General features: G+C 38.8%; 17 protein-coding genes and 1 long non-coding RNA gene across 21 annotated transcripts; 8 read left to right on the plus strand and 10 right to left on the minus strand.

The window, feature by feature from the left end:
• Positions 1-23,773: 23,773 nt before the first annotated feature.
• On the minus strand, positions 23,774-37,374 carry LOC128364580 (TNF receptor-associated factor 2-like). Of its 2 annotated transcripts, XM_053325143.1 has the most exons (11): positions 37,187-37,374; positions 34,519-34,597; positions 33,968-34,066; positions 32,941-33,102; positions 29,254-29,328; positions 29,035-29,109; positions 26,887-26,973; positions 26,497-26,679; positions 25,331-25,508; positions 25,092-25,240; positions 23,774-23,992 (listed from the first exon to the last, which is right to left on the minus strand). In XM_053325143.1, exons 1-11 carry the CDS (start codon positions 37,372-37,374, stop codon positions 23,774-23,776), a joined length of 1,494 nt encoding a protein of 497 aa, XP_053181118.1. The 2 variants fall into 2 exon arrangements, with proteins under 2 accessions (XP_053181118.1, XP_053181117.1); XM_053325142.1 differs by having other exon boundaries at positions 26,497-26,973.
• Positions 37,375-39,074: 1,700 nt separating this feature from the next.
• Positions 39,075-56,245, plus strand: rabl6b (RAB, member RAS oncogene family-like 6b). Its single transcript, XM_053325794.1, has 16 exons — positions 39,075-39,184; positions 41,419-41,811; positions 41,912-42,046; positions 42,847-42,894; positions 43,868-43,920; positions 44,102-44,190; positions 44,966-45,106; positions 46,681-46,786; positions 46,898-47,001; positions 47,104-47,486; positions 48,661-48,808; positions 50,150-50,353; positions 52,277-52,535; positions 52,665-52,851; positions 54,508-54,566; positions 54,658-56,245. Exons 2-16 carry the CDS (start codon positions 41,682-41,684, stop codon positions 54,841-54,843), a joined length of 2,232 nt encoding a protein of 743 aa, XP_053181769.1. The 5' UTR covers positions 39,075-39,184; positions 41,419-41,681; the 3' UTR covers positions 54,844-56,245.
• A 1,946-nt stretch (positions 56,246-58,191) lies between these two features.
• On the minus strand, positions 58,192-59,072 carry LOC128365252 (uncharacterized). The gene is made up of 3 exons (XR_008321798.1): positions 59,013-59,072; positions 58,478-58,500; positions 58,192-58,375 (listed from the first exon to the last, which is right to left on the minus strand). It is a non-coding gene; the product is annotated as an uncharacterized LOC128365252 (long non-coding RNA).
• Positions 59,073-59,076: 4 nt separating this feature from the next.
• On the minus strand, positions 59,077-60,964 carry si:ch211-102c2.4 (uncharacterized protein LOC568178 homolog; the record flags this gene model as incomplete). The annotated part of the gene is made up of 3 exons (XM_053325604.1): positions 60,928-60,964; positions 60,219-60,506; positions 59,077-59,102 (listed from the first exon to the last, which is right to left on the minus strand). Coding segments are annotated over exons 1-3 (351 nt in total), but the record flags the coding sequence as incomplete, so codon positions are not given.
• Positions 60,965-61,804: 840 nt separating this feature from the next.
• imp4 (IMP U3 small nucleolar ribonucleoprotein 4) lies at positions 61,805-67,961 on the plus strand. Its single transcript, XM_053325090.1, has 9 exons — positions 61,805-61,871; positions 62,823-62,931; positions 63,030-63,113; positions 63,206-63,315; positions 64,208-64,340; positions 65,490-65,644; positions 65,747-65,841; positions 65,932-66,005; positions 67,171-67,961. Exons 1-9 carry the CDS (start codon positions 61,869-61,871, stop codon positions 67,284-67,286), a joined length of 879 nt encoding a protein of 292 aa, XP_053181065.1. The 5' UTR covers positions 61,805-61,868; the 3' UTR covers positions 67,287-67,961.
• Positions 67,962-68,383: 422 nt separating this feature from the next.
• Positions 68,384-84,868, plus strand: araf (A-Raf proto-oncogene, serine/threonine kinase). 2 transcript variants are annotated; one of them, XM_053324814.1, is made up of 16 exons: positions 68,384-68,408; positions 70,227-70,448; positions 71,550-71,653; positions 73,539-73,641; positions 73,810-73,964; positions 75,453-75,551; positions 76,331-76,475; positions 76,624-76,654; positions 76,757-76,887; positions 77,017-77,219; positions 77,874-78,050; positions 78,586-78,632; positions 79,018-79,136; positions 79,393-79,524; positions 80,008-80,142; positions 81,646-84,868. In XM_053324814.1, the coding sequence occupies exons 2-16, from the start codon at positions 70,338-70,340 to the stop codon at positions 81,784-81,786; spliced, it is 1,833 nt and encodes a 610-aa protein (XP_053180789.1). In that variant the 5' UTR covers positions 68,384-68,408; positions 70,227-70,337; the 3' UTR covers positions 81,787-84,868. The 2 variants fall into 2 exon arrangements, with proteins under 2 accessions (XP_053180789.1, XP_053180788.1); XM_053324813.1 differs by having other exon boundaries at positions 76,624-76,887.
• Positions 84,869-87,422: 2,554 nt separating this feature from the next.
• Positions 87,423-93,251, minus strand: LOC128364281 (leukocyte surface antigen CD53-like). Its single transcript, XM_053324815.1, has 8 exons — positions 93,114-93,251; positions 92,201-92,285; positions 91,338-91,526; positions 90,173-90,247; positions 89,971-90,078; positions 89,753-89,845; positions 89,565-89,648; positions 87,423-88,095 (listed from the first exon to the last, which is right to left on the minus strand). Exons 2-8 carry the CDS (start codon positions 92,261-92,263, stop codon positions 88,024-88,026), a joined length of 684 nt encoding a protein of 227 aa, XP_053180790.1. The 5' UTR covers positions 92,264-92,285; positions 93,114-93,251; the 3' UTR covers positions 87,423-88,023.
• Positions 93,252-102,653: 9,402 nt separating this feature from the next.
• On the minus strand, positions 102,654-125,831 carry pnpla7b (patatin-like phospholipase domain containing 7b). The gene is made up of 35 exons (XM_053324851.1): positions 125,627-125,831; positions 124,480-124,536; positions 124,176-124,238; positions 123,364-123,451; positions 122,361-122,440; positions 121,959-122,053; positions 121,584-121,724; positions 120,707-120,866; positions 120,026-120,106; positions 119,813-119,941; positions 119,610-119,690; positions 117,853-117,973; positions 117,632-117,706; positions 116,944-117,026; positions 116,674-116,823; positions 116,393-116,470; positions 115,999-116,204; positions 115,700-115,831; positions 114,786-114,909; positions 114,470-114,659; positions 113,689-113,838; positions 112,646-112,709; positions 112,221-112,389; positions 111,260-111,442; positions 110,943-111,061; positions 109,476-109,632; positions 109,256-109,372; positions 108,990-109,059; positions 108,756-108,872; positions 107,875-108,023; positions 107,617-107,769; positions 107,422-107,535; positions 106,297-106,381; positions 105,855-105,991; positions 102,654-105,682 (listed from the first exon to the last, which is right to left on the minus strand). Exons 2-35 carry the CDS (start codon positions 124,519-124,521, stop codon positions 105,623-105,625), a joined length of 3,963 nt encoding a protein of 1,320 aa, XP_053180826.1. The 5' UTR covers positions 124,522-124,536; positions 125,627-125,831; the 3' UTR covers positions 102,654-105,622.
• Positions 125,832-126,791: 960 nt separating this feature from the next.
• mrpl41 (mitochondrial ribosomal protein L41) lies at positions 126,792-127,873 on the plus strand. Its single transcript, XM_053324853.1, has 2 exons — positions 126,792-126,836; positions 127,287-127,873. Exon 2 carries the CDS (start codon positions 127,322-127,324, stop codon positions 127,727-127,729), a length of 408 nt encoding a protein of 135 aa, XP_053180828.1. The 5' UTR covers positions 126,792-126,836; positions 127,287-127,321; the 3' UTR covers positions 127,730-127,873.
• A 998-nt stretch (positions 127,874-128,871) lies between these two features.
• dph7 (diphthamide biosynthesis 7) lies at positions 128,872-134,162 on the minus strand. Its single transcript, XM_053324852.1, has 10 exons — positions 134,128-134,162; positions 133,668-133,841; positions 133,022-133,155; positions 132,823-132,910; positions 131,856-131,950; positions 131,588-131,745; positions 131,342-131,414; positions 131,185-131,250; positions 130,916-131,088; positions 128,872-130,007 (listed from the first exon to the last, which is right to left on the minus strand). Exons 2-10 carry the CDS (start codon positions 133,797-133,799, stop codon positions 129,598-129,600), a joined length of 1,329 nt encoding a protein of 442 aa, XP_053180827.1. The 5' UTR covers positions 133,800-133,841; positions 134,128-134,162; the 3' UTR covers positions 128,872-129,597.
• Positions 134,163-137,331: 3,169 nt separating this feature from the next.
• LOC128364987 (homeodomain-interacting protein kinase 1-like) lies at positions 137,332-139,873 on the minus strand. Its single transcript, XM_053325605.1, has 9 exons — positions 139,867-139,873; positions 139,261-139,436; positions 138,947-139,138; positions 138,641-138,822; positions 138,372-138,495; positions 138,141-138,260; positions 137,870-137,956; positions 137,509-137,758; positions 137,332-137,423 (listed from the first exon to the last, which is right to left on the minus strand). The coding sequence occupies exons 1-9, from the start codon at positions 139,871-139,873 to the stop codon at positions 137,332-137,334; spliced, it is 1,230 nt and encodes a 409-aa protein (XP_053181580.1).
• Positions 139,874-142,231: 2,358 nt separating this feature from the next.
• LOC128364988 (dynein regulatory complex subunit 4-like) lies at positions 142,232-146,871 on the minus strand. The gene is made up of 12 exons (XM_053325606.1): positions 146,784-146,871; positions 146,650-146,660; positions 146,399-146,482; positions 145,336-145,533; positions 144,590-144,790; positions 144,463-144,517; positions 144,170-144,372; positions 143,089-143,247; positions 142,880-142,960; positions 142,546-142,755; positions 142,389-142,454; positions 142,232-142,297 (listed from the first exon to the last, which is right to left on the minus strand). The coding sequence occupies exons 1-12, from the start codon at positions 146,869-146,871 to the stop codon at positions 142,232-142,234; spliced, it is 1,422 nt and encodes a 473-aa protein (XP_053181581.1).
• Positions 146,872-148,885: 2,014 nt separating this feature from the next.
• Positions 148,886-172,816, plus strand: LOC128365058 (endophilin-B2-like). Its single transcript, XM_053325676.1, has 11 exons — positions 148,886-149,073; positions 150,387-150,528; positions 155,763-155,891; positions 159,966-160,099; positions 161,925-162,017; positions 164,336-164,398; positions 166,227-166,250; positions 166,900-166,989; positions 168,219-168,319; positions 169,233-169,434; positions 170,606-172,816. Exons 1-11 carry the CDS (start codon positions 149,011-149,013, stop codon positions 170,711-170,713), a joined length of 1,149 nt encoding a protein of 382 aa, XP_053181651.1. The 5' UTR covers positions 148,886-149,010; the 3' UTR covers positions 170,714-172,816.
• Positions 172,817-188,781: 15,965 nt separating this feature from the next.
• Positions 188,782-198,147, minus strand: LOC128365195 (tumor necrosis factor ligand superfamily member 15-like). Of its 2 annotated transcripts, XM_053325857.1 has the most exons (5): positions 197,724-198,147; positions 196,042-196,072; positions 195,863-195,922; positions 191,553-192,007; positions 188,782-191,439 (listed from the first exon to the last, which is right to left on the minus strand). In XM_053325857.1, the coding sequence occupies exons 1-4, from the start codon at positions 197,979-197,981 to the stop codon at positions 191,571-191,573; spliced, it is 786 nt and encodes a 261-aa protein (XP_053181832.1). In that variant the 5' UTR covers positions 197,982-198,147; the 3' UTR covers positions 188,782-191,439; positions 191,553-191,570. The 2 variants fall into 2 exon arrangements, with proteins under 2 accessions (XP_053181832.1, XP_053181831.1); XM_053325856.1 differs by having other exon boundaries at positions 188,782-192,007.
• Positions 198,148-200,056: 1,909 nt separating this feature from the next.
• Positions 200,057-240,243, minus strand: si:ch211-158d24.2 (multiple epidermal growth factor-like domains protein 9). The gene is made up of 6 exons (XM_053324603.1): positions 239,548-240,243; positions 234,377-234,581; positions 217,589-217,728; positions 213,081-213,230; positions 203,955-204,224; positions 200,057-202,248 (listed from the first exon to the last, which is right to left on the minus strand). Exons 1-6 carry the CDS (start codon positions 240,128-240,130, stop codon positions 201,743-201,745), a joined length of 1,854 nt encoding a protein of 617 aa, XP_053180578.1. The 5' UTR covers positions 240,131-240,243; the 3' UTR covers positions 200,057-201,742.
• A 3,217-nt stretch (positions 240,244-243,460) lies between these two features.
• Positions 243,461-249,649, plus strand: LOC128364106 (serine/threonine-protein phosphatase 6 catalytic subunit). Its single transcript, XM_053324604.1, has 7 exons — positions 243,461-243,580; positions 244,989-245,084; positions 245,729-245,794; positions 245,887-246,028; positions 246,118-246,197; positions 247,239-247,448; positions 249,394-249,649. The coding sequence occupies exons 1-7, from the start codon at positions 243,506-243,508 to the stop codon at positions 249,640-249,642; spliced, it is 918 nt and encodes a 305-aa protein (XP_053180579.1). The 5' UTR covers positions 243,461-243,505; the 3' UTR covers positions 249,643-249,649.
• Positions 249,650-253,194: 3,545 nt separating this feature from the next.
• golga1 (golgin A1) lies at positions 253,195-274,173 on the plus strand. Its single transcript, XM_053324602.1, has 24 exons — positions 253,195-253,346; positions 254,155-254,452; positions 258,548-258,638; positions 260,415-260,489; positions 263,238-263,335; positions 263,795-263,827; positions 263,937-264,065; positions 264,167-264,336; positions 264,484-264,595; positions 264,685-264,768; positions 265,307-265,432; positions 265,671-265,766; positions 266,257-266,352; positions 266,900-266,995; positions 267,940-268,080; positions 268,209-268,283; positions 268,786-268,875; positions 269,313-269,415; positions 269,538-269,698; positions 270,298-270,456; positions 270,685-270,744; positions 270,938-271,162; positions 271,398-271,484; positions 272,158-274,173. Exons 2-24 carry the CDS (start codon positions 254,324-254,326, stop codon positions 272,236-272,238), a joined length of 2,517 nt encoding a protein of 838 aa, XP_053180577.1. The 5' UTR covers positions 253,195-253,346; positions 254,155-254,323; the 3' UTR covers positions 272,239-274,173.
• Positions 274,174-275,903: 1,730 nt separating this feature from the next.
• Positions 275,904-278,848, plus strand: rpl35 (ribosomal protein L35). Its single transcript, XM_053325073.1, has 4 exons — positions 275,904-275,972; positions 276,639-276,775; positions 277,584-277,665; positions 278,652-278,848. The coding sequence occupies exons 1-4, from the start codon at positions 275,970-275,972 to the stop codon at positions 278,799-278,801; spliced, it is 372 nt and encodes a 123-aa protein (XP_053181048.1). The 5' UTR covers positions 275,904-275,969; the 3' UTR covers positions 278,802-278,848.
• Positions 278,849-288,358: the final 9,510 nt, after the last annotated feature.

Raw genomic sequence — 288,358 nt, forward strand, 5'->3', positions numbered from 1 at the left:
GCTTTTTTAAGAACAACAAAAAAGTGCAATTCTGTGAAAAAAGCAGTTACAGACTGAATGTGAGTAAAATAAGTAATGGGTAAAGGACTGGGGAAGTATGTGACCCATTTTCCTGCTTCAATCAAGACATATCTTATTTTTTGAAATAGGTTACATACATCTGCAGGATATTACACACACAGCTGTGATGCTGGAGGGCCACAGTTAGGAGGCTGAGTCTAAATTAGATGACTTAAAGGAGTGTAAGCTTTGGAGTCTTCTATTGCTGATTGCAACCAAATGAATAACCAATCCTCATTAAGGCGTGCGGGAGAACTTACGGTTGTGTTGAAACTCGCAGATAAAGCGAAAGACCCTCTTCAGCGCCAGTGTTTGGTTTGTCCTTTCTAGGCTACTGTAGGAAATGGAGGTGCAATGGTCGGCCCCATAGAAGAGGACCCGCTCCCTTTGTAGATATAAAGGATCATTCTAAGGTAACAAAACTCAACAATTCTTATTTTCAGGTGATTAAACACTGGTTGAAACATAATGATGAATATTAAATTGCATTTCTGCCAAGCTTTTTCCGCTAGATGCCACAAAATCTTGAATACTGGGCCTTTAAGCAGCTGAACATGATTTATGTCCCACTACATCACATGCAACAGGCATTCATTTCACAAAACAGCAACATCTGTATAGCTGTCCATTTGGAGGTAAGCTGGGAGAATGGCTCATAAATTGAAGGTTCTGTGTGTGATAATGAGAACCATACAGGGCTTTTTTCTCCTTTAAATGAAGGATTTTTTTGTTTTTCTCTACAAATGTCACTCAGTGGGGAAAACTTTTCACCTCATGCTACTGCAGCTCTATCAGTAAGAGTGTGAGGCCTCAAAAGAAAACAGTAGCTGTTGACAAGAAAAACACGACCCCCGGTGCGTCGGAGGATTCTGCTTCCAGTAATGAAAATAAAGCCTCCTTTAAGTCCAGACCATCTAGAGACAGACAGACTGAAGCCAACCGCAAGGCCATCTGAAAGGGATGAATGTTCTGACGGTTATAAAACTCCTCCAAAGAATAGAGGCTTTATAAGAACATCACTGCTAATGTACCACCAGCATGCCGAAAATGTACAGGGTGGTTTAAATATCATATTTGTCGAACTGTAGAGTGGTTCAGAATGAAAAGTCTTTGTCTTTTAAACCATACAGAGACACATATTATTGATTACCAATTCTCCCATGAGAATCATGTCTAAGGTAACAGTCTGTACAGTCTGTACATTCACAGAAAATATCTCAGTCACAACAATGGCTCCCAGTTCCTATTGTCCTACAGAGTTTGGTTGGGGTTTTTTTTAGATTAAAGCTGCACTAATTATTTTTTCTATATTCACTATGAAACAAAAGGGGCTGTTCCTAGTGACAAGTCCAGCAAGAGATACCACCGAAATCTGAATTTCCTTTCACTGCTACAAAGCATTTTAGCTCCTTTCAGCTCATTGTTTTGTTTTACTGCCAACAGTGCCATTGTTGTAGTTCAGCTTTGCTTTTTTATATCAAAATAGCTCTAATAAACCTAATGTAGACTACCCAAACATCTCAAAGACAAAGCTAGCGAATAGCAGGTGAATGTGTAGCCTTTAGCAGCTAAAAAGCCACATGTTGTTTCTCAGGAGTTGGTGGAGAGCAAAACAATGTAGCTTGGTGTCTGCTGAGTGTAGCGTTTGCTAACACATTCGTCATACCAACTTTATAAGGTGATAATATCTTAATGTTCCCCTGGCCTAAAACATTTATTGCTGCTTTAATTCAAGTGTCCACATTTAGAAAGTCTTTATTTACTTTCTTGAAGTCATCACTTTTCACCATTTGTGCCATTTCTTTAATCTGGTTCCATTCCATATATCTGTTTATCATATTTTCTTTCACTTTTCCTTACATTTCATGTATTTTACTATTCCTTTGTTTTATTTAATTTAAATCCATTTATAAAATATCCCATTTTAATAAGCCTGTTTATATAAATGTGGAACATTTGACTATGAGGCTTGATGTCAGTGTGACTAACTATTTAATTTTGAGTCTACAGTGGTTCACGATCCAGACCTTGAATCACTTCCTGCGGTGGAAGTGCTGAATAGCTCTTTGGCACAAATGCTGTTGCTTTTCACAAAGAAGTATCTTGACAAATGCCCTATTCATTTTTTTTTACTGTAGCAAAGCATACCTGAAACTTGTCTTTGTCCAAGTGGGATATAGCCGGCCTCCGTTTGTCAAATTCAATTAAGCCTTCAGTGTAAGGACATGGCTGTAATCACATTTGAGTATGGAGTGGATTGTTTAGTTAAAGGAAATTTGTAGATCCTTATCCTGGAGATCTATTACAGTTAATCATATAAAGGTGCAGGAAATGATGACCCCACTTCTTATTCAGTGTACTGTATATCATCATACAAAAGTACATATTCTGGACTAAGATTTTGCAAGAAGCAAATCATATTATAGCAAGATTCCCACACCTAAAATCAAGGTTTTTACTTACATTATCTAACAGTGACTGTCATTATCCATGGTAAAATTAAAATGGGTGAGTTGAATACATTTGCTTTGACTGTAATAGTACATCCCATCACACAGAGGTTATTAATATGTGCAACAGAAAATATTTTAAAGATTAAAAAACCTTTGCTAGTTTGACCAACTCCCATTGAAAAGAGCCCTAACCACACATGGAAAACATCCTCAATAAAACAAACCTTCTTTTCTTTTCAATCATCCATCTCAGTTTCCTGCTGCAAAGAAAACAGTATGCTACTTAAAAGTCAATGTCCTAACCACTTATTATGCCTCAAATTTCTTTCTTCCTTTAGTTTTATTTTTTGGTTTTTTATCAAAAACTCTTGCAGATGTAATATTTCAATAATACTGCTGCATTTCTAACAAAATTCTATAAACTATCAGCATCAACACTCTGGAGAATGTTCCTTGTTATACATGAAAAATTGCTTCTGCCCAGTGTCTTTAGACAGCTGCTTTATCATCCCAGTTCCCGAGAGATGGGATGCCTATATCTAACTGAAACCAACTGCCATCTCTGAAACTCATCTTCTCTCCATTATAATGTCTGCATGCAGCAACCCAGCCTAGAGAAACAATGACTCTCGGAAATGCCCAATACCACCTGTGGTTTCTTACTCATGCAGTAATGTAGCCTGTGGTGCCGTGTGATAGCATTGTTCTCTGGGGATTCCCCGGAACCTGTCAGAGATAATTCACTACTTCTCCATAACTCTGCTGTCCATAGAGTTGAACCCTAACATGACCCTGGCCTAACACTCCACCATCTGGTTCCTCAGGCCTGGCACATACCTTCATCTTGAGGTGATCACATAGTGACATTGAGTCAAGTTCCCCTTCATCAACCTCACACATCAGATTTGTTCATTTCAAATAACTTTAAAAGGAGATGTTAAGTGACACTGCACAATACAGAGTTACAGTATTTTTTCATGAATTGACATTCGCCACTGTTGAGGTTTGTTTTGTCAAGTTTGCATTCATGCTTCTACTTTTAGCTTATTATTTCAGCTGTCTACCCATCTCTTTAAGGTAATTACTGTATGTCAACGTATTCATTATTTTTAGCTAATTATTTCAACTGTTCATCAATTACTTTCAGCTGGAGTGTAGGACTGTGACATATAAATGAACATCTGCCTTTGCCAAACTAGTTAAGACAACGCTAATTGATCACGGCCAGGTAAATCTCTCTGTATTTTTACAGCATACAATGGGACCACCCAGTCGTCTCAGCTGCTAGCAACCTTTGGTAATTTACTGCTAGCTCAACTGAGATATAAGAGCCAGCGGTTCTCTTCTTTATGTGGGAAGTTTGAAGACAGCCGTCCTTGAGGTGAGCTTATCTGTAGGCATATGTTAAAGCATGTTGACAGTGTTTTTGTAATTACTCTCACTGCCAGAAGAGGGAGACAAAAAATCAGTTTATTCACTACATTTAGCTAATTATTTCAAAATGTGTCATTACTGGCTTTAGCTGCTTTAGCCATTTTAGCCATTTAACAATTACGTTGATCTGTTTCAATTGTTTATCCATTACTGTTTGATACCTATTTTAACTGTTTATCCAATACTTTTAGCTACCTATTTTGGCTGTTTATCAGTTACCATTAGATAATTATTTTAACTGTTTAAACATCACTTTTAGCTAACTGTTTTAGCTGTGTATCAATTACTGTTAGATACTTATATTAACTGTTTATACATTACTTTCAGCCAATTATTTTAACAATTTATACAATTATTTTGTCCCATTATTTAAATCATATATCTAATAAGTTGAACCATTTCTCTGCTCACTTTCTAACTTGTTTTCTAGCACTCTTACTCACTCTAGCAGGTTGGTGGAAAGTGTGTACCGTCTGTGCAGTCGACATAGCTGGTAACTTAATAATTATTGTTACAGTAAATGTACTAAAGATGCACATCACTCCAATTTGTAATGGGCGAGTTGAGCTTCTCCAAAATCTTTCCATTTACCACCTGGCAACTACTGAAGTACCCTGTGGGATACAAGTAACCCTGGTTGGGAATCAGTGGCTTACATCACCATTAATGCATGAATCTTTTAGTCTGGGTGGCCCAAATGGGAACTCTGGTAGTGGTAAAGCCATGCTGGACTGTACCACGCTGAACCGCACAAGACCACATGGAGGCCTAGCCAAAAGGGATCTGACAGTTCGCACAATGTTTCAATGTCATGGAGATATGAGGAAAACCTAAATAAATACAGCCCGCTTGTATCTGACAGCCTGCATCCAGATGTTTGAGAAACGTCTGTCCATGCAGTGTTTATGGAACAAGTCATTCACAAGGGAACCTAGGAAGCTTTCTCGACTTTGCTGATGGTGTTGCCATGGCATCGGGAACAGACGGTTTGGCTAAGCAGATTTTCGAGGTGTGGAAGGAGTCCGACCTCCCGTCATCTCTAGTTTGTTCCATTCCCAGCGGCCACTGACTGTGTGCATCTGTTTCAAAGTGTGCGTCTGCGTGTATTTGCGAGGACTAATGAAGGACATTATGAATGTGCGTATTCACCACATCAGCAGGGGAAGCAGACCTGTGAGATGAAGTCTGGAAGTGAGCTCAGGCCACCAGAATGTGGGTTACACTGTTTAATACACCACATGAAAGGGGCTCCTCTGGGTTTTGTGGGAATCCATGATTTTTTTTTCCCCCCTGCACTGCAAGAGTTTTCCAGCCGGTGGGCCCCATGTTAATCATGGGTTAAAGAGTGTTGCTGAGTGATACAGGAACATGACATATCAGCTACTGTTCATTTTACTGTATGCTGATGCACCTCTGTAGACTTTACAATGACCTCATTAAAAAGCTGGTGTTCTTCTATAATTAAGAGGTGAGCAAGAGGTTAGGTTGACTGTCTCATTAGTGTGAAGATTACGCGCCTACTTGATCTGTCAGCTTTGATGAACTTTGGCATATTTGACCTGGGGGTAAGTTGTAAATGACCTGATGTGCCTCTAAAGAAGGTGAATGCTTACAGCTTTTCCATCTCAGCTGGAAAAAACTGTGTTTTTGGTTAACATCAAGATCAAGGTTGACTTCACAGTAAAGGCCAATGGGGGGAGCGTACAGAGGCAGGGCCTGCCTCTGTACGCTCCCCCCATTGGCCTTCTGTTGGTAAGTCTTAACTGTAATGACGGACAACACAGCAGGTAGGAGCTCTGAGAGCCCAGCGGCATCTCCTAAATGCCATTCACTATTTCCAGTGAGTAGTAAAACAGCTGCTGGCCCAAAGACAAATAGACCAGGGAACACACAATGAGGTAAGTCTTCTCAAAGACCCTAAAAAGCAATAACAATAAGTGATTGTCTGGCACTGAGTGATCTAAGACAAACATAACAACTGGGTATAGTCCAGTATATCTCTGCCAGAACATATACCAGAGGGAATGAGATACTAAAATTCAATATATCTATATGTATACCCTATAAATAAAAAGGGCCTTCTCTACCCCAAAAAACTTCATATTACAACTTTTCAGGAAACTAATAGAAAAACCCTTGCTGCAGATACAATTTATTGTTCTACATTTAATAGTAGGTCTATTTCATTATTGGTTGGTCCCAAGATAAAGCTGTTCTCTGAAAACCACTATTTTGTCCCTTGGGGAAATCAGCCTATTGATTTTTTTCCTGAGAAGATATATCATGGGAGGAAAGAGAAACAAAAGGTTGGTTGGGCTCGCAACAACAACAATGTCAAAATCTAAATGACAACTAAAGTCTGTGTTATGCTAGTAGCAGCTAGCCTGGAGCTGCTAACTTTAGCCATTTGATCAATTTAAAAATCTGTGACGTCTTCACAATGTAAAGTCTGTGGGCCAAGCAGGAACTCGCCAGTGGGGGAAACATGTCTGTGCATATTCAGTGGGCCTTATAACGCAAAAGTAAACTCAGAATCTATAAACTTTTTAGCACATGCACCAGCCAAGCAATTCTCAAAGGACTAAATGGATGCCATCTTTGCTCCAGTATCCAGCTCTTACAGTATGTATTATCCATGTGAATGGGCTCAGAGGTCTGGTAATACTATACGCTCACACACATTCACTTCTTTCCAACTCCACAACCCCAGATATTTTAAATTTCAAAATTGTAATCTTCAGGCTTTCCTTATACGCTTGGCCATAAAGGTCCGCATGATGAAAAAATGTTATCCTTGCACAGCTCAAAATTTGCGACCGTGCTGACTGTACACATAGCAAACGCATCCACTGTAGATGAGCTATGAGATAAAACAGGAATGACTGTGTCATCTGCCTTCTGTATGCATTAAATTCCTATTCTCATTAATCTGTCACTGTTTTTTGTTCAACTCTTTCTTATCGTTCAGCAACATACAGGAACTGCTCACAGCATTCATACTGAAAACAGTAAAACAATACAAGGGGCTGTGATGGTGTGAGTGGGTTGTTTAAAGTGAAATGGTTTGAGTAACACATTTCTATTGATCAGAAAACAACTGCAGCGGTTCGTAATACTCACAAAGTGGGTTTCACAACTTTCACAACTTGTGGGTTTCACAACTTGCTGCATCCCTGTTTACTAGTGTGCACTACTGTCTGTGTCTGCTGACCTCTAATTGTTGGCTAGTATGAATGGAACCATAGAAAGCATGACTTGGCCTTTTTTCCCCCACATAGTATGTAGTACTACTGCCTGACTAGAAATCAGCACAGTTCCACTTCAAATGGAAAAAGTTACTATTGTCTGACAATGATGATCATGGGAAAATTAACATTTACACCATGCATTGCTTATTTTGCAATTTGCTCTAATCCAAGTAAATGACTTTCAGGTCAAACAACATTGAGACATCTAGACAAAACTGGGCTAACTTTGGTTTAAAAACACATCAGGTTACATATAACTGTTATGACTGACAATTACAACTACCTATTTCAAGCCCCATTGACACTTTATTAGGTACACCTAGATAAAACTAATGTAGTGTCATACAGGAGATCTACAATAAATTCTCATGATTAATCTGATTCTGAGAGGTATGTCTAATATTGTTCTACCCTCATTGATATTAATGGGGAACAGAAGATATTAGATGTAACACAGCACAATTCTACAGCACCTTGAATAGTTTAAACACAACCTGGTCATTAATGTACTGAAGGGACAAGAGAAAATATAGCCTACCTAAAAACTGGTTAATTCTTTCATTTTTTAACCGTCCTTGCCTTAACCAATCATTGAGATGTATTTTGACCTTCAAATCAATGTTTACTGCGATACTGTGCGTTGTCATTCACTGTAAAATTGTTACTAAACTGGTTTTTAACATGCTACTAGCTGCTAACACTAGCTATCAAGGTTAGTGTATTAATAAACCACTAAGCTAACAATGGATCCCAGAAAACCCACCACATCAGCTAGGATAAACAAACAATGAATAAATAAAAACCTCCAACGTTACTTTAAATCAAGTACTTCGTTTAGGAAGTAAAAGTACACAACCTTATGTGCTTCAAATTCTTTAAAAAACTTAAACTGAAACATTAAGCAGAAAAATTTTAAAAAGTGACTATCTTATGCCATTTTTTGCTTTTATTTATTGAATTATTATCTATTGATTGATTGATTTGATTCTTGGGAGATTTTGATCAATTAACACAACAATTTGAGGCAGTCAGCAAATCTGTCACTAGATGTAACATAGTAGGCCCTATGCAGCAAAGCCAAAAGCAGCATAAAGAACATTGATGAATTAAACAAAGTACACTGTAACAAGAGTTCTTGTTTCTTTCTGGGACTCTTGGCTGCATTTCTGCCTCTGTATGGATGATGCAGTCACATCCCCTTTCTGCAGTGTAAATTAACTCAGCAGGGAGATTCCTCAGTGGCCGCCCACTGTTTACCTTTGAGATGGAGAATGGCTGCTTGTGTATCTAATAGAGGAAACACAAGAGTACTCCTGGCAGGCTTCTTGCTCCTTACCGAAGCTGAGCTTAAGAGAGAAATCTGACCATGGTTTGGAAATATACACCCAGAGGATGAGGGGAAGTGTGGTTTCAATGACATCATTGAGGGGGAAAGGAATGAATGCTGAAAAACACACTGCTTAATCACGCTTGGGCACGGTGACCATGCTGAGGAGGTGGCAGGAGAGGAGGGTGGATAGATGGATGTGAGCAAATGTGTGTCAGACCAACATTAATCATTCCCCTCACCTGTCACCAGTCTACTGGGCTATCTTTCCTCTCTGCATCTCTAATAATATACACACGGGTATAGTGAATCATCATGAGCGACAGTGTGTGCTTCAACTGGTAAAAACACACTAGAACAACAACAATTCTGTTAATCATACATGAGGCAGGATAAAGATTTCATGGAATACAAAACCCAAGAAGAAAAGTATGATGTATTAAAATCCTTCAGGTTTGTGTTGGTGTTGCGGTGGGAAATTGGGACAAGCCTGCCCTCTGCTGGGAACATAGTGCAACTTAATCCCTGAGACACAGAATCCTGGAAAATGTATATAATGTTTTGGATCAAATCTATATCAATCAATCAATTGTTTCAAACAGTCAGACAAAAAATGTATCTCAGGTATTAAATACCTATAGATTATAATATATTTACGCATGAGAAGTTGTGTTTTTCAGCACTTTTACAAACAAAGAGATTTTATTTTGCATTGTTTCATCTGAGCCTTACACTAACCCTAACCCTAACCCTTTGGTCTTTTTTTGTTTGTTTTGGTCATCAGTTACAATTACATCATAGTCACCAAAGTAACTGCTGAGATCTGGGAATGTGGCAATGTCACCACAACAAAGTCCAATGGGGTAAGAAACAGTCAGATGATCAGAGAGGTCGAGCCAGTTCATCTAAATATTATCTTTTTGGAAGGTACAGGAAGCCTGAATATAAAGTGCTTGGAAAGTGGAAGAGGGCAGACTCAGACATTTCTTCAATTACTTAAAAAAATCTGTTTGCATGATTAAAAAAAACAAAAAAAACAACCCCAAAAAACAAAAGTAATATAAAGTAAATATAAAAAGTAATATAAATAGGCATGTTTATAGCTGACAGTCCGGGTAATGATTTTACTGTTTGCTTGTGTATTCTCTTCCAAAAATGTATATGACTAACTGGGGGATTTGTTTGAAAGCTGTCTCATCATTTGACTGATGACTTGAATGTTGATTTAATCTTTTTTCCATAGTGAATGACAGACCACAAAGGGCTGAGTTAGTTTCTCCATTCACTCTATCCACAGTATCTGTCCAGGCTTTTCTTGCCCTTAACCAATAATTCCACAATGACACTGATGTATTGATAACAAGTGCTCACTCTGTCCTCAGACTGGTATAGGGATTTAGAGTTAAGCATGTCCCATAATGCCTCTGGGTATATAGAGGAAAGTCTCCCTCTAGGATATCCCTTGTGCTAATCCACACATTAGACCACATGTCCTGACTCAATGTACTGACTGCTGAAGGCATTATTAAGATCCTAATCGCACACACTGTGCAATTACACTGGTAACTGCTAGTGATGCTCTAAGCCACACTTACCACCTTACCTTACCATCTAATTTTGGAAAAAAACATATTTGATTTGTGTAGACTCAGACCCAACTCTAAATGTTCATGCCAGCATGTGAATGACTTGAAAAAATGTGATACCATCCTTTGAGGAATCTTTGCAGGCCTGTTTTTAGCCTGATATACTTGAGGGGGCTGGCAGAAACAAAAGGGGGGGGCAATGCTTTTGGGCATGTGTTACACAAACATTTTTTGGCATGCATTACGCAGTTTTTTTTAGCATGTATTGTACAAATGTTTTGGGCATGTATTGGGTTTTTTTGGCATGTAATATGCAAAAACCTTTGGGCACATAGTACGCGAATTTCTGGAGGTATGTATAAAACACATTTATTGGCATGTATTGTGCAATGTTTTTGGGGCATGTATTTGGCAAAAACCATTGGACATATATTGCACAGAATGTTTTGGGTATGTTTTGCTGTGCTCTCTGGCACTTTACCACTTAATCAGCCTCTCTCTCACTCTCCTTTGCAAATTGTCTTGAAGTGTTGAGGCGTTGTCAGAGTCAAGATCAGATGTAAGCTCCTGCCACTGTGCTCTGTTTGGATGGGTTACATGCAGATTAATTTCCTAATCCAGTGAGACTTCTCAGCAGAGCCAATATTTACAAAAGTACAAGGTAGTCTTATTCAAACTGAAACTGAAATGTGACAAAAAAAACCCCAAATAAATTAATCAAGCCAAACATCAGTGTAGTGTGTATGTATAATTCTGTGCATAATATGACATGACATATATGTTCTCCAGAAGATGAATTGTAGGGATTTTGATGATCCTCTGACTTTCCCTCAAGTACTACTGCAATGTAACATTTTTGGTTTTTAGTGAAATTATATGTCTCAACTATTAGATGGGATAACATTGAAATGTGTTGCAGACATTAATGTTCCCCTCAGGACTGTTTTTACTTTGGTGATTCCCTTCAACTTCACATTTCTGTTTATCCAATATTTTGGCTTATGACCAAATACCTGCAAAACTAATATTTCCATCTACCTCAGCTGTACTCTGTGTTTGGTAGGCTGCACAGAACTGCTACCATGGCTGTAGACTCTTGTTAAGACCAAGAAAAATATGATTAAATACAGAAAAAACATGCAAAGTAATTCTATGACCTCAAGGATGGTGGTCTAAAGAGTGGAATCAGGTACTGCTACATTAGCAGTACCTTGAGGCAGGGATATGCTTGAGACTTGGCAGAGGATCCAGCCTTACACCTGGCTGACTGTTGCATGGAGTGGGATTGTCAGTTTTTCAAAAAGTTCTGGATTTATGAAGATTTAGTGGGAGTTTTCAGGCACTGTTCAACAAACCAACAGGCACTTCATTTGAAATATAAAGACCACTTTATTCCTTCTCCTCAATGAATCAGAGGTCTATTCCTCTTAAACTGACACTTCCTTGCCAATGTCACAGTGTTAATATTGTACTTTGCAGTTTAAAGCATGTAAGAATTATCCACATTTCAGAAACTGGGCATATTCTTCTAATAAGGTCTGTACCCCAGTAAGAGCTTTCTTATTTCTCTTTGTATGGTTTAAGGTAGCATACAATATTAACCTGGATCAGGGGAGAATTTGAGGGAGAACACCTCACAAAGATAAGCCTGTATGGACAACTATAGCCTCATTCATGAAACCAACAGGTACTATTTCCTCAAGCTTAAGTCAAATTCACCATATTCCTTAGTGCCTGTCACCGGTCATTTCCTTAATCCCAATGGTGCCCGTGACTCCACATGACCTCGGTCTTTGAAGCTACTGTATGTATTCAACAGAGTTCCCGACCTGTCCAAGAAGGAAACTAAAAATGTCTCTTTGTAAAGTTTCTTTCTATACCACACAGAGGAGAAAATGAGAACATCAATGATGACTATTTTGAGGAGCTTTGCTTTAATGTTTAACCCTAAGATTTTCATGGTTCTTCATGGAGCAATACTCATGAACCTAAGCCTGCTTTTCAAATTTCTCAAACAGTCAAATTTACGATATAAGCATCCAAATATGAAAACCATCCAACCCATCATTTGTAAAAGGAGGGTTAGATTCCCGTCAATGCTCTCTGCCACAGAATATGATTTACTGCCTGATCTTCAATCACACACGCAGGAGGAAGTCTGTCAGTGGGACACGTGGAGATCTTTACCAGATGTGTGGAGGACATTCGCTCGTCTGAGATCCAGGCGACTGACTGGGGAACACTGCTGGCAGGATGACGTAATGAAGAGTCAGTGATGCATATCCATTACAGACGTTAGTCCTCTAGCATCTTATGTGAGATCAAAAGTTTCTCTGAATGTGGATAAGTGTGCGTTACTAGTCTGGCATTCCCAATGATGGATGGACAGTTAAATAAACATGGGGTTTTATATAAACTAAGTGACTTCCCACTGTGGCTATACAGAACAAACCTGTAGAACAACATGACACATGACAACATTTATATAGGCCTGAACCATTTTACACACGTTTACCATGACTTTTAGAATGTATAAACTGACTTTAGGTGTCTTGATCCTCTCATAAATGTTACTGTATATAAGTAGTTCCCAGAACGTGGGGATTTTAGCTGCTGATTATCTCAGAATAAATGTACTAAAAACTTACAACGTACAAGACATTGATTTTCGAAGAACACCACCCAGTGTTACTAACACACAACACAACCAGACATTAATACTGTCCGTCAGCACAAATACTTGGGCAATGTGACTGATAATTCAAATCAGATCCTGCTCCTGCCTCTTAAAAGGTTCCTTTTTAAGATGAAATCATTAAAGGGTGTGCAATGCTCACACTGCTCACACTGCATGACTTTATTTTATTAGTGCTGCAAGCCAAATTTATTTTATCTCCAGCAGCTGTAAGTCTGGAAGGAGATCATTGTGTGTGTGCATCTGTCTGCAGCTAATCTCACATACTATTGAAACCATCAGCTTATATTTTTTGTGCATATTTATGACTGAATGCTCATGGATCTCCCATGATTGCATTGATTCATAGTTGTTGAGAATCCACCATTGAATATTGACTCCTCTTAAATGGCCGGAAAGTGACCAACAACTGCATCTAAAGGCATTTCTGGCAATCAGCTTGGCTAAAAACAAACAGGCCACATTTTGGCTTTTATCATGACTCAAACATTACATCCATAGAAAACTTTGGTGTCATTTTGAAGTGAAGAATATGCAGTTTAATTCCATAATATGTTATGATCCACTAAAGTTAGCCATGGTATGAGATGAATAAGCCTGTTTTTGTTGGCTTCTCCACTATCTTAACTGTAAAAGATAGTATGTAACTGTAAATGTACGCATAATGTATAGGCCCGTTTCCACAGCAGGAAATTTTACGGGGCCGGGGCTGTTGGCGCGTGTCTCCATAGCAGGAACCTCCCTTGAAAGAGAATCTCCCAGAACTTTTACGGGGGAAAACGGAGTCCCTGCCAACAAAATGTTCTCAATGAAGGACAATGTTCAGATTGAAAAGTTTGGACATATCTTCCTATTTATTGATACCTTAAGTTTATTAAACCAGGATGCTCAGTTACAATACTATTACACTATTCTATACATCTTAAAGAAAACTGAGACTATACATCTCTCCAGCCAGAGATCCTATCCTATCCTATTCTTCTAGTTAAAATTTGTTCTTAATGTATTGTGAATTGGTTTTGATGCCTCAGTTTGGTAAATAAAAACAGGCTGGGAAAATTGGCAATGAAGGTGCAGCAAGTTATAAATAAGGTTCAGGTGATTCTTAACTTTCCTGATCTGCCTCATCATAGGGAGTTTCACCTCTGTTCTTTGGCATCCTGCCACAGAGACAAAGCACGTCAGACTCTCTTTTATGGGCTACTGAATGTCTTAATCTTGTTTTTCAGATGTGGACTTTATCATACTAGGAACGGCACTTTACTTAGCTAAATGTTTGGTGTGTATCAAAGATGTTAGTCTTTGTTTTTTAATATATGTGATGGTAGAGGTTTTTTTTGAAATTCCATATCATTACCTTCATCTGTTACATTTCATTGAGTGATTACAAGTGTAATGAGGGAACCAGATGTGGCTATGAAAATTCTCAGCAGACTTGTACTTACAGTATTATGATTGTTTGATCCTGTGGAGGACCATATGCCATCAATATGTGTAGCCACAATAAGAAAAATGGTTTACTGCTGTATTTAAATGAAGGAGTATAACTTGATTTGTTCAGGAATCTAACTCTTCTGCAACAAAGAACACCTGCTTTCTGTTACTATCAGATCCAAGCAGAACTTCCTCCTTTACTGTTTATGATATATTTGATGTTGCTTTTATATCTTTTAACAATGGATTGCTGCTGTTCATTGCTATCCACCTCCTCCTGTGATCTGTGTGTTTATCGTCTGCCTGCAAACCAAATTTCCTTCAACATAATAAAGTCTTAGGCTGCATGTGCATGAAATGATAGCAAGCAATTTTGCGTGTAAATGATCAATCAATCAATCAATCTTTATTTGTATAGTGCCAAATCACAACAGAGTTATCTCAAGGCACTGTACACATAGAGCAGGTTCTAAACCGAACTCTTCAGGTTTTAACTTTAAAGAGACCCAACATTCCCACATGAGCAAGCACTTGGCAACAGTGGCAAGAAAAAACTCCCTTTTAACAGGAAGAAACCTCAGGCAGAACCAGACTCAGAGTGGGCGGCCATCTGCCTCGACCGGTTGGGGTTGCGAGGAGAGAAAGGAAAGATAGAGGAGAGAAGCACATTGAAAATAAACAATGAAGCTAGAAGGTCCGGGACTGGAATCTGTCATCCGGAAGTCTACAGGCCCAGATTACCTGTGAGACCAGAAATCACAGTCAACTCCGGGGAAGAAGGTTAGGTTATTGAATGCAATTAATAGTACATAAATGTTAATGGATATAGATGGATGGAGGAGGAGAGAGGAGCTCAGTGCATCATGGGGGTCCCCCGGCAGTCTAAACCTATAGCAGCATAAGCTAAGAGCTCTATGAGCCCTAACTATAAGCTTTATCAAAAAGGAAAGTTTTAAGCCTACTCTTAAATGTAGGGAGGGTATCTGCCCCCCGGACCAAATCTGGAAGATGGTTCCACAGGAGAGGAGCCTGATAGCTGAAGGCTCTGCCTCCCATTCTACTTTTAGAGATACTAGGAACCACAAGTAGACCTGCATGCTGGGAGCGCAGTGTTCTAGTAGGTACATAAGGTACTATGAGCTCTTTAAGATATGATGGGGCCTGACCATTGAGAGCTTTGAAAGTGAGGAGAAGGATTTTGAATTCTATTCTAAATTTTACAGGAAGCCAATACAGTGAAGCCAAGATGGGAGTAATATGATCTCTCTTTCTAGTTTTTGTCAGAACACGAGCAGCTGCATTCTGGAGTCTTTGTATAATATCCATCTATGCATCGACCTGAGGCTAAAACACAGCTAAATCTGGACTGTCAGTGAAATTTTTATAGACGTTTAACCATAGCTCAAGTATAGCTTACCCATCAATTAGATGGCTATTGAACAACTACACATATACGTCTAATAAACAATAAAATAATGGCTAAAGGATTCTTCCCAGGAAGCAGTAGATGTCATTTCATGGTATTGACCTTAATTCAGTCCGGCTATGTGTAACTCACTTCTTGCCAAAATGGTTAGATTTAGTTTTTACAAGATGATATCCCATCATATAACAAAAGTCAATGGTGATTACAAGGTGTTTAGTTTTGGGGTTTTTTTTATATGGTCTGTACATGATTTAGCTCCCAAATGGACTGGCTCTTCGTAGTCTTCAAAACTGCTTCAAGGTGTTACTATCATTCCATTGATATGGTCTATATGTGTAGCCATGATGTAACTCTAAATTGGACCAGCAACAGGCAATTGCTAGGCTGCTAGGAAATGAGGGAATAAGAATGCTTTCACATACCCGAGGTTTGGTTTTAATGTAGCATTATTTTGTTACATTTACATCTGGTTCAACACAGACAAGTATTGTTTAAGTAAGATTTATTGTATTGAGTTAAATGTCTGGCTTTGGTATTATTTGCACTTATTCTGGCTTTTGGTGAAGACTATACGGTGGATTAAGTGTAAACAATGTTAAATGGCAAAAGTGACATTATCGTATACCAATTACTGTGAGAAATATGGCTCTGCCAACATAGATTTTAAGGGGAGAGTTGCTGCTTTAGGAGGAGAGCAGAAAAGAAAGGATGTCCATGTAGATGTGTGCACATAAGCATGCCTCAAATTGAGTTCAAGCCTTAATACACTATAATTGCCCGCTCCTATTAAAATACGTTGTTATAAACACATGAAATATTTTCATTATTTAAAAATCCTCAACGTTTAATACATATTTTGACATACATCGTGTTATGACATACAGAGGCTGTTATTACACTGTGCACAATGAACCCTGGGTTTATGCTTGCTTTCATTTCATCTTTTTGTGGAGACACTTGTTTTTTCGTTACACTGGTCAAAATAAATAATAAATTCCTAATGTCCTTGACAACCTGGCTAATTTCCCTCACACAATAAAGCATTTTTTCTTCCTAGGGTCTGTAAAACTGCTTGAGTGAAACTTTCAGTAATCTCAGTAAGATAAACCACTGTCAGTCACATGCAACAAGTGACAAGGGGGTTTACAAGTAGACATTAATGTGCTTTTAATGACTAATGGATGAAAATCTGTGTCCCGTATCAAACTACCCTGGCTGTGTAGGTCTCTGTGGAAGCTATCAACTTCTCAATCACTCTTCCAGACTCCAGTCCCTGTCAAAAAGAGGAGGTTAATGTGATGAACTGAAATGCATTCATGGTCTCCTTGTAGTCAAGGCAACTGAATCTGGAAGTTAGGTGCCTTTGGCTGATACATAGCAACAAAGTGGCCCCAAAAAACTGTAGCTGCAGCTAAGTTGTTCACCAGCAGTTGACCTACTCCCATGTGGTACATCCTTTAGGTCCCATCTTTAGACATATTACCACTTTCCCAACATTGTCATGGCCTGTATTGATCAAACTTGTTTTTGTGCAATAAATGACATTTTGAAGTAGTTTTTGTTATGCAACTTTTCTTTATCCTACAAATGTCACATTTGACTCATTGACTGACTTTTATGTTTTATGTGATGTGCTGTTCTGCCAAAACATGCAAATTTTCTTTTTAAATCAGCCAAATCTAATATATCTAAAATATAGAAATGAAGAGGGAATTTCATTGAAATAGAAACAATAAACCTGGAAGAAGAAAAAGAGAAACTCAGACGTAGAGATAATTTAGTGCCACATTAAATGCACATAGTGATGCAAAGATATTATGTCATATAAAAACAATACTGACTTTATTCTTGTTGCTTGTTGCTGCTATCACCAAGTGCTTTCTCATTGGGGAATGTTGGGTCTCTGTAAATTATAGAGTACTGAAAAGTGGCCTTAGTTAACTTCTGGTAGTGATTTGGTGTTGTGTAAATAAAACTGACTTGACAACTTGTGTTTGTGAAGAACAATTCTCTTCTGGTCCAACAGGCTAAAAACGTAGGATTAAAGCAATGTTAGAATTTGCATATTTAAACATACTGTACTTTTTGGTAGGTTAATTAGATTTAATTTCAGCGCTATGCACTGTTCAAATAGAAGTGCCTCTCCTGTTGTTGGGGCAGTATTAGATTTTTTACTGTAACAAGGTTATATTAATTGGGATCTACATGACCCTTGTGTTTATTTTGTCATTTACAGTAGATTTTTTTTTTTTAAATTAAGCTGTGAGAATCAAATATTCAGCTTTCATGGGGCCCATCATTTACCCATCACTGCATTAAGCTAACTTCTTTTAAATCACATTTCAAAACTCATTAAAAAGGTTCTCTGAAATGACAAAAAACAAAAAGGTATGCTGCAGCTTTGACTGTATGAGTTTGCGATGTGTGCCCCCAAGTGGTAAAACAGAGTTACTGCAAGCTGTAGGCAATGGGCTTCCATTACAAAACTGAGAAAACAGTCCACTTCTTTGCATAGAGGGCATCTTTAAACCTTTATTAAAACAAAACTAAATACAAATATGGAACAAATTTCCTGTAGTACAAAGAGTTTACTAACACATGACTTACTATCCACACAATGTAGCAGAGAGAACAACAAATAGATTTGCAGTTTTTGATGTCATTGCTACAGATGAAAGCTCTTCATCTTAATCTCAACATGGGCTTCAGAAGGATTCATACACAGAGAGAAAGAGATATGTAAATAAGTCAAACTGAGCTGTTTTCAGTTTGACAACTCTGACGTGGTTTTTGAAATACATACATCACATTGACATATTGTTTATTCTGTTGCAATAACAGGGTCAATATCGCTGACATCAACCGGCTCAGATGTGATATCGTTCCTCAGCTGGTAGTCTTGCGAAGGTTTCTGTCTGATCCATTAAACAGGTCGAGCTACAGAGGGAGGGAAAGGAGGGGGAGGGGGGCAGACAAATGCGTATGTATGCCTGTATGTGACATTTAGCAGATGTGAAGCCCTTTGTGTTATGTTCGGCAGCTATGAGTTCCGAAATCCCAGCCCACATCAAGTAACACGTTTGACAAGAAAGACCGAAGATAAACATCCGTATGGTACTGCCAGGCTGCGTTTACGAGCAAGAATCGGCACATTGGGCCCAACAAATGTAGCAGCTAATTTATTTGAGGCCACGTTCATACATGCAAAACGTAGTCTACATAATGTGCAACAATAACAAGAAAAAAAGAAGAGATATGTTTTTATAATATCAAGAAAAGCAAATATTTCTGCAGAGACGGCCTATCGAGGTCAGCCTGCAGATGACTCTTGTCCCTCATCAGCCAAACAAACCCAAACATTTTTAACCCGTCTCAACATACTGTGCAGTATCACTTTTTGAAATAAATGCAATCTCTATATAATATTTAGATATGTTTAACTTTCTCACAGTTGCACACACCTCATCAAACTTCAGCAAGTTGTCACCAAAAATGATATCACGCACTCATAGTTATGATCTGTATATATACAGTATATTGATCATGAAATTATAAAAAATAAAATGCTGGTCCACGACATGAACCGGTGCTTGATATATGTATTTTTTCCTACTGAAACATCTCATGCACAGAGAAGTTTCAGTACATATGTTGAGAGGTTTAAAAGCATGTTGGATGTGTTTGGATGAAAAGGCCGATATTTTAATTGAATCTACGGTTAAATAAAGTAAACACTGTGTAACATTCATTAGTTTTATGTCTGCAAAAGGGACAATGGAAACATTCTTAGTCACTTAGATTTCATCACATCAAAAAAGAGGCCCCAGGCAAGGGGGCTTCATCAAGGACGACAATAAGAAATGAAATATACACTGCGCAAAAATCAAAAGTTTCACATTTTGGTAGTTTGAACTCACAAGAAAAGCACATCCACAACTCAGTGGGCTCATTAAACATAAAAAAAGGTACAGGCACTTCTTTTTCTGTAAAAAGTAGGTCAGTTCAAAGCTGTAAGGAAAGCCAAAAATAGGAAAATATAACAATAGCATCAACCATTTGCTCAACCATTTCTAAAACATCTGCTCTGCTGTCATCAAGAGGCCTTCCTGTCTCATATCCAGCCTCCACACGCCTGTGAGTCAGGAACAGAACAGGACTGAAGGCTACACCCCATATGGAAATATAACTTGGTGTCTTCACAAAGTGTTCAACAATCCCACTTAGTAATGTTGCAGTGGGAGGTGTTGATTTGTTTCTACAATCGGAATGGAGTCCCATATGGCCGGTTGATATGACATGGTCATGATATAAAAGAGAAAGCTCCAAAAGGTGTCAGGGCATGTCACAACAGAAGCATGGCCCCTGAAGAAATGAAAACAATAAGTTAAAGTGAGGAGTCTAAAGGCCTCAGTACAGCATCCAAAGGTGGAATTAGCTGCAGTGGAAGGCTGAAAGGTCCCTCAAGCTGTCCCTTTTTATTCTTTGCACAGTACTTGGGTCAATTTTCATGTTTACGAGTGAGGGAAACACCATGAATGCCTTTGAGGAGCGTGTGCACTGTTATGTTATCTGATTTTGTAGGATTCATTTACAAAGAAACAAATAAGATGTTGTAGAAAGAGATCAGAGAGGCAATGAGATACAGCCAGGAAGACAGGTTTTTTGTCTACTGCTATGGTCGGGTGACACCTGGTCTGGCAGACTGATGGTAGGGTTTAATGTACAATTGAGCATTGGATGTCACTTGATATTCCTACTGTGGAAGCATGTATTATATGTGATCAGGCTCCATTATGCTTCAAATGTATACCAAAGTATTTATCTTTTGATTGACAGCAAGGATGGGTAACTTAGAACGTTATTTTGCTTTGTCTTATTTCTGAATAAGAGACTACAGCTGTGCAACTGCTGTGATTATGTTCATTAGTATAAAGTGGCAATCACAGTGAGCACAGAGGTTTGCGGTGGCGTCTTGGCAATAAAAAAAGAGAAGGTTACCATCCCTTTCTTCAACCTGCTTCTCCATTCTCTATTGGCATTGGTGTTCCAACTGCAACCCTCAATCAAGTGACAAATCTGTACACACACAATATTTTAACCACGGAAGCTGTCTTAGCAGCTAGAGAACTGGAAATTCCACTCATGGCCATCAGTTAAAAATAATAAATATATATGAAATAGATAGGATGAAGTTGAATGGAGACAGTTTAGTTTTAGTCATCTTAGATTAGTTGCGGCTAATCAGAATAGTTTTGCAAGCATGAAGTCTTAAAACTAAACATTAGATCCATTTTTAACTTGATGGTGGCACTATGAAGAATTAAGGGATGATAAAAGTTATTACAATCAATCCTGAAGGTAACATGAAAGTATGTACCATGTTTCACTGTAATCCATCCATGAGCTGTTGTGACATTTCACTGAAAATCAAAAATGGGATCCTTTCAGCAGCATCCTATGGGGACCATGAATGTCTCTAAGAAATTTCAGGGTAATCCATCTTAAAGTTGTTGAGTGGTGGACTGTCACTGACCTATCTTAGAACCATGCTGTTAGCATTGCTAAAAATAGGAATTAAATACTTTGTGAGGACACTGCATTGGACATTTTTTGATATACCTCTCATGTGGGTACATATGTAGAAAATCACTGTGCAAATACATTTAATATTCAATTTTGGACATTTCAATATTTGTACGTATGCATGTTATAAAATATTACACACTGCTACAATGAAAATCATAATATCCTTAGTAAGATGGTCAAAGAACTGTTTTATATGCAGACAGTAAATATTGAAATATAGCCAAAGTCTAATATCAAAAGATATTTATTGAATCTATTAGAACGTGTATGCAAATATATGCTTTATTTCTAATAAAATATGTTATATTTCCATTTGGGTAAAATCAGCTTGACTACCATTGCTGTTATAGTTTTGTGGACACAGCCACAGTTGCAAGCTACGGTGCATCTTCCACAGATCCAACATGCAAACAAACACTGCAACTAACAGCAAAGAACTGGAACAGTACGCACACACGCACAACAACATTCACAACTTAAATACTGCACCCAGAATTCATGGAATTCAAGCAATGTCCACCGCCACAAATGATTACCAATGAACACAGGACTTGAGAGTTGGGAGGCATAGATGTTAAGAAAGAGTAAACAAGTTTTAAAATCCCTACTGCACTACAAACTGTGTGCAAAAGCTGAGCGATATTCTGAAGGCTACATGGGCATCACACTGTTATTGGAACTCCACATTTGTAAATGCAAAAAACTGCAATTTAAAGAACATTAATGGTCAACACAATGTCAGGCAGTACAGCCAACAGTAAGCACAAGCGCCTAGACCTGCTTGGTCTATCGCTGTGCTTGTAGTCTGTTTAATCTACATAGCTACGGTATCACTGGTCTAAGGCTCATTATTTTCAGTTGTTTTGTTTATTATTTTCAAAAACAAAAAAAGAAAAATCTGGGAATTTATTGGTGTTTGATATCTCAAACTTTAAAAATACAAAAATACAATACAAAAAACCCAGGTGAAAATCGCTAACAAAAATACTATTTGCATCACAAGCACTTTAGTTTTGATGTTTGTTTTTGTTTTTTTAAAGCTGCACTATTAATATTTTTATATTAACAATGGGGGGTAGATGACTAAATGTAATGTGAAAGGGGTTACCCATAGTAACATATCTACAGACAATTAATGCCCAATTCTGCAATTTACCTCAGCTCTATGTAGCCTTTTAACATCTTGTAGCTAATTGTTTTGGTTTTACAACTTGTAATTTCACCGTTTTGGTTCAGTCTCAGTGCCTTCGCCTCCTTTCTCACAACAACCATTACCACTGAAAAGTTCTGATAAACCTACTGTAAACTACCTGTCACAGCACTAAAAAGCAGAATTAGCCGCTAGCTGGTAAACGCAGTGTAGCATTTAGCAGCTTAAAAAACAAGTTTTTCTCAGGGGTTGGTGGAGGCCAAAACAAATCTAAAAAGAGTGTGAATATTGGACTTAAATTATCTGGTCAGCAAAAAACACAACTGCAAACTAATGCTTATGCTGCTCTGGATGTATAAGCAAGTAATCGCTTGCTAACAAATGAACCATAGCAACTTTACAAGGCTATAGTTTGTCAAACGTGCAATTTTTAGCGTGTTCTGCCCCCAAGTAACCAATAAAAAAACTTAATGCAGCTTTAATTATTTTTCAGGGAGTCTGGGATAATATAAAATAAGGATTAAAATAAGTTTCAACCAAACTGCTCCTATTTAAAAAATCTTGTTATTTTTCTGAGTAAAACTGAACATGATAAGCCTCATCTATGGTACAATAAGCCATATGATCTTTTGAGATTAGAGAAACTGGTGTCTTAGTTTTTTCACAAGCATAATATGTAGTTCTTACGTGTTCAGACAGAACGCAAAGCAAATTCCAGAGGCAGCGCAACTGCATACACTCAATGTAAAAATGGATGCAAATGCATCCAAGGTGGCACAAATTATTGAAATCCACATCCCTGTGAGTTGATAATGTCTCAACTTGAGCTAAAAATTACAGACAGGGTCGGTGTGCCCATGGCTAGCTAGTTTACAACTAATGTACAGTTTGTATTTGAACTGTTTAGGGCGAAATAAAAACAAATGGTCCAGCAGTCAAATATGCGCAAATGAGGCAAGGTGAAAATCCACTTCACGTTCAGTCTAAACACATCTTTAGAATACTTTTATTAGCTGAAATGCTGCATGAGGGTCCATGCAGAGTGAGAAATAAACACTGTCAGCAGAGAAATACTGGCATATGTATTATGTTCACTCGTCCAGTCACTTTGGTAGGTAATGCTTTTGTTGAATAAAAAGTGTTTGATTGGTAAAATAGTTACAGTGGCTAAGGAAGACCACCAGCCACAGTGGCTAGTGGCCAAAAAAGTTAGTTTCCCGCTCTGGTCTTGCATATTGCCACCAAAAATCCACTACCGAATGAACTAGACAGACCCCAAAGAGAAATGCCAGTCACTGGTGATACAAATGCCTGCTGATTCAAACAGGTTAGTAGCAACAAAAGGCAGGGTTGGATTAATGCCCTCTCTTTTGCCTAGAGCCCGGTGAGGTCTACAATGGCCTTGATGAAGATGGTGTCGTCGCGAATGTAGGAGTTTTTAGAGTCCAGCTTGGAGAGCGGACAGAAGAGTGGGCAGCCGCTGGCGATGTTCATATCGCTGACAGGCCTCTGGAAGGATGAGGAGGAGATGTCGGGCCGGAAGGCATCGATTATGTGCTCCCTGTTGTTCTGGTCGAGCAGCATTAGGGTGACCTGGGTACAGATGTTAGGAGTCTAGCCTTACAAAAACTGGAGCTCACCCACTAATACAGGTCCAGGCTATAGCATGTTGACACTTTCGGAAGCTAGCTAGTACAGTAATATGGTTAACAGTGTTTTCAAAATAAATAATGGGTAATAGAACGTACATTAAATTAATAAAAAAGACTGGCACAACAACACACTAAAAATAAACTAAATACAAAAAATAAATTAAAAGAGAACTACATGGGGTACTATACTTTTGGATTTCCAAACTAGCTACAAATAAAGCGAGCTATAAAACATTATAAAAATATTTTTTATATCCACAGTGTCTATGGAGTGTTATACACTAGTAGCTTTCTTCCTGAGAGTTACATTAATAATTATCTTATATCTATATGTTAAGTAGAAGCTGGAGTATGGATATAGTTGGGCTAGTTTAGCTTAGCAGAGAAAAAACAGCTAACCTGTCTCTCTTTAGTTTAAAAAAACCTCTACCAACATACATAAAAGATTGCTAAATAAGTTCCCTGTTTTTGTAAACTGTTCATGGAAAAATGACATGAAAATGTTGTTTGCTAAGACAGATTCAGCATGTAACTGAGTATAAATATAATACGTACTGCTTTAAAATGCTTACTAATTACAGAAATGCACAATCTATAATCTACAATCTACTGCCTTAAAGTCCCCCTCCACCTAATATGTCTTTGGTTGAGCCTCACTGTGCAGAATGATGTTTTGTGAAGGTTGTTTTCACTTTTAAAGGAGGAAGTTTCTCTTTGGTGAGTTTAAGACCTGTTTGTAAGAGAATGACGTGACAGCACGACTAAAAAGCCAATCCTATTCCAAAATGCAAGATTGGGAAACATGAAGTCACATACACAGTTTTTTAATCAAGTAGAAGGCAGTCATAGCCCAGTGGGTGAACCTTGGAAGAGACATATTTTTATGTTTATAGATTAATACTAAATTTTATAATACTTAGAAAACGTATCATATTGTCCAGTATTAGTATATGTTTTTTCCATATGTATGTATTCATTTCAAGCTAATTATTAGTTTACAGTAGTATTATTTCTGTCTGCAAGGTGGAGATCTTGATTACCTTCTGGTTAAAAGGCCACTTGAGGAGTGCGTCGCTGTGCCCTCTCATCACCACAAAGAACAGAGATAAGTGGGTGCCTCGGCCCGTTCCGTCTCCATTCAGGTAGATCCGCAAGCACATCTTGTAGCCGTATTTACTGGTATAAAAGGCTGGAAAATATAATAATGTCTGTTATTCACTGGAGTAAGTGGAAATTCTGGATAATAACTCAGATGCTAGTCATGGTTTGAAGCTGTTACCGGGAGAGAACATAGCAGGGGCGCGGCCAGCCACGGCGTCCTGCCTCTTCTTGGTGAAATCAGAGATCTTCCAGACAAAGATGCCATCGTATGTGGCTGCAGACATCTCTCTCATTTTCCCTTCCATCTCCACGATGGACAGGTCCCTCAGACTCACTGTCCTCTCCAGCTGACGAACCTGCAGCACACATGAGCACGAATTAACACATTATGCCTAATTTTATTGTGAGGCCCCACTGGATGCAAACATAAATGCAACATGGCTTTCCAAATGTAAACACTGTTTGTGCAAAATAAGAGAACAACTTCAACTTAAGTTATTGAAAAAAGTGCCAATATGGCACTTATTTATTATGCTGCTTTCCAGTCATTGCAAATTACAAATTTACTATCCATTGGACACACTTGGAAATTGTTCCAAACCACAGACATAAGCCCTGTTTCTGTAGGCGGGACCTTTACAGGAACGTACTCGGTCCTCTCAGCTGGTGTGTCTCTCTCCTGCAGTGAAAACGGGGCTCATAGCAGAGTAGGACCCAGATAGGACCCACCGGACTCTGACGGTGACGTCACAGAGGTGACTCGATGAAAACATAACAGAGAAAATGACAACGAGGAGGTAAACCTCGCTTCTGGTTTGTGTGTTCGTGTATATGGCGGTGGACACTATGAAATTGTTAGCCACAGTTAGCCACGGTTAGCCACAGTTAGCGACCCACGAGTCTAGCGTGTTGTTGCCGTTATACGACATCAAGCGCACACCGGTAAACGTCCCATGCTGCGTTCAGGCAGGCTTGGAAATCCTGAAGCCTACAGAACAAACATTGGTTATAAAAACCTGATACCGATACTTCCCGATATTACATGTTTAAGTAAATAATATTTAGTAAATATCCCTACTAAATATAGATGATGTTTTGAGAAATATCATATTATACACTTTTTGGGACTACAGGGACTTTTGACTGATGCAAGGATGAGTACATAATGATACTTATTTTTGGATGAAGCTACCCTTTCAAGTTCTCTATTATTTGTAGTGACTCGCTCTATTTTAATTCCTGGTGCCATAACAATATAATTTCTCATTGGCATCATTAAGATTTCATTCAATGTTGTGAGAACCACCACTGAACTGTATACATGTCATCATGTCACTTTGTCACCTTGTTGTTGAGGATCTCGATCTTGTCCTGGTCCAGTCTGTGTTGGCGGTTGTAGGCCTCCATGGTGGTGCAGGAGCGCTCCATCTCTCGGTTGAGGACACAGACGATGTTCTCGAATGTGCTCACTTTGAGCTCCAGGTCCTGGCAGCGCCGGCTCAGCTCAGCCACCTTGGTCTTTTCGCTCTGGAGCTGCAGTTCTAGGGCGGCGCCCATGGCGCTGGGCAGTGGTGTGAAGGAGGTGGTCAGGGTGGGGGCGCATGCACCCTGCACGGGAGCACACCCACCCAGCTGGCTCATCTTCATCTCGAGGTCCCTGAGGGACTGGTGAAGCTCCTGCAGCTTATGGCTGGCCACCTCTAGGCTCTGGGGCTGCAGGCTCTCAAGGCTCACTTTGATGCCCATGATGAAATGCAGGAGCAGGTTGAGGTGTTCATACGAACACTGCCGCTCATGGTCATGGATCTTCTCTTTCTCCACCTTCAGGAAATAAATATACAAGCAGAAACACATAACGAACATAAACAACCGTCTCATCCATGACGACCATAATGTGTGTGACATTGTGCCATAAGCATACTGCAAAAAAAATAATGAAGCTAATGATGGATACATACACTATTTAAAGTATTCATCCCCACCGTTTTTCATGTTTTATTGTTTAAGCACAGTGACACTGAGAAATGCTTGATATCGTGAAAACTGAAATATAAAACACGAGTGTTAACCCCCTTTGGTTGCATATTCAGGTGAATGGAGATTAGCTACATGTGATTAAGGTAAGAACCTAATCCTGGGTTAAATACATCTGAATCTGGAGAATGAATTAGTCAGTTTTCTGTCAAAAACTGTAGGATGAAGACAAGAAATCTTCTCCAGTGTATTACAAGGACTATTCAGGCAAAGAATACAAGAAAATGTACAAGGCACTAAATATGCCTATCAGTGCATTTATGTCTATATCTATACTGGTACAATACTGTCAATCATAAAAAACAGACAAAATACAGCAACTCAAAAGGACATCTGGGCCAGTGTTTGTTTCAGACTCACAGGTGCATTCTGTGGTCTGACAGCCTGATCTGATATTAAGCACATCAGCAGAAACATAGCATCACCAGGATGATGCTTGGGGGTGACAGCATCATGCTGCAGGGATGCTTCTGTGCAACACACCCTGGAGAGACTGTGAAAGAAAAGGTCAGATGATCCTGGAGGACAACCTGCTGCAGGACAACTGCCATTTGGAACTAGATTTATATTTCAGTGTTACACAAATGCCAAAAATAAAGCCAAAGCTACACGGGAAGCATGTCAGAAAAACAGCAGTGATGTCCTAGAGTAGCAGAGTTAGAGCCCAGAATCTGTGGCTGGATTTGAACACTGCTGGTCCCACAAGGCTTCCAGATAATCTGAGAGAACATTAACATTCATTTTTGACTTTGGAAGCTAGTTTGACAAGAAAAAAAATTACGTAAGGTAGAACTCCACAGATTTAGCACATTAAAGTGTGTTGGGGAGTGCCACTGCAGTAATGAGTTGTATTAAATCTTTGTTCCTCCAGATGGCACTGTGTGAAATCTGGTAAATTGCATCAAGTGATGCCACTTGAGTCAGCATCAGTTGGGTCTGAAGACTACAAGTGTGATGTTAAAAAATAAGGGAGTGTGGAGTTAGAAAGAAGTGAGGTTACCATACCTCTGTAGGTGCTACTCATCTCTGCTGGAGGCTAGCTGCTCCCGGCTACATTAGCTACTATTAGCATAACACACTTGAAACCTCAACAAAATTGTTGGTGGTCAAGTTGCATTGTGGGTAATTTAGGCGCCAGGTTTTGACAAGGAAGAAAGCATGGAATAAAGAAAAGATGATATCTCTGTTTCTGCTCCAATATGCAATGCTAAATCAGTCAAGAATTATTTTCCTTACTAGCTTTCAACTATATCTAACGGTCTTCTTCAGTTTGCTTTGTTAAATTATTTGATTTCAATTTAATTTCATTGGGTTTTATAAAGAAGAATAGTGGAAAAGCAGCAGTGTTTTTCAAAAGGTGCTTCTACTGTAATATTTACTTGAAAGGGCCGATACTGCAAATCAAATTCAAACTGATCTGAAATGTTTTCACTCTTACAATTCTGTTGATCAGTGTCAATAAGTCCTCATTTGTTTTAATAGAATAGTAACCCATGAAAATGTCCATGTTTGATGAATACTTTATATAGGCATTATGCATATACACATGGGCTTCATACGCAACAACATATGATTCAATTACAGGCATGTAGCAAACAAATTCTGTAACAACGATTGAATGATGTAATACCTTGGCAAACTTCCAAATGGTTAAAATGTAATAAAGGCTGTTCAATATCAATATACTATAAAGTTACTCATACATCAATCTTTAATATTGCCTCTTTTATTTTTATCCACTAAGTGTGTCATTTTTGTTGATTTTTGCCAAGTTATTAAATAATCCAGCATATATGACATTAGCCATTGTTACACATACAGCAAATTATGACAAAAATGTCTACTTACAGACGTATCGCAGCCAACAACATGAAATCTGCATGGTGCTTTAAATTTACTGCAGAACTTAATATGGTCCACATACTGCAAAACAAAACAAAAAAAAAATGAAAGAAGCTAATGATGTATAGAATACTCTGCAGACTCTGATCCCTGGCTAAATGAGAGTCAATGAGATCAATCTGACAGAATTATGAGAAATCACTTGAAAATTAATATCTGGCATACTTTTTCTCTGGGGATTTTTTTCTTTGCGCAGCCTTCACAAATCATCGGGTACTTTGGACAGATTTCATCATGAGCCTGAAAAAAAAGAAAAAGAAAGGTCAAAAAGATTAAATAAAAACAATAATAAAAATATCTCATGTCATTTCCTGTATTCTGGTGCTTTTTAAGAGGTGTTTTGACACTTTGATCTGACTATACTGTGAGAAAAATGATGGGAACAATCTATAATTACATCCTGTGGATCACATGTTTAAAGACATTAAAAAGCTAAAAGTATAGAAATTGATGAATCCATATGTCACATATGAATTTATTTAATAATTGGAGTAATATACAGGTGAGACAATCATTCACAAATTCCAATTTTTTTGGGTGGTCTATACCTTTACAAATAAATTACAATGAATTTAAGGATCCATTATTGATTTACAGTTTGAAAGTGAGCATGGCATAAGATGGTTCACCAGGGATGGGTATGATACTGACTTGACTTTATTGGTCATACAGGTTATACACCTTGACTGTAATGTTTAACATTCAACATTCCCATTGACAAATTATTCTAAACTGTCAAATCCCTTTCATCACTCACCACAGAAAAGGATCTCTCTCCACTGTCCCTGCATCCTGCACCTGTCTCTGACTCACTCTCATGCACCTAGATGTCAGAAGAGGTGGTGGAGTGATCATTATTTAGTGAGCAGTATCTATTCAAATTATACTGAATGTAAATACAACTGACTGTAAAGTAGCAGTCTGTGAAACTGGAAATTTACCCAAAGCCCTCTGCACTATGCCAAAGCTTGCTCCTCAAAAAGTAGAATATTTATCAGTTTTACGAGCCAGTTTATAAATGAATCAGCCAGACTTTTATTAGACAGCTCCTGTCCATCAGAGACTCAGGTGTACTTAGCTGAAGTTAACTGATTACTACCAGTGATGACTTACTTTATTCTTCTTTATATCCAAACATCAAACCAAGAGACTGTCAGCCAAAAACAGACCAGTCCTCTCTACAGTAACAACCAAAAACAGACCAGTCCTCTCTACAGTAACAACCAAAAACAGACCAGTCCTCTCTACAGTAACAACCAAAAACAGACCAGTCCTCTCTACAGTAACAACCAAAAACAGACCAGTCCTCTCTACAGTAACAACCAAAAACAGATCAGTCCTCTCTACAGTAACAACCAAAAACAGACCAGTCCTCTACAGTAACAACCAAAAATAGACCAGTCCTCTACAGTAACAACCAAAAACAGACCAGTCCTCTCTACAGTAACAACCAAAAACAGACCAGTCCTCTCTACAGTAACAACCAAAAACAGATCAGTCCTCTCTACAGTAACAACCAAAAACAGACCAGTCCTCTCTACAGTAACAACCAAAAACAGATCAGTCCTCTCTACAGTAACAACCAAAAACAGACCAGTCCTCTACAGTAACAACCAAAAACAGACCAGTCCTCTACAGTAACAACCAAAAACAGACCAGTCCTCTCTAAAGTAACAACCAAAAACAGACCAGTCCTCTCTACAGTAACAACCAAAAACAGACCAGTCCTCTCTACAGTAACAACCAAAAACAGACCAGTCCTCTCTAAAGTAACAACCAAAAACAGACCAGTCCTCTCTACAGTAACAACCAAAAACAGACCAGTCCTCTCTAGAGTAACAACCAAAAACAGACCAGTCCTCTCTAAAGTAACAACCAAAAACAGACCAGTCCTCTCTACAGTAACAACCAAAAACAGACCAGTCCTCTCTAGAGTAACAACCAAAAACAGACCAGTCCTCTACAGTAACAACCAAAAACAGACCAGTCCTCTCTACAGTAACAACCAAAAACAGACCAGTCCTCTACAGTAACAACCAAAAACAGACCAGTCCTCTCTACAGTAACAACCAAAAACAGACCAGTCCTCTCTACAGTAACAACCAAAAACAGACCAGTCCTCTCTACAGTAACAACCAAAAACAGACCAGTCCTCTCTAGAGTAACAACCAAAAACAGACCAGTCCTCTCTACAGTAACAACCAAAAACAGACCAGTCCTCTCTAGAGTAACAACCAAAAACAGACCAGTCCTCTACAGTAACAACCAAAAACAGACCAGTCCGCTCTACAGTAACAACCAAAAACAGACCAGTCCTCTACAGTAACAACCAAAAACAGACCAGTCCTCTACAGTAACAACCAAAAACAGACCAGTGCTCTCTACAGTAACAACCAAAAACAGACCAGTCCTCTCTACAGTAACAACCAAAAACAGACCAGTCCTCTCTACAGTATAGGGATGGGAAGATTAACCGATTCGTATTGATACACGGATACACGCAGGCACAATACGAATGCATCGTGAGAGCATAATAGAGCAGTTATAATCCATCTCATTGAATTGCATAGCATCACTCCTTTGCAAGATCATATTGCATCGAATCACATTGTGTTGGATCAAATCGTGTTGAATCACATTGCATCGTGATTCAGGGATGAATCGTATCGCATCGGTAGTTGCTGTTTATGTATCTTTAAGTATCGGATCATTAATAGTGTATTGAGAGATTACAGTAACAACCAAAACAGACCAGTCCTCTACAGTAACAACCAAAAACAGACCAGTCCTCTCTACAGTAACAACCAAAAACAGACCAGTCCTCTCTGCAGTAGCAACCAAATGAAAAATAACCACTTCCTCATCTTTTCACTATTTTAACAACGTAGCATTAAGGCTTCTTAATAGCTAGCTAACTGGACAGTCTGTGTAGAGACTTTGTGACAGAGACATAAAGGCAACAAATTAAGAATATTTAGTTTCAGTAAGTTAACAATGACCTGGACCAGTGTTTGACCACCTTTAGCTTCCCGGTCTGTGCATCAACCGAGCGTCAGCAGCACCGTGTGCGAGTATGCATGTGCGCGATATGTGAGAAGTTGTCAGTATCAGTGAAAACATGAAACAGAGTTTCATTGATTTGGGTTATGTCTCAATAAACAAGCAGAACGAATTTGATAATGAAGCTCTGACACAGTGCTCTGAAAACAACGCTGAGTGGATAGACTGATGTACCGATATTTGACATGGTAAAAGTGTGGGGGGGGGGCAAACTCATCATTTTAAAAAGTGGGTGGGACTTGTACCTAGTGCTGTGCGATATTACGATATATATCGTAATGCGATATAAAAATGTCTACCGTGCGATATAATCCTCGTTTATATCGTCATTTTAACGTGTGGGTTACTGGGTTAGCTCTGTTGTTACACTAACGTTAACGTTAGCAGCTAACACCGCTAACCAACGTTAATATTACTACGGTTGTGGTTTAAGTACGCAGTGTAAAGTACAATTTAATGTTGGAATGACCGTAGGGTAATCCAAATGTATCATGTGAGTTTATGTTGTATGAATAATGAAAGAAGGCTAATGTAACTGCAGCAACGCTACTACTTTGTGGTAGCATTTTTACGTCACCTTGTTTACGGCATTGCTAGGGGAACATAGATGTAAACAACATAGCAGAGGCGGACAACACAGTGGAAACAGAACCCAAAGAGGAATTGGTGCCGAAAATACTATATCAGGACATGTATCATTATCGGTATATAAAATTATCTACATTGGGATATAAAATTTTGTCCATATCCCACAGCACTACTTCTACCTGTACCAAAACTAGCACATCTCACCTTGATGTTCTTTAGAAGGAAGGGTTCTTTGCAGTATTTGCAGTTAAGCGTCCTCTCTGGACATTCTCGCTCATTGTGTCGTTCCTGTTCATTAGCTCTCATCAGCTCTTTACAGGAAGGACACAGGATGATCATGAAGTCACAGTGACCCTCGTGGCTGGCCTGCAGATGACAAAGGAAACATATACCAAAAACTACTTAAAAAAAACACTTTAATAATAAAGATAAAACATGCTGATGTGAAAAATAATAATCGTACCACACTATTGCTATAAGTGACCAATTGAGCAAGTGACCAATATTAAATCATCAAGTCATGAATGATCTATTACTGATAGAACAGGACATGAACAGCAGTGTTTTTATGAGCAAGAGGCAGCTGTCAGACAATGGACTGCTGTCAACATTCTACTTGTATTTGATTCAAATGCTTTTTTTAAAGAACTGTGAAGCACTTCATAATTATTGTTTTTAAAAAATCCTATAAAATCAAGTTTTACTTAATTAATTACTAAAATGAGCAGTCACATTGAAAGCAGGTCTGTTTGAGTTACATGAATATAATCCAGATGTTTTATACTATGTATGGTCTGCATGTTTGTTTTCAACAGCCAATGAATTCATATTAAGAAATGACTTCTCTACATAGTGGTTTTTATTAGTAGTGATTGTTGTCCTTGGGTCAATTTTGACACAGGAGGTGTAATTTCATTCATTTAATTTCTAAATATATGTGTAAAACCTGTGTTACAAATTGGAATGAAGTTGTCTTAAAAGGTCTAACACAGAAATGGGTGATAATTTATACCATATGCTTTATAAACAGTCAAACCAGACCAGGTCCATTTTGATGGTGAGCGGGAAGACAACAGGAGGGTTAAACACAAAGGGATTGACAGGAAGCGACGTGTGCTTGCGATGCAGTTTAATCTGATCTCACAGATATCAGCTTCACTGTTTACTGCCAAACAACTGTACTAACTTATTGCCAGTGCGAACACAACATCCCTTCATTGCCCCCGCCCACCTCAAATTCTTTGATAGTCCCCGTCCACGTGCAGCCTTCGTTGGGACACACGGCCGCCAAAGCCTCCACTTCTCTCCGAGCCGCATTGTCTGGAAACGCCTGGATGGAAAAGCAGAGATTGTAGTTTGCTGGTTGGTGTCTTCAGTTACAGTATGAAGGCTTGTGTTACCGACAGGCAGCTCTGCATCGGTTTACTGAGGATCAGGATACTTGGAGCTCGCTTTTCTCTCCTGGCTCTAATTTCTCCTGCACATATGGTCATTGTAGGTACACTGGACTATAGTGGCTCCATCTATTATCAGAGCTGCCAAGAATCATAAAGCAGTTGCAAAGTTTTAGTTCCAGGACAGCTTTAGTTGTGTTGACCCCGTACTCCAAACAATGGCTGTGACGTTACAGTGCTGATGCTTTATATCTCTTTATATTATTTTTTTTGCCCTTTCATTACTTACTCCCTCGTGACAAACTGTTCATGATGTTAACAAAGTGCCTAACAAAGCTGGATCTACTGTAACCATGAGAAACTCTACATAGGATCAAAGTGTACTTACACCACCTTGCTTGAGAATGGAGGTGGGTTCTTCAAACAAGTCCTCCCTGATGCACGCACTGCATTTCTGTGGCCCGGAACTTTAAAAGAGGAAGAACACAGATGGACATAAATAAATAAACTGCATTGTGCCATTAGTAAGATGTCATCTACTCTGTGTCACACAAAGAACATTTGATATGACATGAGCTTATTACTGATTCATCTGAGTATTTTGTCAACTAATCTTTTGGTTTTTTTAAACATTAGAATGTTTGAAGTATTGAACAATGTCTGTCGTAGGTTCCCAAAATTGGCAAAGTGACATGTTTAAATGTTATGTGCAGCCATGAGTCATAAACTCAACTATACAGTATTTTATCTTACAATGACAGAAAAACTGAGAAAAACAGCAAACACACACTGGAATCAGGGTGTAGTTTGTAGTTTGCTTGCTTGAAAAATGTAAATTCGCAACAATTAACAATTCTTTTTTTCTCTATCAACTAAATAATGAATTGACTGATCCTCTCAGCTCTACATTTGACCATTATTATTCAAACCCTGTTTAACTCTGCCTGTGTTTTGTAGGCTACTCTCGTCTCCAACATATGACGTCATCATTACATCACAGGTAGCGGCAGTGTGGGGGGAAATTACACCAGTGAAACAAGAAAACAAAGACCCTGGACAAAAGAATGAATACACACAGATGACATCATTCGTCTGTGAACATCACAGCATAACCACACACAGCATCCACAAGGAAGAGGTCAAAGGTCATCCATCAGGAGTCAGTGGAGAAAAGACACCCTCCAGTTCATTAATCAATAAGTCGATCAACATTATATTAAATGGTAACTATTTAGATGACCAAATCATTGTTTTTATTCATTTGTGAAGCAATAATTTCCACTTCTGCTGCTTCCAGCTTCTCCACAGTGAAGATTTGAGCTTTCACATAATAATAATAAACTCTTAAAATACATTTGAAGACGTTACCTCGAGAGGTTGGGAATTTACAGTATTTTCTGACATTTTAAGGACATTATGATAAATCGAAAATATAAACAGTACATTAAATGATAATGAAGAAGATCATTACTTGTGAGGCAGCTCTGTTTGCTGGTGGTTGAAAGCTCCATGTTGAAAGCTCACATTAACAACAATAAGTTTACCTTGAGTTGAGCTCATTTTGTCATTTTATCAAAGGAATGATTGAATGGAACCACAGTAAATGCTGTTTAAATTTACATTCACACAGATTAGACCAGATTACTGTGAAATTACATAAAACAACATGTTTATTTATTGGTTACAATCATGTGATTACTGTAAAATTGTCTTTACATGCTGTTGTCAGTAATCAGTTACCATCGCTCTGCAATGCATGACCATGTTAGCTTATTAACGGGCCCTGGGGAATTCAATTTGCCAGACTCATTCTGACATCACTGACATCTGACATCACTGTACATGACAAGTTCCCAGAAAACTAACCAGAACTGTGATGGGGGAAATATTACAACCTGACCTCAACTTTGTCTGTGTCATTTAGTTGTGATTATTTGTAAATTTATTTAGGAATACTCAACATGTGAGCACAATTTAAAACACAATTACTACAATACAAATCAACACTGAGACCTTTTACACAACAAGGTAAGATAATAATTCCTTAGTATTTGTATTTTATATATTTACATTGACTAAAAACCTGATGTATTGGCCACATAACCAGTTACACTGAATTCTGAGACCCTTTAATTCTGTCACCTTTCCTGATTTAAAATATTATTTATCAATTTGATTTATTTGTGTATTGTCTTTACTTCTAGTTAACACCTATTTTATAAGATTTTTTTTGAGCGTGGGTATGACAGCTACAGTCTGGCTGTGGCTGTTGCAGACATTACTCATCATCAACTAAAACTAAAACCGAAATGAAAAAAAGTCTGTTTCCAGCAAACACACGTAAGAAAATATAAATAATAATCAGCAATAAGGGTTAGGGTTATCCTGTCCAAATGTGAATAATGATATTAAGGGAATATTTAGTGCATTTTTTAAATATATGTTTTTTTTAACATATTCTTGTGCATGCTGCTGTTATGCTAGAACATTTTTTTAAGTTAAAATACATAATAAATAGCGTTGATGGAACAAAATCAGGCCACTTATTCATAGTATGAATAAAGGTCATCCTGAACTCCAATCAGAAATTAACCAATTTAAGGTTCGCTCGCTTATCCACAAAGATACAAACCAAGTGAAATATATTATAAAGGCTTTAACAGCTGATGGACCTTCTGGTCAATTCGGCATACATAGTGAACTGATACAACTGTAATAAAAGACACTGTCAAGTTCAGCTTGTGGAAAATGTAGACGGCTAGCTGCGGCCATCCACACACAGGTTAGCGGCACTAGACTGCGAGGACAACACATCACCAAGCAGAGATTTTATCAAGATAAATGATGGCTGGTGAATCATTTATACGCCGAATTTTGCAGTTGGTCTTTACAATTTTATCCCCTTAACTTGCCTGTTTCCCCGTGACCTGTGACAATAAGCAGAACAGCATTAAACTGAAGGGTTATTTTTTAAAAGGTAGGTTTGGTGACGAGCTGTGGCTGCTGCACATCTCACTGTTAGCTAGCTCGCTCGCAACCATGACACTACAACTCACCTCACTATTTTGTTGAAACAGAACGAACAAAAGCGGTGACCGCATTGGGCTTGCAAGGGCCTTCTCAGGACTTTCTGGCACGAATTGCACAAGTGCTTGTCTTCGAGGTTGTTGGCCAGAATTTTCTTAGGAAAGCCAGGTTTGTTGCCTTCCAGGGAAGATGGTGGAGACGGCTCCTGTGCAGCCATTATTCCCCTTGAACAATATCGGGGTACTCAGCGGGGTGTGTTCAAGGCAGCACACACAGCTGAATGTGATTTTAGCAATATTCTCCAACAGCGACTCATTGCGCTTTTGCTATTTATTAAAAAAAATATGTATTCCTGTTTATGTTAAGAACGCGTAATGATTAGGTGAGCTTCATGCGCTTAGGAAAAAATAGGAGCAGGCGCTTTTAATGTGATAAAAGTGACAGCTGAGGATGCTGCGTTGCAGTTGACCGAGTCTGCCGCTAGGAGCCGCAAGCCCGAGAGAGCTGCATTTATATACACAGACTGTCGCCAGGATCAGTGCTGTTATTCTGACTTCAATATAAGAGCAAAGTGATGCTATTCATGTGTGTGTGTGTGTGTGTGTGTGTGTGTGTGTGTGTGTGTGAGAGAGAGAGAGAGAGAGAGAGAGAGAGAGAGAGAGAGAGAGAGAGAGAGAGAGAGAGATATCCTTATTTACGTATTTGACTACAATGATGCAATATGATACGTGTTTCACAGAGTGTGTGTGTGTGTGTGTGTGTGTGTGTGTGTGTGTGTGTGTTGTATTTTTATTTTTTTACTGTAACGTAGCTTTTACAAATTTTATTTCATTTGTACCTGTTGTTATTGTCTTTTTTGTATTCATTCATTCATTTATTTATTTGTTTATTTGTGTTTTTCCTGTGAATATCCATCTGTAAAACACATTGGATTGTCTTTTTGGATTTCTTGAAGGAAATAATAAAAATCCTAAAATAAATGTTGCAATCTGACACATTCTGTTTACACATTTCCTTATTCTAGTAGATATTTACTTGTAGAACTTTTTTTTTTTAATTTCACACTTGCTTTGGCAATGTAAAGACATGGTTCCCATGCCAATAAAGCCCCTTTGAATTGAATTGAATTAAATTAAACTGAATGGGAAGAGAGAATGGGATATTTTGTTCATGTAGGAAGTTTTTGTTTCTGAAACTTAATGTCATGCAATGTTATTGCATGCATCCATGTAAAAATAGTCAATTTCATCTGGTAGAAAATGAGAAATGTGAGGGATCCTCATTATGTATACTGAATTGGATGGTGTGATTAAGGTGAAGGAGCTGTTGCAGCAATGCTACTCTATGATTAAATTAGCAATTATGTGGGGCATTTATTAAATTAATGACAAAAAAGGACATTTTTTTCAGGTTTACCATTGGTGTTCTGTATTATATGCTTAGGTTGTATGTGATATATTTTTGATGCTTCTCTATTTTATTTGCAAGATAAATAAATACTCATGTGGAATCTGTTCACATTGATGTCTGTGGGTTATCCTGAAGAATAGGGACATTGTTTCGCTGTATTCCTGATGACTGTTTAAAGTGTAGGGAAATAACTTCACCCCATGTTCATTGAGTAGCTAACCTGGGCTTTTGATCATATCACATGCTCTTCATCAGTAGACTGAGTTTATCTAGTTATGAAATAACAGATCTTCTAAACTAAAACTGAAACAAACTTTATGATCAGAAACCACAGGGAGAGAAAATTAGATTTTTGTGAAGCTGACACGTAAATAAGCGCTGAAACATCTGCTCTGTTTGTAGCTGCTGTGCTCGTCAGCGGTTGGCCTCAGCATTTGTTTTGAAAGGCTAACCGGAAGTAGTGCAGTGTCGCGTTGTGGCGCTTGACGCTGGTTGCCGTAGCTGCTTGTCTTTGCGGAGGAATGTCGCTGCTGCTATATTTCTGTCGGGATGGAGGACTGACAGATGTTTTGAGAAAAAGATGTCAGGACTGCACTTCCTTATCTTATTAAATAACCGTGAGTATTTGTAGACGATACGACGTGGAAGAAAATCATCCAGTGTACCGTTACACGTCAACGTAGCGTAGAGAGAGAGAGGGAGAGAGAGGAAGGGAGAGAGAGGGAGAGAGAGAGGAAAAGCTAAGCTAATGTTGTCTGAGCTAAGACTCAGCCAAAGGATAACGTTACCTTTTAGTCATGGTAGGTAACAAAGTGTTTGAAGCCTGTGGTGACCTTGACATACTCTCAAGAGGATTTCGCTTTAACATTTTCAAATATTATTGTCTCAAAAATGCGGTCAAATGCTCTGTTAACCGAGCTAACAGCCTGGGAAGCTAATGCTAGCTGGATAACGTTAAAGGGAAATTTCACCTTTAATTAGAATCCATTCACTGTGTTATTGTTGCAATGTGGCATTACAGCTTTGGGATGGTACTGTCTACTCTCTCCTCGAGCTGAACAGAGATAGACTGTCCTAATGATGTCAACCCCGAAGCTGATCTTGATAGTGAATAATGGAATACCTCCAGGGACACTGTTACAATCCATTATCATTTATACAGAGACATGCTGTGATACACATCTGTAAGCCGCACATTCATCTGTCACTATGATTGTTTCTTATATTTCACATATAAATCCACCAGCCACTTCATGACAAGTTTTCCAATGGACCTTCTGCATATAAATGTCACCTGACAGACCACATCCTCAAAGCCAGCTCCAGTGTGTGCCTCACATGTGTTACTATTACACTGATTTCATTGTCAGAGGGTTAAGCAACTAATGTTAGTTATTTGAAAAAAAGGAAAGAAGCAGCAATATTACTGTTATTCTGAGTATTTTCAAAACCATCAAAGACTCTTCTAACTGATGAAAAACTATTTTCAAACGATTTTTCGTGAAATGTTGTGAATGTTGGCACCATATTTCAAGTTTATTGTCATTCCCCCCATATATATAAACAATACAAAAAGGGGAATGACATTTCATTACTTGGGATCTTGTTAAAGAGGTAGCTGGAACTTAACACATGTCCTTGACACATAAAAAATAAAAACATTTTTGTATGGAAATATACAATTACATAATGAAACATCAATAGAGACAAATGTAACAGATAATGTCATTTAAACCTTACTTCGCATTGTACAAACTGAGGATACACATAGGCTATTTCATTCCCAGCTACAACTTTCAGTGGCACAACGTAGTAAAATTTATTAAAAATCCTATTTAAAGGTGTAGTGTGTGTAGAATTTAGTGTTGTCTATCAGAACAGTGTGTTTAGTACTAGTGTATAATCATATGAAAATAAGAATCCTTGTGTTTTGTTACCTTAGAATGAGCTCTTTATATTTACATAGGGAGTGGGTCCACCATGTTTCTACAGTAACCCAGAATGAAAACAAACCAAACACTGGCTCTAGAGAGGGACTTTCATGTTATGCTGCTTTCCGTTTACCTCGGAAGTTCGAAGTTTGAGGTGGGAATGACATCACACCTGAGTTTAAAACGTTCCTTTTTAGAAGTCAGTAAGCCAGTTCTAGCCAGGCTAGCCTCTGATAGCAATGCCAGTTTATAAATATGCATTTTGTGGTATTTTTGCATATACAAACAGCGTAGCAACAGGTCCACAGATAGAAGTTGGACAGCGTTGTGTGTGTGACTGATTTTATGAGACACAAATAAGACAAAATGCTAATAAACAGGATATTAGTACAGCTTTCCCACTGTTGATGCACGGGGCAGCCATGTCGGATTTTCAGGTCGGGCCTGGTGAGGTTCTTTTGACTCGGAAACCCAACTTGAGAGGCCGTTCCAGTTGAAATTTCGTACTGGGAATTTAGAAATTACGACTTCTGAGCACAAATGGAACAATTATTTATTTTGAATTTTATGGTTCTTGAGTTTTGCAGTTGGTTGCAATCTGCAATATCACCACTAGATGGCACTAAATCCTACACACTGGTCCTTTAACAAGTAGCACATCGAATATTTTTTTATCCAGATGTTTCCACCATTCTTTGAGGGTTCTGGATGCGTTTCAGATCAGCAGTGAGGGATGATGTTAAAAGGACTTCTAGGTTTCTCAAAGATCACCTAGCAACATTTTAATGGTGTTATTTCCATCTTGGGGAAACAACTGTCTGTTTCTAGATATTTGTCGACCTAGTTAATGACAGCTAATTCACAACCATAACATCTGTATTCCTCTCTTTTATTCTTCTTTTCTTGTTTTTTTTCCACAGATGAAGCTCCAAACAACATGGTAGTTCCCTCCATTTCCATCTGGCAAGCAAGAAAATCCAGTCAGATTTAAGAGAGCGGCAGATTCATCTCAGACTCCACATTTAGTCATTTGGTGTCCTGTTTTCCTTCTGAGCATGGACCCTTAACTTCCTCAAGCGTCAGGATACACTGTTTAATCTCCCTCCAGTAGTCGTGTGAATTATCAGGGGAGCTCCACCGAACTACAGAATATCACCGCACGAGCTCAAGAAGCCTCGGCAAGATGTTTTCAGCACTGAAGAAGCTGGTGGGGTCCGAGCCTGGGCAGCTCGGCCCAAAAAACATCCCGTCCGGCCTGCAGTCCATGAACCAAAGTTTGCAGAGACGCTTCGCCAAAGGGGTCCAGTATAATAGTAAGTCACCTCAGCCTATCAGGCGTCAAATATGTCCATCCCTAAGCTGCTAACCTGCTTCAGGATTAACTTAAATCCAATAATTTTTCTCCCACTCAAGTGAAAATCGTCATCCGTGGAGACAGAAACACTGGAAAGAGTACTTTATGGCACCGACTGCAGGGGAAGAAGTTTGTGGAGGAGTACATACCCACTCAGGAGATCCAAGCCACAAGTATCCATTGGAATTATAAAAGTAAGTCTCACAAGTCGTTTTATCTCACCCATCACCGTTTCCTTGATTCTCTCACCATTTCATCATATAACCGTTTGACATCTGCTGTTTGTGCCTCGGCGGTTATTTTCAGTGGCTCCGTATCAAGGTAAAGATCACACTGCTTAGATTAGATGCTGTTAGAGTAGATATCCTGTATCTGTGGTAGTTATTTAAGCTAAACTTTTTTTATTACACCACTATCTAGTTACCCGCATCTACATTATTTGATATTTCAGAATGTTGATATTTGTTGATATTTAAAATAAAACTGAAGACCGACCTTTTTAATGTGGCTTTCAATTGAACTTAAATCTTTTATTTGAATGTTTTAGCTTTACTTGTTCTATCTATTTTATTTCCTGATAGTTTTCCACCTTTTATGTCTAGTTTTACTTCATCACATTTTCCTCTTAGTTGTTTTTATTATTTTATTTTGTTTTCCCTTTAATACCCCTCCTCACAATTCTGGTTTTACCCACTTTTATTTTGTAGTGACTTTATTATTATTATTATTTCTTTATTTTATTTTGTTAATGTTTTATTACCTTTTATTTTATTTAGGTACTCTTAATTTTTGTGTTTTTATTTTACTTCCTATTTTTATTGATTTTTTTATTTTTTTTAGTATGTTAATCACTTTGTGTTATATTACTATGTATGAAAAATGCTATACAAATAAAGTTTGATTGACATATATTAGAGTAACATTTGAATCATTGTCCTCTGTGTTGTCTTCACATACATGAATAATTAAAACCTCCTTTCCTCCTTTCTCTCAGCTACTGATGACGTGGTCAAAGTAGAGGTGTGGGACGTGGTAGACAAAGGTGAGTGTTGACACACACACACACACACGGCAGTCACATAACTACCCCTCGCCACGGCAAGTTAAAACCCGCGACATCATAAATTAGATGCACAGTTGCTTGTTTTTCTGTCCTCAGTGTTCACGTTGTCTGATCATTTGTTTCTGCACCTCTCTCGCACTCATCTCAGGCCAAAAATATCCTCTTCCCGAAGGTGTAGGTGAGCGCTACTACAGTAGAGTGTGTAGTTTGCTTCATCGCCCTCCCATTCTTATCTTGAATGTCAATATTCTCCAGGTTTGGCTATTTCCCACAGAGTTTGCTGCGTGGCTGATTTTTCCTTTTTGTTTTTTTCTTCTTGTTGTGTGTAGATGAAGTCTGAGCGCCTGCATTTGTGTGAGACTTGACTGAACTTCAGCAGCATTTATTAAAAATGATTAATGTGTGTTTAAATCCGGCTGCTGGATGCTTTTCCGTAAGAAAAGCGGCCGTGCTGCTCCGCTTGCTTTACTCATCACGGACTAATGTAAAGCAACAAACTGAGATTGTACAATGGCCTGTCACAATAATTACAATTTTATCCACTTATCATACAATATTTTAATTATAAACGTCATCATTGACTCTTGATCATTTGATACATGGATCTGTTTTTACCTCAATATTGCCACACTTCACATTAGCAGCTAAGATGCTATTCATGTTACATTTGTTAAACAAGTAGTGTCCTCCATTCCTCACTGTGTACTGCAGACGCGTAGCCCCCACTCTCCAATCCCACCCCCTACCCGCCTTACATTATTATGCTATTATATAATCATTATATCAGTGGAATAAACTGATCTTCAAATGACAATAATATCGTTTGTCACCATTATTTCTGAGACAATATATCGTCCAACTAAAGTAGTTATGGTGACAGGCCTAATTGTAGATAATGGCGTCGCCTCTCAGCTGGTTTGAATGTAACACTTGTGATTTTTTGTCGTTTCAGGTAAAGGCAAAAAGCGTGGAGACAATTTGAAGCTGGAGAACGAGCCCCAAGAGGTGATAGTCACGATTGTCACGCGTTAAAAATGATTTAAAAAGGTCTTTCTTGTGATTCAGTGATAGATTTGACGGACTTCTCAGCTGTAAATAATTTTTTTTAAAAAAGGTCTCAAATATTCAGTTTCATTTCATTATCATGCAATACAGCAGTGGTTTAACATGAGTCTGTGTGTTGCAGTCAGATGAGGTTGCCCTGGATGCAGAGTTCCTGGACGTGTACAAGAACTGCAACGGAGTCATCATGATGTTTGACATTACCAAGCAGTGGTAAGAGTCCTCTGTGTGTGTGTGTGTGTGTGTGTGTGTGTGTGTGTGTGTGTCTGGGTGTGTGTGTTGTTGTCCTAACAATGTGATCTGATGCATAGAGTAGAGATTAGGTTTCAGTGTGTCAGTGTGCGTGTCTGTGAAGCTCCACAGCTTCCACTGGCGGATTTTGTTCAGCTTCAAAGGTAAAATCCTGAAAGTGTTGCTATTTTTGGGCGACATTATAACTGAGGGAATAAATGGAGGCGATATTACAAATAATAGCACGTCACACCAAAGGGGACATGATGCACCAATTTGACATGATGCACCAATAGGTATTTAAATGCTTCTTGCTGGGGTGCACGTAACTGTCAACCTGGCTTTTGATTAAGAATTGTTTACAGTCTTTTTTATTCCATTTTATTTATTTGTTTTGATGTTTTGAAATTGAGTTCTTTTTTTTAATTATTATTATCAATCTATAAGTTTTATCTTCTTATTCAGTTTTATATTGTCTATTTGTTTTGTCTTTTTAATCTCTTAATTTGTTAACTTTATCTCATTTTATTTCATTTTTACTTTTAGTTTGTCTTTTTAATTTTAACCTAGTTTTTTCTTATTTGATGAATGAACCTGTATGAAAGCTGCTGTATAAATAAAGTTTGATTTTTAGATTTTTAAGTTAATAGTAAGCAACACACAATTCCAAGCTAGCATAATATGTAGAATGCTTTACATCCCTTCATTTATTCTTAATTGTCTAAAGATTGTGATTTTTTTTTTTTTTGAACTTCAGGACATTTAACTACATCCTAAGGGAACTACCCAAAGTACCCACTCACGTGCCGGTGTGCGTGTTGGGAAATCACAGGGACATGGGAGAGCACCGCGTCATCCTGCCCGATGACATCAGAGACCTGATCGCTGGACTCAACAGGTACAGATCATAGAGACCAAGTGTCAGGACTCTTTCATACACAAAGCCCTCCTTATTCTCCTCCGTCAATGACAGCGCTGCATTTCTATCAGGTGATGATGATGTGTGCACAGGCAGAGGTGAGCCAGTACAGATGTTACATACAGATGTGAGAGCCAGAAGAGCAACAAGCTAAAAAAATAAAAAACGAGAATGAAATGAGTCAGGCTCAGAGAAAAAAGAGGAAATACTTATTCTGTCCCTAACCCTAACCCTTCTCTCTCAACTCATTCAGTCAATCCATTGTCCTAATCCATTTCTAATAGAGGTATGTTATAGGGTTTTGAATAATTTGAGTCTGCAGATACATTTATCTCTTCAAATGAATAATTATAGACACACTTGTATCTTTTTCCCCTTGACAGTTTGGAGAAATAAATGTTATCTCACTTCCAAGTGACAAATTGCACAACCGCATGTGTCACGCTGATGTGGTAAAAATGCTGAACCTGCACTTCAAGTTTCTGATATCAGCAGTGGATCTAATGACTGCGTGACACTTGTAGTGAAAAACACGCACAGAATGATCATCCAACCTGTATCAGCTGACCTTTATGGAGCTGTTTAGACTCTTTTAGCTCATTATTATTGGTCTCAGCATGCAGCTGTAATAGAAAAACAGCTCTGATGAAACCCAGTGTAACCTAGTGACAGTGGTGAGATTAGTCCTTTTATATTATGGGAGGAACTTCAAGTGCTGTTGAGGAGAAAAATAATATCCTTTTCATCAGATAAAAAGAGAGCGAGAGAGAGACACATTTCTCAGCAACACATATCAGCATTAAAACATATTGTATAAAATGCTCTCCTGGACCATAAAATATTGATTGTGAACATATGATTAATCAAACATTCATTCATTCATTTAATAATGTGAATTGGTATAGAGACTAATTATGAGCCAGAATTTGAACAGTATGTGAGGGTTAAATTTATTAAAAGTAAAAATGAGTACAACACGCACATGTACAGTACCAGTCAAAAGTTTGGACACACTTTCGCATTCACGTCAATGAGAAAGCGTGTCCAAACTTTTGACCGGTACTGCATACAAAATATTGCACAAGAATTTGCAAGTCATTTAATTGAATTAAATGTCCAAGAGTCAGAAGAACAAGCTGCACTGCAGTATGTCAGACCTGATACGGTTTGCTGCAAATAGATTAAAAACAAGGAAGCGGAAAGTTACATCATCTTCTTATCGAGAAAAAAGGCGGTGAACATAACTGATCATTTAGCACTTAAAGAGACAGAGAGCTGAAAGTCGACAGAGACCCAAACAGCTTGAAGGAGAGTGAACATTGGACAGACACACAACTAAAATAACAGATTGATCATACATTTACCACTAAAACGTAATAAAGTAATGAGACGTTTAATTAGAACTACTGCCCCCAAGTGGCCAAAAAAATAATGCAGCTTTAACATCCTAATCTTTTCTTATAAATTAAAGAGGACATTTATGCTACATGCAAACATATTGATTTATTGATCTATATAAGCATGAGTTAACTAGTCATTCTTGTGTTTTTCAGACCAATGGGATCATCTTACATCCACTATGCTGAGTCGTCCATGAAGAACGGCTTCGGCTTGAAATATTTACACCGGTTCTTCAACATCCCCTTCCTGCAGCTACAGGTTATCTTTTGCTCCTCATTTGTCATCACTAGTATCATGATGGAATTTATATATTTATGGGTATTATTGCTGTCATTTATATTTGGTGTGTGTGTGTGTGTGTGTGTGCAGAGAGAGACCCTCCTGAGGCAGCTGGAGACCAACCAGTTGGACATGGATGCCACCCTGGAGGAGTTGTGTGTGCAGCAGGAGACTGAAGATCAAAACTATGAGATGTATGTCTGCTCTGTTATAATGTTGTTACACCACATCTTACATATTCTTATAGGGGTGGGGGTTTCAGTGTGTTAACCAGCCCCGCTCTCTGATTTCCACAGTTTCCTGGAGAACCTGGAGTCTCGCAGCAAAGGCTTCGGCTCTCCCGGTCCAGCCAACGGTCAGAGCCCCTCCTCAGGCTCCCAGTCCCCCATCGTCCCACCCAGCGGGGCTTCCACGGGCAGCTCCAGCCCGAGCACCCCTCAACCCCCTGTCCCCTCCCAGGCGCTACCGCAGTCGCCGTCCGTGTCTGTCTCCTCCCCTCCTCCGCCCCCCACGGGTACAGCCAGCGCCGCGGCCTCGCCCACTATAGAACCCAAGCTTTCGGCCCAGTCGCCCGAGCATCTACAGTCCGCTCCTGGAGCGTTGGCCCCACAGAAACGTGGATTCATATCACGCTGGTTTGGCGCCTCTGCTGCTGCTGAGACTCCTGCTAGTGCACCAGGTGAGTCTCTCTCACACGACTGTCAGTGTCCCCAACAGTCTACATGACATCTGGAGAGCAACTTATTTAAAGTCATCTGTTATTTCAACAGAACTGTTATTTTCACTTGATGATAAGACTTATTTAATAGCTTTTGTTTTTAGATTCTTTATTTTTTTAGTTAGGTCCAGTGTGGAGTATGAAGCCCACATGCTTTAAAGGGAATATTTATTGATAGATTTATTTTCCTCTGTGATGTACTCACTATGAGCAAAACTGAACAGGTTTGCACATCTGCCTGAGTGAGTGTGATGTCACTGAATGTCGTCTCGGCCACAGCTGGACCAGTCCTCTATGGACACGGCATTAGTCCCTCTTTTTTTCACCTCCTTTATCATCACCATCATAAGTATTGGGCTTTTTAAAGAAACTTCAGCTGTACATTTTGCTGTAGAATTTATCTAAAGCCACCTACACAATGAGTTCATGCATAGGAAACTAAAGACTAGATATTAGCTGATTAATATGCACACTTGCCACCAACTGGACAGAGATGTGAATAACTAATGTTAATGTGTATCACTCTCAGTGTAATCTGTCAAAATGATGGACGGCCTTCAGATTTTTCCATCATTGTTTAAAACATTCAGTTAATGATGGAAAATATGTTACAACATATTTCTGCTGAAATATTTTTCTTCTTGTATTGGTCACTACTCACACAGCTATGACACCAGCATTACTTCATTAATTAATACAATATGATGCGTCTTTTTCCACATGATTTTTGTTCTAGCTCTTTCAGTCATTCTGACTAGGACACAATGACATGCCTATAAATTTGTGTTCGTTTTCACACTAAGATTCACTCACTGAAAAGCAGCTTTGTGTGACTGGGAATAGTGGGCTGTATGTTTGAGACCACCCATAACTGAAAGCCTATAGCAAGCAGTCACAAGATCGAAGAGTGAGCCGTCGAGAAATGCAGAGCTTTTAAACGATCAAAGGAACTGACTGGTGCTGGAATGCCATGTGATTTTTTTTTTTTCTTTCTTTCTTTTTTCCGGGATTAACGAGACGACACATGGTGCTGTTGTGACACAAGCTTTTGAACATCACCTCTTATTTTGAAATCAGTTTCTTTATTTCAACCTTACTGAAATAGTTTAACGTGCTGCTGTCATGTTCTCCTCAGAGGAACCTCCTGCATCAGTGTGTCCCTCTAAGGTGCAGAGCGTGGACGACTTTGTGCCGGACGAGAGACTGGACAAGAGCTTCCTAGAGGACAGCCTGCCCTCCAAGACAAAGGTTCCTCAGCCTGCTCTGGCTGTGGACAGCGACAGGTGAGCTGTAAATCAATACTATTTGATCTTTTTAACATAAATCAATTCATGTGGAAAAGCTACACAACTTATTTGTGTTTTTTTCCAGTATAATAACATTATTAATGTATTTAGTAACACCTGTGTCTTTATTACTATGACTACCAGTCCAAATGTTTACTGTAATTAAATAATATAAGTGATACTTTAATGCAGTGATGGATGAATGTTTGACTTTCACAGCTTTATATATTTTTTCACAAATCTACTGTACATGGCAGAATAAACACAAGGTTCCCAATGAATGTAACTTCATTACAATAACATCTAATACAGCCAGGAGAGGCATTTAAGCCGGATCGGAACAGATTATAGTGCTGAAATTAAGTCTAATGAACCAACATATATACATATATCACATACAATATATTTAAATATGTAAATTATAATTATAACTCTTTAACTTTAGCCTGTCGGACCAGCACAGATTTGCTCTTCACAAAAACACATAGGTGGTCGTCTAACATAAATGATGTGTTGATTTTTTTATAAGACAATAACAACAGACTTTCAATCAAGCATGAATGGAGCAGGCTGCTATTTGTGAGTGGATAGTCAATAATGTACGTCTGAATTCTCAAAGTGCGGCATAGTACATATTAAAATATGCTGTATCTCTGTTGGTCTTTACTTGCTGATGGAAAAATATGACAGATACAATCCTAAACAGTGTTTTTAATAGATTTTATTCATAAATGAAGGTCTATTGGCAGAAATGGAATACAATATTTGTAAATAAGTTTAAACTAGTGTATAATCACCTGAAAATAAGAATCGTAGTGTTTTTGTTACCTTACCTAATGACCCATTATATCTACATAAGAAGCGGGTCCTCTTCCACAGCACTGCAATCTTTCTACAGTAGCCCAGAATGGACAATCCAAACACTGACTCTAAAGAGGGCCTATCAAGTGTTTTTTTTTCATGGCCACCGTAGTTTCTTCTACTATTGTGAGTGAGAGAGGAGGGCTCTTCGGCTAGTTGAAATCTACAACCTCGCTAGGTGCTACTATATCTTGAACACTGGTCCTTTAACTACCATCATTAAAGTAATATATAAAGCTGCATATTATACACCGGTTTTTATGGTAATTGTTCCAAAGAATACACACATTGTGTCACTTCTGTCATCCTGTCTTCATTTATAAACCTGCTTCCAAGTAAAGAACTCCTGCTGGTTAGGGTCCAGCATGTGTTACATTTATCAGAGTTCTGTGCATATAAACAAAAGGTGTAATTGTTGCCATTGAGGTTCTTGACAGTAACAGTTAAAGTTCATGTTCTTTCTTTTTTCTGTCCCAGCGACGGTGAAGGCCGAGGAAATCCCATGGTGTCCGGTTTCCAGGATGAGCTCGACCCAGATGACACCGAGCCTAGCCTCCCACAGCCCAAGACGCTGCCCTCCAATAAAGATATCAGTCTGTCCAGTGACGAGGAGGAGGTGGTACCAGCAGCCCCCACCATCACGCAGGACCAGGACCTGGACAGCGAACCTGACTTGAAAGCGTGAGTCTTCTTTAAAGAACAACATGACATCAAACCTCCAGAATTTAGCTGTTCATAGGTATTTGGTGTATGGTCTGGTATTGAGAGTGGACATCCACTTTTAGCAGGGATTACATGAGAAATGTGACAGTGTGAGATCAGGTTTGTCTTAATAAAACGTTACTATGAAATCGTTTCACAGCGGTGACATCTTAAGCCACAAATAAATAGACTTCCAAGGAACGCCTGATTGAGTCTGAATCCGGCCTCACTCTTCAATACTCTAACAACACAATATGTGCTAATATTATGTAACCACAGCTCAAGTTTGTTTACTTTGCCTCTGATCCCTACAGTAGAACTCGTACACTCTGGTAGCCTGCCAGCTGCTGTCAATCAAACACAGGCACTGACACACCCTCATTTCCAGCCGGTAGAGGCAAATATATTTGACCAGTATATTTAAAAAAAGAATAGCATTATATTTAACTAGAAAAAGGATGACTAAACAGGATGTCAGTTGGACAAACATTTAATATAAACAAATGTTAAATGTGCATATAGTGTGTCACAAGTGAAAGGTAAACTAAGCTGTCTGTATGTATGTCCTTCACATATCTCAAGAACCATTCGTCTGATCTTCTTCATATTTGGCGTCACCATTGCTGAAGACCCATGGAAGTGCAGTGTCGAATTTGGTACAATTTGGATGTGTAATACGTTTAATATTATTAATCTTTGAATAAACAGACGATCAGCAATCTGCTCAGCTCTGGGTGAGCTGAACTGTACGTCAGAGTTAGAAGTAAAGTATTTTCACACAGGGTTTTTTAAAGAGAAAAGTACCAAACAGTACGGAAGTGTATTGCATTCACTTGGGGGAAAAACAAACCTCAAATGTTCCCAACTGAAGCCACATAAAATAAACAAGCCCAAACGACTGATCCATTTCATTTTAGGATGCTCTCTGTCATGTGTTTTCGTTTTAAATGCAGCCCTCATTGTACTTGAAATGAGAAACGATTATTACATTACTTAACATCTGTATATAACAAAATGTTAGATTAGATTCTTTCATGGTGTTGGTATATATATTCATTCACTCCTCACATCAACTGTGTCCTATGCGTTGAAGCAGGGATACGAGAGGCTTGAACAAGCACTGCACTAATACTGTCAAAGTAGAAATAGAAAGTAGTCGACGTAGAAATATATATATTCAGTCTGACTGGAATTATGGTATTGGAAAGATGAACTTGAGTCTATATACAGCAATCTCATTATCTTACACTTAAATCAAGTAATACAGCTCTTATCCCCAATGTGCATTTAGTAGAAGAAAAGGCAGGTATAACTGGCCTACAGTATAGTTGGCTATGTAAGTGTCAGAAAAGCAGATATAATGCTTGAAGGCAGGTGTGATTATGGTCTGTGGTCTGAAGCAGGCTGACTTGTCGTGACATCCTGTTTTCTTATCAGTCACGCAGCAGTCAATTATCTCATATATTTAACCTCCTAAGCAAACAGATCCATCCACTCTTCATCACAAACTCAAGACAGTCCGTTTCAGGGCATCTGCTATATGTCCTACTTTGCCAGTGTTTCCATTGTGACAGAATAGCACATCATATAGACTGTCAATCTCTTAATCCTCAGCGGTTCACAACTCAATTGCATGGGCTGAGATGGGAAACCCCACATAAAGTGAGGTGGACTAGACAAGTAACCATGACGGTTACAGAGTTCCTGTGGCTGGTTGTTTTTTTTCTTGGTAAGAGGAAATTTGAATGTTTACAGCTGCTGCAGGAAAAGAGCAAAGAGATACATACAACACATAAGAAGCGTACAAATCAGAAAAGAACGTGTGTGGGAAATGTGAAGAATGTGGTCAAATAAATATAAAAATAACTCAAATAAGATGATTACATTTTAAAAAATTTTTAGGCCTGTGATCCACATCACAAAACCAAAGGTGGCTAAAGCTCCAGAGCCCAAAGGCCCAACAGCAGCGCCCATCTCCCTCACTTTAACCCCAGCGGTGGAGCAGCCGGCCCGACACCAAGGCAAGAAGAAGGGAAGCACACCTAAGACAGAGGACTCTGACACCGACCCCGAGGCACCCTTCGCCCAGCAGCTGCTCTCCTTCGTCATGGATGACCCCGACTTTGAGTCTGAGGCATCAGACACACCAAAAGTAACTAAGGTAAAGTAGAACAGATTCACTCTGAAGTTCACAGAGCTCGTACTGGCATGTGATATGTCTGTATTTTACTTTCTTGTCTTTTTATAGAAAGATTAAAACATATCTTCTTGCTCCCCTGTTCTCCCTTAGGATACATTTCCTATCAGGGATGAGCTTCTCTCCGACCTCTCCGACGACGACATGCAGTCAGCCAAGGTGACGGAGCCTCTGAAGCCCACTGTGATCTCCTTCAAACACAAGGACGACACCGACCTGTTCGGTCTCGGCTTCCAAGAAGAGGCTCCTGCAGCCAAAGACAGCAGCGAGGAGCAGGAAGGTAAGTCATGAAACTCCTGTCAGGTTGATTTTCTTCATGGTTCTGGTTCACCATTCAATTCAGAATCAGACAAAGTCAGCTATGTGGTGTGCATGAAGGTCACATTTCAGTCTCTCACCTGTAAGATGATAATGAAATGTGTTTGTTCACACCCTGGTGTAAGAAAACAGAAGGAGGGAGTTGTGTGAAGTGCTGCAGTGTGTTTGATTTGCTGGTTTGTTCACTAGAGCTCAGCTTTATTTACATTAGTGTCTGGCTGATGGCATGTGAAGTATTCTTAATTCATTTTCATCTGGCACAGCTAATTATTAACTTATTACATTTGAAACATAATTATTGACATACCAAAATGACCAGTGTTGGGGAATTTAACTAATTACATTCAAAAATGACTGCCATTAAAAAATGACTAGTTACATTACAGCATTACCTTCTGAGAAAAGTAACTGGTTAGAGTACTTTTGTGTTACTGAAAATGAAAACCTCTTTGTGATTCTTTGCGCATGTTGTTTTAGTCAAGACCTCCTTTAAATATTGTTACAGCCAAGTCTGGCCCATAATCCCATTTACAGCTTGTTATTGTTCTAAAGTTGCTCCTCAAAAATCCTTATTTCCTCCCAAAAATTCAAAATAATGTGAATATTTCCACAAAGTGAATGCTGTCCCTTCTGAGCTGCCGTACATGTGCGCAGTGATATAACCGTAGCATGTAGCCAAAAAACTTTTTACACCTTTTTATTACACTTGAATATGCTATTAATCCTAGTGTGGACTCTTAAAAGAGTACATAGTGGTCATCTGAATGTAACTCCAGGTCAATGAGTACATGTGTGAGCTGGTCCCCATTGCTGCTCTAAAACTATAGATGAATAGTTTTGAGTGGCACACAACCACCCACTACCAGAATTTGATCCATTTGTTCGGATAACATTTTGAAAGTCTAGAAAAGCTGCACCCCCCCCACACACACAATTTAGCAGAGGGCTAAACTGATATAACAACCTACCTAGGTCTTTTGTTTTACCTGTAAGACTCTAATGCTGTTGTTCAAAAAGTGCACGTCAGTTATAAAAACCTCAGTGCATCACAGAGCTTCTGTCAGCGCTGTGAGCTGAACAGTCAATCACAACGGACGTCAGAGGAGAGGACAGTAGACACGCTGCCACACGTCTGTTTAAACAGGAGATTAAACATCATTCCTCTCTGTTTTCATCACAGTTATGCATTTAGGTCATTTAGAGACAAGACTCATGGTGTCACTGAATCACTCTGTGTATAATGACATGGCAAAAGGAAAAAAAAGAGCAATTCAACTGACAAAGAGCTCAGGGACTGACTCAGCTGCTTTTAGTGGGCAGCAACAGCAGTATATTAAAGGTCCCCTGTGGAATTTTCTTGTAAACAAACGAAATTCATGTTTATATTAAGTGTTTCTCACCAAAAAACATTGTGTGTATACTTGAGACCTAACAAATGAATCAGTGGTTTGTTTAACTGTTAAAAAAGCTGCTTTCAAAAGCGTTTCTACATTTAGAATCATTGTGTTTTCATACTAATTTTGCATATGTTTAATATGTTAAATTTACCTGTTCTTGACCGCTACATTTGTACATCATCACAAGACTACCCAACTAAATGTATCTTTTCTTTTTTCAGAGAAAGACAGTAAACATTCCTCCAAAGAAAAGAAGAAAAAGAAGAAGAAAAGCAAAGAGGTGGAGTATAATGACTCATATCAAACACTCGTTGTAGCTTGTCAAACAGTCCGTAGCATCAATACAATAAATCCCACTCTTCCTTTTCCAGGAGGATGAGAAGAGCAAGAAGAAACACAAATACAAGAAGAAAGATGAGGCTGGGGCCGGGGACGAAAAAGATAAAAAGAAAAAGAAATCCCGGAGCAAGAAAACGGAAGTGGACGAGTTGGAGGACTTTCTTGGCGGAGGAACAGGAGCCGTCAAAAGAGACGACGGGGATTACGAAGAACTATAAAGCCTCCAGTTTTTCTTCGGGGAAAAACGAGCCACGAGAACAGCAGCGTTGCACGTTCTGGGAAAAAAAAGTAAAAAAAAAAAAAAAAACCTCCTGGTTTCTTGACTTGCATAAAGCAGCATCTCCAAGCCATACGCAATACGCAAGGCTACCAACAACACCCAGGTAAACTCAGCCAGGACTCTGGTTCCTGTACGTTCCTCCTGATTGATTCCCCCCCCTCCCCCGACCCCCTACATCTGCACTACTGCTGTCACTTCCATTCCAATAAGACGAGGAGACCGACATGTACTGTAATGAGTCGCGACTTTCGAAATTTGACGATCGGTGTAGCTGCAAGGGAGCGGCTCTTTGTACTAACGTTAGCTTAATATTTTCGTTGATTTAATACACTCTCCAAGCGATCCACTCCGAAATCAGCTGCTGTAAATAGGGTGACCATTTTGTCTGAATGTTCGTGTGGTTGGTGTAATAATTGAGTGCATGCTCAAAGTGACAACTGACTCTTTAGAGAAATTCATAGTATTCCTTCCTTTTCTTTCTTTCCTTCTTTCTTTCCTACTTAAATGGTTAATGGCAGATCTTTGTCCAGGTTTAATGTTTGTGTGTCTAATTATGAAGACTAAAGAAGAAGAATTCAGAGTGTTTCGCCCATCGCTAACATAGGAAATGACTACGATTACGACCACAATGACTAAGATAAGTTCTTGTCCTCCGTCCACACTAAGCTGCCATGTTTCTAAACAAAAAAGGGAGCTTTCAGAAAACTAAGCCACATTCAGATCACGTTTTTTGTTTGTTCAGTCAGAGGGGGCAGAACAACCAGGATGTGTCTGACTCTATATTTTGACTGGGCATGACAGTTGTGTTTGCCGACTGAAATACAAATAGATGTACATAGAGCTCAGACCACAGTATTTGTTCCAACCTGACAGACATGAGGCTTCAAGAATGAAAATGTGCGTTGGTCGTTGTTGTTTTTTTTTTTTTCTTCATGCCTGAATCCTGCATATTGTGTGTAGACGATGACAGCGTCTCACAACATCCCATTGAAGACTAGCATGAGAAGCGCTTTTACTTTCATTCAACTGAATCTGTACCTGCGTATCACCCTTGAGCGAGAGTGTCCTTACAAGAAAAACATGGTCAGTCATCTAAGCAAGCGCCCCAAAACAGCATAATGGTTAAGTTCGGGTGGCACTGCCATCTAGTGGCAGTAGTAAATATAACAAAAGCAAAACATTAGACTTTAATTGTTCCTCGTTTCCGATTTCGAGTCTACAAATGTCTTTTTATTTGTGTCAGAAGTGTAGACATTACAATTCACTGTGCTCTTTATCAACCCCAACGTACTACCCATCCCACTCTTCCTTGTGCTGAGAAATGTCTTTAGATCCAGTTTCGCTCATATATCGACTATTACATGAGGATCGTAAACATTCTCGTCGGTGTCAGCGGTGTAGCTACGTCATCGAAGTAGAAAAAGACGACACGCTAGGATTATTCAGGGGTCAAAGTGTTGTCCGCTTTGTCCTTCAGCCAAGTCACAGTAATTTACAGACTTCTGACCATCTTGAAAAGGCAAAAATTTAGCATGGACTTTTGTTTTCGGTGTGGATGGAGACCTTTACTAAAAAACACTAATGTGGACAAAAATTAGGCAGTTTAGTGTGGACGTAGAACAAGTCATCACTAGTGAATTCATGATTATTTTCTTACCCTGTTAGGACAACTTAACGATTAAACATCTTTCTTACCAACTCCTCCTTTCTCTGCTTCACCCAAGAGGCCGCATTCAAATTCTCTTCACGTTTTCTGCAAATATGCCTTAATAGAGGTTAACTACAAGGGAATGATGTGCCGCTATCCTCACGAACCATTTTTTAAGTGTTCTTACTGTAAACTGGTAAGTAGCTCGGTTGGGCTCAGAATGTCGGCCCCAGCCTTTTTATTGGTGAAACAGAACCGATATCGTCTTTCTAAAAGCCTGCTGTAAGTTTGCAGTGAATCAGTACATTTGTCTGTTTTTTTGTTGTTGTTCGTTTGATTTTCAGACAGCAAAACTATCATTTTTAAGGAGAATTATGGAATTATGTTAATGTGTCTGTAACATTTCCAAGATTTTTTTTTTTTGTCATCGTTTTATCCTTGTTATTTATTGTTTCTATTTTTGCTTTGTGTGATTTTGTGCTAAAACTGCCCTCAACAAAACACATCATGCAGCTTTTCGTGGGTTACAGTTCACAATACTAAACGTTTTCCTATAAAACATCCAACAGTTTATTTTCCACTACTCTTAAGGAAATGTTTGTGGTTATATGAACTGCTAACCCTTTTCATGTTTCGTCTTTTTTTTGTTTTGTTTTTTTGTCCACTGTTCACATTTACCGCTGGCGATGGACAGATTTGACGTGCAGCATCTTCCATAGATCGTATCACCAAAAGTTTCAGATGAATAACGTGTATTTTTAGACTTAAAGATTTCGTACAATTTCCATCTTCATACACACACACACACACACACACACACACACACACACACACACACACACACACACACGTGGTTACACTCAGTTGATTTACAAAGAGATGATGTTTAATATTCCAAAGTTGAAACTATGCAGCATTGATCCTGAATACTGTATGCTCCTTTTATTTGTTTTTGTTTTTTCAGTTGTTTTTTTGTCTTTATGTCATGTGATTGAGGATAAATGCTGAAAGCACAGTTTCAAGCCAAGCATGAGACTTAAATGTACAGCAAGAAAAGAATGTATAAAGTATATAAGTAAATATATATATATTTGAAGAGCTTTGTTCCAAAATGATCGATACACCATCAGGAGGGGAAAAAGTTACCAAAATTCCTATAAAATGATTACAGACGAGAGGAATTATTATAAAATTCTGCAGTTGGATGTAATAACATCATCAAGAACAGATGCACACTTTGAAAATATATTATCTTTCAGGTATTTTTCTCCCCTAGTCGTATGACATTTTGGAATGAATCCCTTCATTTATTTTTCACCCCATGACATGTTCCATCTCAAGACTGTGTGAGTTTGCCTATGTTTGGTTTGTCCAATAAATGCAAACTTATTTCTTCATAACGAGTATTTCTCCAGTCATTTTTTTTCACCCTTGACACAATTTTTAAAAAACCACCATGACTTAGATGATTTTGTGCGTCTTTGCTAGCAGGGTGCAGAACTGTTTCTCTAGACCAGGGATGTCAAACATACGGCCTACGGGCCAGAAGTGGCCCACCAAGGGGGCCAATTTGGCCCACTGGATAAGTTTGCAAAGTATGCAAATTGCAGAAAAGTCATTCCAATTTCTCTGCTGCTTCAGATGATTATTTCCACCCTGACCGGAAAACAATTCTCTATAAAAACCAATGAATACATATTGTGGTCCTTTATTTCAAACGTTCCCCTCATCATTCCAGCTCCATTGGAGATGCTGCGTTCTCGTACTGCGGATCGGCCAGAGGTCTTCTTACGGTAACATCATCACAAGCCTCCCCTCTCTTCTAAGGAAAAGAAATGAAAGATGTTCCAACATTTTTCATCAAGCAAATTTTAAAAAATTATAGCATGAAAGTGAAATTTAAATTGAGCAGTTTTGTTTTTACCTTACGCCTGTGTTTTGTTTTTTCTGGAAAAGAAAATACACAGTTTACTTAATTTCCTTGTAATGTTAATTGGTCATATTTATCACACCTGCATCACATTATATATAGCAAGGCTGAATTAATAGTGCCAGCGGCCCCCTAGCTCATGCTACAATTTTTTTATTTTTTTTGGGGGGGTGGGGGGGTGATTGGGTAACACTGCTATTAGGTGGAAACCTCCTAACTCCATATTTCACTTTACATGCATTAGATTTCTGACAACCACCATAATTACCAACCCCCCCCCCCCCCACACACACACACACACACACACACAACACCATTAAGGGCCCCCTTGTGCCCACGGGCCCTGGGTATGGTAGATCTGGCCCTGTATTATAGATGAAATCATGTCAGTTCAGCAATAGAAACCTTTTTATTTCTCCTCCATTTTTATACACAGTTCTATCGTTCACATTCTAATCAAACTAAGGAGAGAAAAACATTTGCTGCCACTTTTGTATTTGTGTAGTATAAGTGTAAACGTGAGTCTTACCGTTAAAGTAAATGTTGCCAAAAATGGTCGCCATAGGCAACAGAATCACCACAATCAAGCGAATGACAGCCCACACATAAACACCAGAGGCTGCAGGGGCAAGGCAAAGAAACCTGAATGTAATTTTGAGTGTTGATTGTACAGGGCTGGATGGTTTTTATTATAACATTAACATTAACATATAACATTGGGAGAAAGTGAGAGTAGTTTGACAGACTAATCGTTTCCGTTGTAATGACATTATATGAAGAGTGACGCACACAGAATTATCCCCAAATATTCTGTTGAGCTTGATAATCATCTGTTTTTATTTAAAAAAACTCAGATAAAATCAGTTAAATCCGCTGTGTGTGTGAAACAGTCACAGTGTCAGCTCTCACACATCGCACGCAGTGACATGATGAAATAATGATGTCATATTCTCTATGGAAATGCAACCAATTAATTACATCAAGGTTTCAGGATCTTTTGACTGAAATGTATCTGACAGGTTTTTAGTCCACTTGCAGGCAGCACAACAAGTTAACTGGCATATTATTCCTTTATGAAGTTTTTATGGTATTTTTATAGCAAGCACCTACTTAAACACCATGTGTCTTTATTAGAGCATGTTAACTAATAACAGCTGTCTGCTGCAGCTGGAATTAGGTCGATGTGTCCAGCTGTGGGCCAAAAGACCAGAATAGTGATCCAATATAATAACTCTATCCAATAATTCTCTTTTATTTCATGTTACTTTTGTCTTTTAATCAATTTCATCCTAGTTTTTACTCAAAATTTTAATACACTTTTTCTCTTTTTTCCCCCCTCTTATTTCTTTTTCATCCTCCCCCATAGCAGTCTAAGCAAGAAGGATTTAAAAAAACTTTTTAAATTAAATAATAGAAAAGAAGAATTATCGTTCACATATTTAAATCTTGTATGTAAGGGCACACCTACTTATACACATACATGCTCATACACTAATTCACATACATGAAGGAAGGGAGGACGGAGGAAAGAAGGAGGGAGGGAGGGAGGGAGGGAGGGAGGGAGGGAAAAAGGAAAAGAGGAAGGGAGGGAGGAAGGAAGGACAGAAGGAAGGAAGAAAGAAAGGAAAGAAGGAACAGTCAAAACAGACAACAGAAAAAACAGGCAGACAAAACAGACAGTCAATTTGACCCGGGAGGCCGACACAAAGGTTACATCTCCTCCTCTAATACTTACAGCTGTGGAAGTCGCCTTCAGCCAGTTTAATGATGGTGTTATCATTACTCAGCAAACCACACCAGTACACCCCCTCCCCATGGCTCAGCTCCTGCACAGACACGATGAAGGAATCCGTTCCCTCCTCCACCTCCAGCCTGCCTCCGTCCACAGAGGGGGCGTCTGGGCCGAAAGCAAAGCCGGTGCAGCATTCTGCAGAGGTCTGTCTGCACCAAACCCTCTGCAGGCTCAGAAAGCTCTGCTCATACGGACATGTGAGCCTCGGCCAGTACGCTGCTTCACTGCCACCTGCACACAAGTCATGTAGTGCTAAATCTAATGGTTGAAAGTGTGTAACCTCCTGCTGTGCTAATATAGTACAAATGTAACAGTCATCATGAGAAACTTGATCAATATCTGACCCTATTATTTTATCATTTAGATTAATGCACTTACAATTGATCTCAAAGTGACACTCTGGACATGATGTACCCAGGCTTAAATATCATAGGAAGTCATCAGGAAATCATTTAAAAAAACAATAAAATCATACTTTTAGTGGATGCTTAGAATATTTAGCTCCCCTGATATCAAAAATAGCCTTTTTTAAATATCAGCACAGTTTACTAAGTCACGCAATCAATTTGAGTAATAGGCTAAATAAAGCAGTGAGTACATTAATAATCAAAGCTTTTTCAACTCTGTAAAGAAGGATTTGGTCTCCACTTACCTACAGCCAAAAACAACACAGAAAATAGAGAAAGCATAATCCAAGCATTCAATGTGCGTACACTACACTCTAATATGATGTAAAGAGGAAGAGAAGCTGCTTTTTGCTTTGGTGTGACAGAGCTTCAGGAAATGTCTACCCACACAGATATCATGTCAACTGACCTCACCCTAATCTAATTTGCACCATGAAAGTGTCTTATCATTACTAGTAATTATAATAATGTCACTTTAAAGCCAGTACTGCTTAATAATGTCAATAATTACTGTTTTTTTTTCTTTATTGACACAACAGTGGAATACACATTCAGGCAAACATCACATCACACATGCAGTAAAGACAGCTCAGATATGTATGAGGAAATAAAGAATATGACATAATACATTGCATATCAAGAATAGAAACATAACTAAAATTAATGTAAATAAAGTCATAACATTTTTTTAAAATATGGCTTAAAAAATGATACAATGTACAATAAAAGAATGTCACAATTACTGTTTCACAGTTTTTTTAAACGATCCTTTATTGAACAGAATACTGTAACTAAATAAAGAAATAAAAAGTTAAGGTATAAGTGACAGATATCTTTAATTCAAACATTCTGAGTAGATTTATAATAAAAGATAAACATTTCTTATTTTTTGTATTGAGATTCAAAATAATATAAATTTTTGTCATAATTACTGTTCTTCCTTCTTTTTTTAATTGAACATCATGATTACTGTTTTATGTATTTTATTTTATTTTATTTATTTATTTTTATTATTAGGCTATTTATTTTATTTTATTGAACGTCTGTTCCAGTCTCGAGCTTCGTCAGTCAGTATCGAGCACTCCTATTGGTTGCTTGTTAGCCAATCAGTGTAGCGCTTGTACGCCTCTTGCTGTGTCCACGTGAGGAGCAGTGCTGCCTGTTAGCAACTAGCTAAAGAGAAAACATGGTGAGTGATAAAGTTCATATATTCATGTTATTGAGCGTTGTGCCTGTTTTAAAGCTTGACATGACATGTATTAATTAGCTCAGTTAGCAGTGCAGCTAATGCTACATGTAGCGCTAACTCACTTCGGCCTTAATGAATGTAAACATCAAACTGTACCACGTATGTTAGTATGTATCATGTATTACATATATGTATGTTATACCTTTGCTACTCAGTCAGCTCCTCATATGTGAGTATAGTGTAGAAACAGCATGTTTAAAGGCTGCTGTAAGGATGAAGGATGTCTACACTATAGTATAGTGGCATTGTGACATTGCTACCATTTCTTTCTTTACGAGCAACAAAATATACAGTTAAGGGATGCACTGATTGTAAAATTCTGGGCCAATACCGATTTTTAAAATAAGAATTTGACTGATAATTGATATATACCAATACATTTTTTTTGGATGATATTATTATGTTGTTATTTATTCCACAGGTAAACAAAGAAATCACTGTTTAAAAAAAGTAACTGAAATGTTTCATAGTTATTCCCCATCATTACTTAGTCTTTGAAAGAGCACAAATTCATGAAACGATCTTTAATAACTGTCACAAGATTTTTTTTTTCTTTTTGTAAAACCACTGCCTGTTATACAATTACCTACTTAATTTTCTGTGCTTACATAGTTACTGTTACCACTGTCTGAGTTTGACAGCAAATAATCACATCAACCACTGACATCAGCAAATTGTATCCTATGTACCAATAGGGCGACGTTTGCCAACAAGCAGAATATCAGCCGATACCGTTATCGGTGCATCCCTGTATAGTTTTTCATGATCATACTCATCTGTAATGCTTCTCACGCAATCTTCTGTTTTCCTACAAGTATGCCAGCAACACTTTGTATTCTCTTCATTAGTCTGCGTGTCCTTACATGGGATCATGTGTTGTCATGTTTACAGCTTCGTCGAGAGGTGAGACAGAGGCGTGAGTACCTGTACAGGAAGGCGCAGGAGGACAGACAGCGGACAATTGAAGAGAAGAAAGAGAAGCTGAAGGGTGCTCTCGATGGTACGGGTTATATTACAGATTATCCATCTGCAAGTAGCGAGGGAGGCAAATGATCACTGCTTTAATCCTGTTTTTTTTCTCTCTCTCTCTCTCTGCAGAAAATCGTCTCCTTCCAACCGAGGTACGCAAAGACGCTCTGCAGTTACAGACGCTACTGGAATATGATGATGAAGGGGCAGAAGGTGAGTGTCGCTGCTTCTCACTTTCAACAGCCGACAATATTTATCATCCCATTTTGTTCAATCATCACTTTATAATTTTTTTATCCGCACAGGTGTCAGCTCACACATGGATGATGAGTACAAATGGGCCGGAGTGGAAGATCCCAAAGTCATGGTGACCACGTCCAGAGACCCCAGCTCCAGACTCAAAATGTTTTCTAAGGTCAGGTTCATTTCTGCGTGGTGACATGCTCACACTGTACAGTATTGTGCTACAAATCATAGGAACTTGTACACTGATTACATAATAATGAATAACGTGGAGAGTCCTTGGGTCAGATAACAGCAGGTCAGCTGAACTTACAAATTTGTGTTTACATTTTTTCTACAGTCAAGAAAAACAACTCAACATATATAGATGCTATATTAAAATTAATAATCAGTTAATATTAATTCAGGTTTAAATGGAGTATAAGTGTTATCACAGTCCTGCACCTGGCTCTTAACAGGAAGCAACAATTATTTGGAAATGACTGACTTATAAAATAAAGCATTGCTACATCCTCCAGATTTTTATTTTTTTTATATTAATTGTATTTTTTGCCTGCTTTAAACAATATTTAACTAGATTAATGTTTAATCTAACAATAATAACACAGCCAAACACACATGCACATATAGGGGCATTTTAAAGGACAGGTTCACAATTTTTTTCAAGTGTCCTACACCAGCAGTCAAGTATCCATATGAACAGTAAAGAGGTTTTTCCTCTCTGTAATCATTCCTCCTGTTCATACTGACTGTTAAAAGATCTCCTTCAAATGTGCTTTCAATGTAAAGTGATGGAGTGTGTCCACACAGTCATTTAAAAGTAGATGATCAGCTTCTATTGAGCTTCATCAGTGTGAGTTAGTCATATAAAGTGATATCTGACACATTTACAGTCTTTTTAACATCAGATTCCCTCTTAGTGTTTCCTGTTGAGCTGTGGTGGAAGTATAGTAACAAAAAGACTTTGGTACTAAAAACACTGTAACATTGAAACATAGAAGATGAAGATTTGACTCAGGTGATAAAATGTGATATAACCCGCTCTGTGTAACGTATGTCCACAGGAAGTAAAGCTGATGTTTCCTGGAGCTCAGCGTATGAACAGAGGAAACCATGAGATCACCGCTCTGGTACAAGCCTGCAAAGCCAACAATGTCACCGACCTCGTCATCTTGCACGAAACAAGAGGACAGCCAGGTACACCTTTTATTTTAGCCATCGTTTTTTTTATATTTGTGAGAAGATCAGATGGGTGTCTGAATGTGCCATCATTAGTTGTATTTTCTATGTACTAAAAGAGCCACATTAAGAAACTACTAACAAGACCAATGTTAAGTCCCAATTCACACTGCACTCTAATTCTGAGCAGGTTTTGAGTGTCATCACGCTGGAAAGTGACATACAATTCTTATTGGGCTCCAAAAAGTATAAAAAATCGTCCTTTTTCACAGCAGATATTCTGTCTTGTCATGTTAGGAAAAGTACAGCTGTTACTAATCACATTAACAATGACTCTGTTCTATTCAAGAGTTCCAGTAAGCAATGACAGTGAGCCAGTATGCACAGTACCAGGACCATGAAACTGAAACTAAAGCAGCCTGGGTGCCTTTTTAAGACATGAGTCCTTCCTGAAGACATAACTTGTGAAATTGGGGGTCGGGGGGGGGCTCTAAAATATTGATAATATACCACTTTTGCCATGCGTCTGTATTTTTCCTTATCTTCATCATCATGGATCTGGGCTAAAGTTGCTGTGTGATTAATACAGGTTTTCCCATCATTAAATCACATTTCTCTAAACATTACTCTTTTATCAGATATGTAAAAAAAAAAAAAAAAGGAAAACACAGAAGATAACTAACAGATAACAAGTTTACCCAAAATTTCCCCTTGATGATGAAAAAAGTAAACTTCCCTGAACGTCATGGTATAATTCACATCCTGAAAGCATTTAAATGGAATTCAGCCTTCATTCATTTTTCATTCTTCTATTGGGGACATGTCAAAATGTCTTCTTTCTTTCTTTTTTTTGGAGGGGAGAGATTGTGTGTGCAAATTTTTTGTTTTTTAAGGATTCAGCATTTTCTCACCTGAGTTGTATTTCTTGCAGTGTGGAAGTAGCCTTCTCCTCACCATTTAGACCTACATGTTGGAAAATACAAGTCATTCAATTAATAACTCTTCATTAATAAAAATAAAGGCACTTGGTTAAAAACATAGCATTGCCTTACTAGTAAAAGTACAAAATGGAAAACGAGATAAAACTGTGATTTTGAAGTGTGCACGCTGTAATCAGAGTATTAATGTGAAAGTAAACCCTTTTTTTCTGTTCCTGTATATTTACAGATGGCCTGGTAGTGTGCCACCTGCCATTCGGACCCACCGCTTACTTCACACTTTACAACGTGGTAATGAGGCACGACGTTCCAGACATAGGCACCATGTCCGAGGCCTACCCACACCTCATCTTTCACAACTTCTCCTCACGGCTCGGCAAGAGGGTGAGCTGGCACACACACACACACACACACACACACGCCACCGATATTCTCTTACAGGAGTTGTTTGTGCCGCGCAACTAATTAATTTCCTACTCGCCGCAGGTATCGAATATCCTCAAGTATCTTTTTCCAGTGCCGAAAGACGACAGTAGGCGCGTAATGACATTTGCCAACCAAGATGACTTCATCTCTTTCAGGTGAGTGGGGAAAGTTCTCCATGGGTGAAATGTCATACACACTTAGTGATATTTGAAGTTGACAGTCACAAGCTTCCTTTTTTTATACAGACATCACACCTACAAGAAAACAGACCACAAGAACATTGAGATGACAGAAGTGGGACCCAGGTTTGAAATGAAGTGTAAGTATAAGGCCCATGACTGATACTGGATTTTGGGGCCGATATATTAGCCGATATTCCATAAAGAATATATACAGAAGCACATTTTTTTTTTTACAATGATACCTCAAATGTGGTTATTCTACACTTATGACAAAGATATGATTTTTCGGGGCTGATGCCAATACAGATATATTGATATATCGGTTTATATATTGTTTTATAACTTTAAACCAAAAAAACAGTGCATATCGGACAACATACACAACGATACCGATATATCTGTCATAGGGCAATATTGACCAATGATATCAGCTGACCGATATATCAGTCGGGCTCTATTAAGTATGGATAGATGAAGAGATTGTCCACCTTTTATAGGTTAATCTAGTCCAGAGATAGGTCCACCACTTGCACTTAGACTGGAAGAAGGATTACATAGTGTTGTAACTTAACATGAGGAAAACCGTACTACCCAACAAGATGCAACACGTAAATGTGACAGGTTTGCGTGTTTTGAAAGGAGCCAATTCTGGGCTTTCAGACTGAAAATAGCCCCTGCGTGTTGCTTCAGGTACCAGTATAACCACGTAATACAACCCAGGAACAAGGATCATAGAAACATTAGTATGAATCTGACAGGTACAGCTTATCTTAGAGCTAATATAGATGTTTTTCCTGCTTTGACAAGTCAAAATATTTGCTGTGAAAAGGGTCTAAATCAATGTTAGTATTTGCTTAAAAATCCAGTACCACCTGGGCATGATCTCTGCAATGGATGCACAGAAACAAAGAGACACCAGTCTAATACTGAAGTCTAAAGTGTCAGACTGTTCCTTTATATAGTGACCAGTGAAAACCCATTGGAAGATACTAGCCCAGCAAAAATAGCTACAAGAAATGCTCTCAACCTTTGTAAAAGCACTGTTAAGAGTTACATCAGTGTTAGTTAACTACTCTTCAACAGGAACTGAAGTGAAAAATATGTTACTAATGAGATAATCACTAAAGAAGAAAAATAGCTGGTGTGGACTGAGGATTTATGTTTTAAGGTGCATAATTGTGAAGAAGAGACATCAACTGAAATGTGTTATTTTGGTATATTTTAAGTGGAATGAATCTGTTCTGTGCCACCTTTTCTTTTGAGATGTGTAAAACATTTACACGTGTTCTTCTTTTTGTACAGTATACATGATCAAACTCGGCACCCTGGAGAACGAGAGCACAGCGGATGTGGAGTGGCGTCATCACGCATACACACACACGTCAAAGAAAAGGAGGTTCCTCAGTGTGCAAGAATAACCAAACTGTTGTCTAAAGGTGCTTTTGGACTATGTTTTAAAAACACTTAAAGGTGCAGTGTGTAAGACTTAGAGGCATCTAGCATAACAGAACGTGGCAGAAATGGAATATTATATTTATATTTTTAAATGGTGTATAATCAACTGAAAATAAGAATGGTTTTGTTTTCATTGCATTAGAATGAGCCCTTTATCTACATAGGGAACGGGTCCTCTTCCACAGAGTCCACCATGTTTCTACAGTAGCCTAGAATGGACAAACCAAACATTGGCTCTCAAAGAGAGCTTTTCATGGTTTTCATTAGTTTTCAGCCACTGTACATTCTCCTGTATGCTTGAAAGGGAGGGGGTTGGGGATATTCAGTTTTTTGTAATGTGCAACCTCACTGTGAGATACCTCTAAATCCTACACACTGGTCCTTTAAAATGAAAAGTGAGGTTTTGTACCCTACCTTGTATATGTTTAAGTCAAGTTTCATTATGACTACCATTCATCAAGTAATCAATCAAACTGCACCATAGCCATTATGAGTGACAGTATTTTTCAAGTAAATCAAGGTTTATTTTTTGTTTGTCTGTTTTGCTTTACAGACACATTGTTTAACAAAGACCTAATAATGCATACTGTATTGTGTGTATTCTAATTATTTTATAATAAAGTTGTTTCTCATCACTTTTCTTGACTGTTTTCTGACGCATACTGAAATCATATATAACCCATCAGGATGCAGGATAGCTGCACTGTTAGCACCACACAGCATTTAATAAAGAGTATAATTGTGAATTTATATAAACAGAAAAGATGTAACTAAATACTAAAATTGTATAGGAAACTATTTATCTATGTATTTATATATTTGTATCAGCGAAGACAGTGTTGCGCCCAGGAAACTAAATAAATAGCGTCGTTGATTTACATGACAAAACGATATTTGTATACAGTCATGGATGCGACAGTTTACTCCACTCCCACCCTTAATAAGCACAGCTGGTGTTGTCCAATGAAAACAAGCCGCTACGCGAATTGACCAATGGCGAAGGAGCATTTCGGAGGTTTTTCCGCTTTCCCTCAAGTTCTTGTGACAGTCTGATCTGATCCGAGAGTTCAAGATGGCTGCTACAGGTAAGAGTTTAATTTATATCTAAACTGTATCACAACAATTTGACGGCGGAAGGTTTTGCTGTTGTCGTGAGAAAAGCATAACGGCAAGTGTATCGTGTTGTTGTATGCATGTCAGTGAATTAAATCGCTGTTATATATGTATATACTTGTATATATTTTTGGAGAGCAGCAAAAGAAGCTAACAAGCTGACGCGCTGGTAAAACCCCCGAAGTTCGCTAACGTTAGCAGGCTAGGAGTTAGCATTATAGCTGAACGAGTTAGCCACATAATCTCCTCTTACACTCAAACTAGCGCTGTCCTGCTAACTACTGTTTCAAGTCGAGCGTAGATGAACTACCAGAAGCTTTAATACAATCGCATTATATTGTCATTGTGTTACTACTCAACTACTTGCCGCTACTTTTTATAAGTAGTTTGCTAAAGTCGTTACATCGCGCACCGCGAGAAACATGGCCTCCCCCTAAAGTGGAAATGTCACATTACAATCAGGCAAATCCCATGCTAAGCTAACTGGATAACGCCAGCTAGCAGTTAGCATCACGCAAGTAATTTAGATGGCGAGTTGCCTTGGTTTGGAACTTTTTGCTGTCAGCGTAGAGTTTGAGCATTGATTTGACTCTGGTCTGCTCAGTATTAACAGCGACATTATTTTTGGGGTAAGTGAATACTTTGGGTGTTTGCTTAAGATAATCCTAGCTTGTAAACGTCGTTTTGGTTGGTTTGTGCCGCTATGTTGCGCATATGTTGTGACGGAGTCTGTCTCTCCTCTGTTTTATGAGAGACACATAATTCATAGTATTCAATTTTACTGCCTCTTTCATGACAAATGACTTTATCTCTATGTAAAATAACTCTACAGGACTAGTTGAGCTTCATTTGGAGTATCACACAATGTTTTCAAACTAACTAAACAGCGTTAAGAGTAGAAAATGTTGTCTCTGCTTGCTCAGCAGCCAACGAGTGATTCTTGTTATGCAAGATATGTATTTGTGTTCAACCGTCAGCGGTTTTTAAGTAAAGGTTGACATTACCTTCTCTTCATATAGATAAGAGCAGTGTTGAAAGTGTAAGTGCACCCCCACCCCCCAATACACATTATTGTTTATTTAATGTATTTTTCCAGCTATAATTGAATGTCCATAAAACAAAAAATAAGATGTGTGCTCTAGTTTTTCATAACTTGTGTTTATGTATAATGTGGTATATGCACATTGATGGTATATTGGTAGTTAATGGAGACAATATGGGCAAGATTTGTATAATATGCTGGATTCTTACAGTTGATGTTGGATCATAATATCAAGGACCAAAAACCCCTCCACCACCAATGAGACCCACTATATTTCCACTAGCGCTCAACCAATACTGGATTTTTTTAGGCTTAAAACAGATATTAAGGCGCAAAAGATACTTTTATATATAAACATACTTTTTTTTGCAGTGATCCCTTAAAACACTATGTAATGAAAGCATAATATTTTACCAGTTGACAATAAACTTTATTGTATAAAATGACATCAGTGCACTGAAACAGTAAACTTCACTGGGAGTTTAATAATTATAACTAACTCAGTGACACATAACAAAAAACTGGTACGTATATATTAAATTAACATTAAAAAAAGGAGCAAATATACATTAAATGTGGCTGATATAACTTTTTTTCTTTTCTTTTCTTTTTAAACCAACACATATCAGACAACATATACTGATATATTTGTGATAGGCCAATATCAGCTGACGGATATATCAGTCAGGCTCTAATCTCCACAGCTATATTTTTGCATCCAAACTGAATGATGTCCATACTGTTTCAGGTTCTTTATAAAGGGCTAACTCTCCTGGATCCCACTGTGCATGAAGCTTTCCTGAGGTCGTGGTGTCTTTTTTAAGTGCTGTGTTGTCCAGCGTCCCTCCTGCCTCTCATCATGTCCTCCACCTCCTCCTCCTACTCCTCTTCGGGGGAGACCAGTCCGGAGGATGTACCCCGAGGTGGGGGCACCATCCGAGTCTACCTCCCCAACAAGCAGAGGACCGTGGTGAGATGATTGGCCCTGCACTGCTCTTTATCAATCATACAAATGAAAATATGAGCATGTTGTAATTACATTAATGAGTGTTAGTAGGTAATTACCACCTCATGTAAAACAAATTCCCTAGCACTGTTAGTTGTAAGTGTAATTACTCACACAAAGTTTGATATGTTTCACAGCATTGAAACATCTAGTGGGTAGCTGGTGTCAGGTTTCACAGATGGTGTTGGCCACTGTCCATTTCTTAGAGTTATAACACTAATCACACTTAGACACCATGCTTCCATATTCTGAAACATAGCTGTCAAATGGTGCTGTCATGGCAACATTGTGCTAAATTGTCACATGTTTATTGTTCATTGTAGTTAAAATGCTTGTTATCTCTCTACTGTACAACAGTAAGCCATGCGTTTAAACATTACAGTACAGAACTTCTATTAAGCAACCATAGCAAGGCCTACACACACGTCATCAGTTTCCTCTCTGATTAGTCAAACTTGTTGGCAGAAGTTGATTATTGCAGACCACCCATTGTTGAAAATTCTTGCTAAATGGAGATAAATGCATCTGCTCGTGTAGTTTCCTCATCCAGCGCAGACACAAACACACAGCTTTTCTTCGTCTAAAATGATGACTTTAGAAGCCAGGAGAACTTTAACTAGCTCAAAGAAAATCCTGCCAAACCAAAAATGTGGCCGAGCTCTTCCAGTTTTCCTGCTGGCCTGTAGATGTGAAATGAACAGAGACACAGTTCTTTGAAACAGATCTGCTTTGTATCACTATGTTAGAAATGTACATCTAATTGTGAAACATCATGTGCCGTAATATCACCAAGCAACCGCCAAGCTGTGGGTGATTGACATCACACAATGATGTCTGTTAGACTGAAGTTGTGGTCTGAACAGTAATCTAGCATCATTATTATTATTATTTGGAAGAAAAGAGATGTGTTCACCGGACTCAAGTTTTCTGTTCTCACACTATTCTGCAGCAGCTCTGTCAGGCTAGTTTATCAGCACACCTCTTTGTCACCTGTATCCGTATGTACACGACCAGTGAATGCCATTTCAAAGTCACATTTGTTCAAACACTGTTTCATGTTCTCAGGTGAATGTTCGACAAGGACAGACTGTGCACGAGAGTCTAGATAAAGCGCTCAAAGTGAGAGGTCTAAGCCAAGAATGCTGTGCTGTATTTCGCCTTCTAGAAGGGTAAGTTGCACACTGAATGAATGAATGAATGAATGAATCCTCCCACACCAATCATCACCTACATAAAACATGGAGATGTAACAGTAGGACTGGGAGATATGACTAATATCTCATATCCCAATAATGATGTAGCACATTTAATTCATTGATTCAGTAGTTGGTGAGAGTTGATGTGACAGCAGGGCAGAATTGGACGACAACTAAATTCATTATGGTACTATAAGTGCAATGAAAAAGCCAAGAAGAATTTATCAGTGTAATACATAAAAGATGGACAGACTCCAAGTGGTGAAAAAAAATCCTGCTTTAGAACAATAGAGAAAAATATGAAACGGCAGACATTCTTTTCTCCTCATACATGTGTATATACATCATCATCATCATCATCATCATCATCATCATCATCATCATCTCTCACAGCCCTGTTGCACCTCAGATCCACATATTGCACAGTGTGAAATAGGCAGGTGTGAAGGGTGCGTTAAACTCACTCGTGTCCTCCGGATGTTCAAAAATACATGTGCCTAGCTAATATACTTTACTCTGGTCATTTATATAGCAGGGCTGTACAGTGCGACAGTTTTCGTCGCATTTGCGAATAAAAATCATCCTGTGCGAAGAGAAATATGTAAACACTCGCACATGTGCGAATGAGCTGCGCAGGCAGGCATCATGCACTGAGAAAAGTACTGTAGTATAAAAAAAGTAGTATTTGTGTTGGTAGAACTGCTCAATGGGAGTTGTAGTTCTAAGTGTATACTGTGCATGTCATTTCAAATATTTAAGAACTACATACAGTGGTCCCTCGCTATAACGCAGTTCACCTTCCGCGGTCATTTTTGTGTCATTTTTTTAATGTAATTTTTTTAGCGGAAAAAGACGCTCGGAGCAGCGCCAGGACACAGAGGCGCATTGAGAGGAAATGTGAGATAAGCGCAAGTCACTATTAATAATTTCTAATGTGTCCAACCTCGTAGGTTGATCGTTAAAAGTGAATTCGTTATTTCTAAAAGCCATCATAATCATTTATATGATGAATTGCATTGTTTACTGTATATTTGTATACACTGTAGTGTATATATATATATTTGAGTGTTTTAACAAGAGAAACTGTGAGAAAATGTTAATACCTGACTGATAAAAGTGTATAAGGTGTGTACTGAGGGGTTTAAAAGCCTTAAAAATCCATGGTGATTGTACTGTTAAAGAACCTGTTCTTATTGCTTTTTAACAAATCATTTCTGATATCAAATAACAACAATAAACATCTTAACGGTCCACCCGGGTGTGCTACTGAATTTTTCTTTGTGCTACTAAAATTTTTAACTTGCTAGCACCAGTGCTACCACTTGAAAAAGTAAGCGTACAGCCCTGTATAGGCAATAGATTTTAAAGACAAGTACTTGGATTTATTTTCTTTTATAATTTTGGCCATCAATAATAATAATAATACTGTAGTCAGAAACATGAACACTCAGGTAATCAAACCCTCAGGTTAGTCGTGATCTTTGAAGAGGAAAGTAAAAGTAGTTACTGCCTGTTGTAAACATCCAGCACAGTTTACAGACCAATTCTCCACTTCAACTTTGACCCACTTTACTTAACCTAGTTAGTGTATCCACTACAGTAAAGAATTGACATTCCAGGTTTGTTCACTTTCAGCTTTACTCACACATAAAGTGGATTAGATCATCTGGATAACTGCTAGTATACGACTTCTCTGATTGTTGGACTGTTTGTGTTTCTCATAAATAACTGCATTGTTGTGGCAAATACTAGACAGGTGTAAATATCTGCTTTAGGTAGCTGTTAGGATCTTATGAATCTGATAATATGTAGAAACTTTTTCTCTTTAATTCATTTGTACTTGTCTTTGCATATCCAGTCGTAAGAGACTGACAGACTGGGACACAGACATCACTCCTCTGGTTGGAGAGGAGCTTCTGGTCGAGGTCCTGGATGATATTCCCCTTACCATGCACAACTTTGTAAGTAACCAGCAAACATACAAACCCTGTATTTATGTAAATGGCTCCTCTGAAGTACCAGCTATTTAAAAAAAGGCAACCGATCAACTCCAAAACAACCACATATTAATTTTTTTCCCCCTCCGCTGTAGACGTGAATTGAAGTAACTCTGTCTTCTTCACCTGCAGGTACGGAAAACCTTCTTCAAGCTGGCTTACTGTGATTTTTGCCACAAGTTTCTTTTTAACGGCTTCAGATGTCAGACATGCGGCTATAAGTTTCACCAGCACTGCAGTAGCAAGGTCCCCACTGTGTGTGTGGACATGGACACAGTGAGCAAACGGTGAGTTAAAGGAGCAGGTATCAGTTTATTCAGCAGGTGTACTTACTGGTCACGTGACACCAAGAAGGACAAGAGTTATTTTCTAACTTGAAGAACTTCCACCTGTCACATGTGTGAGATGGAAAGGGAGATATTCATTTCCTATAGATGTATCTCTTTACTTCTCATGTATTTGATCAATATAAAAAAACAGCACTTGTTATAGTAGAGGGAATTCCAAAAAAAAACTAGTTTCAAGCCAGTATCTAATATCAAGGATCCACACATGAACATGACAAAAAAAAAAAAAGTTACTAGCTGATGATTATTAGCTCATCTCTTGTATTGACACATATTTTTGCATCTGTGTTTTATCTCTGATATGATGAAATCTAATCAGTTCCCGTTTGCAAATGTCAGTTTTGTCATGTCACAGTTGACGTAGGCTCTGTTCACACAAACATACATCTTGACACATTGATGCTGCATTGAGATCTGATCACTTCAGTGTGTTCTGGGCCACACTGAAGGATCCTGTGCTTCTGTGTTTTCTGGCAGATTAAGCACAAGGAATAGCTTTGCTCTTTGTCTCCCAGTCCATGAACCCTCCATCCAAAGCTGTGTTCAACTAGTTTGATAACAGCATAGACAAAAAGAATCATAATCCACTTCCCCCTTTTTTTTCTTGGTTTTTGTTTTGCTTCATATTGATAATTGGAATAGAAATTAAACCAAAACCCGAAAGCAACTTTTTTTTTTCTTCACTTTTCTGTCTAAAAATATTTCAGAAGCTAAACCTTTTAATAATAACGCTAATCTTTATTTATAGAGCACTTTTCAAACCAGCATTTCAAAGTGCTTTACAAGCCAGCAGAAACTTTGACAGTACAGATAAAACTCCATCGTATAACAGACATAAAAACATAAACAGGAGATGGATAAAAGGATGTTTTTTTAAAGAAGAGATTTAAAAGATGTTGCTGACTCAGCAGATCCATTCATTTTGTTTCTGTCCTGTCTCGTTGATAACTGAAGTTTTTAGTTTGCTGCGCTGTTCGACGTAATGAGCCTGAATTTGGTCTCTGCAAATGTTGTTTTATTTGAATGTAGAGCGAGGAAGTGCGACCCAATCACAAGTGGTCACAAGATGCATGTTAATACCAGGTGGGGACAGACGTACTTTGAGCTGACTGCTTGTGATTGGATCAACCAAGACACATGTTAATACCAGGTGGAAACAGGACCTTAGTCACTGATAGAAATGTAGCTTATAAACCTTTTCACTGTTTTTATCAAAGAAATCAACACAAAGCACTGTATTGCTGAGTTACAGTGTAATGTTTTTTATTGGTAATGTTTCATCTTTAGTTCAAAGAGTTTATGTTTAAAAAGCGTCATAACCCTAACCCTCATCAACCTTAAATGTGAGTTCCTTTGGTCTGATCCCTTGTTTATTATGTCCTTTTTTTTGTCCTGTCTCATCCTTTCCACCCACGTTTTTTTATCCAGGTGTGATCCCAATCCCTGCACAGATGAGTACCCTCGGATATTATTGCCAGATAATTCCCCGTCACAAAGCAACATGGCCTTAACCCCAGAGCCTCCTGGGTAAGCTCACATGCAGAAACAGTGGCTGTGTTCAAAACCGCATACTACATACTACATACTACATCTTTCCATCCTACACACTACACACTAAATGACCAGATAGTAAGCAGACCGTTTACACTCTAGTAAACTACACGATAACCCACAATGCATTTGGGTTCCTACCCGAGCTGAAATCATCAGGCTGAAGCTGATTTCATTTTAGCTCTAACTCTGTAAATAAACCACTTTATCCACATTTCTAACCTTTTTTAGGAAGAAAGTAAAGTAGCCCTTTAGATCCACAATGTGACGCTAATTTGTCCTGAGAATTCGGAGCCACTCAAGTTAGCCGTAGCGAGTAACGCACTTCCTGTCATTTTCACAAACATAAAACACCCGTTGCCTTTTATTATTAAGAAAACCATAACGATAGAATTGGTGCTTTTAGTTTGAAAACAGGAAGCGAACATACCCTCGCTGTAGCTAACTTGAAACCACAGAGTTGCGTTGCATCTTGGGTAATGTGAGTGTGAGTAGTCAGCTCTTGATGCATACTCTGCATTTCTGGAGAATCTAGTAAACCATCCAGGAACTTCTCACATACTCTAAATCACATACTACGCAGTTGAAACACACTACATACTTCAAATGATGTCAGAGTTAGTACGAGTAGTAGGAAAGTATGCAGTCTCGAACAGACCCAGTGTCGTATTGAAATGAAGAGGACAGCATTAATCTATGCAAACTGCTACTCAAGAATTTCAAGTTGTGACTCTTTTTTCACCTCATCACTTCAGGATGGACCTCCTGTCCCCGACCTCAGCCTTTCCCTTCCCCATGCCCGGCGGAGACGGCCAGTCTCTACAGAGGCATCGCTCCACCTCCACCCCCAATGTTCATATGGTCAGCACAGTGGGCCCTGCTGGTGTCAGCATCATAGAGGTCAGTTTGAATCGGTTGCTGTTGTTACAAAAGGATCTGATTGAAAACTATAAAAGCAAAAGCATACCTGATGTGACATAACCTGTGTATTAAGTAATCAAATGTAAATTTATTATGTTATGTGTCTTTTTCTTCTTCTTTTTTTTAGGAAGCACTAAAATCAACAAACAACGTTATAGGTATGTTTCGTATTTTCCTTCCTTCATTTCAGAATTTATCATCATGCTCTCATTTTTTTAATGAAATTCTCCTGTGCTGTTTTTTTCCCCTCATCTCTTCAGGTTCTGAGTCGTCACCGAAGCCCTCCACAAGCCCACCCACCTCTCTGGGCTCTCCAGGGAGGAGACCGCCCAAATCCCCCTCAGAGCACAAGGAGCGCAAGCCCTCCTCATCTGATGACAAAAAGAAAGTGGTGAGTCATCTTTTGAGCTTATTCAACAACAGGCAACATGTTTAGAGGTTGGCTCACACACACTGAAGGGGAAAAAAGGAGAAATAAATCTGAAAACCTGTAACCTGTACAATCCATGTGTGGTTTCAGCACCGAGGAGGCTACAGAGACTCGAGTTACTACTGGGAGGTTCACTGGAAAGAAGTCACCATGCAGAAGAGAATAGGCGCCGGCTCCTTTGGAACCGTCTTCAAGGGCAAGTGGCACGGAGATGTGGCCATCAAGATCCTTAAAGTCACAGAGCCCACACCCGAGCAGCTACAGGCCTTCAAAAACGAAATGCAGGTCTTACGGTGAGTGGTGAGGTCCGTCCCCTCCCGTCCCCTCCCGTCCCCTCCCGTTCTTATGAAGCAGATATCTCAGGAATGCAGCAAGGGAACGTTCACTTAGACTCAAGGATGAACTGATTAGACGTTGGCGGTCAAAGATCACTATGACCTCACACACACACACACACACACACACACACACACACACACACACGACTAAAGAGTTCATATACTAATTAATACATTGAACATCATAACTGGGTTAAAGATGTATTTTAGAATTCATATCTTTGCAGCAACATTCATATGTGAAGCTTCATGAATTCAACTTTGTGTTCTGTCACAATTAAATTTATGATCCAAACATGAACACACACACAAGGAAAGTACACTTCATACCTTTTTTATTATATTCCTTCAAAGTATTCACTACAAATATTATGAGTCTGGATGTAATGTGACTGGTTTGTGGAGGCTAACAACCATAAGGCTGTATTTTATAACAAAATTGTATTATTAATATTATTATTATTACAACACACCAGCCAATCACTTCTATCAACAAGAGCCGCCTCTTATTGAGATAACTATGTAATATCTCATTTGAAACTGTTGAATAAGTCAAATTTGACTGAGATGTTACTTTCTAATGCTGACACCGTTCCCTCTTCTCTGCAGGAAGACTCGCCACGTCAACATCCTGCTGTTCATGGGTTACATGACTAAGCCCAACTTCGCTATCATCACTCAGTGGTGTGAAGGCAGCAGCCTGTACCGCCATCTGCACGTCTCCGAAACTAAGTTCGACACTATGCGGCGCATCGACGTGGCCAGACAGACAGCACAGGGCATGGAGTAAGACCCACTTAACACTCAAGCTAATTTTTTATAAAGTACTACACATTTTGAAAAGTCAGCACACACTATAGACATTGGTTTGGTAAAGATGGAATGAATCAGATTTACATTTCATAGATTATAAACATTGAACTTGTTGAAATCTCAGTTGAAACTGTGGTTTGAAAACTGGGATGTGAAAGTTAAACTTAGATTTGTGTCTGCTTTAAACTTAAATGTCAGTCAGACACATAGCCAGTGCACTGACATCAGCTGTAGGTGTGTGTGTGTGTGTGTGTGTGTGTGTGTGTGTGTGTGTGTGTGTGTGTGTGTGTGTGTGTGTGTGTGTGTGTGTGAGTCTTGAACATTTTCTTTTAAACATTACTGCAAGATATTTTTTTAAAAAGTCTATTATTACTGCAGAAGAGTTTCTCAGAAAGCTAAACATGGCTTTCTAAAATTGCAGCTTGTACTATAAGTAGAGTTAAAAAGATATGTTGCTGCAGCTGTCACACAGATAAAAATGACTAATCTTATTTCTTTTCCTTTTCAGTTATCTTCACGCAAAGAACATAATTCATCGAGATCTGAAATCAAACAGTATCCTTCTATTGTCTGTGCATGTTCGTTATGTGTGCGTGTGTGTGTGAGCGACAAACATCAACTTATACTGCTGAAGAATCCACCAATAACCACAAGGGTAGATTTGAACACGATGTTCTGTGGCTACACACCACATACATGAATCATAGTCTTTTAATAGCCAAAGGTGTACAGCACAGTATATTATTTTGGCTTCAGCTCTGTTCAGTTTAAACAGTGACGCTGTTCCTAAATTTGAATGTGAAATCAGCAAGTATAATTTGTATTGATAAAACACCAACTGTCACCTAGTCACCTGCTAATTCTTTAATTTCCTGCTTCTAATACTATGAATATGTAAACTACGTCATCTGTGATAATGTTTCCTGAGCTCTGCTGCTAGATATTTTTCTCCACGAGGGCTGGACCGTTAAGATCGGTGACTTCGGCTTGGCCACGGTGAAATCTCGGTGGAGCGGTTCTCAACAGGTAGAACAACCCAGCGGATCCATTCTCTGGATGGTAAGCCTCTTTACTGAAAATGACGGAGTCTAATATTTGACACCATAGGAAATGATTGTTAGTATAAAGAATATGACCTTAATGTTATGAGACGACCAAATAGTGAGCTCAGCCTATATATTGATTGAAAAACTTGTGTAATGCTCCTTAATACACAACCTCCATACATATCCACATATCTGGGTATTAGAAGGCTAAGCCAGTAATGTTTAATGGTTCATTAAACAGGCTTTTTTTTTTTTTTTTCTTCTCCAAGGCTCCTGAGGTGATCCGAATGCAGGACAGCAACCCATATACATTCCAGTCTGATGTATACGGCTACGGAGTAGTGCTGTTTGAGCTGATGTCAGGCCACCTGCCTTACTCAAATATCAACAACAGAGACCAGGTAACACTACGCTCCTATTTAGTGTTCACACAACACCCACTTAGTCTAACAGAAGAGGATCACATGAATCTTTGTCAAATGATTGGAACTTTTAACTTCACACTGTAGGTTTTAGTTTAGAGCAACAGTGTGATCTGCTCAACAACCAAAGTCAACATTCATCCTCTTCAAACCAGCAGATGTCATCAGAATGCAATCCAAGCTAGATCTTTAAAAGTGATTCACTCAGAACTTAAAGTATTGTTCCACTAATGTTCACCAACTGACTAACAGCTGGAGCTACATACATAACTATAGAAGAAGCCTTCCTCATATTTACAAGCTTTATCTAATGAAGACTTTTATACCTGCATTACTGTCCATTATCCTCTTTGTGCGTCTGATAGTTAAAGTTAGTGCCACCAGCCCTGTTTCTTAACATCAGTCAGTTTAAGATTCCATTAACTGTCTCCTCTTTGTGTTTTTTTTTTTTCCCTCTCTCAGATAATCTTTATGGTTGGACGCGGTTATTTGTCTCCAGACCTCAGTAAGCTGTATAGTACCTCACCCAAGTCAATGAAAAGGCTGATCGTTGACTGCCTGAAGTTCAAACGTGATGAGAGGCCCCTGTTTCCACAGGTGAGAAGTTTCATTGAATTTAAACCCAACATTCCAGCATGAGCAGCACTTAGAGACAGCAGCAAGTAAAAACTCCCTCAAACAGGACTGTAGGTGGGCGCCATCAACAGGCGGGGTTGAGAGAGAACGAAGGAAGGAGAAAGAGACAAAAATAGTCACAGTAACCACGGCAACTACAATAATGATAATTAAAGTGTGACTAATGATGATACTAATAGCAGCAGTGGAGCCACCTGTCTTTCAAAGGATGGAGGCAGCAGTGTGCTCTTCTGTCTGTTACAGTGTTGTTTGTTTTTTAATACTACACCATGATGCCAAAAAGCGTCCCGCGGTGGGCAATCTCTATGGAAACCTGCGGTGAAGCACAGCAAAATAGAAGTTGGGAATAGTTGAACTTTTTGCGGCGAATTGCGGCAAGAGAAAATCTGTATCTATACAGAGTCATCTGAGGAGTCCATCTATGTTTCAAATCATTTCTTCCCAGCTGAAACACATTAAACAATGGAAGATGAACATTAACTGTTTCTGCCCATCACACTTAGACTATTTATAAGAATTCCTTTCCCACTGAAGAAATACAGTTTAGCAGGATGACATATCTCTGGCAACCTATCTCACTTCAGAGTAGGGATGGGCATAATCAAGCCATGATCAATAAGAATTTTTTTGTCGATCACATGAAATTTGAATCAATCTAATGTTGGTGTCAAATAGAGGTTGTGTTGTATAGTACGAGTCTTGAAGCAGTGCGGTTAATTTCAGTATGTGGCTGCAAGGAGACATCTTACCAAGGGTTCAGCTACCTACGAGTTGCTGTAGATATCAAATGTAAACATGAAGAGGTCAAGGTGAAGTTTGGTGTGGGACCTTTTCAAACTAAAAGATGGAGGAGTTGATTATAAACCTGTACAGTGGACAGGCTCCACAAGCTGGTCAAGTTAGCGTGACAATGTCTCTGCGTCCTGGCTGCTTAAGTCCTCTGAGTGTTTGAGCTGCTGGACCGACCACTGAGCATGCTAACATGCTAACATGCATCGTCTTCTTCAACAAGAATCCGTAGGCTGATGTTACTTTACTTTGTTAGCAGTGGACAGTCACCACAGCAGCATTTAGGTGAGTCACTCTGGTTGTTTTGTGAGGCTCTAGTTAAATAGGCAGCATTGTGAAGTCTATCTCTCACTCACTCTCACTCTTACTCTACATAATGATTGATATGTGAAGAGGTCTGACTCAGAGCCCCCCCATTTGTGGTGTGACAATGAGCGTTGCATATAAATATATTTCTAAAATAATGTGTCTGACTTATTCCATTATTACAAAATGTTGATAATGAGCACACACAGAAGCCCCCCCCCCCCCCCCCCCCCCTCAGCTGTTAGTGAACAGGAAGCAGGTTTATAACAGAGCAGTTGACACCAGTGTGACCCAACAGGAGCAGTATATGAACATCACACATAAATGTCATACTCACAATCAGCTTTTCATGTGCTTTTCTTTCATCAGATCCTGGTAGCCATTGAGCACGTTCAAGACCTGCTGCCAAAAATAGAGCGGAGTCGCTCCGAGCCCTCACTCCACCGGGCCGTCCACGCCGAGGACCTGAACCCCCTCCTGTTCCACACCACCAGGCTGATGCCCCTCTAAAACCAGCAGCACTGGGCAGAGAGGCAGTCACCTTTTGTCCAAAACCGCAGCATTTCCCGACCCCCCCCCCCCCCCCCCGTGCCTCAGAGAGGCTACAGCTGGCTGGCCTGACAGACCGTGACCCCTCCCAAAAACCTACCCCCTACCCTCTTAACTCGCTCCCTGCCTCTGCACAGCCACGGAGCTGCAGCCCTCAGTAACAACCTGCAGAAATAACCATAACACATCTTTTTAGTCTTTTTCCTTTCATACAAGAGACAGAGATCAGCTCATTAGGTGAAATGATTGTCTGCTGTATTTGTAAATATGTCAGCTGGCCTCAGATTGGGCCAGCTGATGATCTCAAATTGGGAAAATGTAACCAATAGGCTTTAGTTACTCCGACCTACTGCAAGGTATTGTCAGTTGTGTGGAGGAAAACGTAAAAGCACAACACTGCAATATAGCATCAGTCATTTTTAACGGTAAAATAGTCTTACTCTGAACTTTTTTTTTGAGGAGCACTGTGATCATCTGCGAATATTTAAACCAGTTGCTGGTTCAGGTCACTTTATCAGCTCTACTTCAAATATCCAGTCGTCACGCGTTCCCTTCATTAAAGCTTGTGATTTAAAAGCAAAGTGAGGGTGAAAGCTTGGACACTGTCTCGCAGGGAAACCTCCATTATTCACTGTTTTCACAAGCGTTCAACAGTAGAAATGAATGAGAAAGAGACGGGATTGAGAGCGCATGCAATATTTTTAAGCATAATATCAAACTGACATGAGAGGAAGAGGAAGTCCAAACTAGTAGATGCCTGCAATAGATCAGCAACTTCAGACACTGCACTGTACAAAAATATAAAAAAGGATGATTTATCTTGTTGAAATGACAGCATGACGGTGAAAGGCTTGATAAACAGATAAAGGCAGAGTTATTTTCTCTTCCACTAAATAATTAGAATCATTTCTCGCTTATCTGGCACATAAAACAGGCACTCAGGTGTCTTTCAACTTAAGCTGGAACAGAGTGCGCACTAATGTCGCAACAGACTAAAATAGTTAAATGCTAAAAGAGTGTTTGACATGTGGAAGTTGAACTGCTGGCTCATCAGGGAGTGATAAAATCGGCTGTACACACAAATATAGAAATGTGCATTTTCACACAGTCCCTGGTTCAGTGTTAATAGCTTTTCTAAATTGGGAACACCAACAGACCAGGTTAAACTGGTTTCACTACTTTTCTTCCGAGCAACCAAAATAACCTTTTTTCTTTTTAAAAAGAGAGAGACGCTGTCAGTTCCCGAAACTAAATCATTTCCTTAAATGTATAATGTCATTTACATCACCAGGATTGTTTTTCATTATTTAAACTGTTAGGACCAATATTTTTGCAGTGTAAACAGAAGGATACATCTTTTTTTTAATCAGCCATTCTAATATTCAACATTTCTTAACCAAAAATAAATAAAAAAAATTGAAGTGTAGTTTTTGCCAGTGCAGGAATAAAAGTCTTTTGAAAAACCATTTTAAATCATCACAGGACACTAACACCCAGCAGAATGTTAATAGCTCAGATTCATCTCAATAGAAAAACAGAATAGTAGTGATTATTTCACACTCAGGCACACATGTTGTAGCTGTGAGCACACTCGAGGCGTTTTTATTCCCCCTTTTTTCACTTTGTCACTAGTTCAGCAGCAGAACGTCATCACGCTCCACACTGCAGGACTGCAGGTCAGATGGCTTTTTGCTTACAATGTTTTTTGTTTTTTTTCATTCTAGTCTAACGAGGATTTGACAGATGTTAGTAAGTTGCAGTCTTAATGGAAACGGTTAGTTGTATTGCTGCTACGTAAAGTCATTTTTTTTGTTTTTGCACCTCAGAGACGAGACATACTGAGACTTGAGCGCAGTGCTGCAGCACAGCCTCACTGACCTGTATTAAACCTTGTGCATTTGTAGTCTTAAAAGTATCTTCTTCATGCTCCCGAACATGAACACACACGCACACACACACACACACACACGCACTCTGAACTAGCACTGTTGCTGTTGGTGATGCATTAACACTGTGGTTGATAGGCTGGGCTCTCTGGGAGGTGTGACAAGTGTTGTTTTTTTTTTGTTTTGTTTTTCTAATATAACATGATGTTTATTTTTCACAAATGACCACAGTCGGAAGCATGGTAGAAAGTCTTCACCACCGCCCAGGCAGCATCACTCTGATCTGTTAAGTATTGTAGTGTCCACACCAAGAGAAACAAGCATGGGGATACCTGTTGATAGCCAGAGCAGCACAGTGGTCAAAGTAGCTGAATGTACAACCAAACCAAACATTTTTCAGCCCAGCTCATCCGTCCAGCGTGAAAGACCTTCACGTCGCTTACAGCATTCATCACAAGCTGCTGTTTTTCTCCTCACCATCACCATTCAGCTCCTGAGCTCTATTTTAGATCAGGATTGGATCTGACCCACCTGATCAGGTGTAACAGCTTCATGATGCAATAAACTTCCAATGGATTGTGGCTGAAACGGTTAATTTAAAGGCACAGCTGCTCATATATCATCCCATGTAATAATGGCGGGTGGTGCTGCACTATATGAGACATTGAGAAGAGAGGCTTTATGATGGGGCTGACATCGCTGTGCTCCTCAAATTGTCAGGTGGTTACCTGTGCCTTGCTGATGGGGACACTGCTCCCATTTAAGAACAAAATGCATCATGGAATTTACAGTCATCACAGGGGGGAGTTAGTATTTTGAGTTGGGGTTTGTTGTTGTTTTTGGACAAGCTGAGCCCTTTTTTTCCCCATGGATTATAAATCTAATCCCAAACAAAAGCACAATACACCAGAAATGTGCAGGAGGGACTTAGTGCGTGCCTCTCCTTTTTACTTGAAGCACACCCGGAGCTGTTTTTCCTCTTCTTCTCCAGCACTCTGTGACACTAGTGGAAAGTACTGTATTTCTAGAAAGCTTCTCGTAGCAATGTGAGTGATTTTCTAATAAGGCTTCAGCAGAATATAACGCAGCATCTGCTTCGACGCACCTGAAAGCCGTCTGATTTTTTTTTTTTTTTTTTTGTTTAGAATTGAATCTATAAGCCATAATTGTTCAATAATGTTTTATAAAGAACCTTTTAACGTGAACCAGACCAGGGACAGTGTACATCCTGAGCTGTTTTGAGGAAGGTCTATTTACCACTTGAACAGCTAACGGCACTCCGTATAGGTCACATTTAAATAATGGTTGATTTTGGGGGGTTAAAATAAAGTCTATATATAGAGTGATTTGAAAATGATTTGAAAGTCTTCCAGATGTCTTTGTAAGGGAAGAATCTCTGTTTCCAGCCTACTTATAATTCAAGGATAGGTCTGGGTTTTTCTTAATATACTACTCATAAGCCACTTATACCTGCAGCTGTTGGTCACTGTAATCATTCCTCCTCTCCATACTGGCTGTCACATTAGTCTTATAAAGTGACTACACTGTAAAAAGATAGAGACGAAATCTACAGGCCTAGTTCCTCACACACTCCTGGTCGCTGCGTGGAAGTCAGTTAGTTTCCAGGACAAAGACACACTCTTAAGTTGTCCTCCATCTGAGCGTTCTCAGATAGCCAAGGAACGATTACAACCACCACTAACTGCTGCTGCGTGCGTACGCAAGTCACTTAAATCCATCACAAGTCTACCGGTCCTGTTCAGTCATTATGGGCTACTGCACAGTCATAAGTAGCCATTGATAGTTTGGTGGAAACAGCTGCTGAGTGATCCTGCAGATTGTCTTGACTCTTTTAGAGCCTTTAGAGACTTTTCTAGACTTTTTTTTTTCTTGGTCAGGATTTTAAATGTTAAAATTGAAGTAACTATTCAGTTCAGTTTTCGTCTGCTCTTTGCAGCAGGGGTTGCTACTATTTTTTTCTAAAGTGAGCACAGAGGTAGCTGCTCTTAGGCGTAAACCTTAATCTTGGGAGTATCAGCTTCACGATACAAACAAGGCTCCAGTGTAAGTGTAAATGTAAATGAACTAGCAGCAGCGAGCGGTGGCGTCGGATGTCGTGCTAACTGTATCGAGCGAGCGTCGGACGGTCGTTACTGAACAAACGTAGAAATAACAGCAGATGAGACGTTTTGAATTTTTTTGATATTTTTTAATGTTGTGAAAATAGGGGCTGGGTACCCCTAACTCTCGTTACTCATTCCAGTTATATCAGTGGTTTTATCGTGGTTGTTTGGGGGAGGGGGACGTAGGTTTGATGGGGATTTGTGAACCAGGGTCGGGAAAGACTTTAGTTTCCGTCTTTCTCTTATTTATTGATGTTGTTTGGTTTCTTTTGCAGATGTTGTCGTGTGTGCGCGCGGCTCTTTTTGAGGTGGATGTATTGTTTACTGAGAGAGATCGCTCTGTGCAACGTTCACGTCATCGTCGCCTCTCTCTCTCTCTCTCTCTCTTTAACCAGAATGTTCTTTTTTTTCCTTTTTTTTCAGGCCACGGTACTGTCTCCTTCAAATGACTTCTTTAATCCTGATATTGTCTCACTGGGGCATTTTCTAACCGCGGTTTCATTTCAACGTCTCAAACACACAATAGGTATCAAACTTTTTAAGCAACATAGGGTTTCACTACGATAGCATTTGTTTAATGCGACACTTCAACAATACTGTAAATTTGTTGTTGGGTTGGGGCGCAATGCAAAACTTGAGCCTCTCCTGTTGATATTTAAGTGTAGATTTTAAGTATTGCTGAATGAAACAAACCCCGTCTTTTGAAAAAAAAAAACAGCTGCTTTTTTCTGTGTGTAACCTTTCAGCAATAGTAAGGACAGAATGTTAAATTCCATAAAGCGAGAGCAGCAGTGCTTTACAATAACGTTGGACCAGGTTTCCTGTGAATCACCACTCAGAGGACTAGTGGACGACTATTTCCCTGATCAGAATGGATTTTGATTGATTTCGGTTCAGCCTTGTGTTAAAAGTGGTCCCCCCCACACCCCTAAAGAGGACATGTTGTATCTAAAGGAGGGAACAAGTGCCACAGTTACTGGAGACCCCCAATGAAATGGACCTGAACAGCTTCATGACACATACAATAAGAGTGAGCTGCCTGTGGAGGCCCACAGGGGGCAGCGCAGTAGGGGGAGAACCAGACTCAACACAACAGCTGTTTTATTTCAGAGATGATGATAATGATGATGGTGAGAGAGAGCTGTATCAGAGTAGGGTTTTTTTTTTTTTTTTTTTTTCATATCTGTAGGTGAATTGCAATATTGTGTTAATAGTTTCTGAGGTGTCAGGGGTGTTCAGTTTGCAATAAATGGTATATTCTGCTGTGTACAGTTACATTTTTTTTAATTACAAAAATTTTACCTGTTTATATTTTTTGTGTGATGTTTCAAAAAGAACAAAATTATTTTAAAGTGTAAAGGAAATCTTAGTATTTTTTTAGTTTTTTTGTCTTAAAATATTGATGCAGGATTTATTCTTTAAATAAATAAATTCATCTGTGTTACCTGCTTGTTTCCTCTTTCTTTTTTAGATGTGTGTTCTTAGTGTTTTTTACTTTTCATTTAAAGCATATTTCAGCCTCTGAAACAAGGAAACATATATATTTTTTTGTGTAACTTTGTTTTATTATTTTAGTAAATCCATTTGCAAATACATATAGGAAACAGACAGTGTCATCTATACAATGTGAAATACTGCATATAATTCAAAGTAAAAATAGAAATGAAATGGGCTATAAACAGAGTTGTCAATAGAGAAGTCAGAGGCAAGAAACATCTTAAATATATACTGTACACCTTTTTGATTTGGAGTTCCTCGACCATTGGAAGAATTACTATGTATTTAGAGAGTTAAGTAGATGTAGATGTGGCTCACTGTGTCTAAAAGATTATCACACAAGTGTTCGTTTTTAGAGGAAACAACTGATGGTTGAACACGGTCAAAAGAGGAAGTGGTTACATTTCTGGCTCCACCACATTTCAGTGAGCTGCAAGCAAGACAGGAAATGCTGATCATCTGACAGTGTGCACTAAGTTAAAATGGAGGATACCATTATCACACCACTAAACAATACTTTATTGGTAGAACTCATTATTACAAAGATTGTCAGTGAAAGGTTCATAGAAGAAAGTTAATGTAAATACAGGATTACAATCTTTACAAAGCTTAAAAACATGCTAGAGAAAAAGTTTCACTTCCCACTCCTCAAATTGAAATATGGACAAAACGATATTAAGAGGAATTGGGGATTATAACTTGTAGCCCAGTCCAGATCTGCTGATATGGCAAAAGAGCGTCATGGCAAAACACATTCCCAACACCTGTCAACAAAAAAAACACAATTACCATGTAAAATATGTACAGTGTGTGGATACACCATCAGAGATATTATAATGTATGTAATATTTTTGGCTTTTTATTCCACATATTCACACTTGAAAATCTAAATTTAGGCTGTCGAGTAGCTCCATGTAATTCTTTCTCAAGTTCCATTATTTAGAAGTTGCAAAATCAGTTCTTGAGAAAAAGTTTTTGTCAGTAATGAATTGATAATAATTAATGTTTTGTTTAGTTTTTTAGCTTGGGTCAATTTAAGGCTGCAATATTTTTCCCCCATTTCTGGGCAGTGAAACAAGCTGTACACACACTCATTACACATATCGCCACATAAAGAAGCTGAGGCTAATTCGTTAGCAATTATACCTTGTTTGCTAACGCGGACAAACAAGCTGTACGCACGCTCACTCACATATCACCATATTAAGTTAGTGAAGCAAATTCATCAGGAAACTTGTTTGCTAATGCAGTGAAACAACCTGTACACACTCATTACACACATCACCACATAAAGTTGTCAAATGATTTAGGAAACACTATATTTTGTTTGCTAGCGCATATACAACAGCGCACATTGTTAGCATACATTTAGCATCACATTTCTGTCCACCTGGTGTATAAGTCACATATTTTTACTCCATTTTCTTTGTTTTGGCCTCCAAAAATATGTTAAAAATATATGTGTGGGTACATGGGTTTTAATATGTAAAAAATATTGCAGCCAAGCTAAAAAAACAAAACAAAAACATTCATTACTTCATTATTGACAAAAACTTTTTCTCAAGAACTGATTTTGTAACTTCTAAATAATGGAACCTGAGAAATAATGGCCTTAAAGGCAGGCAGACAGTTTTTTTTATTTAAGTTTTAAAGTTGTTTGCCCATATTCATTTTAAAAATCGGGTCACATTTCTTCCAGATGATTTATCTTTAGACATGCAGATTGAGGCCAGATTAAAAGTCTGAAGGATCAACCATCTGGTGGTGGTGCCAGCAAACAGGGCGAGTTGTTGAGGTGGTGGGGATGGAACTGGATAGCATGGAACAACATAAGGATGAAGTAAGCCAGTACCTCCTACCTCCACTTACTCCAAACTATCATTATTCCCATTTTATCTTCTTGTACTGCTATGTCAAATTTGACTTCCTTGTACGGGGGATCAATGAAGGCAAATCTTATCATCTGGTTCTCAGACGATTCAGGCGAAATTTTGGTCGACTCATGTAGTTTGTGCAGTTTCCTATTCATACTTGCATTCATTGTGAGCAACCATGTCATGTTCAGTCAATTGATGGAACTTCCCATCAGTGTGACCAACATTCCTACACAGATTCACTTTGCAGTAACATTTTTATAAGAAGTAGTTCAATAAAAAACTGCTTTCCTTGCAGTTTCGCCCACAAGTATTTTAAAATAGCAAATATCTCATTTTAAATTCAATCATTGGCTTACCTCGATAATGCAGAGGACAATGACAGAAATCCCAGTGGTGACGAAATTTTCCTCAAAAAAATCCTGCAGTTTTACCAAACAACCCTGCAAACCAAGAGCAAACATTTTTAGATGAGCTGCAACATGATAAAAACATTTCTCAAAGGCATTTCATCCCAAGCTATTTACAAGTGTTGCATTGTGTTTACCGCTTTGTACACAGTCTTTGTCTTCTCGGGTTTACAAGAATCAGGCACGTTGGGTTCCCAGTCTGTTGCATTTCTGACTCCACAGCAATGGAGCTGAAACAAATCATGAAGAGAGGGAAAAATACAAATAAATGTGTGTGTCTATATATATATAGGATATGTGTGTGTGTGTGTGTGTGTGTGTGTGTGTGTGTGTGTGTGTGTGTGTGTGTACTTACCGTATTCTGAAGCAGATCCCAGTCACTCCGCAGCTGCGTTGAATTTGAAGATGTTCCTTTTGCTTCTTTCAAACCGTCTGTGAGATCCTTTTCCAACCATTGACCAATCTAAATGGTGAGGTGAGATATGCAGATTATTCACATCGTATGTGTTCTCTTCTTTAGCACAACATACCGTGAGTATTGAGGGATGTGACCTCACCAGTTTCTCATGCATGAGCAGCAGGCATGCAGCGGCCAGCTCCACCAGCATCAGGAGGAACAGCAGGAGGAAAAACTGTCAACACAAACAGGATTTCACTAAAGTCTGGTGGACTTTTCACTCATTGAATTGCATTCACTTGGGAATTCAGTCGAACAGCGTTTCCTACACATCACATAAGAGAAACAACACTGGTGCTCTGAGCTAATGGTACTTACATCAGTGCTACAATGTTAACATACTGATCTTTAGCAGGCCATGAATATTATATTCATCATCTCAGATTAGTTTATTAGCATGCTAACAGTTGCTAATTAGGTGCCCACCAAGGTCACAGGATGATATCTTAACCAAATTCAGGACAGTATATTCACAGTTTGCCCTAAGATGGAGCCTGTAATTTGTGATAATTTGTTAATTTATATCTATATGTGTTATCTATCTATCTATCTATCTATTTGTCTATCTGTCTATCATTGAAGTGTGTGTGTGTGTGTGTGTGTGTGTGTGTGTGTGTGTGTGTGTGTGTGTGTGTGTGTGTGTGTGTGTGTGGGAGGGGGGGGGGGGGGGGGCGTACAAGCTAGAAATGCCACTGTAAAGTAGTAATAATAATAATATACAATATAGATACAAGACAGAAGCATGTTTCTTTGACTTTGGATGATTTTGATGCATTTTTTAAGACATCATAAAATAACTTTTGACTATAAGCACTGTGTGAGAACACTCAAGCAGTCTTACAGAAGAGTCTTAAAGGGTTGGTCACTTCAACAATACTTTACTTACTCTCTTAGTTTGGATAATCCATATAATAAACACTGTCAACATTCTTAATGGAACTACTTTCTACACAAGAAATAGTCCTTATGAGACCCATGAAACCCAAACCTCATATAAATCATATCAGTCTATGAAAAATACTGTAGATAATATGACTAACAGTTTCATGTGAGACATGAGGAGATACTGAGGATAAGATTCAGAAAATATAACTTTTTTTATCTTCTTGTGACACGTTCAGGAAATGAAAAATGAAGGTGATGCACAAACATCAACATTGCCTAAAATAGAGTTACTCTTGCATAACCCCAACATGAGAAATTAACAGATAGACTAGGCTCAAGCACCCAGAGGTGCTCTGTGTGTGTGTGTGTGTGTGTGGTACCGTCAGGAGGAGACAGCGGTTCTCCTTCAGAGCGCCCAGGAAGCCCAGGAAGGAGACGCAGGAGATGATGATGCCGCTGATCAGCAGCATTCTGGCTATACTGAATTGAGCCAGGGTCGGAGTGAGCGCGGCAAACGGGAACTGCACCATCAAGTACACACCGAAACCCAACACTGCTGCACCACACATCTGACAGGAGAGCACACTGCTGTCAGCTTCACGATACACACATACATACATTGTTCACAGGCACTCAGAAGAAACGTGTAATACAATAACTCATTTATTTTACATAAGCTGAGGTTAAGTTAGTATTGTATCAAACCATATGGGCCATATTCAAAGGACAGATTCGTAATTGTTCCATTGTGTCTCACATGAACAGTGAAACCTGTTTTTCTTGCAGTAATGATTCCTCCTGTTCATGCTGACCATTAGAAGATCTCTTCATAATGTTTACAATGGAAAAAAAAGTTGATCTGAAGCTAATATGAAGCTTCAGCGTCCAAATGAGTCAAATCTTCATCTTCTATGTTTCATCGTTACAGTGTTTTTAGTACCAAAGTCTTTTTATTACTATACTTCCACCACAGCTCAACAGGAAACACTGAGAGGGAATCTGATGTTAAAAAGACTGTAAATGTGTCAGATATCACTTGATGTGACTAACTCACACTGATGAAGCTCAATAGAAGCTGATCATCTACTTTTAAATGACTGTGAGGACACACTGTGGATTTAGTCCTCCATCACTTCCATTGAAAGCAGGAAGAAACAGGTTGTTGTTTTAAGACAGACTTGAACAATTTTGAAGCAGTCCTTTAATACCTAATCATTAGACTTTATGTTTGAGGTATACGTACAAAACAGAGGAAGTTGGCGATACACATGGTGATCTTTAAACACTTGAGGCAGCCTTGAGCCATCGTGTATCAAGTCTGATCACACCTGCAAGATTAAAAACAAACATCATGTTACACTTCATATCATAGATATATGAACTGAGCTGTGTGTTTCTGCCTGGGTGTGTTCCAGTGTGTTTGTGGGTGTGGGTGTGTGTGTGTGTGTTAATGCTGACATAACGTCATGGTCACAATGCAGGGAAGTGATGCCAACACATTTCGCTTCCTGTGCTTCCCCTCAGTGTAGTCTCAGTAGAAACTGCCTTTCTAATACATTTTGTGTTTATTTAATACCACATGAATACATTACAATTGTCAATGTGTTACTGATAACATCACAGAGGAAAAACCACAAGTTCCCCGAAAATGTGAAGTGAATACTTCTCAGTAAAAAAATACAAATAAAACAAATACTTGTGGGTAAAAGCTTCCCCATAACTATCGGCAAAGTATAAACAGCTTAAACATTCATTCATAACAGCACATTATTGATCTGTAATGATTGATATTTGGTGTATGAATTATTAAGAATTATGAGTAAAGATCATTTATAGCTAATATGTTACAGAGAAGTTTGAACATTTTTAAACAATAGCTGCCATATATTATTTTACAATTATTTGACCAATTTTGTGATTTTTACACAGTTTAAACTTATAGTTCAGTTCATTCATTTTTGAGGGTGTTTAAATGATGTCTAATGACATTTAAAAAGGCTTCTCTGGAGCTGTAACATCAACACATTGCTACGTGATGATGAGGAACCCATCGATGACAAAATATGATATTTTAAAAAACACTCTAAAAGTTTGAAGATCTTACTCAGACGCTCTTAATAGAAAAATAAAAAGAAGACATGAGGTTTAGTTCTTACCTGTTTGAGAGAATTATGGTCTTTGTCTCGTTTTCTAACTTGTTTGTTAGGGAACTTTTCTCGTCTGCACTTCCTTCTCTTCGCATAATTCTGTGGACTGTAAAGCAGCTTAACGGGGCTTTCAGACCTTGTTCTCACTTCCTCTTTCTTAGCATTAGGCTATATGGAAAATCTGAGAAAGTGCGCTGTTGCAGTTGGGGGGGAGGGGGGGGGGGCTAGGGGCATGTCTGTTTTTAGTCTATTTTTATATTTAGACAAGATCTGAACTCTGCTCAGTGAGCCACATCTAGTAATAAGGCTCACACACTGAAGCAAACAGCTGTAATAGTGAAAAAGTGCCAAATAGAAAAACACATACAGTCTCTGTTCTGATCATGAACACAAGAAATCTTCATAACCTCAAATGTTCAAGCATTTGGAACAAAACTCTGTGTACTAAATTATGTTTGGAAAATGTGTGCAGAAATCATGTAGTCGCCTCAGCTTCTGCTTTTGTCTCCTCTGGCCTCCGCCCTGCTTTTTATAGAACACTACCAGGAGTTCAAGTTCAGCACCAATCAGCAGGTGGCACTAATTAAGCTCCAGGTGGGGGCGGGGATGTTCATCAGGCTCTCGTAGGTGATTGGTGAAGCACAGCTCAACCACAACAAACACAACAAACCACCATTTCATCTGTGTGTGTGTACATCAAGGACTTTTGGGACTTTTTATGATGAGGAACAATAGAGCATATGTTATCACTTTTTCAGCCCAGTTCTCAAAGGTCTAAGTTACATATTGCTAAATTCTGGCAGTGGGAAAACACCAATAGTCTACTACAGGATCAGGTTTGGGTTTTTTTACAGCTGGAAATGTAAGTGTGTATCTTAGTTTAACATCATTTTGAGGACATTGATTACAGACATGTTTGTCTAGCAAATAAGAGATAAAGATCAATTAAAAATCAATATTACTTTAATTATTTTCTACTTAATTCTTTTAATTAAGTAGAAAATAATCAGGTAGGATTAATTAACTGTCTTTGGACCCTCAACTTTTCTGTGATGCACAAAAGCAAGGCTACAATACAATACAATAAAGGCCATCTGGGCAAGTACCCAGGGGTCCTTGAGCAGAAAGGGGCCCCCATGATGGGAGAAAAAGAATCTAATTTTAGAATCTACAGAAATATGATTTCCTGTTAACTCTTCTGTTGTCTTACAGTGGTCTTAACTCCATTTGGGCCAGTGTGGTATTTGGGGTGCTGGTGCTTATGCAGGGTTTATTATGTATACTTTTAATAATTAATATATTTGATCTTAAAGTGAGAAACTGAGAGGAATGTTGTACTCTCTGTATAGGCCTTGGAGAAAAAAAGAAATTATAAAGAGGAACAATGGAAACAATGGAGAGCATATTTTGGACTCCATCTGCCCTGATATCACCTTTTCATGTACATCTGATCCTGTTTATGTACATTCTGGGTTCCACAGAAATTTGACACCAGGCTTGACCCATTCTCCTGCGTTTGATGTTTGATTAATGTCGCTGTCGGGAACCTCGTATTTCCAAAATGAAATATAGAGTTACGGGGTTTCCACCCCACAGCAGCACGAGTGGGCGAATGATGATTGGTTAGCAGGCCACAAAGCTCTGTAGTTAAGTTGTATCAACAAATGTGTGGGAAAAAGAAGAGCCGTATGAGCTTCAGAGCCCAGGGGACCCCGGGGTTACTAATCCAGCCTTCCACACAAGTCAAGAGGACTCCAAGTAAGAAAAAAAAAGCAGCTATAAGGAGAGAGTATTTATCACAGATGAGTGAGCATCAGCAGTCGTCCCCGTTTGACTGCACATCAGGTTTCAGTTTTGAAATGTGAACCACACCTTGTTAGTGGAGCACAGAGCAAAAAGCTGTGAAAATAGCTGCAGCAACCAGCAGCAGTACACACAATGCTATGCGGTTTGAGAAAGTTTGGTCAATGTTTTTTTATTCAAGTCAGAAGCTTTGTTAGATTTTCAGATCAGCCTGCCTGAGGATCCAAAAGGAAATGTCTTTTTTACTCAGCTCGTCCTCAGGAAACGATGAGAACCAGCAGATTTCTGTGTGAACATCAACAACTGATGCATACACACTGTAGATCTGTCAAACTGTCATATGTGAGTGGGCGAAGTGTTCAGCTATAGAATAACATTCAAAGTTCAAATGATTGGGGTTTTTTTGTCATCACTTAATACATTTATCATTGATTTGTAATATTTCACACTGAAAACACTGAAAAGATTATTCTCTAAAATGACTTGTATGGTATCTTTTTCATAAATGCTAATTTGGTGTCTTGTTACTTCAGGTAGGCGTCACAGAGGTTGAAGTGTTAGGCAACAAACATGACATCACACATTAGATGTTAGTGAATAAAGTCAGGCTGGGAACTCCCCCTCCCTCCGTAATTTCTTGTAATTGCTTCACTGTCCCCCCCATGACATAGAAGAAGAAATTACCCAGACACCTCTGTAAATGTCAGTGAACTCAATGTACACGTTTTATAAAACATTTAAATGAAGCCTATTGACCATCATTTCCAAACATATGTATAAAACCTGTGGTAATAATGTGGAATGAAGTTGGCTAAAAAGGTGAGGAGAGTTAAATGGAATTAAAATACATTCAGAGAAAAATTATGCCAAAATCAATTTTCAGGGAATAATCTCTCCCTTTAATCCTCCTGTTGTCTTCCTGTCAACCATGCAACTTTTGTCTCTCCGGGTCAAAACTGACTGTTGACTGTTAAAGTCAACTGACAAAGAGTAAGATATAATTAATAACCCAATTCTGTGTTAGAACTTTTTAGCCAACTTCATTCCACCTCATTACCACAGGTTTTACACTTATGTTTGGAAATGATGGTCAATAGGCCTCATTTAAATCAAATTATACCTTATTTTTGAGTTAACGTCTGTTGTCCTCCCGGATCAAAATGGACCCGCGGACCAACAGGAGAGTTAAGAAATCTTTGAATATTTTCGTTTCAGTGTGTTACATGGAGTCAACAAACTGATTCAATAATGTTGTTGTTGCAGTTACAGTCTACAGTCTGTGGATTTACCACTGACTGGCATTTCTAGAATACTAATAATTAACCAAGTGTTTCTAAAGGTAACTTTCTCATCGTTGTTAGTTATTTCGAAACCTGTCATCTGTCTGTCTTGTGTCTTTTTCTGCTCAATCAATTTCGCATGATTAACTGGAACATCACGACACTGTGTGATAAAGTGCAAACCAACCATACAAATATAGAAGCTTAAATGTCACAAACATTAACAACATAAAGTGTAAACCGCAGAGCACTGTGTGGTCATGTCATAGGACCTTTAAATAGACACTGGTCACATATAACCTTTCACAGACTGTGAGTTTGCTCTCAATCTTTAAACACCTGCACTCCAAACAGTACATCTTTTATTTGTGTTATTGTTGAAGTATTTGAGACTACAATTGTAATTATGTTGTATTTGTTTTATTTATTCTCCTTTAAAATGCAATTATTTTATGATTTGTGTATTTTGCTGCTTTGTGAAACACTTGATACTGTAACTTTGATTTTAAAAAGTGCTCTATAGATAAAGTTCATTATTATTATTTACAGACTTACCATTAGGTAAACACAGGCAACTGCCTGGAGCCCCGAGATTTACAGGGGCCCCAAACGTCTCATAAAAACTTGTCAATAAAAGGTTTCTTCGATTTAAAGCAATTAATATTGTTTTAGTCTTAATTTGCTGCTCTAAGTGTAAAGTTCCTTGAGATGACTTTGTTGTGATTTGGCGCTATATAAATAAAGATTGATTGATAATTGATCATCTATCATGATCGTTTTGACTGCTCCCCCCTCCCTTCTCATGCATTGGAGTATTCCATGTTACTGCGCATGTGCAAGATAAGAAAGACGGTACCAAAACAAACTTGTTGGCGCGGTTTTGAGTTGAGAAAAATGAAGCAGAGTTATCCCAGTGGAGCGGAGAAGAGGAGAATGCGAGAGGAAAGTAAACCGTTTTTATCAAAACTACAAAAGGTGTCGACCTTGTTCACAGTGACACCGAATCTAGGTACAAGACAAGCACAGGGTTGGGGAGTAACGGATTACATGTAACGGCGTTATGTATTTAAAATACAAAATACCAGTAACAACCAGGTAACAACCAGGTAACAACGGAGAAATTAACCTGGCAACTATTAACCTCTTAAACTCATGAATTAAAAATGTCTCAGGGCAGTTAAACAAGCATGAATATAGTCATATGACACCGTGACTCGCGGAATAAACCGTAAAAGAAAAATCCAAACAAACTTGGAAACTTTTCTGAAAACGGACTGGTGTGCACGCAGTTTTTTTTGTAAATGGAGAGGATGAAATGTCCGTTTATGAAAATAGCCGGGCACGTGTAAATGTTGTCTTGGTTTCAGGCTTCCACCTGCCATGTGGAACAACCATTGCCTCCTGCATTCAACGCTTCACACAGCATACTCCACTCATTACATCCATACGCTGCATACATGACTGACCCTTAACTACGCCCTTAAAGTAGCTGTATGTAACAAATATATTCCAAGTAATCATAAAATTGCCCTAAATGTCACCAGACATTAAGGAATCATGTTCATTTCAAACACTGATATCACTGACAGTAGTAGTCCAGCCAGAATATTCACATTTGAAAAGCTCAGTTGCAGCCCTCAAGTAATGTTTATGTTGTCATTCTGTGTTTTGGCCTGATGCGCCACCCACCACCTATCTACCAATCACCAAGTCAGTACTGATGCTCCACCCACCACCTAGCTGCCAATCACCAAGTCAGTAGCGTTTCAGCATCCAGGTTGCCAGGTGCCACTGAGCTGCAGCTAGGAACACTGCAGATAACGTCTGATGTTACAAAACAGCCTCATTATGACTCTCAAATACGTCAAACAAAACAAGGGTATGTATAGGAGATGCCTTTGAAACATGGAGACGGTTACAGCGTCATACAGCACTCAGCTGCACCCGCTGATACGGAGGTGGATATGCAGGATCACGTCCAGCAACTGGCAACCTGCGTGAAGTAGACTCTGGCAGGGAGGGGGCGAGGAGTACCAGCTCTCTCCAGTGTTTTGAACGTGGGCCACAATACCGTTTCTAAACGCTTGGTGTCAGAGTTACATACTTCAACTTTAACCTTAACACATTTACAAGTCCCGAAACAAATGTACAAATATCAACCATCAACCGGAAAGGAAATGTACCAACTCTGGGGTTGAACCGGAAGTGATAACGGGGAGCAGCCAACACAAGCTGTTGTCGTTGGTATTTATAAATATATTTTACTACATGAATAATAACAAGAAAAAGTTCATGCCTTTTGCTGCAAACTGTCATATAAACTGTTAATAAGGATTTGGTTGGAGATGTTCTATACTTTTCTTTTTGTCAACAAATGAATGCAGAGCCAAACCTATAATGAACTCATCCTAATGAAAAGTGTTGAGTGTGTGTTCAGTCTGATATATCTCACTCTCACTTCTCTATTAGGAGATGTAACTTTTACTCAGTACCTGTTTTTGTCAGCATAACCAGACCCAGGGCCTTTTTTTCCTCTTTCTCCCTCTCTTTTTCTTTTAATAATTAACATGCACAGATTTTAATTTTACTGCATTGTATGACTACTGCAAAAAAATATTAGTAGCAGTTGTGATTTATTCTAGTCCTCATTAATGAACATAGAAATAAAGAAATATCAATAAGGTATTATATCAAAAGAAAAACAAAATATATGACATTAATTATGAATTTCACTCAGTAAAGGCCCGTCCACACCAAGAACTATAACTACTGTATAATGACAACGATGTGAGCGCCCACACTTATGAATAATATTGTTTACAGGAGGTTTGCAACTGAAGAAAACTGATTATTGATGAGCTGTTACTTCTGTATGATGTACGGAGAAATAAAAAGAAAAGCAGCAGAGTTCACAGGCGGGTGCTGACTCAGTGTGTTGATCAGAAGTATTTCAGTCACTAGTTGTTGTGATGTTTCAGTATTTATAGACCAAACTGACCCACAGCAGCACATGTTGAAGCAAGATATGTAAAAGTGCACCTCTGTTATGGGGACACACAGTATGAACACAGATCTGAAGTCTTAAAGATCTGCTAACTTTGTTGATTTTTCACATTATAATAGAAAACAAAGTTCCAGCATATTTGTATAATAAAGAGAAACAAATCTCTCAAATCACTTCAGGGTGTCTTTCTGCTCCAATTTACACCACGTCAGTCTGTTATGAGAGAGGACCAAAGCTACATTTAAATAAAGTCAGTTTCCATAATTAACATATTTGCAGGTTTTGAAGTTTTACTCTTGTGCTGTATGGTGTAGGGGAAGAATTTCAATTGGCTGTCAGTGTTTCTATCGTTCATCAAATCACTCTGAAAGTGATCCGACAATATTGTTCATCACAGCGATGGATCGATCCAACTGGAGTAAGAACCATTTTTAAAACTATATATTTACAGTTAAAGTTACAGTTTTAGTTTTTGGTGTTGACAAGCTTTAACTCACTCACTCCCTCAACTGAAATATCTTCACAAGTTTCATTCTTAGTCACTATAAATTTGGGGCTTTTGGGCTCTTGCACGGCACCTGCTAAAAAAATAGACAGACAATAAATGGCACAGCTGCCCCCTGCACTGTGCTCCTCATCACTGCTGACTCAACTGTTGGTGTTAGGTGGGTGCTGACGTACAATAAGTGTTAACCTCCATGACATGCTTAGCACCCCCGCCCCCCCCCCCAGATCGCACACCTCCACACTGACACCCTGATGAAAGTCACAACTACAGATTTTAGATGGTGACCAGACCATCAAAATGAATCCAGTTCCATCCACTTTTTGAAATGATAAGTCATGAGAAGTTCAAATAAGATCAGATCAGATTAATTTAGGGGGGCTACAGAATGAGGAGGAGGGAGGAGGTAGGAGAGCAGCTTGGAGAGGACCTCAAGAAAGAAAGAAAGAAAGGGAGGAGGAAGTGAGGGGAAGCCAGGTGGTGTGTGACGGGTGCAGTGGGTGTGGACCTGCTGGAGAGAGTGTGAGGACAGCTGTCTAAGTGTAGCACTGCTCAGCCCAAAAAAGGGAACAATCCCCACCTTTAAACTCATGCTGCATGTCACATGAACACATCATCAACTTCTCTCACATCACATCCAAACATCTGTCAAATGAATTATCATCACTAGAATCCAGCTGTGGAAGAGATATCAGTCTCACTCATTCTACACCCACCTAACAGTGTTTAAATAGAAACTGAAACAAACATAAAAATTGCATTCAGACTTTTAGGTCTAAATGGAGCCAAATTGATTTATTTCTTACTGAAATAACCTCAAATGTGATTTAGGATGTGTTTTTTTATAAATCTATAGGCATATTAAAGTAGCAGATGAGGGGTTAAGTTGTTTAAAGTTCATGAGTGAAGCAGCTGCACACATTTTGATCATCAGAGTGCAAAAGAAAGAGCAGTATATATAGTTAATTGTCTAGCACTGTTGTTGCTTTTTGTGCATGGCTTTTTATAATGTGTTTATTATCTATGTCCCACTTGCTTGTGGTCTGCTAGCTTGTTAGTGGTGTCCGGTGTAATCAGTTTTGTTAATGTTGCTTTTGTTTTTGTCTGTCAGCAACTGTCTGCTGTTTGAGCTGAGTCTTTGTTAGCGTGTGTGTGTGTGTGTGTGTGTGTGTGTGTGTGTGTGTGTGTGTGTGTGTGTGTATGGATTTTTGTATTGTTTTTTGCTTTTATTCAGATTTAGTCTTTTTAGTCTAACCCTAACCATATTCTTTTAGGGTGGTACTATTTTAACATCAGTCCAGGGACAGCAGATGTAAAATAGCCTTTTGGCTAATTCGGGCATATTTACATTAAAAAAAAAAGTTTTATTAATGTACATTGTCCCTGAGTTCGAAACATTTAAATAAATAAATAAAATAAGCCAGGTCAGAGATCAACAGTTACACTTTATATTATAATAATAATAGAACGAAACACATCCTGAAGTAAGATATGATCATATTAATGCAGCTTTTAGCCAGAGACTGATTTCCTCTTTTCAATTCATATCTGGTGTAAATCTTAGTCATTTGCCTCCAAAAGGAGTTCAGTGTTGTCAAATGTCATGAACGTGATTCATTTAGTCTGAAAATGTTATTTACCAGGAGTATCATATAGAGGGTTGAATAAAGATCATCACTGTATAATTCATGTGTACTCCTGGATGAACAGCACATGTTCCTGTTGTTTTATTGTGGCAAGGGTGGTGGTGGGCAGCACACACACAAAACACACACACACACACACACAACGCATTAACTGTAACCAAATGAATAGAAAGATAGAATCATGAAAATAAACAAATCAAAACACACAATGAATCAATTTAAATTAGTTTAAATTAAATTAATCCCATAATAATTGGGGGCTCAGGCGGCTGCCAGTGAGCACACCCACAGGCGTAAAGGCCACAAGCAGCAATAAACGAGGGCAGCAGGTGGAGCAGCACAGCACAGCACCGCACCATCACCAGGCAACCAGCAGGGGTCTGAGGTTAGATTAGTTTTTCTGATTACGAGCTTGTCACACACAAAAGAGCTAGGTTTAAAAACAAAAACTATGCTAGAAGTGTGAAGGCTAGAGGAGGCAAAGCACATGAAACTTCGTCCCACAGGTTAACCAGCTGCTGCTTCAACACCTGTTCACTCTGACAGACCTATAGGGGGGGCTCATCTCAGCTCAATATTTCACAGACTCTTCCACTCCCAGCACTAATGAGAATTTGCCAATATCCTCCTCCCTCCACCCCCTGCTAAATGACTCATTTCACTGGATAACCTAAATTACAACAAGAAACATTAATACATAGTTGAGTGGTCTACTATAATGTATAATAATAATATTAATGGTTCGGAATAAACAATCACAGATTTCTACAGAGGACAACATGATAGTTAATAAACCCTGAGGGAAAGATAATATATTAATGACAGAACTATCCAAAGTTCTGTTAAAATAAAAACCATTTGAACCTGTAGCATAGCTAACTAATCATTTTTAGAAAGAAAAAAAAATGCTAATTTATTTATTTTTTAAGGGGTGCTGAGATCAAATTTAGGAGTGCTTGAGCACCCATAAAAAGGGTCTAAAATCGGCCTCATTGGCTTTAACTTCAGCATCTTGATCCTGCATCTGAACATCAGTTACTTTCTGGGTTATTGGTAGGGGTTGTAGTAACACAAAGTGGCCACTAGACAGTGCTGTTTTTTCCAGGTGCTTACTGTTAGTTTTTCTGTTAGCTTGACTCTCAGATTCACCACTTCAGCAGCATTCTCCTCAAAGTCAACCAAACTCCACTGAGGTGTGTGTTGTGTGTTTGTCTCTGTCCATTAACATTTGTAGGATTACATTACTTAAAATAAAATATCTAGTTTAAGGGAATCAGCACTGTGTGCATCAGTTAAGTCAACTGAAAGTAGTCAAAACCATTTTATTTTAATATGACATCAAACAGTTTCATATAAATGCCATATTACACAGAATAATTCATCTTCTTGCCTTTTGTATCCAGTTATGCATTGTTTGGCTTTCACAATTCCACGGTTAAAGAAAAAAAGTTTCTATCAAATAGTGCATGTTATTCATCACCCACCAGTTTGTTCACTGAATCTTCATCATTAAATAGTCTAAATTATTCTACATTATTCCACTTAACTCTACTCAACACAAGTGAACATCAGTTATTCAGTTTTTCAAAGGCTACAGAAAGTATTCTAACATTGTGGCACATACTCTTGCATACTCAAGCATTAACATCAGCATTGTTCAACACTAAAATATGGTGTTCTGATGGGTATTAAAGGCACTATGCTTATAACACATTACCTTTTAACTGTTCAGTTGTAACCTATGGTGGCTCTGAGGTGCAAAACACAACATTTCACCATTTCCACAGTTGTCTTTTGTCAAACATCATTTGCACTGTGTCTCAAATCGCATTCTTCTGTACTTACACTTCATATTTTGATTGCGTGAGTGCACACTTCATACACTGAGAAGTATGAAAAAATGCAGTGCACTAGGAGTACCTAGATAGTAAACTCAAAACAGTCTATGGACACTTCTCACCCTCAATGATCACCATCTTGGCTATGTATCGGAAGGGAAGGAACCACATTTCAAAAGGAAATGGTGGCCAAGGACGTTGTAACTACGGTGAACATTACCACTATACTGTTGTCACATATAAGCAATCAGTAGGTTTCTTGGGTTAATTTAGCAGTTTGTAATGATTTGGTACCGCAAACGATAACGTGAATGCTAATGCTAGCTTGCTAATTAGCTAATCGTCATATCCGGTAAGTGTGCAACAGCACTGTTTGATGTATGAGATTTAAGACACAGTGATTGAGTTTTATGACATGTCATCTTTTTGTGTGAAATGTTTTTTTCACCGTAGAGTCATCATAATAAAAGCTTTATGAGTCAATACCATGTCAGTTCATTAAACACTGTGATTAAAAAGGACAAATAGCAGCTATCAAACATAAAACCTTGCATTAATCGGCAGTTACTCATTTTAGAATAATACCAGTGTTAGGTAGCTCTGGGTCACACTCATAATAACGTTTAAAAATCTCATTCTATCATACAGTTAGACCAAAAAAAAAAAAAAAAAAGTCCAGGCACAAGAAGTACAAATACACTAACTAACAATATCGGTGGGTCCCAGTATTCTGTCCCCAGGTAATAAAATCAAGAAAGGCATCAACTAATTAACTGACATTTATCAAAGTATCAAACCATAACTGATATTAAATAGGAAAATTTAAAAAGTGTACTTCTTTTAATTGGTGATGTTGCAAAGACCAGCGCAAAGTGCTCGGTCATGTATCCAAGCAAACATGCTGGTTCAGTTCTTATAGGTGCAGAGAGCTACTGTATGTGTAAAAAGGCTGTGTGAAGTACAATATTGGCTCTATAAAACAGCTGCTCCAAACACAGCGGCCCATAAAAAGTCTCAGTCATGACTGTTGTATGGAAGGTTCAGAGTGGGAACAAGAACATACGGTTTACTGCTTCAGACATATGGGGATAAGGCAGATAATATGGCTTTTAAAGTTACATTTACCAACACTGTCACATATCACATAATGCATAACATAATGATCAACATAATAACTGCTGTCACATAGTGCTTTGGTTACCTTTAGTTCATTTCTGTCAGGTAATGTTCAGTTCTTACTAACAGACTTCTGCCATGGCACACATTTTGACATGTCATCATAGAAATGAAATAGCACAGTGACAGTAATAATAACAAGATCCAGGGTTCATAATGTCCCACTGGAATCACTTCCCACAATTAAACTGAGCAATCAGTTGACAGCTATTCATTTAATCAGCAACTTTTTGATAGTCGATTATTGGCTTCGAGTCATTTTCTATAAGAAGGAAATTTAGAAAATCCTCAAATGTGACTACTTTCTGATCTATTTATTCCTGTATGATTATAAACTGAATATCTTTGGGTTGTGGACTGTTTGAGGACGGCATACTTGGGAGAACTTTTCTCAAAACATTTTGAAGACCAAACATCTAACTGACTAATCGAGAAAATAATTGACAGATGATAATGAACATAATCATAATCCCAAATGACTCCCTTATTATATTCCCTTTATAAGAGACACTTTACAGTTGACTCGATGGTGAGAACTAAATGGACGGACTGTTGAACATTTAGTGTTTGATCTACTATGAAAATCCTGTTTTCTAAAAAGTAATGCTCCATGTTAGAAATACATTCATGATCCATGTCTGATTGAAGAGGTGTTGCATGTATGATAAAGCTTATTATAGTCAGTGTTCATATTACACTGTGTAGAAAACCCTTCATCATCACATAAAATTGAGCTTAACACTGTCTGTGTTCTACATGTATACAAAACATGTATTTACTGCTTTGACTTGCATGTAAACATTATGAAACACATGTATTGCATTATGTATCTGAGCTTATCATGGTATGGACGAGCAATGCATTGAACTGGCACTGTATGTAATGAAATGATAAAGGACTGTAGTGTATTGTATATTGAGTGTGATGTGCTTGTATGAAGATAACAGTCTTTAAAATCAATCTCTCCTTGTTTTCCATAACTAGGACTTAATACAACTCTCTGCTGTAACTGTTCAAACCACTGAAATTAAACAACTCTCACTCCTTTAAAACTATGTGCTGTGCTGGAGGTTCGAGTATCACATTAAGTCACTGTCTGTAATCTGTCCTGTATCCTGCTGAAGTGTTCTTCGGCAAGACACTGAGCATGAGTCTCATCTATAATGTCAAATATAAACTCAGACAGACTCAGACAGCCATCACATGACTTGGAGTCAGAAATACTGCATTGAAAAGTGTGTTCTGTGGCTTTGATGGATGTCACAGTCAAGCACTTTCTGAGGCATTACTGAGCCGGTGTCGAACTCTGATTTGAATCTCCTCATCCTGTGAAAAAGATAAAAAGTTCAAAGTTAGATTATCACTCTGGTCTTTTTTATTTTGCACATCTGTGGTGATCAGACTGAGGTAGATGTTGATTAATCTTTACCTTCACACAGTCTGGTTTCAATTATCTTTATTTTAAACAAGTAAATACCACAGTGGGTTTTGTACGTACTGTTTCAGCAGTGTCTGCCGTCTCCTCTCCCTCTGTGTGTTCACTGCCACCGGTGAATGCCTCATAGTCAGAGAGGGCGCTCTCAGCTGCGTCCTCGTCATAGTCATAGTCCGTCTGGTATTCATCTGACAGTTCCTCTGTAGGCAGACACAAGAGAAGACAATATGCTATCATTTTTTACAAGACTATCTACTACTACACATGTTGTTCCATTTGAAATCATACAACTGTATCCATTATGTAGCTTTCCACAAGAATATTGAATCATCTTAGCCTTTTAAAGGAGAACTTGACTTATCAAAGTGAAGTCAAAGATGAACCTGAGCTCATGTGATTTGTGTATAAAGAACATTAGAACTTCAAATAGCTCCACAGATGTTTATACTACTACTTTTATGGATTTGAAACATATGGCTACATCAATATTAGACCGATAGCCCACCTTCAATCGTGGCCACCTTCACAGGTTCGATTCTTGACACGATTTCCGCCAGGTCAGTGAAGGAAGCGTTTGGACATGTGACCACCTGAAACATACAAACTGCATCATTCCAATGAAGACTTCACATCTGTTTTATTCTTCTGCTCTTTTGCTTATAGATTTAAAACATATATCAATGAAGAAATAGCCATAATTCATATTAGACATGAAATTCAGAGTGCTGCTTTCAAACCGGTCCACATGAAGTCTCCCGCCTTCGTCTGTTTAATATTTTCATGATGTGTCAAAACCGAAACAAGGTGTGTTGTCCTAAATGATCCTAACTGTCACTTCTTGATTAACTACAACTACTATGCTGAATGTAAAAACACACACAAGTTTTTCCCTCCTCTTTTTATCCCTGAACTCGTTCAGGACAAGGACCGTCCAAGTCGGCTCGGTAAATAAAATAACCATAAATCTACATACACCCAGGTATTTCACTTTCAATACAAGACCAGTATGGAAAAGTTGGCACACGTGAATTTTTATATTGTGGCAAAAGATGAACATGTTTTATGTGTTGTGTGCAGTGCTGTCTCACCTAAAGTCTTATTAGATGTCAGATATTCATAGGGAGAAGATGCATTCAAAACTGGTGAAAGGTATGATTTCCGAATAAACAATAATTAAAATAAAAACACTAGTGCAGAAAGAAAATAAACATCTAAGACATGCGTGGGACTCTTACACAGCTTTGTATATTTATTCTGTGAACTGTGTAACTGATTATATTTCATTTCACAACCCAACCTAAAAGAAAATGTGAGGGCATGCACATGTGTATGGATATAAATGCCTTTTCTAGATTCTTCATGGCATAACTTGTATAACAATAATGCAGCTTGTCCATTCCTCTTTTTAGTTCACTTACTTCTTGTTTTCTTCTTCTACTTTTATTTTATATTATGTAAAACATCAAATCAATTCTCTTAAAAAAAAGAAAGAAAAAAAATCTATCTCTAATATTTAAGCAGGTCACATTTTGACCTATTTCAGTATAAAATCAAGTGGAAAAACATTTGGAGAACATTGCTGAAGTTGAAGTTGTTTAAATAAAACAAAGCATCATGGCTGTGTACTCACATGGCCAGTTTTGGTCTTGTGTAACTCCTCCTGTCTGTCCTTCATCATGCTGTCCACCACTCCGCTGCGCTGCCACACGTCAAACAGAGTCTTCCCGTGCTGGTATCCCACCTCCTGCAGCCAAGGATTAGTGTCAGACTCACAGCCAGAGGACAGAAGACTCACATGAAATTGAGGACCAGAGGTGAAACTCACAGCGATCTCGTCAAACTTGCCGAACTCCAGCGTGCCGTAGCGGTCGATGGGTGGCCGGATGTACTCACAGTACTCGCTGTCTTTGACCAGCTCCAGCTGCCGGACACAGCAGACGTAAGCCAGTCGGGTCTGGATCTCTGCCATGTTCAACACCTGGAAAGGAAATGAACTGATATTCAAGATCCACACACTATCATTTCCCCACTTTAAAATACATTTCTGCATCAGTTTGAAGTAAAAAACAAAAGGTTAGTGTACCTTGACTTTCTCAGCTAGTGGGTTGAGCCGTTTCCACAGCAACCACCAGCCATTCAGAGTGTCACCGTAGTTGGTCAGGTTGGTTTCGTCCTGGCTTCCGACATCAATGGCGATCACCACCTTGGCGCCCATAGAGCGAGCAACATCAGCTAGATATTAAAACAGGAGAAAAAGACATTTAAAACATTCAACAACTGAACAGCTGAAGCAACACACTGCTAGAAATGTACGTGTTATATTTGATTCAAACATCGCTTTTGTAGACAAGAGTGTTGTCCAAACATGTTTTTTGCAGTTGAGAACCATCTCCAATATTAGAACTGTTTTATTCTTTAGTATTTAGAGAAGCTCCTACATGCTTTTATTTTTATTTACTTGATTATTGCAACCATCTTGCCTACAACTGGTTCAAAATTCAGCTGTCAGGCTTTTAATGGATATTAAGGAAAGGAACCACATTACTAGACCTGTCACCATAACTACTTCTGTTGGACGATACATTGTCTCAGAAATAATCGCAATGAACAATATCATTGTCATTTGAAGATCATTATATACCACTGATATAATGATAATAAAATACTATAATAATGCAAGGGGGACTTCCTTTTTTAAAGCCTTTTCCCCCCTTTTACGAGTATTTGAAAGGATTTTACTGTATTGTTTTTAATTGATTTTATTTTATATATTTGATCTGTTTTACTGCCCTGTGAAAGACTTTGTAACATTTATTTTGAAAAGCGCTCGGTCATATATTGGAGCGGTTTGATGTTCTTGTTAGATTAAATAACATAATTTATGTAATTTTATTTAATTTGAGTAGTGGCTGATGCTTTTGTTTTGAAGGTACTGGGACATATAAAACAGCAACAGTTCCTCACCAGGCAGATTATTGATATAACCTCCATCCATGAGTAAGTGTCCATCTTTAGGATCACAGAGAGGCGGCAGGTAACCAGACAGAGACATACTGGCTCGAACATACCGCCACAACGACCCTGAAGAAGAAGAGAGAAGAGTAGGAGCAACAAAACTTTAATTTATTGATCATTTGCAACATTTAGCTCTGAGCACAGTCTGCCCGGGTTCATGAGGAGTATAACAGTCAAACAGACCATAAGTGTGAACTCTCATGGTGGAAGCTGTGATATCTGTAGTGATGTTGAAGTACGGCAGCCACAGGTCCTAACAGAGAACAGGAGGTGATAAAGCAGAACAAGCAGCATTTCAGTTAGTGTAAAACTGCATTAGATAGAGATAATGTGGTAGACACTTGATAAGCACAAAGCTGTAGAGGCACTTAGGCAAGATCATTGACCTTATAAGTTTTAGCTAGACGCTTTATAATCCCAAAATTAAACTCTCTTAGTTTTAAAGTTACCTCTATCTGTTTGCCCTTGAAGACGGAGCTGATGCTGGAGTTAAAGGAAGCTCCAGAAAACATGGAGGTGACGGGGTAGGTCAGATCCACTATCTTCTTAAATAGAGACGTCATATCCTGAGAGAAGAGTCAGAGCAAAGGTGAGTAAGTAACTATGTAGAACTACGAGTATCAACCTTAACAAGAGATAAAAGAAGTTTTAAGTATACTGTCAACACACCATGGCCCACTCGCGAGCCCGGACCCTCATCCGACTGTTGCTCTTCTCCTCTGCGTACAGTGCTCCCATGAAGGAACCGATGGAGGTTCCGCCCACCAAGTCGATAGGGATCCCCGCCTCCTTCAGAGCCCGCAGTATGCCCACCTGAGAGCAGCCCCTGAAAAGAGAAAGCCCCCCCCTTTAAATAACATCACATGGATTTCTTCTGCTTCATATTCACTTCAAATCTGATGTTTTGCAGCATATCTATCCAGTGAGAAACCAGGGCAATAATGAGCTTTTATTTTGAAAATATTCCATTAAATAACTTTTAAAAGTGATGATTGAAATAGTTTTTTTGAAACAATTGTTACATAAATAGATACTTGGTTATGGCAGCTACATCTACAGCAACTATTCACAGGAACTAAACTAATGACTAAAATAAAATTCAAATACATGTAATACATAATAATAAGTCAGTGTGCAGAGAAGTGACAAAAACTGCCATGTAGTATCTAAAAAATAAAAAAAACCCTAAACCTACAGATAACAGCTCCTAAGAAGCAGTCACATGTAAACACATGACCTAACTGCAGCAGTCATGTGTCTATCAGGAGTCTCAGATTATAGCTGAGATGGATCGTACCTCTACAGAGCTCCACGATGAGACAGAGCAGTGAGAGAAAGAGACAAATCAATCAGAACAGACCTTTATTATTATTATTATTATTATTATTATTATTATTATTATTATTATTATTATTATTATACTACAACATTCTGCACATCATTAACTGATCTAAACTCAGAGTTAGTTTCCTAGCTGCATGTAGAGAACCACAAAGTTCAAATGAGGTCATGGAAATATTAAAAATCAATTTTTATGCTTCCTTTTATGATTTTTTATCTTATTTTTTTGCAAGAGTGAAACGGTTAAGACAACACAAAAACAGTAAAACACAAACAGCAGTTACTGTGTGTGCTCTGGACTCATAACCAACATTTGCTCTTACTCTCATTCCTTTGATTCCATAAAGAATGACTGAGACACCACACTGGTAAACAGCTGCTTTCTGTGTGCAGTGTACTGGCTATCACATTACACTTATCTCTCAACTGTCATTTAGAACTCCTGAAATCAATCACTTTTAAAAACATGGATATGAGTTAATTAAGTTCTCTTCACTTTACACGTGACTTTTTAGGCTTTCTAGACTTACTTATTTATTTTATTTGCTTTAACCCTTATATTCTGAGCTCACGGTCAAATTTGACACATTTAAAATTTGAGAGCTGTAAAAAATACCATATACATATTTATTTTAGCCAGCCAATGTGAATTGGTGTAGAGACTAATTATGTGTCAGAATATGAACAATATGTAATGGTTCATTCAGCAGATGCAGATATCTAACTCTCCACTTGGTTATATATATATATATATATATATATATATATGCTGTTTCCTGTGGATGGGTGCAGTACCTGGCGCCCCCTCCACCCAGCACGAGGGCGATGGTGTTTCCTGTGAGGATCCTGGCCAGGCGGGAGAAGTCAGAGTGACGATCTGGACACTTTTCAAACACTCGCTGGTACAACTCTCTCTGATAACACACACACAAACACACACACACACACACACACACACACACACACACACACACATGAACAGAGATGACAAAAAACAGCTAATACCACACTTCGAAATGAGAGCATGTATTCTTCTCATCAGTAGAAATGACCACTGCTCATAATCCTACAATGAATGTGTCTGTGTGTGTTATTGTGTATCTCTTGTGTACCAGTTTGGGTAAACTCCTCCTGGAGAACACTCTGCGGGGGCAGGAAAGGTGATGGTGTCTGCAGATCCAGCTCCGCATGTTCAGCCACTCCGCCGTCCCTTTAGGTGGGGGGCCATCCTCCCTGTGCAGCAACACCAGCTGCTTCTGAGCCCGAACTGAACTTCCCTCCAACATCCGCTCCAGCTACAGACAGAACGGTAACACAGCAGAAATGGTAATGTCACGCTGTGGCTGATAATAATGTTATAAGTCAGGATGAATAGTCTTAAAAAGTTTCCAACAGCGAAAGATTACAAAATTGTAATTTGAGCAAAAAATGATCAATCCAGATGTGATTTAAAGGTGCAGCAGGTATGATTTAGGCCATTCTAGTGGTGAGGTTGCATATAGCAAAGCACTTTGTATTGCCTTGTTGTTGAAATATGCTAGAGAAATAAACTTGCCTTTTAGGTCAATGTGTCAAACTGAAATTTAAGGTGTAACTTTCCTCCTTCAGCAGATCAAAGTGAAAACAAACTCTGAACATGCAACTCAAACATCAAACAGAAGTAACAAGAAGAAAAATACATTTCTGAGTGACATGCTGATTTATTTTTTGGCAATGTACATTATGTGCATTATCATATTTTACTCATTAGTTCACTGTTATGACTATCAAAGCACTTGAATTTATTATTTTTAGGATTTAAAGCACATTTTGATGTGTCACTTCCTGTGCAGATCATATTAGTCATCATACTGTGAATCTTACACCTACCATTCACAGCATCACACTTTGCTTTCTCACATTGAGTTAGGCTTGTGGTTTTTTTCCCCCCTTTTCTTTTCTTTCTTTAAAGTCATATTCTTCACTTGAATTGAAATGGTTAAGATTCAAAGAAACAAGAGTTGAGATTATGTAAGGGGCCAACCTGTGTGCTTACTGCTTACTGCTAGTGTATATTAACACATTCGCACTGACCTCGCCCACAGCTGGCTCCTGCTCTGCCAGTCCCACGATGATGATGCAGTCGGCCTGGCGGATGCAGCGCTGCGTCCACGGCGTGAGTCCAGAGTCAGACTGGTAGAGGACGATGCGATGGATGTCCTCCTGCTGGCCGAGCCAACTGGACAGGCGGTACTCGTGGATGCTTTAGAGGAGAGGGACAAATATGTTGCTGAATCCCAGCTAGTTCAACCATAAAACATGACTGCTCAGCTTGAGACACGTAATAGAGACAACTGTGAACGTTGATGTGTCTTGGTTGTCCACTTGTGATTGGATCACCTGATATATTAATGCCAGGTGTAAACAGGACCAATGGGACAAAGAATGTGAACTAATCTCTCACTAATCTCTCATTTCTTATCTAATCACACGGTTCAATCATTTGGTCGGTTATTTACTTGTCCAGAGCAGCAGCGCCCAGTCGCTGTTTGATGGTGTCACTGGTCAGCAGTAGAGTGGGGCCTGTGGGAAACACAACAACAAAGCAATGACTTTTTTTTTTTTTTAAATAGCACCTTTCAAATTACAGTGAATTTAACTGACGTACAGTGGATCACAGCAGAGATTCTAGAGGAGATCCCAAGTGTGTAAAAGCAGATAAGAATGTGTTGGCAAAGGCTTATGAGGTATTATAGCTCTGATGTTGATGCTCTGACATTGTGCCACATGTTTAATCTAAATAGGTAGCAGCAAAGAAACTCCTCTTCAACTACTGGCAAGCCAAAACCAAGTTAAACGTGTTTTAACAAGACTTTTCTGATGAAAGAAGGTCTCGTATAATTAGCCAATGAGCCTTTATGTCCACATAAGTTCAGGATAGTTTTAAAGGCTTTACACATGTTCCATCCACACTCACTGTTTTTATTTTTCTGAAGTATTTAGACAGAGGTGGTCACTTTTTAAGTAAAACATTTCAAAATTCTTTAGCTCCTGCTTCTCTAAGCTGAATATGTTCTGGTTTCTTTAGTCTAATATGACATTAAACTGAACATGTTTGGGTTGCAGACTGTTGGTTGGGACAAAAAAAAAAAAGACATGTGAGGACGACATCTTGACCTGAGGGAAGAGTGATCAACGTTTTCAAACAACTACCGGTAATTCATTCATTTAGAAAAGAATCAGATTAATCATGAAAAAGGCAGTGTTGCATATATCATACTGCTGTTCTCTTCCACTAGATTTTATATATTTTTATACATCACTAGAACGTAAATACAGAACTTGAGAGCTCTTTTATTTTATATTATATTTTATATTGTGGTGTTATGTCCCAACAGGCAGCTGTTTAATTACAAAATGTATAATCTGTACTACTACACTGAGCTGAGTCTCATTAACTCTATTAATCTATGATGCTCACTTTGGTAACTAGAGATAAAAATCCCAAACTAGCAGTGGTAGAAAAATACTGATGCAGTCATAAATGAGTGTGTGTGTATACCGATGCCACTGAGTGCGTGCTGCAGCTCCAGAGTGAAGGCAGTGAGAGGAACCTCGTCAGACACAGGCAGGATGGTCACAGTGGACAGGTTGGAGACTGGGTTCCCTGCATCCCACTTACTGTTGGGGGTGTGGAGGCTCAGACTGCGTGCTGCAGAGGCAGAGGAGAGTTTCTCTTACTGGATATTTTACACAACAAAGAACATTTGCACTGCAACGTAGGACCGGACCGATACTGGAGAAGATATGTATAATAAACATTTTTGTATAAAATTACAAACAATAAACTTCAATGGGAATTTGATCATTATAATTAGCTATAATAAAAAAGCAACAACAAACAAACAATATATGCATATATTAAACTTGAATTAAGAAAAAGGATCATATATACATAAAATTCTGCCTATATAACTTAAAAAAACTAATCGGCACAAATCGGACAACATATTCGCCAATACCAGTATATCTGTGATAGGTCAATATCAGCTCATAATATCAGCTGACCGATATATATCGATCTATAAAATATAGTTTACTGTTTATGCCCTACATTGCATATATTTTGAATTGTATCTCATATATTTCTTTACTTCAAAATAATGCATTTACATTTAGTCTGATAGGTGTTTTGACCACCGTGGATTTTACATCTCAGTCAGTTAATATATCAGAAAGACAACTTCATACCCACATGGCTTCCTGTGTTCCAGTAGCTGGTATAGTATATAAATTGACTCCCATTCTGACACACACTTCTATAAAAGGTAATATATGATTACCAGCTAGAGGCCCGTTGACCTGCTGCATGTTACCCAGGATCTTCTGTCCCAGCAGATGAATGAGTCTGGTGACGACCTGAGGATACCTCCTCTTGATGGAGTTCAGAGCTCCTTCGGGCAGCTTGGCCAGCTCAGAGTCCCTGACAGCGTGGACTGTGGTGGCTCGGTTCATGTGGGTCAGGGCCTCAACCTGGATGATTCACAAAACGGCTTTTATTATATGGCACCAACCAAAACGTCTTCAACTTGACTCCCAAAAAACAAGAAAATGTAATGTTTCCATCTCACACTGGCTACAACATTTCAGAGCGCTCACCACACCGATGAGATCCCCGCGACCGTACTCTCCAGCTAGCTCCTTCTTCCCATCATCCTTTGCGATGACGGAGCGCAGTCGGCCGCTGAGGACAATGAAGGTGCTGTCTGACTTGTCTCTCTGTCTAAAAACAATGAGAAAATAGAAATAGTCCAATATTATCCCCCACACACCAATTTTATTGTACTGATCATTTCTATCCCTTCTTAAATCGTTGGTTTATGTTTATAACATGTAGAATTATTGCAGACTGCTTCTTTATATCCTGTTTTCTTTATTCTTTGCTTTAAGTGGTTTCAAAGGACAACAGCATGCAGAAAAGCTAAACAAACGTAAGTAATAATATTACGTCTGATAATAGCGATGCATTTATTCTCTCTGTAAGAAGTCCAAAAATTAAAGAAAGATTTGAAAAAAGGTAGATAAGGAGCCATACTGACTTCATGTCTACCTCCTGATTATACTGGATGATGTCATCTGATCACAGGCTAGGTATGTACAATTAGGCTTGTCATGACAACTATTGTACATTTTATATTGTCTCAGAAATAATCACGATACATGATATTGTCAGTTGAAAATCATTTCATACCACTGATACAATGATAATATAATAGTATAATAATGTAAGGGGATGGAGGGTGGGATTGTAGAGTAGGTGCTACACTTCACTTCAGACTGTAATTATGGTTGGGGACAGAGTTATTTACCTTTCATTCTTCTGCAGTCTGATAATTATGTTATTGTACAATAAGTAGATGTCATTAGTGTGACAGGCCTATGTATAATAGATTAATAGTACAATTAAGGGCATAATGTCACTTGATTAATAAATACCATATCTCATATCTCATATCTCATATACAATAACAGCGTGGGAGCTTTTTTCATGCAGTAAGAACTCCATCAGATACCTGTAGACGGCACGGCCGGCCTCCACAGCCATCCAGTCCAGAGCGAAATCAATCTGCCTGACGAACGGTGACACCCTCTTCACCACCGTGTGAGCTACATTCAACACCACCCTTGGTTCTTCTCGCATCATCCTGCAGATTTATTTGCAACCAAAAAACTGCGATGAGAAAAAACTTGCAATGAAATGTCAGTGTGTTTCTTGTGTGTGTGTGTGTGTGTGTGTGTGTGTGTGTGTGTGTGTGTGTGTGTGTGTGTGTGTGTGTGTGTGTGTGTGTGTGTGTGTGTTTCTTCTCCCTACTCGTAGAAGTGAGCCTTGGATATGGAGAGGAACATGCAATCTCGCTGTGCTCTGACGGTGAAGATGAGAGGCTCCCCAGTGAGGACGGCCAGGTGACCCACCATCTCCCCCGGGTGGGTGACGAACAGCAGGCTCTCCTCCTCGCGGTCGATCATCCGCTGGTAAACGTGGAGCACGCCCGAGATGACAAACGCCACGCTCACGTCCTGTAGGTGATGTGGAAAAGAAAAGAAAAAGAAAGACAGCAGGTGTGTGTTAGGGTGGAAAAGGATTCAGCCACCATTCATGTTATAAGAATGAATTATTTATCAGTAAAAGATGGAATTTAACTGGGCTACTCTGAGCTGTTAAAACTTGTTAAAAGAGACACACACACACACACACACACACTAACCTGGTCTCCCTGGTGGGCTACGACAGTGCCAGCTTTGACCTGGCGTAGATTCACCCTCCCCTCCAGCAGACTGGGGTCCTGATGACATGAACATTTTTTTATAACATATATAATATATAATATCTTTGCATATTACACAGTAGTATTAATAAATGAGGCAACAAGTAAATTGTGGTTCTCCTTAAACCAAATTCTGCGTTTTTACATCAAAAATCAAAATGTGAATATTTGAACTCTTTGCTGCTGCAGGTTACAGACAGCAGATGGACTTTGGATGTTACCTGTATCTGGATGACCTGCACCAGATCCTTTTTGGCAGCTTGGAAAATGGCATTGACCTTATTATGTTGAACATTCCCCCCTCCTGTGTCGCTGTAGTGGTAAACGGCAGATGGAGTGTGCAGCATTGTCACGCTCTTCTTCAGGATAGACTGAATAGAGACAGAATAATGGAGACTGAATCAAAAACTGGACACTTAAATCTATGTAAACAAAACTTTGATTAAAAAGAGAAAAACCCTCCAAAAAAACAAACAGACAGAGAGAGAGACCTTCACTGGACTTGCAGGCACCATCTCCTCTTTGGCAATTCTCGCCCGTTCATACACTCTGTTGAGGTCAACTGACATTTCACCTGCAAGACACAAAGAGGTGACAGTTATCATCACAGTCAATCTGATTTCATTTTTATTACAAAACAAAACAAGAAACAAATAATTAGTCAATAAAGATTCAGAATACCCAGATACAATAGAAGATTAATCAAATCCAAATAGAAATAAATAATACAATTAATGTGCAACTAAGAGGAAATGTGACCAAGTGCTTCACATTAAAAGCACATAGAAGGAGCATAAAACAATGTAAAAAAAAAAAAAGAAAAAGAAAACATTCATGTAATATAAGATGGAATATTATTATGGAATACGTAAATAGTAAAAATAATATAGCTTTGTATGCAAGTCAATTCTGAAAGTTACAGGAAGCTAAAACTGAACTAATGTGTTTGCTCCTCTTAGTTCTGGTTAATAGCGGAGCTGCTCATATATGATTCAGATATTCAGGTTATTTCATTTTAGTGGTACTTTCTTCTGTGGAAATGGAAAACAATACTGTCATCTGCATAAATTTAATTCAGTTCCCCTCCATTGTTTTTGGGGGTAAGGCAGATATCTCAGAGACAGAAAGCTGGACAATTGTCTACATACTGCAACAGAAAGTGAGATAATGTGTGTATACCTGTAATATCTGCGGGATTGGAGAGAGAGCGAGACTTCCTGAATTTTGGTGGCACTTCAGAGGGACTGGATTTTTCTGAAAATTGGAGACAAAATGACCACACACACACACACACACACACACACACAGGGTCAAATTTGACCCATTTTGACATTTGAGAGCAGCATCATGAGCTGACACTGAATAGATCTGAATATGAGCAGTGTGTTGTTGTTTCTGACCTGTGTCTGATTTTTCAGGGGCCGACTCCTCAGAGTGGGAGGGTTGCCTGCGGAGGCCTCTGTGTGGATGAGCCTCACCCAAAACATGAGACACTGACACCAAGGAGATGGCTTGACTTTCCTGCAACACACACACACACACACACACACACACACACACACACACACACACACACACACACACACACACACACACACACACACACACACACACACACACACACACACACACACACACACACACACACGTTAACCAATCAAAAAACAATTCTTCACTTGTAAACCTTCTTAGACTGACATGGTAGACTGCTGACATCAGCCTGATGTCATTTATACACATTCTATCATGAATCCCACATTTTGTTAAGAATTTTTATTTGTGGAGATGAACTGAAGTCAACATTTTGACTCAACAAACATTGGCTCAATTGGCTCAAACTGTGCTAAAGTTTATTTCTACACTTTTAATGACACTGACAGTTAAGGATAACACGTGATCAGAAATAAACTGTGAAAAAAATGCACTTGGCTGAAAAAATAAAAGACAATACATATTAATAATTGACCTCTTAAGACAGCAACATACTGAATATAATCTTTACAGAAAGCCTGATCATTTAAAGGAGCAGTATGTAGGATTTAGTGCCATCTAGTGGTGATGCTGCAGATTGCAAACAACTTATTCACCCCCCTCCCTCCTTTCCAAACATGTAGGAGAGTATATGGAGGACACAAAAAAATTTGAAATAAGCAAAAGTCCCTCTCTTGAGCCAGTGTTTGTTGTGGCATTCCTCTCTCTCTCTCTCTCTCTCTCTCTCTCTCTCTCTCTCTCTCTCTCTCTCTCTCTCTCTCTCTCTCTCTCTCTCTCTCTCTCTCTCTCTCTCTCTCTCTCTCTCTCTCTCTCTCTCTCTCTCTCTCTCTCTCTCTCTCTCTCTCTCTCTCTCTCTCTCTCTCTCTCTCTCTCCCTGTTACCTGTCGGCCTCTCTGCCATCTACTGTCAAATGCCCAAAATAATGCCCAAAAATAAATCTATTTAAAAATCTGTTCCATGAGATGCCACTGAATCCTAAACACTGCACCTTTAAACTGGCCTACTTCACATGAATGTTGAAATGTTGACTGTGTGTGAGCAATGTGACAATACAATAACTTGTAACTTGTTGCTCTCTAAAGAACACATGAACTGAGAAAACTGTTTCCTCTTGTCTAGTTCACTAACTGGAACTCTACAAATGTCCTCAGGGGAAAGTCCTACAAAGGACAAACTTTAAATAGCTCTCAAAGTCTCAGAACTTTAAACAGACATTTGAACAGGAAGTCTTAGTTCTCCAATGGCAACAAATGACATAGAGGCCAAATATAGCCTTTTGTTTCATTTGCCTTGATAACCAAAGCATTATCTACCCAACACAGATGTTTTTTTTAATTGTTGCAGCCTGTGTTTACTGTATGTGCATTTTGTTGTACACCTGGGATAGGATTAGCTCTGTCTCATATATGTAGAGTGTGATGAGTTGTCAAACAGTCTACTCCTGCTCTGAGGAAGACCTCAGGCTAAAATGGCTCTGCGGTGATATAACCATAAAGCAACAAACCATAAAGTTGATGGAATGCTACCTTTTGTTCTGCTCGGTCACAGAATGAAGCAGAGCAACAGGAAAATAAAACAAAGTGCAAGGGGGAAAAATTCCACTCATACACAAGTGAAACCTTTGTTTTTTTACAGTGTGGAGTGCAGTTTGGTTAAAGAACGGTACCGGGTTGAAGAGCTCAGTGGTCAGGCCGAGGTAGTTGTGTAAGGCGAGGAAGGTCACTCTCTGGAGACGCACCATGATGATCTACAGAGAGCAGAAAAGAACATGAGCTGCTCTAATGTAACAAAACAACACATCTTCAAGGCTTTCATGTTAAACACGTGCTAAAGAAGTCACATGGAATTCCCGTTCGCTCGCCACATTACCTGGATGACACGGACCAGAGTTTCGGGATATTTCTCAAACACTGACTGAAACGCTGCAGCTGGAAGTCGCAGGATGGTGGAGGGAGCCGCAGCCCTCGCAGACACGGTCTTGTAAGGAGCCGGATAGCCCTGAAATACATCAATTAATCCTAAATGACGGGCTGATTTCATTCAGATTAAAAAAGAAAAGCATATAGAAGTAAGTAGACGTACAGTGATGATATCCAGGATGCTGAGCAAACTGTGGACGCTGTCTCCTGTTAAAACCTCCTTTACCACAGCATCCGTACCATCCTGCAACAAGAAAAACAGTCAAATATCAACCATCACAACACACCTAAGATTTCCTACATGTTTGATATTTTTTCCATATTGATCACCAGTACACACACACACACACACACACACACACACACACACACACACACACTTATCATTTACTATTTAGGACTAGTGTTAAGGTAAGTATTAAGATGAGAAATAAGATAATTCAATTTATGTTAGAAAATAGAGATTTCAGATTGGATTGTCAGATTGGTCATGTGAACTAGGGAATCAAAGGTTGACACACATCTGTCCCAGATAGGACAGATGTGTGTCACATCTGATTTGAGGCTTGATCAAATTCAACAGGGCCTTCCTCAGATGAGGGTGTGTGGTGATAACAGCCAAAACATCCACTGACCCTGAGGCTGTTGACTGATAACACAATAAGAGTGTATAAACAGATCTTAACAGCTGAGATAAATCTAATGATCCCAGAATAGGAACTTAGACTGACCCTAAAAACACCTCTCGTTACTAAAAGACACAAACAAATAAGCATGATTTGGATCATGTCTTATATAAAACATTCTTAGGTTTTGAAATCTATGGTATGTATTCAGCTCTTACGCTCTCATGGATGCACAGCTCCAGGCGGCCGTCTTGAACCACGTAAATACTGTCATCTGTGTCGCCCGGTCGGAAGAGCGACTCCCCCTGGTGCAGCTGGATCAGCACCATGTGACGACACAGCTCCAGGAAGAGAGGCTTCTCAAAGTGTCCCAGTACTCTGCTCACAAGACACACACACACACACACACACACACACACACATATACATACATACAGCATATTGATATTAGAATTAATGATGACAACCACAGTTCCATTAATAGTCAGTTCAACTCAAAACTTTATTAAGGACGTAACAGCCTCACGAGGAACCATATCACAATAAAATACAAAAGAATATAAAAGAGACAGAATAAACAAATAATTATTGCTATAAAGTCATTTTAAAAGCTAAAGTAGAAGAATTCCACTGGTTCCAGCTTGTGTGAATAATTATAATAATATAAAAGTTACTGTTTTCTTAGACCTTCAGGTGAGTACATTGTATCTTTGATTTTGGAATGCTGTGTTGACAAAAAACACTATGTGAATATCTTCAACTATTTCAACTTGTGATTTCAGGAATTGTGATGGGTATTTTTCACTATTTTCTAACATTTTATAGTCCAAATGATGAATTTATTTGTAGAGAAAATAAGTGAAAGATTAATCAATAATGAATATAATTGTTATTTGCAGCCTTACTATGAAAACTTAACAAATACATTAAATGGCTGATGGAAAAATGTCAACTATACTACCTCATTTCAGAAGATGGAATTAAAGAATTTCTCATGGTTTTGCAAAATAACTGAAATGATTCATTGATAAGCAAAACAGTTGAATAATCGATCAATCAACTAATACTTCATCAGGTTCTATATAATTGACTCACCTGACATTTTTCAGCATGTACAACACCTCAGAGGGCAGATGGGAGTTCTGCACATCAAACTCAGTCAGGTCAGCCTCCAGGAGACTGGGAGGAGGCTCCTTGGGCTGTAGGGTGGTGGGCTCCCTCCGGATACGCAGGATCCTAACAGACACACACACACACACACACACACACACACACACACACACACACACACACACACACACACACACACACACACACACACACACACACACACACACACACACACACACACACACACACACACACACAGGTTGAGCTTTTAACGCTCACTATTACTTCATATCATTAAAATGCCTGCAACTAGAATGTTATTCTCAACACACCATTTTTCAGTAAGAGGAAAGGACTCACTTGCGAGCTATAGACAGGACTTTGGTCCTCTTCCTCACCCTCTGCCGGGATGCTGAGTTTGAATTCGGGGCTGGGACGGAGGACAACGTCTGCACCTGCAACACCCAGAAGTGAAAAAGCTTTACAGAAGGCAAACAAACTGTTTCTGATCATAATAATATAATAATAGTAATAATGATAATAATATCATCATCGACATAATAATAAAAACCAATGTTAATAGCAGATATCTGAAGGAATTGAAGGTATTTGTGTCCTGCCACCATTTTTCTGATATATTAACATATCGATACAACTCATTATAACACTTCAACACACACACACTGCCAGGTTGGGGGAAATGAATAATATATATCTTATTTATACAAAATGAATGCATGGTGCAGCAGCAGGGTGACTGACCTTTCTCATAATCTTCCGACCGTAGAACATGACCTTATCTCTCTTCCTGAAGCGATAGTGAGGAATGCCGGCCTCCTCCTCTGAAACACACCAAACATCTGCTGTAAGAGCGTCTGCAGTCAGCTGTATCACTGCTCCTCTGCTCCTCACACTAAGCCTAGGAGGAGGATGCATTTTCAGCACCTTTAAATTGTTCAAAATAACTAAACTGATTAGACTAGACTTCTTTTCTCTTTGTATTACCAAGGTCACATTTATATAATTACATACTGTACAGTATTGAATTCATTTTTTAGAGCCTACATCTGTTCACATTTTAATAAATTGTCTCCACTGAAAGTATGATGAATCAAAATTGAGCCAGATCCTGTTTGCCATGTACAGACAACAATCCCTGCATTACTTTGATACATAAAAACTTCAAAAGTTGAGTTAATTAGAGCATATTTTTGATGATTTCTGAGTTGATTTCTGAATGTTTATCCATGACACTGAATCTACAAATATGTTTTTCATGCCTGTGTGTTCAGATTTGACTGAGTTATGTTAGAAGAAAAATGTACTTTGATGCCCAAATGCATATGGCAGCAATTTGGCTCTAAAGGTTTTTTAAGTAGCTTGACTGCTTTAAGTGCAACTCACACTGTGTTAATAAGGAGCCTAATCAACAGTCAAACTGCAATAACCTGTTGCTTTTAGAAACACTGGCATGCACTCATGGAGTTATGTGGCCCCACTGAATATGCGCAGTAGTGTTTCTCCCACAGTGAAGCCCTGTCCAGCTCTTATAATACATCAATGCATGCACCTTTTAACCTTAAATGCTTTCACCTCCATGCCCCCCCTGCCCACCCCTGACCTCAGCTCTTCCTACTCACCCAGTGGAGAGGTGAATCTCACAGTCTGAAAACCTGTGCCCTAATCCACGGGTTGGCTAACTAACACTCCTCTTCATTAGTAATGTATTTTGAAACAGAGACAGAAGAGAACAGAGTGCACTCACTTGACTTTTTGTATCTTCGGTAAAGAAAAAACACGACGACGCCAACGATGCAGACAGCTGTCCCTGCTCCAATCAGAACAGCCGTCCACTGGAAGAAAAACAGAAAACATTCACAGTATCGTTATCAGCTGCATTCAACTAATGCTGTCATAAGAAACTGTAGAAGCAGGGTGGAGGTTTCTGACACAACTTTACTTACTTCCAAAAAAAGTCAAGAAAGTCTAAAAAGGTAAAAAGCTAAAGTTGTTCTGATCAACTTTAATATTCTTCTTCTTATTATTATTATTATTATTAGGTAATTAAGTACCCATTTAATTGCACTTTTCTGCTTTATGGACCAAATATGGTGTATCTTATTGGATACCTCCCTTCCCTCCCTGCCTGTCTCAGATAATGATTGGCCTGAAGTCACACGATCATATACCCAACCTATCTTGGCAGATACTCCATTGGCTGATACATGTCAGGATGCACATTGGGCATTTTTCCTCAATTTCTTTTTTACCCTTTCCAATTTTTTGTCCACTTTTTTACTACCCTATTTAAATACAGTTTATAATGTGTTTAATGATTACTCTGATGAAGGCCATAAACTGAAAATGCTGCAAGTGGTGCATGAGCTTTGACCATTCAATAGCAACTCATCCATATACACTATAAAATCTAACTAGTTCACTTGTGCACTTAACTTAAAAAAAGAAACCTTAAAAAAATGTGAAGGAATTCAACACAGTTTTGATTTGACTGTTCTGGTCAACTCAGTGGTTAAAAAAAGAACAGTGCACTACCACACAAACACTGCTGCTGTTTACCATGTTGACTTCTGTTCTTTCCTCTACAAACTGCTGCATCTTGGCCTTTATATTAGTGCCGATCTGAAACATAAAGCACAGAAACATCACCGGAGGAATGAAATCAGCTGGACGTAGAGCAGGCTGGAGATAAAAAAGCAAAAAAAAAGGATAATTCAACTGAAAAAATATGACTAAATAACAACTTTACAATACCAGTATGCATTTGTTATGTATTTCACAGGGAAATGCACATTTCACTGAGTGTGATGGCTGTTATATTGTCATAATTTTGCATTTCCAGACAATTTTGAGAAATACATACCGGGTATATACTGCAGCTTTCCTCTTCATCATTGTCATCCATGCCTCATACACAACACTGCAAAAGGCAGATAAAAGAAATTCATAAAAATTGAATTATGAAGAAAAAGTCCAATGTGTCAAGATTTCATTGGGGAAATGTATAACACATCAATGTATTTTGATGAAGCTTTTGTGATCTACATATTAATAGCCCAATAGAGCCTTAACCTGCAGAGGGTCAGACAGCAAAAGGTTCCAGAAATCTGGGTTAAAGATCATCTACTGTGCTAAAGAAAAAAAGAGGTCACAAGCTCAGTGTGTGTAACCAGACACTCCCTGCTGCAGTCACATTGCCATACAATGACTGCGCACGCACACACACACACACACACACACACACACACTCACTGACAGCCACAGTGCAGAAAACAGTGGAAAGCTTGTCTCAGGTGCATTAGGGTTATATTAAAGCTATCACGTTTGGTTTGTTTACTACATATAAACAAACACACAGGGGCCGGGGTCACCTCTCTCTCCTATCTGCTCCCTTAATGGAATCAGCCTGGCTCCGCCTTTTTCTACCAAAGTCCATTCAAAAAACTACAAGATGTTTGTTATTGGAGCTCTGTGGATTGTGTCCAATTCAAAAGTGGATTAGTGTAATTTATAAACATCGTAAAATGAATTTATCGAAGCTTTTGAACAGAAAATGAACGCCAGAATTAACCGCTAGCAAGATATTTTTAAATGAGTGCGCAGGATGGGTGTTACGGCGTATTTGGTGACCCATTAGAATGTGTGACCTGCAGTGGCGTACGTATCATTCAATCAATCACAGCGCAAATAACGTTAAATACTCCATTACAAGTACAAATGCCGCGTTTAAAAACCAATTTAAGTCAAAGTCTGTACATATTACTAGCTATATTTACTTCACGTAGCTAAGTAAAGGTATTAAAGAGTATTTTTACTTTCGAAGTTCGATTTTTTAGGATTTTAAACGCATCTTTTTTACGTGTAATGACGTTTTTTGTTTTGTTTTTTTCACCACAGCAGATCACAGAATGCTGGTGGAGCAAATACGAGCTTTAAATGTAACGTTCATGTTAGTAGTTTAAGTTGTGGAAGAAGCTATATAACTCACACTTCTTCATTGAAATATTTACCAACAGCTGAGAAGTACGCACACAGTCCAAATGTAATGTCAAATGTAGGAAACTTCAGCTGTTATCCTCGTCTACAGTCGTCTACACAAGTGAACACACGACAGCACAACACGAGAGAGAGACGTGTGTTGTTATTGTTGACAGAGTCCATTACATATACGCACAAATTAATAAGTGTTTGGTTCACTTCTCTCTCCTTAAGCGACCAAACACTTTTACCACACGTACCTTTATTGTGTGTCCCTGTGTTTGTGTGTACACATGCCGGGAGGAGTGTCAAGTTGGTTGTGTATAGGCCATCTGCACTTCCTGTTAATCCTATTAAAAAAAAGTTCTGCATCCTTCTAAAAGAAACACAAACTGTCACAACCATGTTTTCTGTGGTCAGTGTATGCCGAAAAGGTGATTGCACATTCAGTCAGTCAGTCAGTCAGTCAGTCAGTCACAGTCAGCTTCATTCATTCATTCATTCATTCATTCATTCATTCAGTCAGTCAGTCTTTAATTCTCTCAGTGAATAATGAATGAATAATCAAATTAAATAATTAATTAAATTAAATAATTTCATAATTTATTAAAAGCTATTTTAAAACATAAATAACTAAAATAAAACGAATATATATAAAATAATAAATAAATTACCATTTTAAAAAATAACTTTCTCCTGAGAAACTGATGCTGCGTCATTGTGTGTAAAATGTGTATGGGTCAAACTTCAGTAACAGTGTTTCTTTCAGAGGATGAAAGACCTCTAATCTATGTAACATTCAAAATATACATATTTGTAGTGCATTGACTCATTTTTCCCATTTGAGAATCTGAAGATTTTCATGTGATTGAATAAAAGTTTGTAGGTGGTGATTTAAAAAAAATAATGATGATGATACATCTGTAAGATCAGTCTGTCACTGACACTTGCTGTTTCCATACTACGATCATTAAACCCAAATATATAATACAGTGCAACAGTTTCACTGTTTCCCAGTAGTAGAAAACATGTGAGCACTTCCAGTGAGTCTGTGACCGTCAACACACTGCGACTGACAGTTTATTTTGGAGGATTGACGTTTCCGCGCTAGTATCCTGAACTGTAATTGGTTGGCAGTTTTCTGGATTGCAATTGGTTGACGGCGGCACCTTTTGGCCAATCACTGAGCATTTTAGTGGAAAGTGAGACACACATTTGATCGGGAGCAGCAGTGTGCTCAAGGTGAGAGTCTTATTTTGTAATTATTTCCCATATAAGCATTTTATAAATCGTTCCATTTAAACACTGTCTTTATCTTTAACGCTGCTTTAAGTGAGTGTAGCAGTCAATGCATATTAACCAATAAATGGTAGCTTAGCGTTAGCCGACTAGCTACGTAGGTTTACCTCAACTTACCTTCATCAATTCCACTAACTTACATATGAATCAATGTGTTAAGTTGATTAAGTAAGCTGCAACAAACTAAATGTAACGATAGTGTCAGAAAAACATTGTTAAAGATGGCATGATGGATTCGTTAGACTCCTGTGGGGGTCATGCTTTCTCCACTTCATTTTGGAGCATATACAGTATAGACAGGATACTAGTAGAGTCAGAGAAATGAGTGCTGATATGCTGCTTGTACTCACTGTGGTTGATTTATCTTCATCTGAATGTACTTGTTCTCCACAGTTTGTCAGTCTGGAAGGAGAAAGCTCTGCAGCATCATGGGTGTGTTATCCACTCTGATGAGGGGTCTGATGAGAGGAGCCGACAGAATGTCAGAGTTCACCAGCAAACGTGGTTCACGGACTCACAATAAAGGCAGGGGCTCAAGACCCACTGGACTGAAGCTCTCCAGCAACAAATATCTCACCGTAAAAGCCATGATTCCTGAGTTTGTGGTGCCAGATTTGGAAGAATTCAAACTGAGACCTTACGTATCATACCGAACCCCCAAAGGAACAGAGCCCCCGCTCACAGCAGAGAGTCTGTTTGCGGAGGTTGTGGCCCCTCAGATCAAGATAGACTTTGAGGAGGGCACTTTCAGCAAAGACCAGCTGGAGAAATATGGATTTAATCCCAAGCAGGAAGGGAAGCTGTTCAAACTTTATCCAAAGAACTTTGTGCGTTAAAGATGCATTTCCTGTTATTTACCAGGAAAGAAACAGACTGCTGATTAACTGAAAGTACATGTGACTGTAAATTATGTTTAAAAAAATTAATTTTCTATGTGGCTGACTTCTCTTACTTTCATGAAGCTTAATAAAACCTCCATATTACAAAAAATGTACACTGATTATTGCAAACATTTGAAAAATATTTTATTTGTTTTAGATAAAAACTGTTTTTGAACAGAGCTGATGATCATTTACACATCCAGACTATTGCAGAATATTTTCAGATGGGTGTCTGTGACAAACGTGAGGGTGTCAGAGACACATTGCATAATTAGATTATCTTTCATATTCTCTTATACAGATGATTTAATTAACTGCAGTATAGTCATTAATTTAGCTGAGAACCCCCCTTTAAGTCCAGAAAACATTGACACTTATGTTAATACATGCAGTCATGCCAAAACTTCCCAAGGTTTAGGTTTAGTAGTGAGAAGGTTTAAAGAACCAGGGATAAAAGTGGCCTCTATACATTTTCACACACCTCAATAGAGTTTTACAAAAATCATGCTGTGAAAGTTACTAGCTCAGATTTGTGGAGAGCAGAAAAGAGGCCAGTAGAGCTTTTTCTTTGACAAAGGTAAAAAGAGTTTTTGTCTAATGTTGGAACCTTAAAGGTGCAGTGTGTGGGATCTAGTGCATTCTAGTGGTGAGGTGGAATATTACAACAAACTTATCATCACCCCCCCCCCCCCCCCCTTCTCTAGAGCCAGTGTTTGGTGTGTTCCTTCTGGGCTACTGTAGAAACATTTTTAAGAGGACCCGCTATGTAGATGTAAAGGCCTTATTTTAAGGTACCGAAAACACAATGATTATTATTATTTTAATGGAATTATATACTAATTAAAACTCACTCATACTCATGTTATATTCCATTACTGTCAAGTCCTTAAGGCTAGATGCTACTAAATTCTACACAATGCACCTTTAATGCCAAAAGCATCATTACCTTTAACCAGGAAATCTGGACCAAAATGAAGGCTGTCTGAAATCACTCCCTTATGCACCCATTCACTACTTCCTGTGTAATAAACACTAAATAGTTCACTCAGTAGTGAGCATCAAATCAAAATTTTGGACATAAACCGTCATAATTTGTGTCATCATTGTCAGATGTAGAGTCATACAGATTGTTAGCAGAAAAGTAGGGTACATACTATTGACACTACTTTTTTGGGGGAATATTTGAAGGCTCTATATAGTGGATATATTTATACACTCAGCATTCAGACATAAAAGTCATAAAACAGTGGAGGGTAAATTTAATGTCTATATAGTAAATAGGGAGTGATTTCATACACAGTCCAAGTCCCTAGAAGAGCAAATAGGTTAAAATGGAGAGAAGTTCCCTTTGAGGATCAATAAACTTGTTGGACGTATTAGCAAACACTGTAGTGGGAACCAGTCATGTGTTAAAACTGCTGCTTGTTGATTGGCTATTGTTTAAAACTGTCAAGCAATGTGCTGTTGTGAGCAACTTTCCTTAATATAATTACAAAGTGCTTTTTAAAAAAAAGCTGTAATAAATAGAAAGTATGTTGGGTGGTACACTACAGCTACACAATATATAAACACTCGCTCAAATACAAGTTCATAAAAAAAAAATCTGTGTTTTCTTTATGAAAATATAGGGTTTTGCTAAATTGCATATTGTGTGATTACATTTTTCCAAAGTGTTGGGGACATATCCTCATAAAAGATGGTGAGTAACAGCATAACATCGTCAGCATAACGTAACATAACAGCATGTCATGCCTGTGTTATGTCTGGGCTGTACATTCTGAAGATATTTCAATAGAGTCAACTGGGCTGGTGGTCCAGCCTGGTCAACATGACTCAGTTTCATGTCCAGCCTCATCTGGAGTCCAGTCCCACCGCCACACATGGAGCATGTGGTCATAGAACGAGCAGCTGGCCAGCAGGCAGGACATAGAAGGTGCGTCGCCGTCTGGGTTGAGGGCAGGGGCTGCGGTAGAGCTGGTAGCGGGTGGTGCAATGCCCTCTGGGATGTATCGTCCGGCGTCGTCCTCCAGTGACGTATCGAAGCTGGCGGTGGGGGATTCGTACTGGATCCTCAAGTGTCCTCCCCCCTCTACGAGGCTTTCCTTTGGTTCGGCGGCAGAAGGGGAGCAGGCGGCCGGTACCTCCAGGGACAGCCGGGACCAGTCGGCTCCGTACGCCAGGGAGTTGTGGAGGATGTAGGAGGCTACAAGTGGACAAGCTCCTCCAGCGCCATCTGGAGGACAGCAGGAAAATGACACAGTTTCAGACTGAAAATTCAACTGCTCAATTCTGTGGCTTCTAGTTCTTCATCTGATATAGTATATATAGTATATACTAGTTTTCATGCACAAATGTATTGATGTAGGTATTTTATTTTGATATTTCCTGTTAAACTGATGTGTTTTATTTTAAAAGAGTATCAGTGAACGCAAAACGGGCTCATTGACGATAAATTCATGGTAACAAAGTGAGGTAAACAGAAGTGGCAACAAGGTAAATGGTTTAAAGTACATTTATCTTTATATTGACATTTAATACATTTTAAATTAAGGTAAATGCTATAAGCTGACGGGAAATGCACAGACTGATAGCTGATAGCTTAGACTGATAGTTGATAGCAACTTCTAGAACCAATAAAATAATTCAGACCATCACCAGTAAAAAGCTTCCTTTATTCAACTGGTGCTACAGCCAGAGTGGGAAAAAACACTTGATTTAGAATTATAATGTCCTAATCTAAATTCATTTTGAGTTTAAATATGATACCAAAATCAACTAAACCAAAATTCATATTCTGGTTATCATATTATCATCATCATGACTGCCAGTTCTCTGAGAGGCTTTTTAGAGTTAATGGTTTTTATTGGTGTATTTTCAGTAGTAGTGAAACTTATTTCAGTCTGACAGCTGCCTCTGTGTCTGAAGCTCTCTGTCCAGCATCATGTTGTGTGTCCAAGCCCACCGAGGACAAATGTGACTTTGATTCAGATTTGAAAGACAATTATCTCAGAAGATCAGAAACCTCGACTTTGAATGACGAGTGAAAATAAGTGAGAATGAAATTTTCACACTTTGCAAAGTATGTTCAACACCCCTGATCTACAACGTATATTTTCTCGCCTCTCTCTGCTTCATACGTACCTAGGGCTTGCTGACAGTGAAGTATATGGAAGTCATTGTGCATGCAGGCTGCCAGCAGCAGGTGTGGATGGGTCGGATGCCACTTCAGCCTCCACACACCTCCACCCATGGGACTCTCACTGAGAGGCTGCCGCATGTTCCTGCCGTCCCACAGCAACACCTGCTCATCGTAGCTGTCGTCGGAGAAGTTCACGGCATGAGAGGAGAAGACGATTTGGAGATATTGTAATCAAAGGGTCATTCTCACACGCTGTTGTTGGGATATTTACCTGCCTGTGGCCACGATGTGTTCCCGATGTGGGTTGCTGTGAATACTGCACACACCCATCGAGTGCCTTCAGGAGAGAGAAGAAAACATCATGTCACTGTCACATTGGCAAAAATGGACAATCTGAATGAATGCATCAACATCGCTACACTGGATACCTTTTACTGATAAAAGTGGGACTGGAGGGTCCGACCCTGAGATCCCAGCCTTTGAGTTTACAGTCATCTCCACCTGGTGAGGAAAGACACACACACACACACACACACACACACACACACACACACACACACACACACACACACACCTATACATTAGATAAGATACTGAAACTGGTGGTATGTCCGGGCAGCTCAGATAAGTCTTCATATGAAAATGTGAGTGATGCTCATTAAACAGAGTGTTACCAGAGTAAACCAGCTGTGTGTCCCAGTAGGAGAAGGCTGAGATCCAGGCTTCAAAGTCGTGTGCCTTCCATTGTGTCAGAGCGGTCAGAGCGCCTTCAGCCAGAGACAGCACGTTGATGCAGCCCGCCGAGTCGCTGCACACCACCCTCATGTCACTGCTGCTGACGCCGTATGAACACACACGTTGGTTTATTGTGCTCATTAGATACTGATTATTGTGTGTGTGTGTGTGTGTGTGTGTGTGAGACTGCAGGTTCGAACGGCTCACCTGTCCAGTCTTCCAGTGGACCAATCCAACGACAGAGCCAGCCGCTCCGCTCCCACCTCCAGACTGCTCAGAGGCTGCAGACTGCGGCCGCCTTCCTACTGGATACACACATTCTTGAGTGTGGACTACCAACATCGACAGCTTTGAAGACTCTCTCAGTCACACACACACACACACAGCACTGAAAGATCCACTTACACAATACAACACCAAGGACCAGCACACTTGGTGTTTATTTCCAACTAAATCTTTAGTTGTTTTAGCAAACATCCATCATGAATCCTAAAAAGAGTCCAATGCTAAATTAGTGCAATACTCTTTTAATAAGAGAGAGGGTGCTATGGAGATATAACAGGCTGGCCTGATAGTTTAACAGCAAACTCTGGATTATAATCTAACAGTTCAGTGATCCTTTAATTAATTGAATATAGAAATAAACATGGATTTTCTGCTAAATCTGGAAAAAGAATGATTTCCCACAGTCTGTTAAGGAGTTTCTCTTCAGGTTAAAAAGCAAAGTCATGCATAGGAGGCAGTTTATTTGCACAGCACATGTGCTACACAGTGTCAGATCAGTGTGCTTTTCAAGCTGCATAATAGGACGGGATTAAAAAGAGTGCAGGATTAAGGCTGGATTTTAAAAAAAGGCACATCTTAAAGTTACAGTATCATTTAGAGTAGAAAATTAAGCATTCTTATATTGCACCTTGTCTACAGTGTTTGCAGCTAAAGCCACATTAAATTATGGTGGGAATTTCCATTCCTTATAAAGAAAATGACTCTTTATTGTGGTAGGAGAAGCTGCTTCCAATCAAAATATCACAGTTTTGATACCAGAGGCTGATGCATACCAACAACCATGTGTGCCATGAAAAGCTTTACATTCCCGATTCTAGACAGTAACATCGTCTCATTCACAACAAATCAAAGTCACTGCCAACGATTCTTCTGATGCCACATTTCTCACCTGACTGTCTGACAGAGTGTACAGCTGCAGCTCCCCCGTGGCTGCTGCCATTCCCAGCACAGCCTTCCCCGACACGGGTACATGGCACCTGACAATATGCACAAAAAAACCCATCACTAAAACAAACTACTATGATGATGCATGCATAGATGAACAGGAGTGCCTTAATGTTCTGTTACCATATGAAAGCAGGTCTCACCATTTCAAATCTAGAATGGCGGCCGTGTCTATGCGCTGCAGCTCAGTGAGAGGCGGGCTCAATGATCCCTCCCGGCGAAATTCAAAAAGGTACAAACGACCGGTCCTGCTTGGGGTTCCATCCTCTTCTCCTGTCTATAGGAAGATGTACATGTGGCAAACATCGTTAAAACAGACACCAGCAGAGGTTTTGGTGACTGCAGCCTTATTATATATCACTTACTGTCACAAGAACATAGGCTGCACTATTATTTTATTAACTGTGACAACTGCTCTTATTTTCAGGCAATTATACACTAATTTAAACATACTTATAATATATTGGCATCTGCCAAGCCCATTCCACTAGATGGCGCTAAATTCAACACACTGCACCTTTAATAGCTGAGCTAAAGCCCTGCTGTGTATGTGCTCCTGTCTTGTGCTGCATACATAATAATTGCTTACTGGAATAGTGATGATCAGTGTTAGCGACCATGATTAATATTTAATTTGCAGTGTAGATGCAGATGTTTACAGCTGGTGACCACAAACCGTCCAACCTTTCATAAAACTACAGATGCTGTGTGATGTGGTAGTGTCCATGCACTGGACGTGTGACTGGACGATACAGGCAGGAACAGCCCGGGCTGGTGGTGTTATCTCACCCCTTTCTGGAGCTGGTAGGTACCGCAGGCCAGGATGTCATGTGTGGCGGAGAGCGGACACCACTCCACCGTGTCCGCACTCAACTCCGTGTCAAACACCTGCAGACTACGAGTCCTCGACTTCCAGGCCATGACCACCTGCTCTGCATAACGTTACTGTGCCCGGTGCTATAGCTGGAAGACAAACGAGCAGCCCGATAAACGTTACGCCTCAACAATAACAACACATGCAAACTCTGGTAAGTAAATTAGCAGTCAGCTAGCATAATAATCTGTTTGGTGGCTATGGCTAACAAGCTATAGTTGACTAAATACCGTCGCGCACAGTCCAAACTGCCAGCAGTTGAACTCTTCACATAGTGAAGACATTGCTAAACTGCTGAATGCAATGTGAAAAATCCATTAAACCCTTGTTTATTAGTGATAATCCAGAGCTCGACTCATTATCAACAAAACTCACGTGTGAGCCAGCTTCGACCCGACGCTCTCTACGTGTTTACGTAGCGGAAGACGTAAGGGTGCGTTCACGTGCCACTGCAACCTGACTCAATTTGATTATTGTGTTACTTGTGTTGAGGAGTAACCAGTTATATGAAACTGCGTTACGTAGTTTGATTACAATATAAATGTAAGTGTAATCTGTTACAGTTACTGAGAAAAAGTGTGTCATTAGATTACAGTTGCTGATGAAAATGTTGATGATTACAAAGGAGGTTACATCTGAAGTCAGACCTTTAAGATTTTGCTCAGGAGGGGTTTTCCCTATTTTTTAAATATTTAACATGTTACTGAATACATATATTACTGTTTTCAAATGAGAGATAAATGTTGCCTTATAAGACATGATCTCCCTTATAAATCATCTCAGTATCCATGAAAAATAGCTGAACTTAGATTTTGGTGCTTAATGGGCACATTTACCCTAACAGCTGAAAACATTGATTAGAAAACTACAAAAGTAATCAAAAATTACTCAAATGTTATAAATTACATTACTTTTATTAAGTAATTATAGTTACATTGCTTCGAATTTGAAATAAGGAAACTATTGATTGATATGCAATGCAATATAATACAACACAATACATTACAGTGCAATGCAATACAATAGAACACAACACAACAGTCCCTCCAGGATTTCGCGGGATTTTTTTCTGATTGTTGCCTAAAATGCCTGATTTTGCGGCAGCATTTAAAAAAAATTGCAGTAAATGTTGCGATGTTTTAAGCACTTTTGTTGCAATTAAATTGCGGGAGACAGTGAAAATTGCACACACACCATCTCTGATCTCATTGTACATTCAACTTCATATTTTGAAGACAGTTTTCACACTGTTTTTAACATTTTATTTGACAATATCTCTCTCACAGACACATGCACACACAACACATACACATACACAGACAGAGACACACACAATATTGATCTCCCTCACAGACACATGCACACAACACAGACACACAGATACAGACACACAGAATTAGTTGAGTTTACCGTCGCGGCAGACGGTATTTTTTGCTGACCTCACTCCTCCAATTTGCGGAAAAGTTGCGGTAAAGTTGCGGTGATTGGACAAAATTGCAAGGCCCGCACATAATCGCGTGGATTGGTTGAATTTGCGTTAATTGTTGCGATCGCGACATCGCGAATTCCTGGAGGGACTGACACAATAAAATAACACAACTTAATTTTAATGCAATTCAGTGAATTACTATACAATGTAATACAATACAATACAAAGGAATGCAGTGCAATACAAAGCAATGTAATGAAGTGCAATACAATTGGCAATGCAGTTATATTATCATATATCTATGCGGTCGGTGTGTTATAAGATCTGCCTTGACGGTGGTTTAGAAGACGATGTTATGAGTGTTTGGGCACATTGCATAACTCTGTGTATTGAAAGTGGTTCAAAGTTGTAATGCAGCTGCCCTGAAGCATAAAGTAAGGAGAGGGTGCACGTCTGTGCGTTTGCTTGCTGTCTGCACAACATTGCACTCCTATCAGAGACTGAGAACACTGAGGTGCACCACAGACCCACACAAACTGTGTCATTCCTCCAACTTCTGCAGGAAGGACAGCTCAAACATCAGACACTGACAACAATATCAACAGAAAGTGTCAGATTTCTATTATATTTAGTTTACTCATCTTACAAAATGTATCTTCATTTTATTGTTATTCTGTTATATATTTGTTATGGTGTTAGCATGTACTCCTGATACACTTTACATGTATTACACTATTTGATTTATTCTGATGTTGTTGTAAATTTTGAGCTTGGGGTTGTTCTGTCATAATGGGATTTACATAGAGGCAACTTTTTAAGGCAGGAATAGTTAGATTTCTCGTTTGTCACACTGTCAAAGGCAACTACACATGTATCTTATTATAGTGACTGAAGGTTAGATGGTAGGATTATGAGGCACACAGCATGTCTTTCTTCCTTTAAGGCTAACCTGTCACCACTTATAGAACAGAATAGGATGCTGTAGTACTGTATGTTATACATAACAGGCTTTAGTCCTTCAACTGGCCTCACAGGTAACATTCACAGGTATTTTATTTATTTATTTATTCAAAAATATATAAATATAATTCTGTCACATCATTTATTGAAAGATGATGATTTAGGGGCACTAAGGGGGAGGGGGGGGTGAAATACCACTGCAGGGTTACATCAGAATAAGAGCCAGAGTGCCTTTATTGTTATTGTACTGTATGCATGAATACACCACATTAAAAGTGCTACTCTAATGGTACAAATTCAAACATAGACAACAGAATAAGAACATTGAATACTATAAAATACAATAATATACAACAATGTATAAAAAATAAGTATATATGCATTTACATACATACACCTGGGTCAAATCTTTGAATCTTCTGCTCTTTCTTATTGCATGTCAGAACATATTCACCATATCTTAACAATAATCTCATCTTAAGGCCCAGAGCCTTCAACCTTATCTCATGGTCCTCATCAGCAGAGTTTGCTCAGTTGCTTTAGAGCCACGGATGTTCAAACACAATGTCTATGTAGCATAAAAACTCTGCATGTTCTGTGTTTGTGCATTTTACTTCACAGTGATTTACTGTTACACTTTATCTTATCTTCACACATCATGAACACAGGTTGAGTTCAGTGTTTAATATGTTTAATGACAAAATAATGACATGATAAGTGACAACAATGGAAACAATTAAAAGTGAAAACAATGATAATGGAACAATGACAATTAAAATAATGAAAAAATATAAATAAAAAATTGAAAAGAAAATGAAAACAATGAAAAAATATAAATTAAAAAATGAAAACAATGATAGTGAAACCATGACAATGAAAACTATGAAAATATATATATACAAAAAATGAAAACAATGATAGTGAAACGATGACAATGAAAACTATGAATATACATATATATATATATATATATATATATATATATATATATACAAAAAAAATAAAAACAATGAAAAATATAAACAAAAAAATGAAAACAATGAAAAAAAATATAAACAAAAAAATGAAAACAATGAAAACAATAAACAAAAAATGAAAACAATGAAAAATATGAATGAAATATGGAAACAAAGATTGATCGTACAGATCAGAGGTTTAGTAGAGTAGTCATGAGGTTCTATAGAGGGCATTTAGCCAGCATGGTGGAAGAAGGACACCACCGCTTTCTTCATTCTCTTAAAGAACCTCTTCACCCGACCACCTCTTTTTTTGGTCTTGACCTCTGAAAACCACAAAGATGTAAGTTGTTAGTTTGATTGAAGCAATAAACTCAAGCAGATGGCAAAGGCTTCAGACATGTGACTAACCAGGCTCAAAGTCAATCAGTAAGGCTGAGACACTTTCAGCATCGATTTCCTCGTAAGATGGTTCAGGTTCAGCGATCGTTGACTTCACGTCTGCTGTCACCTGGCTGCTGTGCTGCTCTACAAAGAAAGGATGCTGCAGGACTTTCTTTGGAATGATCCTTTCATTCTTGTCCACGTGCAGCATTTGTTTTACGAGGTCTAAGAGGTTTCTCATCTGGATGCGGGCGGCCTCGTCGGTGAAAGTCATCATCTGGAACAACAAGAGTTTAAAGTCAAAAACAGGTCTGAGGAAGTCAATTAAGATACCACTTTAAACTGAAGGTGTTAAGTAACAAGTGACTGATCAAAAGAGATGAATTACCTCCTCCAAGACATCCAGAGACTGGAGCTCAAAGTCTCTGTTGTCAACAAACTGGTGTCCAGTAATACTGGCAAACTCCTCAGGGGTCTACAAAGACACACATTATATTGCATGGATGGATGGATGGATGGATGGATGGATGGATGGATGGATGGATGGATGGATGGATGGATAGATAGATAGATAGATAGATAGATAGATAGATAGATAGATAGATAGATAGATAGATAGATAGATAGATAGATAGATAGATAGATAGATAGATAGATACCTTAAGTTCCCAGGTTTGTTCATTGAAGGTGCCCACGATGTTAAAGAACTGGGTACTATATTGTCCCCAGTTCACAAGGTAATCTGGGATTGGACCCAGCGTGTCCACAATGAATTTCAGCTGGAGAACATCACACAAACACAAAGATATAGTCATGTGATGTCTCATTTGTAAGTACACTTCTTTGAGGACCGAATGGAGAATTTAGCAGTCTGTAAAGAGATTGCTTACCATGTCATAGTGGTGGGACCCGGGGAACAGCTGGAAGCCTAGTGTGATGTCCATGGTTATCAGACCCAGTGACCACATGTCAATCTGCTCTGCGTAGTCCAGGCCCAGCATGACTTCTGGAGCTCTAAGCAAAGAGGAAAAGTCACACTGTCAGTTCTAAACTCTTATTTTTCTGGGTAACATCAGATCTGGCTCTTTCCCTGTGACTGATACTGGAGCTCCACCAGTACAGCATCTCTGCTACATGACTCTCCAGCTGATGTACTCACCTGTACAACAGAGACTGGGTGCAGGATCCTGGGATGACATCAGCGGCATGGCGAGCCAGCCCAAAATCTATGATCTTCACCTTCAGCGTCTCCTGCCGACAATCAACCACCATGACATTGTCAGGTTTTAAGTCGGCGTGGATTAGCTTCAGGGTCTCCAGGTGGAGAAGCGCTGTGGTCAGCTGACAACACACAATGATTTATTCTTGTTAGATCAACAAAATGTACATAGATATTGATTTCCCTTCATTTTTAGATATGCAGTAAAATGGTTCTTCCAAGAAGAGAAGAAGAAATGCATCATACCTGGTGGAGGACTGGACGGACCTGGTTCATGTCCATGGGCAGAAAATCTCTCTGCTCCATGTAATCAAAGAGGCTCATATCCAGCAGCTCGAACCTTAGACAGATCAACTGCTCATGCAGGAAGAATCCGTCCCACTTGACCAGGTTACATCTGTCGGCATCGAGAGCTGTCAGCTCTTGGAGAATTTTAATCTGTGGAGGATTTTTATTGTTTAGTCACCTTAAAGACAAACTGCATTCATTTACTGATGAAAGGTTTTAGATGTGTGATAGATGTAACTGGATGTTATGTGTGTTGCACAGCTTTAGTTTACCTCTTCCAGAGCTTGCTTGGTTAGATGAGGTTTGTCTTTAGTGACTTTTATGGCCACCTTGGTGTCAGTAACGACATCTAGGCATTGGGCAACCTTGCCGAAACTGCCTTCACCGAGAAAAGCTTCTATCTTGAAGCGTGAGCCCAGCTCGATTCCCTTCCATATGGGCAAATATTCTGTAGGAAGAGGAGAGGAACACAACATGAAAACACACAATCAACACAGCCATGTTACTTCTTGCTATTAAATTAATATGATTTAATTCAGTTGTTTGTTGAAACACTATATACTCAAATTATACTTTTACAAATGAAAAATCCTATCAAGACAGATGTCATATAAATAAAAGTGTATTCATCATTTATATGTTTACTTTGCACTGATATTGATAAAATACACAGCTCATGAAACATTGTAATTGTGTGCAGTAGAATAACTTTCTTCAAGTCAAATATAAAGATTATTTCTTGTTAAAAGTTTTATTAATATTGTTTCATCAAATAAATGTGAGGTATTTTCACATATCTACATAACTGAAGAGTTTTCTGTGTTTCTCAGTCTTCAGAGTTTAAGATATATATATTTTTTCCACCACTCTTAGCTTACCTGACATGTCGCTTGATGTCTGGGACATTTTTGAAGTGAATTCAACGCAATACCAACGATAAGAACAAGAAGAATGAACAAAAAGTCTCTGTGAGAAGATTTGTGTGTACTTTCAGTGAAGTGAACTGAAGGACTGAGGATGAATTCCATTTCTGTGGATCTGTGGATTCTAGATCATTGTTAGGTCACATTCTATGATCAGTGTGCAGAATGGAACTGTATGATATAACGTTACCATGACAGTCACATATTAAGGATAATTTAGCAAAATATTCATTTATCTACAAATCAATATCATGTCTGACTATACAAGTTTCCTCCAGTTTTCTGAAACGGCATCATTAGCTGGAAATGAGTTCAGTTTAGTTCAGCAAACTGACACATCAAATCAAACCCCTGCATCAATAATAAGAATAAAAAAAGAAATATCACAAAAACACACAATGGAAATAAAAACAGTGAGGAAAAAGGTTAAGAAACAATAAAATAATTCAAAACAGTTAAAAAAAAACAGCGTATTTGTTGTATTTTATTGCTAAAGTGACTGCATGGATTTTCACTGTTTTTTGTTTTACTTTCTGTACCGCTGCCTGTAAAATTAGCAGCTGATTGCTCTTTTTCACTTTTTATGTTGTAACTTGATATCAGAGATCTTCAGCTGTCGGTTTCAACCCATTAAATGTCACGCATAAGTATTTAAAGCGCCAATGAAATAAATAAAATAAATAAAATAAAAGCCTTTAATGCAGTTTAACCTATTGTAGTACAACAGTCTGTTTTGTATGGACTATATTAAAACACACATTTTTCATGCATTTTTGAACGGGTGGTTTTAAATCCTACTTTAAAGATGCTATAATTAATATTTTAATAGTAACAATGGATCAAACAATGATGTGTAATGTGGAATGTGTCACTCCTAGGACTAACGGGCATTACATAGAAAACCCATTCTTCCCAGCATGAGATAAATGGTTCAAATTTTACTAGCCACCAGCTGAGCATTTATTCAATATTTGTTTGCTTTTGGTAATTCTTCAGGTATAGAGCCCGAAGTATATTATCTTAATTTCCAGAGGTATATTAAGCTTAAAAATAATTTATAGAACCTTATGTATCCCTTTCCAATAGTCTTTAATGACAGGACGGACCCAGAAAACATGATAATGTTCTGCATTTTGACTCCCACACCAGCACTCGGGGGGGGGGGTTCTGTCATAATGGGATTTTCGGGAGGGCTATGTGTGTTTTTAATACAGAAAAACAGTCTATGAGTGTGTTTATGATATAGACAATCAGTTTATAATCATTACATGAGACACTACACACTTCTCCACCTGGAGACCCTGAAGCTAATCCACGCCGACTTAAAACCTGACAATGTCATGGTGGTTGATTGTCGGCAGGAGACGCTGAAGGTGAAGATCATAGATTTTGGGCTGGCTCGCCATGCCACTGATATCATCCCAGGATCCTGCACCCAGGCTCTGTTGTACAGGTGAGTACAACATCTGGAGAGTCATGTAGCAGAGATGCTGTACTGGTGGAGCTCCAGTATCAGTTACAGGGAAAGAGCAAGATCTGATGTTACCCAGAAAAATAAGAGTTTAGAACTGACAGTGTGACTTTTCCTCTTTGCTTAGAGCTCCAGAAGTCATGCTGGGCCTGGACTACGCAGAGCAGATTGACATGTGGTCACTGGGTCTGATAACCATGGACATCACACTAGGCTTCCAGCTGTTCCCCGGGTCCCACCACTATGACATGGTAAGCTATCTCTTTACAGACTGCTAAATTCTCTATTCGGTCCTCAAAGAAGTGTACTTACAAATGAGACATCACATGACTCTTTGTGTTTGTGTGATGTTCTCCAGCTGAAATTCATTGTGGACACGCGCGGTCCAATCCCAGATTACCTTGTGAACTGGGGACAATATAGTACCCTTAAAATAATTTATAGAACCTTATGTATCCCTTTCCAATAGTCTTTAATGACAGGACGGACCCAGAAAACATGATAATGTTCTGCATTTTGACTCCCACACTTCTCCAGCACTCGGGGGGGGGGGGGGGGGGGGGGTTCTGTCATAATGGGATTTTCGGGAGGGTTATGTGTGTTTTTAAAACAGAAAAACAGTCTATGAGTGTGTTTATGATATAGACACACTGTGTCTGTTGAGAATGAATGTTTATTTCCACTTTAGGTCTCATTTTTAACTGGATGCCACCACTTAAATGCAAGCAAAGCAAGTTTATTAAAGGAAAAAGACAAACATCTTAAATCATCATCTTAAAAAAAAAAGGTTTACTGAACATCAACATTTGTATGAAAGCAGAATGTGCTGTACAGGCTTCAGTCTTTGCTCTAAGACACAAACACTCCCACAGTTCTTTGCTTCGCCTCATGGATCAGCAGCAGTTCCTTGTAGGCCTGCCGGATGCACAGTCACAATGCACACATGTAGTTAGATCAGTTAAACAAATGCATGGCAGCACTTTCAGAGAATAAATCAACCACTGACCTCAGAAATCTTTGCTTTCATATTCCTAAAGTTCTTGATGGAATCGTCACAGGAGGTGATATTTTCCTACAAGTAAAAACATGTTTGTTTAGACAAAGAGAAGAGGTGTGACAGAGGGGGAAACAGATGGAGGGTTGATGGTGAAAGGGTATCATACCTCAATTTTATTTGTGATTCCAAGAAGGGCAGTTTGGTCAGTATTAGAGTCAGAGAGCACTGAGGAGAGCTGAGTCTGCGTCTTTTCCAGATCGTCTGTTACAGCTTTCAGTTTCTTTGTCAGCAGCATGATCTTCATATCTGCTTTCTGCTGCGCCCTCCGAATGTTCTCATCCGACAACTTATCCTGCTGCTCCTTTTCCAGTAGAAGCTGTGTGACACGGATGCACACACACACAACAGATGCAAATACACTCAGGTGAATACATACAAAGGATACAAAGCATGAATCAAGCTTTTGAGCAACGTGACAACACTCACTCAACAGCTTTTACCTCACTCAATTTCTTTTGCAGTGCCTCTACGTCCTTTTTCCGGTCAGCCAGCTCCTTCTCTTTGGCCTTTTCGATGCGTTCCTGTCACACATAAACAGTGTCACACATGAACCTGCCCCATGTTTCAGTTACTAAGACGAACAAGGCACTTGTAGGAATAAATATAAAAGCACTAGCTCCAGCAGTAAATGATGGAATATCAGGAATACCCCTTGGTCAATCCTGTCTTTTCTCCTTTGCTCGACTTCTGCGATGTCAGAGTAGGCAGCTTCCGTGTCGTCATTGAGGGCTAAGAGAATGTTGTGAAGATGACGGTTGTCCTTCATGTCGTCGTTCACAGGCTCAACCGGGTTCAAGTATTTATTTGCCTAAGGAAAGCCAATAAAAGCAGGCTGCGTCAAACAAAGCATAACTACAACTAGTGCAGAAAAAGGATCATTTTGAATTGGATGGGTTTTTATACTTTTGATTGGGCCAAACAAGTGATTTATAGGTGCTGTCAAGGAAATCTGAAAACACTAAACACAAATATGAAATAATATACAAAACACTGTTTAGCTAGTTGGTGGAGACTGCAGAAGAATTAACCTTGCATTACCCCTTTGCATAATTATGCTATTATATTATCAATATATCAGTGGTATAAAATCATCTTCAAATGACAATAATATCATTTATCATGATTATTTCTGAGACAATATATTGACAAAAATAGTCATCATGACAGACCTAGTGTTCAATCAGCTCTTATTTGAAATAACCTTTTTTTTAGAAGACATCATAAAATCTATCAAAGTGGAGACAATGCAGGGATATTGAGCTACCTGAAGCCATGTGGGACATGAACCTGTCCATGATACAGTCCTGCTCTGTCAATAGCAGAAACAAGCTGATCCAATAATATTGTTTATTGCGATTATTTCTGAGACAATGTATCGTCCAAGAAAAGAAGTCATCGTGACAGGCCTAATGGTCAGAGCCTCAAGTAATAAATGATTTATTTGGATATAAGCCAAAGACGAAGGAGAAGTAGTGATTACAAGCTACACATTCCACAATGTTACAAGGCAAAAGTAGTGATCTTACATCCAATATTTTGGATTAAAATGATCAAACTAATCATTTGATCCTTCTTTCACTTTTACAGCGCCACCTAGGGATGTGGGGAATCATGACAACAAATCCACAATTCATCTCTTAATTGTTAAAGTAGCTGTCAGCCTCATCCAGGATGAAAATAAGGCCAAAAACAAATCACTTGAAATTGATTTGGTGTGTGCGTACTTATACCTTCATCGAACGAATTTTAGCCTCATCCTGTTCCTTGTGTTTTTGGAGGACGTTAAAATCATCGAGAAGGCTGGCATGCTGTCTAAAGAGAGTGCCGATGTGGCTGTAGAATAAATCGTGTTGCTCGCTGGTTACACTTTTCCTCGTGTTATCCAGCTGTTGTTGCTCCTCCTCCATCTTTTTCTCATTCTTGGCTGAAATTTCTACTCCAACAAAAGAAAAGAACAACTCCAAATTGGTTTAAAAGAGCACCGGTGTTGAATTCAAGTCAAATAGAAAGGTGGTTTATTTACCTGCGAGCTGCAGCTCCCAGATATTCCTTGTTTTAGTCATTTCTGCTTCATGTTTCTGTTGAGATAGAACCAAACTGATGTCAATCCACAGATACTTAAGAAGTAACTTTATGTAGCTATTACTCACCAGTTCCATCTCCTTGACAATGCTTTCAATATCTAACTCCTGCGTGTCCACCCTGATGCCCTCCATCATCTTATGATGCTCATGCTCTAAGCGCATTTGCTGTTTCTGCACTGCTTCCGTGGACGTTAAACCATCAGCTTTCAGTTCAGAGATGGTGTTCTGGTGTTCACACAGGAGGCGCTTTAAGTTCTGCTTATGCTCCTGATGGGACAGAATAACAAAAAGCACAATATAAAAATGAATTCAGTCATTCTATCTGTCCATGGATGATGTTGGCAAAATTAAGAGCTTTATTCCAAGCTCATTTTTCACTACAGCAGCCTGTTAAAAATGTGATTTGTTGGTTTTACCATTAAACATTCCAAATCAAGGAAGAGTGGGCATATTATTCCAGTTTTAGCTCTACTTCAGTGGCTCCCAGTATGTTTTTAGAAAGATTTTAAGCTTCTATAACTTGCTTTTAAAGCTCTAAATCAGGGATGTCAAAGTTATTTTATTTTAAGGGACACACACAGCCCAGTTTGATATCAAGTGGGCCGAATTAGTAAAACCATTCCATAATAACCTACAAATAATATATTATATATATGTGTTATATCTTTATTATAATAAACCATCTATTTATTGTGAAAAAATAGCAGTTTCAACAATATTATATAGACATTTGTGGTGTTTTTTTCCCACCGTAGCTGTCTAATGTATTGTGTTGAAGCAGCAGAAAATTTGGAATGTCTTTTACTGCTGACCTTAATCTCTGCTAGGCGGTGCCGATCATCGTCCTCTGTTTCCTTATCCAAGTTTTTGCACTTAGCCTTGAGCTCCTCCAGTTCTCTTTCAGCGATCGCCCTCATGTTGTCGATCTTGGTCCTCCCCAGCATATAGTAGTTGTTCATGGTCATACCCCGGTCCAGTTCTTCATGACGGCGCAAGATGCGTTCTTTCAGCTGAAATATAAAGTGTGTACATGTCTTAACTTGAGTGTATAAGATCTCCCTTGCTTTAGTTTTGACTCCATTTAATCTCCATTGTGTAACTTGCCACTGGTGCTTTTACACAATGAATTCATAGTAAAACAATAATTACCATTTAAAAGTGTGAAGAGAGAGTGATAATTTAGATATGTTTTAGATAGCTTAGATATGTTTTTAGTTTAGATATGTCTTTGCTCCTAATGATGCTTGTCACATTTTCTTTGGAGTTGGTTGTTACATGTTGGCATATACATACTATATATGGTGTGATATATTTAGTCCTTTCTTTCTTTTTAGAGAGCAAAATGAGCAGGAGTTTTGTAAGGAAGACAATCAAGAGCCAGGCTCCACCAGATTTAAAGCTCAGAGCAGTCAGAGAGGTGAAAATACACAATATCGTTATAAGGATAAAAAAAAGTCACTCATAGGAATGATTTTTCTTATTTCTTGTACAGGAGATGTGTTAGGTTGTTGTATTTCAATGAAACTAAACATTTTAAATTAATTTCAAGGACCCATTAAAATAACACAGGGACAACCAAACCATGACACTAGGCTCCCATTACCCATTAAAAGGGAATCTATTCAGGACACAGTTTATGAGGAATTCAAAGGAAAGTAAAAAAGTGTGACTACCAACCCTGTTCTCCCCTAATAGACAATGTTTGAAAACCCAGAAGGTTTGCTGAAAACATGTAGTACATCCAGATGTCCAGATAGGTCTGCAGCAGGCTTTCTGGATTTCTTTCCTCAAACATTTCTCTTTTGGAGACAGCTGTGCTCATAAACGAAAGGCACAAAGTGTGTCATCATTCATTCACACGTTTTCAGCTCTGACCTGTTCTATGGGCATCTCCTCCATAGTAAGACCGTCTATTGGTGAAGGCGTCCTTGCTTTTGCACCCTTTTTACCTTTTGGAGCCTACAGACAAAAGTCAACACATTAGTAGAGGAGAACAGTTAGGGTGTCAATATTGTTGATGAATAAACTGGAGCTAGAGGAATATACAATTCACATATCAACCAAGCTCAAGTCAGTTATCTAATAAGGTTTAAGATGCAGGCACACGTAGATTTAAACAAACTCACCATGGTATGTGCTGATATAGTACACGGTAAACAGTTTTAAAACACTTCCGTTGCTTAGAAAGAAAGTAACCTACTCAGGCTCGCTTCAAAACACGGGTTGCCATAGCTACACGACCGCGCTGCTCTGTTCTGACCTTTAAGCGACCGCCCAGCAGTGTCCCCCTGGAGCTGAAGACGTGCTCGGTTCCGGACTGTAACTCGGGTCTGAGCCAGTGCTCTCATCGTGTAAACTCTAACAATGAAACAACAAAGATATCGTTAGCCTAATAGCATATGTGCCTAACTAATTTTTATAGAAAAATTGAGATATTGGCCCAAATTTACTTTCACTTCTGCATCACCCTGCATAATTGTCAATGAAAAACATAGCAGATATGCTATGTGACTAATAAAAACACGAAATACACGTTTGTCAGTGAAAAACACGTAACAATTATTACAATGTAATTTAGCTGATGATGGGTCTGAATCATAGGTCTGAATCCAGCCGTATCTTTAGGGAGATTCAGCAGATTCAGACCCGGCTGGCCCTGGGTCTGCACAGACTGATGTGCTATAAAACAAACAAAAAACCCCATAATAATATAGTTTACTTACAGGTAAATGAGACATGAGTCTGTTTGGTTGTTGTCCAAAATACTCCGAAATGGCTAGCTCGTTAGGTCAGCTCTCCTCTCCTCCCTGCAACTTCTCATTTTCGTGGTGTGCGAGTTCCAGTTTGTGGGGGCGTGGCTTGGACGGACTCACTGACTGGAGGGGGAGCAGCGGGGTTGAATTTAGAGGAGGCAGGAGGAGGTGCTATTCTCAAATCTTGCTAGCTCTCTTGCTAGCTTTCCAACATTACCAACCCTAGCTTTAATGTTAATGAGGGACGGGAAAAGACTTGAGTAATAAATAAATAAACAAGATTCATTTTGGAAGTGTTGAAAATAAATCCTAGACATTTATTTAACTATGTCTTTTTCATTACCTAACTATATTTATTTGTTGTCACCAACAGCAGAGGGCGAGCTACATGTATTTATTAATTTAGCCTATTATAGGTCATTTTTTGTCAACCATAGCAGAGGGTGAACTACATTTATTTATTATTTACTTAATTAAGTAATTCATTGTTGTATTGTATTCTTTCTATTGTTTAATGTTGCTCATCACTGTACTACTGTAAATATGTGTGCCTCTGTCTTGTTTTGTTTTTTATGATCATGTATGAGCTTGTGCAATTGAATGGAGGCAGTTGTCCTACTGCTGTATTTTATTATGTCTGGATAATGTGTTGTTGTTTTTTGTACTGTTCACAATGCAGGAACTGTAAAGTCCAAGACAAATTTCCCACAGGGACAATAAAGTCTATCCTATCCAATCCTCAGCCACAGTAGAGGGCGAATTGCTTTTATTTATTAATTTAAGTCATTTTTTGTCCACAATAGAGGATGAGATACATCTATATATGTATTTATTTACTTATTCATTTATTTATTATAGGTCATTTTCGGTCATCCACAACAGAGGGCGAGCTATATCAGCACAGACTGTCTGTCAGTGAGCTAATGAGAATATCAGTGCTTCCACCTGCTGGTGATATAAAAGACAACATGGATTTGGTATTGTTATCAATTAGTCTGGACCATAATCTGTACTGTCAAAACCTTTATAGTTGTAATACATTTTAGGATGTATTAGTGGAGCCACACAAAGAAAGGTGTAATACAGGTTCACTGGGAAAAAAAAACAAAAAACTGTAATAATAATGAGCCAATGCACTTTTGAGTAGTGCCTTCATGTTTTTATTCAGACCTTACAATTCAAACCAACTGCTCAATCTTATTGATTAATTATATTATATTATATTATATTGTATTATTATATTATTATATTAAACATATTGTACACCATATATTGTCACCAGTATATCTGTGTTTCTACCAGATTTGGGTCAATTAAAGTCACCAGCATCTATAACCATTTCGATGTATTAATCTCAGATAAAGCCACACTGTTATCACCAATCACACAGAAATGTGTCAAATTACTACAGAAACGTCATTTTAACAGCGTCAACATATGAAAACTCAATTTCCCATAATGCCTCTGTGAGAGGCAGGGCAGCGTAGACGGGACAGACATTATAGCCTACATGCTTTTTATTATTTATAATTATTATTAACAAAATCATAGTATACAAACATGTAAACAATATCAACACCGGAAGTTATACATTCATGGGTCGGACTTGTACGCGTGTGACGTAACGACGGTCCCATCGCCTCATCACGTGATTGTTGGCTTTTGCTGCTCCATCTCTCCTGGTGTTTCCTGCTGTCCCGCTGACTGACTGTCACTGTGTCACACACTTACACGATGGATTTCAACGTTAAGAAGCTCGCCTCCGGTGCGGGACTGTTCTTCACACGAGCTGTCCAGGTAAACGAAAAGCCTCGCGCTAAGAGCTCGTGCAGTGTACTCCCCTTCAAATGGACAGCCAGCTGTTTTTGTAACAGCAGCGTCACCGACTCAACGCTGCTGTCACACACACTGCGCTGTCTGCGTATCACTACAGCTAGCAGAGACAATAACGTGACATTTAGCCGAGTCTGTGTAAAGTTCAAGCCTGTGTTAATAACAAAAGCAGCATTGTCACATTTGCTACCATTGGCAGTGTTGTCAGCCACAGCTATAATGTTATCATTCTGGTGTAATGTTACCAGTTGCTAGTGTGAATTTACCATAAGCTGAGTTAAGAGCCCGACCGATATATCGTTCAACTGATATTATCGTCCAATGTTGGCCTTTGACAGATATATTGGTGTAAGGGGCCCGACCAGTGCCGATACCGATATTAAGCATAACCGATATTGATATATCACCCTATAATCTTATATAAAAAAGAATATATGAGAATATACATATAGAATATACATTTTTTGCAAAGATCCCTTAAAAACACTTGTAAGATATGTAATGAAGGCATGATAGTTTACCATTAGATAATACACTTTATTGTATAAAATTGTATATCAGTGCACCAGAACAGTAAATTTCACTGGGAATTTAATCATTAAAAATATCTATAATTAACTAAATAACAATAAGCACACATACGCACACATTATACTTGAATTAAGCAAGGGGTCAAGTATACATTAAATGCTGCCTATATAACTTTAAAAAGATATTGACACATATCGGACAACATATATGCTGATACCGACGGTGATAAGTCAATTTTGGCTAATAATGTTAACTGACAGATATATTGGTCAGGCTCTAATTGGTATAAGTGCATATGCTTTTTAAATTACATAGGCAGCATCTTATGTATAGCGGATCCTTTTATGTCATTGCTAAAAGTCTAACCACTTCACAGAAGATGTCTCCTACTGTACTACTACTACTCCTCACTGTAAAGTCCATTCTCAGTGTTTGTGCACTGGTGTTTCTACATTACATTCATGTAAGTTGAATATTAGACAAGGATTGGCTTCCAAAATGGTTATGAGGTCACAAATCATTCCACTTTCAGCATATAAATGTGAAAACAGCCTTCTAGTGCTCATACACAATTATGCACTTTGTGGTTGAAATACACTAACTGTGGGAACAAGAAGAAAAGAGTTTGTACACCAGACGTCATGACTTTGTTTTTTACAGCTGGCAGAAAACTCAGCCATGATGAGGTGTATAATCAGTGTCCCCATAATTCACATGTGTGAGTACTTGTGTGTGCTCTGCTTCAGTTCACAGAGGAGAAGCTGGGTCAGGCCGAGAAGACCGAGTTGGACGCTCACTACGAGAACCTGATGAGCCGCGCCGACTGCACCAAACACTGGACTGAGAAAATCTACAGACAGACTGAAGTCCTGCTGCAACCCAACCCAAGTATGACATCAACATAGCAATCCTGAAATTAGAGGTGGAAAGTAGGGCCCATACTGTCTTTAAACACAACTACTTCCATGCTGAATGCTGATGTATAAAGCAACATAGTTAATATAATTTAATCCACTTTTAGTGAAAGTTGGAGATTTTCTAACAATAATACACAATATCAGATATAGTAAAACAATCATACTAGTTCATTTTATTAGAATAAACAACAAAATAGGGTCCAACCAAATCAAGTGTGACTAAAAGCACTGATGGACAAATGAAACAACATCTTCTTGAATGATTAAACAGCTGTTACAGGCAGTGTGCTTTTACAGTTCAGTGAGATTAAAGAGCGAGATTTAAAAAGTGATATAGGATGAATACCACCTGTTACCCTGCAGGGCACATCAGGGTCACACGAGGCCATTGCTAATGTTCAATATGATTGTTTTTCCATGATGCCATTCATTTGTTATTATGAAATGTTGGTCACTTGATGTTGAATTTCTTTTTGCCATCAGTGTAATTATAAAGCTTTACAATCAGATACATATATACCTTTACAGATCAACAGTTGTATATAGAAGCAGTAGTAGTAATAGTGTAAGAAATAGTGCAGGACCCCACTGGTGATATTGCATGTTTTAGACACATATTGTCTCTATGGAAATCCACTTGAATATTCTTCCTGTTGGTGTGTTCAAGAACGCTCTGACATCTTAAAGCCAGCCACTGAACAGGAACCCTTTAACACTAAAAACAATCACATTTTGGATGGAGCAGCTAATCGTGCAATGCTATAAGGCATGTTAATATTGATAACAAAAAAGGTAAAATTCAATCAGGGAAGACACACAACAGATACGTTTCATTTGTAAGTCTTTGGTGTTAACGCCCTTAATTAAATGGATGTATAGGGATAGAGCCCTAGAAAGAGCGTCCAATCAGGAGAGCCATTCACAGGACCTTGACATTGGTGGTGGTAGGGTTGATGAAGGGAGATAGAAAAGCCAAGTGAATTGTATAATAGTCAGGAGGCAGGGCTCAGTTTGATGACAGCATAGGCTGACAGTTGTCTTCTTGCTTGAACTCATGCTAAACTCATTCAGAATCTGACCGTATCACGACCAGAGGGCAAACAAACTAACAAACCCAGTTCATTTTGTTGCTTTACTGGTATTTTGTACAAATATGCTGGCAGTCACAGGAAGAAAGGTATAGAAGAGAAAAGGCCGCAACTTGTTTTCATTATATGTGAGAATTTTAAGGTTTGGCCAAATGGTGGGACGTCTCATTTTAGATCAAATTACTTTTTGTGACATCCGCACACAATGTGAGTTTGACTTCACTGGCATTGTCAACACTTAGAAAGTGGCTTCACAGCTAAGGTCTGTCACTGTCTTGACGTTAAAACCACATTTATTATGAAGCACAAGCAGGAAGTGCTGAATTAGTATCAACAGTTGCTGCAAGTGAACAGAGCAGAATAGAAAGTGATGCAGTTGAAGGTGTTAATTTCACTATGAACCATTATGAGTGGATGAATGTAGCATAAACACTGCAGCATATCTTTATTTTGTCAATCTTTGTTTATTGTCTGTCATATTAACAGTCATTGAATGCACCACAGAGTTTAAAGGTACCCTGTGGAGTACGTTTGTGTTTCTTGAGGTCAAACTTCAGTTGTAGGTAAAAGGCTGAAATGTGCAAAATCACTGATATGGTTCCAGTTAGTATTAATTATTACTCATGCAAAACCATTAAGTATGAATAGCTGCTCAGTGATGCACTGTGACTCACGTAACCACCAAATACATTTCAGTCAATACAATTTCAAAAACATTGTGCAAGAAGCCAGATTCTGCATATTTGCAATAGGTCAACCCTAATTGTCCATATGTGGCGTAACAGCAATATTTTTAGGTTTACAGTAATATGGAGTGACAAAGTGGAAAATAGGGAGCTCTAACATTTGACTTTTTGATTCTCCATGCTACAGTTGATCACACTGGTGAGTATTCTGCCTCCCTACCATTAGTGCTCCTGCTGTGGAAACCTCTCATGCCTTTGAATTAGTCGTACCGAGAATTAGTTGCTGAACAAATCAACACATGATTCTTTGGTATTAAGATCAAAGTTGGCTGTGAAATGCATTTTGAACACACTGGGACTCATCAGTGCGACTTGAGCGCTGACCACTAACCAGCAGGATGTAACTAAGGACGAATCCTCTTCTGGCACACAGCTGATTGTAAGTCAGCACATGCTGTACATGGGTGAATGGTCAGCCTGTGGCAAATGATAATCCCAGTGAGTGTTTATCTGTGACAGTCGAAGTCCTGCCTGCTTTTTTTTCCTCCTCTGTTTCACTGGCCTAAGCTAGACCATGTATTTCATTATGGAGGGTTTTTTTCATCTGTCTTTCTACAAGGTCTATAATCATACACGCAGTAAGACACGGTCCGACCAACAGGTTGCAGTTAAGAAGGGTGTTTATGAAGTGAGTTTGACTGCTGACTAGATAACTTTTACTAACTTTTCTCTCTGCTCTGCCTAAAAGTACAGAGCCCCCAAAGTGTTCAACATAAAGTAAATAAAACATTTTTAGATATAGAATCACGTGAATAAATTGTAAAATACATAAGTGAAACTGTCATTTCAGAAATGATTTAAACTCAACTCCTAATTCTGAAAATATCACGTGTCATCATGAAAAGTGCCATTATGAAAACACAATCATCTAGTAAAATTATGATTATTAGTCAGCATTTTGAAGTATTTTACAAATTGTTGGTTAATTTATATATTTTACACTTAATGTTGAGTACTATGGGGTTCAGTGTGCAGAGTAATTAAAAGGAAAACAAAGAACTGTTCTAAATCAGCAGCAGAGAATGTGATATCTGGGATCCTACGTTCCCCATAATGCACCTGTTTTCACACAATGTTTAGTGCTCCTCATTACTAATAAACGTACTTTTGCACGTGAATTCTGTGGGGTTGTCTTCTGCTTTCTGCTGTGTTTTTAAATTTATGATACACATAGCGTAGTTTAATACACTGAATCCAGTGACAGATGTTTACAGCTGGAATGTAAAGGGAAGTGAAATCAGTCCCAAACCACAACAACGTCAATGTCAAACGTCACATGAGTCTAAGCCACAACAGTGCTGACAAAGCCTGAGTTGTTTATAGTAAAATGCTAACTTTCCTTTTTTATATGAAGTAATACATATTTCCTTTTTTCTGAAAGAATTGTGAAATAAAACATTGAGCAATGAAAGCCAGTGGAACAGAGGTTCACCTAGAAACAGGGCAATTTTTAATCTGTACCTTTGTGAAATTGGCTGCCCGTATTTTATTTTATTTTTTACCATTTACACTCATCATGTTCATAATTTCCTATCATCATCTCTGACTATTTGAAATGTGGTTCTCATGATTCAAGCTACATGTAGCAGTCTGTGATTGTGTTTGTTTTGTGGTGTGTATGTGTATAGTTGACCATATTTCGATGAGTTTTCTTGTGTTTTTAGATATGTTGATGTGAGAGCTTTCCACAAGTACAGTATGATGTGATACCAGATTCTTGATGGCCCTTTTAAATCTGAATGATTCTCCTGCATCAGTTTGGGCATCAGATATTATGACCCTTGAGCCTTTGTGTGTAATTCATAGTAGAATGTTTTTTGTTAGAATCTGTGCTGTACAGTAAAACCATGAGCTGCAATGAAAAAGAATAAAGCAAACCAAATACACAGAATAACACAGATGAATGTCCACTGAAATAAATAGGCTTCTTGCCTCTACGTGAACATGTTTAACACTGTGTATCTCCTGTTTAATAGAAATATCATTAAAGGTGCAGTATGTACAATTTACTGCCATCTAGCGGTGAGATTCCAGATTGCAACCAGCTGAATACCCCTCCACTTAGATAGAATATTATCACTAATATTATATATTAGATAGATAGAAACTTAGATACTTTGAATCATTTGCTACATATTGTACTTGTGGAAAATATGTTAACAGTATCTCTTTATGTTTGTTATGTCTTTGTAATTTTGTAGGCCGCAACAATTTCATGATCTTCATTTATTCTATGAAATAGACATTAGACATGGGTGGTATTTTACTAAGATGGTATACACTAATATTTTATATCCTGGCATTATTATTAATATTATAATATTGTAATAAATAGGCAATTGCTTGAGTATTGTATACCCTCATGCACTGTTCCAAGGCATTCTGGTATGAATACCACCCAAGCCTCATACATGTCACAGTCATGTAATATGAAAGTCTATGCCTATGTTAATGTTTAGGGATGGACACCGAAAGAGCAATCTCATGCAGTGTAATTATACGTCCTTTGTAAAGCGTATAATGTCCAGGTTTGGATTGAACTCTATGGTATTTTTTGAGATAGTGATATAGTGTGTGTGTGGTGTTGATTTACTGATTTCATCACAGGTAGTGGACAAAATAACAGAGACCTTATAATACGTCTTTGTTAAGACTGTCAGAAGCGACACAGATGGTGAGTCTTATGACCACTGTCATAACAGCAGTTACTCGATGTCCTATAAGGTATTCATGTTATTTTGTCCTCCCCATATGTTTCTTCCTTAGTTTTTTGTTTTGAGTTACCTAATTTACTTACAGATGCTGCAGTAGGATAAAGGAGCTTCTCATACACCAATTAAATAAATACTACACCCAGAAATGATTTTCTAAGAAGTTTAAGAACAATTAAATTGAGTCTTTTGTCAAGTATTGTACTTAAGTATCATTTTAGGGTACTTATTTTTTTGTCCACTGGAGTAGTTCCATTTTGTGTAGTTTCACTGCACTACATTTCAGAGGGAAATGTATCTATACAACATTTACTACTACTGTAGTTTTTTCACAGATCAAGATTTTACCTGCCTAATAGGACCAACTATAGCATTAAAATGCTGCACATATAATTAACACACTGAAAGAATTCATTCTTCATAAAGCGCTTTTTTATTGTACTTATTTACTGCTGCCTAAGGGGTGGTTGAGAGCATTTCAGTCTCAACTACACAATAAGACATACTGAAAATACCAATTCATGCAGGTTTAAGTTAAGAGTGTATTTTTGGGTGTAGCTTTCATTTAATAAGTGTGCGGGATTAAAGAACTACAAATTTCAAGTTCTTCTTTGTTTCCTTGCTGGCCATAAATTCTTCTCCTCTTCACTTTCTCTGCAGGTGCCAGAATTGAGGAGTTTCTCTATGAAAAGTTGGACAGGAAGGCACCGTCCAGAATCACCAATGCAGAGCTGCTGGGTCAATACATGGAGGATGCCGCGAAGGAATTTGGACCTGGAACTCCATATGGTTAGTCAAAAATCCAGGGAGATGATGACTTCTTGTGATTTGAAAACGCTTATAGAATGCATTGCAGTTGAAATACTCATACTGATCACATCTGGACTACACATATTAAATCATGTACTTATTTATTTGCGAGGACGTCCAATAACTGTTTCAGTGTTTCATTAATGTTTTCAATTGCATCATTGGTACTTCTTGTCCTCCTCCTGTTTCCCTATTTTTTTCTGATCTGCGATTCACCCCAGGGGACACAGTATTCATTGCCTCAGTCATTGCGGCCCAGACTTCGTTTTTGTTTTTTGTCTTTTTTAACATCATCACTCCGGAGGACACACTATAGAAAAGTGTCCACCACGGACCCAATTATTTTAATTTCTGCTGATGTGAAATTCTTCAGATTTTTACCTTTTGAGGTCATCTCTTATAACTCAACTTCTCTGTTCAGCACAGTGCTCTCTTCATGATGCACCAAACGGATGTCCTTATATAGTGAAATGGAGGTGTGGCCGTATGCTGATTGCAGATAGCGGACAAGTGCCTGTCAGTTTAGAATCATTCTGATTCACTAACATACGCTCAGTGCTGAGAACAAATTTGGCCGGTACACACGTGTCATGAATCCGGCGGTGATTTTGCGGAAGTACTTATTTTGTGAGAATAGTAAGAACATCTCTGCACACATAGACTTCTCCAACTTTTTTTTTTTTTTTAATTTACTTGGCCTCTTGGAATTCTTCATCTCACTCCTATCAATGACATTAATATTAGAAATTTCTTGGAACTCATTGATTGAATCACGGGGGGAGAGTTGACTCTACACTTCTGTGAAAACACAGATTGCCAGTAACGGCTGGGACAGTTATTTAACTCCAAGTGGCGCCGCTCACTTCTGCAGTTTCCACTCAGGACGTACACAGTGAGGAATGGAGGCAGCTTGGCCAGTGTGACATGAATAGCCTCTTAGCTGCTAATGTGAAGTGTGGGAATATTGAGTGTAATGTATCAAGATCATGTTATGTATCATATGAAAAGTCAATATATATACATGGTTATTGTTCAAAGATACATTTTCCCCAAACTGAGCTTAGTATCATTGGGAACTACACTAAGTAGAATGGAAATAGATTAGGTTAATCATACATAGGTTTAGAGAGTGTCAGCTAAAATGTTATGTACTTTGGCAGTGGAATCTCTTCTTCTTAATAATGGTTGGTTCATACATCATGCGTCATACAATCATACATACGTCATTAAGAAACTGACAAAAGGGCACATTGTGTTTGTGGTGATTTACTTCTTTCAGTTTATGCTCTTCATCATGTCCTTCACCCCACTGGCTTTTAAGGGCTTATGTGTTCGGCCAATAAATCAGATCTCTTCCCTTCTGTGGAAAAAGGAGGATCAATATTGATTTAAATGGGCTCATTTGCTGTCTATGTTCCCCTGCTGCAGCAGTAATCAACGCTTCTGTACAGATGTCATTGGGGAAATAAGCAATCTAGAATCTTTCAGAATTTGTGCAAGAGTAATAGCTCCTCTCATCTTTATGTACTTGTTTTACAGCACAACCTAAAGTGTCTCTATGTTCGCCACTGACCCTTCATTGCATTTGAATGTGATATTGAGACACTGTTCACTGATTTGATTTAAAATGTAGATTTGATTTTTTTTCTCATCTTCAGTATTGACAGTCTGGCCTATGATAGATATTTCTACTTATTTTTTCACTGATGCCACTGTTCTCTCTCTGTAAGGTAAGGGTTTGGAACATACTATGATACTTTTGCCACAATTTGACAACAATCAAATTACATGCATAACCATAGGCAGTCAGTCTGTGACCATACAATTAAATTATACAGGATAAAAATACATGTTTAATTCCAGTGTGGTCGTCTTTCAGGAAATGGGGGTAGGATGCACGATTGTAAAATTAGGCAAGACCAACACACCCAATAACAAAACATACATTTAAACTAACTGACAAACAAAGAAAACTTGTGGATGGCTTTTAAATCAACCACTTCTTAGACTTAGTTATAGACTGTTTTTTGGCCAGTAGGAGTAGTGACTTCCTGGAATCTTCGGTGTTCCTCACAACATCAAACAATCAATCTTTAGTTTAGCCAACATCCCCCCCATGAGCAAACACTTACCGACATTGGCAAGAGAACTAGTTTCGAGAGGGAGACTCTTGACAGACCACTACCACCTCAAGACAAGGGTCATGTGACTGACCTGTTTTTATGTGTGGTTCCATTTCCCAGCAAAAGACTAAAAACTACCACTACTAAAATCAGAAATAAATGGGTCATAAATCAACATCGGCAAACCCAGAGTCAGCCAGAGTCAGAGACAATTAGAGTGGTGATGACCTTCTGATTTAACACTTGGCTAGAAAGGGCTATTTCGCAAAATGTGGAACAATTGCTTTGAGGCGTAGGTATGGGTGTGACGATACACTCAGCTCATGAGACGAGACGAGACAAGATGCATTTTGAAATGTTTTAACTAATCATCTTGTAATGAATCACTTCAGTTCTATTTTCTAGATATATAATGATCATATGTAGTATGCAGCATTGTAAAAGGTTTCCCCATATAGATATTTTATAGATGGATAATTTTGGTATTTATGGAAATAACAACCATAAATACAAAAGTTAGATACAATCACAAATAAATAAAATAAAGAATCCAATTAAATAATTTGGTAGTGTGACTCATTATACTTTTTGCATCATTAGGCTTCCATAGCTGTGCTAGATTATAGCTTTCCGAGACAACATTCCCTTTGATGAGAAATATCGTCACGTTTTAGTCTCATGCCACAAGATGTCGTCACACCGCTATTGAAGTGACTGTGAAGAATGTTAGATTTACCAAGTTTATACCTGTTTTATGGAGAGAAGAATCTACTCAGAAAAACAAGGTTATTTATTTATTTATTTATTCATTAAAGAATCTACTATTTTATACAGTACTGTGCACTGTGGTGGCCTAGGACTGTGTGTCTTCGGCCCACATTATCTGGAAAATCTGTCATGACATCTGACATGTTTTTCAGCTGACACACCTCAAAGTCCCTCATCACTTTGTTTATAGTCTGCAGATATACAGTACTATGCAAAAGTCTTAGGCCACCATTAGATTTGTTGTTTTAGCAATGCCAAAATGACCATATATACAATTTCCTGTGTCTCTCTCTATTTAGTGTAACCTCATCTTATAATTGAGCAATATTTGGCTAAAATTTCATACTGCGGTAAGAATAGTGTAAGCACTTTATGTAATCATGTATATTATCATCATTGAATAATAAACTCTACTTTTTTCCATTATTGTGTAATTATATTCCACTTATGCAACAGTGCAGCCACTGAGGTGAAAATAATGAAACTTAACCAAAAACAGATGCCAGCCATTAAACAGTGACGTCCCAAGGGACACTGTAAATTATGCGTAACCACGAATCAGAAATACGGCGTTTCCCAGACACAAACTGGAAGTGATTAAAAATCGAACATATGCTAAGGTGTTCTGGTAAAGTGTATACTCACTCCCTCTCCCTCGTCACTCCCTCTCATTCACTCATTTGTATATGATAGACGCTCAGTGACATAAGAATGTAAAAGTAAAGTTGACTCTTACTTTTTAATAGAATCCACGTAATAAAACAAAGTCATTTATTTATTAATTTAACGGTAACTTCCTCTATATTCTTATATTCCTCATCAGTGTTTCCCATTTATTACACAGACTGTGGCGGCTCGCTTTCTTTGTTTCAGAGTCAATGCATTTGACTTAAAACACTGCTCATTTCCCGCATTCACAGCTGGTGGTCCGTGAGAGAGTATGGGTCATGCTGTGATGTATGTCAATGTGGGCTGTGCTCGTCATATCTGGTATTGAGTTTCTGCCTATACCTACAGGTTCGCGTGGGACTGTGAATTCGTCATGTGCGTTCGTGTCAGTTTTTCCTTCTTAGGAATTCTAAGAGTTGAGTTGAGGACTGGGACAAGTAAGGAGTCTTCAATAAAATATTTGTGGTGACTGGCTCTGTTGTGTTTGTTGCAGGGAGCACTTTGATCCAAGTCGGAGAATGCGAGAGAAGATTAGGAGCAGCGGAGAGAGAGTTCCTCCAGACATCAGCTATCAGCTTTCTTGCCCCCCTCAGGAACTTTCTGGAAGGAGACTGGAGAACTATTACAGTTAGTCTAACACAACACAGCATACACACTCAGTGGTTCTGTCCAAAAACACAGGGAAACATTCAAATCAGGAATCATTTAGGGTAGGTTAATCTCACTCTAGTAAAGCACAGAAGAAGCTTTCTCTTGATTTAATTCCCCCTGACCTTTTGGTTTCTGTTTAACTGGTATCCTTGTTCCGATCAGTGAATCAGCCTTTGAACAGACAAAAGAAAGCATTCTTTCTTGCAATCTTAACATTTTTTAACCCACCACTCTCTCTTTCTGCTACCTCTTTCCGTAAATGTCTGAATAAAGCTGTAAGGCACATTCATGTAAAAGTCATCTTAAATATTCAGTGTCTGAAAATCCCACTTAATGAATGAACATGAACACAGCAGTAGTCTCCCATTCCTTTAATGCACAATAAAAGTTACATGGTTAGAACTCATATTACATAGTAGCACTGAAACCCATCATCACGTAAATAAAAGAATGAAAATACAGCAGAGGCCACTAATATCTACTCACGTCATGCTAATCAGCCAATCAAATCAGTGAGATACACATGGAGAAAAGAGTTCATATGTGTTTAAATTATTAAATGTGAAATTAAAATCTAAATCAAAAGTTTTCTGTAATGCACTTTATTTTGAAATGCCATCTTTATTTGATATAAGAAAAGAACACGTGGAACACACATTGGTGCTCCAATCACTCAACCACCAGGGAGCTCCAAACATACAGTAATTTAAAAAGACGGCTGTTTTCTATGTTGTTCCTTATCTATACGAGTGCCTCAAGTTAGTTTTTCCTTCCAGAACACCTGTGTTTGTCTTGAATGGATATTGTTTTGTTGTATGTCTAAAAATGTTGATGTCATTTTTATGTTATAAATAACAAATAGAAAAATAAAAAAGTGATATATTATAAAGACATTCCTCAAGCATGCCGCAACCTCTTAGTGTAAATCAGGACTTCAGTTTAAAATATGTGGTACACAAAACAATATAAAGTAGTACAAACGTTTAAAAAATCAGCAGTGCAGCGTTCCCCAGCCCGACAGTGGTTAAACATACTGATGTTTAAACAAGTTTGATATTATTTGCGTTCAGCCGTTATCCTCTGATTCTTCCAAAACACTGTAAGAGCTGCTGCAGGTAAAACCGAATGAATAAAGAAATAAATGAGCATATATAACACAAATCACAAACACAAATGTCAATCAAACACCATAAAAATGTACAGATCAATAAAAAGATTCACTAACATATTTACCAAATAAATATCACAAGACCTGTTATAAATCTAACATTAGCATTTAACCGTTACAGATTAGCCTAATAAAGAACAAGTATTACTTAACTTAAATATATTATATATAATCTATTAATAAAATACAACAAAACAACCAATACCATGTCCCCATTCCAGCTAGGTCCCTTAAATATCACAAACATAACACAAGTTTATTACAAAAACATCTTAATAACTTTCTATTAACACCAATAATTGACAGGCCCTTTGCATTGTAAAGGCACAGTCCCCAAGAAAAAAAAACGTTGAGTCCACTTCCTGTTTTGCTAAGAAAGCCTTCAAATTAAAAAAACAACACAAAAAAACACACTGTCAAAATAAAAGCTTACAGGAAGTGGGTGAGGGAACTTAGGGAAAGATTAGGTTTTGAAATGATGAACTTTGATCGCTTTCCTTCCGTATGAACTTCTACATGTCTTTTGAAGCTCAAAGCAGTTTTCCACTGGTCTGGTGCAGTCTGCTTTAATCACGCCACTGTGAATGGTTGCAAACCAGCTGTCCTCTAATAATTCCGCTGTGTGTTCTTCAGAAAGAACGGCGCCTTCTGGAGAACCTTCGCCTTGACCTCGATGCCTGTAAAGCACGTCTGAAGAAGGCCAAGGTGGCAGAGGCCAAGGCTGCGGTGAGTCCTGAGTAACGTTGTGACTAACAAACGTATCCCTTCCCATAACCATTCTTATGTAATAAAACCTCTGTGGTGCTGGCATTAACCATGACTAACTGACTGTGTATTCATGACCTTGCAGTGTGATGGGGAAGTGAGTATGAAAATCATTCTTAAGGATTTGCAATATGATGCACCCTCCGGGTTTGTTTTTCCTGCCTCGCTTGCTTTGACGTACATTTCTATGCCATCCAGACTCGGTGACAACAGACTGTTTATCATTAATCAAATCAAAACAAAACCAAGGGCTGGAAAAACAACTTTGACTCCATGTTGAAAAAGTCTAATCCAATGGGGAAATTGTGCAAAAAAATCCTGTGCTTTGACTGGATGAGATTGTTTACTCAAAAAAGCAGATAATCATTGTTTATGTATAGCAGCAGCAGCCATGAGAACGACTCAGTGTGGAGTGATGGTTCATCTCAATCTTGGTTTTGCAGCCACATTTACTTTACAACCTTGTAGTTTATTGTGGAGAACTTACACAACATGAAGGTATTTGCTGTAAGATAAAAAGCTTTATGAAGTTGGTTCCTTTTCTGTAAACAGAGACTGAAGTATGATATTATCTTTGGAAGATTAAACAGATGAGATTTGGATTACAAAAACAGCAACAATAATCTCTATAGTTGGGTTCCATCACCTCACCTGATATGCATATACCTGTAGTTTTATAGATTCAAATTATGTTTTATGAGCTCTACAAACTTAAACGCCACTTAAACCTATCTAAGAGCTGGACCCCCACCGATGCACCCTTGACCGTTCTCATGGGATTAATGAAAGCCCGTTGATGAATTTTTCACAAACATTTGCATTCATTCATCATCCGTCATTGAAAATCTGAAATTGAAATCTACATAAAGTAATCTAACATATGTGTATATATATATATATATATATATGTATATGTTCTGAAATCACAGGTGGAATGTTGCCACCATTATTCAAGCCTTCAACGAATGACAGTGGTGATTTTTTTTGCATAGGGTGTTTTCAGTGCACAGTCTCATCCAGATAAATGCTCCTGTTCTGGACTGAACTTGGAAACATTTTTGCGAAGCACAGGATTGAGGGAAAAGCAGGTAATTTGCAGATTGTTACTTTCTTTAATGTAGTTATTTATGTTAAAAAAAATACTAATACTAATCCCATGCAAATAAAACTTGACTGTCTTTTTTTTTTTGGTTTGCTATTATGATAATGTTCAATGGCTGCTTTTAAGAATTTGGAACCAACAATATGTTCAAATCCATTAGGACTTTTGTGTCAAGGCAGAACAGTTTCTTTTAACCTATTGTGAAAAAAGCCCAGTGTTACCCATCGTTGAGCCTCTGACATCTTAAAAACTGATAATATGATATTTGCCAGCAGGTGGCTGACAGCAGAGCAGACTACATGAGTCAGGTGCCTGAAATGAGAAAGTCCTAATTGATATTTCCCCATTTCAGCATTATCTGAGGAATGAGCGCACTTCAAATTATATCAGCTTCTTTTCTCCCGGCTTGTTTTGATTTAACTGTTAACCCTCACATACTGTTCAAATTTTGATTTATTTGATTTTGATTAGTTTAGATTAATCTTATGTTAAAAAAAAGTATGTAAAAGACAGTATGTAAAGGTTAAACAGTGTTTTAAAAAAAATTGTCAACTTTTCCTTTTGGTGTGATGATGAGTATAAAGAGTTGGCTGACTGACAAAAGTTCGACTTTGTGCATGGTAGCACGTGCATGCCCTACTACTGGCTTGGTCAGGTCAACAAATTAGACTGATTAGTCACCAGTTTCTGTGGTGCTGGAGGGGATGTTTGCCTACAATTGAGTTGCATCACCACCTTCTTGCACCTGTGTTTTCTCGTACAGCCACGCCTAAGGTAAAAGTGTGCTGACAGGTGTGAAAAGCCAACTGCCTTTCCCATTTATTGGCAGGAGAACAATGACAAAAAACAAACTTTAACTTAATGTCAGGTACTTTCAGTTTTTATCAGAATAAATCTTCCATATCAGAAGTGGACCATATGATTGGTATAAACTAGATCCAGAGTTCATACTGTACATTAATCTGAGATGAATGTATGACCTGATAAACTCTATTAGTATATTAGTAAACTGCCACCAGTACATATGCACAGATTGAACATTTCATAGTGATCTGCGTAGTCTCATAGAGATTTGCTGTGCTTTCTGATTACTCTGTCTGCATTTCTTAGTGTTGTGCAGAAATCCGGTTTCCAATGACCGCACAATAACTACTAAATCTTATTACTGTCTCTGTAGATGGCTCCAGATTTTCAGGAGACCAGACCTCGCAACTATGTGCTTTCGGCCAGCGCATCTGCGGTAAGGAAACTGTTTTGCTGTACCAAAAACAGCTGGAAACTGCCCATCTGGTTCAGTCCAATCAGAAACAGACTGCTTTTATCAACTGGAGACTCTACTGATACTAGGGGCTATTTATTGTACAATATTCAGTCACTTTAATTAATCAGCCATTCATTCACATTTAGCTAGGAGGTGTTTCCAGTGAGAACAGTGATAAAATGCGATATGCATACCAAACCACTGTGTCATAGCCTAAATACTGTAGTGGTATTGATTGATGGCATGCCATGGAGAACAACAGTCCAATAGGATGTTGCTCATTAACTAGTCATACCCTCCCTGTACTTATTATTGCTGGAAGACTTTCAATAAAGTACACAACACATTCCAGAGTGACTTGAGGACAGGATGGTTGAAAGTTTTCAGGTCTGTGTCACCTTTTTAACCACACCTGGTAGTTACTGTAGTCAGGTGTGGTAAGATTTATATTTGTTCCTCTTCCAACCACAACACTCACCGATATCAGTGGCGCCCAGTGTACACCTGCAGGTGAGAAATTTAACCACAAGATATCAGGAAGGATGAGACTTATATAATGGTGCCTTGATGGAGCTGAAACAGACATAAAATAAGTGATTTGTATACTGTATAATGTATTTTGGGCACACACTGTCAGTAGGATTAATATAGGTAGTTAATATATTAACCATGTGTGAAACTATAACAGATTATGTAAGGAAGTTGGTTTGGGCTTAAATAAGATATTATGTCAATGTGTGAGTGCTCCCTCTTCCGTTTCATAGATAGTGGCAGGGGCACCTCCAGGAATTTTGGGCCCTGTGAAATGATATCACATTGGGCCCCACCAACACACACAGGTCACCAACCATGCACAATTTCTGTAACCACACCTCTACCTGTGAAGGCTTGTACCTGTCTTGTAGTCCAATACTAACTGTACAATTCAGATGCTTTGAGTACATTGTAAATCAAATATTCTATCAAACTATTGGCTTATGGCTATCAATGATGATAAGTTAATAAAAATGATTAACTAATGTTCTAATATTCTTTAGAGCCCCTGTCAGTCACAGACCCTTAGAATCGTCCTAACTTTTCAACCCCTTTATGGCTCCTAGGTAGTGGTAGGTGTTTACAAAAGGCACCATAAATTATAAAGACAAGCCAAAGTTGCAGGAAAAAAACAGAAAAGTTGGCCAAAACATTTCAAACCTCTGCGACACACTTCAACAACAGTCTCAACACTGGTTTCATTGTCAGTGTTAAAAGGCTACAGTTGTGAAACATTAACTTGGAACATTCTCCAATATCTGAACCATATGACAAAACCAGCATGAGCCAGGAAAAATATTCCTCAAGACCAAAACACATGAGCAAAGATAAAAAGACAACAGAGAGACCATTAGTTGATTGCTTGAATAGTTGTTTATTATTCATTTGTTTCAGCAAAAGATGGCTAACAGGAAGGCAAGCCAGACAACATATTACTCATTCTGCCTTTGTCTGTGTAGAGACAAGCGAGAGACAGCCTGGAAGATTTGGCTAACGGCCAAAACACATTCATTCCTTTTACACCTACTGCTATTGATGGGACATGCACATAATTAGGATTCTCAGTGGTGCAAGACCAGAAATTCCACAGTAATGAAAGGGGTTCAAGGTTGAGGTGAAACAGTCTTAGCCTTTCCTTGCTCACCACTGAGTCAGTTTGCAGGCCTCTTGTGATCTGGATCCCACTGCATACTGACTCAGTGGTGAGAAGCTCCTCTGTATATTTCATGTCATAACTCCTTTTCTCTCTCTGTTTTATGTTTTGACCTCAAAGCTCTGGAGTGAGGAAGTTGAAAAAGTAAGTACGTCAAAAGTTGTGTTTGTTGTGGTTTGTCTTAGTGCCTTCAGGAACCCGCTGGTCTTGCATTGAAACCTCAAGACGCCAGTGTATAGCTGACCAAGATCCTATGACGGATGTATCATCTGACCTTACTCAAACTTCCACTTCCTGTATTGTACTGCCTTCCTGATCTTGCCCCAATAATCCAATGTGTTTTGCGTGTTTTTGTGGTCTTGATGCAATCATTTGGTGTCAGCAGTGCAACAAGGTTGTTTAATATGCTGTTAGCTAATTGGACAAGCACTTTGTACAAGGCACAGTGAGACCTTTATTCCAACTCTATGGATCCATAACTCCAAACCTATGAGGTTTTAATCTTTTTTGCAAGTAGTTTAATATTGTGTACACACAATGCACATACATTACAACTAAAATCTTCTCTTTTAAATACTCCTTGGTATAAATTACATCAAATATGTATCAATATGTGACTGACAGTTCTTGAGACTTCCTGACCTACATAACAGTTTAGTTACCACTGTCCCATTACATCATATGCATGACCAGTCATAAACTTCCCAGCATGTCTCAAGAGTCATGTGGGAACTTAAGAGAACATTTTGTGGGACGTGATCTAATGTCACTAATGTTATTCTTCTGGTTTCAGGCTGAACATGAACTCCGAGTAGCCCAAACAGAGTTCGACCGACAGGCGGAGGTCACAAGGCTGCTTTTGGAAGGCATCAGTAGTACGCATGTATGGCAACCACACCTCCTACACCACTCACTAATTCAATCTACTGTAAGGGTCAGAAGGTCCTAAATTACCCTAAGTTCCTCAAAAGCATCACAATCAGTTTCAGATGTATTTAGTAGTAGTAGCTTTATTTTGTCACTATACAGAAGTACAGCGAAATTACAGCAATCACCCTGTCCGTACATATACAACATACAATCATTTTAACGGCTCACTGTCATTATTACTGAGAATGAGAGCTCCAACGCCTCCGTCTCTCACTCTGGTTTCTTGACACACTGACCGCTGAGGCGGATATAAACACAGCGCCACCCACGGTGCTGCACAGCACACCAGGGAGTGATTATGAGGGCGTGGACAGGCAAGCCGCCACAATACAATAAGACAGACATAACCGGATGACATAGCAGACTGTGCTCTGTGTGGAGTACAGTGTGGGAACGACAGACAAGTAGAGAGAGACAGGAAACTGGTCCCAGCTCAGACAGGCAGCTAGCCACAGCCGCAGCCATATTTCGGCGCCACCAGTGGACCCCGCCTGTCGCACTGGTGATAATTGAATCCACTTTGGTATCATTTCAAATGAGGTTTTATTTGAACTGAAAAAGTTTTGTGCCATGTGAAATGTAGTTGAGGTTGAGTTGAATACGGTAAGTGCTGTCAAACTGTTGATGTGAGAACATGACCTGCAGCTTTTTAACCCCTGAACAATCACCTCCACTTTGGTACACAAGCCTGAACACGACATCTGATCATCTTAAACCATTACTATAACAGTCATAATGTACTAGTAAAACTCATTTATAGAGGCACTAACATGGTTAAACTATATTTGGATCCTAAAATGGTTAACACAGACTTGTGTAGCTTTCTGCTTTTAAAAAATGTATAGTTTGCTAAAGATGAGTGACAATTTAACAGAACGCCATCGCCATCCTAACCCCAACCCCCCCCCCCCCCCCCCCCCCCCCCACACACACACACACACACACTTCCCCGCCCATATTCATTCTGCTGTTTGTTAAGGTGTTAAAAAAATCTATACATCATCTGTAAAAACTGAGAAAGTATGAACTTTAAATGTCTCCATAATGTACTGGTGTCATTGGTCTCATTGTGCCGGAATGGGACAGATTATCACTAAATGGAAGAAATGAATTGGACATAAGCAATAGGGGCACATAAACTTCAAATCTGCTTCTTTGAGAGTAACTGTGTCATCTCTGCAGGTGAACCACTTGCGCTGCCTGCATGAGTTTGTGGAAGCCCAAGCAGCTTACTACAAGCAGTGTCACTTCCACATGCAAGAACTACAGAAGGAGCTGGGAAGGTGAGAAGCTGATTGGATGAATTGGAGCTTTATTTGGCTTCACTGGAGATCATCTTTGTTCACAGTAAAAAAAATAAGCAGGCATCTGTTCTGTGTGATTATAATGCAATTTTATGAGGTTCCGGCCTGTAAATAAGTTGTTTGGGTTAATGATGTTGGTGGTTAAGCAGTGATTGAGTCATAACCATTGAAACTCAGTCAATGGAGAATTAATTAGACCACAGTTCAAAGACTGCACATTTTTGCTGCTTGTTATCAGCAGTGTTAGGCCACAATTGTTTTTATGGATACAACAGTTGGTAAAGTTGGACATGCTCGATATGTTTAATCATATCCTTCAGAAAATATTTCCAGTTTTACAGCCTTATTGTTATTCAGTTGTTTTAAATAAGCGTCCATCAAGGAAAAACATGCATTTGTAGTTTTTGTAATTGAAATGAATTAAAAAAAGATAGATTTAAGAAAGTAAAAGTTGCACCTCTGACTTCAGCTCATTTCAGTGTTGATCTTAATGCATCTTATTACATATTGTAAGGCAGCATGCAGATACAAGTATATGGAATAAATAGAAATGGAGTTCTGCTAGACATAGAAAAAGATCGGTTAAAATGATAGATGGTAATGAAACAAAAAGCGTTTATAGGTGGCACCCGTCAGGTCTTGTTTTCATGCGGTTAAATCATAAGACATCATTTTCATTACCCTCAGTTGCGATGAGGATGTGTGAGTAAAAACCCCATGATATCCTTGAAATGTCTCTTTCTCTTTCTCTTTGTCTGTGTGTGTGTGTGTGGGTGTATGTTCTGACCCCCAGCTTTCTAATACCTCCCAAATGCTGTTTTTCCTTTTTTTTTTGTTCTCAACGTTTTATTTTTGTTCGTTCTAACCGCCACACGTGCTCGCTTTCCCTCAGGCTTCCCAGTGCTTTTGCGCTGAACTCCACTCACTCCATGACCACCGGCGGCTCTGCGTCAGAAGACATCGGCAGCCCCGGGGAGACCGATACTCTGAAGATAGAAGAAGTGCAGGCGCCAGCTACAGGAACCCGAAAGGCCAAAGTCCTTTACGATTACGATGCTGCTGACTCCAGTGAGCTCTCCCTCCTAGCTGACGAGGTGAGGTTTCATCATTAACCTCCTAATGTGCTGGATGAAGAACCTGCACAGTACACAGAAACCATCACCAAGTATCATCAGTATCAGTCACTACATTGTTCATTTGGGTGTATATTCCCTCTGCTAAGAACCGGACATGTGTGGGTGGCAAAATAATGCATACTGTGAATTTCAGAGGCTTACACATTGTTTACACAAGGAAAGTAGTTCATTATCAAGGGTTAGGCAGGATTATACAAAAATAAGATTAGGAAACAATATTACTGACCTTTTTCTGTGATTCTTTTAGAGTTTACACTCCACTCCCTCCAAGAAAAACAGTGTTAGTATACAGTGTAGTGGAAATTCAGGGAGAGCTGGATGGAGGACAACTTGCAGCAGATTGTCAGGTTATTGGATATGAAAATAATTGTTGTTGGCAGCTGTAATCACAATACAAACAAAAATGGGAAGAGACTTGCAGGCTGTGATGAAGATGGATTCATGACTTTCATTCATATGAATCAAAGAGTTAGCTTGAGTTAGAGCTTAAAGGTATCCTGTGGAGTTTTCTGGTTAACAAAGTTTTATTTACATTTTACTGAATGCATTTCATTACAGAATGAATATTATATCCAGAGCTCAACACCAAAGTCAAAGTTTAGTTATTCTGTTTGGCGTGTCATGATAACTACTTATATTGGACGATATATTGTCTCAGAAATAATCACGATAAATATTTTTTATTGTAATTTGAAGATCATTTTATTCCACTGATATAATGATAATATAATAGCATAATAATGTAAGGGGGTGGAGGGTGGGATCATGCTTGTGTAAAAACCCAGACTGTCATTATGGTTGGGGACAGAGTTATTAACCTTTAATTCTTCTACAGTCTCCACTCAGGACGTACACAGTGAGGAATGGAGGACACTACTTGTTTAGCCAATGTGACATGAATAGCCTCTTAGCTGCTAATGTGAAGTGTGGAAATATTGAGGTAATCAAATGATCAAGGCCATGTCCATATATAGACATGATGATGTTGATAATGACATTATTGTGCCTAATTCTGTCACTGGTATTTCCACCCAACATACCACCCTGCTATAAAAACTTTTGGCCATGATTATATATTTTTTCTTTTACCTGGCTTGGCTTTACATTCTTCATGTCATATGTGTTACAGCTCATCACAGTTTACACAGTGCCGGGTATGGACTCTGACTGGCTGATTGGAGAGAGAGGAAACCAGAAAGGAAAAGTGCCTGTCACATACCTGGAGCTTCTCAGCTAAAGAGCACACACACACACACACACACACACACACACACACACACACACACACACACTCAAATACACACACATGCACACACACACATATATATGCACGTGTGTGAGTGGGTACCAATAAAGCCATGATGATATCTCATTCACTATAGTTAATTTCACTTTCTTGCACTAACCCGTAACCCTCAATAGCACTCACCCACAGTAAGCATTTGCAAAGATTGGAACATGGTCCAACTACACACACACACACACACACACACACACACACACACACGCACACATCTCATCTATGTGCTTCTCAATACCCACTAAACTATTCCCATCATGGCACTGACAGCAGTGATAATGGAGACATTGTTACAACAAGTACAGGATGATCCCCACAAGGGTTAGATCACATTCCTTATAGATTTGATGGTGATTTATTATGGTGATATTTATTTCCTATTTATTGTTGTGCAACCCAAGGGTTCAGGCAGACTTTTTTCCAATTTGAGTGAAGTTAAAGCTGTGACAAACTGTGACCTACTGTCTTCAGAAGGATTTCCATCCAAACTATATTATTGGTTTGTTTTGGGGGATGAAAAGTGTCTTTGTTGTCTCTTTTTCATACATTCAGTGCTGAGCTTTGATGGAAATCCACCATAACACCCAGAAATGTTTAATTCTGTATCAAGGTCCTGAGTTCAAAGTTGCACTAATCTGTCTTTTTAGTGAAGGCTGCAATATAGATAACACAAGCATGCAATAATGACGCCCAGGCAAGTTTTGTGCTCCAGTTATATAAACCAGAGTTAAAATCTTAGTCATCTCTGCATAACAGACACTCCTCATTGAAGAAGAAGTGAAAATAAACACAAGTAACCGGACAACCAGATTACCACATCATGTGACCCTTACCATCCGGGGTCAGATTTCCTGTAATTATGAGCGAAAGGATGTGTGGTTTTGTTGAAACTATTAATAAAAAGAACTGATTCTTAGTTTTAGAGCAATCATACCACATGTTCTCCTTTCTTCTGAAAGGACATTAACAGAACCGGGGTACAGCATTACGTCATTTCTTCATTTTTTAAATTGTTTTGCCTTGATGAAAGCAATTGTTTTATTGTCCTTGACTTTAGGGAAGCAGATTTGCCTTAACTGCTCATTGAAGCGAATGTAACTCCTGTGTTGTTTTGAATCGACAACATTTTATGAACAGCTGGATGATGACATTTCTGGCAGTCACTGCAATCACTTGTTTTGATTATATATTCCCATATGGGGCCTCGCCCACATGTTTTTGGCGCCTTCCCACTGCACAGAAGATGTCACTTTTTATTAATATGGACATCTCTGCAGCAAAATAAATAAGACCATCCCAACTGCCTTAAGATAATGTGGAAGGAACTGCTAAGGCCATCAGCTGCAAACCAGAGAATGTGCTGTTCACAACAAAACGCCCAGAGAATGAATATGCACCATGTACAGCATGCAAGACTGTAACTCCTCCTAATAAAATTGTGTGCTTGTTTGTGTGATTTTCTTTTTGTTTTGCTCCTGTGTGTTTTTACAATGTTCATCTATGTCGCTGTTCTGTTGGTTAACACATTAAAAGTGTCCTCAGTCTTAATGCTGCATGTGCTACAGCTAGTAGCCTGTCCCACTTGGACAGCGTGTTTACGAGTATATGATGATGTAGCTAAATTGGTTTGTGTCAGATCTGGATTACCAAAAAAAAAAAACAACCCTTTTGCACAAAAGACAAAACGTGCTCTCTCTCTCCCACATCCAGTATGTGTTGCATGCCCTCTGTCAAGTTTTGTTTGAACCAGCCTGGCCTCATGATGTTTTGTGAACTGAGCACACACACAAAAAAAAATCCCAATAAAACAAAGTGACACGAGTCTCAACCAAATAGTGTTCTTACCTGCAGGTGAGAATGTTCAATATAATGCTTGTTAGTGGATTAAGCCACATTGTGTCATCTGTGCTGCTCTATTGTTGTGCTCAGTTCACAAATATAGGGGAATTTTTCTTTTCAAGATATATTTTTTACTTCTGCTTTTGTGGTTCTGTTGTACCTCATCTTGTATTATTATGATTATTGTTATTTATCAGTGTATTGCCTGTTCCTTAACTTTGCTGAAAGAATGAAATGTATGGAATTTAATAAAAAGTAAGATTTGAATTCGCTGACTTTTCACATCATGTCTATTTGGTAAGGACATTGTAAACCATCTGAAATACATACTTTAATCTAGTAGCCGCCACCGAAAGTAGAGGCCAAAGCAGAAGCTGTTTGATGTAAACGCCTTCACATCACCACAGGGGGGGGCTTCAATCAATCAATCAGTCTTTATTTATGTAGCGCCAAATCACAGCAAAAGTTGTCTCAAGGCACTTAAACATAAAGCATGTCTAGACCTTACTTTTTTAAGTTTAAATTTAAAGATACCCAGCATTCCCACATGAACAAGTATTTGGGGACAGCAGCGAGTAAGAACCAGGCACTGGGCGGCCATCGGCTTTGAGTGGTTGGGGTTGAGGTAGAGGAGAGGGGAGCATAGTAACAACCAACTTATTGAAAATAATAGGAGTATAAATAATATGATAACAGCATGCATGGCCCTGTCTATCTGAATATGGACGTTATGGAGGTTGGATGTCTATCAGGACCTGGATGTCCATCAGAACCTAGACATCATGAAGCCTAAATGTCTAGCAGGACCTGGATTCCTATCAGGATCTGGACATCATTGAGGCCTGGATGTCTATTAGAACCTTGACGTCATGGGGCCTGGATTTCTATCAAGAACTCCCCCCGGATTTGACAGGAAGTCAATTCAGAGAAGCCAAAATAGGAGTAATATGATCTCTCATGCAGCTGCATTCAGGACCAGCTGGAGAGTCTTTAGAGCAGGGGTGTCAAACATCATCACCCTGACCAAAATACAAACCTCTGCAAAGACAATAATTATACATATACACAAACAGTGGCGGTTCTAGTTTGAATGAATATGACATCTGCTTCACTATTTCATGATTGATACTAATGATGCCAAGGCCAGTTAGATGTGAAAAGCTCTTCTCTGCTTACCTATTTTTTTTAGCTATTTCACACAACCCAGAAAAATAAAAATGTGGCCGCTTGTATCTGTGATCTCATTCTTTGGGTCACTACCCAAATGTTATGCTGCACACATCTGGAACAAACTACCAGCAGAACTGAAATCAGCCCCAACTGTGAACATTTTTAAATCCAGGTTAAAAACACTTCTCCTCTCCTGTGCTTATGATTGAGCTCTTTTAAAGCACTTTACATTTTAATCTTTCATTTGCACTCTATGTCCTTTTAATGATTTTAAAGCTAATTTATTATTTTATGCTGCAATCATTTTATTTATGTCTTTTTATTTTTCTGCAGTTTGTTTTTATTATGGGGGGGTGGGGGTTAATTGTATGTTTTAAGTTTCTCAAATTACATGTTTTTCTGTTTTATGTAAAGCACATTGAGTTGCCATTGTGTATGAAATGCACTATATAAATAAAACTGCCTTGCCTTGCCTTACCCACTACCCTGTTATCATCATGACACATCTTACTTTAAGTCTTGCTCATAGAGACTCACAGACTGTTGGTCCTGTAAGAACGAATGGGAAACCAAAAGTTTTCTATCTTTTATTACATTCATGCATAAAGCAGGGAGCATCTCTGCACTAACGCTGGCTTTCTATATTAGCTTACAAAGGAGCAATTATTGTACGTATTCTAATGACTAAGCAGCGAATGTACTGACACTGCTGGATCTCATTCAACCTCGACAGGAACATCTCATACCCTAAAGGCTTTCTGGTCCTTGGATGATTGCAGTGTATCACTCACTCACTGGAGGTACTTAGAAAAGACGTCATTAACTGTATGATATTTCACTAGCTCAGTAATACAATGTTTCACAATAGTTTCATTTCCCTTAATGTGGACTTTAGAGGGTGTTGAGTCTTTTTACTGTTATAATTTATTGCTCAATTTAAACAGGGTGGTTTATCTGACTCAGTTGTCTACTACTTTTACTCAAACATACAAAGTACATGTCTTCTGTGTAGCAATTTTGGATGTTTAAGTTTATAAGCTCTCGTTATCAGGGGCACCACCTCCGTGTTCGGGAAGAAATATTTATTTACTTAACTAATTGGTTAATGAGTTAAGTTTAACAAATCAATACATTTTGATAAATCAGTCAAATTTCTGAATTTGTGGTTCTACAGTTCCATAGATCCCCTGTATCACTTTAAAGTCAGAATTCTGAGAAAAAAGTCCGAACTCACTTTTTTTCCCACAGTGGCCCTGATCCTCTTCCGTAGGACATCAACCCGTGATTAATGCAATATCTGGATCCTACTTTCATCAGAACCATGCCAGCAGACTTTTTCCTTCTCAATCATGATGAGTCATAGAATTGACAGAGGTTTATCTGCCCAAAAGCTCTCTTAGGTCGATGACAGGTGGAGGAAAAAGTCCAATTTACCTAGTTCACTGTTTAATAACTGGAGAGATCTCAGATCTCAACTAAAAGAGATAGACTAGTTATCCATTAAGTTGTCTAATACTTTTCCTCTTAATCAACGCAGGCTTCTTTGGTAGAGCCCTGATACGTCTTAACGGCAAGTATTTCAGTTTCTTTTTGAGCAGCTGTAAAGTTATTCAAATCTACATATATGCAGGCGCCATCAGCCAGTGTGATGTCATTAGTCATGTCAAAGTGTTGATTGAGCAGCATAATTAATTTTTACAGTTCCAGTCCATGTAACAATCTCTGCCAAAATTAATATCTTCAGGGTTGTTTGGAACACATTAAGAGGATATGGGTCATGAAGTGGTGAAATAAATTTGGCTGCAGGTGTTACCATCACAGGACAACAAAGCATCATGTGATTACACAATAGAAAGTAAAGTTAAAACTTTTAAAACATAAACACAAGATATTTAGAGAAGGGGTCTTGACTATGTATATGTGCTCACGTTTCCTTGTTTTTACATCTGTTACTTTTGGCTAATTGGACTGAATAAGGTAACTAAAACAGATTTTCATTGAAATATGCATTAAAACTAACAAGAATTTATTATTTAATTGACCTCAATAAAAACTATGCTTGCAAATTGCAGACAGCCTATGTCAAAGTACAACAGATAACACCTGTGGAAATAAACAGCCTCTTAAAATATTAAAAATAACCACAGTAAATTAGTAAATTATTTGCAGAATGCTTTATTAAACTCATTCTGAATGAGGAGCGAACAATGTATGGCTGCGTGGAAGTAAGACTGATAAATGGATTTAAAGATTAAAAAATCCCCAATACATTTAGATGATTTAAAACTTCTTGGTTGTTGAGCTGCTGCAAAATTAAAAATGTAAAACACCTGTTTGGGATTCATCCAATAATTGGGCCCTTATTTACCCTGTTTTAACAGTGTCCCCTTCTAAAAGACAGGCTCTAAAAGGCTTCAGTAAGGAAGAAGTCACCAATTTAACAGTTTTAAAGGTAAGAAATTGCCATACAGTGAATCTGTGGGTCCTTGCTGAAAAACACAGTTTAAACCTGAGGCCTCAGGGCATCTAAGGATCTGATGCAATTCGTAATCCAGCCTTGCAAAATCAAAACTAAATCATCCATGCTAACAGCTCTATTAGACTAGGACTTTGGCACAGTGATGCTAACATCTGGTAATTATCCGTAAACAAAGAGAGACAGCCAAGACTGATGGGAGTGTTTTGCGTCATGGGGGAAGTGTTTATCAAGACAGAGCTGTGTGCCCTATGCTGGAAAAGACCAGCCTACAGCTCAAAAACCTCCATAAATATGACATAAACATAATAGGCAGGCATTTAAATGACAGAATAGCTAACTTGTATTCAGCTGAAATGCTAACTTTAAAAAGATCCTGATTGGGAAATGATGGCGTCTGTGTTGGACTTTGCTATACAGTTGTGCAATCTCTACTATAGATATGATGTCAGTCTTTGCATGCATGTCTTGCCTAATTAGTAGTAGGCATAGTTTTATGAGTATGACACATTGTGCTCAGTTGCTATCCATTTAGTAGATGTGTAGATATCTGGACCAAATTTAATCTCAGTCTGTCCAATAGTTGTTGATATTTCAGTCTCTACCCATGTGGCACACTGACCAGTAGACCAACATGAGCATCAATTAGCCATCGGTAAAAAAAATGCTATTTTGATTTCAATTTACTTCAGCTATTAACTGCAAAATTATCATTACACAAGTTCTTTCTATATGACTTGATATCTGAATATCTTGATATCTGGATTGATCAAATTTTTTCAAATATACTTTGAGTCAAACAGGCTACAATTAAGAATGTGCTGTGGTAGGATATGGACATGACAGGACTTCTATACAATTCATCAAAATGATTGCTGATGCAGACTTCCATATTTCACACACACCTTCCCATCCAATAACAAAGTATGTCAAAACGTTTGACGGGTGCTCTGCATTCCTAACATTCTGTTATGTGGTTTAAATACCATTCACAAAGTGTAGGAGGCACAGAATGTAGCAGCTAACTTTCATTACATCATCCAAAGACGACCTCGGAAGAAAAAAATCTTGGTGTTGTTGGTATCGAATTCAAATTTGATGAGACCAACTGACAATCTTGTGACTCTACAACTGAATATAACAGTTAAAACAAAGAGCTTTACATTGTAGTGAGTGTTATCGAATACAAGTATTTGAAAACAAAAATGTTTTTATCAATGCACTCAATAATGCTTAGGTCATCAAACTCACCAGAATTCACTTGCTTTGGATTAAACTTTCGCATCTATTATGTTGCCACCTTGCATGGCTTGGCCTACCACGCCCAAACACAAAGGCATGCACTGCACATACCTAAAAGAGTGGAGCCGAGCTTATTACAAAACATGTAGGTGTCAAGTCAAACCGTTTGATTAGGATCAGTGATACAGCTGTTAGTCCATGGTGATGTAAAGCCTGATCTTACTAGTTGTACTTGAGCTACTGGATACATGGATAGAAATATTTTTCATGGTAAACTAGTTTGTATATACAGTGCTGCTTGAAAATAAGAATTTGCTCTACATAAATATGACCTCAAACATGATCAGAATTCCATCAAAATCCTAAAGAGACATCAGTTAAACAAATAAAACTAAAACCCTACACTTGTTTATTTATTGAGGAAAATTATCCATTTTTATACATGTGTGGATAGCAAATGTATGTGAACCTCTGGGATTATCAATCCATTTGAAGGGGAAATTAGAGTCAGGTGTTTCAATCAATGGGATGACAATCAGGTGTTTTTAAAAACGGAGACATTAACCATCGTTTGCACCCTCCCTTTAGACGCAAACGGAGAATTCGCCCCTGAAAACGATGCTTTTTAAAAACTCCGGCCAGAGTGGAGATTTTGGAAAACTCTGTTTGCACGTTTGCATGTAAACAGAGAAAAACTGAGATTTGGGAGCTGGAAACTGCTCCTGGGTTAAATGCGACATAGTTTATAATCTATGTGATCATGGATGCATGCAGAATAACAGTGACATTTATGCTGGTGCAATCCCTTTGTATTTGTTTGCATTTGCAAATACAAGTGCTGTACTATGTGGAGGAATGAAGTGAGGTTGTTGTTGTTGCTATGTGGGATTCTGATAACGCTAACGTGGGCTTGAACTGCTCTTGATGGCATATATACACGGGTTAGTGTAAACAGAAACTTTTCTGAAAACGGACTGGTGTGCACGCAGTTTTTTTTGTAAATGGAGAGGATGAAATGTCCGTTTATGAAAATAGCCGGGCACGTGTAAATGTAGTCTTAAAGTTATTATTATAAAGTTAGTATTTTCTTGTCAAAAACAATGTCACTGAAGTAACCATACAAGTACAACTCTACTACAACTAATGTGATATGGATTACAGCAATTACAGATTGATGTTTGATGTGTTTTCAACTTTGGAGTGATGAAAACAAAAATAAGCAAGGTTTTTCCAACAAAATTGGGGGGAGGTTACAGTCAATGTTCATTAATCTACGATCAGAAAAACATTGAACATCAATGTTGTGCATGGCAGAGTTGCAAAGAGAGCACCACTACTTTACAAAAACAACATCACCACAATCAACAGTTTGGTTGACCATCTGGATAAGCCACTCAGTGATTGGACTGATGTTCTGAAGATGGATGAGACCAAATGAGAAGTGATTAGTGTGGCAATGAGCAAACGCTGCATTCAAACATAAAAACATCATGTCATGGATGAGAAATGGTGGTGGTAGTATCATGGTTTGGGTCTACTTTGCTGCATCTGGATGAGGACACCTTGCAATCATTGATGGAGCTTTGAGTTCTGAGTTGTACCATCAAATTCTACAGCAAAATGTCAAGGAGTGGGCAACAAACACATGTTGTACGTTCTACCAAAAGATGGTTAGAGCAAAAGAAAGTTGATGTTTTGGAATGGCTGAGTCAATGTCTGACCTTAAAGTATTTCGTAGTATTTAGTATTTAGTCTTTGTGGAACTGCAGGAAGTTGTACTGTAGGACATCCACTGTCATTGTCTGCAATCAGTGATTTTACAAGGTTAACATTTATTAGAGTCCCTTAAGCTGGGATGCAAACCAGTCAAGTAGCTACTGAACCAGAAAAACCTACAGATCCAACAGACTGTCTTCATAATAAAACACAGTCTTGGGTGCCATTCAGTTTACAGATAGCAGGACGACTAGCAGCTGCAAATTAGAGATTAATGAGGTGCTACAACAATAATAAAAAGTGGATCCCAAACTTGTCATGGCAGAGCATGAAGAGGAGTGGACCAGTCAGAATCTTTTAATGTTTCTTTTGAATGTTTCTTAACTTTCAGTAGTCTACAAGTGTCAAATGTGTGTACAAATAATTGATAACAGATGAGTCTAAACTATTAACACATTAATCCTCACATTTAAGTACAGATTCAGTTAGTCATTCCTTACATTTGCACACAGTGTGTTGGAGTGAAAACAGCTGATTCACGGTATGCAGAGGAGGATGATGTGAAAGCGTACTGCATGCGTTGGCTTGATCAGAAGCAAAAAAGAGGACATGAGCAAATATGAGGAAGATGAAATACTGACTAAGGGAGAATCTGCTTTTGTGTTGAGATGTGTCATCCAGTAGACACCAGAGGATATTTGACTTCACTGTTGGGTTCATCAGCGGCAGACATTTGACTGCCCTGACTTGACAGTGACTATGATAAAGGCCTGTTTCATCATTGGTAGCTGTGATCTGGGGTGTTGCCACAGATTTTGAGCCCCATGAAAAGATATCACATTGGGCCCCACCACCACACTCACAGGTCTTGCCAACCATGCGCAGTTTCTGTAACCACACCTCTACCTGTGAAGACTTGCAACTCTTTTGTAGTCCAATAATAACTGTATTGAAGTAGTCCATTAATGTATATTAATGATGATATGTTCCCTGTTGGTCACTTTTTACCCACCTGATGGTGTCCGTGGCAGTGATGCACTGACTGATGTATTTATGTACGTCTGAAGACTTTCAGTTTTTTCCATAACTGGTAACACAGTATATGTACAGCCAGTGGTGTGCACAGACTTTTTGAAGGGTTAGTTTTTGTCTCCCAAAAGGGCATTAGCGTGCATTTTTCAACAATTGGGCCACGATTGGGCCTTGTGCACACCATTGTTTACAGCCCATTCAGCAAAATGATTATCCACTAATTGCTAGATTCTGCTAAAACTAAGAAAAACGGAAAAATTAAAGTGTATATTGTTAAGACACTGGCACACCATGAAAGACAGATGCTGCCCTTTTCTCAGACTTGAAGAACCACCAGAACCACAAGCAACAATAAAGTCATTTTATGTCAAATCTTTTAAGCTTCAGGGCTAACAGTAAAATAACAAACAAAAGGGAAGTAAACCAAACAAAAGTACTACTCCACCCTGACAGAACTTGGGCTGTTTTTCTTACCCCGCATGCAAAATGACATGCAACATTTTACATGGACGCAAGTTGGTTGGAAGTGAGGGAGAGAAGAGCCTAGCTTAACCTTAGCTTAAGCTAGCTCACCTGAGGGGTAGCCTATTGCACAAAAGTAGAATAAAGAAATCCAGGATAACTGAGCAAGCGCAGCTTGATCTAGTCTGACCGGCGCATCTTGGCTTATTCGGTTGCATGTTTGCTGAGCCAGGATGAAAAGGCGCGGCTATGTCAAGCCAGGTGTAGATAGTTGGGATAAGTGCGTGTTCACGGCATTCTCAAATAGACCCATGGCATCGATCACAGAATCACAGATTGGAAAATGGAAAGGTGTTGCGCGTCATTCTTCATGGCCGCTGAACAACAGCTCCTGAACACAAGCACAAAGCACTGTAATCAAGGAAAGGGAGAAAGCCTGGCAGACAATCGCGGACTGGCTCAATGCATAAGTAGTGCATAAATAACTAATATTTAATAATAATTAAATAATTAATGGGTGAAGCATAGCTCAGTGGGTAGAGCACTCGCCCCATGTGTTGAGGCTACAGTCCACGCTGCAGACGACCCCGGTTCAAATCCCGCACCAAGCACTCCTATCCTGCATGTCATTCCCACTCTCTGCCTCCAGTTTTCCTGTCTCTCTCTACTAACCTGTACATCAAAGGCAAAAAGCCCAAAAAATATACTTAAAAAAAAAACAATTAATAGAACAGTGCTCCACTAGAACTGTCAAAACTTACAATTAAAGGACTAAAGAAGTTACTGTCCAAGCCCACTAATCAACAGTTTTGATTTGAATTAAATTAAACACTTTGATTTAAATGTGGCAAGTAAAAGTGCATGCTACTCAGGAAATATAATTAAGTGCAAACTATTATTATAATTAGGTGTAGGGCAGGGGGAAGGCACATCTGCAGCTGCAGGATGCACTTCTGCAGATGAGGAGACAGTGTTGCTGGACTCCAGGCTTGAGGTATCATGTCAATTTTGTGGAAATGTCTTGCTCATTTAGCCCATAATGGATATGAAGTCAGTGATTTGGTGCTAATAGAAAATAACGTGTAACAGGACCCAGATGCTGCTCAGCCTCAGAAGCAGCCAAGTAACATTGTGAGTATCGGCTAGTAAATAGTACAAAGTAAATCTACTGTACATTAAACACAATAATGATACCACATGAATGACTATAAAAATGACTGTTGCAATTAAACAGTCAACAGACTTTAATGAAACGACAATATAGTCTATTATATCAACATATTTAGAAAGACCATGGAAATGCTGTAAAACCCATTAATTTGTCACAAGATTGACAGAACTGCCAGATGAATCCCTGAGAATAATAGCCTGGTTGTTAGCCTGGTCTGGAGCAGGCTAGCTGCAGAGAATAAATCACCATAGTAACTGGGCCGGGTTAAATTTAACCTGCTTTCATGCAACCGACTTGAGGCTAAATTCAGCCAGGATAACTAACATATCCCGGCTTAATCCCTTATCCTGGTTTCGTGCAATACCCCTCTGCAGCCAATCACACACACCAGAGAAGGATGCACAGAATTAAAGCACATACAAATAATACATAAAATAGGTAACCTCAAAAATACTCAGTACCTCAGGCCTGGATGATCTCTATGGAAGACTTGTGCAGGTGAGGGAAGTGGATAAGAGAGCCATGAGGATACAAGGTTGGACAAGGTGTATCTGTATCTATCCTTTACATGAACAGTATATATACAGTGTATATCCTATACAATGCAACACTTTTGTGCTGCGTTACTAGAATTACTTAAAGAAAATGGTGTCAAGTCTTACCCAATAACGCATATTGCAACATTTCAACCCTTGAAGGCTTTTGATAGCATTAGGGCATGTTGGTAAAAAAAGAAGCATTTTAAAGGAGAATTATCTGTTTGCATATGTGGAGAAAAAAAAAATGCTGATTTGGGAATTGCAACATTCTCAGAAAGTGTGCTCACCCAATCAGATTAGAAATGTGATCCAAAAGTCATTGCTTTTCAAGTGACGGTATAACAAGTTGGAAACAAAGTTTCTGATTTCTTTGGTCAGCAATTGATTGTGGTAATTCAGACAGCTAAATATGATTTGTAAGTGGTTTTGGATTTGTAATTCTGGGAAGGATTTTTTTAAAAATAGGACCTTCACTGGATCTACTTATCTCTTTCTCTGGTATTTGAGAGTGGGAGCTGTTCTAATAAGGGTAAGGAAGCACTGCTGTAGGACGAGAAAGCACTGACATGTCCAAAGTCATACTAAGCATGGCATTTAACTAAATGTTTGTATTTTGTTCATCTGTTGTTCATAGCTTCATTCTTTTTGTTAAAAAGTCTCTGTACTGACTGACAAAAGCCACATTATTCGGTTAGCTTATTTTTAAAAAGTCGGGGCGCCCTCATAATGGAGCAGTTAGTGCTCATGCTGAATGCTGTGTTGTACTCTGAAGTCAGAATTCCCAAGTTCCCAGTTGGAAAGTCCAACTGGAACGCCCAGAAACTAAAACCACCCTTTTTTGGCGGCCTGAATTTTTTTCCTCTACTGTTGTTTTTCTCATGAGAAGTGTGAAATTAGAGGAGATTACTAGAAAGATTTTCCATTACAGTTCATGTTAAGATGAAATCTTGTAGGCAAAAAATGGGGAGGAAGTACAACCAACTTGTTGAGTCTGTACCTTGGAGTTGTGTGAGATATTATAAGGAAGAGACTTTCCAAAGAAGTTGTGTGTAATGAATAAGCCAAAGTCATGTTGAAATAGCAATGAACCCTTTATTTGTACAACAAGAATGCTACGAAGTGCTTTTTTTTTGGGGAGCATTTTCAATCAGGGCTTGCAACAAACAATGGGACTGTTGCCTCATGTTTTCGAAAGCAGATGATACAAACCACCAGAAACCAGGACTCTTTATTCACACCTCTGGAATGCTGGCCTGGGGATTTCCAAACTCAATTACCCGAACATCCACAATATATTTCTTCCCCCTCTGAGAGCTAACTTAACAAATTGAATGCCTAACCCTCACATAGTTGGTCTCTATTAGTTGGTCTTCATATCCAACACCCATTTTGTATCGACGCATCTTTAATTCAGCAGCATGTGCATGTTTTTTGTCATTTTTTCATGTTTCAGTTCTTAACATTTCCAATGTGCTTCACAAGGCAGCAAATACATAAATATAATAATAAAAAATAAATAATTGCGTTATAAAAGAAAACTGATAAAAAAAATGAATTTTCAACCATTTCAATGTAGGAAAAAAGCAAGAATAGACAAACCATATTTAAAAATGAGATATTTAAAGATGTGAAAAAGATTAGGATTAGAAAGTTAAAAAGCTGTTTTAAGAAGGCACTTAAAAGAGCTCACCCATTAAGCCGACCTGATTTCCTCAGGCAGATCCTTCCAGACTGCAAACGCTCTGTCCCCTCTAGCTTTTAGCCAGGTCTCTCAAATAGTCAAAAGACATCTGCCCAAGGATCTAAAAATATATACTGGCATGCACGGCACTAAAACATCAGAGCCACAGTAGGGAGGGAAGCCATGAAGAGCCTTTTAGTAATAAGTAGGATCTTAAAATAGACTCTAAAGCATTGTGTGAGACAGTGTAATGAGGCTAAAACAGGCGTGGTGTGATCACATCTCTTTGCTCTGGTTAAAAGTCTGGCAGCTGCGTTCTATACAATCTGGGATGATCAATAGATTTTTGGTTTAAACAAGTAAAAGGACTGTTGCAGTAATCTAGGTGTGATGAGATAAAAATATGCAAAATGATCTCTGTGTCTTTAATCTTTAAGAATTATTGAGTGATGTACCTTGGTAAGAAGTCCATAGGGCCGTTTCCACTGCAGGAACTTCAGGGGTAATTTAACGGGGCTGTGACCATTGGTGCCTGTCTCCATAGAGGGAATCGCCCCTGAAGGACAATCTCCAAGAACTTTTACAGGGGTTAAACAAGTCCCTGCCTCGGGGTATGTACTGTGCTGCCCCGAAAAATTCCTGGGTGGGGCTTGAGGTTGACGAGGGCTGATTGGGTATATTCAAATCGGGAAGTGATGTCAACAGAGGTATTTTGTGTTATTTAAAGGGACCCGAGCTATCAGAACAGTAAGAGAAAAAGAAAAACGCATCAGTAGGCTACCACACAAAACCTAACCCTGCTTCTCTCCTCATCTCCTACTTCTGACTGTGAGACCTCAGCAGGTAGAAGCTGATAGTTCACAAACTAGAATGAGGGCACCAACTGCAACATGGTTAATGGTCCACACATTAACATTATATCGTTGATGAGACTTTACTTTAAGAATTACATTTCAAATATTGAGACAAAGCCATGCACAGGTGTCAAATTTGATTTTAAAATGAAATGTCAAAATCGTATAAGTGCTTACGTCATTTGAGTCCTATATAAAAGCCTTTCTGTTGGAGGACCATTAAGTCAAATATCAGTAGTTTATGATGCTAATTAAAGATGTATCATAAAAAAACCTAGTTTGAACATGTACAGTAGCTTTAAAATACCTAAAAATCCAATAATTAATTTAAATGAGAAAAGTTACTCAAACATAACATCTGTGAGATATTATTATTCATATTTCTGCTATTTCATTATTAACATAAACAAAACTAAAACAATAACACTAAATAAATAAAATTGATTTTCTCCATTAAAAGTGACTAATCACAGAGCACGTGTGAATGCTGCTTAATGAAACAGCTGGGTGGTATGAATATCTTCACCTGACCTCAACCACCTGACCTCTTTATAATATAATAACATCATCTCTGAACCACCTGAACTCAACCACCGAACCTGCTTATTATATAATAACATCACCTATGAACCACCTAACCTCTTTATAATATAATATCATCTCTGAACCACCTGACCTCTTTATAATATAATATCATCTCTGAACCACCTGACCTCTTTATAATATAATAACATCATCTGAACCACCTGACCATTTTATAATATAATAACATCATCTGAATCACCTGACCTCTTTATAATATAATAACATCATCTGAACCACCTGACCTCTTAATAATATAATAACATCATCTGAACCACCTGACCTCTTTATAATAGCCCTGTCGGGCTGCAAGACAGCATTGTCACAAGGCCGATACAGGTGGCGACACGATCTTGTGCTGAGGAAGCTGGCAGAGGTGGCAGAGAGGAGGCAAACAGCAGACCTTCCGCTCCAGGGAGACATCCCATCCTGTTCACGAGGGCTGGAGAGAAAATCAACCCCCCCCTGGCAAAGACATACAGCAAAACTCCTCTCACCCGGCAGTGAGTGGACCATGAGGGTCGACCTGGGGAAACAGCTCCAGTTCCCCAGGGAGATTGTGGAAACATCGCTCCGGCCGGACCTAGTTATGTGGTCAGAGGCTCGCAGGACGGTCCTGCTGGTGGAGCTCACCGTCCCGTGGGAGGAGGGCATAGAGGCTGCCAACGGGCGGAAGCGGTCTAAGTATGCTGACCTGGCGGCAGAGTGCAAGGAGGCAGGCTAGGAGGCCATCACGTGTCCTGTTGAAGTGGGGTGTCGGGGGTTTGTCGGCTCCTCAACTGCTCGCCTACTCCGTGACATGGGATGCATAGGAGGGGAACATCGGAAAGCCTTCAAAGAACTGGCTGAGGAGGCGGAGAGAGGCAGCTTCTGGCTGTGGCTAAGGAGGAAGCATAGGAGTCGGGGGCCGAACAACACCTTGGGTGTCAGCAGGGGGTGGCAGGGAGAGATCCCTGCCGTTGCTCCTCCACCAGGAGATGTACTGGGGTTAAAGGAGCGAAACATCTATCACTGGTGGTCCCCAGCTGATGACCCGCTTAGGCCCACAGAGGTGTTTGTTTAGGAGCACACCTGCATAAAAGGCACCGGAGGAGGTGCGTCAGGGTTAGGGTTAGTACTTTAGTTGATAATAGTAAAAAAAGAAAAGAGAAAATCATACAGCGTGTGCGAGTTTGCAAGGTTCAACATGGCTGACTAACAACAACAACAAACCTGACGTAATCACATTAAGTTACCTTCTTGCTCCTAGAGCATCATGGGAAATGAAGTCCATTTTAATGCAACTCCAAATCAAATGAAATGCAGTCTCCCTTTTAAACACATATTCAACATATGAACTGTATTTATCAGAATTAATGTTAACTTGTATTTTAACTCATTAACTTATTTATCATTCATTTATTCATCAGAAATAATGTCAAAAAAAAATAAATTCTCAACATCCTCCCCCCCCGATAAACTACAGTTTATCTAAATTTCCAAAGGATATAACAGTTGAATTGGTCTCCTCAGAAGGGTGCCTGAGCTGGTTCGAACTGTACATGACCTGACTAGGCCATCACGCCCTGGAAAGAGTTCTTGAATTCTTCCCAGCCTCCAGCTCTGCCTTGGCGTGTTATCCTCTCCGATGAGTACAACATCTCCCACCTTCAGCAGAGAAGGCTGCGAGATGTCACAGCGATGGGCCGACTTCAAGTCCAATAAATATTCTCTCCGCCATCTGTTCCAGAAGTTAGTCATAAGTCTTTGTCTGATATATATATATATAGATAGATAGATAGATAGTAACTTTATTGATCCCTTGGGGAAGTTCCCCTCAGGAAATTTAAGTTCCAGTGCAACACCACAATAAGTACAGGTTGTAAAAAAAAACCACACAAAGTAGTATAAAAACACACATCTTACACAGTAAAAACACACATTAATGTAACTCCAAATCAAATGAAATGCAGTCTCCCTTTTAACCACATATTCAACATATGAACTGTATTTATCAGAATTAATGTTAACTTGTATTTTAACTCATTAACTTATACATCATTCGTTTATTCTTCAGAAATAATGTCTGTCCAACAAAATAAATTCTCAACATATAGCTCCTGGTGAAACAAAGCACTTTGTTTAAGTCTGTCACAAAAAGATGCTGTGAAGAGCAGGAGAAAGATTTTAGGTCAATTTTAGTCAATATTCTCAACACAAACACTTACTCCTGCACCAGTTTCTCCTCAACAAATTCCAAGTAATGATGTGTTATTATGGATCCCACTGCTTTTCTTGGTAAGACACAGCAACAAGCTGTACTATTCAATCATGATATGCAGACTGAACTGTTTGTCCTTGCTCTTATTTAAAAGAGAGCTGAAATTATTTCATTATAATAATTTCAGTGTTCAGCACAAAGCCTCATTGTCAACTAGCGTAATCATCAAAAGGAAGCGTATGAACAATTCCAGACTGCAGAAACCTGTTGCCTATTTCAAAATCATTTCTTATTGGGTATAGTATTTGTTGGTGTGCGTGTGTGCGTGTGTGCGTATCAAGTCCATGAGAAAACACTTGGTCTCGCTGCTAATTAGCTGGAATAGTTTTGTGTGGCTCGGTCAACAGTAGCAGACCTTGAGAAGATATTTGCTGAGTCTGACAAAAAGTGTATTGAACGATCTGCAGAATTACTGACTCTACCTTTAATGATACTGTTGCATCAGTCAGCTGTGTGTGTGAATATGTAGCCATCATGCCAGGCTATGCAATGTTGTTAATGTTCATCTTGGTGCCTGTATCATCACCTCTGAATACTGTATGTACGAGGCTTGTATGATTAAACTGTCATTCATTCAGATAAGTATACTTGTAATTATTTATTTTGTTTAACATATGCATTTCTGAACCTATTAAGTATGACTGGTCTTGGACAGGCTAGGCCTAACACATTTTCTCTGTGCCCACATACACTGTGATTACTGACTCATGACTCGTGACTCATTGTTAGCCTGCAATCCACTCAGAAATTGCCTACAGGAAACTAAAACACATGCACATTATTATGGTTGTCACCAGATTGGCATAACTACAGTAAACAAACATGAAACTGGACAAACTTCTTCCTGTGTATTTGTAGTGTCAGGAAACCACAGGCACATAAACAGACTAAACAAGCTCGTAAACTAGTGTGAGAAACACAAGTTAGGCCAAAACTGAAAGCATTAGCACAGACAGAAGGAAAAGACTCAGTGTTTAGTCATTAGATTTATTTTATTAACATTTCCTTTAGAGACTTTATGCACAACAAACACATGTACAAATATAAAAATTCACAAATGATATGATTTCTTTTAAAGTAAGAAAAAGTCAATTTGCATAGCATCAATCCAGAGTACAGTGCCCAGTAAGCAATTAATTAAATAGTTAAATTAAAAACATCTTGCTAAATATATAAGCATACTTGCACAACATCACCTTGCACCTTCTTACAGAATATATTATCCCATCCCATTAGCTTACATTGAGCCCCATGGTGAAAAAAAACTCAAATTCAATATATTTTCCCAACCCATAAGAAGTGCTGAACACCAGCCCTGAGTACATCCATAATCAAGTCCAACCACTGCTAGGCCCGCTTTATGTGAACTTGGACAAAACACAAACAAATTGGTACAATCATGTCATACTCAACATATATATTTCCAAGATCAGAACACTGTCATCTTTTAGCAATACAGAAAAATGTATTCATGCTTTTATTCCCTCCATCAGATCAACAGCACAACATTCTTACTTTCCTCAAACGCTTGTAGGCAGATGCACAGCCCATAAAGACAGAACTGAGAGGTACAGTACAACAGTATACATTTCTCAAACATTCTGTTTAATAGGCACGTTTCACAACAGGTGTCTTATAAAATCAATGAAAGTACAAATACCTCTTTCAGACACTGTGTGTGTGTGTGTGTGTGTGTGTGTGTGTGTGTTTGTGTGTGTGTGTGCATGTGTGTGTGTGAGCTGCGTACTGCTCACATGGGCGCACAGTTATTTTAAATGTGATTATACAGCATCTAAAGCATATACACGGTACCACTGGCGAGGCAGTGGTGTAAGTAGCTCTGCATTTTCATTTTCATCTTCATGAACACATACTTTAAAAACATAAAATAAAGAATGTGACCATCATAGCAGACTGTGTAGACATTGGCTGGGTTAATGTGTGACAGCCTTCCAGTAATTCATTCCACACTGTTTGCTAAAAACATCTGTAGCCAAGCCAAGTTGGCTATGGCAACATCTGGAAAGGCATTTATGAACAATAACACTGAGTGGCTCAGCCTTGTACTACTTGCACTACAATGTGTTGACCCACAATATAGACAACACTGAGATTGATCATGCATGTGTGTTGCAATTTACATGGCACAACAATAAGAAAATAACACCACCAGACCTCTCTTCATACATATTATAGTGTTAAACCAAAAATCATGACTCTTAAAATTCTACAACTTCATTGAAAATAAAATGTAGAAGTCTTCTGTTGATCTTCTGCTATTTCCTTTTTTCCCCCTGACTTCTGTTTTTCCAAACTGTAAAAAGTTGCTTTCATTCACAAATTCCTTTGTTACTGGCCACAGTCCTCAAGTCATGGGGCTTTACTATCTGTCCAGGATTACAACATCCTCTAAACTTAGATCTTTGATTTGAATAATGAAAAACTCCCTAAAGCTACAATCAGATGAAGGCAATAATGCTCATAAAAATACATGACCTGGTTACAACTGTGTAAATAATAATAATAATACTAATGATAATAATAATGATTATAATATTGATCGTGGGTTGGCCAAATAAAGATCATTATCATTTTCTTTGCAGCTATCAATGGGAGACCTGGGGCCACATGCATATACACTGTGTACACACACAAACCATACATGCACCATTTCCCACACATAAGCAGACAATGTATGGTGAGAATGTGCACACCTCATGCATTCTTCAGACCAGGATGTCTATGTCTATCTAAAAAAGATCTGAAGGCTCCAGCTGCACTGCTTACAGAAAGTTATAAAACGCCAATCAAAAGTACATTTGCAAATGTAATACTGATTATTTTATCACTTATTTCATTTACATAGGAAATGTCAACATTTTATTTTGCCGTTAACACTCCTATCACACCTTGTACAGTTGGTGTAGACTGCTGATGGTTTACAGGTCCATGTGTTGAATTAATGATATGGAGGCTATAAAGAGCCACACAGCAACTGGCTGTTGTGGCTGTTGGAGAACCTTAGTGGTGAAACTGCCCTTCCTCTTTCCTGTTTATTGCGTAGACTGGTGCACAGACTGGAGGAGCAGGTGGTAAACTGATATGAAAACAGCTCATCCAGGGCGTGTCAGGGCATTGGTTTTCACGATGGAGTGTGGGAGTTTTAATGACGTTTATGCATGGGTGCCAGTTTCCACAATGATTGGGATTAATGTAACACAGGCATGCTTAGAAAAAACGGGTGCGCATATTTCTGCCTTTGTACTTCTACACAGTGTTAGTCATGAATCTACACACATGTGGCCCCTGGTTGAAACTTATGACAAAAGACTACCATTGTGACTGCAGCACATAGTGGGATGCTAATTCTTAGCTTGCAATGAAAGTGTTGCATGTTGCAATTAGCAAACAACTGACTACATACCCAGCCAATGCCTAGGAGCCGTACTTCTTATATTATATTCATTTTTTGTTGATCACCCAATCGTTTTATCGACTAATTGTTGTGGCTCTAGTTGAATCATTGTTTGGGGTGCAGTACGTCTGTGTCAGCTGTTATTAATGAATTAAAAACTATGCAGCTTATTATAACTTGACAAAGATAAGGCAAACCTGCAGTAGAGTAAATACTACTTGCTTCTTAATGTTGCAAAATTCATCGGTGGGTTTACACTTTTTCATAAGCAGGAATAGTAAAAAGGAAAGCATAAAACTACACTGGTGTCTTCTCTTAAATTCTCATGCAGTACTACCTCAAGATCTGATTAGATTTAGGTGTCTGAGACATGACCTGTCTGAAATTCTGCACCAAAGAACGTGAAAACATAATTTTTGGCAATAAAACCAGGGTGTGATGATCGCACCCATAGTCTGCTGTTTGCCTCCAGTTCAAATGAGGCCGCTGTATAGAGGGATTTACTCCAATTATGCATGTCGCACTTCACTGTGTCCTGTGATGACAGGAGAAGTGTGTCTTTACGGTAACTGTCACTGAAAAGAAACACAGAGTTCTTGAGTACCATCTTCTCTCCATTACAACTTTCGGATTGGTCACCCTCGTAGGTGATCTGCAGGTAAACTCTGTACTTGCCTTTTCTGGGCACCACAAGGTTTCCATGGGAGTAGTTGAAACCTCCTTCGACGTGGACATTTCCTAATTTACTTTCCCATTCAAGGTAGGGCAAACTAGAGTTCATCTCAGTAGGACCTGTGGATGAGAACAGAAAAGCAGAAAATTAGGTTGCAGATGTTTCTGCTACTGTATCACATCAAGATAACAGGAAATTACATATTTAAGTTGAAAGCACAGCCTGACATTAAAAACAGGATGTGTGAAAGTGTTTTTTTTTGTTTAAAAAAAAATCACAATCAAGCTCTACATTACACCATGAGTCTAAGAGCAGGATCTGAGCTGAGACACCTACTGATGTGCAAAGCTACATACATTGTTGAGATTGGTGAGCCTGTATATTACTCACTCTAGACAAGTGATTGTCTAGACAGCATGGACCCAACCTTTGCTCCCATGCCCACTTCTGTGACTGCTCATCACTATTACAATCTGTCTGTTGCGTTTTCAGAACACATTGAAATTGTATCAAAAAATGACTGTGAGGAAACGTGTTGTTGGGTTATCAGTTGTGATTCATTATGCACATTACTGAAATGTACTGATCCGGAGGAAGATAATTCTTAATTGTTAAGTTTGTTCTCCCAGATTTTTGAAGTCTTCTTCATGGCTCTTGGAACCAGAATCCCGGCTGTCAGCTTTAAACTAATACAGTCTATACTATCAAAGCTGTCAACTCTGGCGCAATCAGAGTGAGAGTCATGCAAATTGCTGTTTTCACACGCACTCACGCCACACTGCTATTTCTCATGCTGTCAAAAATAATACTAATATATCTTTTTAAATTATTAGTTTGCACCCCTCCACTTCTACCATGTCTATAATCAGTACATCAGTCTATCCACTCTGCACTGTTTTCATTATTGAATTCGTTCCGCTTGTTTATTGAGACATAACCCAAATCAAAGAAACTCTGCTTCATGTTTTCACTGATACTGACAACTTCTCACATATCGCGCACATGCATACTCGCACAAGCCATAGAGAGGACTGATCTGTTTTTGGTTGTTAGAGAGGACTGGTCTGTTTTTGGTTGTTACTCTAGAGAGAACTGGTCTGTTTTTGGTTGTTACTGAAGAGGGGACTGGTCTGTTTTTGGCTGTTACTGTAGAGAGGAATGGTCTGTTTTTGGTTGTTACTGTAGAGGACTGGTCTGTTTTTGGTTATTACTGTAGAGGACTGGTCTGTTTTTGGTTGTTACTGTAGAGGACTGGTCTGTTTTTGGTTGTTAGTCTAGAGAGGACTGATCTGTTTTTGGTTGTTACTGTAGAGGACTGGTCTGTTTTTGGTTGTTACTGTAGAGAGGACTGGTCTGTTTTTGGTTGTTACTGTAGAGGACTGGTCTGTTTTTGGTTGTTACTGTAGAGGACTGATCTATTTTTGGTTGTTACTGTAGAGGACTGGTCTGTTTTTGGTTGTTACTGTAGAGGATTGGTCTGTTTTTGATTGTTACTGTAGAGGATTGGTCTGTTTTTGGTTGTTACTGTAGAGAGGACTGGTCTATTTTTGGTTGTTACTGTAGAGGACTGGTCTGTTTTTGGTTGTTACTGTAGAGGACTGATCTATCTTTGGTTGTTACTGTAGAGGACTGATCTATTTTTGGTTGTTACTGTAGAGGACTGGTCTATTTTTGGTTGTTACTGTAGAGAGGACTGATCTGTTTTTGGTTGTTACTGTAGAGAGGACTGGTCTATTTTTGGTTGTTACTGTAGAGGACTGATCTATTTTTGGTTGTTACTGTAGAGAGGACTGATCTGTTTTTGGTTGTTACTGCAGAGAGGACTGGTCTGTTTTTGGTTGTTACTGTAGAGAGGACTGATCTGTTTTTGGTTGTTACTGTAGAGGACTGGTCTGTTTTTGGTTGTTACTGTAGAGAGGACTGGTCTGTTTTTGGTTGTTACTCTAGAGAGAACTGGTCTGTTTTTGGTTGTTACTGTAGAGAGGACTGGTCTGTTTTTGGTTGTTACTGTAGAGAGGACTGGTCTGTTTTTGGTTGTTACTCTAGAGAGAACTGGTCTGTTTTTGGTTGTTACTGAAGAGGGGACTGGTCTGTTTTTGGCTGTTACTGTAGAGAGGAATGGTCTGTTTTTGGTTGTTACTGTAGAGGACTGGTCTGTTTTTGGTTATTACTGTAGAGGACTGGTCTGTTTTTGGTTGTTACTGTAGAGGACTGGTCTGTTTTTGGTTGTTAGTCTAGAGAGGACTGGTCTGTTTTTGGTTGTTACTGTAGAGGACTGGTCTGTTTTTGGTTGTTACTGTAGAGGATTGGTCTGTTTTTGGTTGTTACTGTAGAGGACTGATCTGTTTTTGGTTGTTACTGTAGAGGATTGGTCTGTTTTTGATTGTTACTGTAGAGGATTGGTCTGTTTTTGGTTGTTACTGTAGAGAGGACTGGTCTATTTTTGGTTGTTACTGTAGAGGACTGGTCTGTTTTTGGTTGTTACTGTAGAGGACTGATCTATCTTTGGTTGTTACTGTAGAGGACTGATCTATTTTTGGTTGTTACTGTAGAGGACTGGTCTATTTTTGGTTGTTACTGTAGAGAGGACTGATCTGTTTTTGGTTGTTACTGTAGAGAGGACTGGTCTATTTTTGGTTGTTACTGTAGAGGACTGATCTATTTTTGGTTGTTACTGTAGAGAGGACTGATCTGTTTTTGGTTGTTACTGCAGAGAGGACTGGTCTATTTTTGGTTGTTACTGTAGAGGACTGGTCTGTTTTTGGTTGTTACTGTAGAGGACTGATCTATCTTTGGTTGTTACTGTAGAGGACTGATCTATTTTTGGTTGTTACTGTAGAGGACTGGTCTATTTTTGGTTGTTACTGTAGAGAGGACTGGTCTGTTTTTGGTTGTTACTGTAGAGAGGACTGGTCTGTTTTTGGTTGTTACTCTAGAGAGAACTGGTCTGTTTTTGGTTGTTACTGTAGAGAGGACTGGTCTGTTTTTGGTTGTTACTGTAGAGAGGACTGGTCTGTTTTTGGTTGTTACTCTAGAGAGAACTGGTCTGTTTTTGGTTGTTACTGTAGAGAGGACTGGTCTGTTTTTGGTTGTTACTGTAGAGAGGACTGGTCTGTTTTTGGTTGTTACTCTAGAGAGAACTGGTCTGTTTTTGGTTGTTACTGAAGAGGGGACTGGTCTGTTTTTGGCTGTTACTGTAGAGAGGAATGGTCTGTTTTTGGTTGTTACTCTAGAGAGAACTGGTCTGTTTTTGGTCGTTACTGAAGAGGGGACTGGTCTGTTTTTGGCTGTTACTGTAGAGAGGAATGGTCTGTTTTTGGTTGTTACTGTAGAGGACTGGTCTGTTTTTGGTTGTTAGTCTAGAGAGGACTGGTCTGTTTTTGGTTGTTACTGTAGAGGACTGGTCTGTTTTTGGTTGTTACTGTAGAGGATTGGTCTGTTTTTGGTTGTTACTGTAGAGGACTGATCTGTTTTTGGTTGTTACTGTAGAGGATTGGTCTGTTTTTGATTGTTACTGTAGAGGATTGGTCTGTTTTTGGTTGTTACTGTAGAGAGGACTGGTCTATTTTTGGTTGTTACTGTAGAGGACTGGTCTGTTTTTGGTTGTTACTGTAGAGGACTGATCTATCTTTGGTTGTTACTGTAGAGGACTGATCTATTTTTGGTTGTTACTGTAGAGGACTGGTCTATTTTTGGTTGTTACTGTAGAGAGGACTGATCTGTTTTTGGTTGTTACTGTAGAGAGGACTGGTCTATTTTTGGTTGTTACTGTAGAGGACTGATCTATTTTTGGTTGTTACTGTAGAGAGGACTGATCTATTTTTGGTTGTTACTGTAGAGAGGACTGGTCTATTTTTGGTTGTTACTGTAGAGGACTGGTCTATTTTTGGTTGGTACTGTAGGCTTGGAGCTTAAGTGCCTTTCCTGGAAACTAAACTTTAATGCAGATACCCTTGCACTAAAACCCTTCTTACGTGTCAGCATGGCGCTTGGAATCATGTCTTCCATTTCTTTGTGATGTTCGTTGCTGCTGTCTGCAAGAGATATTAATTATTAATTAATAAATAATTGCTTTGACAAGCTCATGATCTCTTTTCCAGTCATAAATCAACAACATATTTAATCTGACTAGATTATAAAACAAGATATTTACCAGAGGAAAATCTTTCAGAATGCTTCGAGTGCTGTAAGGAAACAAACACAGTCTTAGCAACAGCAGTAGATAATACAAGAAATTAAAAGAGCAAGGAAAAGATTTGTAGTCTGTTAGTCAAGTGAGAAAAGATGAATTTGTTCTAACAACATTCTTTAAAAAGACTGTATTGGAAATTTTAGTTAATTTCGCAACCCATAGGCTAATATTGAATGTGGGGGAAGGGTCTACTCCTGGAAAGTTGCCCTGCATGCCCTCCACTAAATCATCATCCACCCAACACACCTGATCCTAGTTCTTAGCTTGTTATCAAGCAGCTGAATCTTTTCAAGGGCCTGATAAGTTAAGGCCTGTTAGTAATCAGAATCAGAGTGTGTCTTTCCTGTATGTGTTTGTTTTGGAAACATGTCAACCCCTAGAAAGCAGTGACAGTAATAGATGAATTCATGTAGTAACAAAACTAGAGTAGGCAGCATGCACTGACATTTTACATTGAAATTTGTATCTATAGTTTTATATAATTACATTTACTTGTACATTCATGCAAGAGACAGTTGTAACACAATTTCCCCAGTAAATCAAACCCCATTTAACTTGCTACAGTATATTATAATCTTAAACGTGTCAACTACTAAAACAGTGCAACCTACTTGAGGGGTTTTATGAAATATGTAGGCTACTGGTTGCAAAATTACAGAAGTATACTACAGTCACTTGAGAAAAAAAAGGTACAGGTCTGAACAGCTGAAGGAAAATAATCCCATCAGATAGAGGGTAGGTACTGTGATGTGTGCTCCTCTCCACACACCAGCTATGTGATGAGTTTCACGTTATAACATGATTAGCTGTTCAGCTAACCTTTATTTATTCAGGGGAAGTTCAGAGAGCAGTGCTTTCTTTTCCAGGAATGTTTGGATCACATTCACACAGCACTATCACACACTTTCTTTTTTTGCCTGCCTTTTTCTTTTCTTTTTTTTGCCTGGCCCTAATACTCCGTTGTACTTCTCTAACATTTAGGCCACCACTGATGCTTTTTTTTGTGTGTGGTTATTTTTCTGGTGTGAAAGAAAGTTTCAGTAAAGAAGACGCAGCAACGTTAATTGCACGTGGAAGCTTTTCGCAGGATTATAGAAGTTTTGTTAATTCAGAAAAAAAAGAATAAATTATCTCGTTAATTTAGAAAAACATAGCTTTAAAAATAAATAAATAAATAAATAAATAAATAACTGAATGGTATACGCTTCCGTGCAAACTGTAGCTATTTAAAATTACTTGTACATTAATATTTAAGCAGTCTCCCGTTTTAGAAGTCGGTGCATTGTAAGCTCACTTTAACACATTTGATATAAAATAGCGTTCACGTTTATAAAACTACGGTCACCGTGTTGTGAGTGCTAGTCTGGATATGAATCAGTACACAGCTGCTCATTTGTTGCTCTATCTGCGTGCGGCGTCAAAATAAGCAATAATAATAAAGAGATATGACTTTCATAACACTTCCGCTCAAACTTTCACCTGCTTTCAATACACACTGTAACATGATATCAACTTATTCAGATAGTTTACAGTAACGTGATGTACAGTGTAACATTCTCTCACTTTGCAGCAAATTCAACGTCGTGTTAAGTAAACTAAGTATAGCTGTAACCAGTACGGTTCACTCAGCGGTGTGTTGTTACCTGTGTGTCCGCAGGTTCAGCTCTCAGTCCCAGCAGCAGGCCGACCAGCAGAGCAGCAGCTAGTAACAGCACTACAGCCAGAATCACGGCTAAGAACCACACTATCTGCTGAAGTCGCCTCTCCCTCTGACTGACAAGTTGACTTAAAGTGTTTTGCCGGGGTAAGATTTCCTCCTCTCCAGAGCAGTAATCTTCTTCTTCCATGTCGTTGATTTTGCACGCGCAGGTCGGACTTTCGCTCCCGTGCAGCGTCTCCATTTATAAGTGCGGTGTCGCCCACGTTGAAAAAGCAAGACTGGATAGAGACTCTAGATTTAACTGAGTTTCACTGCGTATGAAGAACCACGCACGGACTTCCTCTTTCAGAGATTACTTTACCAAAGAGTACACACGTTTCTTCTCCTGCCATAATATAGCAAGAAGCGTCCACACCCAGTTTGTCAGTGGTGGCCTAACAGATGGACAACCAGACCGCAAACCACTTTATGGAAAATGTTAATAGTCACATTTCACAATACGACCGTAACGTAACATAGCCTACAGCTAATGTGCATGATGATTAGATTGTTATCCTTCATGCAGGACCACCAGGGAGACATCTGATCATTATTACATTGTTTCTGCAGCATGGCACTGACCCCAAACATCCAACAGAATTACTACCAGTAACAAGTCTTCTGCACCAGCTGGTGTAGCCACATACGAGCCTTGATCTCAACATGATGAAGTCATACTGGGATCAGGTCTCTCGGTGTGACAGACTGTGACCATTTATCTATGATGAAGGAACAACCGACCTGTCAAGTACCTGATAAGCTGTGTGCAGGTGTACTGAAGGGAACTGCTGCAGTTTTATAAGCAAAGCTGTTCACACAAAGTATTGGTTTCATTTAGGTTCTGTTTACTGAATTTTGTATGAAGTTAATTGATCAATAAAAAGTAAAAAAAAGTAAAGTAGTAAAGACATTATTTTTAGGTCATCCTCAGCATTCTCTTTGTTTATACAGTAGGCTACGGCTTCCTCGAAAGCATTAATGTCATTAACATAATTACCAGTGGAAAAAACCAGTGGTACTGTCTTGTTTAAAGAAGTGAAGAATGAAGACAAGCCTCTATCCAATCAGACTCATTAAAGCGATCTGCCTCTGCCTGCAGATGAACTTCTGACTCATGATGCCTGTCCGGACAAGCACCAGCCGTCCTCCCACCTATCATACTGTAAATGTTGCATTACTCTGTGACTAAATGTAGTGCTTCAAAAAGACAAATATTTCATATGAAGAGACAGACAGCAAGGCATCCAACAGTCACAATAATAGCTGTCATGACAATGTGACTCCAAGTTTTCACATGACTGATATTTCCAAAGAACATGATGCAACACTGTCAGGTGGTCAGTGTCGCTGGTTATAAAAAAAAGAAAACAAACTCGGAACTGTCCTGTGTTTTTACAATAACTACAATCTTTTCCTTCATCCTTGGAAAGGTGTGTCATAGTCTGAACCTATATTTAAACTCCTTCTTACTAAATCACTCAAATTCAATGAAACCATCTTTGGAGTCAAGTTCTTGGGATACTGGATTCATGATTTGATGTGAAAATGAAGCTGAGAGTTTCCATGACTGAGTATTTTTAGAATATATGTTGCATAAAATGTATGAATGCCTTCACATTGTTCAGGAAGAGCATGCCACTGACCGAAACTTCAATGTCAGCTTCACAACATCTTGGCAAGTCCCAAAAAGACAAAAAACCTTCCTGTCAGCAGTTTCATAGGAGTGTAAGATGATCTGGGCAGAATTTGATGCTACATGGTTGTTTCCTTCTTCTGCATCAATATTTCTCTGTGCTCAACTTAAATGACAGTGGACAAAGTTCAATTTTTTTCTCAGTTGAAAAGTTCATTTCATATCCCAATAAAGCACATTGTCTACATTTAAATGAAATCCATCCAAATTTCACCCACATGCTACCCACATGGAAACCAGCCACAGTGACACTACTCATATTGCACAGCTCCAGTTCATAGGGGCTGTTAAAAGATTTCCTTCAAATAAGTTTTCAGTGTGAGTGAGTTAATCATATCAAGTGGTTTGTTGGCAAATTTTTTAACATCACATTCCAAGACAGACTTGGAAGGTGTGTGATATTGTCCTTTAAATCTCAGTTTAACGTATGAATCTACAAGCCAAATACGGTCTCATGAGTAACTTACATAAATGTGATGTAGAAAATCGTGAGGTAGAAGGAATAGATGTAGTTCACTTTTTGTGTCAGTAAATGAAAGTAAAGATATGGCAGAAACACAAAGACAACAACAGTTAACCCCATTTTTATTTGAGAGTTGAGCTCTTGAATTTCGGGGTATTATTCACATCATTTTATTCTTTGAGCGCAACAGTTCGGAGGGGTTAGGTGGGGGTGGGGGTGGGGGGGTGTTTCAATCCTGCAGCTGAGTATATGGCGAAGTCCGCTGAGAATAAGAAAACGAAAATACAAAAGCAAAAATAAGCAAAAAAAAAAAGAAAAGCTGCAGGCCGACCGCGACATCCCGACCTGTAGAGTGAAAGGTTTCGGGAGGTTCTGTTTGAGTGACAGTGTACACACAGTATTCTACCTGTACAATAATAGTGCTACTATTCACATTCATCTGTACAATAATCATATTTACAGTGATCACATTAGGGAAAGAGCCAGTACCTGAGGAGTTAGTCCCATATTTAGCTTTACTCATTCGCCATGGTAAAAAGAAGCGCACCCAAAACCAATGGTAGCCTAAACAGCACACAGAAAACATAGAATCCATGTCCAGGATCCAGGTGTGAGGCTTTGAAGTGCATCGATTTTTACAGCGACTCCCTGTTTTAGCTGATGCAGTTGGACTGTAGGCGATGATAATAACCAGTATGCTGTGTATCAATATAAGCGTACTGTTTATGTTTTAGACATCAAACAGTCTTATCTTCCCAAGGATGAGTCACACAGCCCGTCCTCTACAATGATGTGAGACATTTTCTGTTTGTTAAAATTTTGCTGAGGTAGGCAGCAAAGAGCAGATTGGATTTATGACATAGATTAGACAGTAAATCATGACCGTTTACGCAAGCATCATAGAAGTGCTGACTAGTGAGAGTTTAGAAATGGTGGTTGTAGTTCCTCTAAAAGAAACGCTCCTCTTGGATACTTCAGGTGAGCTGGCACGCTTTAAGAAGAAGAAGAAGAGGAAGAAAAAAAAAGACAAGAAGCTATGAACAAAAGATAAACGTGTGTGCCAGCGGCCTTCATTTTCCCGTACGACTCTCTCAAAAAACACATACAAACTATACATGGAAACGTATTGTCTGATTCAAATTACCATTCAACAGCACGTAAGAGAAAACACCATGAATAAAAACACGTCATACATGTGCAGCATTTCTTCCGAGAATGAAACGTCAACCAATAAATAAGAACGGAATAAAAATTCATTAAATAACAATCATTGTCTCAGTTGAAGATCACAGGACGAGTGATCCGGTTATAACTTAAACAGTCAAAAGTCCATTTTTAAAAATATATGAAATGTTAGGCTCCTGCAAGCCCTCTAACCAGTTGTTAGGATCATTGTTTCAGTAAACAGATGAATGCTTGGCACCTGTCTAACAACATGCCAATCACCTAACAAATCTGCACAATATCGCCCTCTGCAGGCACAACTCAAACAAAACACTTTTTTTTTCTTTGGACCCTTTTACACTGATCGCCCATTCCCCACAAAATCATATCAAAAAGGGAAAAAACGTTTCAATGTGGAAAGTCTGCGTCTCTTTTTCCGTATTTTTGATCACATCTGCTTGATCTCACTGTCAGTTTGCAAAGTGTTGTGATGTGCCGCAGACGAGCAGGGTAACGACAAGCAGTCATACATGGAGGAGCTTTGGATTTTGGTACTTTCCAGCAGCTTTGTGTCATCTGTAAATCTAGGTGTCCAGTCTGGAGGGTGGGGGAGGGGGTGAGGGGGGGGTGGATGGATGGAACGCTAAGCCTTGTAGCAGTTGCCCTGCGTGGTAAGTGCCAGCTGGCCGTTGGGTGCCACCTCGTTGGCCTCGTCCTCCAGCAGGCCCGACACGTCAGCGTTGGGAATGCTGTCGTGGTAGCTGCTGAAGCTGATGTTGTCCTCTTTCAGTTCGATGGTCCAGAAGGGGGCGTTGAGCTTTCGGTTCTGGTACTCCCTGTACGTGTACACGCCTCCGACGAAGCCCAGCAGCACCACCACCACCAGGATGATGACGGCCAGGATGATGATGTTGAACTGCGTCCAGGAGACTTCTGTCAGGGCTGCCGTCGTGTTGTCGGTGGGGCTGCTCAGGCTGGTCAGCAGGGCCTGGGTGGTGGTGGCGGCGGTGCTCAGCACGGCACTCGTGTTGCTGCTGGATGTGGAGGCTGGGACGGAGGTCAGGGTGGTGCTGATGGTGGGGGAAGATGTGCTCGATGTTGGGGCGGCTTTTGTGGTTGCACTTGCTGGTGTGGGAATGATCCGGGGTGCTGAGGAAAGAAGAAAGTAACGTTTATTCATATAACACCTTTCACAGACAACAGTCACAAAGTGCTTCACATTCAAAATAAATAACATCAACTACAGTTATATAAAATTGAGATAAATAGAAATCTAATAAAATACACAAAGGGAACAAAACATAGGTGTTTACATAAAACATGACATATCATGATCTACATAAATGCCTGTCTAAACAGATGGTTTTTAGATGGTCTTGAATCCACAGTATCAAGGACCTAAAGCTTGTTCCTCTTCCAAAGATTTAGGTCCTTGATACTGTGGATTCAAGACTAGAAGGTATGGTCTCCCAAAGTCTTAAAATGTGTCCACTTAGAAAACCCTGAGTAGAGGACCTAAGGGCTCAGGTCGTGGTGTGAAGGTGCAAAAGGTCTCAACTATACTGCAGAGCCTGGCCATGTAGCACCAAAACTTCAAATGAATTCTACAATTAACAGGAAGTGAGTGCAGTGAGGATACAATGGATGTGATGTGTGACCATCTGTTGCGTTGAATTAAGAGCCTCGCAGCAGCATTTTGGACAGTTTGTAAGCAGTGTAAAGAAGATTAGTTGAGACGGATAAAAAAAAAGACTAAGGTAGCTAGTGACACCTTGTGGCCAAAAGACACTTACTGCACACTCACCTGCTACATGCACTGTTTACTTAGTGTCATCTTTTAAAATAACAAGACGATTTTCAGTCACAATTTAAATCTGAATGCAGAAAACTGCATTAGTACTACATGTTTACTCTGTACATATGAAGAATATACTATACTAGTATTACAACTTGAAATTGTCCTTTACCTAAATTTGAAATGAAAGTTAACTGTTGATCATTTCAAAAGCACTACAACTTATTGTATACATTAACAATGATCCCCTTTGTCCCTATTCCATACAATTTACAAATACAACAAAGAACACATGGTGTATCTATGCTGACAATGCATTTATGTGGCAGTTATTATTCAGTAAAAACATCCAACGTGTATGCATATGTTAACTGTAGAATCTTGGAGCCAGTTTAAACCATTTATAGACTTTGTTCATGGCAGCAAATAATGAATAATCAATTTACATGACTAATAGCCACCTGTGCTTTTGTGCTTTTTCTGCTGTGATAGTAGTAAGTGTCTGCTGAGGGAAAATGTCACATAATGGCTTTTGACCCTCTTTTGGATAGCACACAAGTTTAAGTGAAATATAGGGAAGGGAAGAGCCTGTTCCTATTGGTTTGGATTTTTATTCATGTATTAATTAAAAATGTTACATTTAAATGTAAATTCACAGTTATGCATTTCATACAAATGAACCTATAAGCTACTAAATTGTACAATTAGAGATATTAATTGTAACTGAGATATGTGATGTTACTGGGTCTACCAGTCTTTATGTCAGTGATTTTCCAGTAGGCCATCATGGCTTTCTTGCATGACTGAGCGGAGCACCTCAGTGTAATGGAGCCATCATAAATGTTATCAATTCCACATGCACTTTTCTCCTTTGAGAGCTCTACAATCTGTTAATGATTCTTTCTCAACTTCTTTGAGGAGCTCAAGCTCTGTAGTTCTGTCCTCTATGTATTATATTTAGGTAATTTCCTTTATATCTCAGGGGAAATAAAGATGTCAAATGAAGTATGTAATAAGATCATGAGTGTGACTGAGCAGTATCTCGTGGGTTTGCTCTTACTCAGACGGGTGCAGTTATGTGCTCGGGCGTCCCCTGTGAATCCTGGAGCACAGAGCTGGCACTGGGGCCCAGCGGTGTTATTGATGCAGCGGAGGCAGTGGCCGGTGTCGGGGTGACAGAGCTGGGGGGGGCCCACGGGGTCTGCGTTCCCGTTGCAGTCGCATGGAACGCAGGCCCCGGACTCTTTGTAGAAGCCGGCGCTGCACTGGTCACATTGTGCACCGGCATAGCGGGGAAGGCACTGGTCACACACTGGAGAGCCACTGGAATCTGGACAGGAACACAACATAGATAGAAAATTGCAAATTATGTAGGAACATCTTTAATTCTAAATATGTTCTGCTTTATTCCTGTGAAGCGACAAATGAGTGTTATTATTAAATGTTTCTGTTTAAAATGCACCTCTGCACACGCACTAACAGAATAATCATTCTCAACATCACTGACAAGTTTGTCACCAGTAGACACACGACCTCAATCATTGTGACACAAATCAATACAACCATTTATTTTAATTTATCCGTTGTTAACTATTGATTTTTATGACCTTTTATTCACATTTAAACACAAATAGAATACAGCTTTATTGTCCATCAAGGTTGAAATTAGTCTTCAGCTCACCAAACATAGCAGATATACAACATAAAAGGTCCCGTTCCTCATTAAAAACAGCTCATATGTGTAGCTTAGATGTTCTCAGTCACTCTGCTGTGTTCAGGATTCTGACAGTACTTGGAATGAAAGGCTCAAACTGGTTCTACAGAGGATGGAAACTGTCCTTTAAAATGCTCCTCGCTTTCCTCCTTGTCTTTTCAGTGACAAGTGATGACGAGGCCTTTTGAGGTTTGCCCACAATTTGCTGGCCATTGACACGATCCTGGACAGTTTGTTCTTAGATCAGTGTAGGTGAGCGTAGGCAGGACGGTGAAAAGTTAAAATGCAAAGATTCATGTGAACATGAGTGCTGTCTCAGAAAGAACCAAATCAAACACTCAACCACTAGGTGGCGCATAATGACAGTATATTGTATATATTTGACAGAGCCTTGTTCAACAGTGGAGACACACTGCTATTATATGTGATGATGATGATGATGTCATTACGGCATATATTGGTTTATTGATTAGACAACTTATTAGGTAGAGCACAACACCTGTTCTTCTGGGTTTAATGTTCTTTTTTTAAATATTTAGTATACACGCTGATGGTAAGGGTGCCTGAACTGTATTAATAATCAAAGATTCATATGATCTACATGAAAAGAGAAGTTTGGAGTCCTTTTATTCGCTGTAGAATCGATCCCATTTCCTCATCAGGATTTCCAATATTCTCAATCAGCAAAACAGGCCTGTGGTTTCTGGGGTCAGCTTACTCCTGTCCTGGTAATGTGATGCTATGACACATCCTGGTGTGTCAAACAGGAAGTACAGTGTGACAGTGAACTGCACTGAGCAGCACACTGTCCTTCTAGGGGTAACTTCTCATCAAGATATGTCTAATTCACAACAGCCAATTTTAAGTATGTTAAGCTATTTCAAAGCCTCCACTGCCTGAGTTATCCTACAGATTCAATGAAAGTGTGATGTGATATTTTTGTATACTAAAAAAAAAAAATGTACATGAAGCAGTAGTGGATATATTAAGGGCTGCATTGACTTCAAACCAAGTGCTTCATTCTTAAAGGTAAACTTCATTAGTTGATAGCATTTTAACTATACAGGCATCTGGCAGGTGCTGTAGAAGCTGCATAAAAGCTTTGGTTGCACATTGTGATGACATTATTACTGAGTTTTAAAAAAAAGAGTCCATCTGAAGCTTCTGAAGGACAGATGTCTTTCTCCCCAGCAGTGTCCTCCAACTCCTCATAGGGGGATCTCAAGGTGTTCCATGACCAGATGGGACCATGTTTTAGCTCTGCCTCAAGGTCTCCTCCCGGTTGGGCGCCCAGAACACCTCCACAGGGTGGCAACTTGCTCCCTTTAAAACAAGGCAGCAGTGCTTTTACATGTCCTGATGACAATGAAATGGATGTTCTTGAGGGAAAAAGCTCTCCACCTCAAGCCTTTTTGAAGACCTTTCTGATGAGGAGGAAAGAAGACCCAGTCTCCTAAAAGCTGGCTAAATAACTGCTATCACACCAGCAAAATGATTCATGTGGGCTCTCCTACTTAGCAGCAAACTGTGAACCAACTGATGCTCAGCGTTTAACCGCTCCCGTCCTTGCCGCACCGCAGCACTTAGCGTAGAGTGATTAGACACAGATAACTGCCTTCCAATGGCCTAGATGTAGGTCTCTATATCTCGTGTTGGTCATGTGACTCTTGTTGTATTCCAAGCACTGAGCAGGCTGCTCCTGATAAAGCTTGATTTAACCTCTGCTGGGGGGTTCAAAAAAGGAAGCTGGCCCTAATGGGTTATATAATCAGGTAGGAAATATGAGCTGTGTGCTGCGCTGGGCCAGAGGACCTGACCTGCTTGTTTTACCCATCATCCTCCACTGTGCTGTGATACCTGGTAACCTCTGTCTGACACACACACACACACACACACACACACACACACACACACACACACACACACACACACACACACACACACACACACACACACACACACACACACACACACACACACACACACACACACAAAGTAGAAGAAAACACACATTAAAAAATGAAGCCATACCACTGGGTAAGACACAATCACACATGGATGATTGAATGTGTGTGACCCACATTCGAACTGGTGCAATGCTCCACTTCACCTCTTTCTCTCTCTCTCTCTCTATGTGTGTGTGTGTGTGTGTGTGTCAGTGTGTGGAGGGATATTCATTTACTGCAATAGGCCTCGTCAACACATTTACAAAAAGCATCTATCCTCTAGTGCTGAGGCACGATACTGAGCTGTGGCATCTCCTCATTTGTCACTGTTGCCGGGGCAACCTCTACTCGGGAGAGCTGCTTCTCTTTCCCGGCTCCGGTGTTTAGTCTAAAACATCCTCCACATCCTCACGCACACACACACACACTCTTGGCTCTCTGTGGATGCGACGCCGAACATATTTCCTCATCGCTTCCTTACTTGGACGCAGCTCTTTCTGTAGGGCTGACGTCTACGCAGAAAACGTGATGCTGCCCCCTCCTTCCCCCTCCTCCTCAGTCTGTTGCTGCCTGAGTGGCGCTGAAATGGCTCAGCTGTGCTCATGCTGTCCCAGCTCAAGCTCAGCCTGGTTTGCGTCCCTTTTCCCTTTCCCTTTCTCCCTCCCTCCCCTCCCACGTTGCACAACCTCCGCCGCGGCCTCTGGCAAGGGGCAAACACAACCTGACAGCCTGAGTGCGTCTATACAAGGCTGTTGCCATGCAAGCCCCCGCCGCCAATGAGGGGCGAGGGTGGGGTGGGGTGGAGGGGGGGCATCGGGGTCAGGGCTGGGCGCTGCAGACGATTGGTCCAGGAAAGGGGGAACGGCAAGGTGAGAGAAGGCGAAGAGTTAGCAAGTAGAGTAAACACTGTGACACGCTTGTAGAAGGAGGTTGGAGTGCAGAGTGACGTCAGCTGTGATCTGTTAATCCACTCTGACACGCTGCCATGTTTCAGCCACATGAACACAACCACAAAAGGCTGATGACAGGCTGACATGGTGTAACGTGGCTCCGGGCCAAACTCTAATTAAGATCTTGGAATTGGAGTTAATCTCTTTTTGATAGATAGTCTTATTACCAAAAATAAACAGGTGTTACAAAATGACTTTTCACCTGCAGGGTTCAACAGACAAACACCATGAGAGGACAGCTGGAGCTCAAATGATGATTAATGGCAGAAAATTCATCATCAGTCATTAATCATTCAAATTCATTAACATTTTTCATGAAAACATGCCAAATATTTGATGTTTACAGCTCAGGAAATGAAAGGGGTTTGCTGATTTTTCTCAGTTTAATATCAGATTGAATTGAATATGTTTGGCTTTTGGATTGCAGTTCAGATAAAACAAGCGATCTGAAGATGTTCCCTTTGGGTTTCTATAATTTTTCCATGATGTTTTATAAACCAAGTGATTCATCAGTTAATGAAGAAAATGACTCAGAGTAAATAATTGTTAGCAAATAATTGTTAGAATGAGGCACAGTTGATTTAGTTGGGCTCTGGTTAGTTTGGATGGTAATTTGTTCATATTTGTTAAAATGTCACGTCTTTAAGGCCATGTTAATGCTTTATCACACAGCATTATGTAGTTGCTAGTGTATATAAGTGTTTATGAATGTATGAACTCCTCCTGTTGGCAGTCATTAGTGCAGGCTGCTGTATAAACAACCACATAATGAATGACTCAATAGTAAAACATAGTGGCAAATTGGCAATAATGTAAAGTCACCATGATGGCTTAAATATTAATACATACATAAACATTCATAAATACACATTAATAAATCTTAATTTTGTTATTTTATTATTATTAATATTATTATAATTTAGACAAATTTTCAGTCTAGCTTTATTCAACTTTTCTTCTTTCTTTTTGACTTATTTTGGCCCCCTTATTTTTATTTTCCCCCCTTATTCTACCTTTTTTCCCCCCCTCTTATTCTCCCTTATTTTTATTGTTTTCCTCTTATTCTCTATTATTTCTATTTTCTCCCTCTTATTTATTTTACTTTATTTACATTTTTTAAACATTTTTATCATTCTAATTTTCTCTTGTGTGCATTGGTCTCAATTATTTCTTATTTTCTTTGTGATTTATTCTTTGTTTTTATTCCTCTTTTGTATATTGTCACTTGTTCTGTTTGTTCAGTTGATTGATTGATTAAATAGGAATACTTACCAAAATAAAAGTGGGATGAATAATAATGAAAATGACAGTCTGCCAGTTTAACCTGTTTGAGATGTAGAGTATGTACTACTGTACCAAGCAGCAGGTTATGTGATAACTGGGTTAGGACTAGGGGGGGGGGCAGCTTGTAGCTGCTGTGGAGATTTGATCTGAGATGTGTTGGCTTCATAGATGTTATCCAAAATAACTGTGTGTTTAGACTTAGACTTAGACTTAGACTTAGAGAGAGAGAGAGAGAGAGAGAGAGAGAGAGAGAGAGAGAGAGAGAGAGAGAGAGAGAGAGAGAGAGAGAGAGAGAGAGAGAGAGAGAGAGAGAGAGAGAGAGAGAGAGAGAGAGAGAGAGAGAGAGAGAGAGGGTTGGAAAAACACTGCCTGCTGTGACGGGTCCTGTTGTGACTCGTTGATTTGCAGGCAGCGACATGAATTCATGAATCCTCTTCTTCAATACCCCCCCCCCCCCCTTACATAAATCCACCACTTTAAACCTTAAGCATTACCAACCAGGTGCACACCCCTTCGTGTTTATATCACCCTTCAGAATAAATGAAATTTCAGGTGGTTTGGGGACGGGAACATGACAGGGACTGTACTTCAACCCGCATCTCGTCCTGATAGGAGACCTTGGGGTGTGTTGTGTAACTGGAGCAGCGGCCGCCTGGAGGTAAAAGAAGCGGGGTCGTAGAGGAAGAGGTCACCATTAATCCCAAACTGCCTGGAAAAAAAGAAATCTGCTGCACTCTGCTTTAAGCTCTCTACAACTCTGGAAGATTATTATTATTAGTTTTTTACATAAGTGAGTATAAGTATAAATATTAAAACACTAGAGGTGGGAGGAGGAGAACACTCACATTAATTTGTTGCGTATTATAGTCCAATGTCACGCCAAGAACAGGAACAGGGAGATAAAGTAGTGAAATGAAACTGTTTGGGGAAGTGGATGCAGCCTGAGAGGCAAAATAAAATTCAGGGTAAATAACAGTCCTAATTCTCCTTATGATGGGTGCAGCAGCAGTCAGAACTAACTGATATGGATAGATGTGTATGTGAGGTGACTCCAGCAACATCTGTAGTCAAATCCAGTCATTTCACACATGTGGAGCGTGAGGTAGATATTTAATCTTTAGCCTTTATTTAAGAGATCTGATTTTTTTCCCCTGCAGCGTCAGGCTAATAGAGACGTGCTGACTCATCAACTATTCATGTGAATGCTACTTAAAAAGTGAGGAAGACCACTAGGTTCACTAATGGGGCTGAATTTAAATGAAAGTGTTAGTCACACACTCTCTAACACTCTTGATTATTATTAACATGAATGGATGCTTCATGAGTTCATTCAGAGCGTGGGACTTTCCATCTAAAAAGGTTGTAATGACATAAAGCAGGTAGTTTTAGTGTCATGACACATTCTGCTAACATCCTCATCACTCACGTGTTCCTTAGCAGTAAAAAAAGGTCACTATTGTTAATTGTAGAATAGAGAATTAAACTCACTTTTACAGCTTTATGGCTATGAAATAAGATTACTTCATGCATAACAGCTGCAACATTGGCATGAAACTAATATTTGATTTGATTTATTTTTTTAATTTCATCATCTCTTCTTACTGTATTTCATTGTTTTCTACTTTCACCTGGTTAATGTTGGCCTTATTACTGCTCTCTGTGTTGTATGTCTTTACTTTGTGTGTCAAAGCCCTTTAAAAAGGTGCTATATACTGTATAAATAAAGTTATTATTATTTTCGCCCTATTGAACCTGCAGGAATTCTTCTTTAGTATTATCTCTATATAACTATTCTTCTCCCTAAACAAACATATTTTTGTGGGCCAAACATGCTCGAAAACTCACGAATATTTGCATGCAAGCCAGACCTGATGAAAAATGTGATATTCTTTTGATTTGTGGAAATGGGTGTCGAAAAATGTCTCCACTTTTATTTTGAAAAATTGAGCCCCTCACTCCACATTGACGAACGAAATTCAGTACGCATATGTATCATGTCAAGACACACAAAAAAGCCTCTTGGACCCATACCCTAACTCCAACAGGAAGTCGGTCATTTTCGCTGTTTCCACGCCTTGTACATTAACAAACTCCTCATATAGATTTTATTACTGTTATTATTATTATCATTATTACTATCATTATTATTATTGTTATTACTAAGTTGTTGCAATATACACGTCTCAATATAACAGAAGACAAAAACTGTAAACTGTAAAAACTTACTTTCTTAGTAGTTTCTTACTATCACTATTGGCCACAGTAAAAGGGTCTATATCTTGGACTGACCTCCTAGTGTATGAATACCTGTTTTGTTTTTTTTCCCCTCAAAGCATTCATGCTGCATTTGTTAAAAATAAATAAATAAATAACATGGTGGCTGGCAGCTTTTAGTATTATTATTATTAAATGACCCATTTTTACATTTGAGAAAAAAAAAACCTTGAAAACTTTTCTTTCAGTCAGAAATTGGATGACTTATCCTCTTGTGACTCAGAATATACAAAAGAATAGAAATGTTTCAACTTTCTAAAAATGTTTTTGTGCAGCTGATACACATTGTTGTTGAGTGTTTGACTCATATCTATTCAAAAGTGTTGTTACTTCATCATCATCATCATCATCAATTGAGAGTGTTGTTCTCTAGTGTTATATAACAATAGACCATTATATAAAGTGTCATTGCAAATATTTTTTCTCAATCAACAAAAAGTGTAAAAACTAAAGATTGCACTGTCTCTGCTCTCTGAAAACCTCATTGAGGATTAATCACCAATTTACAAATGACTGATGAGGCGTTCATCAATGATAGGTTCCAAAATGATGTATAGAGACTAATTATGAGGGAGGATACTGTGGAATGTGAGGGTTAAAGTAACAGTGAGGGGATACACTGGTAGCTGAATGGTTACTCCACATGCCACTAAACTGCAACATCTCTCATTCAATTCAAGTCAGGGACTTTTGTTGCATATTGTAGTCATTGTTTCTCCACTGCCTCCTCACTGCCCACTGTCTAATACAGACACAAATACCACAAAACAGTCAGGTTTCCTCTCTGTAATCATTCCTCCTGTTCATACTGACTATTAAAAGATCTTCAAATGTGCTTTCAATGTAAAGTGATGGAGGATAAAAACCCACAAATACTTTTTTTTCTCCTCCATCACTTATGAAGAGATCTCCTAATGGTCAGTATGAACAGGAGGAATGATTACAGCAAGAACAACTGCTTTAAAGTCTGTGTAAAGTAAGAATAAATATGTGTTCTGAGTTTGACATACCACAGAAAAGTGTGTTGTTAACCACCCTGCCAAATTTGAATGATTAAAAAAATCACCAAATATATGAAATTAGGCTTCAAAGTTGTGTAAAAATCAGCCTCTTTCTCTTCTCCCAAACGCTGTGGGCGTGGCCGCTGAAACCCCGCCCCCTACCAAGTGTCACCTGACAATCAAAGTCATCACCTCTACCAGAAACATGGACGCTATGTCTGAGAGCTTTCTGCTGCTAACTCAGTTGCTAGCTCGGCGGCTAACTCGGTGGCTAGCTCGGCAACCAACTCGGCGGCTAGCTCAGCTAACTGTAGTAATAGTGTGCGCTGAATGTATTTATACCTCTACAGCAGCAACAGCACTAAATCCTGAACACAGAAATCTTGAAACACAGTTTGTGAAGCCTAGCTCCGCAATTCAAATCTAAATGGTTGAAATGCTTTTTACACCTTTTTTAGAAATAAATTTATGACCTATTTAATGTGTTTAGAAGAAAATGTCTGAATTCACTTCATACGATCATTAATGTTCATTTGTCTGCCTTGTATTCTAAGTACACATCAATTGAATGCGATCCACACATTGTTCACACGCTTCTTTTCTTCTTGCCCACATGCAGCGCTTATCTTGTTTCCAACTGTGTGAGCCAGACTGGCCTCCTGTATTGTGTTGGCACATTCACAGAACAACGTGTTGGCCCCTCTGACTGCATTTCTCTTATCGCCACAGATAACTGGCCGAAGAGTAGACAATGAGATGTCACGATGAGATATTTTTGGCATGTCTATACGGTAGAAAATGTTGTCTAAACGCGTCATCGGCTGAGCAAAGATTTCTATCTACGATGCTCAGAGATCACATGAAAGAAATAAAAGTAGTTGTTTACAGTACACACACCATTAACACTGCACCCGAACACTCATTTAATGAGTGTGGGTTAAGTCAGTCAGGTACAACCAGCTGAGTGACTTAAGCTAAGAAAGTGAGCTAAAAGGCAGTGAGGCAGCGAGGACTGACCGGTGAGACAGGTGCCGGTAGAGGTGGAGTTGGAGCAGGGACAAGGAGCGCAGGCTTGGATCAGGGGGGCCCCGGGGCCACGGTAGAAACCGGGCTTGCACTCCTCGCAGTTGGATCCCTGGACGTTGCCCTCGCAGTTCAGACACACTCCTAAAGGAAAGAGGGAGAGAAGGTGAAAGAGTCAGAGAAAGAGGGGTTAGTTGGTGATTCAACTCTCTCTTCACTTTGTTTGTTAATGATTGGAAAAGTCTTATTATATTGGTGGAGTATTATATATTGGTTCTTTCACTTTCCATCAGCTGACCTTCCATACTTGAAACTCTGAACACATCATAACTATACACACATTTTAGCACCAGGTCCTAAAACTATGTTTTAAGGGTTTTTCCAAGAACAGACTGAAATAATGGTGTTATCAATCAAACCGCATCCTAACTCTAATCATAGAGGATGATCACTGAGCAGATGAGAAGTGTGTGTGCAACTCTTTAAATGTACATTATGTCCTGCAAAGGTTTCATATCATTTGGGAAACCCCTTTAGATAACATCCCTGCTCATATGGTGCAATTGTTTCACAAGAAAAACATTAAATATATCAAAATCCAATCATATTTTCTTGTGTGTATATAAACAGTATGCAGGTATTTGCGTGTGTGTGTATGCATGTATATATATAAACTTTAATGACAAAAAAAATCAATCTTTAACTTTTAGCAGCACAGAGCTAAGACCCACTGTAACACGCCCACTTTTCAACGATGCAATCACATTCCTCTTTTCATCTGGATTTGAATTATTAGAACTTTTATTTAATGAGCTTGTGAGATCTACAGCAGAAGAACTACACATAAACACAGCCAGACTAAAATCACCCAGATGGGAGGAGATGTTCACATTTTTAAACACTTTATCATTTATTCATATTATTTATGGTGCAGAATAGCGGAATCTATCTTTCCCAGCTGAGTAAATGAGACTGATAATAAATATTCTCTTCTTGTTGCTAGCGACGACCGGGTGACTATTTCATAAAATACACTGATGATGATGAGGAGTATATTTATCTTCAGTTATATAACATAAAGTATAAATGTAAAGTGCATGAAGCTGATTCAAGAGAGAGAATGACATTACTGTCATATACATACAGTAGAGAAAACACTAGTTTTGACCCAAATCCAAACTACAAACTAATTCTTCAAAATTCAAACTTTTTAAGCTTTGGAGTATACTTTTATTGGACGCTATAAACAATATTATTGTCATTTGAAGATCATTTTCTACCACCGAAATAATGATAATATAATAGTATAATAATGCAAAGGGAGGTGGGGGTGGGATTGGAGAGTGAGTGCTACACATGTGTAAAAACCTAGAGTGTCATTATGGTTGGGGACAGAGTTATTAACCTTTAATTCTTCTGCAAGACACTAGTAGCTTAGCCAATGTGACATGAATAGCCTCTTAGATGCTAATGTGAAGTGTGGCAATACTGAGGTCAAGGTCATGTCTATGTATCATATGATAAGTCCATATATAGACATGATGATGTTGATAATTAGGTTAATGCATGATAAGTCGATAATTATTGTGACAGGCCTAGTTGTATGTTTCCTGTTCCTCTGGTCCTCTGTTTATTCAACCTGTGTTTTTGATTTTATATTTTTATGGTTCTTTTTTCTTGCTCCTGCCTCATTGATTGTATGTTTTATTACATTTGTTTTTAATGTTTACATTTAAGTTTTATTTTTATTTCTGTTAAAAAGGTGCTATACTAAATAAATGTATTATTATTAATGTTACTACTTATGGGACTACTTTTTTTTAAAAATCGGGTTACCGTTAGGGTTGCATTCAAGGACACTCAGAAATGTGAGATTTCAGGGTAATAGTTGGTTCTGACCTCATACAGTATCATAAAAAAATTTTGTCATACTGACAGTGGAGACAATGTTAATTAACAGGGTAAATATTTGTTTTTAATGCGGTTTTTGAGTTATGAGTTTTTATTTTATTAGTTCAAAATTAAATCCAAACTCCGAATAAAGTCATTAATGAATTGTTATGATAGTAAATATTTGTGAAAGTATGACCACCATCATGTTGTTTGCAGTGGATCCTCTGTGTGTGGTTGGGTTGTTGTGCCTGCATAGCACGCATAGATGGAGGTTGTGCAGACATGACTTAACCTGTCTGGATATGACAGCAGTTTCTACCATAAGGTGTGGAAAAGTCTGCAGGCTCCTAGTCCAACCATGCGTGAACCCGCTGTTCACAGAGGAGCCGCTAATAAGTGAAATCAGCTGCTGCTGCTGCTCCTGCTGCATTTTGGAAAAGAATGGAAAGTGACTGAGAATGAGTGCAGCAAAGCCTCCACATTATAGCTTTAATTGCGGGTTGAAGAAAAGGGAAGGGTGCACCCTGGAAAAAAGTGCTTCACCACACCAAATTGCGGGCCAGTGGTGAGAAATGACTGCTTTCACAACGCTTTTGTTGTTAAATTATGGGTCTTCCAGTGAAATGAGACTAAATTCAAGCTCTTATGTATTATGCTGAATTGAAGGAACATGGTTTTAAAGGGCGCGAGCTGTTGTTCTGCAGTTTTTGGTCTCTGGATCTTATTTGAGGAGCAAACATCGGGTCAATGTGGGCACAGTCTGCTGTTAGAAATGACGACTCCCTGTCATGTTTATCTGAGGTCCGCAGTGTTTGGGATACTATATCATTTGCATGTACACAATGTGTTCCTGTGGAAGCGGTGCCTGGGGAGACGCCAGGGTCAGTCTTTAAAAAGGGAGCTGTCAAACCTGAGCTATGTTAATCCAGCGTAGTGTGAGCGCTGAGTGGGGGCGAGGCTGCGGCTCTCCATCTGCCCCTGCTTTATAATGGCAAGACATATGGCTCCTAACTAAAACTACCCCACCACCACTACCACTACCACTAACACCACTCTGTCACCCGCCCCCCTCCACCTTTTCCTCTCTAACTTGTCACTAGCTGGAGGTTTCATGCCTGACTGCTGGGAGATGAGATTTTGTGTATAACTAAGAACACAGGAGGATAAAAATCTAACTCTTGTGCCTTTGTGGTATATTTTACAGCTTGCTTCTGATTCAGCAGCTTTCTCAGTGCAGTCAAGTTCCTCTTTACCAACCACATATCACACTTCCGTGGTGGCTCCACACTAAATATTTGCTCATGGGACACTGGAGGGTTAGCATGCTGGCAACCTCTCTAATTAAACACAGCAGATAATCATCTGCATATAGTACAAAGGTGTTAACCTGCATATTGAACACCTGACATTATGTAGACTTTGCTTTGTTTTGCCACTGAACTAAACTCAGTATAATGCTGCTACAATGTATGATTTTATATAGCAAGCTAGTACTCTGGTAACACAGCAGTATCAGCATGTGCAGTCATAAAATATAAACACTCAAGTACCTAAAACTAGTAGTAGAGTAGCTGTAGTTAGTTTATGGAGCTGGTCTTACTGGATCTGAAGCTTTAATCTCCAGCAGCTTCACCGATATCTGATGATAACAATCCTCCACACTCACAGTGTAAATCACAAGATTCTTCACAATAAGATATTATATTGATTCAATGGATAACGATTTGATGTTTGCTGATTTCACAAAGTCTGTCTGATACGAGTACAGTTTAGACCTGCTCCATGTGTAAAGTGCCTTGAGATGACTTTTGTTGTGATTTGGTGCTATATAAATAAAGATTGATTGATTCAATTTCGATTGGATTGGATTCAGGAGGCAGCGATCGATATGAGACGGTATCACAGCTGATTTAACACAATCAATTCCATTATATCAAATCACAAAAAGCAACTAAATGATCATTTGAAATTTAAATTTCTGAGCTCAACCAGACATTTAAATGACCGGTAATCTATTTTTTTGTTCACTATAAAGCGCCACATTTTGATATATTGACCTCCAAAATTTTCACATCCTAAAAAAAACTGAAAGAACATTAAGTTCCTATTTTTATACATTAAAGCAGCATTTTTGCTTCTCTTTCAAAGGAAGGAGGAAAAAACAAGCAACAGCAAGCAACAAGCAGCAGCAGCAGCAGCAGCAGCACATTTCAGGCACTTTATAGTGTGTCTGAAGCATTTGATGACAGACTTAACTGTAATCCAGCTGTGGACATGTTGCTGGCTGCTGACATGTGAAACACAATAATGAAACTCATCATTCTTTTAGAGATGAGCTTTACTTTTTTTGGAAAAAAGCTGCTCAGAATCTTCATAGACGTTTTTTGGGCTGTTGCCATGGCGCTGCTTGCACTGTATTCAGGCATGCACAGGCGGAGACCGACATGCCGAGGGATTTTCAAAATAAACGCACTTCTTAAAAGATGATGATCGATGTACTGTAAGATCTATGTTTTCTAAATCGTTTATCCTGTAACTGTCTTACACCATTTATTGTTTTATTTAAAAGAGGAAAGCAGCAGAATGACTGTGTGCATCATGTGACTCACCGGACTGTGGGTGGCAGTAGTTGGTGTGGTTGTGACACTGGCAGGGCCGGCAGCCAGTGCTGCTGAAGTGGAAGAAACCCGGGTGGCACTCATCACATTTGGGCCCGTACACTCCTGTCTTGCACACGCATGTCCCTGAGCTGAGGAGACGCAACACAAGACAAAACCAATACAATCAAAATACATTTCATTTAACACCACATAACACCAACGAGAGACTGTGTGTGTATGTGTGTGTGTGTGTGTGTGTGTGTGTGTGTGTGTGTGTGTCTGGGCAGCTCTTTTTGGATTGCAGTCTTAACATCTGATGTCCAGGCTGTTGACTGACTTGACTTCCTGTAGGTTCTCTCATGCATCCATCTGCTTTCTATAACACTGCTCCAGGTATGAAGCATGTGGGAAGAACACTGAGCCAGTTACAGCTCAGAGCTGTCTAGACCAATCATATCAGTTTTTCTCTCACGCGGTTTTGCATGTTGAGAGTTATCAGAGATATTTATTTATCTAACTAGTTTTGCATTCTAGTGTTAACCCAGCCACACATACAGTCTGGTTTCATTTGGGTCTGGTTTGGTGATCTGTGCCTGGAAAAAAATCTGTGCAGTAAAAGTAGCGCAGTATTATGAGTGATGTAGTATGCAGTATTACAGTAAAAGTACTGCAGTATTATGAGTGATGTAGTATGCAGTATTGCAGTAAAAGTACTGCAGTATTATGAGTGATGTAGTATGCAGTATTACAGTAAAAGTACTGCAGTATTATGAGTGATGTAGTATACAGTATTACAGTAAAAGTACTGCAGTATTATGAGTGATGTAGTATGCAGTATTACAGTAAAAGTACTGCAGTATTCTGAGTGACGTAGTATGCAGTATTACAGTAAAAGTACTGCAGTATTATGAGTGATGTAGTATGCAGTATTACAGTAAAAGTACTGCAGTATTATGAGTGATGTAGTATGCAGTATTACAGTAAAAGTAGTGATATATTATTATATATGACATCATTAGATTATTAATAGTGAAGCATGTTACTGTTGCAGTTGATGGAGGTGGAGCTCTGGAATGTAATGGAGTGGAAGTATAAAGAATCATCACATAGAAATACTCTTGAAATACTACATAGTACCCTTGAAATGATACTTATGTACAGTACTTAAGGGACAGTCAGGCGTCATTCTTCTTGTCACCATGAAAACAAGAGGAAGTGTGTGGCTGCAGTGATGTCAGCACATATGCAGTCTTACAGAAGGTGTAGCAGGAGGTGCTGGTGGAGCATTAATCTGATCCCTGATCCCAGAAACTGCTACACTTCATTTAGTGAGTTACCAAACCATCAGGACTGGAGCAGGGCCAACCATGATGCATGCAGATACACACACTTTATGTGACTAAGCATAAATTAAAGTGTATTAAATCACATCTGGATTACATCTGGATTTAAGACACTGGAGAGTATAAATGGAGCTAATGTCCCATTATTATAATAACATTAACATTAAGTTAATGACTTTAATGAGGGTCTTTACACACAGCTCCACAAAGACTTGGACCAACCTTGTTTTATAAAAAGGACTAAACACAAGAAATTAGAGCGCTGAGCATAAAAGCTTTTTTATTGGCTTCATGTGTTTTAAATAACCAAGTATGATTGCTCTCAGCTGAGAACATCTCAGTGAATAATTCCTTCAAGAATGCTCCGGCAAACTGAAATCCAATTACATCTGAGCTCCTCTGCAATAATGCGCACGACACATTCATGATGGCTTACTTCATTTGTTAATGTGTCTTTTCCAAAGATCTGTACTCTCTCACCACCCTGCACTGCCTGTTATATATAGTAGCTGCTTATTTATACATGACCACAATTACATGCTTTGTTTATTATATCAACGTCCAGCAGGGCAAGAACTATTCACATCCTTTACTCAAGTAGAAGTACCAACACAGTAGTGGAAAAATACTTCATTACAAGTACAAGTCCTGCATGAAAAACTATATTACAGTAAAATACTGCAGTATTATGAGTGATGTAGTATGCAGTATTACAGTAAAAGTAGTGCAGTATTATGAGTGATGTAGTATGCAGTATTATAGTAAAAGTAGTGATATATTATTATATATGACATCATTAGATTATTAATAGTGAAGCATCAGTGTTAGAGCAGCATGTTACTGATGTAGCTGCTGGAGGTGGAGCTAGTTTATATACAGTTAGCTAGTTCACACTACTTTATATACAGTTAGCTAGTTTACACTACTTTGTATACGGTTAGCTAGTTTACACTACTTTATATACAGTTAGCTAGTTTACACTACTTTGTATACGGTTAGCTAGTTTACACTACTTTATATACAGTTAGCTAGTTTACACTACTTTATATACGGTTCGCTAGTTTACACTACTTTATATACAGTTAGCTAGTTTACACTACTTTATATACAGTTAGCTAGTTTACACTACTTTATATACAGTTAGCTAATTTACACTACTTTATATACGGTTAGCTAGTTTACACTACTTTATATACAGTTAGCTAGTTTACACTACTTTATATGTGGTTCGCTAGTTTACACTACTTTATATACAGTTAGCTAGTTTACACTACTTTATATACAGTTAGCTAGTTTACACTACTTTATATACAGTTAGCTAGTTCACACTACTTTATATACAGTTAGCTAGTTTACACTACTTTATATACAGTTAGCTAGTTTACACTACTTTATATACAGTTAGCTAGTTTACACTACTTTATACGGCTAGTTAGTTCACACTACTTTATATACAGTTAGCTAGTTTACACTACTTTAAATACAGTTAGCTAGTTCACATTACTTTATATACAATTAGTTAGTTTAGTCCAGTGGTTCCCAACCTAGGGGTGGGGCCCCTCCAAAGGGTCAGCAGATAAATGTGAGGGCTGCTGAGATGATTAATGGGAGAGGAAAGAAGAAAAAACAAAGTTCTGATACACAAATGTGTTTTCAGTTTTTGGACTTTTTCTCTAATCTTTGATTTTTGCTGAAATATTGGATCATTTGAACATTTACTGAAATGAAACTATGTGACAAGTTTAGAGGGAAAAATCACTATTTGGTGGAGCTGTTAACAACTCATAGACATCTGAAATGTGAGCCGAATACACACTGCTTTTTGGTTTCATCTTTAACAATGTGTTGTATTTTAAAAGCTTGTTATATTATCCATTGTGTCAAATCTTCACCTGAAGAGTAACTAAAGCTGTAAATGTAGTGGAGTAGAAAGTACAATATTTCCCTCTGAGATGTAGAAAGTAGCATCACATGGAAATACTACAGTAAAGAACAAGTACTCTTAAAATTGTACTTGAGTCATTCCAGTACTGTCCCTGTCTGATGGCAGCATCATTCCCGTATAATCCCACCCTCACTTGAGGTAATTTCCGAGGAAGGCTAAATCAAGCCTGATGAGCCCTCAAACCCAGACAATGGACTCAGAATCATAATCTGTGGACAATAACTTGAAAAACAATTGAAGTAAATGGTGAGTGACTGGGAGCATGTGCGTGGCTCTTCATACAAACGGAGCTTTGTTGAAACAACTAACACTTAATGCAAATGAAGGAGGCCCGAGGCGATGCTTAGTGAGGCGTGGGCACTGCACTACAGACCTCATTATTCTGCCTAAAACAGACACACACACATAAACACACTTCAGACAATAACAAAAAAATATATCCACATGCAGTGTTGTGACCCTGCTGTAACAAAGTCAGTCCAAACAGTCCCAGAGAGAAAAACACAGAGGACAAACTCCACTGTGTCCTTGTAAAGAGCTTCATTCTAAAAGCTTATCGTAAACAGCCTGCCTTCAGATTAAGAGTCATTTGTAGCTTTTTATTCTTCTTTTACTTTATTTGGTTTAATGTTTCAACATTGTATTCTACTTTATGTTATTATAACTCCGTATTTGTTTGATGTTCTTACAGATTTTATTCATCTGTTTCTTTTGTTTTTCTTAATCTCTTTTTCTAACCTAGTTTTTAGTCCAGCTTTTATTCAATTTAAGCTTTTATTTTGTCTTCTTAATCCATTGTAACCTAATTTTTACTCTTTTAATGAACTTTTCACTAATTCTCTCTTATTTCTTATTTTACTTTAGATTTTTATTTTAATCCCAAATATTTTTTTCTTCTTTTTTACATTTTTATCATTCTTATTTTTGGTGTCAAACTGTTCTTTATAACTTGTTCTTTGTTTTTATTCCTTTTCTTCATGCTGTCGCTTGTTCTATCTTATTATCAGCTTGTCAATCAACTGTGAAGCACTTTAAACTACATGAACTTGTATGAAAGCTGCTGTATAAATACAGTTTGATTGATTGATTTTGAGAATTTATTATAAAAAAATTAATCACTTCTCAAAATTAAGCCATAAGTCTTGACATCAGGACACACTGTTTATTCCTTTAAGCAATATTTACTGTGTGTTGGCAATGGCAAAGAAAATGATATATATATATCTAGTATCAGACATTTTAATACAGAGTCATCTGGATTTATACTGATATTATAAATCTCTTCAACTGGTATATCATTAACCTTGCAGCAGGTGTTTAATTCAGATGTGATATTGGTGCTAGATAATAAATCCCTAGTTCAACAAAGTGATTACAGTTCATCCTCAGGGGAACACGAATGTCAGACATTTCACAATAAAACGCATAAATATTCATCTCATAGTGGCTGTCAGGGAAACATCAGGTCATGCTCAGGAGACCATCAATTCTCCAATATTCACAGTATTGTCATAATTCTTCTCATTGGTCATTTCTGACAGCTGCACGCCACGTGCATGACAAACAGCTGCATCGTTATTGATCGCCGAATTTGCTGCAGAAAAACGGATGAAACTGCAGATCCGTTTATCATCTCCACTCATGCTATATTATTGATGTCTGAACATATTTTCTTTTTATGTTTTTAGGCTGTAAAGGAACTTTCCGACTCCCTGAGCAGCAGTTATAGAGTCAACAGGAAGATGCTGAAAGTAAGTGATGTAGGTCGTAATAAAAAAGGTGGATTTTAAATCGTTTCCATTTGCATATTTTAACCATCGTCTCATTATAGGAGCGCTGATGTAATGAAAGATGCGACTTCTGGGAGTGATCCGTGCCCCTTTTGTCCTTTCTGTGTGACATCAATACCTTCATTATGTTTGAGAGTGTGTAGGTTTTTAATTGGCTGATTTACAGTTACAATTAAAGTCATTCAGCCTTCATCAGACTACAAACACGCTGCTTATACTCTGGTGGAAGACATCATGGCTGGAAAACACACCCACAGAGGGATTTTTAGCGACTCGTAGCCCACGTTGGAGCATGAAGTGGAACTTTGTTTGTAGCCAGCGCTGCTTGTTTGCTTCCTTTATCTCTGCCGGGTCGTGCCAAACGGGTGGGGTTTCTCCACCGCTCACGTTCAACGGCACGCGCCGCTCACGCTGACCTGCAACGGCAGTGTGTGTGTGTGACAAAAATAAAAGTGTGCCAGACAATAGACGGAGCTGAACATGCTGAAACAGGGCACCTGCACATTTTTTAAGAATTTAGGGGGCGGGTCCGAAAATCACTGCCGCTATGTAACACGGCGGTGATTAGCATAAACCCGCCCCTGCTGCTGTAGAGGTATAAATACATTCAGTGCACACTACTACTACTACAGTCTACAGTAGGGCTGGGCGATATGGCCTTTTACTAATATCCCGATATTTTTAAGTCATGTCACGATACACGATATATATCTCGATATTTTGCCTTAGCCTTGAATTAACACTTTGATGCATACAATTATGCCAGTGTGATGATTCTACATTAAAACATTGTTCATACTACATTAATATATGCTGATTTTAAACATTCATGCCAAAAGCGTAAATCACAACTAAACAAATTCATCAAAACTGTATTTATTAAACAGTTATTAAGCAGTGGCACAAACATGTCATTTCAAAACAAATAAAGTGTCTTTTATGCATGATGTAACTAATATGACATTTCAAAACAACACTAAATAAAAGTGCACTTTTTGTGCATAATGCCACTAGGATATAAAGGTGTCTCTGCAAAATATCTGCGACTAGGTAGATTATATCTTGGATCAAGTGTGATCTGGCCTTTTCTGTTTTTAACTATTTTAGTCGTATTGCTGTTCTGGAAAAAGAAGACGCCACACTCAATTGCGTCGGTGCATATATGTCACTGGCCGGAGATGTGCTCTTGCAGAGTTTCAAGCACACATGGTGATATAACTTTGTTGTACTACCAGCTTTTGTGGTGACGCTTTTATGGCGTACTTTACATATTACGGTTATTTGTTCAACGTCCTCCCTCTTGTACCCAAACCACCGCCAGATGATGGATCCTGAATTGTTTTTCTTGGGAATTAAATCTCCCTCCTCCACTTGTCCATATCACCTGCTGCTCCCGCGACCTGAGATCGCTGCTACTGCTGCTACATGCTGCCGGGCATATGACGTTGCACGCACAAAAGAATGTGATGTACGTAATTAGGTGCGCTTGTTTTATCTCTCTGTGCGGAGAGATGAGAGAGTGAGAGAAACCTGTAGTTCAACGGGCCGCGACTAAAAACAAACTGCGTGTAAATTGAATGTATACTCGAATATTCACGATATAGTCATTTTCTACATCCCACAGAGAACAAGCCGCGATACATCGAGTATACTCGATATATCGCCCAGCCCTAGTCTACAGTTAGCCAGTTAGCTGAGTTAGCCGCTGAGCTAGCAGCTGAGTTAGCAGCAGAAAGCTTTCAGACGTAGCGTCCATGTTTCTGGTAGAGGTGGTGACTTTGATTGACAGGTGACACGTGGTAGGGGTCGGGGTTTCAGCGAACTTGGAGGCCACACCCACAGCATTTGGTAGCAGAGAAAGAGACTGAGTTTTACACAACTTTGAAGCCTAATTTCATATATTTGGCGATTTATTTAATCATTCAAATTTGGCAGGGTGGTTAACAACACACTTTTCTGTGGTATGTCAAACTCAGAACACATATTTATTCTTACTTTACACAGACTTTAAGTGTTTGCTGATAGAAGCAAGTTCATTTTCTGACATCTATCATTCTATCTATTGCTTCCTGATATTGTATCTGGATCTATTATGATGCACTAATGCAAATAAACCCATATCATATTTCCATAAAAACAGTCAGTTCTGTTCCTTTGGCAACACTGCCCACTATGTCCACAGCCAGAGATGTACAGTACAGAAGAATGTATATCCTATCATTCTCATATCAACCAACCAGCGTGCAGTAAAACCTGCTGCCAACTGTGCCACATACATGCAGCATGCCAGTAAAGCCAGCTGCTCTGCTCCCTTTCATTTATGATGCACTAAATAACACAGAAAATTGTTGAAATGCTTCTTTTATTCTAATTTGGAAATAGGACATAGGAAATGGAATGAGAGACGCCACAGGATAACTAAAGCGCATGTGTAATAATGTGTAAGCTGTGATGTTAACAAATATCTCATAATGTGATAAAGGCTGGAAAACCATCCAGATGTGATGCGGAAACAGCAAATAAACCACGCTTGGAGCGGTCCTTGAAATGCACCACATTGGCCCCTGCTCTTCACTCTTCACTCAGTCAGTCAGTCAGTCACACGCTGACCTGTGGCAATGCGGCACAATCTGTCATCCGTGTCTCCTGAGCCTTCATCTTACACTGTGGCGGCTCAAAAAAAGATGCCTGTCATCTAAAATGCAGCATGTCCACTGCTGGGCCAGAGGAGGGGTAACTGCAGGACACATCTCTCTCTCTCTCTCTCTCTCTCTCTCTCTCTCTCTCTCTCTCTCCCTCTCCCTCTCCCTCTCTCTATCTCTCTCTCTCTCTCTCTGCTTCTATGTTTCTGTAGCGTTTCCCCCTCAGCGCTGGCTAATCCGGGTGTTAATTTGCGCCCTCTCGGGTCAGGAGGGAGGGGTGTGTTTTTTTTTTTGTTTTGTTATTGTTTTGGTGTGATTTCGCTGTGCTGGCCCAGCCGCTCTGCGTCAGATCTGCATGTTAAGTAGGTCAGTATTACATGGGCGACAGAGCTTAACCCCATTCTGCGGCTGCCGATGCTGTTGCTGCTGCTTCTGGCCCTGATGTTACATGTGTCGGATCATCCTCGTCTGCTGAGGAAGAAACAATCAGCCTCCGTTTAATTACCATGAGATGAATAGCCGGTTGAAATAAACAGGGAAGTACGCTGAGCAGGTTTAGTTGCATTGTTTGATGTGCAGCCATGTAGCCAACGCTGGCTTTAGTCCTCAATACAAGAGCAGACATGTCCAAATGTTTATGAGAGGAAATGAGCCAGTGTTCAGAGGACAGATTACTACAGTCAAGGTGAAATATGTCATGATTTTAGCTCATTTGCCATCGTGTGTACAAGTGGAATGTGGTGAAACATGGATGCAGAGCATCTGTAATGCTGATGAGGATACTGGGTCGCACCTGCTGGGAAGGAAATAGCTCACAATGAGTCACTTCAGCTGTCAACTCTGGATTAACCCTGGATAGAAGAACCTGTTTCTTTAAAGAGGAACAGTCCAAAGTTTGAGGAAATGTCCAAAATGTATTTATATAGAAGCTTTCACACAGGTTCATGCACTTCAAAGTGATTCATAGTCAATTGATGAGTTGGCAATAAGTGCAACATAAAGAAAAGGAACAAAAACAAAGAAAATAAGAATGATAAAAATGTGAGGGAAAAAAAGATTTAGGATCTACAATAAAAATGTAAAATTAAATAAAAATAATGCTTGCTGGAGTGAGATGATGAGATCAGAGACAGTAGAGTTTAAATGACTTGTCAGTGAATCATTAGTCATTAGCTTTTCAAACTAAAAACTATAGTTAACTTTGGACAGCTATGGAAAACTGTGATTGGTATTTTGTATAATGATTCATCTGCAGAATAATTGATAAGGAACAAAATGTTAGCTGTATTTTAGAGTTACAACACAGCTCAAAATTGACAGCCACATAAGGACAACAAGGCTGCATACAATCTCTGGACTCAGCTGTCGGTCAATAAATAGATCCAGTTAACTGCTACTAAAACAGCAATGGCTGCTTTTTTTTTTTTTACAGTACATCTAAATTTACATGTTCAATGTGTATAATGGATATAAAGTACACACGATCAATACAAATGGATGTAATGTGCAAATATAACCTTTGGGATATATTGAAGGAACACGCAGGCTTTGACAACACACAGACAAATATCCCAAAATGTCAGACTGTTCCTTTAAGGCTACACAAACACACATTTATTACATTACATACATATTTTTTTTTTTTTTTAATTTTCTCTTATTTATAAACCATCATTTAAACCTAGTATTTATTTCTCTTATTTAAAAATGTATTTAATTTTAGGTTTTTATCATAAATCCTAAATCTTTTTTTTATCATTATCATTATTATGGTCTCAATGTTTTGGTCTCCACTTGTTCTGTCTTATTATCAGCTTGTCAGTCAGCTGTGAATCACTTTGAACTACATGAACCTGAATGAAAGCTGCTATATAAATAAAGTTTGATTGACTGGAAAATGAATACTACAGTTGATAATATGTGAACATTTCAGGCAGTACCCAAAAAATACTATAATTACTAAAGACTAGAATAACGGGCTACTATTATGTATTGAATCAAAGGCCAGTATGAGTGCTGTAAGTGTGTAAGTGTGTGTAAAGGAAGTCCACCATTGCTCTCTGATGACACAGCTTCCATTCATTTAGACAGCGACACACCTTCAGTCACATGCTTCAATAAAAGCAGGTGGTCAGTTTGAAACTGTAACAGTAGTTCCTGGAAACCTGTTCAGCTGATCATATGTCTGACATCTTTAAAAAAAAAAAAAAAGAGACATTTTAGTCAAAAATAGCCAGAAAGTGAATGATTCATGCTTTTTTTTTCCATGTTTTTGTTCTTTCTATGTCCGGAATGTTTCCTATCCTAAAAATTCATCTGTATTAAACTGAATTAAACAGTAATCACATTAATGTTGCAGCAAATAAAATCAAATAAACAGTCACTGCAGATGATGCGGGGTAAAGATGCATTGATGCGTACGCTGCAGACTGACACACAATCCAGAGGCGGAAACATCTGCACCCACGATCAATATTTCATTACAGACTGTGGCGACTCGCTGTACAGTAGGCTATCGTAAAAAAGAAACACGCCTCCCAGACAAATGCCCACCGGATCTGACCCAAATGCACCACTGTTACAACTCTACACGAATACTAGTGCTTGCTGCTCTTTTGTCAAATACTGGCATGACCCTAACTCGACAAATTGGCTAACAGTGTGCGTCCATTTTAAACATCACATGATTTGAGGAGCGACTGCAGGCATAATGCCACGTTATGGCCCCTGAACAAGGGAAGGAAATCTCATTAAGGCTGTTAAGAACATTGAATAAGGATGCAATTACAGATGTCACCCGGCTTTAAAAAGCTGCTTACCCTGAAGGAATTTCATTAAGTCTGGGTTTCACTCAGGCTTTAGTGTCCCAGGATAGACTCAGTTCATCTGTTGTTTAGCCATATTTATTTTAGCTCACATCAACACTGTTCATCCAGGAAATTCTGGCAGGTGGAGTTTTTTTAGTTGATGCACCACTGCAATGTCTCAAAAACTATATCATGGATTGCCATAAAATGAGTTATGCTTCATGTGCTCCTCAGGATGGATTATAAAAACTATGATAGGTCCTCTTACTTTTCTATCGCTATCTTCAGTTTGTCCAATACTTTTGAATTTATAGCTTGACTAAATACGCCTCAGCTGCACTTTGTGTTTCATGTCCATTGTTAACATGCCAGACACACACACACACACACACACACACACACACACACACACACACACACACACACACACACACGTAGATGGCAAACATGGTAAATATTATACTTTCTTGCCATTGTTAGCATTAGTCTTAGCGTTAGCGTTAGCATTAGCATTAGCGCGTTACCATAGTGAGGTTACTGTTTAGTTTGATGTCCCTAGCATAAAACAGCTATGTGGCTGTGAAGACTCTTAGCCTTTGTCTGTTTAGGGTTGCAAATAACAACTATTTATGATTATAGGACTAATATTTCCACTTTATATATATATTTTTTTAATTTTGTTGTTAATAATTGAGCCTATTACATGCCAGAAAACAGTGAAAATGTCCAACACGATTCTCTAGATCCCAGGGAAACGCCTTCAAATGTCTGGTTTGTCTGACCAATAGTCCAAAACTAAATTATGTTCAATTTCACACACACACACACACACACACACACACACAGAGAGTGTTTACCACGAGGGAAGTGAGCATAGGTCACCTCAGTATCAGTAATTCTTGTGAAAGGTGAGTTAATCAACAACCTTAGGCCCTAAAAATAAGTCAGAGTTCTCTTGTATTGATGGACTGACTGTTTCCCTGTTTGATGTTCCTGCTGAGATCTATACTGTTAAACCACATTGTGACCTCAGCTTCATATTACAGCAGTTAGAATTACCAGTGTTGACTGAGCCCAATATGCAAAGTGCGTGAAGGCAAACTTCCAGTGCGTCACAGCCTCTCAATCAAATTGAACTTATTCTTCCTGACATTAGATACACTCTGTGCTATTACATCATGGCACATTAAGTCATTAGTTCATGATGCTGAACATGTTTTATTGTTAAATCAGTAAAATCAGATATTCTTGTCTTGGATATTTGTCCATGCAGAAAGCTCTTTCTCTTTGATTCTAAGGGATGATGATGATGATGATGATGATGATGATGATGATGCAGAATTCAGAAGTTTACATTGACGTTTTAAGATAGCTGAAAATAAGTCTTCTATCGCAGTCAATCCCAGCTGCTGGAAATATCTCCCTGTGATGTCATGTCAGCTATATTTGGTCGGCTCTCCACGGGAATAAGAGTGATGCAGCACTAAACACACACACACGCACACACACGCACGCACACATGCACGCACACATACACAAACACACACACAAGGGACATTCCTGATAGCATGCAGTGTATGTAGAATATACTCAGCCATGAAAAAAAATACAGATCTTGGGCTTCAAACACGACCTCACAAAAGCTTGCTCTGTCTGGCTTTGAGCTATGTTCTCAACTGTAGTTATGTAATGCTTCCACAGAAAAACACTCCAAGTGCTCAGGCTGAGCTGAGCGTGTGCGATTGTTTTTGTGTATAAAAATACAACTTCAGCTCTATGGGTATCTGGAAGTGAAACTGCATCTGTAGTTCATTGTAAGTAGTTGTAAACAAGATTGATGAAGTGAGCTCATGAATGCATCATGTCAGGTTTCAAGTTAAGTCACTGGTGTTTCCGACCAATCGGTTTCCAGTGAGGATTGTCGTGGGATCTACTGAATCCAGCTGCCATGCAAGGTAAGACTGTAATAGACGATGACAGACAGATGGTTTGTCCAATTACCTGCAGAGGTTTTTTTTTAAAAGTGCCCGCTCTTTTCCGAACAGTATCTAAGGACGACTTCTCAGACCATCTGGCGTGTCAGGTTAATTAAGCACATGACATCATTAAAGCACAACTGCAGTGCAAATAAACACCTGAGGCTGCTGCTGTTAATTGCTAATGTTAACCTGCGTGTGTCCTGCAATATATGGCCAAAAGTATGTGGACACCCCAAGATCATGTCTTAGGTTAAATGAAGGTAAAATCTTAATGATACAGCATACAGTAGTACACTCACTGGTCATGTCATTAGGTACACCTGTGCAAAAAGTGTTCTAATATTTTGCCCCACTCACTTATTTTAATGGAGTGGAAAAAATATTGGGAGCACCATTCAGTATAACACACACTATTTCACCACCACCACCCACTACGACCTCAGTAATAAAGATAAAGTAGAATTATCATCTTTCTGATAACGTCAACAAAAACCGTAAAATATATAAGCTTTGTAAATGTCGAATTCATGGCATTAGATTCACAATAATTACGTTATCGACTTATCTTACATTAATGTAATTATCAACATCATCATGTCTATATATGGACTTATCATATGATACATGGACATGGCCTTGATCATTTGTTTACTTCAGTATTTCCACACTTCACATTAGCAGCTAAGAGGCTATTCATGTCACATTGGCTAAACAAGTAGTGTCCTCCATTCCTCACTGTGTACATCCTGAGTGGAGACTGTAGAAGAATTAAAGGTTAATAACTCTGTCCCCAACCATAATGACAGTCTGGGTTTTTACACATGTAGCACCCACTCTACAATCCCACCCTCCACCCCCCTTACATTATTATGCTATTATATAATCATTATATCAGTGGAATAAACTGATCTTCAAATGACAATAATATCGTTTATCATGATTATTTCTGAGACAATATATCATTCAACAAAAGTAATTATCGTGACAGGTCTAGATAAGACTTTTGCCATCAGGGCCCCCAAACTCTGGAATGCACATTTGACTGTCTATATCAGTGTCAACATTTTAAAAAACAGTTAAAAAGCTACTTTTTTGTGATGGCATTCTTGTTATATGGACGGTGTGTGTGTGTGTGTGTGTACTTTTACACATGTCTATGTTTTCAGTGTAAACATCAGTTTTTTTTTCTTTTACCAGTTTTAAAAGTTAAAAAATTGTTTTTTATTAATTTTATTGTACTTATTTGATCCCTACTCTTATGTAATCTGTTCTGCTTTACTGCCCTGTGAAGCACATTTATTTTGAAAAGTCATACATGTGTATATATATAAAGAAAATAAGATTATTATATTTTGCAGAGGTGTACCTACTGAAGTGACCTCCGATTGCATTTTAGACGACAGTGTCTTTCCACCTTTGTGTCAACACTGTTTGTGTTTGGCTCTTTCCTGTTTCAACATGATAATGCCCCTGAGCACAAAGGCAGCTCTATAAAGACATTGTTTTCCCTGTTTTCAGGTGTGGAAGAACCTGACTGACCTGACCTGACCTCACCCCCATTTAACATCCGCTGCAGCCAGGTTCCACAGTCTGATAGAAAGCATGAAACCAGAGGAGTGACAGCTGTTATAGCAGCAGATTTACAGAATAGTTCATCATATTGGGTAACAGGCTTTTTAACTTTCTTGCCAAGAGGTAGATGAGAGGATGTCTGTATGGTAAATATGTCACTGGAGCTAAGCTGGCTAGTGTAACATAGCATCAAGAGTGATATTAACATTTCCAAAATGTCAAACTACTCCTTTAATGCCCATACTTGGCTGTTTAAGTGTGCGTACACTTTGTCCACATACTTTTGGCCATGTGTTTTTTATTTATTGTTGAAGTAGTTGTCGGTTTAGTGCCTTAGTGCCAGTATCTTAAATGGATTGTGGAATATTAATAAAAGTACCTGGAAGTTTAACCAGTTCTGATACAGTATAATACCTCAGACATTATTTCTACCTGGAATTCTAGGCAGGATTAAGGCAATAAAACTCACTGTTACATCAAGGTACAGTGTTCAAGCTACTAAATGTCTCTTCATCCTGATGGCTGGATGTGCACTTTCTGAACATATGAACTACTGTGTTAAATCAGTACATTCTCACTGTCATAGCAGTGAACAAGACTGAACCATTGACTGGCTCAGTCTAAGCTAGACGGCTCATTACTTAATGAGAAAGAAACCTAAAGAGGCAGGTCGGGTGGGTGGGGGGTAGGAAAGCTGGATAATCTGTGTAACTCACCGTGATTAGCTCCTGAGGGGGGCTAGGCTAGGCTAGCAGGGTTAGCAGTGGCCAGGCTCAGACTGTCTGAGAAGGACTGTATTAGGTGTGTTAGTGTGTGAAAGCTCTGAGCCCTGAAATAACCCTCCTGACTGCACCTTCACCTACTTCCCCGTTGAGCTCGAGACGCAGCATTCTCAGGCTCTATAAACATTAAGAAAAAAAAAACACACCCTGTGTTTCCATCCAGGATTTTTTTTTACTTATGTAAGATATCACTGTGACGTACGTACCGGAGCATGACAACACAAATCCTCCACACGCTGTGGACGTTTGCCCAGGCTTTTGAAAAGCAGCAGCATTCCTTTTCCACACTTAAGAGACACAAAGTACAGCCGCTATTTTTACCGCGTTCCTAACCTACGCACGCGGCCTCCTTTCCGAGTCACACTTCTTGTGACTCTTGGAGAAGAAGGTGCGTGTGAAGAGTCCGCCGTGTGTTTTTTGGCTTTGAAAATCGAGGAGCGAGCACTGCCTTCAGGGAGGCCTGTGGGATCAAGGGGCTCGGCTCAATGGCCAAAATAATGATTGTGCGAGGCTCTGACATTATGATGAACATGAACCTCTGAGCGAAGTTGAGACCCGGGATGGCTTGTCTGAGTCTTGATGAGATAACAATCCCTAATTCACAGCAGACAGTTGGTTGGGGCTTGGCAGGCCATGGCACTTATGCTGCTAAAGATAGCACTCCTTTAAAAAAACTAAAAAGCTGCAGGTCACTTCAGGTACATAACTAATCATCCAGAGGCCACATCTGACTTTGTCGTGAAAATCCACCGCATGTGTGATATGTATAACCAAGATATATATGACAGACACCTGAAAAACATGTATTCACTGTGGCTCTAAATAAATCTCAGCCTAATAAAGAAGATTTGCTTCCAAGTTAGGATCACACTGACACAATTAGATGTTTTGTTCAAACTTGAGCTGAAGATCAGCTGAGGTCTTGTTCCAGTAAAACACATAACCACCAAATACAGAGGTGCCGACTCACAGCAGAGTATTATCACACCTCTAAATAATCGTTTCTAGCATTGTAACTAAAACGATCAAGAGCCAGTAATTACCATATGGAACATAACAATTTATGTTTCTAAGTGTGTGTTTGGCTGCTAAACATGTCAGTTATCATCATCTAATCACATGGTTACTGAGAAAATATGTACAGAACCCATGTGCAACTACTAGCCATGGCTAACGCTAACATCTAGTTGATGGTGTGTTTCAGTTGTACTCCGAAGTTGGAATTTCTGAGTTCCTAGTCAGAAATTTCAACTGGAACGCCATCCTGAGGTCAGATCTCCGACTTGGAAAGTCGGACGTATCCCCCCAGCCCCGACCTCAAAATCCAAGATGGTAGCCCCATGCATCAACAGTGTGATTATCCTGTTTATTAGCAGTTTTGTCTCATTTATGAGTTTTTATCAACTGGTATTGCTATCAGTGGCTAACCTGGCTAAAACTGGTTTTCTGACTTTCTAACTGGAACGACACAAACACGGATATGACGTCATTCCCAGCTCCGACATCCAATTTGTCCTGACCGCTAGGGGCGTTTGATCATGTGATGAGCGACCAGGGATTACACATTTCAGTGCATTTCCTTTAGCAAAACTGAAACGAAACTGCTTTAATCTTTTTGGCCACTTGGCTGCAGAAGAATGAGCTGTGAACACTACACTAACCTTTATAAGCTTGACGTTAGCTAAAAATTCTCTTTTAATATATCTAGTAGACATCATATATTTCATGGTATGTTTCTGCTCAACATTCACCTTTAAGCTCTGTTTTGGTCTCCACCCTTCTTAACATAGCTCTTAAGCTGCTATATGCTCCACTATGTTCACCAGCTAGTCTTGATGTTGCTGTCGTTGAAAGAAAACAGTTCATCTCAGGTTACCAGAGGGTGGTTCCTTCATCCCAAAAACCAGCTAGATGAAGGAGGGGGACAGCGGTCTTACCTGTCGCAGAGGTGATCCACCGCACCGAAGGAGTCACAGGCACAGGGCAGACAGCCGCTGGTACCGTTAGTGAAGTATCCCTCCTCGCAGTCCTCACACTGCAGGCCGCTGTAGCCAGAGATACACGAGCACTGACCTGTGCTCTGATCACACTCGTCCGGATACTCAATCCCCTCACCACCACTGCTGCAGTTACAGAAACTCTCTGACAACGACGAAAGGGAGACAGAAAAGAGAGAGGAAATATTATTGAATTTTAAATATAATGAATTTAATCAAAGCTAGTTATTTGTGGATGGATGGAATCTTTCACTACAGCCTACTAAAATATGTTTGAGGTTTCTTTATTTTGGGGGGCGGGGGGTAGTAGTCTCCACCACGTCTCTCCATAACCACAAAACCCCAGAAATAAATCTAAACTCTAAAGACTTCATTCGTGTAGGTTTGTATAAACATAGCTTTCTGGAAAAACCCCTTCCCTGTCAAAGGTTAGGAAATACATCCAGGACTTTTTTTTTTTTGTGGAAAGCAAAACATGAATATTAACATTTTTTCTGTGTATTTTGATCATTTCTAAGACTCACAATGCTGGCCCCAAATAAATGAATAATATATGACCTGTGCAGACTTTGACTGCTTTGATGCTGCGCTGCCTTTTGTCTACTTCCAGGACTCATATCAAGGCACGGAGATTACTGACCTGCTTTCTAATCACGTATGTTGAGATTATTATTGCTGATAAACAATAAAACTGCTTGTGAGTTTGCGTAAAAGAGCAGCATTTTAATAACATTTCAGTCCAATTAAATTAAGACACATTAAAGGGAAAGTTAGGCAGCATTTGATATTTTCTCAATGTCAACAAATCCCACAAAAGGCAAGGAAGTGGTGCATTTTTTAGCCTTGGGTTAATACACATCTTAATTTCTAATGAGTATGCCTGGCAGCAGTAGGGTGTGTGAGTCAAAGTAAACTGCAGTGTGTGTGTTCATGATAATAAAAAGGAACATGTCACCCAATGCAGAGGTGTGGCTCAATGATGTGTGTGTTAATCGTTTTTTGAACAATAACAGAACTCTATGACAGAGACATGGAAGATACATCAGGCTTTAACACACACACACACACACACACACACACACAGACTTAACCTCTAACACTAGGACAACACGAGCCGTCTAGTACAACCAGCCTTCCTCTATCATTCGTGCAATGCTGCCTGGTGCGTTCACGGTGTTGTCGTGGCGACGGTCCACAGAGAGCTGCTCGGCTCGACCGGCGTTAATTCACTTTCTGTGTCCAGATTTTTCTCAACAGATGATCTTGAGCCTGCTTTTATATCCTCGATGACACGTTGGCTGGGCAATTCATCGAAAAATAATGGAAACCCACATTTAGAAACTCTAATGGACTTAATCTTGCTCATGTCAATTAATCGTGGTGTTCACTGTTGCCATGACAGTAAAGGTGGCATATCTTTAAGGAATTTGAACACTTGTCTCCAGTGATCATTTGAACCCAAACCATGATCTTTACATTGTTCTAATCAAGTAAACTAGACATTAACCACAGCGTCACACCTTCAAACATCTTTATTTTCACTCTCTAAAGATCCTCATGTGTGAGGGCAGCAGTGGAAAATACTAAACTAAAGAAAAGAAAATACATCATTGTTCATCAAGGGTGGAGATAATCTTTCTTTAATCAAAATCGAGGTTAAAAGTTCAATTAATTGTGATATTTATTTTTGCCATAATCGCCCAGCTCTAACATTTTGTGTTATTCGGGGGGGGCTGTGCTGGTATTAAATCGGCATCATTATTTCTATATGATTACCTCAGCTAATAAAAAGGTGATAAACTATATGTTTCATGAAGGTGGTAAACTGAGTCCACTTGAAGAAACCAGAGGATATAATGACAGACGGGCTCGTGGGTGACCCTGCAGAGCACCCAGTGCTTATCTATTATTCATCTAAACTCAGGTAAGGTGTGGCAGACGGCGAAGGAAGGAAGGCCCGACTGCACGTCTCCATTTGTGTGTGCTTTAGCCATCTGACGTGGAAAAAAAAAAGGAAAACGGATAAGACTGCCGACAGCAACGTCTACAATTCTGCGGTATGTTTCCACACTGCCGCTCACCTCGCAGTTAGATAAAGAGAAAAAAAAAGGACAGCTGAATGTGAATGTATTCCTGCCCTGGCGTCCCACTCAAGATCAAGATTATACTTCTCTTCCACTGTTGCCTGGATGGTTTTCTTTTTTTTTATGTAACTAAGAAAGAAAAAAAGAGCTGTGGTTATGCAAGCCTGTGTGTGTGTGTGTGTGTGTGTGTGTGAGAGTCTACTGCGGGGCCCTTTCGCTACAGTAACATTCACTGAAGAACTGTCGGCCCCGATCACGCCTGAGAATGTGTGAGATCCAGTGAATGCATATCTCCCCTCACACACACACAAACACACTAACACACACATACACTACATTTCATTCTTAAAAAACCCCATCACGCCTACACTAGGTGTGTGATTGGGGGCCCTGTGAGGCGATCTGTAAAGCCACGCAGCAGGTTTTGACGTGGATTGGACTGGACCTGTGTGTAGATGAGAGTGAAAGGAAGGGGTGAGATAGAGGTTGTGTTCACCTCTCTCTCTGCTTGTCTATAGGATATAAGCTGTGAAGCGGTGTGAAGGCACGGCTGGTGTTCAGACGGGGGGGGCTGTTCAGAACGAGTGGCGTCTAGGAACTCCTCTCTTGGCTGATTCGTGGCTCGTCTGTGGCGCCGCAGTGGAAACTACAGTGGTGGGAGGGGCCCCAGCACTGGAAACAAACAATCCCTGCGCTTTCCATTCACGGTTTCCAGTGTCAAACCTCATTATGAGCTTTGAGAATAAAGGAAACACCTCAACTATATTAAAAAACACACCTTATATATATGTCTGCTGGTGAGGCCCCAGTTAGAGTAGATACTGGTATAACTGGGGCAAGGCGTTAACTCAGGTGACGCCTTTGTTGACATGATATTATCATGTGATTGGCCTTTACGCAAGAACAATGCCGACTGCTTGGGATGTGCTACGGCTTTTATTGTGAAGGGTGTGGGTTTCATTTTGACTTCAGGGCTCAAACTAACAAAAAGCGATAAGTAATGCTTAATTTAAAGAGGAAGGAATTAGCTGAACGTGCCACTGTTACAGCTTGGTTCATTTGCAACACTGACGCAAGCAGAATGAATTCATGTGGGAAACATGCAGGTAGACTGATAGATATGATTTAGACGCAAAACAAGAGATTTAAAGATAATTCAAAGAGAACAGGAGTGAAAAAGGTTACATGTACGGAAGGTTATCAGTGTCAAATAAAATACGTCATTAAAATTTAGAGCTAGTCGCTTAATTAATCAACAATTGTTTTTATTATGAATCAATTAAGTCAATTTTGAAGGAGAATTAGCAAACACGCTCGGGATTGAGCTTAGTCCAATGTGAAGGTTTGCTGCTGTTCTTTTTGTTTTTAAACTCAAATCGTACACTTGATTAAAACTAAAATTATGACCAGCTGACTTTTTTTCTGTTTTCTGACACTTGACACGATTAGCACATCTATTAAGAAATTAATCAGTGCATGAATAGATGATGAAACCGGCCTTTTAGCTGCTGCCCCATTCAAAGCCATTCACAAGCTTCACGCCTGAATCCTACAGAAAATATATTCCATCCCATGTCTGAACATCCCAGGTCTCACACGTTTTATGACTCCAGAACCATAAATCAGGAGACATAACAGCAATATTAGAAGCAGCCCTCTATGACCGCAGCACAGTCAAACAAAAAACAGCCATTTTGATCAGCTTTTCTAATCCTCCTCTTATCTCTGACAGGGCAGAGTGTGGAGAACAAAGGGTCAATGTGAAAAAACAAGAAGAAGAAGAAAAAAAAAAACATCACTGAACTGGACCCCTGATGGGAAGGGCCAATATCAGTCAGAAAATGAAACGCAGCAGTCTAGAGGTGATGTTTTGTCTAGGGGACGCAGTGAAGTAACAACTAGAACATGATGTTTTTTGAGTGTATAGTGTTTGATAGACAATAAATGGAGGAAAAAATTAAGAATGAATGATTTTTACTGCTAATTCTTCATATTCTCATAGGGGAATGGCAACTCCGAGAGCAATTAATGTAATTTAGGAGGAAGCAATAAGCTCCATCTCCTAATAACAAGGGGGGACATCCTTTTATCTGCTCTGTAAACCCCAAACCCAAAACCTTTGGCTATCACCACCATTAAAAACCCATTTTGGAACAAGTATCCCTGTGCTGCTGCTGCTACTGCTGCTTCTGCTGCTGCTGGAGAACAACACATCCACATGGATGCTGGGATGTGTGAGGGTTGTGAGAGGAGGGGCTCCACTGTCATTGCTCATTCATGGCTTGGGCTGCCTGGCCATTTTGGTTGGATGGCCTTGTTCTACATATGCCACACAAAACAACAATAGTAGCAGCTATGTGAGCAGCTTCTTGGAATTTCTTGTGAATATCACTATCAATAACACTACAGGTTTAACACACACACACAAAAAAAAAAGGATGGAGAGCCTGTGTGGATGCTGGGAGGGGGGGGGGGCTACTAGACAGATTGGATACATGACTGAAAAACGACAGGATCAACCTTAAACCCCCCCCTCCTCACACTTACACCCCCCTTTCCAACCCACTGATCCTCATCCTATGATAAAAAAGGCCTCTTGTATATATAATAGGCCACACAGGAAAGGAAATAACCCTATGCAATAAATAACATAGTGTGTTTTTTTTGGAATGGAAAGCAGGATGTGGTGTTTTCAGATTATTTGCAGGGGTACAGCATGCAGTGTGCGGGTCTGCCTATTGTTGCAATCGGGTTTATTCGGTCGCTCTCTGCGTCAAAACCAAAGTGCGACCATCCTGATCCTTATAATAGCCTACATTACACAAGGATGTCTTTTACAATCATTTCATTAACATGGGTGTGCTTTTTTTTTTTTTTTTTTTTTAAAGTGCCCCCCCCAGAGTGTGTCCTCCCCCAGTGTCTTATTATCATTTTCCAATTTATACCGCATTATTTACAAATAAAGCTGCACAACCTAGACTCATTGTATAGCCTAAACACTACATTACATTGAAGGGGTTTACTCACCTTGACTATTCTGTAGAGAGGTAACAGATGTGCCCGTATTATCCGCAGACCAGGCGTCGTTTGCTGAGCGTTGTGAAACCATAGACACCATGGTCTGCAGCGCTTTCTCCGGACCGAAAAGTGATGTTTGTGCATCGGTGGATCGTTTGCGGGCGCCGGTTAATCTATACACGGGCTCTGTAATTTGTTCTTTAGTGGCTGAAATGATTCCAGTGAGAGGAGAGGAGGTGGAGGTGGTAGTAGTAGTGGTGGTGGTGGTGGTAGTAGGGTCCGTCGTTGGAGGCTGGAAGGTGGTCGCAGTTTTAGAGATAGGGCTATTGGTGGTGGTGAGGCCGGTAGAAACAATGGCAGGCGACCGTGTTAGTCCGTCTAAAGGCCCGAGAGCGAGCCTCTTCTCGGGTAAAGTACGAGGCATGTCGGTGTGGAAGGTCTCCCAGGTGTCGGAGGCTGAGCCGGGCTTCCTGGAGAGAGGCGACGCATCGTAGAGACTGATGCGGGGTGCAGCTTGACACAATCCAATATATACATAGAAAATAACTAGCAGGGCCGAAGATATGCACATCATTAAAGACGTTAAACTCATATTCAGTTTCAGCTCTCCATGTATAAGCCCCAGTAACGGTCTCTGTCAGACCTTTTTTTTCCCTGAATGGACGCGTACTCCACCGTTGACGTCCCCCCGCCGGCGTACGCTGCTGTTTGTTGCCCTGTGATGAACCACAGGCAACACTTCACCTGCTCCGCAACCAACCACGGGCTGCGGGAGATTGACGCGTTCGGGGACCAATGAGAGCCCCGGATCGAACTCTCCCAGCGCTCGTTCATTCGCTGGTTGGTCACTCGCTGTAACGCCCTTTCAGAGATAACAATGATCAAATGTCCTCGATCTTCTTACAATGAGAAAAACATAACCTGTTTCATTCATAAGTTGAACATATGGAAGTATATTTAATGAAGACGGTGCTTTAATTTGGTGTTTAGTATTCTAATAGTGTATAGATAACAGCTCAGGTATTCTCCTCCATATGAAATGAGATTAAATGTTGAGGGCAGAGTTCATGTATGTTTTTCTCTTCAGTTACCTGCTTATGTTTGCATCAGACGCATCAGACCTGATTGTTAACGGGTTCTTATATATATATATATCTATATATATATAGATATATATATATAGATATATATATATAATTATATTTAATGTAAGAACTAGAAGAAATGGAAAAGGGAAGTTGTTTGACCTTAAAATAGGTCGGGTTTTTATAGGTACTTTCTGTCAAAAATAAAACTGAAAGGGATTCTAAAAAAGCCCTTACTTTCACTCTCCTCAAGACCGAAACTATCCAATAGCTAGTGTGGTGTAAACAGAAATCCAAATACATTAGGTGTTCTTTATATATATTTACTGTCAGATGTGTGTCTGTTATATATGCAGGCTGTATACATATACAACATTTATGAGTTACTATTAATCATTTTTACATGTCACTACCGATAACTGAGCAGTTACGACCGAAACCTGGGATGTTTTCTTAAAAATAAAGTATATTGAGTTATTACCTAAGATGTAATGATTGTGATTGGTTTAATGTAGGCTATATTAAACCTAATTGATCCTTCACTTTGAAATCAGTATGATCTAGTTTATGCCCTTTACAAAGAAAGTTTGGATTCAACAATATAATACAATCAATTAAAAAACTTACACTTAAAATATTGTTTACATTTCAGTTGTTATTGTTTTACTTCTGAACACTTTTAAATAAAAAATAAAATAATGTATAAGATAGATGTAAAGATACAAAATGAACACGTCTTTTATGATATGATATGGTGTGTTTCTTGGTAGTGACAAATTTTGGGAAAGGAAAAAATATTCAAAAAGTTATTGACAATACAATATGACAATTAACTCTGCAATTACTAGAAACGTGTAGTCTACCTTGGATATTATAGAATTTGCATACAATCAAGTCGGGACACACACACGTTTTTTTTGTTGTTTCCAACCATGACTGCACTAATTCAGTAGAATGGCCCATACAGGTGTCTGTATGACACATGCAGGATCCATTCTTGGACGGCTTGGTTATTGGTTAAGTCCATCTTTTCAGTTTGTTTTAAAAGTATTTAATTTTTTAGGCTATAGCACATGCAGCAACGACTGACACAGTTTTTTCTTGAATGTGTTCAGTAACTTCCTACAAAACGTGTTTTACCTATATGAACTGACTGTGTTCACATGTTAAAACTTGCAAATGTATGCCTGGAGGCTACGGTTTTTTGGCACGTCACAATGCGGGACTACATTTTCAGTTTTAAAAGAAAATCTCATATTTAATTTTCTCTACTGTTTTGGAAATACAGTTGTTATTATATATGTATATATATTACCTGTTCAGAGTACAAGTCTTATTTTGGATGTTTTAACCGGAAGTGGGACTACTCATTTGTTTCAATGGCACATTTATTTTGTCTTACTTTGTTATCTTGTCCCTCTCAAACATTTATTATTTAATGCTACAGGGATCCAATATGTATTATTTCCAAAAGTGTAGTTGTACTTCCTCATTTTGACCACAGAGGGGCAGGAACTTCAGGATCATGACGGTGCTCCTGATCATAGACATATATACGCTCCTGATGACTTGTTGACTCCACTGGCATCAAGTCACACGCAATATCACAGTAATACTTCCGGTGACGATATTCAAAATAAAACGTTAACGACGGACAACCATTCTAATGTTTATTATCGCGGAAGGAAGAACGACGCACGTTGTAACTTCATTCTTTTTTGAATCACGGAACTATTGCTTAGTTTTCGATAAATTATAAGGTATACTATGTTAAAGTGTAATGTTAATACAGCAGATTGATGGCAGCAGGAGGATGAGGAAGCCGAGGTGTTGTAGGTGTTTCGCTTTAACTAGTGACCGTGTTAACTGGCGACAGAACACAATGTGTCCGTAGTTGTCATGGTGACCAGAACACGGAGGTGTCCTCCTAAAAGCCTTAAATGGTCTTTAATGAAATGTTTATTACAATATATACTCGTCTGGTTCTTTTTAGTCGTATATTATGTCAGTTAAACGGCAACATAAAGCTTTCATCTTCATTGAATTATTGTGTAATGTGCAGCCAGCGGGCGGCTAATGAGTCATTTGACATATTACAGTTTTAAATGGTTGATTATAAGACATTTTCAGATTAGCTGCATTGTCAATGTATACGCTACGTGTTGTTTCTAACATTATAAGAAACGTTAGGCCAATGCTTCTTACTGATAACATTTGAACTGATGTAAATGGTCAGTATGTATATATAACACATATGAGTCAGGGTATCTGCACATTATTAAAGTACAAATGTAATGCCTTTTAAGATCGTTTTAATACCTCTTTTCAAGTTTTTCAAGTAAGTACTCAATGTAGAAAAGTGTCACGTGACTGTTTTACTCGTACATAATATATTATGAGTAAAAGCAGGACTTTACTGCTGTAGTGGGTTGAAATGGAGCACATTTTGAAGTCATTTATATAGGACTGTAACTAATGATTAGTTTCTTTATATACTGATTATGTTTTACTTGAATTAATAAGTTGATTGGTTGATTATGTAAAATAATCAGAAAATAATGATAATAATGATAAATAACAAACTGAACAAATATAATTACGTTCATTCATTCTGTCCCAGCTCAAATGTAATGCCTTAACTCCTACAATTCCAGTCATTTTAAGACATTTTCAGACCTTCAACATCAAACACGTAATTTTAAGATATTTTAAGGCTTTTTAAAGATCCGCGAGGTGTTTAAAAATGAGCCAAGTGTAATAAAGGATTTAATAAGGACGCCTACATGTTCTATCGCGTTTCATTGAGCCTTAAGTCATCAGTTAACACGGCCACCAGTTAAAGCGTAACACCGGAAGTGGCGCATGACAAATAGCTCGATACAATGGCGCCTCTAGATTTGGATAAATATGCGGAGATTGCAAAACAGTGTAAATACCTTCCAGAGAATGACCTCAAGGTAAATGTGACTTCCTCGTAATGTCTTTAATGAAAACAGTCAACGAGCTGGTGACGTTAGTTCACTGCTGTTTTATGTTGTAACTTAGCAATGTCGTTAGCTGACGTTAGCTTCAACTAGCTAGTACCGTTAGCCAGATTCCTTCATATTAACCGTTATCAAACATTATTTAGCACAGCGAAACACAAGTCTGCCTAGACTATCTATGTCTTTGGGATGAGGATGAGAATGAGCTTTGGTTTGTCATGATGTGCCAACGTTAAAATGAGCAGATATTAACACAGTGACCTGATGATGATGTCATGTTGTGTTGACAGCTGATTGTTTATAACTGAAAGTCTACTGCGTTTATACCCAAGAGTTTCACATAAGACCTTCACACATTTATGTAAAGATACAGAGAACAAGCAAATTCACTGTATATTAAATATAAAGCTCTAAAATGTAAAGAATTGGTCGGCTTTAATATGTTTCAAATCATACACCAAGATAAACATCAGTTAGTATCTGAAGTTGTTTGAAATGAGAGAAAGACAACATGATTTGAGAGGAATGTGTACAGTTAGTGAGGACTAATGTTAAATATCATTGTATGACAGTCATAAGACATAAATGATACAACATATGTGGTGAGGAACTGAAAACATTAAAGCTATTTATCAAGTATTTATCAAACGTATTAAAATAGCGTATTAATCAAGTATGAGAAAGACTGACAGAGCGACAGAGGACGATGTTAGTTATTGATTTGCATTGTCTTGTTTGTATTGTTGTGATTGTTTTGTTTACTTCTTGTTGTGATTATTTTGATTGTTTGGTAAATGTCTTTTAATATTGTTACTTTTTAGTTGTAATTAATTTAATAAGTAATTTTAATTGTATTATTGTTGTATACATATGTTTTTTTAAATGTTCTTTTGTCATATCTCTATCTTTTTGAGCTGCTGTAACGATGCATTTTCCCCACTGTGGGATCAATACATGTATTTTTATCTCTATCTTTAAACACAGTGTTTTAAAAGGGTGGATATTAAATGAATTAGTTACACAGTTTAATCTCACATTCATATATTAATATATGAATGTGAGTGTTACACTCCATTAGGAATCAATGAACAGCATAGTGCTCATAGTGCTGCCCTTATAACCAGCTGATCTAACCATCATTCACTGCCTATAATACTGTGCAGTGTTCAGCTCTGGGTTTTATTGAGACTGTTTAATGCATACTCAGAAACTGCTGACATTTCATTCCCTGGTCAAGAAGAGAGTTGTGGCTTCATATTCTTTATATGAGTTATGAAGTGATGAAACTCAAAATAACTCACAGTACAGTTTATATGAAAGCATGTGAAATGATATCTGGAGCCTGATTTCTTACCTGTGTCTTCTATTTTCACCTTTACAGAGGTTATGTGACTATGTGTGTGATCTTCTACTGGAGGAGTCCAATGTCCAGCCGGTTTCTACTCCTGTGACAGTATGTGGGGACATACATGGACAGGTGAGAAACCCACCAGTGTCTGTACACTACAAGAAAGCAGTGTTTTTACAGACATTTTTCATATATGAACTCAGGACAGTTTCCAGAGAATCAAGCCTGGACATTTTTCTAGAGTTTTCCTTTCACACATAAAGCACACAGCAGCAGATTGTCCTGATCAGATGTGTTGTCACCTACTGGAAACACTCTGTTTGGGTTATGTCAGAGGTTCAGGAGGCAGGACATGATACAAAAAGTACACTGCAGTTATTATTTTTGCTTTTTTAAGCTTTCCACCAGCCTTTATTTTACAAAAAATCACAGGAAGTCTTCTCTTCCATTAGCACTAGCTTCACAGTGGAGTGTTCAGGCTCAGTCAAAACAATGCAGCTTAGCTCATCAACACACACACACACACACACACACACACACACACACACTCGCTCACTGAATTCTCTAGACAATGAACTGCTGTGTTCACACATGGGCTTAATCGGACATTACACACACTTTTAAACCCCGGGGCTGGCAGGAGAACATCTGTTTAATGTCCGGCCTATTTGTATTAACACAGAAAACATCAGGGTTATAGTGCATGTGTGAAAGGGGCTATAGTGTGTTCGTCTATATTTTTATGGTGGTGTTTTGTTCTCTTCATATTTTAGTTCTATGATCTTTGTGAGCTCTTCCGAACCGGCGGCCAGGTCCCAGACACAAATTACATATTTATGGTTTGTATATTTCAGTCAGTCTATTATGATGATTGTAATAATAATAGTGGTGTTTGGTCACAGTGTCAGTAACAAACCTTGGTCATGTGCAGGGAGACTTTGTTGACCGGGGCTACTACAGCTTGGAGACGTTCACCTACCTGCTGGTGCTGAAAGCCAAATGGCCCGACCGCATCACGCTCCTACGAGGAAACCACGAGAGCAGACAGATCACACAAGTCTACGGCTTTTATGGTGAGACCGATGGAAGACTAATGACTAACGATACTGTTAATAATCTCACCTCCTGAACCATGCGTTTTATTTCTTGGTGTGTCCTACAGATGAATGTCAGACTAAATACGGGAATGCAAATGCCTGGCGTTACTGCACCAAAGTGTTCGACATGTTAACAGTTGCGGCTGTAAGTATTAATGTGATACTGTATTTTTATTTTGAAAGGTTGGAAAAGTGCTTTATTTAAACAATATTACAATAGATTAGATAGATTGTGTTTCTCTCTGTTCACACTTTGAGCATTACATACCATGATACAACTAAATTAAATGAACAGTTCCTACTTGTTGATTGGCCACTATTCCAATTAAACTGCTTTTTATTGGAGACAAATCTCTTCTTAGGTTAAATATAGCATGAAAGCAGCAATAGTCACAAGACACTGTCACATTTTGTCTGCAACTTTTAAAGATAAGATGAAAAGATAAAACATGTCTTCATTAATCTGTGTGTGTGTGTATGGGGGGGGGGGGGGGCGGCAGATAAGTATAGACGAATAGAGAAAAAATAAGACCTAATTTAATGAAATAAAAAAGAGGTCAAACATATACAGTATTTAAAGTTTAGATTCATTTTCTCATTCAAGAGAAAATAACAAAAACACACACATAAAAATAACACATGCATACAAACTATGTAATGGAATATTGTTTGTATATGTAAGCATAAGTAAAAGGATACAAACACAATAACAGCATCTAATATCATATATATGCCAGTGTTAACATAGTAATGTAATGGAATACAGTGTAAAATGTAATGATATAATAGATATAGAAACATTATATAATGAAGAATAATATCAAATAGAATACACTATAGCTTTATATTGTGCGTATGTATATGTATATATATATATATATAATTCATTATATACTTGAATACAGTACATTGAATAGAGTATTAATTATGCAGTGTTCTAATAATATTAATATAAGAAACATAAGAAATTATTTAAAACAAAGAAAATGTGTGGACTACAGTTTGATATTGTTCACATGCTGCCTCTTCAACAAACTGCTGCTTAGTGGACAATTTTTCTCTTTTCCTTAGTTACTGTTGTTATGTAACTGCCATTAACAGTCTACTTGTTCATGTTTTCTATCTACATTGTCTTATCAGTCCTAACTCTGCTATTTTGTGCTGTTTCATTTCTTGTTCTTATCAGCTGATGGACGAGCAGATCCTGTGCGTACACGGAGGTCTCTCTCCCGACATCAAAACCCTGGATCAGATCCGAACCATCGAGCGGAACCAGGAGATCCCCCACAAAGGAGCGTTCTGTGATCTGGTGTGGTCGGACCCAGAGGACGTGGACACGTGGGCCATTAGTCCCAGAGGAGCTGGCTGGCTGTTTGGTGCAAAGGTCACAAATGAGGTAAGTTGCTTCTACTTTTGACTTGAGTTGAGCTCACATTGATTCTGAGTGACTCGCCATCAGTACATGAGGAGGTTAAAGAGCAGTGGAGCAAATACACAGGCAGGAAAATACTCTATGAGCTGATTTAAGCAACATTTTATATACAAATATCTGAAATTTTTTGGCCAATTAATTTACATTTTTTTAAATATACACCACTGAATTAAACAATACTGTGTGACATTTACTTGATTAGCTCCAGAGAGGATGATAGGCAATCGCAAGTAATGTTACCCATGGCAACAGCTACATGGTAACACCGCAACAATGGTGGGTGACCTTGTTGTTTATGTGTTGCTGCAGCTGGCACTCTTTCATAAAGCCCATAAAAACATACTCTAATGTTGGCACAGTGGAGCCACTTAGCAGTAAAATGCTAACAGGTTCATCTGAGCAGGTCAAAGCAACATCATCTATTGGCAGTGGGTCTGTATATTAACACAGGTGGGGTCAGACTGGAATCATCACAATAAATCTGAATACTTTTATGTTTGGTTTTTGCCTTTTCCTCCACCTGTAACCCAAATTAAATTCAGTTTTCAGTTTAAAGACTGTGTAAATTGAGACTTTTTCAAGCTAGCCGCTGAGTTAGCCGCCGAGCTAGCTGCTGAGTTAGCAGAAAGCTCTCAGACATAGCGTCCATGTTTCTGGTAGAAGTGGTGACTTTGGCTGACAGGTGACATCTGACGGAAGATTATAAATCACCTAGAAAATGAGTCTGGGTTTTTTGTAGGAATTTAAAATCAGGGCAAGATTCCTGTAGTGTACACTTGACTTCACAATCCTCTGGTGTGAAGCATACAGACTAGCTTAGTGACCTATGTTTACTGTAGTGTGTCTCAAATAGCTTCCTGGTTGCATAAGTAGCCGATCCTTACACTGATTTGGTTACTGATTTAAATGATGAGTCACAGGTAAATGACTGATGAGTCACTGATGAGCCTGTAATAGTGATAAAGAGATTCACACGTTACCATAGTTATATAGTCCATAGACTGTTGAGCAGCAGCAGTCAGTAAATGTGTAGCTTAATGAGCTTATTAGCAGCAGCTGTAGTTAGCATACTGAGTACTGTGTGTCTGTATATTAAACATGGAGAAACCTGAGGTACAAAGTGTTATTAACTTTTAATTGAACTCATTGAACCATGTTAAACCAGGTAAAAAGGATTATTTACTGTTATTATTTCAATAATTTCATGAAGTGAGGTTTTTGGCAGCATATCCAGTCCACATAGAAAGGCCAAAAATAATGAAAAACTAGCAAATTAAATGTTATTTTGTTGTCATTTTTAATTCACAAAAGGATGTTTTTGATCATTCTGAGATTTACAGATAGAAGTCTTGGTCAGCATATTCATCTGTTTTTTTTCTCCAATTATTTTTGTTGTACTACCGTTATTTAACCATATTGAAGTATTGTCAGTATTTTTTTATTTTTTTATTTTTTCTCCTTTTTCAATTAATTAATTGTTCCTTATTAGTTATTGTATTGTATTATTGTAAGTATTATTTATATTTATATTTATTTTCCTTTTTTCCAATTCATTTATGTATTTATTATTTAACTACATTCAAGGATTGTCAATATGTATTTGCTTTTAATTTTATTTATTTTATTTAATTTAAATGTATTTATTTTTCCTCTCCTCTGTTGGGTGTGCTCTACGGCTGCTGTTGTTCTGTTTGTTTCAACTAAATCAAAAGTATCTAAAACAACAGGAAGTCATAAGTTTCCAGCCGTAGTCAATGTAGTCAATCCTTCTTTCATATTTGTTCATATGAAATGAACAGCAGCTTGGAAATAACTGTAGATCTAGACAAGAAGTAATGTATTCTCATCTTGAATGTGTTTTGTTTTTGTTTTTTTTAACTAATTTTCCCTTCCTCCCCCTCTCCTGCAGTTTGTTCACATCAACAACCTGAAGCTGATCTGCCGGGCTCACCAGCTCGTCCACGAGGGCTACAAGTTCATGTTTGATGAGAAGTTGGTCACCGTGTGGTCTGCTCCCAACTACTGCTATCGCTGCGGCAATATCGCCTCCATCATGGTCTTCAAAGACGCTAACACCAGAGAGCCCAAGCTCTTCAGAGCCGTACCCGACTCCGAACGGGTCATTCCTCCACGAACGACGACGCCTTACTTCCTGTAAGCAGGAGGGGAAAAAAAGCAATACGGCTGTTCAGTGCACAGACGCCGCCGAGGACAGAGGCAACAGCACTTCAAACCCATATGAGTTGTGTATAGTAAACTATATAGAGTATTTGCAGTGCTTTTCTTGGTGCCAACTGTCAACTTTTATTCCCGTTCTGTGCATTTAACAGCATTATTCTGCAGCTTAAATCAGAAGCTCATCATTGAAGCTGGAAGGTGGAGCGGGGCTGCACATTTAGCACATTTTATATTGTCTCAGCAGCAAAGAAACTGGAATAGTCTCAGAGATAGTGATGGCTACAGGTGGTAGACTCATAACTTGATGCTTTTGCTCACTTCCTGTCAACCATGTAACTTTTATCTTCTCAGGTCAAAATTGACCAGATCTGGTTTGACTGTTTAGAAAGGATAAGATATAAATTACATCCAATGCTGTGATGATATACCTTATGCTATATAAATAGTCAGACCAGGTCAGATTTGACCCAGGAGGACAAAAGTTGTACAGTGGATGGGAACCAGATCTGGTTTGACTGTTTATTAAGCGTAAGATATGAATTATCATCCAATTCTGTGTTAGACCTTTTTAGCCAACTTCATTCCAACTTATTACCACAGGTTTTACACATCATTTTGAAAAATACAGCCAATAGGCCTCATTTAGATGAAATGATGCCTCATTTTAGTTAAGAGGAGGGTTTAATCAATCAGCACCTTTTTAGTTTTATTGAGAATACATCAAACGTTAGCGGAAACTAGCTAACAGCTACAGCTAATGCTATTCAGCATTTAGTATAAAAATGATCCTGAAGCAGGTTGTGCTGGGTTACTGTGCCAGAGTCCCAACATAGTTTCTGACACTAGTTCAGCATGCAAATACCTTTGTGTTTGTTTTATACTGTGGTTAAACTGTTAGCTTTAAGCCATGTTGAACCACAGAGAAAGAAACTGTAAGTTGCCTACAAAATAAAGGCCAAGATTATTGCACTGAAAGTCAATTTTCTCTGTAGCCTCACAGTTTTCCATACTGTGATAGGTCCTGTAGCCTGTAGCCATTAGCATTCCAGAGGTTGATGCTGTGAAGCATTTAATACATTTAGCACATTAATTTTTGGGTGGAATGTGGTGTTGAATGTGCCCCCCCCCCCCCACCTTGACTCCTGACTTCCAGCTTGCAGTTAGGGGCACTTGGCTGGCTCATAAGTTTGAACTCGGTCAGCAGCATGCTGTTGACATGTATTGTAGAGGAAGGATTCAAATAATACAGAAGTCAACTGACCTTTTGTAAAATGTTCGTATTTATAGAGTTTCATTTCACTTTACAATAATACAAAAAATCACTCTGCTGAGCAAATTGCAGGTATAGTGTTATATATATATATATATATATATATATAAGAATATATATATACAATGTTTAATTTTATGATGTCATGGTAATGTATTAAAGTGGGGTGTAAGAAAACAATGAAGCACTGCACAAAAACAAAAAATTGCATCTAGTCTGACACTTTCAATGGACTTACCCCCCGACCCCTGCACTGTTATCATGTCATATAAATACACACGTAAACCTGAGAGTTGGTGTATAAAATTTGACTCTGTGTGTTAGCAGGTGCAACACCTGGTACATAAGAGAATTCTCTGTCATTTCCAGATTTGGAATCAGCTCTTCGCTCTTGTAATTATTATTTTTCTGTGTATCACCATACTTTTTTAAATAAACAATTGAAAACAATGTTGTCATCATCAGTACATGTGTAATCAGCAAATAGCACTAATATTATATAGTAAATAACATTCAGCTTATTCATGTCATGAAACATATCTACAGATTTGCATTTTATGTTGAGGGTTGCATCTAAATTCTGACAAAGATGATTGATTTAACCCTCAGGATGGATAAAGGACAGGTTCACAGTTAATCAAGTGTGTCTTAAAACAACAGTCAGGAGCTCAAATCAACACTGAAACCTGTTTTTCCTGTTGAAATCATACCTCCTGTTCATACTGACCATTAGAAGATCTCTTCATGATGCACTTGATGTGACTAACTCACACTGATGAAGCTCAATAGAAGCTGATCATCTACTTTTAACTGACTGTGAGGACACACTGTGGATTTTGTCCTCCATCACTTCCATTGAAAGCACATTTGAATATATTTTAATAGTATGAACAGGAGGAATGATTACAGAGAGGAACTCCCTTCACTAGCACACTAGTATCCTGGTTATGACTGGTTATGTTTACATATGTACTTATCCTGGTTTGAACTATTCTCTACCGGTACAGATTATATTGGCTGAGATGGTGAAAAATCAAGACACAGTTGCATATAGATGTTCCAGAGACCTGTGTACTGTTAAAATAATATATACAGGATTGTAAATCGCAAGATGTCTCATGTTGCATGTAAATACCTTATCCAGATTATGATCTAAAACCAGAATAAGAATGAAAACAAGAGTAGTAGTGCACATGTAAACACACTCAAGGACACCTGACCATTCCTTAAACCTCCTCATTGTTAAGGTGGAAAAGGGATATCTTCATTCAACTCACACAACTTTATGAGGCAGAGGTATGCTCAGCCTCTGCAAGGGCCTCTGTGTGTAATCAATAGTTAATATTGCCCTAAGGTCACTAAATAGAGGCACTTGATCTAGCCAGATGAAGCACAGACAAACAACAGCTTGGCAACAATTTGGCATTCTTGGCAAATGGGGGAAGAAGCAGCTGTCCCTCTTTGCTGACAGCGTTTTAGCATAAAGATGCACGCAAACCACTTTATATGTGTGTCCTACATTAACAACCTTTCTCATGCATTTTTAACTTAACCCAAAAATCACTCTGCTGCCTTACTCTTATTTTGGTAGGCTCTTGTTTAAGCACTATGAAAGCAGAATTAAATAAAACATTAACAGGTTTCAGATGCTGAAAAGCTGTGAAAATGAAAATAATTTAAACTTTCAGATGGTACATTACTGTCAGAAAATACTGCTCATCTCAATCATTTGAGCAGCTGAGCTTTTATTTTAATGTAGCTGTTCTCCGTTCACTCCTCAGATCATGTGTGAACTGGGCTTCTGAGAAAGACAGCTTTCCTAGTGCTTAAATAGGGGAAGCCCCTACAGTGGACATTTACTGCTGCATGGAGCTCTGTCAGGCTGCATGACAGCTGTGATTTGCTATATAATAATATCTGCCCTAATAAAATAAGCTCTGTCAAATGATTATTATAATAGTTTAATGATTATTATTCCATAACATATGAATAAGCAGCTATAGCAGTGAATGAGTGAGTGAGTGAGTGTGTGTGTGTGTTTGTGTGTGTATGTGCGCGCGCGTGTGTGTGTTTATGTGTACATTTGCAGGTCTGCTCCTGCTATAACCTTTCCTGCCTGTAGATGGCACATGTCGTCATGTTATTGGCTACAACAGCCACGTCTCCCCCGCCTCTCACCTCATCTCAACCAATGAACAGAGGTGCAACCGTGACGCCTTCAGTCATCTGGTTTTGGGGTGATTACGTGTAGCTCACCAACTAGCAGTTAGCTTGTTAGACGAGACGGAACAAGCTATTCGTAACGACTGACACAACGACATATATTTCCGGAGTGTATACGGAGGAACGGAATACACACAGTTACTGACCACCTGAAAACACGTCGGAGGGATATTTTAACCGAAGTTAATATGGTAAGTGAAAGGCGAGTTCAGTGCAAGCTAACGACAGCTAACAAGCAGCCGGTGGTGGTAACGTTAACTCTCATTGTTATGGCTGGAGGAGCTAGCTGGCTGTCAAAACTAGTAGTACATAGCCAAATGGGATTAACACCGATAATAAAGCATAACAGAGCGGTTACACTGAAGCTATTTCTGACCTCACTTGTCCACACATGAAGTACAAGGTTGAGTTTAGTAGTTGGGATACACTGTGCAGTGATAGGAACAAATACAGGCTGATAAAGAATATTTCATTTCGATTAGTTATCCATTAATCATTTTTTTAGGGGTGTCATGTTTAAAAAACACATGTCTTGCAGTACCCTAAATATTAATAAAAAAGTATGGTGCATTATAAAAGAAGCAGTCTGGAGGTTGTCATCTGCTTTGAGTGACACATTATCAGTTTAATATCAGAAGCATTGTCATACAGCCACAGTGGCATATTATAGAGTTAGAGAAAGGTATTATTTTTTCAGCCAGCTGTCCACAACCAATCAAATACCTTGAAATGACAGCTAATTTGATTGATAGAAAGAGTTGCCAATCACAACCCAACTTTGCTGTAATTTATTAATAGTTCAAAACTGTTCCTCATTGTTATCATGAAGGATGTGTCAGCACTCCTTTCTGTCACTATTACATTCATACTACACAGGATAGGAAGAGTAGGTGTTGATCTTATTGTGAGGCACATTATATCAGTGTGACATGTGACTGTTGCAGACAAGCAGCCACTGTTGTCAATTTTGGCATCGTATTTCTTTTTTTTTTCCTCCAGATGTAGCAGAATGGAATCCCTGCCACGGTCTTCCTACGAGCGACACTGCAAGAGGACAGGTCTCAGTTCCAGCTCTCAGAACGAGGAGCCCTGAACCCCCCATGAGCCCTTTTACTCACCAGAAGCTGCTGTTTGCACTTGTAAAGAGACACTGACAGGACAGACAGACATGTTCGCCAAGTTGAAGAAGAAGATCGCAGAGGAGGCCGCCACGGCACCCAGGAGCGGTGTCCGTATACCTCGCACCATCAGCAAGGAGTCCATCACCTCAGTGGGGGCCGACTCTGGGGACGACTTTGTAAGTAACCTTAATCATTGCATTAGAATAAAGCATTTATTACATACCATTAGGGTCTGACTGATACTGGATTTTTGGGGCTGATGCCAATACCAATATTAAGGAGTAAAAAAGTTACTGATAATTTTATATATGAAGAATATATACATTAACATATTTTTTTTTTGCTTTGATCTCTTAAAAACACTTGTGATAAAGATATATAATGAAAACATGATATTTTACCAGTTCAAGATTTATTGTATAAAATGACATCAGTGCACTAAAACAGTTAACTGCACTGCAAGTTTAATCATTAGAAATAACTATAACTAACTAAACTAGTTATAACTAACTAAATAATTTAAATACGTACGTATATATTGAACTTGAAACAAGTGCTCCCTATTTAACAGAGAACAACACATGCCAATGCTGATATATCTGTGATAGGTCAATATCGATAATATCAGCTGACTGATATATTGGTCGGACTCTACATAACATTAATCAGTTTACTCCTCTTTGGCTCTAAACTACTGTGCACATTGGGCTGTGAAAACTTTAGTTGAGTTTAATTTAACAGTTTGCAGAGCAGTTTTTTTTTAAACAGTAAAGTAATAAACTGAATACATTTGCATATGAAACTGGAAAAACACATTTGTAATAGTTACTGACTGGAGAAGAAATCAAGGAGTTGATTGGCTGCCAGAAAGGCAAATTAAAGCAGCATTGAAGCACACTAGTAAAACTAGTTATTAGAACATGGTTTATTAATGCTTCACAACAACACACTATAATTCATATTTATTGATTGTTGGTTGAGCTTCTGTTGTGTTCAAATCCAATAAGAAAACACTGCTGACAATCAGAATAACATCTGTCTTCATATACCCATAAACCTTTGCTGTTTGTGTTGGTGTCCTGTAGTAGATTAGGGTTATGTTACCTTAAAGGAGCACACAGTGATATTTCTTAAATTGTAAACATGTGATGGAAGGTTCTTCCTCACCCTCTATGTAGTGGTAAAAATCCTACAAATGAGTTCATCCTTTAACTTCTGTGTCTTATTTAGTTTTTACTACAATGGAGTGAGCAGTGTGTCAGACACACAGCCAGAAAAGATCAAGTGAGCTTCTAAACTTGAAGGTTAAGTCCCGCCCTCACCACCCGAGGAGGGTGCACACTGACCAATACAAATAAAATCCATCGTCATGAATTCATCTTAATTAATCAATATATTCTCTAAAATAAACTAAATAAACTTAAATGCGGCTGCTACACTCTAAAACAGCTGATATGAGATGATACTTGATAATTCCAGTGATTTAGCTTTGTGCTCTTATTACATTCTCACAATCACGATGGACACTTTTTAGTTTTAAAGGATCACAACTGATTCACATTTAACCCTTATTTGGTTTAGGATGTACTAGGTTTCTGACAGTGATCATAATTATCAACATCAAGCGAATGGGTCAAGACTTATGTTGTATTTCTGTATACACACATGACACACACACACACTAGTAACACACACTGATGTATACAATCAATGGAGTTCCCCTTCTGTCTCCTTTCATCTCTCCTTTTCTTTTTTTATGCTGTATTTCCTACCAGTCACATAGAGTGAACCTCTTCATATGACACACAGTAGGAACTTTTTTGCTCTCACTGGATTCTTGCAAGCATAACAGGAATTTCTATAAACAACCAAAGCTGTATCTAATGAGAGCAAAGTGCCTCTTCTTCTACAGCTGTTAAACTGGTCTGAATGTAGAAGCCACTAACACAGATAGAACCATAATATTTGAAAAAAAGCTAAGTCTGTATATTTAATAAATAACTATTCATTCTCTCTAGATTCCCTCTCCTGCTCCTGAATCTATATTTGCTGTCATTTCAGAACGTGCCTTAAATGTTTGTAGATGGAGGGTGTGTGTCTGATATTTAGGCCAGTTGTCTACATGCTGGAGATTGTCTGGCAGCTCCGCCAGTTGATGCTGATGGCCGGGGTCCAGCTGCATTAGTAATCCCCCTCTTTGGCTGGATAAGAGCCTTTTACCGCCTCCCTCTCTTCCACATAACTGAGCTCCAGGGACCATCCTGACGTTCAACACCCCTGCCAGACGTATATAGATGTGATCAGCACTGCATCTCTCTCCTCTCAGCGATGTCCACGGGGGAATAAATAGCAGCGTGATGAGATAAATAAGATAAATAATTTAAACTGTGATATGATACTAACAACAGAGTTAGTAAGAAGTGAAACAGTCGAATTTAAGCATGAAATCTGATTTTGGGCTACAGTTTATTTTTCAGTACTTATGGTGAAAGTTGCTTTAAAATGTAAAACGAGTGATAGACGGTGATAGACAGATGCTTTATCCAATCACCTGCCCAGTATGTTTTGAAGTCCCCACGTTGTAACTCCTAGTGCACTTGTGGTTTTAATGGGAGATCAGGAGAACGACGTTTCTAGCATGCTGCCCTTCTTAAGACTAATAGATCATGACTAATGGTTTATAATATAGCGATGAATGGGTCCTCGCTCCCCCATGCATGTTTGGCTGTGGCTCAGTGTAGTGACACATAGACATGTTCAGGGCGGGACCCTCATCATACATGATAAACTTGGGGAAGATTGGACAATATATGTCGGTGTAATAAGGACTTCCTGTTTTATGGTACAACCTCAAAATTCGCTGCACTGCCACGCCCACCAGGTATAACGGAGGTGAAAGATTGTGATAGCTTTTCATCTTCAAGGTCTTAAAATCATACTGAGCAAATTTGAAGTCAGTGGAGTCAAATCTGTAAGAGTTTGTTAAAGTACGGGGCGTGGGAAATAGCGAGAAAATGGCATGGAAATCGAAAATTCAAATCAAAAAGGCCGCCTTCCTGTTGGACATAGAGTATGGGTCCAAGAGACTTTTTTGTGTGTCTTTACATGATACATATGCATACAGAATTTCGTTAGTCAATCTGGAGCGAGGGGCTCAATTTACTTAATTTGCATAGGTGGCACCGTTGAGTAAGTTTTCAGGCACCAAAAATGTTAGTGCTCAGGAGAAATAATGTGTATATATGTGTGTGTGTGTGTATATATATATATATACATATATATACACACACACACACACACACACACACACACACACACACACACACACACACATACATACAGTTTTCCTATCAGTTTCAGTGGATGACTGTATAACAAAGCTTCTGGTGTGTCAGGTTAGGTGAAAGTAGAAAACACAGGGGATTTCATTCATTCTGTCACAATGTAATAAAAGCAGTCTGAAAAACAACATGTTATTATTAATGATGTATTTTCTTGTCCTGTCATTGGTCACTCTGATTTTAATCTGTAAAGTCCTGTAAATGACATCCTGTTTTTTTTTTTAAACATTCACCAGTCAGGCAGGTAATGCTGGGTGTGACTGACATTGTGATAGAATAGTGATGACTTACTGGGCTGGTCTCTTTTGTATTGAGTGCATGCCACACAGGCAGGGTACCGATACTGATTGTTCAACTCTTAAGACCAACCAGTGTAACATGAAGCCCTGTTTGTATTCTTAACCTGAACCTGTCTTTGTCAGTTCTGCAAACATATTTTCTTAAGGGTTTTTTTTTTTATGTCCATATAGTGAAATGTTACTGTCATCTGCTTGTAGAGGAAAATCCATATCTGGTTAAGCTCCTTTCTTTGGAGCCAGACTCCTGAGGCTGTAGAGCAGTCTCAGTTGCACCCGGTTGAATAATTTAGTGTTGTCCAAGTCACTGAGTAGCAATACAGGCTGCTGATATGTGACACTGTGTTTTTGCTACAGTGTAAACTCAGCAGTCTGGAAGCTGCATTTTATCCAGCCTGTTTAGATAGAAGTGGTGCCACCTTCCCTTCCTGCAGCCAGTTTTTATTATCCAATGATTAGACACATGATATAGAGGGAGTAGACAGGAGAAGGATGTAAAATAAAGTGTTATACCTCAAGTGTTTCAAAATGTTACAGCTTGATTATCTTTGAGTTTTAAATCCACCAGGGTGAAGCGGCTGAATATCAAGTGCTACCTAATACTCTAATGCTGTGTGTGTGTGTGTCTGTCCAGGCGTCCGATGGCAGCAGCTCCAGGGACGACCTGCCAGCCCAGCTCCTCAGGAGGAACGATCAGATTCGGAGGCTGGAGGCCAAGCTATCAGGTGGGACACACTGTCACACCGACAATGCAGCCGTCTCTGTTTTAAACAGCTGGAGAGACGGAGCCGGCAGATTAGAGGACAGAACAGCAGTCGACGGCTAAAGCCGGGCACTGTTTCTACCTGCGTTAATCACAATTTCATAACGACTCGATGATGTAATCCCATCAGAATCAAGTCAAATGACCAACTCATGATCGTCACCTCGTAAGAAGTGAAACAGTGCCAGTTAATGATGTATTGAATCAGTAAAGTAAAAAAAAAACATCAAGGGCAGCTCAAATTGTGTACTAGTTTAAAAACTTAGTATCTCACTTGTGGCTTTTCTTTGCAAACTGCAGGCCTGTCAGTTTGATCACACAGGACCAACCAAAATAAAAAAAAAACGTCTAAACAAACTTCACACCTAACAGATCAAATATTGGATGAAACGCTGGTCTTGGTAGTGAAACAAGTGAACGCCTAACTGTCTTTGCCAGACGTCCTGAAGGCAATTGGTTAGAAAGCTAGATTATATAAATACTGCTGTCAAGGTTGTAGAGAAAATCTACAGTAAATACAGTTAACAGTGAATTTAGAGTAAATCTGTACATTTCCCCACTGCTGGACGAATAAAAGAATATGTTATCTCATAGGTATATCTTATTTGTCTATAACTGCCTTGTCTCTGTTATTGAGCACATAGATAGACAGACAGACAGACAGACAGACAGACAGACAGACAGACAGACAGGTATAGTAAAACACAATAAAAAACAAAGATACAGTGAAATACAATAAAAAGCGACAGAGAAACATATGGTATATAGCAGAGGTTCATACAAATAGTCATATTTTGTAGCTGTGGGTGTAGAAAGGATGGATTGCAAGTATCGTTTGATGGGAGATGTTTGGATACCACTTGGTGTCGATTTATTTCAGTCGATACCTTAAAGTAGGGAGTACTGATACCCAACCCTACTTGTTTGTAGGGCTGTAGCTAACAATTATTTTCATTATCAGTTTGAATCAGTCATCATTAGTTGTTTGATCCAGATTTCAGACAGTGGTCAACAAGGTAGATCAAATTTTCGGAATAGACCAAGTTCACGTCTTGAAATGTCTTGATTTTTTTTTCCAACTGTCCACAACTCAGTTTACTGTCATAGTAGACTAAAGAAACCAGGAAATATTCACATTTTAGAAGCTTGGACATTTTTTCCTTTTTAAAAAATGCTTTAACATTCTAGTAAAGAGCAGTTCAGAAGGTTCTACCCCATGCTAGCAATGATCTTTATCACTACTGGTGATTGTTTTCATGTCTCAGAATGAATGTGATAATGAATTGAGGTTTCAGTGTTTTCCGGGTGTGTATTTAACGGTAAAAAGTAATATTTGTATTTGTTTCATTGAGTTTTATCCCTCCTCTACTCTGTATAGTAGCTCCTCTTCCCTTTTTGGGTGGCGTATATGACTTGACAACCCCTGTAGAAAAGGTTAAATGTCGCACATTCTCCTGCGGCCTTTTAACCAGTATGGTTTTCTCAGGTCAGAAAATCATTAGCAGTTTTTTACCTTCCATAATTTTTCAATCATGTTTTTCCCCTTTTTTTTGTTTTCTCCCTCTCCTTTTTGCTCACTCTCTCTCCTTCCTCTCCCTCTCTCTCTCTCTCTTTACCGTCATCTGCCTTTCTTTTTGTGTGTCTGTGTGTGTCTGTGTGTTTGTGTGTGTGTGTGTGTGTGTCGGTTTGTACTGTCGGTGATACCCCATCCCGTCACCTTGCCCTCCCCCAACACTAGACTACGCTGAGCAGCTACGAATTATGCAGAAGACCAAGGACAAGCTTGAAATTGCATTAGAAAAGCAACAGGATTGTACGTACCTTTACTCTCCTCCTCCCACTTAGCTTCCTCTCTCTCTCTCCCTCTTTCTTTCATCTGTCCGTCGGCTGTAACAACCGTCACCTAGCCCACCATCACTTCTTTCCCATGAAAGGTTTGATTCCAGATGCTAACATCACAAGGGTTTTAGAGGTTTGCTTTGAGAGCGCTGTGGATGCTTCTTCTCTTTTTTCAAATCTAAAAAATCCACCCTCACATCTTTTCCACTTTGGTATTCGTTCTGCACTTTGATTTAATTGAGTTATTTATGTATATCCTTTTGCTTTGCTGGTGTCTCCTCTTTCCCTTTGACTTTAGCTAACAGTTTGAATGTGATGTCAACTTATTGCTTTCAGTTAGAAGTATGTGCGAAGAGAAACATAAACCTTATCTTATAGATTAGGCCCCGATTGATACTGGACTTTAGGGGCCGATACTGATTAGTGAGTTAAAAAATGATACATAAACCATAGACTGTATAAAAGAAATGGACGTAACATCTGTGACGTCACCCATTGGTTTGTGGACTGCTGCTCGGAAGCCAATAGTTTCGAATCTGAGCAGCGCCATCTTGAAAATTTCAGGTGCATGCTGGGAAAAATAAAAACACGGATTCTACTAAGATGGGCATGAGGCGGGGCAATGGGCGGGGCCATGGGCTGTTGCGAGGGCTGGATCTTGAGGACATTGGTCAATCAACCTGTCAATCAGGATGTAGCCACGCGCAATGCATACCCTGCTTTATCGTCACATATAAAATCAGGGAGGCCAAAATGTCCCAAATGAACATCATACTGCATTCAAGAAGGCTTTAAACTAGCGATTGAGACCATAAACACATTATGAAAATATTTACTGAGGTTAGAAATCAAGTGAGAAGTTGGTGAATTCTCCATTGACTTGTATAGAGACGGAAGTCCTTTTGACACCAAAACGGTCGCCCCCTGGTGGCTTTTTGATAGAATGCAGTTCTAAGTTACTTCCGCGTTGGCCTCATTTCAGAGGACCGGAACTCCCCGCCTGACATAAACACACATTTTTTGCAATAATGCCTTAAATGTGGTTATCAAACACTTATAAAAAAAGATATGTAATAGAGGCCATAATATATTACAGTTTAACATTAAACTTGAGTCAACTAAAATAAGTCATTGGACTGAAAAAGTATACTCCACTGGGAGATAAACAATAACAACAATAACAATAAATAAAAAAATATGTACGTGTATATATTACATTTGAATTAAGAAAAAGGATCAAATATACATAAAATGCTGCCTATATAACTTTAAAAAAGTATCGGCGCATATTGGACAGCATATATGCCGATATATTGACTGACCGATGTATTAGTTGGTCTTATCGCTGTGTTGCATTAATACCAGTGGAGAAACTGGCATATGTGTACCTCTTATGATGGGTTTCACCTCTTACCTCTTACCAGTCTTGTTGGGACTTACTATCTTATACTGTATTTATTATCCTGAGGGAGAATCTTAATAATTCTGGTGACTCCCTAATCTTTTGTGCGAGAAAATATCGCATTTCTAATTGGCAGGTCGTCCATGATATTTACTGAGAAGGTTCAAGCTCCTCAGAGGATGAACCCTTTCTATTTATTGACTCAATGGTCCAATCCCAAACCAGTCCCTACCCACTACCACCTCATGACAAAGTAACACTGGCTGCTGTGGAGTGCAGTTCTAATAAAGAGGGAGGGAATGAATGTAAAGCCAAATTATGGAATGCCCTTGTCGCTCTACTGGAAACAAGGAAGTTACCTTGGCAATGAATAGATGCCATGCTTGACGGCTGTCATGCTATTTCACACTTTTTGGCAGCACCTATGAATACATAACATCTAAAACCATGAGAATGAGAAATGAGTCAAGCTACCTCAGGTACAGAGTAATATCATAATTTTTTTCACACCATACATTCTGAGATTTACTTTGAGATCATAAAAATGGCGTGAGGAAAACAAAGGTATGTGTGCTCGATTTAAAGTTTCGTTACGTTTTCCTGTAGCCTGTGCACTTCTTGTTTAAGGGTTTCACAGTCCGCTTACATTCTAATTTGATTGGGACGGCCCCTAATATGGTATACCTCCTCATGAAGGGGTAGAGGATGAAGAGATAAGGGCTGGTTTGTGAGCTTTCTACTAGCAAAGTGTCATAGTTTCTCACAGGATATCTCACAATCTAACAGGTATAATCCTTTAGATTAGAGTGAAGCTACAGTGTTTTCCTCTCTTCTTATAACTCTTAGAGTAGTATCAGTCTGTTGCTGTTGAGCTCTGTGAGGTCTAATGAACAGTCCAGCTAGTTTCTTATATTAGTTCAGGGTGGGTTTCTCTTCTTTTTTCTTAAATCCGCACATGGCTACCGCAATGTCAGCTTTAAACAAAGTGCGTTTTGAATTCTTTTGCCATGCATTGCTTGTCTCTGCCTGTCTTTGCTTCTCAGATGAGCGCACTTCTTGATCGGACTCTAACTTTCCGCAGCTACTAACGTTTTTCAGTGTCTGTGCTGGTTTTTTTTGTTTAAAAAAAAAAAAAATCCGTTCTCTTCGGTCGCGTACAAACCTCTGTGTGGTTTCCATCTTTCCTTTTTCTTTTTCTTTCTGTCTCTCCCTCCTACTCTCTCTGTCTCTCTCTCTCTCTCTCTCTCTCTCTCTCTCTCTCTCTCTCTCTCTCTCTCTCTCTCTCTCTCTCTCTCTCTGTTTCTTACTTTTGCTTCCCAGCATCTATAAAGAAATTTCAAGACCAGAGTGAGACTCACCAGGCCAGCAGAGCCAAAATGGCAGAGGGGATGACTTTAGCGCTGGAGAAGAAGGATGAGGTAAACGCTACTCTACTCTACTCTACTCTACTCTACTCTACTCTACTCTACTCTACACACTAGGCATGGGATGATAACCATGTTCAAGGTATACCGCGATAAGAAAAAGCCACGATAACCGAAACCGCCACATTTTCTGTCATACTATTCCTAAGGTATGAGCTGTTTTTAGTCTGGTCAAAGACAGAAAGTGCTGGTCAGAAATCCCTCAGGTGGAGCAGCAGCAGCGTAGAGTATCACAACCCCTCACACCATCATTACAGATTCCGGTTAAATTAACATGTCTGTCTTTATTTTTTTCCTTGTAATCGGTATACCGCCATCACCGTGAAACCGTGATATTTTTGCTTATGGTTATCATACCGCTAGAATCTCATACCGGCCCATGCCTACTACACACACAGGCACAGTGTTAATTTGTAGCTGCCATCCTCATCATTTTCTATGTGTTTTCTGCAGGAATGGATGGAGAAGTTGGGCGTTGTGGAAAAGGTAAAGCTCTATTGTGACGATAGAAAGATCCAAGATTTCAAATGTGATTTCTTGACTTGGCTTCAGTGTTGAAACTAGACTGAGTGATTATGTGTGTGTGTTTGCGAAGGAGAAGGCTGCCCTGTCAGCCCGACTGGAGGAAATGATGGAGCAAAGCTTGGTGCTCTTCCAGAAAAGGGACGACCTGGATGAACTCGAGGGCTTCCAGCAGCAGGAGCTGGCTAAAGTCAAACACATGGTATGAACCTGAAACAGCTTTTGGAGGTGTGATTTCATTCAGCTCGGACTCACAACGCTGCTTCCCTAAAGGATGTTTCATAATGATGATTTGTTTCCCAGCTGCTGAGGAAGGAGGAGCAGCTGAGTCAGAGGGAGAAGGAGCTTCAGCAGAAGGAGGCTGAAGCTCACTCAGCAAAGCGAGGACTGTCTGAAACCGGGGATAAACTAAAGACTCTGGAACAGCAGTACGAGGAGAGCTGTAGTCTCAACGCTGAGCTTGAAATAGAGCGGTAAGGCAGCTTTTATACCATTATAATATGAAATGAAGAAAATAAGATTAATGTGGCATTTGGAACCTACCTAAAGTAATTTATGATCTAGACATTTAGCATTTGTTATCTGCTTTTGTGATATTTTGTGTTGTTGGATTTGTGCAGAGAGGAGCTGCTCCTGCTCAGAGAGGAGGCCGACAAGAAGATCAGCGAGCTGGAGGGAAAGTGCCAGGAGCTGCAGTCAGTCATCCGGCAGATCTCTGAAGACTTCCAGAAGGTCAGTCCTGAAAAACAAAAACTACACCAAACTCATTAACACTGTTCGTTCATCAAGCGCATTGCAAAATGTGTGTTTTTGTTTTTCAGTCACAGAACATGGTGTCATCTTTAGAGAAGTCCCTTTATGATCTGAAGACTGAGCACGACGCCCTCAAGTTGCAACAACAAAAGGTCAGAACATAGAGAATATAGATTTGAAAAGTTTTAAGTTGAAAGATGAAGGAGCCAAAATATGACAAAGGTGAAACAAATCTGTGTTGGATTTTTTAAAGACTTACTTGAAGTAGATTCATATAGAGACACTTACCATTACCATTAGACCCATTGTAATATATTATAGAAGTGATCCCTGGTGGAGTTATGAATAAGATAAAGGCATAGATAACTGTAGTTTGGCTCAAACCTCTAGTTTGACTCCTGTGATTTGTTATTTTAGGTTACCAAAATGATACAAGGTTCTTGAGAGAGTTTTGATTTATTTATTCTTTTCCTCCTACATGTATTCGTCCATTTATTATTTTATTTCTTTAAAGGTTGACTCCTCTAGATAGATAGATAGATAGATAGATAGATAGATAGAATACAAATAACACGACATAACAATAAAAGAATGTAAGAATAGATAACTTCTATGTATGTTTCTTGTTGGTGAGTGAGCCTGGATTCTGTAGCTTAGTTTCTGGACATGTCTTCTCTTGAATATCCTCAGGCTGCTGTGACAGAGGAGGACAAGGAGCGTATCCTGGTGGACCTTCAGAAGAAAGTGACCTCCCTAGAGAGACGGCTGCAGGGGAACCTGAGCCAGGACGAGCATCTACAGGAGCTCCTCCAGGAGGTGAAGAATGTCTACTTGTAGTTTTAGTCTACAGTCATTTGCAGATTGTCAGTTAAGCAGGAGACACGGCAGATTAGTTAAAGGCAGTGTTGATGGTATTTAATTGATCACAGTGTAAAAACGAATAAATACAATGTTAAGCTTGCCTTCATATTAATGTCATTATGACTACGCTCTGTCACTGAATTATATTGAATCATAAAGAGGGAATAGAAGCTGAGTGTTGGTGCATTTTCAGAAGTCCAGCCTGGAGCAGAGTCTGGAGGAGAGCAGAGCAGAACTGCTGGTAGTTCGGACAAACCACGCCGATACTGTCAGCTCTCTGGAGGCACAGGTAAAAATGCAACTACTCACTAAACACTCAAGTCCTTGCATCTGTCATCATCATTCTTTTTCTGTTGATTCAGTAGAATAGCTGGTGGAATATTTACTCATTGTGCTAAATGAGCAGGCATGTTTCCAAAAGATCTGCTTTAGAGGGAACGTTTTGGACTAACTAATTAACATTTAAGTGGGCCTTAAGCTATGAACCAAACCTTGCTCTAGCCAGTAAAGCTGTTGTAGGTGACTAAAATAAGTGCACCTTTTATTTATTCCCATTTCCACTAGCATGAATTCTGTCATTTTTATTTGAATCTGGTTTCAGTCCCAAGGATATGTTGACTGTGCCAAAGCTTCTACACAAAAGAAAAACTCAACACATCTCTCTCTCTCTCTCTCTCTCTCTCTCTCTCTCTCTCTCTCTCTCTCTCTCTCTCTCTCTGTCTCTGTCTCTGTCTCTGTCTCTCTCTCTCTCTCTCCGTCTCTCTCATATGTGACCTCAGGTATCCAAAATGAGCTGCACCATCACCGAGCTGCAGACTCTTCTCCGACACAAAGACGAGTCCTCCAGAGCCTACAGAGAGAGGACAGACACACAAGTAAGCAAGCAGACCCATATACTGTCACTATAGTGTGATTCAATTCAGTTCTAAGTGAGTGTCAGAAATTCTCAGCATCATATATGATAATCACAGATACATTTCATTTAACGAGAACTGAGAAGCTTTAAATTACATTTAATGAACTTCCTGTTCTTTGAAGCATATTTTAAAGGTCTAGTGTGTAGAATTTTCTGGCATTTAGTGATGAGATTGCAGATTGCAACCATCTGAATATCCCGCCCCCCTCTGCTTACGATCCTATAGGACAACCTCTGGTGGTCACAAAAAACTCACAAAAATCTTGAGGCCCTGTAGGCTACTGTAGAAAGATGGTGATGCAACATGGTGGGCTCTGTGGAAGAGAGCTCATTATAATACACAAGGATACTTATTTTCAAGTGATTGTAGACTAATTAAAACATACATAAGTCCCTTCAGCTAGACGCCACTAAATCTTACACACTGGTCCTTTTTATTGCTGCTGATTTTGCTCCCAGTGTGGAAGTGGGGTCAGAATCAATCATCGCTCTGTATTCTGTTTCAGATCGCTGACCTGGAACAGCAAGTCCTGGAAACCAGTGAGCTACTGAAGAGCTCAGAGCAGCAGATCACTGAGAAAGAGCAGCACATGGAAAAACTGGTGAGTCCCAGATACAGTCAGACCACAAAACAAGCCAAGACTTCATCAGCCATGTTTGTTATATTTTAGAACAGAGATAGGCTTGATGTTTCCCAAAGTGTCAGTAGATGGACTAGATGTAAACCTATGAAATTCTGTCTCTGAGCACTTTGACTAGTAAAATCCTCAGCCAATGGAGAAGAAGGAAAACAACTTCTCCTCACTGAAAAAAAGAACATAAACAATGACTAAGAGATGCAAATTTAAACATATTCCTCAATTAATTATTGGGCATGTTCATGCATTAAACATTTATTAAATACAGAATGTAGATAAAATCATATAAAACAAATGAATGCTTCCACAAAAAACACAGTGTGTAGGATTTGAAAATTCCTCTCCGTTCTATCATCTGGTGGCAGCATGACATCAGACATTTGATCTGAGCACAAGCACTCACACAGCAAAGAATTTTCAGAATGTCGTCCAGCACCAGTGTTTGTGTAGAAACATCATGCACGCAGAACAACACACACCTTTATCAAATACTGTCCTGTTGTCAGTAAACACACAATGTCAGTTACTGAAATGTTACGCTCCACTAAAAATTCATGAGAAAATGACACTGCTTTGTCTGCATAATACAGTGAATTCAGCAACTATGACAAACTAAACTAGCAAGTTCAATGAATCCCTGGCTGCCATTTCTCTTCTATTTAATACTGGATCCCAAGACTAGGAAGACACTTTTTTCCTTGTACATTTATCAGGAAATCATATCATATAACATAATATAGTATACATTAATAAATACAATAGGCTATCCATCATCTGTAGCCACCTCTGAGATAGAAATATACAGTGAAAACTTTGATTTTAAATCCTGTTAAAATCAAGTAAAGGTGTTTTTTTGTTTATTTTTTTTGTATGCTTGTGTTTAGTAATGCGTTGTATGTATTTTCCAGCAGGGAGAGTGGAGTGCAGATAAAGCCTTTCTGGATCAGCAGGTGTGTTTGTTGCAGCAGCAGAGTAAAGAGAAGAGCAGCCGGCTGGAGGAAAACATCACTTCATTGAAGGCTGAAAAACAAAGCATGCAGGACAGGCTGGTATGTCCTTTAATAATCTATAACAATGCAAAGTCCATTCATTCATCCCAGCAGACTGCTCCTAACTGCTTATATAAATACATTTACATTGACGTGTACTTTCTCTTCCCTGTGCTTATGTGTGATAGGCTGATCTAGAGAAGCAGAGGGAAGAGGCCAACTCCTCTCTGAAACAGCGGACAGAAGAGTTGGAGCAGTGCACGGTTAGACCAACTACAACACATTACATTAGGTCTTCTTAAATGTATGTATTCATATTTGACTGATTTGTAAAGGATGAAAACTCATACATTCAGTATCAAAGCTTGTAAAAGTATGCAGAAATAATACAGTCATCATAACTAGCCTCACTAGCTGCCATAAGCTACATACTTTATACTGAACATTCACTAAAATTATCATATCAACTAGAAATATAGACAAAATGATTGAGTGTGTTTGTAGTCCTCAATCAATCAAACAGACTTTATTTGTATAGCACTTGTCATACATAGTAAAAAACAATAAATAATGACTCAATAAAAACAGGCAGTGAGGAAACACTCTCATGAATCTGCAATGAGGAAACATCAGGGGCAGGATAAAAATGTAAAAAATTCCAAATACCCAAACATAATAAAAGATTAATACAAATGTAATAAATGAATAATAAAATACAGTAGGGAAAAGCAGAAATGTGAATGTGTCTCTGTGTGTTTTCCTTAGGTGGAGCTGAGAAGCCGGCAGACTGTGAGCACCGAAATCGCCAAAGCTCTGGAAGAAACTAGACGACAGAAGGAGGAGCTGCAAACACAGGTCTGTAAGCAAACACACGTCATCATATTCAGAATGATAGAGAGGCGACATATGGGCGTACACAAATAATGCAGAGTCAGCATTCAGTGGACTGGACCTTTTTTATGTGATCACTCACAGATTATAAGACAAAGGAAAACACACTGAGGGCTGGTTTTCATTTAAATGAGAGAGTTAAAGTGCCCTCTGGAGGCTGCAATGGGCATTGCATCTCAGTTGTTGAAGCAGGGTAGAGGCCAACTGGGTGTCTACAAAGATGTCTTGGTTATATGGTCATGGGACTTCAGGCCAATCATTATCCCAGACAGGCAAGAGGACAAGGGGAGCAGCCAATAAGATACATGGGTGACATCATATTTGGTGCAGAAAATGCAATGCAATTAAATGCGTGGTACTTTTTGTAAGTGTGTAATGAAGTGCTTGTGTGTTGATGTCAGGTTGGAGAGCTGACCACATCTCTACAGACCTCACAGCAGGAAGTGTCCACTGTCAGTGAGAAGCTATCACTGAGAGAGGAAGACATCAAAGCTCTCCAGAATGGTGCAAAAACACTTTAAATACATACCAGACAAATATTGCTACCTTTTCATGAAGTGATTACATGAATTCATCCCCTTTTGGCACATAAAGCAATCCTCCGTGCAAATATGTGTGCGTTTCAGAGGTGCAGAGTCGGCAGGCGTCGCTGGTCCAGCTGCAGGAGGAGCTGGAGCTGCAGCGAGCCCAGCTGGAGCAGATGGAGAAGGACAAAGACTCGCAGCTGATGAGCCTGAAGGAGGAGCTGCTCAGTCAGACACAGCAGCTAGACGGCTGCCAGGCGCGGGTCAGAACCTACACACTCACACACACACACACACACACACACACACACACACACACACACACACACACACACACACAATCCTCTTCTCATTTAATCAAAGAGCAGATACTAAAAACATATGATTTCGGTTATAATAATGCAAAGAAGATCAGGTAGATTAGGGGCCATGCTTCAGTGACTACGTGTTTACCTCCAGATGATACTAGATTTATCATTTGATCACAGGCTAGGTATGTACAACAGATAAATAGTACAATTAGGGCATAACTTCACTTACTAGAGTAATCACCTGTTCTCTAGTCTATTGATCATGAGTACTGTTTTGTCTCTAGTGGCCTATGTAGTTTTTTTGACCACTGGTATTAGATATGGTATTTATTGATAAAGTGACATCATGCCTTTAATACTATTTGTGCAACTTGTATTTAGTCCTGTATTTGGTTAAACGCGTATTCATTCATTTAGTTTGATGTGGTCCTCTAATATTTATATTTTTACTCTCTCATAACCTATCTTCTGCTACGTCTCCAACTCCTATCAGTTATGGTACGTTTGGTTAATGGTCAGTGTGTGTGTGTGTGTGTGTTTGTGTGTTCCAGATCTCGTACCTGGAGGTGGAGGTGGAGACCCTGACGGAGCAGCTTCACAGCCCCGCCGTGTGTGAGGAGGATCAGAACGGCAGCGTGACGGTGGACGACCTGGATCACATTCAGAAGCTCAACAGAGAGCTGGAGCAGCAGCTCAGCGACAAGAACAGGGTCAGCATTACCATCATCATCATCATTCTGGAGTTTTTATCTTCCTATTGATTTTATTTGTCAATGTTTTTTTTTCTTCTCCTTTTTTTAACCTAGTTTTTAGTCTAGCTCTTGTTGCTCTTGGTCTCCACTTGTTCTGTCAGATGAGGTCAGATGAAACTTAGGGGAAATGGAGAAAACATTTAAAAAATGTAGACAGCATGTGTGTGACTGGTTGTTGTGTTGCAGACCATCAAGCAGCTGCAGCAGAGACTGGCAGAACTGAAGAGGACTCTGCAGAAGGAACTGGTGAGACTCCTGCAGTCCACTTATACCACCACAAGTCATTCTAACATTAATGTTATAGCCTAAAAGTGGCACCTGTAAATGAAAACTGAAGAATAGAAACTAATGCAGGACTATTTGGTACAATATTATCCTGCCCACTGAGTGTAAATAAAGATGAATATTATATCCATCTTTCTTTCTTTGTCCTCTGCAGAAGCTGAAGCCTGAGCCCGAAGCAGAAGCCAAGGAGAAGCTGCCAGAAAGCAGAGCGGATAAAACAGAGAGGGTTTGTCTGGAGCCACTGCCCTCGTCCAACCTGAGCCCCCCGACCTCCAAAACCCTGGTGACCAACACCTCAGACCTCAACGACTCTCGAGAGATCAACTTTGAGTATCTCAAACACGTCGTCCTCAAGTTCATGTCATCCAGAGAGGCCGAGGTAAAGACAGAGCACTGTGGGTTTAACGTTGATGAGTAAATAACTAGACCTGCCTCTGTTACACAGTCTGAAACTATTCTCTCTCTCTCTCTCTCTCTCTCGCTCTCGCTCTCGCTCTCGCTCTCGCTCTCGCTCTCGCTCACTCTCTCTCGCTCTCACTCTCTCTCGCTCTCTCTCTCTCGCTCTCGCTCTCTCTCGCTCTCTCTCTCTCGCTCTCACTCTCTCACTCTCTCAGGCATTCCAGCTGATACGAGCTGTATCTGTGTTGTTGAACTTCACACGAGAGGAGGAAGACATGTTGAAGCAAACTCTGGAATACAAGGTCAGACTTTTACCTCCACACTTTTTTTAATACTTTATTTATTGTCATTATTTAATTTTATGCTCCTTGTGCATGTAATACAAGCTAGATAGTGAGCAGATAGTAGCAGTTAAAGTAAATGAATAACAATCTTTACATTTGAGATTTAAATTGTTACAGTATGTTTTAGTCATTTTAAATCCATAGACAAAGAGAAAAAAGAGGTTTCCATTTTCCTCAAGAGCAGCAAGCATCTAAGAAAATTTCTAAATTAAATACAATAAAAAAGGGAAGAAGGAAAAAAAGAAAAAAACCCAACAAAATAAGGCACCATAACATCCTGTCTGTATCAATGAAAAAACTGAACCAGCTACTAAAATACTAACAGCTGCTATTTTGTGCTAATATTATATGTGACACCAAAGTCTTTTAATACAGCTTCATGAAACTTTGATTTTCTAAGATTGAGGGAATTCATATAGGATTCATTTAAATCATAAATGCAATAAAATAGTAATAAGTGGTGTTTAGAAAGTTATTATTGACAGTACTAGCCAATTGTAACTATATCTTTGAATTGACCTTTTGACACTTAATATTTCAAGTATACAAATGTAAATTATAGCATGTTTATATTTATCTTAGTATATTCCTCTGTGTCAGTTTTATTGTAACCATGTATTTTGTGTTCTAGATGTCCTGGTTTGGATCCAAGCCTTCTCCAAAGGGAACCATCCGGCCTTCAATCTCAGGCGCTTCGAGCAGCTGGAGCTGATGAGCGGCAGAGAGAGCTGACGTGACGAGAGAAGAAGGGACATAAAAGAGCAGCCTCATGAGGAAAACAGTCCCTCCTGTGTCGGCCGCAATCACAGAGCAGGACCCGTGCTTTAAACTGTGAAACAACCTCCCACAGCTCTGTGTGTGTGGGAGGGGGGGGGCAGTTATTTTCTGTTCTGTTGTGGGACAGAAAGGCTGTGCTGTCGTCTGTAAAAAATGTTGATTTTTAAAACGACACGAATGGTCGAAGCAGGCGGTGGATTTGGAGTAAACTGACAGATGCATCATTTCCTGATTTCCCACACACGGCACAAATCTGATGTTTCCTCGTCAGCGTAAACAGCAAAAAACAGCAAGTTCAGCATCTAAGAAATAACAGACAGAGTCGAGCAGCGTTGGGGTGGGGCACTTCTACCCAGAGTCAAACTACACAACTCGCACACAAGAAAACACACAGTAAGACTTGCTGCAACTGTCTTCACAGGACAAACGCTATGGCCTTTGATTCCTGAGGGACCTTTTAGCTCATCACTTGGTTATTCTTTCATTTTAAATCACACAGGGCTTCTTATTGAAATCATTTTAATGACCTGTATAGGATACTGAAAGGTGAGTTAGTATCAGAGTTTATGAAATGGTACCTGACAAAAAATAGACAAAGATTTCACACTGGTGTCAGATGACTCAAATGAGTCTACTTGTAGACTTTGGAACCCTTTTTTTTCAAATTTAAACGGCCATAAAAATGTCAACAACACTCCAATAGCTTTCTGTAACTATCTGCTGAAATATTATATAGCAGTAAGGGAAAGACACTAGAGTACAATTAGTGTCTTCATTAAAAAATTACAAAATCCTCTTAAACAATCAAAGGAAAATGCTGTAATTTCTGTTCAGAAACAAATATCAACGATGACATTTGAATCATGATGAGTCAGCATTAACTGGATTGAGTTGAGGGTGTATCTTTAAACTGTCTGAAAAAGTGAAATGTACAGTACCAGTCAGTTTGGACACACACCTTCACTGGTACTGTAACCGCTCTCATTTCTCTTATTTCATCCCTACTATCGTCACAAGGTGGTCTGAACTAGAGGCCGAGTGATGCTGATTTCTGAGGCCAATATTGGTGTTTTAGAGTTTTTTTTAAGATATTCATATTTTAACACAATCATAACATTTCTTCCAATTTCTTTTGGAAGAATCCCTTAAATTTGGCTAAGAAATGGAGAAGAAATAGAGAAGAAAGATACTGTATGTGCTGCTAAAATCTCAAATGCCATCTAGTGGCCAGATGATGGAACTGCAACACTTTTTTTCAATAACCTTGCATATGTTTGGTATTTCTGCATCGCTTTTTTTGGACAAATTCACTGATCTATCTGTAATTTGATCAAATTGTTCGGGCTCTAGTCAGAACAGCTTATTCTCTTTTAAAAATTGAAGGTAACCGCTTGATCATTGGCCTGTATTTTACAATGACTGTCATATTGGTATTGGGAGACCCTTAATCTAATCATGACCCCTAAACTGAAGCACCTGTAAACACCTGTAGAGCTTTGCTGAGAGACTATACACTGCATGAAAGTAGCAGACTCAGTTCAGGATAATAAAGGTTGGAGTTCTGGTGCTGGAGGAACACATATGACCACCACAGCTGATACAATCGTAACACATAGACTGTTTTCTGTCCTTTAACACCAAAATGAATGAGTCTGGCTGTGTGTTTGGGTAATAATTCAAATGTGATTTAAAAAAAAAAAGAAAAAGAAAAAGTGAATGCTCTGTAAATGATGAAATGAGAACGTGCTCTACCTTTACCTGCCTTTGCAAATGTAAATGAAAGTACATTCCACATGTTTATTTATATATATATAGAAATATGTACATACTGTATGCATTGAGAACTTTATAAATCAGTGGATGTAAATGGTTTGATGTGACCAGTTGCAGTATTTATCATCATCATCATCATCATCATCATCATCATCATCATTGAACTGAACTTGGCTTGTCACTCAATCTCACTGTCCTCTTTCCTCTGTGTGATCTCAGTCACAACATGAAGAGTTTATTTTTTACATCAGTTTCTACATCAGTCCAGGTGCTCTGCATGCCTGCTGCTGTTACACTGCACTGTCAGTCTCTTACAGTACTCTTCATTTCTACAAACCTGAAGATCCTGCATTTGTATTCACTCCAGGAATATGCATTCAGTACAATTCAAGTACAATACAAACAGTAGTATCTGCTGATTTCACTATTTATGGAGATGTAGGAGTGCATCTTTCAATGCAGCACTGTCATCATATAGTGTTGCTATTGACACACAATCAGCCTGACTCCACTGGGTAGTATGTATACTGTCTCCATGAGAATCAAACAAAACTGTGCACTTTTTTTAAACCTGATTGAGTCTGCTGTGTCCAAACCCTGAAACACAACTGTACAATCACTGCAGCTTTTCTGTATTTTCGCTTTTAAGGATTTAACAACTGCTGCCACCACAAAGGTTTAATTTTCCCACCTTTATTAATAATAAATCTGAAATAATAATCACGGCTTCTGCTTCCAAATCCTGCATATCTGCTGGGAAAAATACATTTTGCCTTTCTGTTCTACAAGTTTCAAATGCTAAAATTATAACTTTCTAATAATTTTTTTTTCACTCTACTTTTTATTTTAAACAAACAGAATAACATATAATGCACCCACCCCAGACAGCTGTACAGCACACAAGAAAAAATTAACTTTAAAAAAAAAGTTAAAAACAGTAATAATAATCAATACTGACAGTACTCAATTAAGATTGAATAACAGTCATAAAGAAATCATTAAAAAAATACATCAGATAATTATGCACTGTATTTTTAATTATTGGTTTATACTTCTCTCAATACATTATTTAATAGGTTATCACAACATTTCAGTTTCAGTTTAAGCTAAAACATGATGTAATCGCATAATATAGAGAACATAACCTGCTTATATGCCTATAGCTATATGCATATTAAATTAGAACCGTTATTTTCTCAGGTATTATAAATGGTTATTCTGAGACCCAATTTACTCAAATTAAATTAAAAAATAAGTTCATTATTATGAAATATTTATCCATTATTATGAAGTATTTTGTCATTATTATGAAATATTCCATTATTACTATAAATGTATCTATAATGTCATCATAATTTCATCTTCCTAATTTTCATGATTCTACATTATTATAAAATATGTATCCATTATTATGAAATGACTTTTTCATGAAATTATGATTATATTATATTTCATAATAATGGGATACATATTTCATAATAATGAAAAATGTATTAATCTAATTTTTAGTAAATTGGGTCTCGATAGAAATATGTTCAATGAAAAAATTAGGAAAATTAAATTATGATGTATTTCATGATAATGGATACATTTATTAAAATAATGGAATCTGTTTCATAATAATATTCCATAATAATTGATACATATTTCAGAATAATAATCTTACATGTTTCATAATAATTTACTTATTTATTAATTTAATTTTAAGTCTCCATATATTCTTCAGTCATGCCCATAGACTGTATATGGTCATGCCTGCTCCTCCTGCTGGTGGCGCTGTGTTCATATTATCAACAGCATCACTTCCACACACGAAGAAGAAACTCGCCGGAAGCTTCTTCTCTGTGAGCACGCGGTACGTCCGGCCTTTCCAACAGGGCAGCGAGAAGAAACATGGTGAGGACCCGCTGCTCTGCACAATTATCTATCATTTCTCTCATTTATCCTCACTGCAGTCGGTCAGAAAGCTCTAATATATGCACATAAACTCCTTAACTACTTGTTGGTGGTTGTGTAGAGAAGTTAACTTTCACCATTATTTAGTAAAATGTGATTTTATAGAGCGACCGTACCGACCGACGCTCAGCCGACTCGCTGTTAACGTGAAGCTAATGGACGCATGGCTGCTGCTGTTACATTTAACCCGATTCCCTCATTATTCATATATCTGTGGACATGCTAGCTTTCTGTCGCTTTAAAAGCTATATCTGGAATGAAAGTTGAATACGATTTAAAGCGTTATGTTAGCAGTTCGGCAAGTTATAATGAGACATGCTAGCTCGGCTGATAGCGTGTCTAATGCTAGTAATACAGTGTAGGTGTTATGTTCAACACGGTGCCCCTTTGAATATGATTCCTTCTTTTTAAAACTGTTTCACGTAGCATCATCTGTGTAGTTCGAGTAGGTTATGTTTACATGTATTAAGTGATTGGGGTTTAGGGTAGCAGCTCAGAAGACGACTGGTTGGGGATAATCATCAGGTGTACATTAAAGAAAGAGGACACCAACTTAAACGCAACACCGTTTTCTAACCAATATTCCTCTACTCTCTTATGTCCCAGGCCAAGATCAAGGCAAGAGATCTGCGGGGCAAAAAGAAGGAGGAGCTGCTCAAGCAGCTGGACGACCTGAAAAATGAACTGTCCCAGCTCCGTGTGGCCAAGGTGACCGGTGGAGCTGCGTCCAAGCTCTCAAAGATGTACGTACTGTGTGGAAGAGGAGTTAAATGAAGGAAATATACCAGAATGATGCAGATAGGATGGGACTGTGTGGAGCTGTAAGATGGCAGTGTTTAGCGTACAGGGTCTAAGAGCTGCCTGCCGTAGGCCTGAGTTTCTCAGTTTTTATGAAGCATTATGGCATCTAAGGACTGGCTCATTAGTCAGGTAGTGATGAAAAGACTTACAGAGGTATAGATTTAGCTGTGAAGAGAAGGTGTGTGTATAACATGTGAGCAGAATATGGCACAAACTGTCTAGTTATTTCTAATGATACTTCACTCAATATTTTAAAGTCTAGAATATTAATGAGATTTATTTTTAATAAGTTATGATTGAGGTTTTATAGTGACTTTGTTGTGGTAAACAATACTGTTACTGCTCTAGGAACAATTTAAAATTTTTATTAAAAACATAAAATCAATTCTAATTCTGTTCTAAATATAACTACAAAATAGTTTTAAAAAGCCCATTCTTAATGAAAGAGTAAAAATCTTAATGCTGTTCGTCCCTACAGCAGGCTAGCATGGGGGGGGGGGTCAGTCTTCAGCACTCTCGTCTAAGATGATATCTGTGAGCTGATGATTTGCTGATGCTTTCACATTGCTTACCAAAAGACTGAGACTTGAGATGATCTGAATGTTCCTCATAGACAATGACTGTCACCCACCCCACTGAAATAAGTCCTAAGGAAGTGTCTCATTTCTTGTAGGTTTTATTGATTGTGATATGTCAGTATCTTTGGCTGAAGACAGAAGTGTCTCACTAAAGCTTTTTATCTTGTTCCAGCCGTGTTGTTCGCAAGTCCATCGCCAGAGTCCTGACTGTAATCAACCAGACACAGAAAGAGAACCTGAGGAAGTTCTACAAGGTGAGACTAGTGTTCTTTACACTGCCCCTAACGCAATACACACACATACGTTTGTCTGGAACTTCAGTTGAACTCTTGTCAGAGATGATATCTGTGAGCTGATGATTTGCTGATGCTTTCACATTGCTTACCAAAAGACTGAGACCTGAGATGATCTGAATGTTCCTTTACATATCACTGTAGAAATGAGCTGCAGTCATTCTAAGATGTTAATCTTGGTTTTATTTGGCTGTTCATAGGGGCAAACTACTGTATTCATATGGAGTCAATAGCTCCATCAAGTCCTTTTTAAAATGATGTCTGTGTTCTTTTACCTGGTGACACAGCTGGACTTATGAGAACTCAAGAATCCATTTAGTTGAGTTGCATTCAGGTTTCTCTGAGGAGCTGCTGGCAGCTACAGCTGTGGTTCAACTGTTATGACAGTCTATGATGGACAGTTACAGACAGATGTTTCAACCAATAACCGGCCAGGTGTTCTTTGGAAGTGCCCGCCCCTTTCCAAACGTTTGCAAAGACAACAGCTCAGTTTATTCTGTTAGGTTACTGACTCTGGGTGTTTTTGACTCAACATGTAGATGTTTGAAAATATTCTCTTGATGCATGAACACAGTAAGATTACATATGATGTATTAAGATGGTTTCCCCATACAAGAAACATTCAGAAAATGGCCACAAGGGGAATGTGTGTGCACCCTGCTGATTGTGACACTTTAAAACTAAACTAAATAGAACATTTGATACTTTTATAAAGCAGATGTTTGTTTTGATAAGTGATGATTGATGTGTGCACCTTTTTTAAAATGCTTATGTGAACACTAGTTATAAAGTTTTATTATTATCATTATTATTTAGCTTTGGAAAATGCTGACTGCAGTCATGATGGTGTGATGTCTCCCTCTGATGCATTATATGCTGAGCTGGTTATCTACTTCATTTGAGTGTCTTGTAATTTTGGTCTAATGAAAGAATTGAATGTGTTTCAGGGCAAGAAGTACAAGCCCCTGGATCTGAGACCCAAGAAGACCAGAGCTCTGCGCCGCCGACTCAACAAGCACGAAGAGAGTCTGCGAACCAAGAAACAGCAGAGGAAAGACCTCCTCTACTCTGTACGCAAATTTGCAGTCAAAGCTTAGAAGCTCTTTCTATTGACAAAATAAAATCTGTGTTAAAAAAACAAGAATTGTGTATTTTGTTCTTCACTAACATCAGTGTATTAAAATAAATTATTTTTTTAAAGTATGCTTCATTACTCATTTCTATTAAAGCAGAAATGATGAATAACAATGAGGTGAAGATCATAAAGGTGTCTGTAGTGATAAACACTGACTGGTCACTTCTCATTGTGTCTGGATTTAGATCCCTGCTCTGCTCAGTGTTTATAAATCAGTGTTAATGCAGTCTGGATAACTCTGGATAATGTCAGTGTTTTTCTCTTGAATGCTGATGAAACAAAGACCAGTGTACACTTGGAAATATAGCAGCAGCTGTTCCATGTATTTATCATTTTTCAACAATCAAAATAAATTGATAAGGCAGCACACCATGACACCTGACAATACCAACATTCATTAGTAATGCCATCAACAAGCATTGTACCCACTGCCTGTTGAATATGCTTTGAAAACAACTGCAAAAAAATGGCTAAAATGACTTCCACTGCTTTATGAGCAATGATATTTAATATAGTTGAGAAGAGATGCTCAGCTCTATATGATTTTTACTTTATATTTCACCTCATTAAAATCTACTTTGATCAGTGGTGTTTGACAGGACTGTATTCTGCTCTAAGCATGTAACACAATTAGTGCAAAGGTGGTGGACAAACACAATGCAAGAAAATTAAATTGAATTTGTTATAGAGGATAGAGTAACAAAACAGGATGCAAACTGAGCTGTATGTTGATAACAAGTATCTTACCTATCATTTACATTTAGACAGGTCATGTGTATCACCTCACATCATCTGTGATCTCAGCACTCTGTTTATTTAAATTGAATTAAAAGAAAGATTTAAACATTTCATTCCAACATCATGAAAAAACTTGTATGTGTAACTTGTTGCAGGCTAACAGGTTAAAAAAACTAACATTTGAATTATTTTGTTGTAAAGTTTATGTGTCTGAAATGTGCTTGAAAAAATAAAGTCTCTTTTAAATGTGGAAGATTAGGTCAGGGGTGCGTCATCGAAAGCATTAGAATGCACCCATCCATTCTAAAGCAGTGATATATTAAAGGGCCACTCCACTGTTTTACACGAGCATCAAATTACTAGTGGAAAGTAACAAAATGGGATATCTCAGGAACAGCTGGAGGGAGTTTAATCACATCTGGCACAAACATCCACTTTGACTCACGGATGAACTGATTAGATTTTGGTCAAAGATCACTGTGACCTCACACACACGCACACACACACACGCACACACACACACACACACACACACACGACTAAAGAGTTCATATAATAATTATTACAAAGTTTGGTATGAATGTCTGACAGGATAGAATGATGAAGTGATGACATTTTATATCCCAAAGGTCAACTTTCTTCAAAGTCTTCACTACAAATATGATATGAGTCTGGACAGATGTGTGTAAGCTGTAGATTTATTTGCAGTGACTCAGTCCTGACATACAATTAAATTATAAAAACACATTAAAACTGAAAGCTTGTTTCTATTGTGCTCCTCTTTGGGGAAAAGGGCTGGTATGGCAAATATTCAAGACCAGTTATAAAACACATGCAATAACACAACACTTAATCAAACTGACAAAAAACAGAAGAATGACATGTCAAACAAAGCAAACTTATGATTGGCTGTTCATCAACCACCTCAACAGAACTACAGCTGTGTGTAAAAACATGTTTTCACCTGCAGAACTCTTGAATCTGAAAGGACAGATGTGCATTATACTACCTTTGGTTGAATAGTCATGATCTCTGATTAGCTTTAAGTAGTTAAAGTGACTGGGAGCTGTATTATTAAAGGCTCATTTCACACAAATACCCTTTTCCCTCTTGCAGATTTGTATTTTCTATTGAAAACACACTGATTTAATACCTTTCTGTAGCTGATGATGTCATTCTGTACTTTCTACATGCTGCTCCAACTTGACCATAACGCAGCTTTTGGAAAGACACTGATCTGAGCACAGCGGGCCTCAGGAATGTCGGGAATGGCAATCACCTTTATTCTAATTGCTTTTCCACCATCACCATGCTGTCAGCTGCTCTTTAGTTACCTACCAATGCACAGCTCGTCACTATTCTCCGACTGTCATCATGAGCTCTCACACTGTCCTCCTCTTCACTCTGCTTGTTTGTTTTAGTGTCTTTCCTTCCTCTCTCTCCTCACATCCCAGCTCAGATAAGAAGACCGGCTGCTTCAAAGTCAACAACTGTAAATGCATCATGAAGGATGGGAGTGGAGTGATAAATCTGAAGGCTATGGGGGATGCAGATGGTTTCCTGGGGCGTTTGAGGCCGGTGACAGTGGACAACATGCCAGACAACACTGAGATGCTGCTGACTTTCAGCCCCTGCCAGGCCTTCACACAGCCGGACGAGGTGACAGGAAGTGACTGTACCGGTGTGGCTGTGTGCCTTAATGTCAGGTACAGTATGACTACACTTTTATCCTGAATCTTCTTACTGTTTATTGCTATGCCATAAGAAACAAATGTTATTCTACCACTTTATTGATTTCAAGACACTTTGGACATATCAAACTTTCTGTGTATAGCATCTTTCATACAGGTTCATGTAGTTCAAAGTGATTCACAGCTGATTGATAGGCTGATAATAAGACAGAACAAGTGGCGACAGAGGACACCATAAAGAAAATGACAAAAAAAGAGCAATCTGAGACCAATGCATGTGAGAGAAAATAAGAATGATAAAAAAGATTTTTTTAAAAAGAGAAGAAGACAAAGTTCGTTAAAAAACTAGACTAAACACTAGGTTAGAAAATATAGTTTAAGAAAAGAGACAGACAAATAAAATTGATAAGGTAAAAAAAGAGACAATGAATAAAATAAAGTTGAATACAATTCTAAAACATCCAAAAAGACATAACAAAACAAAAAAAGAATGAAGAGACTATAAACCATTCTTAATCATATGTGCGATGGAGCCATCTAATGCCATGACTCAGTTTTGACACTTAAGTTCCTGCCTAACATAATTTAATAAACTGCTTCCTCGCTAGTTACAAAGAACAATATCGGCAATGTTTTATACTTGTGTTATTGACAAATATCATAAACACCAAAACCAATAATGTATCAGTCTATCTCTTAGTGTTGTCTGTAAGTCTCAGCCTCAGGAGAGTCCTACTGAAGACAAAAATCTTTAAAAAAACATTTAAAAAGAGTCTCAGTATTTTCCTAAAACAGCTGGGCATTGTAGTTTTTAACAAATTAGAGGAAGTAGTAGTTGGGGACTACTTTCAGCGGCGGATTAATCCACATTTGGTGCTCTAGTGAGTATTTGTGGCAACAGGACAGTGTGTGGGTGATTGAGTCAAAATAGACTACAATGTGTGTGTTCATGGTGTCACCTCGTGCAACAGTGGGATTCATTGATGTGATTTGAATAGTTTTAATAGTCTAGCACAGAAGAATGAAATATATCCGACTTTGATACAAACAAGATTAGTAAATTAATTTATGGCTGGGTTTGGTCTTTTCATGGTATGTGTTGACATAAAGGAAATTACACTTCAGCTGCTAAATAAATCTATACCAACTCAAGAGTGACAAGCTACTTTTATTTCACCTTTCCCCATAACTAAACTGATGTTATACACCCAGTGGCCACCAGAGGGTGCCCAAACACACTAAATCAAGACTTATGGCCTTCCGAAAAACATCTGACCAAATTCAGATGTTTTAACGTGTTGATTTATATGTTCTTCATTAACTGTGCTGCACATTTGCACATTTGGGGGAATATATCTCCCCATAAACCCACTGATCACAGCATGCCTCGAATACCTGAGAAGTGGCACAACAATTTTTTGGAAAGGTTCAAGAGAAGCCTGAGGCATGCATTCAGTACAAAACTTAGCATTTATTATTAAAAACAGGATGATTGTAGCAGAGGACCTGAAGGTGAAACAGATGATTACAAGACTGAGACAAAAGGCCTTTTATTTTACTATACTGATAAATATTAAATAGCTTAACAGTGAGATAGCTAAACCAACTGACTACAACAGGAATTCAATTCAGTGCTTTTATTGCAGGAATGTCCAAACTATTCCATAAAGGGTCGTGTGCCTGCAGGTTTTAGTTCCAACCAATAAAGAGCGCATGATGTGACTTATCAGCTGTCTGGAGACTGTGATCAGTTGATTAAATGAGTCGAGCCTGGTGTGCTCCTGCTTGGCTGGAATGAAAACCTGCAGCCACATGGTCCTTTATGGGATAGTTTGGACACTTCTGCTTAATTGTCATTGCACAATGAACAATGAAATTAGGTGTCGTCAGTGATACATACAGTAAACATAACTACATACACTAACATAAAACTACAGACAAGTAGACACATTACTCACACACATTACAGTCAAAGTAATGAAAACAAACAATAAATAGTATAAAACAGAGCTTTGAAAACAGAATGAAGGCATGTACTCAGTTATATTGGACATAGTGAATTGCAAAGATATTGCACATGACCATGGGAGTATTGCATATATACAGGATAGGGTTGTACTACATAGGACACAAGAGTGTATGATACACTACCTGGTAAAATCTTTGGCAGAGTTCTTACTGATCACAGACCGCAACAGAACACTGCAACAAGTGCTGCTACCTTTCCAGGGACTACGGGCAGAAAATAGCAACTTGCTAAAAACCCGGTGCAATGCATCTCTCCTTGTTTTATACAAGGATAATGTTTTATTGCGCACTGTCTCTGTTTAAATAAAATTACAAATTACAAATTACAAATAAAGATGGTTGAGGTGACCACCACCCTCCAGACCTACTACTACTGTTGCGTGCAAGGAATTGTGTATACCACAAGTTCTCCCCGCAGGTCTTCCCACCGCATGGGAAAGAGACAAACATCAAATACAATGTTACAAGGTTCCGACAATTACACGCAATATAAAAAAATATAAACCAATATGCAGCTTGCTCATTGAAGTTAAACCCACAATGGTAAACGCTACGAGGCACTTTAACCAAACAGCATTGTTACATCGGTCCAGACAAAGCAGCAGTCTGGCACCAAGTCTGCAAAAAAGAAACATGGCAACAGAGCAGTGAATTACATCATTGGGAGAAATAGCTCAGACCTCTCCTACATTACCTACAAGTTTATGTTACATTTATGTTACCTTTCTGAATAGGAATCTAAAAACAAGCACAGGTAACTACAAGATAAGTGTGATAATAGAATAGAATATGCCTTTATTGTCATTGTATAAGTAGTACAACGAAATTGCAGGGGGCTCATCACAGTGGCACAGAAACATACACACAGTGGCATAGCAACATACTCACAGTGGCATAGCAACATACTCACTATGGCATAGCAACATACATAACTCTGTACTGTGGCTCAAACAGGGGAGATGTGAAAGTTGAGTCTTTTTGTAAAGGGTTAGATTGGACATATCGTATCTGAAAAGACCAGATTAATCAGTGGCATACCTCTTCAATGGGGCTACAGAAGTCAATCAATTGGGAAACAGCTGCTCTACAACTTTATATACAAGAATACCAGTTGGATTCCCAATTAAATACATACAAACTTTCTCTCCAAATAGCCCTACAGCACATCGACCAGGCCTCAGAAAAAAGACTAATCTTTATACAGTGGGAGAGCTCTCTCTAAACCTACCTACAAGGGATGGTGCTCCCAACCTACATGCCAGACCTCTACCAAAGTTCATTTTAAAACAGTTATTTGCAGGGAAAATGTATTTGTATGTGTGAGTGAGGGAGGTTGGTGACATTCTCTTAGCAGCCTTAAACACATATTTGGGAGTATAGAGTTACTTACTAATGTTTCAGATTGAGACAGAACCTTTAATTGTGTCGGTCATAGACATGTTTGTGTTGCCTTCAGGAACACATATGTGACTTTGTCTATTAAATATATCTTTAGGACAAATAACGTTACAAATCTGGTAATTTTTTAATGTAATGCTTATGTGACCAGGTATCAAAGACTCAACAGATACGTTAACCGCTATATCAGCTTTGGAAGGCATGAAGGGAATAAATTCCACTACAACGACACCCTGAAGACACTGTCCGTTTCATACTTTGGTAAGCTGAAAAACACAGACATCACATCTAAGTCTCGTCACTGATCCTTTTCTGGCGTGACGACCCCCGACAACCTCTCTTCTTCTTCTCCTCCTCCTCCTCCTCTCTCAGCCCACAACAAGCAGCCGCTGACAGTGGTGCATTACCACTGTAACCCCAATGAGTCCATATCTTTCATCCGGGACCAGAGACTGAGAGCGGAGGAGCCCCTGCACATCTGGGTGGAGAGCCCCTGTGCCTGTACGAACGCCTGCGCCATGGGAGATCTGGGTCTGGGCACCATCTTTCTCATCATCCTCTCTGTCAGTGCTGCTGCTTACTTCATCCTTGGTAATGGTTTGTATGGAATTGCAAAATGATAAGCTCCCTCCACTGGGGAACATGAATGTACACAGCGAGATTGGATTAGTAACCCCCTGGGGCCCCTGGGCACTGAGGCTCATGACCCCCCTCCCACATAATGTTCCAACCTCCTATTCTTACATTGTAGCTTTTTTCAAAAAAGCTAATTGTGGCTGCTTCTTTCTCTTCCTTTTTTTCTCTTTCTCTTTGTGCTGAGCTTTTGGTCACCGCTGGCGCTGTCCATTTTCCACTAGTTAATCATTTTCCCCCCACATTCGTTGATACAACTTACCCACAGTGCATTGTGGCCTGCTAACCAATCATCACTTGCCCACCCATCAATGTGACACATAAAACAGTCAATCGTGACACTTAATTTTCTGGGAAACAACTTTTATTTGATTCCGATTGGATAACGCTGCTGTTGGGTGGAAACTTCTTAACCCCATATTTGGTTTTGGACATATGAGGTTTCCAACAGCGACAAGTCCTTAGTCATATTTCTGTGGAGCCAGACCAAAAGAAAGAAAGATAAAAAGAAGTGCTCAGATTTTTTCTCCCATCATGCCCAGATTGGTAGATCTGGCCCTAGTGCTCAGTAAATGTCATGGTACATGTGCAAAATTTGTATGTCATAATTTAGTTGTAAGGATGGTGAAATAGGAATGCTTATGGGATAACTGAAATGAAAATGATTCATGCTCAGCAAATTTAATGGCAATTAAGCCTCAAAACATGGATACAAAAGAGATGATGTCTTACAGGTGGCACAACTGACCAAAACTGTGTTAGTGTTATGTGCTAGACTAAATTTCATGCCAATCTGCCTGGTAGATTTCTATGATATATTCACTTGGAGTCAGTAAAATCATAACTTATCCTCTGATGACAAACCACACGTCAAAAAAATCTGTTGTAGTACCACTTGATTTTCTTCTGGATTCCTTGACATTTTCTTTTTATTGTGATCATCTGTCTCTCTGTTAATATGAGTGATTTTAATAGTTTATTGGCTTGACTCATTGTGGTATTTTTAGCACGTACTACTGTAGTCTGGTACTGTTTAGTTCTGTATGTAAGGAAGCTCATTCCTGCCAGGAAAATAGAAAAGATGAAGTAGATAGATGATATGATGAATGATAAATAAAGGTACTAATCAGAAGTGTGAATTTTTCTGTTTAAAATTATGTGACAAAATTTAAAGTTTGTCTTTCTAAACTGATATCATGAAACAGTTTAAAGGATCTATGTATCTGTGAGATAAAATCTTCTTAATTTTGATGTATTACCAAATTGTAATTAGCTTTTGAATAAGTTGACTCAACATATTTGTATTTTGTTTTATAGTAGAATTATAAAATGTATACTTGCCACATAGTTGTATAAATCATTATTTTGACTTAGAAAACGAAAGTTTTGACTTCTTACCTCTTGATTTTATTTTACAATATTGACTTTCTAGAACTTTCCTCTCATGTACTGTATATATTTAATTTTTTACTTTATTCTTTCTTTCTTTTTCCTCCAGGAATAACAGTATGAGTTACAAACACAAACTTTCAGTCAGTTTCCATTTCACTGTTCTCCATTCTGCCAATAGGCTCCTGTGCACTGAGGCCTTTTCGGAGCAGCAGTGGAGTCCAGATCTCTCCAGAACACAGCGTGTGGTGTATGATCTGCTACCTCTGTACTGAGAGGAGGCCCGCAAGAAGACGCTATAAAGATGTGACACACTGTGAAGGATAAGAAGAAGAAAGGAGGAGGTGAAGGAGACACCTACAAAGACTTTTTGCACAGCACTGTTTCAGCTGAATCAGTAAACAATACAGCTAGTTTGGTTGTTTTTGCTTTAAAGTACAAGCTTTTTATTTAATACGTGTTTAAATATTTGAGGTGTTCATCATACACTGTGTAACAAAGACAAAATATTCACCAATAACTGGAATCTCGTAGACTTACAGTATATTTGCAGATAAGACAATTCACATTTAGTAATGCTTAGAACTAGAACTACGACATTTTTCTATTGTTCCATCTGTGTTCACATGGTTCAAACATACAGTACATGTAAACAGCAAATTAAATTGAATCTTTTAAGCAAAACACATATGCCTGAGATGAGATCCAGTAAAAACTAGAGAGCAGACCTCTGAGCTTTCATTAAAACTTCTTCTGCCTGTTTAGATTAAAAACATATGAACAGAAGAATTACTCTTATAGTATTTCATGAAGGTGTTTTTTAATGCCAAAGTTATCAGAAATTTGAGCATGGAAGTAAAGAAAGCAGCATGTATAGTATATCATTCTTTTTTTTCTTCCCCAAACATGGCATCTGTGTCTGTTACAAAATGAATTAAATCATGGTTGTTTGAGGACATATACATAGCCCAGACTATTACCAACTGAGGCTTTAAGATTTAGTGGCCTCTAGCTGTAAGTTTCCTAGGGTGTAGGATAACCTACAGTGGCCACAAAACTCACAAAGGCCCTCTTTAGAATCAGTGTTTTAGTTTGTCCATTCTGGGCTACTGTAAAAAGATGATATTGCAATATGGCAGACTCTGTAGAAGAGGACCCGCTCCCTGTGTAGATACAAAAGCTTATTTTAAGGTAACAAAAACACAACAATACTTATTTTCAGGTGATTATACAATATAAAACATACTTATGAATATTATATTCAATTTCTACTGAGTTGATTCGGATAGATGCTGCTAAATTCTACACACTGCACCATAAAATCATTTTTTTTGTTGCTCTGGTCAGTGGTCACTGATCACCTGGCAGCTCCAAAATAAAACTTGGCACATTAAATATGCTTTCTAAATCCTCTCACAACCCTCCAAACACTGAGGACATGACCTGTAGTTACTGCATCAATCCATGCTCAAATACTTGCCATTGTTTATTGCGTTTTTTTTAAATGAATGCATCTCTTTGGGCTTTTGCTTCTTTCAAGTCTTTTTTATTCCATTCACCTATTCTCTGCAGCTACAGAGGTTTCTTTTCATCCCTCACAGTTTTAATTGCAATCCCTGTTGAATTATCACAGCAGCTGCTC

Source organism: Scomber japonicus, chromosome 9 (genome assembly GCF_027409825.1).
Source record: "Scomber japonicus isolate fScoJap1 chromosome 9, fScoJap1.pri, whole genome shotgun sequence".
Lineage (NCBI taxonomy): Eukaryota > Metazoa > Chordata > Actinopteri > Scombriformes > Scombridae > Scomber > Scomber japonicus.

What these genes read in the sequence shown, in the direction of transcription:
- LOC128364580 (XM_053325142.1), bottom strand. Translation starts at nt 37,374, where the DNA reads ATGGCTGCACAGGAGCCGTCTCCACCATCTTCCCTGGAAGGCAACAAA. An exon ending in TCGAGATCCTCAACAACAAG is followed by an intron (nt 25,509 to 26,496) that starts GTGACAAAGTGA and finishes TGTGTGCTGCAG; the next exon opens with GTTCGTCAGCTGGAGAGGAC. An exon ending in AGTGGCCTTTTAACCAGAAG is followed by an intron (nt 23,993 to 25,091) that starts GTAATCAAGATC and finishes ATCTGTACCCAG; the next exon opens with GTCACCCTAATGCTGCTCGA.
- rabl6b (XM_053325794.1), top strand. Translation starts at nt 41,682, where the DNA reads ATGTTTTCAGCACTGAAGAAGCTGGTGGGGTCCGAGCCTGGGCAGCTC. An exon ending in GAAGATCAAAACTATGAGAT is followed by an intron (nt 47,002 to 47,103) that starts GTATGTCTGCTC and finishes TGATTTCCACAG; the next exon opens with TTTCCTGGAGAACCTGGAGT. An exon ending in AGAAGAAGAAAAGCAAAGAG is followed by an intron (nt 54,567 to 54,657) that starts GTGGAGTATAAT and finishes TTCCTTTTCCAG; the next exon opens with GAGGATGAGAAGAGCAAGAA.
- imp4 (XM_053325090.1), top strand. An exon ending in GACTCAAAATGTTTTCTAAG is followed by an intron (nt 63,316 to 64,207) that starts GTCAGGTTCATT and finishes GTATGTCCACAG; the next exon opens with GAAGTAAAGCTGATGTTTCC. An exon ending in CCTCACGGCTCGGCAAGAGG is followed by an intron (nt 65,645 to 65,746) that starts GTGAGCTGGCAC and finishes TACTCGCCGCAG; the next exon opens with GTATCGAATATCCTCAAGTA.
- araf (XM_053324813.1), top strand. Translation starts at nt 70,338, where the DNA reads ATGTCCTCCACCTCCTCCTCCTACTCCTCTTCGGGGGAGACCAGTCCG. An exon ending in CCCTTACCATGCACAACTTT is followed by an intron (nt 73,642 to 73,809) that starts GTAAGTAACCAG and finishes CTTCACCTGCAG; the next exon opens with GTACGGAAAACCTTCTTCAA. An exon ending in ATATCAACAACAGAGACCAG is followed by an intron (nt 79,525 to 80,007) that starts GTAACACTACGC and finishes TCCCTCTCTCAG; the next exon opens with ATAATCTTTATGGTTGGACG.
- LOC128364281 (XM_053324815.1), bottom strand. Translation starts at nt 92,263, where the DNA reads ATGGCTCAAGGCTGCCTCAAGTGTTTAAAGATCACCATGTGTATCGCC. An exon ending in ACCGCTGTCTCCTCCTGACG is followed by an intron (nt 90,248 to 91,337) that starts GTACCACACACA and finishes TTGTGTTGACAG; the next exon opens with TTTTTCCTCCTGCTGTTCCT. An exon ending in GGGATCTGCTTCAGAATACG is followed by an intron (nt 89,846 to 89,970) that starts GTAAGTACACAC and finishes GATTTGTTTCAG; the next exon opens with CTCCATTGCTGTGGAGTCAG.
- pnpla7b (XM_053324851.1), bottom strand. Translation starts at nt 124,521, where the DNA reads ATGGATGACAATGATGAAGAGGAAAGCTGCAGTATATACCCG. An exon ending in CATGAGAGTTCACACTTATG is followed by an intron (nt 108,873 to 108,989) that starts GTCTGTTTGACT and finishes CTTCTTCTTCAG; the next exon opens with GGTCGTTGTGGCGGTATGTT. An exon ending in CGGCAGACACTGCTGAAACA is followed by an intron (nt 105,683 to 105,854) that starts GTACGTACAAAA and finishes TCTTTTTCACAG; the next exon opens with GATGAGGAGATTCAAATCAG.
- mrpl41 (XM_053324853.1), top strand. Translation starts at nt 127,322, where the DNA reads ATGGGTGTGTTATCCACTCTGATGAGGGGTCTGATGAGAGGAGCCGAC.
- dph7 (XM_053324852.1), bottom strand. Translation starts at nt 133,799, where the DNA reads ATGGCCTGGAAGTCGAGGACTCGTAGTCTGCAGGTGTTTGACACGGAG. An exon ending in TCCACTGGAAGACTGGACAG is followed by an intron (nt 131,746 to 131,855) that starts GTGAGCCGTTCG and finishes CGGCGTCAGCAG; the next exon opens with CAGTGACATGAGGGTGGTGT. An exon ending in TCACTGTCAGCAAGCCCTAG is followed by an intron (nt 130,008 to 130,915) that starts GTACGTATGAAG and finishes GCTGTCCTCCAG; the next exon opens with ATGGCGCTGGAGGAGCTTGT.
- LOC128364987 (XM_053325605.1), bottom strand. An exon ending in CCAAGCAAGCTCTGGAAGAG is followed by an intron (nt 139,139 to 139,260) that starts GTAAACTAAAGC and finishes AATCCTCCACAG; the next exon opens with ATTAAAATTCTCCAAGAGCT. An exon ending in AACAAACCTGGGAACTTAAG is followed by an intron (nt 137,957 to 138,140) that starts GTATCTATCTAT and finishes GTGTCTTTGTAG; the next exon opens with ACCCCTGAGGAGTTTGCCAG.
- LOC128364988 (XM_053325606.1), bottom strand. Translation starts at nt 146,871, where the DNA reads ATGAGAGCACTGGCTCAGACCCGAGTTACAGTCCGGAACCGAGCACGT. An exon ending in CTAAAATTCGTTCGATGAAG is followed by an intron (nt 143,248 to 144,169) that starts GTATAAGTACGC and finishes GGCTTTCCTTAG; the next exon opens with GCAAATAAATACTTGAACCC. An exon ending in TGAAAGCAAAGATTTCTGAG is followed by an intron (nt 142,298 to 142,388) that starts GTCAGTGGTTGA and finishes TGCATCCGGCAG; the next exon opens with GCCTACAAGGAACTGCTGCT.
- LOC128365058 (XM_053325676.1), top strand. Translation starts at nt 149,011, where the DNA reads ATGGATTTCAACGTTAAGAAGCTCGCCTCCGGTGCGGGACTGTTCTTC. An exon ending in TTTCGGCCAGCGCATCTGCG is followed by an intron (nt 164,399 to 166,226) that starts GTAAGGAAACTG and finishes TTGACCTCAAAG; the next exon opens with CTCTGGAGTGAGGAAGTTGA. An exon ending in TCTCCCTCCTAGCTGACGAG is followed by an intron (nt 169,435 to 170,605) that starts GTGAGGTTTCAT and finishes TATGTGTTACAG; the next exon opens with CTCATCACAGTTTACACAGT.
- LOC128365195 (XM_053325857.1), bottom strand. Translation starts at nt 197,981, where the DNA reads ATGGAGACGCTGCACGGGAGCGAAAGTCCGACCTGCGCGTGCAAAATC. An exon ending in CTGAACCTGCGGACACACAG is followed by an intron (nt 196,073 to 197,723) that starts GTAACAACACAC and finishes GTTTCCTTACAG; the next exon opens with CACTCGAAGCATTCTGAAAG. An exon ending in TTCTGAAAGATTTTCCTCTG is followed by an intron (nt 195,923 to 196,041) that starts GTAAATATCTTG and finishes TATCTCTTGCAG; the next exon opens with ACAGCAGCAACGAACATCAC.
- si:ch211-158d24.2 (XM_053324603.1), bottom strand. Translation starts at nt 240,130, where the DNA reads ATGAGTTTAACGTCTTTAATGATGTGCATATCTTCGGCCCTGCTAGTT. An exon ending in GTGGATCACCTCTGCGACAG is followed by an intron (nt 217,729 to 234,376) that starts GTAAGACCGCTG and finishes GCGTCTCCTCAG; the next exon opens with CTCAGGGACATGCGTGTGCA. An exon ending in TACCGGCACCTGTCTCACCG is followed by an intron (nt 204,225 to 213,080) that starts GTCAGTCCTCGC and finishes GTTCCTGTCCAG; the next exon opens with ATTCCAGTGGCTCTCCAGTG.
- LOC128364106 (XM_053324604.1), top strand. Translation starts at nt 243,506, where the DNA reads ATGGCGCCTCTAGATTTGGATAAATATGCGGAGATTGCAAAACAGTGT. An exon ending in GTGGGGACATACATGGACAG is followed by an intron (nt 245,085 to 245,728) that starts GTGAGAAACCCA and finishes TTCATATTTTAG; the next exon opens with TTCTATGATCTTTGTGAGCT. An exon ending in ACAAGTCTACGGCTTTTATG is followed by an intron (nt 246,029 to 246,117) that starts GTGAGACCGATG and finishes TGTGTCCTACAG; the next exon opens with ATGAATGTCAGACTAAATAC.
- golga1 (XM_053324602.1), top strand. Translation starts at nt 254,324, where the DNA reads ATGTTCGCCAAGTTGAAGAAGAAGATCGCAGAGGAGGCCGCCACGGCA. An exon ending in ATTAGAAAAGCAACAGGATT is followed by an intron (nt 260,490 to 263,237) that starts GTACGTACCTTT and finishes TTTGCTTCCCAG; the next exon opens with CATCTATAAAGAAATTTCAA. An exon ending in CATCAAAGCTCTCCAGAATG is followed by an intron (nt 269,416 to 269,537) that starts GTGCAAAAACAC and finishes TGTGCGTTTCAG; the next exon opens with AGGTGCAGAGTCGGCAGGCG.
- rpl35 (XM_053325073.1), top strand. An exon ending in GCGTCCAAGCTCTCAAAGAT is followed by an intron (nt 276,776 to 277,583) that starts GTACGTACTGTG and finishes ATCTTGTTCCAG; the next exon opens with CCGTGTTGTTCGCAAGTCCA. An exon ending in ACCTGAGGAAGTTCTACAAG is followed by an intron (nt 277,666 to 278,651) that starts GTGAGACTAGTG and finishes AATGTGTTTCAG; the next exon opens with GGCAAGAAGTACAAGCCCCT.